At 43.2% G+C, this 271,738-nt stretch overlaps 2 protein-coding genes and 1 non-coding gene across 3 annotated transcripts; 1 reads left to right on the top strand and 2 right to left on the bottom strand.

Moving 5' to 3' along the window:
- Nucleotides 1-53,651: 53,651 nt before the first annotated feature.
- Nucleotides 53,652-53,725, bottom strand: Trnat-ugu (transfer RNA threonine (anticodon UGU)). The gene has a single exon. It is a non-coding gene; the product is annotated as a tRNA-Thr (tRNA).
- A 27,642-nt stretch (nucleotides 53,726-81,367) lies between these two features.
- Nucleotides 81,368-142,826, top strand: LOC126355333 (juvenile hormone epoxide hydrolase 1-like). Its single transcript, XM_050005627.1, has 6 exons — nucleotides 81,368-81,544; nucleotides 87,478-88,022; nucleotides 94,797-94,997; nucleotides 107,840-108,076; nucleotides 112,716-112,902; nucleotides 142,809-142,826. The coding sequence occupies exons 1-6, from the start codon at nucleotides 81,368-81,370 to the stop codon at nucleotides 142,824-142,826; spliced, it is 1,365 nt and encodes a 454-aa protein (XP_049861584.1).
- On the bottom strand, nucleotides 140,455-259,969 carry LOC126356149 (uncharacterized). Its single transcript, XM_050006888.1, has 5 exons — nucleotides 259,795-259,969; nucleotides 221,022-221,239; nucleotides 176,272-176,483; nucleotides 167,031-167,391; nucleotides 140,455-144,638 (listed from the first exon to the last, which is right to left on the bottom strand). Exons 1-5 carry the CDS (start codon nucleotides 259,856-259,858, stop codon nucleotides 144,279-144,281), a joined length of 1,215 nt encoding a protein of 404 aa, XP_049862845.1. The 5' UTR covers nucleotides 259,859-259,969; the 3' UTR covers nucleotides 140,455-144,278.
- Nucleotides 259,970-271,738: the final 11,769 nt, after the last annotated feature.

The raw sequence follows: 271,738 nt of genomic DNA, 5'->3' as shown, positions 1-271,738 counted from the left end.
GATGATACACCACTTCTGCCTATTGAGTCCTTCACACACTTTTAGCCTATATTGGAATTCACTGTTGTACAGGGGAGATAAATTTATCTATAGGTTTTGGTAGCCCTGAGAATTTCAGCATAATTTTGAATATCTTGTGCTGTGCAATCTTTTTCACTGAATTTAGTTTCAAATGACAAATAATGTAATTCTCTTGTTTCTGAGTGTCTCATATTGTGTATTATTAAATGATCTCCATCGACATGCACCAGCGAATCGAAAATAATCTGTACTCTTGTTTTTTGACTTAATCTGATGTTTTACATGTAGAGGATAGAAGGCAGAGCTGGCGCACCCCACATTGGTGCCAGATTTCCCCTGACTTACTTTTCCCCTCTGCTATTATGTCACACAGAATAGCCAGATTCCCCTTCTCCCACCTCAAACCTATTCCAATGACCTATTTTCACTGGGCTTTACCCACCCCCTAGAAAGGAACTGGTGCAGGCAAAGTTTTCTCCCCATCTGTCTGACTTCAGAAAGCCCACTTGTGCAAAGTTTAAAGTGGCATAAAATTAAAAAAGTCCTAACATTAATGTGGAGCCAAAATGTTGTGGAAAATTCATCACACTTAATGTTTAAAAAACTATCACTACACCCAGTACATAAACAATTTAGAGGATGATAGGATGATACTGGCCTCCACCACCACTCTGAGTCAACATGGAAGGAAGTTCACCCATCTAGCTAGTTTGTTTTACAATTCTGCTGTTTGCCAATATTTATAAATTGACCAACTTTGAGTTGAAATGCATTAACATCAGCAGTACACCTGATGAATTTCAAAGTTATAGCAGAAGTGGAGAATGCTTGTTGGGGTGCAAAACTGCAGTTCACTGTGATTGAATGAGAGTGTTGATGGTGATGGATTATTAACAGTTTCCTTGAATGATATCCATTGTCAATATGTTTGAGGACACTAACTTGAAGTTAATATTTAAAGAATCTATGCAGTGCACTTATTTAAAACATTCAGGTGTTGTGATTGTGTGATATGGATCATCACAGACAGGCTCAATCTAAGGTGAGTATATATTAAAGCACCCTTTGATGATGTCAAGTGTGTGTTGGAATATAAACGTTTGCAAGGAAGTGGAGTTAGACAAGTGTTTAAGTGCATGTATGTTTGTTATACCTAAGTCAGATAGTATTACTCCCATAAACAGAAATTCCAGACTATAAAGTTTATGGTTGGTATACCTGCATCTGTCATTGCTCCAATAGACTTGAATTCCTATATGATAGATTTAAGTCACATAAAAATGTTATTTGAAAAATATTACAGGATGGTGATTGGAGCTTACCTAGAAAAAAGTATAAAAATGTTTTAACAACTCAGATTTTTTTCATGGTTAACAAGGTATAAAAATGTATATTTTTCAGTTAACAATGTACAAAAATTATATGAAAATGTTTAAAAATAGCGAATAACAGCTTTTACATTTTGCAGTACGTTTTATTTCCATCATACATAGTTTCCACGAATCTCAGCAGTTCAGTTGTGCTACATCAGAGAGTCTTAGCACTTCATACATTTTCAGTTGTTGCTACATCAGAGAGGTATATATGAAAGATGAAATTTAGCAGTTGTTGCAGTGTTATAAAGAGACTTAATAGTTCAGACTTTTTCTTGCTTGAGGAATATGTGATAAGACTTAAAATTAAATTTTTTACTTTGGATGAACCAGAATGGTACAACAAGTAATTCACACAAAGTGTGAAACAAAATTGCCTAATAATTTGCACACACATAGACGTAGTGTGAAGATCACATGTTAACAATTCACATGTACACATGGTGCCATAAACTCAATTAATAATCATACACATACAAAGTATGTGGCTAACTCATGTACTCATAGTATGTGATAGGTATACAATTTGCATATATGTACGATGCAGTATACATATATCTAACAGTTAGCTCATACATACATTAAGATAAACAGGCCATCCTGTTCCACATAAACACACACATACATTTTTGTTATGTACAACACATGCATCCATTCTTACTCTCTCTCTTATTTCAATGAATAGCACAAGTATGGTAAGGTTTCAATTCTACCTCCAGAAATGACCCACTTACCATCATTATGCTTCAGTTGGATCTTCAGCTGCACCACTGTACAGGTGACATATCTTCTAGACTGAAAATTTACCTGGCTCATCACACGTTGAACATCATTTATACCACCATACAGACAAGCCACACAATCTTCAACTGTAAGAGACCATGTGGCTGTGTGTTGCACACCTTTAGCACCTGATTCAGTATGGTATTCATACATTTTGGACTGTAGATCCACTTACACCACAATCCCTGAGCCACTCACTTCCTCTCCCATGAAGACAATAACCTTAGCATTTGCAGGATTCATGCCGTAAGGGCTATGGGCTTCATATCCAGACATGTCACTGGCACCTCATATGGATCACAGCTCTATACACAATAAATGGCGCTGTATACATATAAAGACTCTATGAGTCACCAGAATAAATGTAATGAATGTAATGAAAACTGTACTACATGTGGAGCTTTGATAGGTCCAATACATACATACTGTGTAAACAGTTTTGACGAACAGTGTTTCAACCTTGACCCTCTCTAGATCCACAAATTCTTCATAGCAAATAGGAGACTATTTAAATTTTGCCCTAATGATTCACTGACTGGCTTCATAACACTGCTCTGAACAACTGATTAATTTGGTACCATATTATTTCCTAGTTTTTCCATCATCTTAACAAGAATCGAATTAGTCTTTCTGTAAACACCATTATCAAAAGCACACATCATGGACGTATTTTTTTTTCAGTATCTAAATTTATTGTGAGGCGCTGGTCTCATCTTGGCTTTGTCCTCACATCAAATCCACAAATCAATGTAGAATCACATAGTATCCAAACAATTCACTCTTGCATTCTGTTTTTAATGAGAATGTGGAACTGAGTGATTATGAGGTTCATTGGGTTTTATTCTGATTGCAACCTTCTTTAGCCTGTTTTCAGTACTATGTTTTTTCTACCTAACATCTCTGCATGTGGGAGCAGTGTCTGGAGCTACATGTGGGGGCCTCTGAACTTGGTGTTCTGTTGTGTCTGACACAGGTGGACCTTCACAACATCCTTTCGGCAGGCGACATTTGGGCAAAACACAAAGAGTCTGGTGCTCACTGGGCCATGGCTAAACCGCTTGTAGCTGAGCGTATGGTTCCAGTTTCAGGGAGATGCATTCCGCGCAGTAAAGTACCCACATGTGAAGGCAGGGCGAGGCGAGTCATCCCTGTTAGCCAGAGCGAAAGTTGAGTTTGTGACTGCTGACCTGAAGAGCTAACATTGTGCTGGGAGACAATGGGACACACTTGCTAATCAAAATAATATCGTCTCGAGAATACTCCAGGAAAAACAGACTCAGATTCTTCCATGGGAACATAGACTCTTAAAATTTCCCATTCCAGTTTCTAATAATCTCACAAGCAGGGCAAACGACTCCCGTATCGTGGAAATTTAGCCAGCTGCCACTGACTATTCAGAGGTTGCTGACTGGCTGGTCCTCAGTTACCATTCTGGTGGGAGGCAAACGTTCATTCTAACTTGATGTTATTGGAAGAGCTTTCAGGGCTGCTGTATGATTGGCTGCATGGGAGAAATATGAGCGCTGCTCCAAGTTTAGATGGGAAGCCAGATAAGTGACAACTGGACAGTCTTGTCCCAGGATGGCAGCTGAGTTGGCCTTTCGTGTTCTGAGTCTTAAAATTTTTCTTTCGGAACAGCATCTTCTCTGATCGTGTGCGGAGTCTGCAAGCACCGCCACTGTACGGGCAATCTGCCCACACCTAATGCAACAGTCCAGCAGAGCTCATAGGCGCAAAGTTGGTAGCCACACACGCAATCCAACGGTGGTAATAGGGCACTGCAATGCGAGATATTGGTACAGAAGAGAGGAATAGTTTGGAGATGGTTCTTTTTGTTAGAATGGTTAACTTCAAGGTGACTCCTCATATCTATGCACTGTGCAATATCAGTGGCGCAGCAATGGCGTTCTTATTGTATTTCTCTTTCTGTGAGGGTAATGGGTCGAATAATCGCTTAAGTTATTAATTAATGGTAGAGACAACCACGATGTTATTGATGGTAAACATATCCGTCTTCCTTTTCCATAACATCCCGATTGCGGGTTTTATCGTCTGTTATTCGTACTCAATCGTCAATTCATAAACTTTAATGTAGCACCATTGGTTTGGTTACCGACATTCAGATATTAATTGTCCCGTGACTTCAACTGGTGGCGACCCTGTATTAGTCTATATTAACTCATTTTTGTTTCGCTGTTAAATCATTAATTTTACTTATTGTCTTATTGAATAAATTATGTCTTGCCAGATCTAGGAATTTCACTTAGTAGCAGGGAGGGGAATCTCTTTGTATTGATAGCAGTCGGTTCCTTCACTGTAAGCTAACGGTTGTGGCCACAATCAAATCTCGTAGGATAGCAGGCATTCCCTTTAAGCACATCCCCCCAGGGAACTTACAACTCTTTTTGTGAGCTCGTGGGGCCACTGTCCTTGCAGTACTCCTTCCTCTTCTGTACTGTGTGTCTATCCTCCTGCTATTCTTTCTCCCCTCCCTTGGGGACCCTGTCTTTTACGCAATAGGGAAACCGAAACTTGTGAAAGCATTGGAAGACTTAGTTGGATTTCATTTTTGTCTTTCTCTCCTTTCTTGTTCTTACTTCTACTGTCCTTCTTCTGATTCAGCGTTTGAGATCTCCCTTTTCGTCTTTCTTCCTCCCTGTGCTTTCCTGAAGGCCAGCTCATGCGTTTGATACATAAAGGCCGATTAGGTAATGTGTAACTCCCAGCACCTGGGTCGGCAGATACGGCTCGCCCAGAGAGGGGCGACTGCCTGATCTGTTCGTCTGTTACCGTCCCAATTACTGGGTGGTCCCTCCGTGTGCAGTTGAGGAGGTGTGACCTGAGACGTGAAGAATCACCTAAGGCAGGTGTCCTCCCCTCTCTGGGAGCCCCCACCAGGAAGGAGCATGGCATCGGATTTGCTGGCAGTCATGGTTGATTCACTATAACGAGTACATCAGATCCTTCAGCTCCACGTCCTTGAAATAAAAGTGAATGAAATGAGACTGAAGATACGACAGATCTTCCGGCCACACCTCGCTGCCTCATTGTATCACGTTAGAACTTTCGTACGGTGAACCAGTTCGTCATTTAGAAAGAAGTGGATACAACTGCAAGCCCACTAAAGTCCTCACTTACACAATGGAACTTTGCTTGTTGAGACAAACATTCCCTTTCAAGCCCAAAAACTGCTTAAAACTACGTTCCTCGACAGATACCTTTTTCGTGTAGAGGCCCATCGAACGCAGATTTCTTTGCGTGGTGTCATACACACCTGGCTGCTTGATGGTATGACTGAGGGAAAAATGCAACACTGTCTCTCTGATCAGGGTGTAACCACAGTCCACTGGTTTAAAAGAGGGCTGATGCAGAATTAGTGTCTACCCACGCCCTTTTCTTAACGTTTGATCGAAAGGAGCTCCCATTAAAGACTAAAGCGGGCTATAAAGTCATCAACATCAGACCCTAAATACTGAACACGTGCTTTGCTACCAATATCAACATTATAACCATACTTGAATATCTTGTAAAGATGCAGCTAGAAGTGTAACTTGTGGCAAGAATGTTCACGAGGGAGATTGCCCATCTCCTTCTCCCCACTGCATCAACTGCACTGTCAACGATGCCACTTCGTGCTGCGAATGCCCTGTATACTTCGATGAGCGAGACTTTCAGGAGATCTGGGTGAACAAATAGGCGGCCCTCGACGTTGCTCGCAAAATGTTAGCTAGCCAAAAGCCTTGAGTACCACTATCCAGCAGTTACAGTACCGTTGTTGCTACGTCACAAACCACGAAAGACACGGCTACACAGACCGGTGACCTCTAGTTCAGTGCTACGGTTGTGAAATCGCTTGTGCTAAGGTGACGTTCTCACCCCTCCACCCACTGCTGTTGCTTAACGCACCAAAAAGCTTTCGCCCACACCGGTGAAATCACTTGTGATATTACCAGAAGAGCAGATGTTTAAGAAGGAATTCTTCCATTCTGATTTTTTGTGCACCTCAAATCAGTAAACGTCTGGATCCACGTCTGACAAACTCAAAGGTACTAACAGGTCGAACAAAGACAAAGTGCTTCCCCTTCTCTAACTCAGAGATCCTCTCCAACAGTGATACCATGCGAAACCTCTGTCTGGTCGACTTCCATTTCAATGGTGCGAATCACGAACTGGTTGTCCACCCTGGAGTCAGCTCACTGATCCAGGGAGGTTACTGGTACCTCTGGTGAAATAATGGAACAGGATCCTCCTGCCTGAGAACCCTTTAGTAGTACGCAGCCGAAATCTAGCATTTAGCAGCCACTGAAATAATTGTCTCTTATAAGAGAAATATCTCCTGTTACCTAACATAACTGTTTTCCAATGGAAACATCGTGGAATCAGATCACGCAGTGCAGACTTACAGCTGCTATTGCGATGGCAATGCCCAATTGCTTTATACCTCCAGGAAACGAAATTACGCCCTCAAGACCACTTTGACCTCTTATGCTTCACTCTAGTATTTTTCGACCTTCCTTCTGGAAAAGGAACTCCAGCTCACAGGGGAGCGATGACGCTCATTCAGGACGACATCGATAACAAAACATTTAAACATTTCCTCGTGGTGATTGGGTGTTGTGTGATGTCCTTAGGTTAGTTAGGTTTAAGTAGTTCTAAGTTCTAGGGAACTGATGACCATAGATGTTACGTCCCATAGTGCTCAGAGGCATTTGAACCATTTAAACATTTCACTGAACACCCAGCTACAAGCTGTTGCTGTCTGTCTTTCTCTTCTCATTTATATCTTTTCTCTTTGTAATGTCGGCATACCCTCTCATCTGATCTCATCAGGGCAGACATATTGCAACTTACTGCTCGGCTACCTCAACCCTTTTTGCTATTTGCCAACTTCAACACCCACCATCCCACTTGGGGCTCTCTGAGAACCTGTCTGAGAAGCTGTCTCCTGACATATGATCTCAACCAGCTTACTCTCATTTCTCTCAGCACTGATGAACCACATTCCACCACACTTTCTCGCAGATAGATCTCTGATTCTGTAATGCACAGCTTGCCCTCCATCTAGAGTGGTCCGTCTTCTCATACACGTTCTCGAGGGGCCACCTCCGGTGTTTAATTCGTCTGCTAACTCATGTCCCATTTGTGCACAAAACTGGCAGCTTTCTAAAGTTAACTGTAGGCTCTATTCTTCACTTTTCAACCTTTTCAACCTTCGACGAACAAAATTTCCACATAAGTGATGAGCAGGTAGAGTACCGTGCGAATGTTGTCCTTACCGCTGCAGAATGTTCCATCCCTTGAATATCTTCCCTACTGTGACATGTACCAGTTTCCTGGAGGACTGAGGAATGCTGCCACGCGGTTCGACCGCTGTGACGTGCTCTCTGTGTCTTTGAACGCCATTCTGTATTCGTTTTGAACAGTTGAGCGCGAAGTGTCGCGTAATAAGAGAGAGCGAAAAAGCTATTTGGATCTCTTTTACTAATTCTTTAAACCGTTTGGAGTAACCTACGTCGGATTTCTGGAAACAAGATACAACTTGCGATTACTAGCCTGACTTAAGCGAACGATGGCATTGTTCACCCTATCGATATTTCCAACATCTTGGGTCGATGCTTTGCAAGCCCCCCCCCCCCCCGCACCCTTTACAGTCCACCCTTCCTGCCTCGGAAACGAGCAGAGGAGGCCCGGTAGATATCTTTCTTCTCTCAGAATCGCGGAAGCTACAATACCGTTTTTACTATGATGGCGCTCGTACATGGTCACAGCTCGTCACGATCCTCCGCCTCCATAATTGTACGATATCTACATTCAGATGTTGCAGCACCTACCTCTTGATGGCAAACACTCTCCTTCATATGTATAATTGCATCTGGACAGACGGCGCATTTCCCAGACGTTGGCATGAAGCCACTGTAATCCTCATGTCTAAGCCTGGTAAGGACAAACATCTCCCATTCAGCTACTACCCAGTTTTCCTCACCAGCAGTGTCTGCCAGGTGATGGATCACAAAATCAATGGTTGACTGGTACGGTGACCTGACGCTTGGGATCTATTAAGAAATGCACAGTGTGGTTCCCATAACCACTGCTCTTTAGTTGATCATCTCGTCACTCTGTCAACCCATATTATGAGCAATTTTCTGCAGAAATGCCAGACTGTAGCAGTGTTTTTTGCTTTGGAGCAGCTTTACGATACCTGCTGGAGGGTAGGCATCCTCCATTCAATGCACATGTGGGACTTCCTAGGTTGCCTGTTCCATTTTATTCAGGAGCTTTTGAAAGACCGGGTTTTCAAGGTACCTGTGGGTTCGGCTTTGTAGAACACTTTTATTCAAGAGCACAGGGAGCATCAGGACTCTGTGCTGAGCGTAGCCCTGCTTGCCATTGCAATTAGTTCTATCATGGACTGTCTCCCGCCAGGTTTATCAGGCTCTATTTTCGTCAATGAGTTGCGATTTACTGCAGCTCTCAACAGACCTGCTTACTCGAGCGACAACTTCAGCGTTGACTTGACTGTCTTCACTCGTGGACAATCGACAACAGCTTCCACTTTTCCACTGAAAAAACTGTCCGTCTGAACTTTCGGCGGCGTAAGGAGTTTCTTCCACTGTCCTCACATCTGGTTCCATTGCTCTTCCATTTGTTGAAACCACCAAATTCTTGGGGCTTATGTTCGACAGGAAACTCCGATGGTTCTCCCACACATCTTATCTGGCAACACGCTGAACAGATTGGAAAATCCTCCTTCACTTACATCATTCTTTTGTCCAATCAAAAATGGACTATGGGTGTCCTATTTACTCACATGCACTACCATCTATATTACACCGTCTCAGCACAATCTACTATCAAGGCATATGTTTGATCACTGGATCTTCCTAGATTATCACAGGTACGAGTCTTTATGCAGACACCACCAAACTACCACTTTCATACCGGTGTGATTTTTCTCTTTAGCACATATCCATGTTGTCTGTCATCCTCATCCATCCATCATATGCGCCCTTTTTTGATGACGGCTCGACTGTCAATATGAGGTAAAGGCAGCTTCTTTGTTGGCTCCTGGAGTTCTCTTTCATATACTAATTCGGAAACTTAACCTTTCTTTACCTGCCGATGGGTGAGAGCTATTCACTGCCTTGGCTTCGAACAGAGGTCTGCATTCAACTTGTACTTAGTTCACTTCCCAAGGACACTGCTCTAGATTCGACCTATTGATGCAGGTTTCTTGAACTTCCCACGCAACATGGAGACAGGACTTCCGTCTACACTGATGGCTCTAAGACCGACTGTGGTGTCGGAAGTGTCTTTGTCATTGTAATAAACATTTTAGTTACCAGCTTCCAGAACAGTGCTCGATTTTTACTGCAGAGCTTTCCGCCATCTATCAGGCCACCCAGTGATGCTAAAACGTAGGATTCTCAATTGTGTATTATGTTGTGATTCACTTAGCGCCGTCCAGGGCCTGTGTGTATTATATAATTACCACCCCTTAGTACAAAGAATCTAAGAATGCGACCACCCGCTCATAAATGATGGAGCCAACATGATGTTCATTTGGATTCCTGGTCATGTCAGAGCATCGGCGAATGAAGCAGCGAATGCTGCTGTCCGACTACCTCCGACTACCTAGGTCTTTTGCTATTCTGTCCCTTCATATAAATTCTGTGTGGCCACATATAGGAACATTGTGTTCCTCTGGCATGAACACCAGTCTTCTCTATATGGGATAAAACCCTGGGAAATTAAACCTCCCCATGGCTTGGACCACTTCCTCTCACTCCTACCGTCTTGAGGAGGGACTTTTAGCTAGGCTGCGCATATGGGCAGTGTCGTTTCAGTGACTGTCATTTGATAAGTTTTACTTTTTATTCGTTGCAGAAATACGACGAAGGACATACAATTTTCAAGTATTTGAGCATCCTCCTTAAAGAGGAAGTGATCGGTTTTAGCTATCCCTCTACTCCAGTCGATTAAGCTCTGAGTGTTACCGGCTTCAAAGTCATTCGGTAATTAACCATTTAAAGTTACGTCACAGGCGCCTATGAACTCAGCTGTTTTGTACCTTAAAGCAACAACACACAAACAGCCTTTGTGCACAAAGTTGGTTTACATGACGATTGCTAGTTTCATTGGGATTCCCTGCGGCCTCTGAACTGGTGTGTCAGGGAAAAGAACAAGTTACCTGTCAGTTTAGAAAGCACTACAATGCACAATTTTTCAGTTAGACGACAATGATCCACAACCTTTTTTGCTGGTATTCACTGATGGCAGCTTTACTGTACAATTATTTATCTTTCTGGATGATAGACAGAAGAATGTTGGTGCGTTAAACCAGATCAATTTCCTCTACAAATTTAAAGTTCAGAGGGCAACTATCTTGGAACATCTTCCCCACCATGCAATTTAAAATAATTATGATTCAAGTTGTACGAACATATAATCAGATGTGCTGTCACTTGTGGTATGTGTCACTTTGTGGAAGTTGCATTTGCTTGTGAGGTAATGGGTTCATAGGAAAGAGAAGTCATTCAAAGTCAGGATAAACTACAAAAGGTACTCGCTCCTTGTGTAGAAAGTTCTTGAACCTTGAGAACTTTTTGCATCTGTAGGTACCAGGTTCTGGATAGAGCAATCCTTCTGGTGCCCTTTTAATAATAGTTGGTTTGTATAAAATTGATACAGACACTAGGAACAAATATGCCGTTGTGCATTTTTATTTATGACCAGTTCTGAGGAAATGAGATTGACATGTTTTTAATCCAACAATAAAGTTGCCAAGTGCCATCAGACATAAGTGATAAATCTGTCCTATAACAGTCTGATACGTGCACTGGATATCTGTGACAAATAGAACGTCAATATAGTATCAAGTATTTCTAGAAAAGCCAAAAAACAATAGCAGGTAAGTATCATGTAAGAGTAAAGATATATATAGTGAGAGAGGGACATGTTACTTACACATACACTTATCTACACAAGGCCCCCAAGTCTTTTCATGCAAATGGATCTAATGTATGTGATGGACTCGGTGTCTGTGTCAAGTTTTACTGGACACAAACATCACTACCCAGTCAGGCGATAGGTCTGTGAGCTAATGGATGATGAGACTGGGCTCATCACATCATCATCATCTAGTATTTCTAGAAAAACCACAATGGCCAATAAGTATCATGAAGGCATAACAAATACATACACAGCAGAATTAACACTACTGCCGCCACACTACAAAAAAATCGAATATGTCTCGGGCACAGTTAGGGATGCAAAAGAAGGGAACTTGCTTTTCGACTTATCTGGCAGCTCAAAGACATTCGAATCAGAACATATTGACACAACCGTGCTTTTCTATTTGTAGTGTAAGTATTCATGTCACATAGAATAATGCATTGTGTCAAGTAAAGTAATACGATATATGTCATATTGTATCACATGACACATACCATCATGTCATCCAACATGGCATTTGTCTCGTCGTGCATTATTAAACAACATGTCGTTAAAGTTTAGGATGCATGTATCCGCTCTCTGGGATACTTTGTATTATAGATGCACACGCACTCTTGGTTACCTTCCATTGCAGATGCATCCAACTCTCTAGATGCACATAAATTTGAGTCTATTTGTTGTTACACACCTTACCATACATGCAACAGGGGGTGCGTTTTGAGAGAGAAATGGTTTCCTTGGAAAAAAAAATCAACTCCCTCCCCAACCCACAAATTAAAAAAAAAAGTTTTAGTATCTGCAAAGGAACAAATCCACCCTTATGAATTTTGTTCCTTCAGAAAACTTTATTATCTATTGCATGTATGCTCCTCAGCCATATTATATTACATATTGTTTACTATGGCTGGTGGATCTTCTGTATTCTCGGCACAGGATCAGAGACTTCAGAATATAAATTGCAAGATGCAGGTGTGCCAAAACCTTGCAGCTAAGAGAGCTCACTGCATTGTGGAAGTAGAGTTCACTCATAAGAAAAGCGTGTATATGTCAAAATGTTTTGATTTAAATGTCTTTGAAAAGCCAAATAAGCCGAAAAGCTAGTGCCGCTTTTTTAAAACCCTAACGCTGCTATAAAAGGGGCATTTTTTTATTCTGGTTCCTAACCTTTATGTTAGCGTAATGTAGACGCAACTTGGCAACCAATGTAGGTTTTTATTGAATGGGGCGACATTATATATGTTTTTGGATTGTCTTTCGTACCAAATTGCTTACACACCTTTCACATAACAACAAGACTACCATCAATTGGATATATCTGTCTACCTTCTGACGAAATTTATTAGATTCACGTTAAACTATTTCCGTGCATTCAATACACGTAAGAACGAATTTTACGTGCAACATATATCGACAACGAATAAAGATTATTGCATGAAACAATTCGTTTTGACTTTATCCATTATCTATGTTCGCGCGAAGTTGGAATTGATTCGTATAAATGTAAAGTATATAAGTCGCGCGCTTCAGAAACGTTACAGAGAAATGTGTCCTACATTTAGCTTGACTTTAAACCACTGTATCTCTACAAACAATAAAGCATATTGGATAAAAAAGTTGGTTTTGACTTCATCCATTTACCTACCTTCTTGCAAAATTTGAACTGATTAGTACACGTCTAAAGTATAGAAGTGATACACTTCAAAAATCTACCAGAAAAATGTGTTTTTTGCATGTTTTTGTACATAAAATCCGAATGAAACACATTCAAATGATGCCATTCGCTGAACATTAATTTCAGTCCAATTAAAATCTCTTGCCAAAGGAATTAATTGATTTGCCAAATGCCAGGGCACCTCCTTAAGTTTGTTTTTCAAACCTTGCTTAATATTCTGTAACGTAGCTACAGTAAGACACATGTTCGAACAGCTATAGAAATTGCTGCTGGTCTGGGCTAAATAAAAAACTTTTTACTCCATGTTCATAGCTGAAAGAGGAACCGAGCACAGAGACACCCCCCCTCCCCTCCCCACACACACACACACACACACAGACATACACCACACCCAAAAACCGGTATCCTGCACATGACCTTTTCAGAGGAAGTGCTGTGACGATGTATGGTGTGTGTGAGAGTTATGTTATTCGCACTTACACATACAGCTGTCTGCTGTACCCCACAAGTTCTTGGGTGTGCGTAGATTAGGCGTTGACAATGGGCTGGGCCCCTTTGGTAGCAGCAGGTCATTAAACACTAAGGGAAGAGACAGAAAAAGAATGGATAAGCATCATGTAAATAACTTTTCTTCAACTGTGATGTCAGCCATACGACCACACCACCGCCTGAGAGATCGATGCGCCGGATACGATGCTCTCGCTAAACGCAACAGAAGAACGGCTGTGCTAGCCAAAGAGTACACAGCCAGTCGCAGTACTTACGTTCGCCGCTAGGCCACTTCATGTGCTGCAGGAGTGTAGCGCAGTTGTGCCAGACTACAGTTCGTAGCCGCGCTGAGTATCAGCCAGCGCCGATGTTAGTCATCGTCTGCAGCTCAGTCATTGCTGCCATCAAGTCCTTGTAGCGCAATTCCAAGTTAGTCTTCAAATTCACCGCATTCGACATTCAATATTGCGAGAGATTAATTCGTCACTGCAAGATTTGTGACTTGTAAATTATGTTATTCTGCACACTTTTAATCTAGCCACGTCTTCTATAATTGTTCACCAACAGTTCATGGACTGCAACAAAGTTAAGTAGTAAATACTTCCTTGTTTTTTACTCCTGCTAATTAATTGTTTTTCCTGTTGTAGCTACCAAGCAGTCTTGGCATAGTAGAACCCACGCTTCCACATCCTTTGCTACCTCATTATTTGCCACCTCATGTTGATGGACTCAGTTGTGGTGGAAGATCGAGAGCCATCATAAACATCAGCATTTATAGTCTCATATGTACACATACGCCCATTATAGGTTATCTAGAATACTTTGACAAATTTCATGCATACCCCCACTTCTGGACCAACTATTTGTTCCCTTAAAAAGCATGCATCAGCCTCTTCCACTAGCGAGAGCAACAGGGTGCCATAATCACTGGTGCACACACACACACACACACACACACACACACACACACACAATTTTTCAGTCAGTCCTTACGTGGAATGCCAGCAATTGTAGGCTAGCAGCAGCATTGAGATGCAGATGTCTTCAATGGCTACTGAAAACTTCTTCACCAGAGCTGCTGATGATTTTGCTGTTACAATACTTCATTATGACGGCTGGTTGTACAATGGTGCAGACATGGCTGTGCGTCTGACTTAAATAATCTAGGCCATAGAAAGTGTGAAGAGTGTAAGCGTCACTTGCTCATACACAAGGTGTCGCTGAGGTCAGATGCATGCTGAAAAAATGTGTGGGGGTGCTGTCCCTGCAGACAACTGCTCACAGAAGGTAAGATGTAATCTACACTCCTGGAAATGGAAAAAAGAACACATTGACACCGGTGTGTCAGACCCATCATACTTGCTCCGGACACTGCGAGAGGGCTGTACAAGCAATGATCACACGCACGGCACAGCGGACACACCAGGAACCGCGGTGTTGGCCGTCGAATGGCGCTAGCTGCGCAGCATTTGTGCACCGCCGCCGTCAGTGTCAGCCAGTTTGCCGTGGCATACGGAGCTCCACCGCAATCTTTAACACTGGTAGCATGCCGCGACAGCGTGGACGTGAACCGTATGTGCAGTTGACGGACTTTGAGCGAGGGCGTATAGTGGGCATGCGGGAGGCCGGTGGACGTACCGCCGAATTGCTCAACACGTGGGGCGTGAGGTCTCCACAGTACATCGATGTTGTCGCCAGTGGTCGGCGGAAGGTGCACGTGCCAGTCGACCTGGGACCGGACCGCAGCGACGCACGGATGCACGCCAAGACCGTAGGATCCTACGCAGTGCCGTAGGGGACCGCACCGCCACTTCCCAGCAAATTAGGGACACTGTTGCTCCTGGGGTATCGGCGAGGACCATTCGCAACCGTCTCCATGAAGCTGGGCTACGGTCCCGCACACCGTTAGGCCGTCTTCCGCTCACGCCCCAACATCGTGCAGCCCGCCTCCAGTGGTGTAGCGACAGGCGTGAATGGAGGGACGAGTGGAGACGTGTCGTCTTCAGCGATGAGAGTGGCTTCTGCCTTGGTGCCAATGATGGTCGTATGCGTGTTTGGCGCCGTGCAGGTGAACGCCACAATCAGGACTGCATACGACCGAGGCACACAGGGCCAACACCCGGCATCATGGTGTGGGGAGCGATCTTCTACACTGGCCGTACACCTCTGGTGATCGTCGAGGGGACACTGAATAGTGCACGGTACATCCAAACCGTCATCGAACCCATCGTTCTACCATTCCTACACCGGCAAGGGAACTTGGTGTTCCAACAGGACAATGCACGTCCGCATGTATCCCGTGCCACACAACGTGCTCTAGAAGGTGTAAGTTTACTACCCTGGCCAGCAAGATCTCCGGATCTGTCCCCCATTGAGCATGTTTGGGACTGGATGAAGCGTCGTCTCACGCGGTCTGCAAGTCCAGCTCGAACGCTGGTCCAACTGAGGCGCCAGGTGGAAATGGCATGGCAAGCCGTTCCACAGGACTACATCCAGCATCTCTACGATCGTCTCCATGGGAGAATAGCAGCCTGCATTGCTGCGAAAGATGGATATACACTGTACTAGTGCCGACATTGTGCATGCTCTGTTGCCTGTGTCTATGTGCCTGTGGTTCTGTCAGTGTGATCATGTGATGTATCTGACCCCAGGAATGTGTCAATAAAGTTTCCCCTTCCTGGGACAATGAATTCACGGTGTTCTTATTTCAATTTCCAGGAGTGTATGACAATATACAAGACACTGGTTTAAAAAAAGTTGTCCATTGTAATAGTAGTTATACGTTATCTTATGCACTCACAGAAAATTCTGAAGCACGTTCTTCTTCAGAGAGTGTATTGGTGGAAAGCTGTGAGATTTTCGGTTTTTGATTGCAGCGTTTCTGTAAATATGACCAGCACTGACATACGCATTCGTTTCTATATAACCAAAAGTTCGCAGCCGTGTCATCATATCTTCATAAGGCACCCCAGGGTCATTCCAATATATTTCGAGATTCTTATGTGCTAACCATGGCACAATTTTATGATTCATGACAGATATTTGAACAGTTTCTGTGGTGCAATGTTTGTAGAGAATTTCATGATAAAACACCAACTATTTGTGAACGCAACAAATGCAGTATCGGTAAATATAATTTTCTCGCTTGCATGAGATAAGCCTTGGCTGTTTACGACAATGTTTTGGCCGTGAGGTGCAATTAGGATGAAAGGAGAAAATATAAAAATGCAGTAAATGAAGCAGGCAAGGGGCATGCAAACGTCTCAAAAATGAAATCGACAGGAAGTGCAAAATTGTTAAGCAGGAATGGCTAGAGGACAAATGCAAGGATGTAGAGGCTTATCTCACTAGGTGTACGATAGACCCTGCCTACAGGAAAGTTAAAGTGACCTTTGGAGACAAGAGAGCCACTTGTATGAATATCAAGAGCTCAGTTGGAAACCCAGTTCTAAGCAAAGAAGGGAAAGCAGAAAGGTGGAAGGAGTATACAGGGTGTTACAAAAAGGTAGGGCCAAACTTTCCGGAAACATTCCGCACACACAAAGAAAGAAAATGTGTTATGTGGACATGTGTCCGGAAACGCTTACTTTCCATGTTAGAGCTCATTTTACTACTTCTCTTCAAATCACATTACTCATGGAATGGAAACACACAGCAACAGAACGTACCAGCGTGACTTCAAACACTTTGTTACAGGAAATGTTCAAAATGTCCTCCGTTAGCGAGGATACATGCATCCACCCCCCGTCGCATGGAATCCCTAATGCGCTGATGCAGCCTTGGAGAATGGCGTATTGTATGACAGCCGTCCACAATACGAGCACGAAGAGTCTCTACATTTGGTACCGGGGTTGCGTAGACAAGAGCTTTCAAATGCCCCCATAAATGAAAGGAAAGAGGGTTGAGGTCAGAAGAGCGTAGATGCCATGGAATTGGTCCGCCTCTACCAATCCATCGGTCACCGAATCTGTTGTTGAGAAGCGTACGAACACTTCGACTGAAATGTGCAGAAGCTCCATCGTGCATGAACCACATGTTGTGTCGTACTTGTAAAGGCACATGTTCTAGCAGCACAGGTAGAGTATCCCGTATGAAATCATGATAACGTGCTCCATTGAGCGTAGGTGGACGAAACTAAAATGAGCTCTACCATGGAAATTAAGCGTTTCCGGACACATGTCCAAATTACATCTTTTCTTTATTTCTGTGTGAGGAATGTTTCCTGAAAGTTTGGCCGCACCTTTTTGTAACGCCCTGTATAGAGGGTCTGTGCAAGGGCGATGTAGTTGAGGACAATATTATGGAAATGGAAGAGGATGTAGATGAAGATGAAATGGGAGATATGATACTGCGTGAAGAGTTTGACAGAACACTGAAAGACCTAAGTCGAAACAAGGCCCCGGGAGTAGACAACATTCCATTAGAACTACTGACGGCCTTGGAACAGCCAGTCCTGACAAAACTCAACCATCTGGTGGCGAAATACCCTCAGCTTTCAGAAAGAATATAACAATTCCAATCCCAAAGAAAGCAGGTGTTGACAGATGTGAAAATTACCGAACCATCAGTTTAATAAGTCACAGCTGCAAAATACTAACGCGAATTATTTACAGACGAATGGAAAAACTGGTAGAAGCCAAGCTCGGGGAAGATTAGTTTGGATTCCGTAGAAATGGTGGAACACGCGAGGCAATACTGACCTTATGACTTATCTTAAAAAATGGTTCAAATGGCTCGAGCACTATGGGACTAAACATCTGTGGTCATCAGTCCCTTAGAACTTAGAACTACTTAAACCTAACTAACCTAAGGACATCACACACATCCATGTCCGAGGCAGGATTCGAATCTGCAACCATAGTGACTTATCTTAGAAAATAGATTAATGACAGGCAAACCTACGTTTCTAGCCTTTGCAGACTTAGAGAAAACTTTTGACAATGTTGACTGGAATACTCTTTTTCAAATTCTGAAGGTGGCAGGGGTAAATTCCAGGGAGCGAAAGGCTATTTACAATTTGTACAGGATCCAGATGGCGGTTATAAGAGTCGGGGGACATGAAAGGGAAGCAGTGGTTGGAAGTGAGTGAGACAGGGTTGCAGCCTCTCCCCGATGTTATCAATCTGTATATTGAGCAAGCGGTAAAGGAAAAAAAAAGAAAAATTCGGAGTAGGTATTAAAATCCATGGAGAAGAAATAAAATTTTGAGGTTCGCCGATGACATTGTAATTCTGTCAGAGACAGCAAAGGACTTGGAAGAGTAGATAAATGGATTGGACAGTGTCTTGTAAGGAGGATGTAAGATGAACATCAACAGAAGCAAAACAAGGATAATGGAATGTAGTCGAATTAAGTCGGGTGATGCTGGGGGAATTAGATTAGGAAATGAGACACTTAAAGTAGTAGAGGAGTTTTGCTATTTGGGGAGCAAAATAACTGATGATGGTCGAAGTTGAGAGCATATAAAATGTAGACTGGCAATGGCAAGGAAAGCGTTTCTGGAGAAGAGAAATTTGTTAACATCGAGTATAGATGTAAGTGTCATTAAGTAGTTTCTGAAAGTATTTGTATGGAGTGTAGCCAGGTATGGAAGTGAAACGTGAACGATAAATAGTTGCCCGCATCTCGTGGTCGTGCGGCAGCGTTCTCGCTTCCCACACCCGGGTTCCCGGGTTCGATTCCCGGCGGGGCCAAGGATTTTCTCTGCCTCGTGATGGCTGCGTGTTGTGTGATGTCCTTAGGTTAGTTAGGTTTAAGTAGTTCTAAGTTACAGGGGACTAATGACCTAAGATGTTAAGTCCCATAGTGCTCAGAACCATTTGAACAATTTTTGATAAATAGTTTGGACAAGAAGAGAAAGAAGCTTTCGAAATGTGGTGCTACAGAAGAATGCTGAAGATTAGATGGGTAGATCACATAACTAATGAGGAGGTATTCAATAGAATTGGGGAGAAGAGGAGTTTGTGGCACAACTTGACTAGAAAAAGGGATGAATTGGTAGGACATGTTCTGAGGCATCAAGGGATCACCAATTTAGTATTGGAGGGCAGCGTGCAGGGTAAAAATCGTAGAAGGAGACCAAGAGATGAATACACTAAGCAGATTCAGAAGGATGTAGGTTGCAGTAGGTACTGGGAGGTGAAGAAGCTTGCACAGGATAGAGTAGCGTGGAGAGCTGCAAGAAACCAGTCTCTGGACTGAAGACCACAACAACAATATATGGGCATGATGCCAATAATAGATCCAAATTAGTTCAGAAGATATTTTCACTTTTAATTGTCTTTGGTTTCTGAAAAATGCGACGACGGAGCTCTTCTTTTGTATGCTGTTTCATCACTCTCCCCAACAAGACCCCAGCAGTAGTCACCCATCATCGAAGAGTTCCAATGGGTTTGGTAACGGTGTTCAATGGTAAGAATGCCTTGGTGAATGCGTTCACCATGCTCATCGCTTACGACTCCCAAATTATCCAGGAAGAAATCAAGGTGAGAATGTAAAAAGTGAATTTTAAGCGACATTCTGCACCCCATCTTCTTAGAGTTGTCCAACAGATCATTCACCATGGTAACATAGTTTTTCTCTTTTCTGTTACCCAAAAAAGCACTTCACAATTGCTTTAAAGGAATACCAAGATGCTAATTGGATATCTGTGAATTTGGTATCAAAGGTTGGATATTTCAGAAATTTTCTTATTTGTGGTCCAACAAATTTACCCTCTTTCAGCTTTGCCTCACTTAATTTGGGAAACTTTTCTTTTAAGTGACTGCAGGCCTCACCTTCTTTATCCAGAGCTTTTACAAAGTTCTTGATAAGGCCCAACTTCATGCGAAGGGGAGGCAAAATGATTCTATCGTGCTCAACCAATTGGGTATTGTTCACATTTACGTTTTCAGGAACATATGACTTCCTTATAGCCCTTTTCTTAACTGTATAGTGGTTGTTGGAGTTACGGCTGTCCCAAAGGCAGAAAAAGCAACAGTATTTCGTGAATCCAGCCTGTAAATCTGTAAGGAATGCAACAACATTTCAATCACAGCAAAGCTGCCATTCATGATCCTTATATTTGATTGCCTCTAGCAGCAAAGCCATGGTTTCATAAGTTTCTTTCGTATCTGCTGCGTAGGCCAAAGGTACGAATGTAAATGCATTGCCATTATGCAGTAGTGCTGCTTTCAAGCTGGTTTTATTGGAGTCGCCACTCCTGTGGGTTATGTTGTACACGTAGCTGCATTATCAAACCATTGAATATCTACATACACACATTGAAGTCTGCGTATCGAAATATTGAGCTAAGGAAGCACCTCTTGACCTGAAACAGAAATTTTTGTCCCTGGAGCTAAAAGGTTCCGTTGTCGCGGTCTCGACCCCAAAAGGACACTTGCTGTTACGAAAGTTTTAGATCGCGAACCATTCGTTCAGTTCCTTTTGATTAAAGAGCTGAGGTGAAGTGTCATGATATTGAGGGCAGTACTCTTCTAAATGTTCGATGCTTTCTGACTCACTTGACAAGGTGTCTGGTTCCGTGGCTTTCAAGTTACAGACAGGAACAGGCAACCCCTCATCATGGGGCACAGGCAAATGCACTGAAGATACATTTGGTTATTTTATTTTATGTCTAATTTTATTTTTATGTCTAGTTTTGCAAGAATGAAGTTACAGTCTGAATACTGGCCTCTAGGCTCACACCACACCATCTGAACAACGAATGGCATGGCTCGGCGTTTTCCTTCAAGTTGGTTAAGGCTGCAGTACAGGTTATTTAGGCAGTATGAGGTGCAAAAATTTCATCTTTATCACCAAATACAATTTGTATGCTTTCTTAACTAAATCAGTTATTGGTTTTCTTTGGGCTTTTGGAGTGAATTTCCTTCATACATAACAAGAGTTGTAGGGGGGGAGTTAGACATCAATGAGATTTACTAGTTGCCATTTTTCTTAGTGTATGTTTTAAACACAAAAAGTTTGCACTACCTTTCACGGGAAACACTCACTGAGGATCTTTCACACCTCTGTATTACCACACCAACCATTTACTGGCGATTTGTAGATCTTCTAGTTCTCCTCTGCAAATCAAAAACAAAAAAAAATATCATGTCAGAAGAACAGCAAAATGTGAAATACTGATACGAAAAATAAGAAAAACCTTTAAAATCTCAAAAATTGTACGTGCTAAAATATTTTGAAAGGTATATTCGGATTCTACACACGAAAATACATACTAGTTGATGTATCACATCCCAGATGCAAAATGGCTGTTCACTAGTATTCTAAGTAAACTACTGTCCTCCAAGTGGCATTTGCCATCATCGCATCAAAATAGATGTCGTTTTTCCCGGTGAACGAATTTCTTTTTCTAGCAGTGTGCAATAAAAATTTCATTATAATGTCTACAGATAAACAAAATATGTTCTACAGGAGCATACACAACACTGTTGTTTTTATTTACTAACGTGTTTCACCAGCTTGTGCAAGGTACCATCAGTGATTTTCATTTTTCTATCCTCTTCGTGTATCCTTGTGTTCTTCTATTGATAACAGATGCACAGGGCACACAGTATAGGTCTCCAACTGATAGGTAACATTTACACATTTCGCTACACGTAACCTTTCCTGGAAACCTGTACTGAGTGCATCTACTACCTGCAGAAGAACACAGGGATACATGAAAAAGGACAGAAAAACAAAAAAAGTGATAAATGTCTACTATATATTTGTAAATAGTCTGATTACTTAAATGAGCTGCTAGGAATCACTACAGATCTCCTAACAAACATGTAAACTAGCTGTTTCTGGCCACGCGTTGCGGTGCCTCAGTCTGGGTAAATGGAAAACAAAGAAAACAGGAAGCACACGTTTCTAATGTGTATGGGTACTGGATATACGTCATAATATCCTCCCCTCTGTGGTTGTCCATCTTCTCCTCCCCCTGTCTTTGTCCACCAAATCGTCCTTTCTCTTCTCTGTCCACCCTCCACTCACTTCTCTCTCCATCTCCTCATGCCCCTTCTCTCCCCCTCTCTCTGTCGATCACCCCTCCCCCTTACTACGTCCATCTTCTCCTCACCTCCTCTATCCACCTCCTCATGTCCTCCTGCCCCATCTCTCTGTCAATCTTCTCCTTTGCACTTCCTACGTCCATTTCCACTCACCCCTGTCTCCATCTCGTTTTCCCCCTCTCCTCCTTTAACCTTGAGTTTTGCTTATTGTTACTGCAAAATCAAATTCTGTAGTAGTATTCTAATCATAAGCCAATAAGCCACAAATACAACTTTCCTGTTTGCTAACAACGTTTCACTATTATATATTTTACGTGTATATTTATACTGGGTGAACAAAAAGTCAGTATAAATTTGAAAACTGAATAAATCACGGAATAATGTAGATAGAGAGGTACAAATTGACACACATGCTTGAAATGACAAAAGTTCAAAAAATGTCCTACAGATGGCGCTTCATTTGATCAGAATAGCAATAATTAGCATAACAAAGTAAGACAAAGCAAAGATGATGTTCTTTACAGGAAATGCTCAATATGTCCACCATCATTCCTCAACAATACCTGTAGTCGAGGAATAATGTTCTGAACAGCACTGTAAAGCACGTCCGGAGTTATGGTGAGGCATTGGCGTCGGATGTTGTCTTTCAGCATCCCTAGAGATGTCGGTCGATCACGATACACTTGCGACTTCAGGTAACCCCAAAGTCAATAATCGCACGGACTGAGATCTGGGGACCTGGGAGATCAAATGACGAAAGTGGCGGCTGAGCACACGATCATCACCACACGACGCGCACAAGAGATCTTTCACGCGTCTAGCAGTATGGGGTGGAGCGCAATCCTGCATAAACATCGTACGTTCCAGCAGATGATTATCAACCAGGCTGGGGATGATGCGATTCTGTAACATATCGGCGTACCTCTCACCAGTCACGGTAGCAATTTTGCTGTCCAGCGCCTTCTGTTGGACATTTTGTGAACTTTGTTTTTTTGTTTTTTGTTCTGATAAAAACTCATGTCATTCATGTGTGTCAATTTTTACCTCTCTATCTACATTATTCCGTGGTTTATTAAGTTTTCAAATTTATACTAACTTTTTGATCACACGGTATATAATATATATTAAAAATGTTTCTTCTCTGTCCGTCCGAATGTTCATTAGAGTATTGCGTAAAAGCTGAAAGTAAACCGCTCAAGAAATGTTCGAGACTGTTGTTAATTACGGTTTCCTTTATATATTACGTATTTACTTCTATATAGAAAATATAAATATATAGAAAATCGCGCATATTCCAATGCTACGCTGTGTCAAAATTTCGAAGCAATCGGTTAATAACTTTCTCATGCTTAAAGTACGCTGCCACACAGAAGACACACACGGCCCGTGGTCAGAGGAACCATCATTGGTTAGCTCTATTTGCTGTGGCAACGATACACTTCCGGACACTGTTGGTAGGACCTTTCTTCCTCCATTTCCAGTTAGGAGTCCGTCCCTGCAGTATGTCGGTTTTACTAATGTTCACCCTGTATGTAATACACAAAGGAGATACGTTGTTAACAAAAATATCGTGTTTGATTTGTTTAAAACCTTAAACATCCGAAAGCTCTACACCGATTCCTTTGAAATTTTGTCACAACCTTTCATTACAATACGTGCATATTATGTACCTATTATAGCGCCAAATGGTATATAAAATTTATTATGTATGCAATATATATTTATACAGCATATAGTGTTCCTGTAGGTATATAGAAACATGCGTGTTCTAAGCGATTGCTTTGAAATTTTGTCACAACTTTGCATTCGGATACGTGTGTCTTATGTACCTAATAGAGCGGCAAACTATGTTATATATATAGCGAAGTTGACGCTTGAAAAACACCCGACATGCGCCGCTAGCGCACGTCCTGAGGCTCAAGCGTGAACGCCATGCTGCCCGTAATCGCGATGTGATTGACATGTGTAATCACACCTTCATACTTATCAAGAGGTCCGAAACGAATAATACGGTATGCTCTCATCAACTCTCGTAAGCACATAATGGTTTCCCTCTTGCACGTTTTACGTATCTACGTACACAATATGAACCAGTACCGATCGGTGTACACCCGTCAGGTCGTCTTATTTATCCTGCACACCCAAAATAAGGCTTATCTAATGCGTTATATGACCCATTGTGCCTGTCGCGCAAGATTTAAGTGTCAGGAAGACGTTTCTGAAAGTATTTGTATGGAGTGTAGCCATGTATGGAAGTGAAACATGGACGATAAATAGTTCGGACAGGAAGAGAATAGAAGCTTTCGAAATGTGGTGCTACAGAAGAACGTTGAATGTTAGGTGGGTAGATCACGTAACTAATGAGGAGGTATTGAATAGGCTTGGGGAGAAGAGAAGTTTGTGGCACAACTTGACTAGAAGAAGGGATCGGTTGGTAGGACACGTCCTGAGGCATCAAGGAATCACAAATTTAGCATTGGAGGGCAGCGTGGAGGGTAAAAATCGTAGAGGGAGACCAAGAGATGAATACACTAAGCAGATTCAGAAGGATCTAGGTTGCAGTAGGTACTGGGAGATGAAGGAGCTTGCACAGGATGGATTAGCATGGAAAGCTGCATCAAACCAGTCTCAGTACTAAAGACCACAACAACAACAGATATGGACATTTATATTTTTATTTACGTAGCTTAAATAAATTTCTATATGTTATAGACAACTGAAGATGCCTTGCATGAATAAGAGAAACATGTTTGGTTAGAAACGCCCCTTATATAAAAGATAAAAATGATTGAAATACAAATGAGGAAGAATGACTTCAAATATTGTTGTTATATTCTTCAGTCCAGAGACTGGTTTGACGCAGCTCTCCATGCTGCTCTATCCTGTACAAGCTTCTCCATCTCCCAGTACCTACTGCAACCTACATCTTTCTGAATCTGCTTAGTGTATTCATCTCTTGGTGGTCTCTCTACGATTTTTACCCTCCGCGCTGCCATCCAATACTAAATTGGAGATCCCTTGATGCCTCAGAATTGTGCCCTACCAACCGATCCCTTCTTCTAGTCAAGTTATGCCACAAATTTCTCTTCTCTCCAATTCTCGTCAATACTTCCTCATTAGTTATGTGATCTACCCATCTAATCGTCAGCATTCTTCTGTAGCACCACATTTCGAAAGCTTCGATTCTCTTCCTGTCTAAACTATTGATCGTCCACGTTTCACTTCCATACATAGCTACACTCCATACAAACACTTTCAGAAAAGACTTCCTGACCCTTAAGTCTATACTCGATGTTAACAAATTTCTCTCCCTCATAAACGCCTTCCTTGCCATTGCCAGTCTACATTTTATATCCTCTCTACTTCGACCATCATCAGTTATTTTGCTTCCAAAATAGCAAAACTCATTTACTACTTTAAGTGACTCATTTCCTAATCTAATTGCCTCAGCTTCATCCGACTTAATTCGACTACATTCCATTATCCTTGTTTCGCTTTTGTTGATGCTCATCTTGTACCCTCCTTTCAAGACACTGCCCATTCCGTTCAGCTGCTGTCTCTGACAGAATTACAATGTCATCACCGAACCTTAAAGTTTTTATATCTTCTCCATGGATTTTAATTCCTACTCCGAATTTTTCTTTTTTTTCCTTTATTGCTTGTTCTTCCAATATTAGTAAATATTAATTTTTGCTTATGTTAAGGTACAATTTCTCCTGTCTCATTTTTTGCTATTAATTATGAAACACCCTGTATAAATGGTGTGAAACACTACGAGAGCTTAGCACCCATCTTGTAATCTAATACTATAGCTTTCTTCCTCTTTTTTACGGACATGGTGTTGATCCGTGTTTAACGAAAACCACCCTTCATGTTTCCGAGTGTAAATTCTGTAGACATATCCCGATGATGAAATGTTGCATTAGTTGTGTAAATCCGTACTCCGGAGACGCTTTTGTGTTTTTTTTTTTTTTCAGAAGTGTGCCGTATCGGTAATGGCGTGCTGACGAGGGATTCCGAGTACGAGCGAGATGATTGGTCTTCTCGCCAGTCACGCTAACTCGTCTGCTCGGCAGTCATGCTGAGTCGTCTCCTCCGCATCGAGTGTTTTCTTACGGGATGTACGCACCTAGCGACAAAGTCGCCCGACTTTGTATTCGGACGGTCGCAAGACATATATCGCAACGCTCGTTACTCTCCATACTACCCCAAAATCGAGAGGTGTCAGATCTGGAGACTGTGCTGCCCATGGAACTGGTCCACCTCTTCCAATCTATCCACTGGGATATGCGACGTTGAGGTGATGCCGCACATCGGCATCGAAGTGTGTCGGACCTCCGTCGTGTTGCAGCCAAATGTCCATCCGAACAAGTGGCACACCATTCGACAGGGTAGGCAAAACACCTCTAACAAATGCGAGGTAGATCGATCCCGTTAGTCTGTTTGGCAGATTCGCGCGTCGACACATTCGAAATCAGTTGCACCACAGAAATCTGAAGGTGATATCTCAAGAAACTGTACTCTGCGCGTTTAATTTGAGCCTTACTAATTTAACGTTATTAAAAAGAAAAAATAGTAAATTTAGACGTTACTGTAAGAGAGATCTGTTTTAGGGGAATATTACTGTTGTATGAATCTTCTCGAGAAATTACAACTACATAGAAGGTAGGATGGGTTTCAGAAATTTTTTAAGAATGTGCCCTGCCGATTTCTAAAACCTTCTGTAGACTGTTGGGGAAAAGATTCCGTAAGATTCCGCTGTAATTAGGTAAATCGTTCCACTCTTGGTCATACTTGGCGCTATCTGGTTTCTTGCCAGTTGTTCAAATGGTTCAAATGGCTCTGAACACTATGGGACCCAACAGCTGAGGTCATCAGTCCCCTAGAACTTAGAGCTACTTAAACCTAACTAACCTAAGGACATCACACTCATCCATGCCCGAGGCAGGATTCGAACTTTCGACCGTAATGGTCACGTTGTTCCAGACTGAAGCGCCTAGAACCGCTCGGGCACATGGGCCCTTGCCAGTTGTGTATCTAGCGCGAGCCTGATATGTGTACATTTAGAATTTCAAAACGAGCAGTCTCATGTATCATCCCAGAAAAAAAAATTGCACTATTTTTACTGACAATATATGTAATTTTAAAATCGATTGTTAAGAAAATGTGACTTTATAAATGCGGAAGCGCTGTAACAAATATCTCTGAAAAGGCCGGGAGCAGAATATTTGATATGTGCAGCAAGTATCCCAACGAAAAAATGTACGGCGTATGTACCGGATTTTATTGCGTCATGTTTCCCAATATGTAGGGAAGAGACGCCGCAATTTATAAATTCACGACCTTGATAGCTAAGAAGGCCGTACTACAAAAAAAAAAAGGACGCCCAATGGAAATTACTGTTCATACAACTACTCTAACATTTGGAAATGTTTGTCTATCTAGTACAGACTTAGAACTAATCGTGACGCCGAAAAGATCCTGAAGGTATATTTATAGACGTACCTCAGTTACCCCTTCAGGGCTTATTTAAAAGGTACTTGATCGAATCGTATACACTTTTATTATGGCCTGGCGTCCACTGAGCAACTGCAGTGCCAATACACGCACACTGTGTCATATTTGCTGAAACTATGAGGGGTGCACCGTCTACACCGTATGCGGCGCTTCCCCCGGATTTACCCTAGAAGGACAATGAAACCACCACTTCTACGTCCATGACTTTTCACAGAATGTGAGGTTCTGAGGTTTATCTGCTCGGAAAAGTAAGATAGATGGCTATCTGTGGCATCTTTGCAGAAAGAACAAAATTCTGGTGCATCCAAAAGCGTTTCGGAGCCCACTGTTCATCGAACATTGTCGAACATGGATCTCTGCAACAGACCACCCATACGTGTTCACATGTTGACCCAACGACATCGTCAATTACGACTGCAGTGAGCACGGAACCGTCGGGAATCGATCGTCGATCAATAGGAGCATGTCGCTCTTTGGGTGAATCTCATGTTTGGTAGACTTGGTTGATGGAAGTCTCCACAAACACCTTCATCGAGGTGAACGGGGCCTCTAAACGTGCAGCGCGCCACGGATGCAGGCTGGTGGGAGCAGTATTACGCTATGGGAGATATTGTCCTAAGCTCGCATGAGGACCTGTGACAGAAATCGAAGACTCGCTGACAGCCGCGAACCACCTTCATCCCTTTACGGTTAATGTCTTCCCCGATTGCGATGTCATCTTTCAGCAGTATAATTATCCTTGGTTTGGAGCCAGAACCGTGCTACAGTGGTTTGAGCAGCATTATACTGAACTCACCTTGATGTCTCGGCGACAAAATTCGACTGATGTAAATCCTAGGGAAGCCACCTGGGTCGCTATCGGGCGCCATCACGGAGTACGAAAATCAGTGGCCCATTATTTACGCGAATTAATTACCTGTGTGTAGAAATCTAATGCCACATACCTCCACAGAGCTACCAACAAACTGTCGGATCCCTGATGCACAAAATCAGTGATGCAGTTCGTTCCATAGGCGGACAAACAAGCTATTAAGCATGTCATCACAAAGTTTCGGCACATCATTGTATATGTATCTAGAGAGTGGGATGCTTCTACAATAGGAGGAATCAGTAAGTGGGAGTGCATCTACAACAGGAAAATGAAAAAGTACGAATATGTCAAGATGTCTTTGAAGTTGCCAGATGAGTCGAAAAGCTAGTTCCCTTCTGCTACATCCGTAACACTACCCAGGATATATTCACTTTTTCGAGCTAAGATTATCATTCTGGTTACGTTTACTGCTTAAATTTGTCCAGCAACACCTGTACGGTTTGGTCATGGGTGCTCGCTGAATTTTGTTGCAACTGAGGGGAGTGCTTTTCGTCGAGAGTATGGCGCTCCCACATCTAGAAGCATTCTGCAGCGTGCTGCCAAATATCTCAATTCCAGTTTGTGGCAGTTAGTCACAAAGTGACTGAACCGTGTATATTCAGGTACATGATCCTTGTAACTCTCTTTTCCGCAAAAATAAAAAAGAGCACTTGACGCACAAAACACCAGGACCTTTGAAGAGTATCTCTCGTATGTGGTTGTTGTGTCCCCAGCATTCTTACAATGTAGCAGTTCACTCGTCCACTTAAATGGAACGTAGACATGTCACTGATACTTATGTGTGAAAGAAATTGTGGTCTTCTGTCTCTACGCCCAGAATAAATTCGTAAAAGTCTACAAGATATTATGTATTTCCGTCATGAAGCGATTATAGCAACTGAATTCTGTACGGTTTTAAACAGAAACTTCACCGTAAAACTCGTCAGACAGACTTGAGCGGAATGGCTAACTGTCGGCTGGCATGACGAGTTTACATCTGGCGATTGCGAGCAAAACTGTACTGAATGAGCTCTTCCACTGGAATGAGCACACCGGGAAGACATGCGGATTTCAACGATCTGTCAGAAGCCTGACTTGCCATCTTTTGCAGCACTCTGCAGAATGCTTTGGCATGTGAGAGCACCGGACTCCCGACGAAAAGCACGCAACAAAATTCAGCTAGCACTCATAATCAAATTCTACAGGTATTGTTAGACAAATTTACATAATAAACATAACCAGAATTAAAATCGTAGCACAAAAAAATGAATATATCCTGGGTAGAGTTAGGGATATAAGAGAAGGGAACCAGCTTTTCGACTTAGCTGGCAGCTTCAGAGACATCTTGACATATTCGCGCATTTTTACTTGTTAGTATTACTACCAGGTGTACCGGTATGAAATGAGCGTTTTTTGTGAAAATGAAACACTAATTTTGAATTGAAAAGTAAAAACATTTGTTCAAAGTACTGACCATTGCTTTCTACACATTTTCACCACCTTTCTGGCAATTTGTGGACACCACACCAATAGAAATGTTCGTCTTTTGAAGCAAACCAATCAGACACCAAATTTTCGACTTCTTCGTAGGAATCTAAGTGTTCCTCAGTCACTGGGTGTCCCATTGATGAAAACAAATGGTAGTCGGAAGGGACAAAGTCTGGTGAATACGGCGGGCGGGGTAGCAGCTCCCAACCAAGTGCTTTGATTGTATCCTGAACCAGTTTTACTTTGTGTGCAGGTGCACTGTCCTGTAAAAAGATTGCTTTGCCATGTCTTCTGGCCCACACTGGTCTTTTTTCGATCAATGCATAGTTCAAATTGATCATTTGTTGTCTGTAGCGATTAGTATTCACAGTTTCACCGGGTTTTAGAAGCTCATGATACACCACACCTTTCTGATCCCACCAGACACAGAGCATTGTCTCCTTGGCGAATCTATCTGGTTTTGCAGTCGATGTTGGTGGTTATCCCGGATTAACCCATGCTTTTTCCCGTTCAGGATTCTTAAAATAAATCCAGTTTTCATCGCCAGTAACAATTCGATGCAAAAATGATTTTCTTTTTCATGTCTTTGAAGGAAAATTTAACGAATGGTTTTTCGGTTTTCTATCTGTCTTTCATTCAATTCATGTGGCACCCATTTTCCACACTTTTGGATCTTTCGCATAACTTTCAAACGGTCAAAAATTGATTGTTGTGCAACATTTTGCATTGCTGCCATTTGCTTCTGTCTCAAAGTATCATCTTCATTCAATATTGCTTGCAATTCGACGTCTTCGAACTTTTTTGGTGGTCTTCCACGTTCTTCATTTATTACATCAAAATCATTATTTCTGAACCGTTGAAACCATCTTTTGCATGTTGCTTCTGATAGAGCATGATCACCATATGCCTCGACAAGCATTCGATGCGACTCTGAAGCACTTTTTTTCAAATGAAAACAAAAAATTAATGCTTTCTGGTACAAAATTCGACATTCTTAACACGATGAAAACATACGATGTTGTTTGTTCCATGACTTGATGTATACTAAATATCTTTGACAGATGTCATACCAACCAAACAAACAAACAAAAATTAAGGCTCGTTCACAACAAATGTCCCCTATCGACACATTTCTATCTTAACGCTCATTTCATACCGGTACACCTTTTATGTCAAGTAAAGTAACATGATACATGATGTCGTGACGTATGCCATGACTCATGCCATTCAACATGACATTTATCACTTTGTGCAGTATGGCCCATACGCAGACACGGTTGCTGGCCCCTTGGTTCATCTGGGTCGTCAGTTGCTCAACAGTTAATGTGACTGGGCTGTGTGTTTAGATATCAGGAATATTTCCACAGCTGTGGGAACACGCCGGAAACTTCGTTTTTCAGCTGTGCGGAACACCAGCACGTTAGCGTCTGGATGCGACAACATTTCTTAACAAAGGGCTGGCGCAACCATGAGTCAGCCGTAAGGGGGCATACGGTCCTCGAACTAGAACATTGGCCTCGAAGGTCATCTGATCTCAAGACATTTTTGTAGACTTTGTGAAACAGTCCATGTGTGTCCCCTTCCAACATGTTTGGGAGAACTGCGATGAAGCTTAGCAACAGCAGCAATGAGTTAAAATTTTACAGTGACTAAGACACTTCAACACCCGTAGCTGGATTTGAAGGAAGGGAGATTGGATTTAACGTCTCATCGACATCGAGGTCATTACAGACGGAGCACAAGTTCAGATTGTGTCAAGAATGGGGAAGGAAATCGGCCGTGCCCTTTCAAAGGGACCCTCCCGGTATTTGCCTAGAGCGATTTAGGGAAATCACGGAAAACCTAAATCCGGATGGCCGGACGAGGGTCCTCCCAACTGCTAGTCCCTTTTGCTAATTACTGCGCCACCTCGCTCGGTTACAGCGCTCCTAGCGGCAACCCACACTACCTCGGGCACCATGTTTTGATTTAGTCAAAACATTACGAAAACGCAGTCTGGTGTTTATATTCGACGTGTCAGCTGTTCTGTTATTAGCAAAATATTCAATTTCTCTGGATGATCTTAGTAACAAAATATGAATTAAACACGTCTGCAGTGTCTTCAGCATTCAACAGCACAAGTCAAAGCGATGAACGACAAATATTTCATATTACAAACCAGTATATTTGTGTAAATAAAATACGACACACTTCTTTTTTTAAATTTTTATTAAAGAGTCAGTGACTGACGGGAACTGGAATTGTGCTGAAGACAAATGCAGGTAAGTAATTTGGTTTTCAGTAATTACAAATTTCTTTCGAAAGACAAGGAGATACAAAAAGATGAGTTGTAAATGTGAAACGAGACAACTGATTTCCTACTACAAACAGTCCGCTCTTTTGGAGATAAATATACGTGTCAAACAAATGACCAGAAGCTTATTTCGTCCAAGGTACGAATAATTAACTATACCTTTCCACTACATTTACAAACAAAAAGATAAAATACCACGACCACTACTCAGAAACCGAGCTTTCGACAGTTTGTAAGATAATGCTACAAATGTGCCAGCATTAGCATATAATAAATCTATAATTTAAATTTACTTCATGTTCTTATTACATTGATAATTTTGTATATAAGCTTATGGTCGAATTTAATTCTTTGAGCGCTTATTACATATGTTTATGATGACCACAGTTACTGCCTTCGAAGTCCAAAAAAGCTGAAAGCGCAATGTGATAAGAATACAAGCAGGGAATGTGCTACAGAAGAAGAAGAATGCATCTAGAGATTTTAGTTGCTGGTGTGAGAAAAAGCCTACGTAATATAGTTTTTGATTTGTTAAATAGTGAAAATGTAACGAATCTGTGGAAACACTTCAGACTAGCAGTAAAGTATCACAGTATTCTTAGCAAATAAACAAATTTGTTCTGACCTTACATTTTTAGTCAGCTAAGGCTACTTACGAGAGCTTATGTGATTGCCGCACTCAAGAGTTCTTCACTGCATTTGGTGAGAAGTTCATTATTTAAAACAGTTACAATCTTTTTGTAGCAGCTGAATTTGGAATTGAAACCCATGACGTAAAACCATTATTTTCTCGGCAGTATAAATCACTTACATAAATCTAAAGATTTTGAGCAGAGAGGTGAAGCTATAAAACAACTAAGCTTATTGTATTTAAAGGTCGGTGAAAACTTCGCAGAAACTGAATGTCAATGTAGACACTGAAAATCAAGTGGCAATGAAAATATTGTAAAAATGAAATGTTAATAAATTATTTTATCGTCTTGTAAGTTACTATTATTGTTATTATTATTGGTGATGATGATGTCCCACACTCCGCGGAGCATGGGGGACGATGCGGGAGATCCGCACCGCCTACTAGCGAACGTCCTAGCGGATGCGGGTTGCCATTGCCTTCCTCTGGTTATTATTATTATATTATTCTAATTATTGAATTACTTCTGTTTATTACGCGCGATACATAATTTGATCAAGTATCGTAATTTTGACTTTTTTGAAGTATTTTAGCCCATGGTGGACTGGTTTTTGAGGCTATGACTCCACACTTAAAATACAAACGAAAAATACAGAATTTCTGTTTCAGTTGTCGTTTCTGACGGCAAACCACAACGTGTATCGAAGTTTACTCTACAATCTTCAGGCCGGCCGCTGTGGCCGAGCGGTGGTAGGCGCTTCAGTCCGGAACCGCGCTGCTGCTACGGTCGCAGGTTCGAATCCTGCCTCGGGCATGGGTGTGTGTGATGTCCTTAGGTTAGTTAGGTTTAACTAGTTCTAAGTGTAGAGGACTGATGACCTCAGATGGTAAGTCCCATGGTGCTTAAAGCCATTTGAACCATTTTTTTTACAATCTTCCGTTGGTACCTGTTCAAATTGCATTGATTTAAGTTCACTTTGCGAGCAACAAGTGACGTTATCATGCGTGGACTAATATGAATCGTCTTGCAACTTTATCTGAATCTAGAGATTTATCCGTATCTGGACTAAAACCTTACTTGTTGTTGCCGGTGTACACAGAAATCACCCCTGTTTACTACTTTTTGAGAAAAAATAGCCTAGCACTACCAATTTCAAGTTAGTCAAAGGCAATTGCAATGGGGCGTGACAAAGCAGACGACGCCCTCGGCAAAAGAAAAAAATGGCGGACGGAACTTCAGTTTGCTTCATTCTTGGCGGACGTGAACTGATCAGTCAGAATATTATGATTAGCAAGTTAACAGCCGGTGTGTCCATCTTCGGCAAGGATAACAGCTGCGTCGCGTCGTGGCGTGGAAGCAACGAAACCTTGGTAGGTTCCTGAAGGGATTTGACGTAATACCTGTACACACAAGTCACCTAATTCCCGTAAATTCCTGGGAAGGGGACTGAGATCTGTCGCCGCGTTCAATAACATCCCAGATGTGTTCGATCGGGTTCAGATCTGGCGAGTTGCGGAACCAGCATATCAATTGTAACTCGCCATTGTATTCCTCGAAACACTCCATCACAGTCCTGGCCTTGTGACATGGCTCATTATCGTGCTGAAAAATGCCACTGCCGTATGGGAAACCTGATCGTCATGAGGAAGTGTAAGTGGTCTGCAACCAGTGTACGATGCTCCTTGGCCGTCATGGTGTCTTGCACGACCTCCACTGGCCACCTGGATGCCCACGTTAATGTTCCCCAGAACATGGTGTGGCCGCCACCAGCTTTTCTCCGTCCAGCCATACAAGTAGCAAGGAGCTGTTCGTCTGAAAGACGAATGATTCGCGTTTTTCCATCGGCATGATGAAAAAGGTATCGGAATTCATCAGACCATGAAACGCTTTGCCACTGCGCCGGCGCCAAGTGCTGATAGTCACGTGCTCATTTCAGGCGTAGTTGTCGATGACGTGGTGTTAACATTGGCACACGCGTGGGTTGTCTGCTGCGAAGGCCCACTGTTAGGAATGTTCCATGCACTCTGTGTTCATACATACTCGTTCTTTGCCCAGCTTTAAAATCTGATGTTAGATCAGCCACCGTCCGCTGCCTGTTCTATCAGTCTGTCCAGCCTACGACTTCCGACATTTGTAATGAGGGGTGGCTGCCCAACTCCACGACGTCAGGACGTGGTTTCAACTTGGTTTCGCCACGTGTTGAAGACACTCAACACAGCACTCCTCAAACACTCGACAAGTCGTGAAGTTTCCGAAATAACTCGCCCTGAGCCTCCGGGCCATCACAATCTGCCCTCTGTCAAATTCAGACAGATCTAACGTCTTCCCTATTCTACACACGTACAGCGCGTTCACTAATACTACATGCACCGTGCGTGTGTCTGACTAGCAGTCATTCCTCTCCAGGTGAAGCCGTTATCGCCTGGATGGGTTTATATCGATAGTAAGTCGGTGATAGTGTTGTCGCTGATCAGCGTATAACCAAACCATGAATTTTTACCTTGTTAGACAGCAGTGAATACAGTTACAAAGTATGGGACGTAAAGTATCGTATGAATGTTTTGTTGATGAAAGGCAAATGAAATCTTTTATTGTGAACGTAATTGTAAGATGTCTCCCAAGGTTGAATCTGCACGCAACCAAAAGATGTACCATACTGCAGTGCCTATGCCGGCCGTTGTGGCCGAGTGGTTCTACGCGCTTCAGTCCGCGACCGCTACGGTCGCAGGTTCGAATCTTGCCTCGGGCATGGATGTGTGTGATGTCCTTAGGTTAGTTAGGTTTAAGTAGTTCTAAGTTCTAGGGGACTGATGATCTCAGATGTTAAGTCTCATAGTGCTCACAGCCATTTGAACCATTTTTTTTTTTTTTTTTTTTTTTTTTTTTTTTTTTTTTTTTTTTTTTTGCAGTGCCTATGTTGTTGGGAAGTGCGATGTAATATTCCTTCACACAAGCATGCACGTTCTATAGAACAGGCACTGCGGTAATGAAATACATGAAAAGTATTCGTGAACGCGAATATGGACCTTGTGCATAACATCGGAAGTTCACTGAGGCGTTTTGCGAATGATGCTGTAGTATATCGAGAGATTGTAACAATGGAAAATTGTACTGAAATGCAGGAGAATCTGCAACGAATTGACGCATCGTGCAGGTAATGGCAACTGAATCTCAATGTAGACAAGTGTAATGTGCTGCGAATACATAGAAAGAATTATCCTTTATCATTTAACTACAATATAGCAGGTCAGCAACTGGAAGCAGTTGCTTTCATAAATTATCTGGGAGTAGGCATTAGGAGCAATTTATAATGGAATGACCATATAAAATTAATCGTCGGTAAAGCAGATGCCAGACTGAGATTCATTGGAAGAATCCTAAGGAAATGCAGTCCGGAAACAAAGAAAGTAGGTTACAGTACACTTGTTCGCCCACTGCTTGAATACTGCTCACCGGTATGGGATCCGTACCAGATAAGGTTGATAGAAGAGATAGAGAAGATCCAACGGAGAGCAGCTCACTTCGTTACAGGATAATTTAGTAATCGTGAAAGCGTTACGGAAATAATAAATTCCAGTGGAAGACTCTGCAAGAGAGACGCTCAGTAGCTCGGTACGGGCTTTTGTTGAAGTTTCGAGAATATACCTTCACCGAGGAGTCAAGCAGTTTATTACTCCCTCCTACGTAAATCTTGTGGACAGACCATTAGGATGAAATCAGAGAGTTTAGAGCCCACAGAGAGGCCTACCGACTATCTTTCTTTCCACGAACAATACGAGGCTGGAATAGAAGGGAGAACCGATAGAGGTACTCAAAGTACCCTCCACCACACACAGTCAGGTGGCTTGCTGAGTATGGATGTAGATGTAGATGTAGAGATCGTATTTGTCCAACGACACGAGACAAGAGACTTTCAATAAAAATGTCACCCCTGTATGGGGATATGCGTAATGGATGTACGAGTAGACACATGATTGACGAAATGTGGAAGTCTGGATGGGACAGCAAGCGTGCTCGGTTAGCCTGCTGGCAGCCGGCACGGTAGCTCAGCGTGTTCGGTCAGAGAGCCGGTTGGTCTCCGTTCCAAAAAACTGAGTGGAACGATCAACAAACGAACTTTAACGGATGTCATGTGACGTCCGCAACGACCAAATACAACGTTCAACAACCAACAAAATGCAACAAAAAAAAAAAGAAATAAGATAGTGGTAGAGCGACGGCTCGTGATAAGCGGGAAATTAGGGTTCGAGTTCCGGTCCAGCACAAATTTTCACTGTCGTCATTCCGTTAAACAGTTGATGGTAGTCCATTTTCGCAACTGCGAATACACTTCACGTAGAAGGTATACCTTCGCAAAATCGATTTAAGACAACACAAACACCCAGTCCTGAAGTGAAGAAAATCTTCCATCCGGTCGGGAATCGAACTCCGCGATCTAGAAGCAGCGATACTAAACAGTTGACCACGAGCTGCGAACTGTGAAATCGGATGTTTCTCTTGAAAAATAACTAAATAAACGAGACTTCGTAGTCCTATAAATAAGTTAAAATGTGCCCACTGTTTTTATCTTCGCGTAGAAGATAGTTCTTTGAAATCTGATGAGTCTTTCTGAAACTGCTTGTACTTCTGCAAAGATTTTTGTAAATTACTTTAGGAACTGACGGAATATTTCCTTCACTAGCGTCGCGGTCAAACGTAGGGAGTGGAATTATTTTCTCCTATATTGGTTTGGCATTGGAAACTAGTTTCTGTGATGCACTATGAAGATTATGGAGGACTCTAGTCCTAGAAGTTAGGTAATGGTACATTCAGAAATTTTCTTGTATGACCATGTCCAGAACAGTGGTCGATTTTATTCGCCCCTCTGAATTGTCAAAACACAGCTTAATTTGAGTGTTGTTTCTTTATTAACTACCATCATACGCAATGCTTTTGTTTGCTAAATTAAAGATAATATTGACTGTGGTTTTTCACTGTTTGCTGAAGATACGATAAGACTGATATATATAACATTTAAATAATTATTTAAGTTAATTCCGTTAGATATTCCTTTTCTTTGTTATATCCATGGGGTCATGATACTGTGAATTGTTATGATGTCACAAACATGAAAACGACGTCCGCCATATTCGTAGCCCCAAACTTTAGCTTCTGGTGGAAGAGTTTTGTAATAAGTGCCAGCCTGAATCATTTACAGGTGTTCTAGTCGTTCATATTATAGTCTGAACTGTAAAGAAGTCACATTTCATTCATAAGTGGACTCGTTCATGCGTACATGTAGTTTAGTACAGGTATTTTAGTTGTGATATTGTATTTTAGTTGTGATATTGCCAGTGTCTGTGTTGTTAAGAACTATGCAATGTTTCAACTTAGAATACATTTCATGAATTTTAGTTGCTCTGGTTACTTTAGCGTAGTGGCTTTATTTCTGTAATCTGACTATATACTTCCTAACAGCACAACTCGAAGCGCGCTCTGAAAAAGAAATATTGCAAACTGTGCATACATAATAAAACATGTTCTCGGCATTTTGGGAAAGAGGATATAGGCGAAACATCAGTTTCATGATTCCGAAGTAAGGAAAATGCTGTGCTACGGAAGCAGCCTTTTCACATCACATACTTCGCTTCTTGTTTATTCGGAACGTATAACAAGGAGAAAGGTACATTAACGAGGACAAATGCTTCATATTACTAGGTCAAATAGATCTTTAAGACCAGAAAAACGTCTGAAATGTTAGAACAAGAAGCGATTGTAAACAGTCGTCTGCTGATGTTCAGGGGCTTCAAACATGGCGGAGCCGCTTCAGAGCAATGTACAGCGTGCGTCTGTAGCGCCCCTTATTACACATCCATGGTTAAATCCTTCGTTATGACAGCACAGAGATACTTTTATAGTTCTTTTTTATTTTATTTTAATTTACTTTATTTGCTTTTCCGAGTTGCTGCATCTGTAAGATAGCTCAACAAAAGTTAAAATTATAACAGATTTTTGTAACATTCTTATGCAAACACACTCACGTAAATTTCATAGTTAATTTCCGAGGATTACAAATCTTTAAAACATACATTGCAAAAATACATCGATAATAATTATATTACAAGTATTTATGAAAATATTCGTTTAATACAGAGAGAAAATAGAAAAAGAAGTATTCTCACAGGTCAATAACATTAATTCCAAGTCTAAATTTGTAAATCATTTTTTGAAATAAAAGTAATGAAGTATGTGCAAAAAATTTGTACGCTTGTTGTCAGAAGACTGATTGTTAACAAGTAAGAGAGATATAACTTTATATCAGTTAAATTCGTCGTTATGTCAACTCTGAGATATTATTATAGCCCTCAACAATTTCCAACGCTAAACAGACTCCGTTGTTCATTCCTTCCATAATTTGTTAGTTATAATCCAAATAGCATTATTTGCCCATACATGTTTTTCCTGAAATAAATAAGATTGTAAATATTAACAAAAGAATATTTTCTTCCTTCACATGTTCGCAGGTACCTTGACAGTACACTTGGATATGGAACTCTGATCTGTGAACAAAGAACATCCACATGGCTGCTGATCTCTGTGCATCGCATCAACTGCTGTGTTGCAGTTGGGCAAAAAGTTTAGACTGATCTGTAGGCGATTAAGGACTGTTTACTTGTTTCACATCATAGATCTTATTTCATGATCCATACATCTAAATCCACTCACATTTAATTGGCGGGCAGAGGGTTCATCGAACCACCTTCAAGCTATTTCTCTGCTGTTCCGCTCTCGAACAGCGAGCGGGAAATACGAACACTTAAATCTTTTCGTACAAGCTCTGATTTCTCTTGTTTAATAATGATGACAATTTCTCCCTACGTAGATGGGCAACAATAAAATAATTTCGCTGTTGGTGATGAAAATTTCGTGAAAATATCCTGCTGTAACGAAAAATGCCTTTTTTTAATGATTGACACGCCAGCTCGAGACGCATATCAGTAACATTCTCTCCCCTATTTCGCTATAATATAAAACGAGCTGCGTTTCTTTGAACTTCTTCGATGTCCTTCGTCAATCTTATCTAATAAAAATACCACACCGCGCAGCAATACCCCAGAAGAGGGTGGGCAAGAGTAGTGTCAGCAGTCTCTTTAGTAGATCTGTTGTATCTTCTAATTGTTCTGCCAATAAAACGCTGCCTTTGGTTCGCTTTCCCCTAAACATTATCCACTGATCGTTCCGGTTTAAGTTATTCCTAAGTTTAATCAAGAAGTATTTAGTTGAACTGACAGTCTTTACATTTGATTGATTCATTGTATAGCTGAAATTTAATGGATTCGTCTTAGTACTCATGTGGATGATACCACACTTTTCATTATTTAGATCCAATTGCCACTTTTCGCACCATTCAGATATCATTTTGCAATTGGTTTTGATCTTCTGATGACTTTACTAGACGGTAAATGACAGCATCATCCGAAGCATTCTAAGAAGGCTGGTCGGATAGTCTCCAAACTCGTTTCTATGGATTAGGAGAGGGGTACACAGGGTGCTCCATTGATAGTGACCGGCCAAATATCTCACGAAATAAGCATCAAACGAAAAAACCGCAAAGAACGAAACTCGTCTAGTTTGAAGTGGGAAACCAGCTTGCGCCATGGATAGCTCGCTAGATGGCGCTGCCATAGGTCAAACGGATCTCAGCTGCGTTTTTAAAAAAAATAGGAACCGCTATTTCTTATTACATATTCGTGTAGTACGTAAAGAAATATGAATGTTTTGGTTGGACCAGTTTTTTCACTTTGTGACAGATGGCGCTGTAATAGTCACAAACATATGGCTCACAAATTTAGACGAGCAGTTGGTAACAGGTAGGTTTTTTAAATTAAAATACAAAACGTAGGTACGTTTGAACATTTTATTTCGGTTGTTCCAATGTGATAAATATACCTTTGTGAACTTATCATTTCTGAGAACGCATGCTGTTACAGCGCGATTACCTGTAAATACGACATTAGTGCAATAGACGCTCAAAATGATGTCCTTCAGCCTCAATGCATTTGGCAATACGTGTAAGAGTCCAGGAGGGTATGCCTAGGAGAAGCAGGTGTAGATGCAGAATTGTGAAACATCGCATGGCAGCGTTTGAGAGTGTTAGGTAATATGGAAGCTATGCCGTCTTTTTGACTAAATCTTATTTTTTGGTTCACCCATTATTTACATTTATCCTCCAGCATACAGGTGATGGGATACAGCGTAGGACCAAGAATCGTAAGTAATAAAAAAGTAATTATAAACAAGAGAACTACTTATTATCCCGTGAAACAAAGTTGAAGAAAAGCCAGATTTGTTGCAGTGATGACTGATATTGCATTGAATAAAGTAAAACGAGTTTGGTCAAAATATGAGGACAGTTTTGCAGTCGTTAGTACATAAAGTTGGAGTGAAATAGATCATCATTTACATTTGTAGTTATATATCCAGACTGAACTAATACTTAGCTATCAAATATACTTTATCATAAACTTCAACTATTTAGCAAGAAGTATTTGTATTTCTCGTGACAAAATTTAAAAAACCATATCATCGAAAAATAATTTTAAAACTGTTCCACTTGAAGTGGGGAAATATGGAACAGGGGTATAAACATGGAGACAATCGTGGGAATTTGGTAAAATTATTACTTTATGTACACAAAATACAATTCTGATATTGCTCTTAATTTAAACGCTTAAAAGAATTACGTATAAGTAATAGAAAAAACAGTTTGATTCGATAACAGTTCTGTTCAGCTTATTAACTTCAGTACAGAATTCTGAAACAATTATCGGTATACGTAGTACAGGTGACTCGTTTTGCGTTCATATATTTGTATAAATCACAAATTTAATCTTCGTTCTCAGCAGCTGCACAGTCAAGATGGTTTTATGGAAAACCCTGTATTCTTTATTGCCAAACAGGTTATCTTGAACTTATCACTACCATACAAAAGAATCAACTACATATATAGATAAAAATCGAGCAATAGATAACGATCTACAACTCTTTTACTTAATAATCGTTAGTGTACACTTTCAATAACTACTGCATACTTCTTAAAACTTTCCACCAGAAATTTTATCAAACTATGAAAACAGTTTCTTCTGGACTGTAACTTATACGATGTTTGGAGACGAACTGTATTCTCCACAGAGCATCATATGAACATTTTAAAATAGTTAACGCATCTCCTGCTTGGGAGCACCACACGACGGATGAGAAATCGCGGTATTCCGATTGCTCGACTGTTCCATAATATCTGAAGTTCATCTACAGGAAAACGTCCTTTCAGGTGATTCAAATTTGATGTTTCTTTTACATGTGCGTGAAGTATCAAACAATTCCGATAGATGGCAGAACCGTTGTGAACCGTCAAAATGGCATCTACGCAAGACACTCGTTATAAGTATTGGCACAGGTCTGTTCACCAGCTTTGGAACTTTGGAAGAAGGTGTGGCCTATGGGACGCAATCAGGACATTGCTGACAAAGTGGGCTGAAGTCTACTAAGTTACCTTTAACAGAGTGAGAGGGAGAAAGTATCCTAGTATGCTTAGCACAGATGATTTTGGAATGGAGAGAAGAAATAGTTCACTTCGTATGAAGTGAATAAGTGTGTAAATACTTACGGAATCAATTTATGAACAATTTAGCTCCCAGTAGTTCACCCTTATTTGAAGAGGTGTCTTACATAGGCTTTATATCTTTGCAAGTAAATGACTAAACCCTATCACTCTACATGGTAGTAATTTCCAGCACCTCTCAGTTCCTTATTTCTACTGTTTGCTATCAGAGAAGAGTACTCTGATAATACACAATCAAATACTTTAACCACAATGGGAGACAACTTTGAGACAGCGCTTGTTTCTCTTCATATTTTGACACACAGAAAATATCAACTATAATCATCATTACTGTTACAGACAACCTCTACAAAGCTTATTCTTCTCTAACAGTCAGCCCCCCCCCCCCCCCCCCCCATGAACCATGGACCTTGCCTTTGGTGGGGAGGCTTGCGTGCCTCAGCGATACAGATGGCCGTACCGTAGGTGCAACCACAACGGAGGGGTACCTATTGAGAGGCCAGACAAACATGTGGTTCCTGAAGAGGGGCAGCAGCCTATTCAGTAGTTGCAGGGGCAACAGTCTGGATGATTGACTGATCTGGCCTTGCAACATTAACCAAAACGCCCTTGTTGTGTTGGTACTGCGAACGGCTGAAAGCAAGGGGAAACTACGGCCGTAATTTTTCCCGAGGGCATGCAGCTTTACTGTATGATTAAATGATGATGGCGTCCTCTTGGGCAAAATATTCCGGAGGTAAAATAGTCCCCCATTCGGATCTCCGGGCGGGGACTACTCAGGAGGACGTCGTTATCAGGAGAAAGGAAACTGGCGATCTACGGATTGGAGCATGTAATGTCAGATCCCTTAATCGGGCAGGTAGGTTAGAAAATTTAAAAAGGGAAATGGATAGGTTAAAGTTAGATATAGTGGCAATTAGTGAAGTTCGGTGGCAGGAGGAACAAGAGTTTTGGTCAGGTGAATACAGGGTTACAAATACAAAATCAAATAGGGGTAGTGCAGGAGTAGGTTTAATAATGAATAAAAAAATAGGAGTGAGGGTAAGCTACTACAAACAGCATAGTGAACGCATTATTGTGACCAAGATAGACACAAATCCCATGCCTACTACAGTAGTACAAGTTTATATGCCAACTAGCTCCGCAGATGATGAAGAAATTGATGTAATGTATGATGAGATAAAAGAAATTATTCAGGTAGTGAAGGGAGACGAAAATTTAATAGTCATGGGTGACTGGAATTCGTCAGTAGGAAAAGGGAGAGAAGGAAACATAGTGGGTGAATATGGTTTGGGGCTAAGAAATGAAAGAGGAAGCCGTCTGGTAGAATTTTGCACAGAGCATAACTTAATCATAGCTAACACTTGGTTCAAGAATCATAAAAGAAGGTTGTATACATGGAAGAATCCTGGAGATACTAAAAGGTATCTGATAGATTATATAATGGTAAGACAGAGATTTAGGTATCAGGTTTTAAATTGTAGGACATTTCCAGGGGCAGATGTGGACTCTGACCACAATCTATTGGTTATGACCTGTAGATTAAAACTGAAGAAACTGCAAAAAGGTGGGAATTTAAGGAGATGGGACCTGGATAAACTGAAAGAAGTAGAGGTTGTACAGAGTTTCAGGGAGAGCATAAGGGAACAATTGATAGGAATGGGGGAAAGAGATACAGTAGAAGAAGAATGGGTAGCTTTGAGGGATGAAGTAGTGAAGGCAGAGGAGGATCAAGTAGATAAAAAGACGAGGGCTAGTAGAAATCCTTGGGTAGGAATACAAACGTCTCAAAAACGAGATTGACAGGAAGTGCAAAATGGCTAAGGAGGGATGGCTAGAGGACAAATGTAAGGATGTAGAGGCTTATCTCACTAGGGGTAAGATAGGTACTGCCTACAGGAAAATTAAAGAGACCTTTAAAGAGAAGAGAACCACTTGTATGAATATCAAGAACTCAGATGGCAACCCAGTTCTAAGCAAAGAAGGGAAGGCAGAAAGGTGGAAGGAGTATATAGAGGGTTTATACAAGGGCGATGCACTTAAGGACAATATTATGGAAATGGAAGAGGATGTATATGAAGACGAAATGGGAGATAAGATACTGCGTGAAGAGTTTGACAGAGCACTGAAAGACCTGAGTCGAAACAAGGCCCTGGGAGTAGACAACATTCCATTAGAACTACTGACGACCTTAGGAGAGCCAGTCATGACAAAACTCTACCAGCTGGTGAGCAAGATGTACGAGACAGGCGAAATACCCTCAGATTTCAAGAAGAATATAAAAATTGCAATCGCAAAGAAAGCAGGTGCTGACAGATGTGAAAATTACCGAACTATCAGTTTAATAGGTCACAGCTGCAAAATACTAACGCGAATTCTGTGCAAACGAATGGAAAAACTGGTAGATGCGGACCTCGGGGAGGATCAGTTTGGATTCCGTAGAAATGTTGGAACACGTGAGACAATACTGACCCTTTGACTTATCTTAGAAGAAAGATTAAGGAAAGGCAAACCTACGTTTATAGTATTTGTAGACTTAGAGAGAGCTTTTGACAATGTTGACTTGAATACGCGCTTTCAAATTCTGAAGGTGGCAGGGGTAAAATACAGGGAGCGAAAGGCTATTTACAATTTGTACAGAACCCAGATGGCAGTTACAAGAGTAGAGAGACATGAAAGGGAAGCAGTGGTTGGGAAAGGAGTGAGACAGGGTTGTAGCCTGTGCCCGATGTTATTCAATCTGCATATTGAGCAAGCAGTAAAGGAAACAAAAGAAAAATTTGGAGTAGGTATTAAAATTCATGGAGAAGAAGTAAAAACTTTGAGGTTCGCCGATGACATTGTAATTCTGTCAGATACAGCAAAGGACCTGGAAGAGCAGTTGAACGGAATGGACAGTGTCTTGAAAGGATGATATAAGATGAACATTAACAAAAGCAAAACGATGATAATGGCATATAGTCAAATTAAATCGGGTGATGCTGAGGGAATTAGATTAGGAAATGAGACACTTGAAGTAGTAAATGACTTTTGCTATTTAGGAAGTAAAATAACTGATGATGGTCGAAGTAGACAGTATATAAAATGTAGACTGGCAGTGGCAAGGGAAGCGTTTCTGAAGAAGAGAAATTTGTTAACATCGAATATAAATTTAAGTGTCTGGAACTCGTTTATGAAAGTATTTGTATGGAGTGTAGTCATGTATGGAAGTGAAACATGGACAATAACTAGTTTGGACAAGAAGAGAATAGAAGCTTTCGAGATGTGGTGCTACAGAAGAATGTTGAAGATTAGGTGGGTAGATCACGTAACTAATGAGGAGGTATTGAATAGGATTGGGGAGAAGAGAAGTTTGTGGCACAACTTGACTAGAAGAAGGGATCGGTTGGTAGGACACGTCCTGAGGCATCAAGGAATCACAAATTTAGCATTGGAGGGCAGCGTGGAGGGTAAAAATCGTAGAGGGAGACCAAGAGATGAATACACTAAGCAGATTCAGAAGGATGTAGGTTGCAGTAGGTACTGGGAGATGAAGGAGCTTGCACAGGACAGAGTAGCATGGAGTGCTGCATCAGACCAGTCTCAGGACTGAAGACAGCAACAACAACAACAGTCAGAAAAATGAAGGTAGTAACTGTTCCTCGATACCCGTCGGAAACTCAGTTGGTCTTCCTCGAATGTGTTTGTTCATAGCGTCTATTCCATCAGCATCAAATTGTTACTCAACAGTGACTGCTCCCAACGACTCAGCTATTGTACTACTCCTAGCTGCTTCCTGTTGATTACTGCTTTGTCCCCACCATTCACTGCTTCGCTCACGGTATCGACTCCTCCTAATCCATGGTACCGACTGACTTGGCCCTGAATGCTAGTTTCTTACATACGTATTCTTAAGGGACTTTTCGGATGAGTTTTTCTCGCAGCCTTGTAGCCTCTAACTCTTCCGAAGATTTTCTCAATGATTGAAATATACACAGAACATTCCAGAAGATTGTCGAATATTCTGGCTGTATGCAGCGTCCGCTAGTCGCCTGAGTATCTGAGGCTGTTGTCCTCATCCAATTTTTACAACGCAACTGCTTCCCATAAACAAGTCTGACTTCATACAGTGCGCTAGCCTACTTTTTGATTTCCGCCTGACACCACACCTTGTGCGTTGTCTTAACTACACTCCTGGAAATGGAAAAAAGAACACATTGACACCAGTGTGTCAGACCCACCATACTTGCTCCGGACACTGCGAGAGGGCTGTACAAGCAATGATCACACGCACGGCACAGCGGACACACCAGGAACCGCGGTGTTGGCCGTCGAATGGCGCTAGCTGCGCAGCATTTGTGCACCGCCGCCGTCAGTGTCAGCCAGTTTGCCGTGGCATACGGAGCTCCACCGCAGTCTTTAACACTGGTAGCATGCCGCGACAGCGTGGACGTGAACCGTATGTGCAGTTGACGGACTTTGAGCGAGGGCGTATAGTGGGCATGCGGGAGGCCGGGTGGACGTACCGCCGAATTGCTCAACACGTGGGGCGTGAGGTCTCCACAGTACATCGATGTTGTCGCCAGTGGTCGGCGGAAGGTGCACGTGCCCGTCGACCTGGGACCGGACCGCAGCGACGCCCGGATGCACGCCAAGACCGTAGGATCCTACGCAGTGCCGTAGGGGACCGCACCGCCACTTCCCAGCCAATTAGGGACACTGTTGCTCCTGGGGTATCGGCGAGGACCATTCGCAACCGTTTCCATGAAGCTGGGCTACGGTCCCGCACACCGTTAGGCCGTCTTCCGCTCACGCCCCAACATCGTGCAGCCCGCCTCCAGTGGTGTAGCGACAGGCGTGAATGGAGGGACGAATGGAGACGTGTCGTCTTCAGCGATGAGAGTCGCTTCTGCCTTGGTGCCAATGATGGTCGTATGCGTGTTTGGCGCCGTGCAGGTGAGCGCCACAATCAGGACTGCATACGACCGAGGCACACAGGGCCAACACCCGGCATCATTGTGTGGGGAGCGAACTCCTACACTGGCCGTACACCTCTGGTGATCGTCGAGGGGACACTGAATAGTGCACGGTACTTCCAAACCGTCATCGAACCCATCGTTCGACCATTCCTAGACCGGCAAGGGAACTTGCTGTTCCAACAGGACAATGCACGATATGCAAATAACAAGTAAATCGCAAATGCGCACTGAGATTAAAATTCTCGAGGATGGTCTACGCACACACACATTCAAGACACGGCAGTCATAAAAGCTTTTAGTTCGGGAGAGGCAAACCGCATGCCATGAGGCTGGTCCCTTCAGAGGACAAGTCGACCTATCTACGTCGGCCGGCGACCGCCTGTAGAGCAGACAGCGTTTGCCCAAGTGAAAGGGAGAACGACCTCGTGTTCGACTTAAAAGCAAATTCCGCTACATCGTGTGAGAGCGCTCAGCCTACACATTCTTTACAAACATAGCACGCAGTTTCAAAGGTTTTCATATTGAGACAGCAAACACCAAACGCTGATGCTACAGATTTTCAGATTGGTAGCCTTAAACGAAGCGTCATTCTCCCGTTTTAGAAGAGCAATGCTGATTGGCAGACGATATTCCTGACGCCTTGAACTGAAGGAGTAATGGAAGAGAGCGAAAGATATACCCCTTCATGCCTGTTCCGTTGTCGCTCTTGGAGTGACAACAAGTAACGAGAGCGTGTGCGCTCGTACGTGTACTCAAAGAGCGAGGAACAAGTCTCTCCTCAGTACTTCACTGGGAGAGCTCATCCGTCGAGAGCGAATCGGAGTGCGACTCTATATTGAGTCCTTGCGATTAAGCGTTGTTCACTGTGTTGGCCGACACATTTATTGTGCGGTGTGAACACACAGAGTTATAGTTAAAGGCCTGCTAGTGAATTTTTGAGTGGCATCGTGGTGGACTGGTTATCTGACCAGTGTACCACGCCAATAGTTAGACTAGGGGTGAACAGGAGTCCTTGACTTCATCAAGGCGTAGGGAGAGTTTGATTGGCGAAGGTCAATCCAGATAGAACGAGAGTTATCTTATTTTTCAGCAGCGAGCTGCTCAGACAGCAGTCTTGGCAGCTTGCGGTATTGTGCGCTACAGTTCTTGCGAGCTCCTCCACATCAGTACACTTCACTGCATTTCACACGCGACAGCCTTGACTGTACCTAGCAACATTCTAACGAATAATTATTCAAGTTGAGTAGGTGCGGCTCTCAGCCATTCTGCCGAGTCAATGACAATCTTAACCTTTGTACAGAAATTTCATTAGCGAATCCTATCCTTAGAGGTAACTTCACATTCCGAAAATAACCCGGAAATAACTTGTTCAGTTCATAACTAAAAGTGCCGTGCCATTGTGATTTCTCAGAATTTTTGCAAAATAAATAATCATTTTCGTTAGTTTCGTGTTTTTCTTACACTAACTAGCACTACTCCAGTACCCAAGTATCTCACAAGTTACGTAAGAAGATTTGTGAATTTTTGTGTCATTTCCTTACAGCGGACGACTCCAGAAGGTATTTATTGCTGAAAGTTTTTCAAGCATTTCTCTTTAGAACGTTAGGAGCGTTTGTCTGACGTCTGTAGTAGTGTGGGGGTGGAAATTGCATCTTGCAGGAGCCACAGAGGAAAGGGTACATCTCAGATTAATCTGTTGCGCAGAATGACAGAATAGCACCCACATGTCGCTCACACTACCACAGCCACAGTAGGTACCAACAGCTGAAACGAAAGTTTCAGATAAGCCTAATGTCTCACTGTTCCCACTCCTCCCCTAATGCTTCATTTTTATTGCACCTATGTAATGTGTTGAATTATGAAATCTGCTAAATTAGCATAGATAAAAACTGAAAGGTGATTTTACAAGGGGATGGGAGCACAACTTTAGTAGTTCCGCCAGGAGTACAGAATCACCTCGATACGTCCCTGCTTACAAATGACGAATCTTGGGTACATGACTTTGAGCAGGAAAAAAGGAAGGAAGATTAGTATTTAACGTCCCATTGACATCAAAGGTATTAGAGCCAGATAAGTAACTCGGAATGTTTGAACGGTGGGGAAGAAAATCGGCCGTGTCTTGTCAAGGAACCATCCCTTCATTTACCTGGAGGGATGTGGGGAAATCATGGAGAACCTAAATCTGGATAGCTGGACGCGGATTTGAACCGTCGTCCTCCCCAATGCGAGTCCGGTATGCTAACCACTGCACCACCTCGCTCGGTCTCCGAGAAGGCAACAAAAAAGACAATCACAGTAGTAGTACCACCCGCAATCCCCTGAAAAGAAGGCATTCAAGGCAGCTATCTCTGTTGACGAAGCTATAATGACTGTTTTATGGGATAGTGATGTTGTCATTCTTATGGATGTTTTCCCAAAAGCGTCAGTCATTAATTCAGAGTCGTATGTAACGACTCAGACCAAACTGAAGAATCATTTGTTCGGTCTGACAAGAAACCAAAAAAAAATCTTGCTCGAACACGACAATACACCCCACAAACCTCTCAGAAACTGGGAAAGTATCGCCAAATAGTGATGGACATCATTGCCTCATCCAGTCAACAGCCCAGTACTGGCGCCCTTGGATTTCCATCTGTCTGCCCCATTTAAGGATTTTCTACGTGGGAAACACTTTGGAAATGATGAGAGCCTAATTAATACAGTGAAAACATGGCTACGCCAAAGGACAACAGCTGTTACCAACAAGGAAAAGATGCTCTCCCACGACGCCACGGTAAGACCTTAGACTACGCAAAGGTGACAAAAGCCATGAGATGTCTACCAACACCGCGTCGAACTTCCTTTGCCCGGTTTAGTTGAGCAATTCGACATGGCATGGACTCAGCAAGTCGTTGGAAGTCCCCTGCAGAAATACTGGCCCATACAACCTCCATAGCCGACCATAACTGCAAAAGTGTTGCCGGTGAAGGATTTTTCGTACGAACTGACCTGTCGACTAAGTCCCATAAGTGTTTCATGGGATTCATGGCGGTCGATCTGGGTGGCCAAATCATTAGCTCGAATAGTCCACAATGTTCTTCAAATCAATGGCAACCAATTGTGGCCTGGTGTCATGGCGCATTGCTGTTTGGGAATATGAAGTCCACGAATGGCTGCAAATGGTCTCTAAGTAGCCGAATATAACCAGTTGCACCAGAGGGCCCAGACCATTCCAGGTAAATGCAGCCCACGCCATTATAGAGCCCCCAGCAGCTTGCACAGTGCCCTATTGACAGCTTGGGTCCATGGCTTCACGAGGTCACAGTCGAACTCTACCATCAGCCCTTACCAAATGAAATCGGGACTCATCTGACCAGGCCACAGTTTTCCAGTGGTCTAGGATTCAACCAATATGGAGAGGCGCTGCAGGCGATGTCGTGCTGCTAGTAAAGGAACCCGCGTCTATCGTCTGCTGCCACATCTCGTTAAGGCCACATTTCGCCGCACTTTCCTAACAGATACGTCCGAAATATGGCACGCATTGCTTTCTGCGGTTATTCCGTACAGCGTTGTTTGTCTGTTACCACTGGCAGTCTACGCAAACGCCGTTGCTCTCGGTCGTTAAGTGAAGGCCGCCGGTCACTGCCGAAATGTGGTATTCGCGGCACACTCTTGACATTGTAGATCTCGGAATTTTGAATTCCCTAACGATTTCCGACATGAAATGTCCGATGCTGTTAGCTCCAACTACCGTTCTGCGTTCAGAGTCTGTTTATTACCGTCGTGCGGCCACAATCATGTCGGAAGTCTTTTCACATGAATCACCTCATATATGTGACAACTTCACCAATGCACTGCCCTTTTATACATTGTGTACCCAACATTAACGCCATCTCTATACTTCCATATCGCCATCCCATGACTTTTGTCACCTTAGTGAACAATTCGTAATTCATTTATTACCCGTCAGTTCCTTTTTAATTCATTAATCTTGTGGTTTAATGGAATCTATTTACATAATGGTTTTTAATTCTTGATGTGTCCATGGATATATGATCAAAAGTAGCACTGCTGATTTCCATAACTCTTGATGTAAATAATTTCTAATAATGTGTGTAGTTGCCACCTCAATATATGATGAGAACTACGTAGAAAAGTAGTACTTTTAAGAGAAATGCTGACTCGTATGGCCCCAAATTCTAACTCTTAAGAATACCCACGATCTGAGAAAAAAAAATTGTGGAGCATTATGTATGGAACGATCCTCGTAAGAGTCTGTGTGGTTGTTACCTCAATGTATGATGGGCTCTGCGTAGAAAAGTAGTACTCGTAAGAGAAATGTTGACTCATATGGTCCCAAATTCTAACTCTTAAGAATACACATGATCTGAGAAAAAAAATTGTGGAGAATTATGTATTGAACGATCCTCGTAGGAGCTACACAGTCGCAAAAGTCGGCATGACTCCCATATTGCTTATAAACTGTTGAAGAAAGGCCTCAGAAAACAAGAAGACAGTATTAGTAAGTAGTAAGAAGCGTCGCAGATCGTGGATCCCGCACACGAGGCCCTGCGGCTATCGGAAGCGACGGGCTTTATCGTAACGGGCGCGAGCAGAGACAGGTGTTGTCTGAGGCCGGTGCCTCCTATCTGTGCTGAGATGACGGCTCATTTCTCCAGAATAAATACGCTGCATGACGCTGCACTTGGCCCAGACACGGCTGGACTCCAACGCACGACGCAGCTCTTGCAGTCAGGTAAGAATTTTGCTCGTCTTGGTCTATCTAAATTTTTTCATCAAATTTGGTTGACACGACGTCCGCAACTGAGCATCCTGGATTCAGGCAATAAACCACTTTAGTTGGAAATAATTTTTTTTGTTCAATAATGACCGTTGTGCAGTCATAAACCCATCTTCAGCTGAAGAAGAACAAGACTCGCCTGGCGACCGCACACTAGACACGAAACTTCGGGCGGTACGTGAATACGGTTATCTCGGCTTCATGTGCAGCTGTCACCTGCCCGCAGTTGGTGCCTAATGTGCGGTCGCCACGGGACTCACGTTCTTGTTCACCTGAAGATGGGTTTATAACTGCCGAAACCGGTCGTGATTGAAGTTATAAAACTGTTTACCTCAATCTAAAATTTTTCTTTAGTGACCGGAGGGGAGATCACGGTTCTTACGTAGTTTTTGGAATATTTTGGATGAACAATGTACACTGAAGAGCCAAAGAAGCTGGTACACCTGCCTAATATCGTGTAGGACCCCCGCGAGCACGCAGAAGTGCCGCAACACGACGTGAGATGGACTCGACTAATGTTTGAAGTAGTGCTAGAGGGAATCGACACCATGAATCCTGGAGGACCGTCCATAAATCCGTAAGAGTACGAGGGGGTGGAAATCTCTTCTGCAGAGCACGTTGCAAGGCATCGCAAATATGCTCAATAATCTAGAATGAGATTTTCACTCTGCAGCGGAGTGTGCGCTGATATGAAACTTCCTGGCAGATTAAAACTGTGTGCCCGACCGAGACTCGAACTCGGGACCTTTGCCTTTCGCGGGCACGTGTTGGTAGAGCACGTGCCCGCGAAAGGCAAAGGTCCCGAGTTCGAGTCTCGGTCGGGCACACAGTTTTAATCTGCCAGGAAGTTTCATGCTCAATAATGTTCATGTCTGGGGAGTCTGGTGCGCAACGGAAGTGTTTAAACTCATAACAGTGTTTCTCGAGTCACTCTATAGCAATTCTGGACGTGTGGGGTGTACACTGTCCTGCTGGAATTGTCCATCCGTCGAAATGCACAATAGACATGAAAGGGAGCAGGTGATCAGACAGGATGCTTACGAACGTGTCACCTGTCACAGTCGTGTCTAGACGTATCATGGGTCTCATATCACCCAAACTGCACACTCCCAAACCATTACAGGGCCTCCAACAGCTTGAACAGTCTCCTGCTGACTTGCAGGGTCCTTGTACATATGAAATTAGAATTACATATTCAGCTGCTGACGGGCGTTGATATACATCAAAGAGAACAGGTGAATATATGTGCCTCGCCCGGGACTCGAACCCGGAATCTCCTGCTTACATGGCAGACGCTCTATCCATCTGAGCCACCGAGGACAGAGAGGATAGTGCGACTACAGGGGCTATCTCGCGCACGTCTCCCACGAGCCCACATTCCCCTATGTCCACACACTACATTCATAGTGTCCCTACCCAACACGCTCATTACTCGTGGAAGACATAAGAGTTCGGGTAATATGTGTGCATCCGCACAGAAGAAGAATGTCATGGCCGGTATTGTCAGAACTATATACTTATATGGATATGGTGTCTGTTCTTTCGGACATGTACGAAAGAACAGACACCACATCCACGTAAGTATATTGTATATATGAGGTTGTTTTGATTCCCGTACACGTCCATCCGCTCGATATAATTTTGAAACGAGACTCGTCCGAACAGGCAACATGTTTCCAGTCATCAACAACCCAACGTCGGTGTTGACGGGCCCAGGAGAAGCGTGAAGCTTTGTGTCGTGCAGCCATGAACGGTACACGAGTGGGCCTTCGACTCCAAAATTTAAACTGATTTAAATCTTGACAACATGCCATTGTAGCAGCAGCAGCAACCGATGTAACAACTGCTCCAGACACTTGTCTTATATAGACGTTGCCGATCGCAGCGCCGTATTCTGCCGGTTTGCACGTCCCTGTATTTGAATACGCATACCTATACCAGTTTCTTTGGCGCTTCAGTGTATAATTACCAAGGCACTGAAGCCTTCGGTAGCACGAAAACCGGCTCTACTGAAGGCTCCTGCTCTACCACAGTCTTTATTGACGTACACTGGTGTTGTCTTGGGCATTAAATATAGATGTCGTGTGACTAGGACCTCCCGTCGAGAATACCGTTCGCCGGGTGCAAGTCTTCCGATTTGACGCCATTTCGGTGACTTGCGCGTCGATGGGGATGAAATGATGATGATTAGGACAACACAACATCCAGTCTCTGAGCGGAGAAAATCTCCAACCCTGCCGGGAATTGAACTGGGGCCCTTAGGACTGAGATTCTGTCGCGCTGACCACTCAGCTACCGGGGGCGGACATCTTGAGCATTGAACATGCAGCACATCTTGTGCGTTACTCATTGTGATTCTGCGATTTCGTCAGATTTATTGAGAAAATTATTCAAACGGTTCTATGGTCCATTTACACTGGTGTGCAAAACTTAAGACGGAAAGCAGCTTTCGTATGATGAGTCACTGTCAAGTAAAACAGCTCGGTGGAACTAGGAACTTATATAAAGCACTGCTACAGTATTAAGCAGGAGGTAATTGAAGGAAATGGGCAGTGAGACGAACAAAACTGACACGTTTATTCAAAGACAGTAATTGCACTAAAGCACCCGCAATTCAAGATGGTACCCTGGACAAAGGGCGGGACATGGTTCTTAATTATATTTAAGATCAGCACTGATGGCAATGCGTGCCCTGCAACGTGGCCCCATGCTGACAGCAAGGTTGGCAAGAGCGTGTTGCGACAGGGCGTCCCATTCCTTCATCAACCTGGTCGGCAACTATTCGATGGTCATTGCTTCACGTGGAGGTGCTACAGAACGTCTCCTCAACTCAGTGTATTCGATAGCACTTAAATTGGAAGAAAGGGCAGGCCAGTCCATTCGCCGAATATACCCCGTCTCTAAGAGCTTCTCTACCTGCACAGTTAGATGCCATCTAAAAAAGTCAGTGTCGAATGCACTCCTGAAAGGACGCACATGGGGAAGGCGTACAGTGACACAAAAACCTTGGTCAGTGAGTGTGCCGTGTTCAAAGGTTTGGAAATCAGTACGCTCTTGCAACATTATGTATCCGCACACTAACACCTGGACCACCAAAACCATTATGTTCGACAACGTGGCTGGCTGTACTGTGTGGTCCCACATCTTGCCATATCTACATCTACATTAATACTCCGCAAGCCACCCAACAGTGTGTGGCGGAGGTCACTTTCAAACTCACTGTCATTACCTCCCTTTCCTGTTCCAGTCGCGTATGGTTCGCGGGAAGAACGAGTGCCGGAAAGTCTCCGTGCGCGCTCGAATCTCTCCAATTTTACACTCGTGATCTCCTTGGGAGGTATAAGTAGGGGGAAGCAATATATCAATACATCATCCAGAAACGCACCCTCTAGAAACTTGGACAGCAAGCTACACCACGATTCAGAGAGTCTCTCTTGCACAGTCTGCCACTTGAGTTTGCTAAACGTCTCCGTAACACTTTCAGGCTTACCAAATAACCCTGTGACGAAAAGCACCGCTCTTCTTTGGATCTTCTCTATCTCTTCTTTCAATCCGACCTGGTACGGATCCCACAATGATGAAGAATACTCAAGTATAGGCCGAACGAGTGTTTTGTGAGCCACCTCCTTTGTTGATGGACTACATTTTCTAAGGACTCTCGCAATGAATCTCAACCTGGAACCCGCCTTATCAGCAATTAATTTTATATGATCATTCCGCATCAAATCGTTCCGTACGCATACTCCCAGATATTTTACAGAAGTGACTGCTACCAGTGTTTGTTCTGCTATCATATAATCATACAATATAGGATCCTTCTTTCTATGTATTCGCAATACATTACTTTGTCTATGTTAAGTGTCAGTTGCCACTCCCTGCACCAAGTGCCTATCCGCTGCAGATCTTCTTGCATTTCGCTGCAGTTTTCTAATACTGCAACTTCTCTGTATACTAATTCATGATGTTCGAACACAATATTATGTTCCAAAATCCTGCTAAATATCGACGTTAATGATATGGGCCTGTAATTTAGTGGATTACTCCTCCTTCCTTTCTTGAATATTTCATGTGACCTGTACAACTTTCCAGTCTTTGGGTACGGATCTTTCGTCGAGCGAACATTTTATACGATTGTTAAATATGGAGGTGTATCAGCATACTCTAAAAGGAACCTGACTGGTATGCAGTCTGGACCGGAAGACTTGCTTTTGTTAAGTGATTTAAGTTGATTCACTACTCTAAGGATATCTATTTCTACCTAAATCATGTTGGCAGCTGTTCTCCATTCGAATTCTGGAATATTGACTTCAGTTTCTTTAGTGAAGTAATTTCGGAAGGCTGCGTTTAGTAGCTCGCCTATAGTATTTCCATTGCTATCGGGATACGGAAGTTCTAAGGAATGACGAGATACGTTTGAAGTTCTCTAACGCTATAGATACAGCAATAAGGAATAGCGCAGTAGGCAGCACAGTTGAAGAGGAATGAACATCTCTAAAAAGGGCCATCACAGAAGTTGGGAAGGAAAGCATAGGTACAAAGAAAGTAGCTGCGAAGAAACCATGGGTAACAGAAGAAATACTTCAGTTGATTGACGAAAGGAGGAAGTATAAACTTGTTCCGGGAAAATCAGGAATACAGAAATACAAGTCGCTGAGGAATGAAATAAATAGGAAGTGCAGGGAAGCTAAGACGAAATGGCTGCAGGAAAAATGTGAAGATATCGAAAAAGATATGATTGTCGGAAAGACAGACTCAGCATACAGGAAAATCAAAACAACCTTTGGTGACATTAAAAGCAACGGTGGTAACATTAAGAGTGCAACGGGAATTCCACTGTTAAATGCAGAGGAGAGAGCAGATAGGTGGAAAGAATACATTGAAATCCTCTATGAGGGTGAAGATTTGTCTGAGGTGATAGAAGAAGAGGAAACAGGAGTCGATTTAGAAGAATAGGGGATCCAGTATTAGAATCGGAATTTAAAAGAGCTTTGGAGGACTTACGGTCAAATAAGGCAGAAGGGATAGATAACATTCCATCAGAATTTCTAAAATCATTAGGGGAAGTGGCAACAAAACGACTATTCACGTTGGTGTGTAGAATATATGAGTCTGGCGACATACCATCTGACTTTGGGAAAAGCATCATCCACACAATTCCGAAAACGGCAAGAGCTGACAAGTGCGAGAATTATCGCACAATCAGCTTAACAGCTCATGCATCGAAGCTGCTTACAAGAATAATATACAGAAGAATGGAAAAGAAAATTGACAATGCGCTAGGTGACGATCAGTTTGGCTTTAGGAAAAGTAAAGGCACGAGAGAGGCAATTCTGACGTTACGGCTAATAATGGAAGCAAGGCTAAAGAAAAATCAAGATACGTTCATAGGATTTGTCGACCTGGAAAAAGCGTTCGACAATATAAAATGGTGCAAGCTGTTCGAGATTCTGAAAAAAGTAGGGGTAAGCTATAGGGAGAGACGGGTCATATACAATATGTACAACAACCAAGAGGGAATAATAAGAGTAGACGATCAAGAACGAAGTGTTCGTATTAAGAAGGGTGTAAGACAAGGCTGTAGCCTTTCGCCCCTACTCTTCAATCTGTACATCGAGGAAGCAATGATGGAAATAAAAGAAAGGTTCAGGAGTGGAATTAAAATACAAGATGAAAGGACATCAATAATATGATTCGCTGATGACATGGCTATCCTGAGCGGAAGTGAAGAAGAATTAAATGATCTGCTGAACGGAATGAATAGTCTAATGAGTACACAGTATGGTTTGAGAGTAAATCGTAGAAAGACGAAGGTAATGAGAAGTAGTAGAAATGAGAACATCGAGAAACTTAACATCAGGATTGATGGTCACGAAGTCGATGAAGTTAAGGAATTCTGCTACCTAGGCAGTAAAATAACCAATGACGGACGGAGCAAGGAGGACATCAAAAGCAGACTCGCTATGGCAAAAAAGGCATTTCTGGCCAAGAGAAGTCTACTAATATCAAATACCGGCCTTAATTTGAGGAAGAGATTTCTGAGGATGTACGTCTGGAGTACAGCATTGTATGGTAGTGAAACATGGACTGTGGGAAAACCGGAACAGAAGAGAATCGCCGGCCGCGGTGGTCTCGCGGTTCTAGGCGCGCAGTCCGGAACCGTGCGTCTGCTACGTTCGCAGGTTCGAATCCTGCCTCGGGCATGGATGTGTGTGATGTCATTAGGTTAGTTAGGTTTAAGTAGTTCTAAGTTCTAGGGGACTAATGACCACAGCAGTTGAGTCCCATAGTGCTCAGAGCCATTTGAACCATTTAGAAGAGAATCGAATCATTTGAGATGTGGTGCTATAGACGAATGTTGAAAATTAGGTGGACTGATAAGGTAAGGAATGAGGAAGTTCTACGCAGAATCGGAGAGGAAAGGAATATGTGGAAAACACTGATAAGGAGAAGGGACAGGATGATAGGACATCTGCTAAGACATGAGGGAATGACTTCTATGGTACTAGAGGGAGCTGTAGAGGGCAAAAACTGTAGAGGAAGACAGAGATTGGAATACGTCAAGCAAATAATTGAGGACGTAGGTTGCAAGTGCTACTCTGAGATGAAGAGGTTAGCAAAGGAAAGGAATTCGTGGCGGGCCGCATCAAACCAGTCAGCAGACTGATGACAACAACACATCGTGCAGAGAAGCCATTGAGTGTGTCTTGCCGCTAGCATACTTCACATACGACTATAATCTCTTAGGATTTTCTGTCAGGTTTCGGGACAAAGTTTCTTTGTGGTACCTATTACAAGCATCTCGCATTGAAGTCCGTGATAAATTTCGAGCTTCTGTAAAAGATCGCCAATTTGGAGATTTTGTGTCAGTTTAAATTTATAATACATATGTTGCTGCTCCCAAACTGACTCATTACAGCTTATAGGGCTTCATAGAATAATGAAATTTGGAAAAAGCAATGTTTCAAAGTAGAAATAAAGTAAAAAAATTAGGAAACTGTTAATTTGTAGTTATATTACACAAAACTGTTTCTTTTGTTGTTTGTTATTCGACTTCAATCTTAAAATTAAAATATCCTCAAAATTTTTGGAATGGCTGGGATCGATTTCTCGCCAGTACCAGTATCGATAACAGGCAAAGATAGTCGAGTTTCTCGATTCTCGGGGTGGATGAACTGTCGGTATACATAATTAAGTACGTACGGAGCCCCACTCGCACCTGGCCAACATTTATGGACGACAATGCGCGACCGGATCGAGCTGTGTTGGCGGAGGACGTTTGGAAGGAGGGAGGTTTTGATGAATGGACTGGGCTGTTCGTTCCCTCGACTTAAATCCCATCCAGCGCTTGAGAATATGTTGGAGAGACCGTTTCTTGGGGCAGAAAAGGCATTTTGCTGATTGATTTCTTACCACGATGGCAAACAATCAATGCACATGGTTAGTGCGAGACCATTAAGAAATTGCGCCTCGCGGCGGCATTTTCAATTACGGCTGACATTATAAAGAAACACTACAAAGCACACGTCGGCAGCAGCGATCATCCGTGCTGTGGAGGCGGCCTTGTCTGCGGCTATCGATCAGAGAGGGTGCAGTTGTCTGCAACTTGTGGCTCACGTAGGCACCAGCGACATCTGTCGCATGGGTTCTGATACCATTCTCAGTTCATTCAGCGGTTGGCGAAGGTGGTGGACGTTGCTGGCCTTGCGCCTGGAGTGCGAACAGAGCTGGCAATTTGCAGCAACGTTCCCAGTGTTGGTCGGGGTCCTCAGGCTTGGAGCCGAGTGGAGGGTCTCAGCCAAAGGCTTGGTTTACTCTGTGACAGTCTTGTCTGCAGATTTCTAGACCTGCATTATTCGGTGGGGAATTGTAGGATGGGTCCATGGTGCACTACGCAACGGGAGCAGCTACTGGGGTAGCAGAGCACTATTGAGTGCGCACATGCGTATTTTTTAGGCTAGCTCGTAATTTGAGGTACTCCGATGAACATTCGCCAGTCGATACGCACATAGGAAAATCAGACCGCGTCACACACTTCGACTGTCTAAATTTTATCAGTAAATTGTCGAAGTATTCGTAATAATGTTCTCACGCTCAGATTGTTCTTGGGACCGATAGCTGGCTAAAACCTGAAGTAGACGGCTCTGAGATATTTAGCGAGTCATGTAATATTTATCGGCGGGACAGTTTAGATGACATTGGAAGGAGATTGTTCCTTGCAGTCACAAAAATATTGTCTATTGAGATATTGAGTGTGGCAGTGAAATAACCTGGTCGAGTATAACACGTCTAAATGAAACGAAGTTAATTGTTGGATGTTTTCATCGGCCACCTGATTCCGTTTGACACTTCTAGAGCCACTCAAAGGAAGGCTACGTTCAGTAGTGCGTAAGTATCCAGATAATGTAATACTAGTCGGAGGCAACTTTAACCTGTCGGATGAATCAATGGATTCATTGCAGGGGCCGCCGACAGACAGACTTGCGAAATACTTTTGGGAATGTTTTACGAAAACTATCTTGAGTTGTTAGTTCCGCGGCCGGCCAGAGTGGCCGAGCGACTCTAGGCGCTTCAGTCTGAAACCACGCGACCGCTACGGTCGCAGGTTCGCGTCCTGCCTCGGGCATGGATGTGTGTGATGTCCTTAGGTTAGTTAGGTTTAAGTAGTTCTAAGTTCTGGGGGACTGATGATCTCAGATGTTAAGTCCCATAGTGCTCAAAGCCATTTTTTTGTTAGTTCCGCAGCCCACAAGTAATAGAAATATCTTAGACCTTGTACCTGCAAACAGATCTGACTTTATGGACGGCATCCGTGTACACAAGTGGAAAAGTGATCATGATTTCACATAGCTATTGTGGTTACGAAAGTTAATAACTCAGTCAAGATGGCCAGGAGATTGTTTCTGCTAGAAAGAACAGATAAGCAGTTGTTGGAACTTCACTCAGACAATGAATTGCAATCATTTACTTCCAGTATGACGCAGGCAGAGGTATTATGGGCAAAGTTTAAAAAGACTGTAAACTGTGCTCTGGACAAGTATGTGCCTAGTAGGTGGATTAAGCAGGGAAAAGACTCACCATGGTTTAGTAACGAAATTTGGAAAATCCTGCAGAAGCAAAGCTTCTTGCGAAAATGATGACAGTCAAAGGTTAGTAGCGGTTCGTGCCTCTGTGAAAGCTCTACCCACGAAGCATACAACAACTACCACTGTCATACATAGCAAAAGATCTTGTCGACAGACCGAGAAAAGTTCAGTCCGTCGTAAAGTCGCTAAGCGGGCCTCCAATCTGTCATTCGTTAACCAGTCTGATGTGACAGTTGAAGATAGAAAAACGAAAGCCGAAGTTTTAAATTCTGTGTTTAAGAAATCGTTCAAGCAGGGAAATCGTACAAACATACCGCCGTTCAACCATTGCACTGAATCCCGTATGAACGACATAGCAATAAGCATCCATGGCGAAGAGAAACAACGGAAAGAATTGAAAACAAATAAGACGCCAGGCCCGGATCCCAATTCGGTTTTACAAAGTGTATCCTGCGGTGTTGGTCCCTTAGTTAGCTCACATTTATCGCGAATCTATCGCCCAGCGTTAAGTCCCAAGTGAGTGGAAAAAGTGCAGGTTGTAAGTAGGCTGTTTAGATTTTTATGTTGATAATGCCACGTAGTGTTGTGTATGAAAATCGTTGACTGCGTTGTGTGTAGTCTGTGGCTGCTTGGACTCATTGTTGGAATATTTTGCTTGTGTAGTGTTGGGCACTTGGATGTGAACAGCGTGTAGCGTTGGGTGGTTGGAGGTGAGCCACCAGCAGTGGTGGATGTGGGGAGAGAGATACCAGAGTTTTGAGAAGTTACTATAAGCGGACGATCTGGACGTGTGTCCGCCAGAAAAAGGAATTTTGTAAAGATGGATGTCATGAATTAATAGATACATATATGATGACCTTTGAACACTATTAAGGTAAATACATTGTTTGTTCTGTATCAAAATATTTCATTTGCTAACGCTACCTATCAGTAGTTTGTGCTTTCTTTTATTTAGTGGCGTTATTCGCGCTCGCTGTATTGCAGTAGTTCGAGTAACGAAGATTTTTGTGAGGTAAGTGATTCATGAAAGGTATAGGCTATTGCTAGTCAGGGCCATTATTTTGTAGGGATTATTGAAAGTCAGATTGCGTTGCTCTAAAAATATTGTGTGTCAGTTTAGTGAAGATCAGAATAAGTAAAGAGAAAACTGGGTAATTTCCAAGAATGATTGCGTATCGAAGTCGCGGGGTGCAAACCATACATATCGAACGTGCGATCCTAAATCGCTCACGCGACTCTGGTGGCGAGCGTTATGAGTATGTTTACGGTGGTCAGCACCGAAATGACAAAAGAAGACCGTTATAAAAATACTTGTAATTACAAAGGACATGACTTTCGTTATTCGTCGGTGTTGTCGTTATGTGAAAGTCCATGTGTGTGTTCACTTCGGGAATAATTCCCTTTTTGCCATTAATTCGCGGAGGTTTGTAATTTAGAGCAACTAAGGGAACGACGGAAAACAGATAAAAATGACGATCACAAATAATTGATCATAACGCTCGTCACCATAGTCGCATGATCGATTTACAACCGTACATTCGATATGCATCGTTTAGACACCACGCCTTCGATAGGCAATCATTCTTGGATATTACCGAAAACTTTCTGAGTAAGTTGTTTTTTAGTCAGTTGTTTCTGTATCAAACAACGTAGAAGTTGACCAGTACAGTCTATCTTAATTTTCCAAAAGGAACGTTTCAAGGTGACTCATGCATAGAAGAAGGGTGAACGAATGGAGACGCAAAATTACAGACCAACATCCTTAACATCACTTTGCTGCAGAAGTATATAACACATTCTCATTTCTAATATGATAAATTTCCTAGAAACCGCAAAACCTATGTTCACGAATCAATATGGTTTTAGATAGCATCGCTCGTGTGAAACTCAAAAATAGTTCAAATGGCTCTGAGCACTATGGGACTCAACTGCTGTGGTCATCAGTCCCCTAGAACTTAGAACTACTTAAACCTAAGGACATCACACACACCCATGCCCGAGACAGGATTCGAACCTGCGACCGTAGCAGTCGCACGGTTCCGGACTGCGCGCCTAGAACCGCGAGACCAACGCTGCCGGCTGTGAAACTCAGCTTGCCAAACCTTTCATTTGATGTAGTGCAATCTGCGGATGAAGGATAAGAAAGAGTTTTCTTAATTTTCGAAAAGCATTTGACATGGTCCCGCACTACAGATTGTTTTACGAAGTTACGAGCCTACGATACAGGTTCATAGATACGTGAATAGCCGAAGACTTCTTAAATAATAGAGTCCGGTATATTGTTCTTGACGGCTATCGTTTATGAGAGACAAGGGCATCGTCAGATGTGCACCACGGAAGGGTGGTAGGACCACTATTATTTTCTGTATACATAAATGATCTGCCGGAGAGAGTCGGTAGCATTCTGTGGTTGTTTGCTGATGATGCTGTGGTGTACGGGAAGGTGTCGAAGATAAGTCACTAAACAGTAGTATAAGATGACTTAAACAAAATTGGTTGTTGTTGTGATGAGTGGCATCTGGCTGTAAATGTAGAACAATATAAGTTAATGCAGATCAGTAGGGAAAACAATTCCGTAATGTTCGGATACAGGATCAGTAACGTGCTGCTTCACACAGTCACGTCGCTTAAATATCTAGGTATAACGTAGAAAGGATGACATTGTAATTCTGTAAGAGACAGCAAAGGACCTGAAAGAGTAGTTGAACGGAATAGACAGTGTCTTGAAAGGAGAATATAAGATAAACATCAACAAAAGCAAAACGAGGATAGTGGAAAGTAGTAGAATTAAATCGGGTGATGCTGAGGGTATTAGATTAAAGTAGTAAATGAGTTTTGCTATTTGGGGAGCAAAGTAACTAATGATGGTCGAAGTAGAGAGGATATAAAATGTACACTCGAAATGCCAAGTGAAGAGATTCTGAAGAAGAGAAATTTGTTAACATCGAGTATAGATTTAATTGTCAGGTATAGAGTGTAACCATGTATGGAAGTGAAACGTGGCTATAAATAGTTTAGACAGAAAGAGAATAGAAGCTTTCGAAATGTGGTGCTACAGAAGGATGCTGAACATTAGATGGTTAGATCACATAACTAATGAGAAGGTACTGAATAGAACTGGGGAGAAGAGAAATGGCTCTGAGCACTATGGGACTCAACTTCTGAGGTCATTAGTCCCCTAGAACTTAGAACTAGTTAAACCTAACTAACCTAAGGACATTACACACATCCATGCCCGAGGCAGGATTCGAATCTGCGACCGTAAGAAGCTTGTGCAGGATAGAGTAGCATGGAGAGCTGCGTCAAACCAGTCTCTGGGCTGAAGACCACAACAACAACAACAACGTAGAAAGCGATATGAAATGGAACGAGCGTGTGAGGATTGTGGTAGGGAAGGCGAATGGTCGATTTCGGTTTATTGGGAAAATTTTAGGAAAGAGTGGTTCGCATGTAAAGGAGACCGCATATGGAGCGCTTAGTGAGACCTGTCCTTGAGTAACGCTCAAGACATGGAAGCAACTCAGAGGCGGGCTGCTAGATTTGTTACCAGTAGGTTCGAACCACACGTAAGTATTTCGGAGACGCTTCGGGAACTCAAGTGGGGGACGCTGGAGGGAAGGCGCGTCTTTTCGAGGAACACAAATGAGAAAGTTTAGAGAACTGGCATATGAAGCTGACAGCAGAACGATTCTACTGCCGCAAATATACTTTTCATGTAAGGATGACGAAGATTAGGTAAGAAAAATTAGGACTCATGAAGAGGCATACAGACAGTCGTTTTTCAAAATGGTTCAAATGGCTTCAAGCACTGTGGGACTTAACATCTGAGGTCATAAGTCCCATAGAACGTAGAACTTCTTAAACCTATCTAACGTAAGGACATCAGTTAATGCCCGAGGCAGGATTCGCACCCGCGGCCGTAGCAGCGGCTCGGTTCCGGACTGAAGCGCCTAGAACCGCTCGGCCTGTCGTTTTTCCCTCGCTATATCTGCGAGTGGAATAGGAAAGGAAACGGCTATTATTGGTACAGGGTACCCACCACCACGCACCGTACGGTAGCTTGCGGAGTGTACAGGGTGTTACAAAAAGGTACGGCCAAACTTTCAGGAAACATTCCTCACACACAACGGGTACGCAAGCGTCTCCACCAACGGCAAGGTCCATGGTTCATTGTATTCGATGCCCAGCAGAATTAGAGCCACTGTATACTTAACTTCGAATCTGTACACCCCCAAATCATCTACATATTATTCTTGCAGTCTTCCTTCTCCGAAGACAACGGTCTTGCCGCAGTGGATCCACTAGTTCCCGTGAGACTACCGAAGTTAAGCGCTGTCCAGTGTGGCCAGCACTTTGATGGGCGACCATCCAGCCGCCATGCAGTGTTGCAATTTTTCGTGGTGCACTCAGCCTTGTGATGCCAATTGAGGAGCTACTCGACTGAATGGTAGCGGCTCCGGTCAAAGACAAATATCATAACGACTGGGAGAGCAGTGTGCTGACGACACGCCCCCCCTATCTGCATCCTCAATTGAGGATGACACGGCGGTCGGATGGTCCCGATAGGCCACTTGTGGCCTGAAGATGGAGTGCTTCCTTCTATGACATGCATTCAATAAATAATGCAACACTTTTTTCTGAAAGAATGTTGGTTTTATTCACGATTCCGGTACATCATATTATACCCCACTTTTGTGGCTACAAAACCCTATTTTTCTACATAATCTCCGTTCAATGCGACGAATTTACGCCGTCTTACTGGGAGAGCCTGTATGCCCGCATTGTACCACTCTACTGGGCTACATCGGAGCCAACATCTTGCTGCATCAGTAACCTCCTCATCATCCACGTACTTTTTCCCGCAGAGTGCATCCTTCATTGAGACAACCAGTTGGAGTACTTCTGCCCACAGAGTGCATCCTTCATTGAGACAATCAGTTGGAAGTCTGAAGTTGCGAGATCTGGGCTGTAGGGTGGATGAGGAAGAACAGTGCAATGAAGTTTTGTGAGCCCCTCTCGGGTGCACAGACTTGTGTGAGGCCTTGTGATATCATAGAGAAGGAGAAGTTCGTTTGCATTTTTGAGGCAATGAACAGGCTGAAGTCGTATCTTCAATTTCCTGAGGGTAGCACGATACACTTCAGAGTTGGTCGTTGCACCATGAGGGAGCACATCAAACACAATAATCCCTTCAGAGTCCCAGGGGACTGTCGCCATGTCTTGAACTTTTTCTTCAGAGGAGAGGTTGCGTAGCGCCAATTCACGATTTACCATATTGTTTCAGGTTCGAAGTGATGAACCCACATTTCATCGCCTGTGACGTTGTTCGACAAAAAATTGTCACGATTAACCTCGTAACGAGCAAGCAGTTCCTCAGAAATAGCCCTTCGTTGGCATTTAATGCCTTCTGTTACGCAGCGAGGAACCCATGGGCACACACCTTTGAGTACAACTGGTCGACCAGTGTATCAGCACAACCAGCAGGGGCGTCCAGTTGTGCATCGAAGTGTTTGATCGTGATCTGTCTATCAACTCGTTTCAGTATTGCACAAGTCATAGCTGTGTGTCGCCGGCTGGCAAGCGCTAGTTCGAACAGGTTTGAACGACCTTGTTGCGATGATCCCAGACGCCTCTCTCAACGACTCATCGTGCTTTTATATACTGCCAGGGGTCCGTAGTCATTCTGCAAGCGCCTATGAGTATTATGCGATGCTCTTGTTTCCCGCCAAAAGAAACTGATTGCTCTCTGCGTGAAGAGCACCTCTGTTACAGACGTCATGTTGAAGGCTACATACAGCGCCGCCACCTGTCGGAACTTTTTGAAACTATAGGGACTGAAGCGAGAATACTCCAGGTTGTCCCACGACAAATTCCGCATTTTTCAACATAAATCGGCCGGGAGAAAAATGAGTTGCAGGATTTATTGAACGCACCTCGTGTATTGTAGGCTCACAGGAATGAAAAATATCATTATTTCCTATACTTTTTTGTGTTGCAATTTTAATGGCCCACAGTGTACACTGTGAAGTGTTAACATAGACGATCACAGACAGATAATCGTGCCAGTCAGCGTGATTGCGTACTTAAGCAGAATGTGGTATTATTCTTTCATTCCGTTGTTATTCATACGAGGGTCAGTCAAAAAGTAATGCCTCCTATTTTTTTTCTACGTTTAATTGTCAGGAAATTTAAATGCAATTACATAGGTTGAAAACCACAACATTGAGGATCATTTTGTCATTTTTCAATGTAATCTCCGCCCATCTCTACAGTTTTGGTCCATCTTAGAACAAGGGCATGTATCCCAGCACGGTAAAAATCACAGCTCTGCTTCCTAAGCCATTGACGCACGGATGTTTTGACGGCCTCCTCATCTTCAAAATGAATCCCACGATGAGCTTCTTTTAGTGGCCCGAACAGATGGAAGTCTGATGGTGCCAGGTCAGGGCTGTATGGGGGATGAGGCAAAACTTCCCATCCAATTTTGACAATCTCGTCAGAGGTGTGACGACTGGTGTGTGGTCTTGCATTGTGATGCAAAAGAAGAACATCTGCCATTGATTTTGTTGGGCGAACTCGCTGAAGACGTGCTTTTAGTTTTTTGAGGGTTGTGACGTATTGAACAGAATTTATTGTGCATCCCTGATCCAAAAAATCAACCAGAATCACACCCTCTGTATCCCAGAAAACTGTTGCCATAACTTTCCCTGCCGATCGCACAGTTTTGAATTTTTTCTTCCTCGGCGAGCTTGTGTGACGCCACTCCATTGACTGCCTCTTTGATTCGGGTTCAAAAAAATGCACCCATGTTTCGTCCCCGGTCACAATTTTTTTTCAGAAACTCATCTCCCTCCAAACGGAAGCGCTGCAAGTGTTGGGAGGCTATTGTTTTCCTTGCCTCTTTATTCTGATCGGTTAACATTCTTGGAACCCACCGTGCACAAACTTTTGAGTACCCCAATTGTTTAATAATCGTGATCACACTGCCTTTACTAAGAGAAATAATGCGACACACTTCATCTGCAGTCATCCGACGGTCACCACGAATGATGTCATCAACTTGCTGAATGTTGTGCGGAGTCACTGCACTCACCGGCCTGCCGCTCCGCTTTTCGTCAGTCAACGGTGTTTGCCCTTCAGCTTCCTTACAACGACGAACCCATCGTCTAACAGTGCTGACATCCACTGTCACAACACCATACACCTTCTTCAGTCTTTCATGAATGCGTATGGGCGTTTCACTTTCTGCATTCAAGAATTCAATCACACAACGCTGTCTCAAACGAACATCGATGTCGGCCATCTTACAAACTTCTGCTGTGCTGCCACCTGTTGACACAGAAAGTTACTACTGCAGTGGATTGCAGAAGAAGGTTTGAGGAATGGCGCCAAATTCAAATTTTTCACTTAACTTAATTTTTTTAAGTAGAAAAAAAATGGGAGGCATTACTTTTTGACCGACCCTCGTATAACTTAAGAGAATCTTGTTGCACTGTCAGAAAACTGCAACCGAACAAAGAATCAGATAAATGTGAGTGACAGGTGTCATGTCATGCGGAGAAGTCGTTGATGAAGATATGTTTATTGGCTGATGCGAAAGAAACTCTAATGTTCCTAAGGTCATAGCTCCCAGTCAGAACTTTTATTTGCTTTGTTCTGCAGGGATGATTACTATGTTTAGAGAGCTCACCCAGATTTCGACGTTGCAAAATTTACTTAAAAATGGTTCAAATGGCTCTGAGCACTATGCGACTTAATATCTATGGTCATCAGTCCCCTAGACCTTAGAACTACTTAAACCTAACTAACCGAAGGACATCACACAACACCCAGTCATCACGAGGCAGAGAAAAAAAAATTACTTATATAACAAAATTGTTTCACTGGGGAAGAAAGTACTATGGTCTCTCCTTTCAATCGAGGCATCAACGTTAGAATGAGAGATATCGAAATGAGTGACCATGAGCTACGAAATCAGCCGCAATCACTCAGCAGAGGCAAGGCGACTGAACGTTATAGGATACGAGCACCTTCCGACACACAGTATATGAAAGAGCTTGCTCGTTCCTAGTGATTGGAAAAATGCGTTTTCAAGGTGAGTCGTCGTACGGCCGCGCAAAACTACAGGCCTGTATCGTTGACGTCGGTCGGTTGTAGAATTTCAGAAAATGTTTTATGCTCGCGTATTCGCGTATGAAGTCGTTTGTGGAGACCAAAAATACAGAGCAGTCGCAACGCCAGAACATTATCGCGATATGCATAAAGACATGCGCAGGATCTATCCTGTGCATGTACAAGAATTGGCAGTTTATCTTCAGCATAAAGAAATGTAACGTATTACTTATAAACAGGCGGAGATACCCATTATTGCATTATTACACGATCGCGAAACGTTGGAAGCAGTGGCACCGATCACAAATATACGAATATGTCTTTTGAGTTCGAAAATGTTTAAATGTGTGTGAAAGCTTATGGGACTTAACTGCTAAGGTCATCAGTCCCTATGCTTCCACACTACTTAACCTAAAGTATCGTAATGACAAACACACGCACCCATGTCCGAGAGAGGACTCGAAACTCCGCCGGGACCAGCCGCACAGTCCATGACTGCAGCGCCTTGGACCGCTCGGCTAATCCCGCGCATCTGTCTTTGGAGTAAACTGAAGTGGAACGACTAGATAAAACTCTTCACAGGAAAGGCAAACACCGAGACAGATTCAGTGAAACAAATCTCAGGCCGTGATGCCCACTCGCAAATGAGGTTGTTTACATATTCCTTGTTCTACCAACACTTGCGTATCGGGTTCAAATGGTTCAAATGGCTCTGAGCACTATGGTACTCAACTGCTGTGGTCGTTAGTCCCCTAGAACTTAGAACTACTTAAACCTAACTAAGCTAAGGACATCAAACACATCCATGCCCGAGGCAGGATTCGAACCTGCGACCGTAGCAGTCGCACCGTTCCGGACTGCGCGCCTAGAACCGCGAGACCACCGCGGCCGGCCTGCGTATCGGGGATTCGTTCCAGATAGGACTGACAGATGAAAACGAGGAGATCCAAATACACTCTTGGAAATTGAAATAAGAACACCGTGAATTCATTGTCCCAGGAAGGGGAAACTTTATTGACACATTCCTGGGGTCAGATACATCACATGATCACACTGACAGAACCACAGGCACATAGACACAGGCAACAGAGCATGCACAATGTCAGCACTAGTACAGTGTATATCCACCTTTCGCAGCAATGCAGGCTGCTATTCTCCCATGGAGACGATCGTAGAGATGCTGGATGTAGTCCTGTGGAACGGCTTGCCATGCCATTTCCACCTGGCGCCTCAGCTGGACCAGCGTTCGTGCTGGACGTGCAGACCGCGTGACACGACGCTTCATCCAGTCCCAAACATGCTCAATGGGGGACAGATCCGGAGATCCTGCTGGCCAGGGTAGTTGACTTACACCTTCTAGAGCACGTTGCGTGGCACGGGATACATGCGGACGTGCATTGTCCTGTTGGAACAGCAAGTTCCTTTGCCGGTCTAGGAATGGTAGAACGATGGGTTCGATGACGGTTTGGATGTACTGTGCACTATTCAGTGTCCCCTCGACGATCACCAGAGGTGTACGGCCAGTGTAGGAGATCGCTCCCCACACCATGATGCCGGGTGTTGGCCCTGTGTGCCTCGGTCGTATGCAGTCCTGATTGTGGCGCTCACCTGCACGGCGCCAAACACGCATACGACCATCATTGGCACCAAGGCAGAAGCGACTCTCATGGCTGAAGACGACACGTCTCCATTCGTCCCTCCATTCACGCCTGTCGCGACACCACTGGAGGCAGGCTGCACGATGTTGGGGCGTGACGGCCTAACAGTGTGCGAGACCGTAGCCCAGCTTCATGGTTGCGAATGGTCCTCGCCGATACCCCAGGAGCAACAGTGTCCCTAATTTGCTGGGAAGTGGCGGTGCGGTCCCCTACGGCACTGCGTAGGATCCTACAGTCATGGCGTGCATCCGTGCGTCGCTGCGGTCCGGTCCCAGGTCGACGGGCACGTGCACCTTCCGCCGACCACTGGCGACAACATCGATGTACTGTGGAGACCTCACGCCCCATGTGTTGAGCAATTCGGCGGTACGTCCACCCGGCCTTCCGCATGCCCACTATACGCCCTCGCTCAAAGTCCGTCAACTGCACATACGGTTCACGTCCACGCTGTCGCGGCATGCTACCAGTGTGAAAGACTGCGATGGAGCTCCGTATGCCACGGCAAACTGGCTGACACTGACGGCGGCGGTGCACAAATGCTGCGCAGCTAGCGCCATTCGGCGGCCAACACCGCGGTTCCTGGTGTGTCCGCTGTGCCGTGCGTGTGATCATTGCTTGTACAGCCCTCTCGCAGTGTCCGGAGCAAGTATGGTGGGTCTGACACACCGGTGTCAATGTGTTCTTTTTTCCATTTCCAGGAGTGTAAGAGCAGCGCGTTTTGTCTCAGCTACGTATAGCAAGAACGAGAGCGTCATGGAGATATTGTCATAGGTGAAACCTCTACGGACAAATCTAACTACAGATGTACAGTATGTGAATTTGTGGAATTTTAAAAGCGGATTCGCTCACATTAAATAGTTTTTGTATCTGCTACTTAGCTGGTTTTATACGTTGGCTTCCCTGTCTTCGGAGTGTGATTGTTGACTCCGGATTTTCCTGTACGAAGAAATCTGAGATTTTAAGGATTGTAAAAATTCGATAGATCATCAACTACGAAATCTATACTATTACATAAATAATAATCGTTGTTAACAGAACTCTCGAAAAGTTCTAGACTGATTTGCTTCAGATTCTTACATGATACTCTAATAAACGTTGGGGTGGGCATAGGCTACGTTTTTTTAAAATAAATAGCGTATAAATATATCTACCTGGTACACTACCGTATAAAGACAAGTCGTTGTTTAACGTTGTTACCATATACGCATTATTAAAAGTTCTTAACCAATTTACTTGAAATTTTTACGCTATTATGAACGTGGACCGATTTCAACCTAACTTGGTACAAGTGTACCTTACTGTCAAGTGACAATCACTGTGGAGGTGAGAACCATTTTCCTATCGAAGTGGTGGGCGTTAAAAAGAAGCGTAGGCAACGACGCGTGAATTTCCAGATATTATTCATCCAATATTTGAGAATGAGCACTGCGTGACTTGTAATAAAATTTACACCGTATTTCAAATTGTCACGAAATTTTTTATCGCTGACAACCCCAACAGAATGGTGAAGGCAAATGTGTTGATCGCTTACTACCTTTCCTCTGTTCATGCAGTAAAAGTACCGCATGAGGTATGACGTTATAGTTCATTACTTCTTTACTACTAACTGTATTCGCGACTCATTTTACAGATAATACGCACATATACCGATGAATATAAGTGCAAAATTATATCATTGCAAGACACGTAGCTCAGGAGATATGACGTCATAAAAAATGAGATGCGTAAAAAACTGATGCATCACACATGACGTTTAAATTGGTTACTTCGTTCCTACTAATTCTATTTGCAATAAATTTTTCAGACAGTATCCATATATACAGCAAAATGTACCTACAAAATTATATCATTGTACGGCGCATAGTTCAGAAGATATGACGTGATAAACATTTAGCACATGGCCAGACGCTGCTTGGTACTGGCGTGGACGCACAGCTACAAATAAATGATTGAGCAAGGCCGGGTTTCTGGGTTGCTGGCTTAATTTTAGAATACTACTGCAGAATCTGTATCGTCAGGAATTTTGTAATCCTACGCGCTGACAGATTAAAACTACCGAAATACTCGAACAATCCACTGGTGTACTGTCTGTCCATAGTGTCCAACGGGCACAATATTTCGGTGAGCAGACATGTCGTCATCGTCAGGTACGCTGGCAAACTGAGCTCTTGAGGGCGGGCGGCAGTCTTAAATCCCCTCCCCTCGCGAGGTGTTCTCTCCGCGGTCCGCGCCCGCGCGTCTTTTTAATTAGACTCAATGCTGCTTCCCATGGCCTGCTGAGGATGTAGCCGCAATCTCGGTTGATGAGTCCGCCCCTGGTACGAATTTCGATAGCCTCTCTAACGACGCTGTCTCAGTATTTAGATGTCTGTGCCAAGACCCTGGTATGTTGGTAGTCCATTTCGTGGATTTTGAGTCAAACAGTGCTCTACGACCGCCGACATGTTCGGGTACCCAAGTCGAGTGTGCCTCTGATGTTCTCGGCAACGATCAGATCGTCTTTGACACTTCCCAATAATGCTCGCGTTTTATTTGGTGGGAAAAAGACAGTTCCTACTCTGTGTTTCCTCAATATTCGTCCAATTTTCTCGATAGTGCGCCAGTATACGGTATATAGGCAGTGGCTATCTCTTTCTATGTGACTTCTTTTGTCTCCACACGCTGTACTGTAGAGGACCCGTTTTTCCGGAATACAGTTCTGAGGTGTTCCAGCTCTTGGGACAGACTCTCTGCATCAGAGATGGTGCGCGCCCTGTGCACCAGTGTTATAGCACCCCATTCCTCTGTGCAGCGTGGTGGCAGCTATCCGCTTGCGTATACAGGAGTTCAGTTCGTCAGCGCACCTGACGATGGCCACATGTCTGATGGCCGAAATATTGTGCCCGTTGGACACTATGGACCGACAGTACATCCGTGGATTGTTCGAGCAAGAAATACGCCGGGAGAAACTGAAGAATGATACCGAAGTACTGACACTGAAACTACTATTCTTACAGACACAATTGCTTGTGAGATTTGCCTCATACGATCTATACCAATGATACCAGCCAATTTACCCGCTCATTTTAAGCGACTTCTATTCCCAATGAAGGTGCTGTTCTGTAACAAAAATCAAGTCTGAAGGGGAGAGGTAGGGGAGAAGAGGAGATGGAGAATGTAGGGGACAGGAGAAGATGGGCAGAGAGAAGATGGGAGGAAGTGATGGACAGAGAAGTGGGAGGAGGAGGAGGTACACAGAGAGAGAGGGGAGAAGGAGGTGGAGAGAGAGAGAAGAGAGGGGGGGGGGGGAGAGAGAAGGAGAGTAGGACGTACATTCAATTCCAGTTCTTATTTAGCAATTGTGAAACATTGCCGGTAATAAATATTTACACTTTTAACTTCAGCATTCTTGAACATTTCAAATAACTGACTGACCAAAATAATTTCTAACTGCTCCCATGACTTACAAACTGCAACTAAATAATGTCTATTCTTTACGAACGACTTCACACGACTCTCTCCCACAACTACTCCTCCCGCCAAGGGAAAAAGAACAGCGTTACATTTATAGACAAAGAATTTAATTATTCACATCGTTGGTAGAACCAGCATTCAAATTCACTTTCGTATATCCTCTATGTAAACATCAACAAAAATTATTGGAAATATTGTAAATTACTTCATCAAATTTATCGTTACACTTCAATTCACATCGAATGTAAGCAGTAGTGCACAAAATATCGCAAATGGTTCAAATGGCTCTGAGCACTATTGGGCTTAACATCTGAGGTCATCAGTCCCCTAGAACTTAGTACTACTTAAACCTAACTGACCTAAGGACATCACACACATCCATGTCCGAGGCAGGATTTGAACCTGCGACCGTAGCAGTTGCGCGGTTCCGGACTGAAGCGCCTAGAACCGCTTGGCCACCTCAAAATATCGCATTTAAGTACAAATGGTTTCGTATGTCTTATAAATAAAATTGCCGATACCCATCGGTATCAGACAGTTCGTAATTCGGATTAAGCCACATTACATCACAATGCTCAGTCAACTCCAATTGTTGTTGTTGTTGTCTTCAGTCCTGAGACTGGTTTGATGCAGCTCTCCATGCTACTCTATCCTGCGCAAGCTGCTTCATCTCCCAGTACCTACTGCAACCTACATCCTTCTGAATCTGCTTAGTGTACTCATCTCTCGGTCTCCCTCTACGATTTTTACCCTCCACGCTGCCCTCCAATGCTAAATTTGTGATCCCTTGATGCCTCAGGACATGTCCTACCAACCGATCCCTTCTTCTAGTCAAGTTGTGCCACAAACTTCCCTTCTCCCCAATCCTATTCAATACCTCCTCATTAGTTATGTGATCTATACAACTTATCTTCAGCATTCTTCTGTAGCACCACATTTCGAAAGCTTCTATTCTCTTCTTGTCCAAACTAGTTATCGTCCATGTTTCACTTCCATACATGGCTACACTCCAAACAAATACTTTCAGAAACGACTTCCTGATACATAAATCTATATTCGATGTTAACAAATTTCTCTTCTTCAGAAACGCTTTCCTTGCCATTGCCAGTCTACATTTTATATCCTCTCTACTTCGACCATCATCAGTTATTTTACTTCCTAAATAGCAAAACACCTTTACTACTTTAAGCGTCTCATTTCCTAATCTAATTTCCTCAGCATCACCCGATTTAATTTGACTACATTCCATTATCCTCGTTTTGCTTTTGTTAATGTTCATCTTATATCCTCCTTTCAAGACACTGTCCATTCCGTTCAACTGCTCTTCCAAGTCCTTTGCCGTCTCTGACAGAATTACAATGTCATCGGCGAACCTCAAAGTTTTTACTTCGTCTCCATGAATTTTAATACCTACTCCAAATTTTTCTTTTGTTTCCTTTACTCCTTGCTCAATATACAGATTGAATAACATCGGGGAGAGGCTACAACCCTGTCTCACTCCTTTCCCAACCACTGCTTCCCTTTCATGCCCCTCGACTCTTATTACTGCCATCTGGTTTCTGTACAAATTATAAATAGCCTTTCGCTCCCTGTATTTTATCCCTGCCACCTTTAGAATTTGAAAAAGAGTATTCCAGTCAACATTGTCAAAAGCTTTCTCTAAGTCTACAAATGCTAGAAACGTAGATTTGCCTTTTCTTAATCTTTCTTCTAAGATAAGTCGTAAGGTCAGTATTGCCTCACGTGTTCCAACATTTCGACGGAATCCAAACTGATCCTCCCCGAGGTCTGCATCTACCAGTTTTTCCATTCGTCTGTAAAGAATTCGCGTTAGTATTTTGCAGCCGTGGCTTATTAAACTGATAGTTCGGTAATTTTCACATCTGTCAGCACCTGCTTTCTTTGGGATTGGAATTATTGTATTCTTCTTGAAGTCTGAGGGTATTTCGCCTGTCTGATACATCTTGCTCACCAGCTGGTAGAGTTTTGTCAGGACTGGTTGTCCCAAGGCCGTCAGTAGTTCTAATGGAATGTTGTCTACTCCGGGGGCCTTGTTTCGACTCAGGTCTTTCAGTGCTCTGTCAAACTCTTCACGCAGTATCGTATCTCCCATTTCGTCTTCATCTACATCCTCTTCTATTTCCATAATATTGTCCTCAAGTACATCGCCCTTGTATAAACCTTCTATATACTCCTTCCACCTTTCTGCCTTCCCTTCTTTGCTTAGAACTGGGCTGCCATCTGAGCTCTTGATATTCATACACGTGGTTCTCTTCTCTCCAAAGGTCTCTTTAATTTTCCTGTAGGCAGTATCTATCTTACCCCTAGTGAGATAAGCTTCTACATCCTTACATTTGTCCTCTAGCCATCCCTGTTTAGCCATTTTGCACTTCCTGTCGATCTCATTTTTCAGACGTTTGTATTCCTTTTTGCCTGCTTCATTTACTGCATTTTTATATTTTCTCCTTTCATCAATTAAATTCAATATTTCTTCTGTTACCCAAGGATTTTTAGCAGCCCTCGTCTTTGTACCTACTTTATCCTCTGCTGCCTTCACTACTACATCCCTCAGAGCTACCCATTCTTCTTCTACTGTACTTCTTTCCCCTATTCCTGTCAATTGTTCCCTTATGCTCTCTCTGAAACTCTGTACAACCTCTGGTTCTTTCAGTTTATCCAGGTCCCATCTCCTTAATTTCCCACATTTTTGCAGTTTCTTCAGTTTTAATCTACAGGTCATAACCAATAGATTGTGGTCAGAGTCCACATCTGCCCCTGGAAATGTCTTACAACTTAAAACCTGGTTCCTAAATCTCTGTCTTACCATTATATAATCTATCTGATACCTTTTAGTATCTCCAGGGTTCTTCCACGTATACAACCTTCTTTCATGATTCTTAAACCAAGTGTTAGCTATGATTAAGTTGTGCTCCGTGCAAAATTCTACTAGGCGGCTTCCTCTTTCATTTCTTAGCCCCAATCCATATTCACCTACTATGTTTCCTTCTCTCCCTTTTCCTACACTCGAATTCCAGTCACCCATTACTATTAAATTTTCGTCTCCCTTCACTATCTGAATAATTTCTTTTATTTCATCGTACATTTCTTCAATTTCTTCATCATCTGCAGAGCTAGTTGGCATATAAACTTGTACTACTGTAGTAGGTGTGGGCTTCGTATCTATCTTGGCCACAATAATGCGTTCACTATGCTGTTTGTAGTAGCTTACCCGCATTCCTATTTTCCTATTCATTATTAAACCTACTCCTGCATTACCCCTATTTGATTTTGTGTTTATAACCCTGTAGTCACCTGACCAGAAATCTTGTTCCTCCTGCCACCGAACTTCACTAATTCCCACTATATCTAACTTTAACCTATCCGTTTCCCTTTTTAAATTTTCTAACCTACCTGCCCGATTAAGGGATCTGACATTCCACGCTCCGATCCGTAGAACGCCAGTTTTCTTTCTCCTGATAACGACATCCTCCTGAGTAGTCCCCGCCCGGAGATCCGAATGGGGGACTATTTTACCTCCGGAATATTTTACCCAAGAGGATGCCATCATCATTTAATCATACAGTAAAGCTGCATGTCCTCGGGAAAAATTACGGCTGTAGTTTCCCCTTGCTTTCAGCCGTTCGCAGTACCATTACAGCAAGGCCGTTTTGGTTAATATTGCAAGGCCAGATCAGTCAATCATCCAGACTGTTGCCCCTGCAACTACTGAAAAGGCTGCTGCCCCTCTTCAGGAACCACACGTTTGTCTGGCCTCTCAACAGATACCCCTCCGTTGTGGTTGCACCTACGGTACGGCCATCTGTATCGCTGAGGCACGCAAGCCTCCCCACCAACGGCAAGGTCCATGGTTCATGGGGGGAGGTCAACTCCAACTCCAACTCCAATGGCAGACGCTAAAACAGAACCATTGTGCATCACGGTGTGGTTAACTGTTAAAATTCCGAGAGCGTAAGTTCAGAGAAGAGTCAACCAATACGCGGTTTCCTGTACCATATACAGAGGGTCGAGCGGAGACACCTCTGTGTGAAATGAGATAGCTGTTGGGAAACTGCAAAGCATCAACGACGCCAGTAAAACATTTTTAGAGTTCAGTTATTTATTCGCATTGTTTACAAGTCGTCATTCTTCTGCAGCAGTATCGGTTGTTGCTAATTCAGCTGCACGTTGGATTCCAGCTGATGCCCGTTGAGTCTGCTCAGCGTTTGCACACCCGGGATGTGATGTCAGCGACCCAGGCTGCCTCGCGCCGGTTGCGGAGTGCACTCGGTCCCACTCCAAATTCTACGATGACCCTTAATGACACATCCGCGACGTGCCTGGGGACGCTAGTCATATGGTCGGTTGATATCCTCCCCATCCTGGTAAGTTTCAGCACCCGAAGACGCCTGAGTGCTGAAAAGGAACGTGGGCCCCAAGAGGCCCTGTTAGTGTCTTCCACGTTGAAGTGTACGCAGCTCTTGGTGTAGTGGCTAGTGTTGCAGCCTCTAGATTGCGGGGTCCTGCGTTCGATTCCCGGCCGGGTAGCGGATTTTCTGCGCCTGGGGTTGGATGTTTGTGTTGTCCTCATCTCGTCATCATTTGGGAAGTGGCAAGACTGGAACTGAAAAAATTAGGAATTTGTACGGGCGCTGATCACCACGATATTGAGCGCCCCACAAAACAACATCATCATCATCATCCACGTTGAAGTCCGGTACTGGCAGCACTCTGAGATGTGATGTTGTCGGAAGGCAGTCAGTTTCTCCATCAGCAGATATTAGGCGGCGGGCAGCATGGAATTCATCTGGTAAAGGCCTTCATCTTGAGTACATATTCGGCTAGTTCATAGACTGTGCTGGGGCATCTAGAACGTAGATTCACCAAAGTATCGCAATCATGAAATCGAGTGCTGTTACTCTGAATGCTTTTGCTTTCGATCCCAATGATCAACTCACAACAAGAGCTGCAGGGATGGAGTATTTAAAGGGAACTATCATGCGATTATCATGCGAAGTTCGGTTCGTAATGACCAAATGTGTCCTTCTTCTCCTATTACATCTTGTGTGTGAGCGGTCCAATGCTGTTGCTCGCTCGGCTGCACGAAGACTGACGCCTTCCTACCAGATTAATTACTTATGCTATTAATGCGAAGAACTATGTGGGTGCACAAGTCGTCCTGCATGGTCCATCGGTCTTTTCGGGTGGAGTTCTTAACTTCACCCTAAGCAAGACAAATACCCTGCAGCATGGTAACTGCTGGGCAACTGTGGCCCTTGTCCTTGGACCCCAAAGTCGACAATTTTCTTTGGGTTTTCCGTCCTGTTTCTGCTGAATGCTTATTCTTTACTCGGCAAACAGTGTCCTCGACCTAACCAAACTGCGACATAATTGCTTGCTTCCTGCTTCCACCACCGTCTCTGACATGATTCGATTTTTTCCTAAGGCAGTGTCAGTGCGTTTTAATAAACTTTTTTCTAAACTCTAGATCATACTATCTGTGCCGTAACACTCGAGAAGAAAGAAAGAAAGAAAGAAAGAAAGAAAATGGTGTTGCTGTTGTTGTTGTGGTCTTCAGTCCTGAGACTGGTTTGATGCAGCTCTCCATGCTACTCTATCCTGCGCAAGCTTCTTCATCTCCCAGTACTTACTGCTACCTACGTCCTTCTGAATCTGCTTAGTGTATTCATCTCTTGGTCTCCCTCTATGATTTTTACCGTCCACACTGCCCTCCAATGCTAAATTTGTGGTCCCTTGATGCCTCAGAACATGTTCTACCAACCGGTCCCTTCTTCTTGTCAAGTTGTGCCACAAACTCCTCTTCTCCCCAATTCTATTCAATACTTCATCATTAGTTATGTGATCTACCCATCTAATCTTCAGCATTCTTCTGTAGCACCACATTTCGAAAGCTTCTATTCTCTTCTTGTCCAAACTATTTATCGTCCATGTTTCACTTCCATACATGGCTACACTCAATACAAATACTTTCAGAGACGATTCCTGACACTTAAATGTATACTCGATGTTAACAAATTTCTCTTCTTCAGAAACGCTTTCCTTGCCATTGCCAGTCTACATTTTATATCCTCTCTACTTCGACGATCATCAGTTATTTTGCTCCCCAAGTAGCAAAACTCCTTTACTATTTTAAGTGTCTCATTTCCTAATCTAATTCCCTCAGCATCACCCGACTTAATTCTACTACATTCCATTATCCTAGTTGTACTTTTGTTGATGTTCATCTTATATCCTCCTTTCAAGACACTGTCCATTCCATTCAACTGCTCTTCCAAGTCCTTTGCTGTCTCTGACAGAATTACAATGTCAAAGTTTTTATTTTTTCTCCATGGATTTTAATACCTACTCCGAATTTTCCATTTGTTTCCTTTACTGCTTACTCAATATACAGATGGAATAAAATCGGGGAGAGGCTACAACCCTGTCTCACTCCCTTCCCAACCGCTGCTTCCCTTTCATGTCCCTCGACTCTTATAACTGCCAAGAAATGGTAAAGCGTAAAAAGCAGCTTGCAGAGTATGACTGTAGCTGTAGTTGTAGATATAACACCTGACTCTTACCTCTGGATGCCCTTCTTACTCGTTGCAGCTGGGCACTAGACGTATACACAACGGCTGCTGCTCTCGTGGTCTTCGGAGATGTTCCTGTTGTTGGTGTTGGCCGCCGTCCTGGCGGTGTTGGTCTGGAAGAGGCTGACGCCTGCAGAAGAGGAGCCGTTCAACCCGCGCCGGCTGGAGGACGCGTGGTGGGGGCCCGGAGAACCCAAGCAGGTGGACGAGTCCGTCCGGCCATTCACCATCGCCGTCCCAGACAGCGTAAGTGCAGGGTGACAATTACTGAAGTACATCAAATAAAATTATTATAACTTCTGAACGGTTCGCGTTAGGACGTTCAAACTGCACGGTTAATCGCGGAGCTTAATGGGAATTACACTACTGGCCATTAAAATTGTTACACCACGAAGATGACGTGCTACAGACGCGAAATTTAACCGACAGGAAGAAGATACTGTGATATGCAAATGATTAGCTTTTCAGAGCATTCACGCAAGGTTAGCGCCGGTGCCGACACCTACAACGTGCTGACATGAGCAAAGTTTCCAACCGATTTCTCATACAGAAACAGCAGTTGTCCGGCGTTGCCTGTGAAACATTGTTGTGACGCCCCGTGTGAGAGGTCGGATTGTAGCCTATCGCGATTGCGGTTTAAAGTATCGCGACACTGCTGCTCGCGTTGGTCGAAACCCAATGACTGTTAGCAGAATATGGAATCGGTGGGTTCAGGAGGGTAATACGGAACGCCGTGCTGGATCACAACGGCCTCGTATCACTAACAGTCGAGATGACAGGCATCTTATCCGCATGGCTGTAACGGATCGCCCAGTCACGTCTCTATCCCTGGGTCAACAGATGGGCACATTTGGAAGACAACAACCATTTGCACGAACAGTTCGACGACGTTTGCACCAGCATGGACTATCAGCTCGGAGAGCATGGCTGCGTTTACCCTTGACGCTGCATCACAGACAGGAGCGCCTGCGATGGTGTACTCAATGACGAACCTGGGTGCACGAATGTCATTTTTTCGGATTAATCCAGGTTCTGTTTACAGCATCATGATGGTCGCATCCGTGTCTGGCGACATCGCGGTGAACGCACATTGGAAGCGTGTATTCGTCATCGCCATATTGGCGTATCACCCGGCGTGATGATACGAGGTGCCATTAGTTACACGTCTCGGTCATCTCTTGTTCCCATTGACGGCACTTTGAACAGTGGACGTGAAATTTCAGATGTGTTGCGACCCGTGGCTGTACCCTTCATTCGATCCTTGCGAAACACTACATTTCAGCAGGATAATGCACGACCGCATGTTGCAGGTCCCGTACGGGCCTTTCTGGATGCAGAAAATGTTCGACTGCTGCCCTGGCCAGCACATTCTCCAAATCTCTCACCAATTGAAAACGTCTTGTCAATGGTGGCTGGGCAACTGACTCGTCACAATACGCCAGTCACTACTCTTGATGAACTGTGGTATCGTGTTGAAGCTGCATGGGCAGCTGTAACTGTACACGCCATCCATCTGACTCAATGCCCAGACGTATCAAGGCCGTTATTACGGCCAGAGGTGGTTGTTTTGGGTACTGATTTCTCAGGATCTACGCACCCAAATTGCGTGAAATTGTAATCACATGTCAGTTGTAGTATAATATATTTGTTCAATGAATACCCGTTTATCATATGCATTTCTTCGTGGTGTAGCAACTTTAATGGCCAGTAGTGTAGTATGGTTTGGTTTAGCGACAAGCTCACATTCATTTGGATGGGTTCGTCAATAAACAGAATGGCGCGTTTGAGGGACTGGGCACTACTTAAAGTCTCTTCGCCTTCAACGGGTGTCTCTGTGGTGTGCAATGTCCAGTCACTGAATATTCGGTGCGCTATTCATTGATGGCATGGTGACTACCGTATGACAAGTGAAGGTTTCGGAAGATGATTTCATCCCCACTATCCAAAGTGATCCAGGATTCGACAACATGTGGTTCATGCAAGACGGAGCTCGACCCCATCGAAGCAGGAGAGTGTTTTATGTCCTGGAGGAGCACTTTGAGGACCGCATTCTGGTTCTGGGGTACCCAGAGGCCACTGGTATGGACCTCGATTGGCCGCCATGTTCTCCGGATCTGAACACATGGGGTTATATCAAACAAAAAGTGTAGAGCAATAACCCCAACCCCATTGTTGAGCTCAAAATTCAGGAGGTCATCGAGAGCATGAGTGTTCCAACACTTCAGCGGATCATGCAGAATTTCGCTATTCGTCTGCGCCACATCATTGTCATAACCTAAATCCGAATATCAGTAGTGACGTTTACATGTTGAATAAATTGTGCCCACGCAGTAGTTTGTAACTCCTTTACGTTTCTTTTCATATAGTTCATTAACCATCACCCTGCAGCTGCATCAGTGCCTATCGCTGTAACAGAATGTATAGCAAGACATAGCCATGTTTTATTGATGTTGTGCAACCACTGCAAACTGAAAAAGAGCATGGTGGAAAAGGAATAGCAGTTGACACAAACGCTTTCCCAGTCAGTCTCCCAGTTCAAAGGGGTAGTGATGAAGTTTTTTCACTTCTAAAGGTAAAAGTTACGTAATTAATATGAGGCGAAATTTTTGCCAAACAGCGAAAAAGCGGACTTCTACACCCAAGGTCTACGCAAAGAGCTTTGAGACGGAAAAGTACTACATTGAAGGTTGAACATGTGGCGAAGAACGAACACAAAGTTTCAAAGAGGTGTTCAGTACCAGCTTCCGTTGTATCTTGGATTCACATAGGGCAGTCGGCCTTATTTTGCTTCTCAGACAACGCGCAATGTCTTCTGTGACATTGCTGGTCTGCAGTAATATCTCTGCGTCGGCCGCATCTCGTGGATGCTGCTCGCAGACACTCTCAATTGGCATCGTGTTATTGTGAAGTGAACCACAGCCGAGAGAGTGACATGCCAAGAATGATAAAATTCATATTTATTCAAATGGTTCTGAGCACTATGGGACTTAACATCTGAGGTCATCAGTCCGATAGAACTTATGATAAAATTCATATTTATTCGAATGGCTCTGAGCACTACGGGAGTTAGCATCTGAGGGCATCAGTCCCATGGAGCTTAGTCCCATGGAGCTTAGAGCTACTTAAGCCTAACTAACCTGAGGGCATCACACACATCCGTGCCCGGGGCGCGACTCGAGCCTAACCTGAGGACATCGCGCGCATCCATGCCAGGGGCAGGATTCGGGCCTGCGACTGTAGCGGTCGCTCGGTTCCAGACTGAGGTCATCAGTCCCATAGAACTTAGGGAACCGCACGACCGCTACGGTCGAAGGTTCGAATCCTGCCTCGGGCACGGATGTATGTGGTGTCCTTAGGTTAGTTAGGTTTAAGTAGTTCTAAGTTCTAGGGGACTGATGACCTCAGAAGTTAAGTCCCATAGTGCTCAGAGCTATTTGAACCATAGATTTTTGATTGATTTGATGAGGACTTCATAATAAGTTAATAATTAATTTTCTTTGCTTTAATTGCGCCCGAGCTGCTGCCTGCCCATCATTATAACAATTCAGTATCCATAGCAGAACTTTCCCCCTCTTTTTAATTATGTAACATTTGCGACAATTCATATTAACTCATTTAATGCAACCTTGTGTAATCTACGATGAATATATATTATTTGTAATCATTCAATGAACGTGATACTGATGAACAAACAACTTCAAAGTATTTTCAGAGTCTATTATTTCTTTGCAATTCTTGATTAAATTAAGAATACTTTTGTAAAGTGACTTTTCGAAATTTTTCAATACACCTTTTAAAGAAATCAGCATTAACGTAACTTACCACATTATCATCCCTTTCCCAATCTTTGTCATTCACTAGATAAAAGTTTCACAATTGCAGTTTACAATGCAGACGCGTTAGGTCGAATGATTGGACGCGAAGTCCGCCTGTAATTAGCTTGCCGTCCAGTAAATGAGACGCGCCTTTTTAGAAGCTTTCAATAACAGCAGCAACATCAGTTTCCAGAGAGTATTTGCCCGAGAGTTATTCATTTCCACAGGAAAGCCAAAAGAGAAAAAGAAAAAAATCAAATTTCAGACTTCAAGGGACTTCCTTTCGTACGACCAGAAATCAGTTAATGATTGTGTGCCTAGATCACACGTAACTATACGATTATTCTCTTTATGCTCCAACCACCAAATAAGATTAATCCTGTAATTTTTCATTAATTAACTACAGATTTTGGAAGGACCATAAATATATTGTAACATTTCCAAGTATGTCGTACCAGTAAAACGCGAGAATGTTGGCTGCACTGTTCACAGATAGATTGAGCACAGTAGATGTAAGTTATAGTTGGTACTTCAGCCACTTGTCTGTTTGGAGTACAATGAAACCTATTATCATGCTGTATTATCAAGCTGTTTAGTCGCTCTGTTCGAGTACTAGCACTAAAAATCACCGTTCAGGTAGTTTGCTCTGCTTGCAATAGTTAGCGAATTTCTCACAATTAACGTAGTTCATCCTAACGATGCTACCTATGATTTTAATGTGTGCAATAGTAACCATTCTACCTTACGACTGGTTGTTGCGCTTGTAACACAACATGCGAATGAAGTTCCTCCACTTGTGAGTTTTAGTTATATAGCTTGCGACTCTCTCTCAACTCGCATAATCACAGAACTGAGATCAAGTCCACGTTTGTTACATCTGTAGCCATCGTGACATGGTTCATTGTTACTTTGATTATCAAAACATGGATGCAGAATTTTCGCTTTAATAATAACTCACTGATATTGGAACTGATGTAAGACACACACCTTTTGTGATGAAAGCTTTAACCGTTATTGTCAATTACAGCAATTGCATTTCTGCAGGAAACGTCTCCAGCACAACACGTGAAACTCACTACCAAGGGCCGGCCGTGGTGGCCAAGCGGTTAAAGGCGCTACAGTCTGGAACCGCGCGGCCGCTACGGTCGCAGGTTCGAATCCTGCCTCGGGCATGGATGTGTGTGATGTCCTTAGGTTAGTTAGGCTTAAGTAGTTCTAAGTTCTAGGGGACTGATGACCTTAGAAGCTAAGTCCCATAGTGCTCAGAGCCATTTGAACCATCACTACCTAGGTTCACATACCGCGCACTAAAGCAATTAAGCTCCACACTCTCGAGAGAAGCGACTGTCGATACTGCGGTTGGGCAGGCAGGAATACTATAACCTGCTTACAAACATCTAAATTAAACAGACCTTTGTTTAGGCTCTGAAATATTTCTTTGTATGCTCCTCCTAACTAAATATATTATCTAGTTGCATTCCTAAGAATCTAAGACAGTTAGCCTCTTTAATCTGCTTGTCATCATCTTTTAGACATATGCCAGAAAGAAACCACTTACAGTTTCTGAAATGTGTATAGTGTGCGTTGTCAAACTCTAATGACAAAGAGGCGATTAGCAAGCATCTACTAACGCCCACGAAACTTTCATTAACTGGTCTTTGTGAAACTGCTATCGCTTTGCTGTTTGTTGCCACGTGTGTATCATCTGTAAGCAAAATAAAATTGGAATCCGGTAATGTCATTGATGGAAAGTTATTAATCCACATACGGAAAAGTAAGTCCCTAAGAGGGAAACTGATAGGACACTGTATGTAATTAATTCCCAGTTGGATGACGACAGATAACTTAATACAGAAGTGTGTAATATTGACAGTGTTTGTTCCTTGTTGGGTTGGGTTGTTTGGGGAAGGAGACCAGACAGCGAGGTCATCGGTCTCATCGGATTATGGAAGGGCGGGGAAGGAAGTCGACCGTGCCCTTTCAAAGGGACCATCCCAGCATTTGCCTGGAGCGCTTTAGGGAAATCACGGAAAACCTAAATCAGGATGGCCGGACGTGGGTTTGGACGGTCGTCCTACCGAATGCGAGACGAGTGTGTTAGCCACTGCGCCACCTCGCTCGGAGTTGTTCCTTGTCAGAGACACACGATTTTAGCCATTTTGAGGAATTTGCTCTTATTTCGTAATATTCCAATGAAATTAAAGGATATTTTGATTAATCTATTTTTGATTTACTGTTTTCTGCAATATTTGTCAGCTGCAAAAAAGTATCCGTGAATTGTTCACATACTCAGTGTAATAGTACTGTGAGGAAGCAGCTTGCGAATTTCTTCATTATTTTAATCACATTGCTCTTTTCATGTAGGTGATTGAAGACTTGCACGAAAAACTAAAAACCACGCCAAAGTTGACGCCACCATTGGAGGGTGTCGGATTCGAGTATGGCTTCAACTCCAACTACATGCAGGAGGTGGTGGAGTTCTGGCGGACCAAGTACGACTGGAGGGAGCGCGAGAAGTTCCTGAACCAGTTCCCGCAGTTCAAGACGACGGTGAACGGTCTGGAGCTGCACTTCATCCACGTCAAGCCGGCCGAGGTCCCGCAGGGCACAGTGGTGGTCCCGCTGCTGCTGATGCACGGATGGCCTGGCTCCGTGAGGGAGCTCTATTCGTTCCTATCCCTGCTGACCACCCCCAGGAAGGGGGAGGGCTTCGCCTTCGAAGTGGTGGCCCCCTCTCTGCCTGGGTTCGGCTTCTCACAGGGCGCGGCAAAGCCAGGTCTCGGTACCGTACAGATGGCCGCCATCATGAAGAGGCTGATGGAGAGACTCGGCCACAACAAGTTCTACATCCTGGGTGGAAACTGGGGAGCCATCATAGGAACCGTTTTGGCGCAGTACTTTCCGACCTCGTAAGTACTATCACAGATACGCAACAGTGCAGCTCTATTCTATTGTTTTTAGAGAATGTAAGGAAACCGTATGTCCAAACTGTCATGACGCATTGCTCACACATAGAAGATGAAATTAATCACACCACACAAGAAATCAGAGACATCTGGGAGGTATCACGCTAATACTATGTAACACCATCTCTAATTTTGGTGAAGACTTCAATGTGGCGTGGAAGAGAGTCCACAAGTTTTTCAGATATGCTATAGCGAAATGAAATCATTCAATGATGATTACTATAGAGCCATTAAAATGTGGCAACGAATTCTACTGTAGTGTTGTATATGCATTGCCTAACAAAAAAAAAATCACTCAGAAGGGAAGAAGGAAACGGAATTAAACTTCAAGGGTTGAGACAGTATGTGATGTTATTTCAGTGACTACAATATCAAGTCAAATTGACAAGGAACTTGGCAGTACGAGCCCACAAATTACTATGGCGTTGCACACACTCTGTCCTGGATGCACTCACTGATTCATTTGGAAAAGGTGTTATAAAGCCATCGCACGCTCTCCTGAGGCAAGTTGGCTCACTACTTTGGAAACTGGTCCTTAATAACCTAGATATTGACGTTGGGACAAGGTTGACGTCAGATCTGTGTGTTTTATTGCGGACATATGTGGGGACCTTACTGGGCGCAAGAGTAGCTCAACATCACGCAGACGGTTCGTAACGACAAGCGTCATTTGTGTATCAGCACTTTCCTGTTTAAAAATGGTGCCATAATATTTTCGCAAGAGAGTTAACACATGAGAACACATGTCAGTGACGTACCATTTCCCTCAGTCACTACCTACCGTGACCTGAAATCGTACCCAAAGCGGCTCCATACCATGGGGCTACCCCTTGACTCTCCAAAACACTGGAAGAATGGGACCTCTCACCAGGTCGCCGCCATACTCGCCGACAGTGGTCATCCAGGGCACTGTAGAAACGTGAGCTGTCACTAGATACAATGCAGAGCCATTCGTCAGCAGTCCAAGCTTCCCAGTCACGGCATCCGTTTGTGTTGTTGGCAGTAATTCCCCAATCCATCTGCTGCTAACTTCCGACTGGAGGTGCAAGTTGACACAGCACAAGTTCAGGGTCGACAATGAGGTCATCAGAGAAGGAGCACATTCTCGGATTATGGAAGGATAGAAAAGGAAAGCGGCCCTGTGCTTTCGAAGAAACCATTCCGGCATTTGTTTTAAGCGCCTTAGGGAAATCTCGGGAAATCTAAATCTGGTTGACTGGACGCGGGTTTGAACCGTTGTCCTCCTGAATGCGAGTCCAGTGTGCTAACCTGTGCGTTACCCTGTTCTGTAAGTCGACATAGAAGGTTGCAGGGAGTCAAAACCCGAAAACTCGTTCTCAAATGGCAGGTCCAGACGTGGATGGCTCATGATGTCGTTGATGCACAATACAGCAATCCTCCCCCCACACCCCTCCCCCATGTTCGGGAACCTTGACAACGAGCATGCCATCCCGCACGATCCCACGCAGTCCAACACTGGGCTAGTGTAACATCCAAACGCCACAAAAATCCGGACATTGGGCGATTCGACCAACTGTCCAAATGGATACCCACTGTGAGGCCCCTCTCAAACAATGTTAGGTGCTGATAACGCTGTCTCACACAAGTATGTGTCCTTCACAGTGGTCAACCAACATCCGACGCTGTTCATGCCTCTTATATACCACACTAGGCGTGGTAACAACAATGACCACGAACACAATTTATACAAAATGGTTCAAATGGCTCTGAGCACTATGGGACTTAACTGCTGAGGTAACAGTCCCCTATAACTCAGAACTACTTAAACCTAACTAATCTAAGGACATCACATACAGCCATGCCCGAGGCAGGATTCGAACCTGCGACAGTAGCGGTAGCGCGGTTCTAGACTGAAACTCCTAGAACCGCTCGGCCACTCCGGCCGCCACAGCTAATACAGAATGAAAAGAAACATCCCCCAGGCTGTGGCTCAGCCATGTCTCTGCAATATCCTTTCTTCCAGGGGTGCTAGTTGTGCAAGGTTCGGAGGAGAGCTCCTGTGAAGTTTGGAAGGTAGGAGACGAGGTACTGGTGCAATTAAAGTTGTGAGGACGGAGCGTGAGTCGTGCTTGGGTAGCTCAGTTGGTAGAGCACTTGCCCGCGAAAGGCAAATGTCGCTAGTTCGAGTCTCGGTCCGACGCACAGTTTTCATCTGCCAGGAAGTTTCAGAATTTATACATCCTGGTGGCCGTTCTGTCTAAGGGAATAGCAATTCTTATTATTCACATAGCCGCCGGTGGTGTGGATGTGTACGCTGTTTTTGTCAGGCAGTGAATATGAACCCAGACTTAAGATTGACTGTGTATCTCCATAACCCACAAATTCTTCTCAGTTTCAAAAAACTCAGTTCAGTTGTACGATGTCTGTTCAAAAAAAGTCAGGAACTTTGTCCACAAAATTTTTCTGCGCTTACCTTTTACTTGTTGTGCATGGTCTCCTTCGAAATAACTCTCCTCCACAATTGCTGCACCGTTCCCAACACGCTTTCCACTTCTGGAAGCACTCTTCACACGCCTCCTCCTGGATGTGCGACGCGCCATCTGCGAATTTTCTTTTATCTCGTCTACCGTTGCAAATCTTCATGCTTTCAACGTGGTTTTCAACTTTGGAAATAAAAGAAAGTCCGCAGGGGCCAGGCCTGGGGAGTACGGAGGATGAGGCAGCATAGTGATTTCTTTTTTTGTGTGTGTGTAGTAGATTGCGAGCGAAGTTCATTCTGGTCGTGACTCATGAGCCGTGGAAGAAATTTGGTTTCAACGCGACTCATCCCAAGATGCTGTGTCGGGATTTCATGACATGATCCAACTGAAATGCTACATTCTCCTGCAATCTCTCGGACAGCCAGTCTTCGATTTGCACGCACAATTTCGTTGACGTTCCCGACATGAGCGTCCTCTGTAGACATCGAAGGGCGTCCTGAACGAGTCATGAAGACGGTGGACAGCCAGCGTTGATCTACCAAGAAATCGAACAACTTAGTTCACGCTGTGGTCTTGCAAACAACCAAAGATGATAGCTCCTTTCTGTCATACGTCCATGTCGACCCATCATCTTGAACTGATTAGTGACTGGTGCATAGACACCTCTTCACTGCCACGGCTTACGACAGCAGTGGTGAGTGACTTGATCGCCTGGGTACGATATTTTGTCCCGTGAGGTTGCAACGTTCCTTAAAAATATAAAAAAATACTATTATGTTGAATTATCTGATTTGTGGAATGGATACAGACCTCGAATTGTCGTGTTGCGGATTGTAAGTGCAAGAGGTGTGCTGACTCTCTTTTATTGTTAGCAAAACTTTACACGAATCGACTGGGCAATGCAACTCCCAATACCAATAAAGAACTACAGTCACTGCAAAATATATTCAGCCCCTTAGGTACTGGCCCTGTTAAAACATGATAAGTTGAGTCCCTGTGCACACAGCGAATAAGTTAAATTGTCTTACCTCTTAAGCAGCGCCGGAGTAACAGGATGTATTCTGGTCTCTCATAAAAAAAATATAAATATTCTAGCTACAGGCTCAGCAGTGTGCAGTACTGACAATAATACTTTAAATGCACATGAAATTCATTTGACTGATAAACGAGAACATTTAAGAACATCCAACTTCTTTAAAAATATGACCTGGACAGGAAGGCGGTACTGATTATGATGAATTACTAACACGTTTCTAGCAAAATTATGTTGCGGGTTAAGTTTGTCTTTTCAAAAACATCTGACAATTGAAGTTACGTTGCTCTCAACTGATTCACAAACAATGAGATTTAAACAGCAAATATTATCTAACTTCATTAATCCAACATTAATTCAAATCATCAAATTACACATAACTCTTTCACCAAATGTTAAAACATTACAAAATGAAATATTTAACTAGCGTCTCTATCAAAATCGTTTACGTTCATTCTGGGGTTACTCAACAATTACAGATTATCAGCCAACTCATTTATACTTACGCGCTGGCAAAAACAGAAATCATAATTGTTTAAACCTTCACCTTATTTTCCTGAAGACTTCTGCTACCATGTTCAACAATATTGACAGACCTACATTTATCTAACTCTTGGTGGCTTCACACAGCACTCTACAGAAACTGTCTCCTCCATCGTCTTTCCCTCACAGACAGCCGCCTACATCTGTGCACCGAGCGCCCTCTTACTCCAACACTAACAGTATCTTTGCCTCTGCGGTCGCGCACAGTCAGCGATCCCCATTGTCGAGCCTATCAGAGACATTCATCGTTTATAGTACACTAGTTTCATTTTAGTTTGTTAATATTCTTATCTTATTCTGTTGCCACATACAAGTGTGCCCCAGTATACTCCTTTCAAGGTTATTATTACTGTTATCATTAGCTTTAGTCCTAAAAGTGTCCTGTGTAATTATTAGTTTTAACGTTTGTGATGGCAGTATTTGATAACTGTACCCGATGTTGATAACTGTACCCGATGTTTAAGAAAATTGTGAAGAATGTCAAAGCAGGTATGCTCTATGTGATCAAAACAGAACGTCAAATCAAACACCCTTCAGCCGTCTAATTTCCTTACTGTTATTTTACTGGGCTACCAGTTCGGGCTATATTACGCTACCTTCAGGCCCCCTCACCTATGTCTAGAAAGATTCCAACCTCATTCCCTGCCAAAATAGGGGCCAGCATTCAAAGACTGGTATCTGTAGATTTTTGATACAGCAATCACTTCAGACATCATCTGAGTCGGCGGATGCTGTTTGAAGTGATCGCTGTACCTAAAATCTACAGATACCAGTCTTTGAATGCTGGTTCCTATTTCGACCAGAACCGAGGTTGGAATGTTCCTACACGTCGCTCAGGGGTCTGAAGGTGGTGTAATATATCGCCAGAACTGGTAACCCAATAAAATAACAGTTCGGAAAATAGACGGCTGAAAGGTGTTTGATTTGACATTTTGTACTGAACAGCCAAGGTCCTGAACGATCTCTGAAAAGGTGGACTTACAAAGAGACATGATCAAAAGTATTCATGCGCCTTTTAGTGGACATTCATATTACGTGTGTTGACCCTTCGCCTTTATGAAGTCTTGAAATTTTGCGGGAACACTTTGAATGAGGTGTAAGAATGTCTATGGAAGAGTGGCAGCCCATTCTTCCTCAACAGACAAAAACAGAGAAGGTAGTGATGTTGGACGCCGGAATCCGGATGAAAATTGACGTTCTAACTCATCCCAAAGGTATTTCATTGGGTACAGGTCTGGACTCTGGACAGGCCATCCCATTTCACCAATGTTATTGTCCGCACAACACTGCTTTATAAACGCTGCTTTATGACCGGGAGCAATGACATGCTGATACAAGCATTCATCACATCCGAACAGAGTCTCTACTGTACGCAGTACACAATGCTGTGAAAGTGTTCATATCAAGCGTTCAGCGTTTTCTTAGCGCAATAAGGGGATCATATCCAACCCATGAAAAAGACACCCATCATCCATATCATTACACCATCTCACTTCATTGCTGGCACTACACACGATAGCAGGTAACGCTGCGCAGGCATTTATCAAACCGTCCTTCTATTGGATTGCCACAGGGTATATCATGATTCATCACTCCAAATCACTCGTTCCCAGTCATCCACTATCCAGTGGCGCCGCTCTTTACACCATCTTGAGCGTCGCTTAGCATTGACTGCAGAAATGCGTGACTCATGAGAATGACCGAGCGATGTGGTGCAGTGGTTAGCACTCTCGACTCCCATTCGGGAGGACGACGGTTCAATCCCGCGTCCGGCCATCCTTATTTAGGTTTTCTGAGATTTCCCAAAATCGCTTCAGGCAAATGCCGGGATGGTTACTTTGATAGAGTACGGCCGACTTCCTTCCCCACCCTTCCGTAATACGACGAGACAAATGTTCAAATGTGTGTGAAATCTTGTGGGACTTAACTGCTAAGATCATCAGTCCCTAAGCTTACACACCACTTAACCTAAATTATCCTAAGGACGAACACACACACCCGTGCCCGAGGGAGGACTCGAACCTCCGCCGGGACCAGCCGCACAGTCCATGACTGCAACGCCTCAGACCGCTCTGCTAATCCCGCGCGGCTGAGACAAATGACCTCCCTGTTTGTCTCTTCACCCAAATCAACCCACCAACCCTCCTGATGTGGCGTACGACCATTGTACCCCATTATTTTTAACTCCCTACTCACAATAAATGTGGTAGATAGACTGCTGGTAGCACTTTCGCACTGACAAGTGATTCCTTCTGCTGGTTTCATGCGATTTTTACAACTACTCCCTGGAATTCTCGGTGGTCCCTGTACGTCAGGAGCTGAGGTCAGCCTGGTCTTGGTCTAGTACTTGCTGGTTCCTTCGCGTTTCCACTTCACATTCATAATAACAGCAGTCAGCCTGGGAAGCTTTAAAAGGGTTGAAATGTCCCTGTTACTCATGTTACACCCAATGTCTAGTCCACATTTGAAGTGTCTGAGCTCTCCTGACCGAACCATTCTGACGTTCCTGTTCCATATTGGCAACACAATACTCCCCGTCTTCTTCCATACTGACATGAATGGCCCTCTCGACATCTAGTCATAGGGATGTCCGGATAATTTTGACCAGACAGTGTAAAAGGGAACTTCAGACCCACTTTTGTCAGCTAATGTAAGTGACTGATTGGAACAATAACATATTTGCTTATGTGTGTGTTACAGCGTACTGGCATTACATGTAAACATGTGCCCCGCTGAAGGCCTGATGCCCATGATCAAAGGCGCGATCGGTAGTTTCTGGCCGACTCTGTTCGTGGAACGCCGCTACGCACACAAAGCGTTTATCTACTGGACCAACATCCTCACCACGGTTCTGCAGGAGATGGGCTACTTGCACCTTCAAGCTTCCAAACCAGACACCATAGATAAGCAAAACGTTTCTGTTCCAGACCATACCGACTATCAGCTAGCAGGTCGCTCCATCATTTCCATCTACATCTGCAACTGCACACATACTCAGCAAACCACGGTGAAATACACTGAACAGAGTACTGGGCATGGTACTTCCCACATATTAAGATCCCTTTCTGTACCAATCGCGGATGGAGCGACGGAAGAATGCATGCGTAAGTGCCTCTGAGAATGTTGAAATTAATCTATTATTTCCTTTATGGTCGCTGCGAGAGTGATACTTATTGAGTTGAAGGGTACCTCTAGATTCTTCACTTAATACTCGTTCTTAAAAATTGTAAATTGGCTTTGGAGGGATAATTGCCGTCTGTCTTCAAGCATCATTCAATTCAAGTTTTTCAACATTTGCGTGCCGCGATCCCGTGAGTGAAACAAACCTCTGACCATTCGTGGCCCCTTCTGTCTATATACTCAATATCCCATGTTAAGTCCTATATCACATTGGTCCCACCCACTTGAACAAAAATGTAAGATGGACGTACAAGTGAGTGACGTAACCGTTTTCGTTTGCAGACTGACTGTATTTTCCTAGTGTCCTACCAATGAACCGAAGTCTGCCACCTGCCTTACCTATGATTGAGCGTGCGTGACCATTCCATTCTACGTCCCGCACAAATTGTTCAACCCCCTTACGTGAGCTGACTGATTCTAAATGAGAATCATTGATAATGAAGTTACAAGATACTAAGTTTTTTTTCTTTTTCTGAAGTGCACAATTTTGCATTTCTCTACATGTAAAACGAGGTGCAAATTGTTGCACCAAATCGGAATCTTATCAAGATCATATTGAATATTTGTGCAGCTTTTTTCAAATAGGCCAACATCATAGACGACTGGAGCATCAGTAAAATATCTGAGGGTACTATTAATGCTGTGTGCCTGTACATTAAGAAGTCGATGACTGTCCATCTGAGGTAACATGCTGCGCACTCCGTACCAAGAAATCCTCAATCCAGTCACAGATTTTATTTGATACCCTGTAGGATTGTACTTTTGTTATTAAAGACTGACGATTTTCGAAGTCAAGAAATAATGCATTCGCCTGATTTCTTTGATCCACTGCTTTCAGGACGCCATGTGAGAAAAACGCAAGTACTTTTTCGCATGACCAATGTTTTTGGATTCGACAAGAGATAGATGTTATTGAGACTGGACATTAGTTTTGTAAATCACTTCTGTTAGTCTTCTTGAAGACAGGGGTGATCTCTGCCTCTTTCCAACTAATGGGCACGGTTTTATGTTTAGAGGATCTACGACACGTTATTATTAAAATAGGCGGCAACTCAGCCGTAGGTTCTTCATAGAATCTGATAGAGATGCCATCGGGACTTGGAGTCTTGCTTAATTGTAGCAAATTTAGTCGTTTCTCAATTCTAGGTACTCCTTGGCCATCACTGTAAATGTAACGGTACTGCATACAATTTACAAACGTCACACAACTAATGCGTAACAGTCCTCATTGTGTCGTCATAGTGTTGCATTTGTGTATCGGAAGCAGCGGGTTTGAACTCTGTCTCAGGCATTCGCATGAATTGTAAATGCGTTGCTACTACGCGCTTGCGTATGTTCTTGCAGAGGTTCAATTACAAATGACAGGAACGAGAGTATATTTGGAGGTACGAACTAGATAAGTCGTCTGAACCAATATTCGTAGCGGGTGGTCCGCCTTTGTACTGATACTCTTTCTCTCAGATTTTAATTAACAGTTCTGCGCAATGTTGTTCCATCATGTGGAAATGAGTTCGAACAACCGTTAGTATACTGATCGATTCACTTAATTATATCACAATTAGTACTCCATGCAGATGGATGGTACAGTTTCACCGGATATTTTGGTTGTTCGCTTTTGAATTGACTAGTGGTCCTTATATTCACTTATACCATCAACAGCAGTCGACAGCGCCTCTGCCACCGCAGCTGAATTTGGTGATTCGTTTTCCCTTTCTCAAATTTCTCCCACTGAGGTCTACAGATGTTTGTACTGGCAAAAAAAAAAAAAAGTCAGTCTCCCAAAAGGAGAGGACGTGACGAAATGAAACTTCACGGGTTGAAAAGGTATGTGACGTTATTAAAGTGATTGCAATATCGAACCACATTACGACGAATTTGGCAGTCTGAGCTCACTTATCAGTACAACGTCGAACCCTCTCTGACCTGGATATATGCACTGACTCTGTTGGGAAGTCCGTCATAAAGCCGTTGTACTCTCTCCTGAGACAAACTGATCCACAACTGCTGTAACTGATCCTCGATATCCTCGATGAAGCACTGGGACGGAGGAGGCGTCCGGATGGTTGATTGGTTGATTTTGGGGGAGGAGACCAAACAGCGAGGTCATCGGTCTAATCGAATTAGGGAAGCATGGGGAAGGAAGCCGGTTGTGCCCTTCCAAAGGAAGCATCCTAACATTTGCCTGAAGTGCTTTAGCGAAATCACGTAAAACCTAAACCAGGATGCCCTGATATGGGTTTGAAGCGTCGTCCTCCCGAATGCGAGTCCAGTGTCCTACCCACTTCGCCATCTCGCTCGGTTAGGTGACCAAGTAAGCCTCACACCCGGACAGACATTGGCATCTTGCTGGCCGCCGGAATACCTCAATATCATGCACACTGTTCAAAGTAAAACGTGTCGTGTATGTACAAGCACTGTCCAGTCGAAAAATGGTACCACCATATTGACATATGGGTGGTATCGGTAAAACCTGAGATCGCAGTATGTCCATGACATACTGTTGTGCCGTCACAGTTACCAATCGCTACCAGCCACGACCTGAAGTCATATCGAACGGCTCTCCACATGATTACGCCACGAGTAACACCGCTGTCCCTTCCCATAACATTGGGAGAATGGGTCCTCAGCCTAGTTTGCCACCGTACTCGCTGGCGACAGACAACCAGGGCGGTGCAGAACCTCGATTCATCGCTGAACTCGACACCGTTCATCAGTTATTCACAATCGCTTGCAGTGTTGTGTTAATGGCAGCCTAAGAGTGGGAAGGTAATTTCTTATTCTTTCAGCTGCTGGACTCGGATCTATGGTCCAGGGTGACACATAGTGTTGCAGACAGTCCACTTGTTGTCTCGGAAAGGCAGGAGGGGCTACGCAGTGTTTGGCGCACATACGGTGATCCTTCCTTGCGGTGGTCAGATATCATCGACCAGCACCTTGACGACCAGTATGTCTGCCCTCATCCCGTGCAGTACAACTCTGAGCGCCACACAAATGTTGATACTGCACGATTCATCCAGCTGGGCAAACTGAGAACCACAATGAAGTCCCTTTCTAACACCGTTAGGTGCTCATGACTCTGTATCACTCAAGTATGTGTCTTCTCTGTGGCCTTCATAGCGATCAGCCTACATCCGACGCTGTTCAAGCGCCTTATATACCCTATTATGCCTCGTAAAAACGCTAAACACGAATAACGCTATTGCACTCTGTGTGTGTTCTATCTGTCATGCTCACCGATAGTGAGTATGTGTAGGAAATTTGTCAGATAGTGTATTTACTGGCATTTAATCGAGTCGCCATTACCAATGTGTACCTACTTTTTTTCCACCAACTCCACTTCTCCCCCCCCCCCCCTCCCCCAATCCCCTTGCTGTGGGTCGGGTGGCTTGCGTGCCTCAGCGATATCGACGGTGCTACCACAACGGGGGGTGTCTGTTGAGAGGCCAGACGTGTGGTTCCTGAAGAGGGCAAGCAGCCTTTTCAATAGCTGCAGGACTGACAGTCTGCTTGATTGACTGTTCTGGCCTTGTAACATCAACCAAAACGGCCATGCAGTACTGGTACTGCGAACGACTGAAAGCGAGGGCAAATTACAACAGTGATTTTTTCCGAGGATCTGTAGCTCTAATGATGATTAAATGATGACGGCGTCCTCCTGAGTATAATGTTCCGGATGAGAAATAGTCCCGCATTCGGATTCCTAGGCGGGGACTACTCAATTGGCCGAGCGGTTCTAGGGGTTTCAGTCTGGAACCACGCGGCTGCTACGGTCGCAAGTTCGAATCCTGCCTTGGGCATGGATGTGTGTGATGTCCTTAGGTTAGTTAGGTTTAAGTAGTTCTAAGTCTAGGGTACTGATGACCTCAGATGTTAAGTCCCATAGTGCTTAGAGCTATTTGAACCTTTTGACTACTCAGAAGGATGTAGTCATCAGGAGAAACAATCGGAGCATGGAATGTTAAATCCCTTAATCGGGCAGGTAGATTAGAAAATTTGACAAGGGAAATGAATAGGCTGAAGGTAGATACAGTGGGAATTAGTGAAGTTCGGTGACAGGGGAAACAGGACTTCTGGTCAGGCGAATATAGACTTATAAACACAAAGTCAAGTAATGGTAATGCAGGCGTAGGTTCAATGATGAACAAGATGCGTGTGTGAATTCCTAAGGGACCAAACTGCTGAGGTCATCGGTCACTAGACTTACACACTGCTTAAACTAACTTATGTTAAGAACAACACACACACCGATCCCAGAGGGAGGACTTGAACCTCCAGCGGGAGCGTCCGCGCAATCCGTGACATGGCGCCTCTAACCGCACGGTCACTCCGCGCGACAGTGAACAAGAAAATAAAGAACGCGGGTAAGCTACTATGAATAGGATAGTGAACGCATTATCGTAGCCATGATAGACAAAAGTCCACATCTACACCATTAGTATAAGTTTATATGCCAACTAGCTTCGCAGATGAAGAGATTGAAAAACTTTCTAATCAGTTAAAAGAAACTGTTCAGTTAGTAAGGAGAGAGGAAAATTTAATTGCGATGTGGGACTGGAATTCGGTAGTAGGGAAGGGAAGAGAAGGTAAAATAATAGATGAATGTGGACTGGGCGAAAGAAACGAAAGAGGAAGCCACCTGGCAGAATTTTGCACAGAGCATGATTTAATCATTGCTAACACTTGATTTAAGAATCATGAAAGAAGGCTTTATAGATGGAAAAGACCTGGAGACAACAGAAAGCTTCAGATTGATTATGTAACAGTAAGACAGAGATTTCGGAAATAGCTATTACTCTCTGGATATACACTGCGTGAAAAAAAAGAAAGAAAATAAATACGAAGAAGAGGTGGTCGGATGTGAATGTAACTACGTACACGAACACACCATCAGTCGATATGTAAGTGATTTAAGTTTCGAAAACTCTTTATGATATGTATAATAGTCATCAGAATGCATTAGTGAAACTTCCTGGCAAATTAAAACCGTATGACGGACCGAGAGTCGGACCCGGGACCTTTGCTATTTGCGGGCAAGTGCTCTACTGCAAATCCTTTCTTCCAGGAGTGCTGATTCTACAAGGTTCTCAGGAGAGCATCTGTGAAGTTTGGAACGTAGGAGACGAGGTACTGGCAGGATCAAAGCTGTGAGGACGGGTCGTGAGTCGTGCTTGGGTAGCTCAGCCGATAGAGCACTTCCCTACAAAAGGCAGAGGTCCCGAGGCCGAGTCTGGATCCGCCACATAGTTTTCATCTACCAGGAAGTTTCAAATCAGCGCACACTCCGTTGCAGAGCGAAAATTTCATTCTGCACTAGTGTTGTCCCCGTTCGGTGTTGTTAACAAGCCTGGTAGGGTGCGGAAGAGCCGTGAACAGCGTCAAGTGTTAAGTGATCCCTGTGAAGGATTCGGAGATGCCTTGTTCTCCTCTGGGACTCCGTTATCTGCAGCTGGCAGTTTGAAAGGAGTCGACCACGTCTCACCACTACAATGGAGGTTCACCATATTGTGCACCAAACATGTCGTAACCCCATCACGTCTGTGCAAGTAATGGACTCCTTCCAACATTCTTTGTCATCTCGCACCATCGTTTGAAGACTAGCAGATGTCGGATTATGCCAGTACTGCCACGTGCATACACTGGTGTTAACACCACAACACAAACCGCTGTGTGGTTTACGTGACTGGTAAGTAGAGTCTGTTGAGAAGTAGCGTCGTAGTAATGAATCGCACTTCTATACTGTTCTGAATTAAATGTGATGATCTCCATTGAGAAAATCATCATTTCATGATTTTCTTGGGACCTTTGCCCCGCTTCGTTACTATGGATTTGGCGATGTTAGTGTCGGAGGGTGGCAAGATGCCCTTCCTGTCGCCATCCTGTACTGCCTGGGATGGAGTTAGTGTACCCCAGCTGTCTGCATCTAGTGTAAGCCAGGAAATAGTGCGAACATTGTCAAATGTCTGCAAGTCGTGTAAGTGAGGTGGAACATGGGGACCAGCCCTGTATTCACATAGTGGGGTGTGGAAAATCGCCTAAAAACCACATCCAGGCTGGCCCACACACCGGTCCTCGTCGTTAATCCGCTGGGCGGTTTCTATTCAGGGCCGGCGAGCCTACCCGAGTCCAGGATGCAGCGCATTAGTGCTCTCGGCTAACCCGGCGGGTGTTCTCCACACAGCAGATGAAGTCAGAAAATTAACATTACCTGAAATTCTAGTTATCAGCAAATACCAACCCCAGAATCCTGACTTAATCTTTAATCATCAAATACTGTGTGGTTATAATTTAAGTGCTGCTACCCACGGAGGTCCAGTGTGGGCTATAATTATCGTGTGACAGAGAAACTTGGTAGATATGCTAAATGCGTTAATGCGGTACCAATTTAGGGTGAAAAAAAAACAAAAAAACCAAAAAAACATTAATTCCACTTGTGGTCGCCAGGCTCAGAGCGGTATGACACCCACGCTATCATTTGACAAGCCATAACATGACTGAACAGTATGCTTATTGAGAAGAGAGCCCGTGCGCTGTTAGTGAAAGTGTTTTTGTGGACGGATGCAATTATAGTGCTGCGCTGAGAGAATACCGCCGACTGAAAAGTCTGAGAAGAGGGCTGATGACATTAAATACTTTAAAGAAGATTATAATGAAATTCTAAAACAGGGGTGAGCTTGATGTGGCGCCTGGAAGGGAAGGCATCCCAGTGATTGCTGTAACTGACGTGCCCGGGATAGTGCTGGTGCTCGTGCAGTTTTATGAGAATTGTACACCCCATGGTCAACAGTACGGAAAGGTTTGTGGTACACGCACAAGATCCAGGACAGAGCGAGATGGTGCAGTAGTTAGCACACTGGATTCGCTTTGGGGAGGACGACGGTTCAAAGCCACGTCCGGCCATCCTGATTTGGTTTTCCGTGACTTCCCTAAACCGCTTCACGCAAATGCCAGAATGGTTCCTTTTAAAGGATACGGCCGACTTCCTTCTCCCTGCTTCTCTAATCCAATGGCACCGATGACTTCGCTGTTGGGTCCCCCCCCCCCCTCCCACAACAAGATCCAGACGGTGCATCAACTGAAACCTCATGATCCGCAGCAACCTTCTGAACTTGCTCTTTGGTTTCTGGCAGGGATCAAAATTGATGAAATGTGGTCGGGTAATATTTGGTGGTCTAACGAGACACATTCTACACTACACAATGCAGTGAGTACACAGAGCTAGCGAATTTGGGGTACTGTTAAACCAAGTGTTGTGCACGACGAGCCATTGCACTCGCCGCATGTGACTGTGTGGTGTGGATTCACAAGCACCTTTATTCTCGCCCGTTCTTCTTTGAGGAGAATTCACCCAGACAGCCTGTCAGGTGTACCTTGATGTCTGCAAGTTATAGACACCTTCTTGGACAGCAAGTAATTCCTGCTTTGGAAGAGTGCAACTGTGTGGACACCATTCATTTCATGCAAGGTGGGGCAAAACCTCAAGTCGCTTTTCCAATGAAAGATTTGTTTAATGCAACCTTCCACGAACGTGTTTTATGCAGAGGTTGGCATGGCCTGGTCTGAATCGGTGTGAATTTTGGCTCTGGGGATTCATAGAAGAACGCGTTTACAAGGGTCACGTTCGGTCATTACCTGATCCAAAGGCCTGTATAGAGGAACACATTGCTCGGATTCCACCGGAACTGCTGCGAGCAATTGTCGATCACATCGTTTCACGATTGCATGTCGTCGACGCCTTAGGTGTTCTTTTTGAACAAATTTTGTAAGCCATGGTTAACAATAAAATTAACATTTTTTTTCAATTGTTTGACCTTTTATGTCCACGTCCCGTTCCTAATCTATTACATACGGAAACATTTTTATACGTCTTTCTTGTGTTCGCAGAGCCAAATTTGCAGCTTTTGGTCACAACTGGAACTAATATTTTTTCCAAAGTAAATAGAGTCCGCATTAATGCGTTAGAATGCCTTCGAAGTTTCGTTGCCATACGATAGTTACAGCCCACACTTTAATTATAACCACTCGGTACAAGTACATTTCCATTATTCGCGCTTACTAATGTAGCAGCAGCTAGTTAATATTTTTCTTATCATGTGATACTTGTTTTACATAGTACAATTGTACCCCACCCCATTCCTATGAGTCCTCCCTCCCCTCTGCCCTCTCCCTTTTTCCTATTTCCATATATCATAGTAGTCTGTAACAGTAATGTAATATAAGGTTAATTCACTCATAGCTCCCTTATGTATTGGTACGCACGAGGCAGCTTGCGCTTTCTAATGAGTGTACGTTCCAAAACGCCGCCCATAAAAACGGGATCTTTCCGGGACTCGTACCGCCGGTTCTGTTGGTGGTGGAAAGGTACAGTTAAATGTTTTGGGTAGCCCTTGGGGTTCGGATCATTTGTATACCTAATAGAAGGATCGTCTTAGGGTCACTATCGTACAGTAAAGGGTCGAAATATGAATGTTCCACACTTCCTCCTCTTAGAAAATGAATTTCTGTTTTTTGTTTTTTAATTTTAGATTTGATATGGTCTAAGGTGGAGACAGCGTCAGTCCATGGCCGGTGCCTTAGAAAACCCCAAAAAAAGGAATTTTTACAATTTCTTCGTACCAAAACCGAGCCATGGATTCTGAAGCAGCTATGCACAGAAAATCGCTGAAATTTTTACAAAATATTCGTAAGATCCCGATCTCGGATAATCGTGACAATTTTACCGATGCTACAGAGGTTCAGAGTTATCTTACATGTACAAGTGAAATAAGCACACAAAATCCTGTGTGAGTCGAAATCTAAATAATAAATAACCGCATAAAATTGCTCGAATTTCAACGTTATATTCTCTAGGCATTTATCTAGAAGTGACATCTTTCAGTTTTCAAAAATATTTTTCCGCTCTCGAGAAACATCCCAAAAATATCGTTTTTGGGTACCAAAACCGAGCCGCTGATTTCATAACGGCTACGCACAGAAAATGTGTGTAATTTTTACGATATATTCCTAAGACCCTGATCTTGAACAACGGTGGAAATTTTCTTGATATCAAGATACATAGGCTCAAAGATACCTTACTTCTACGGGTAAAATATGCACGTACAATGCGGGGCTGAGGCGAAAACGCAGCTTATAAAATGACATAGCACGGAGAACTTGCTGGAAAGTGTCTGTTATGGTCACAAGGATTCCGGGAAACCCATGCTGCGCTACTGAAGTACAAGTAAAATTTCTGTCCATATAATATACGGTCTGTGGTGTAAAATTAGTTTTGCGTTATTTCAGTATCACGTAAGTAAACAATCTAAATTTCACTGACCGATGAGTGGCATGCCCTGCCTTGGCAGGGAAAAGAAGGGATCCAGCGGAAAAATGCTCCTATCGGAGGACAAAAAAGGAGAATGTGCTCCTCTTTACTGAAAGACTCTCACTCAAAAGTGTGGTGCCAGCTGCCTCATTCTACCTTCCTCAACAGCTTTAAAAATTTTCCGAAAAATTTTGGCATGGGAACATATTCGCGCCTTTTTATGCTGAGATGGAGACAGTCGCAGAGGGAAAGTGACAGAAAAGTCATAAATACTGGAAGATAGTAGACAGTAAGTGCGATATTGAAAGAGCGAAACTGACAGTGGTAGCGTGAGATAAAGAAAGGGTCACAGCGACAGTAGTATATAGCGGACAGTGACAAAACAGTACTAGAAAAAGAGTAAAGAAGACAGTGTCACTGAGAGATGATTAAAGAGAAGGAGAAATTGGAAGTGAGTGAGAGCCAGTGACGATGAGAGACAGCCTATGACAATGACAACGAGAAAGAGAGAGATAGTGACAGTGAGAAGATACAGCAGCAGTGGGAAGGAATGAATGAGGTGGCAACAGTAAGATAATGCGAGAAGGAGCCAGTCACAATGAGACAGTGACTCTGACACGGAGACAGTGACAGTTACTTAAACACAAGGATAGAATGACAATGAGTTGAGATGAACGAGTGAGTGACAATGGGTAAGTGGGAGTAGTTGAGTACGAGAGGCTTGCGCGCTGTAGTAGTGACGAGTTACAATTAGTGGTATTAGTGGGAGTGAGAAGCGACCTGCATGTTAAAAAGAGCGCTAGTATGTTCTCATCCCAAAATTTTTGGGAAAATTTTTAAGGGCGCTGACGAAGGTAGAATGAGGCAGCTGGTACCCCACTTTTCTGTCAGATTCTTTTAAACAGGAACATATTCGTCTTATTGTGTTTGTTTCAACAGGCTTGTGTTTTTCTTATTAATCCATAGTCGTAAAAGGTCACATATCAATGGAAAAACGATCTTTCTACGGTTATAAACTTTCGCTGATGTTCTGTGGTACTTCTGTTTAGTCCTTCGTTGTCTGAGGATAGCCGAAAACTATATCATATCGAACTATAAAATATATATTATTGTGCAACACCAATAATGTGTATTTCAGTTTTTAATGTATCTATGTTGCTCCAAGTACCGATGGAATATTCAATAAATGTTTTAATTTTTCAAAGAGATTGGTCCTAATTCTAGTTGTTTAAAATTTGGATTGTCTTCACCGTATCCGTCTGCTTCCTCAAATGAACTATTTGATCCTGTTTCTGCTAACAAATGTAGAAAAAAGGAATATTAAACATACATGCAGTATGTGAATTATCAGTCATATTATAGTCATTCGGCTTCATTGCTGTAGTATGTTGTGCAAAGGTTGGGTTTCCTGCCTGTCATTTCGATCCGTTCCACATCATTTTAGTTATATTGTTGGCGTTTCTAAGATACGTCGCGAAGTGAATATTTATGTACCGTGAAACTACATTTCTGAATACACTCCTGGAAATTGAAATAAGAACACCGTGAATTCATTGTCCCAGGAAGGGGAAACTTTATTGACACATTCCTGGGGTCAGATACATCACATGATCACACTGACAGAACCACAGGCACATAGACACAGGCAACAGAGCATGCACAATGTCGGCACTAGTACAGTGTATATCCACCTTTCGCAGCAATGCAGGCTGCTATTCTCCCATGGAGACGATCGTAGAGATGCTGGATGTAGTCCTGTGGAACGGCTTGCCATGCCATTTCCACCTGGCGCCTCAGTTGGACCAGCGTTCGAGCTGGACTTGCAGACCGCGTGAGACGACGCTTCATCCAGTCCCAAACATGCTCAATGGGGGACAGATCCGGAGATCTTGCTCGCCAGGGTAGTTGACTTACACCTTCTAGAGCACGTTGGGTGGCACGGGATACATGCGCACATGCATTGTACTGTTGGAACAGCAAGTTCCCTTGCCGGTGTAGGAATGGTAGAACGATGGGTTCGATGACGGTTTGGATGTACCGTGCACTATTCAGTGTCCCCTCGACGATCACCAGAGGTGTACGGCCAGTGTAGGAGATCGCTCCCCACACCATGATGCCGGGTGTTGGTCCTGTGTGCCTCGGTCGTATGCAGTCTGATTGTGGCGCTCACCTGCACGGCGCCAAACACACATACGACCATCATTGGCACCAAGGCAGAAGCGACTCTCATCGCTGAAGACGACACGTCTTCATTCGTCCCTCCATTGACGACTGTCGCGTCACCACTGGAGGCGGGCTGCACGATGTTGGGGCGTGATCGGAAGACGGCCTAACGGTGTGCGGGACCGTAGCCCAGCTTCATGGAGACGGTTGCGAATGGTCCTCGCCGATACCCCAGGAGCAACAGTGTCCCTAATCTGCTGGGAAGTGGAGGTGCGGTTCCCTACGGCACTGTGTAGGATCCTACGGTCTTGGCGTGCATCCGTGCGTCGCTGCGGTCCGGTCCCAGGTCGACGGGCACGTGCACCTTCCGCCAACCACTAGCGACAACATCGATGTACTGTGGAGACCTCACGCCCCACGTGTTGAGCAATTCGGCGGTACGTCCACCCTGCCTCCCGCATGCCCACTATACGCCCTCGCTCAAAGTCCGTCAACTGCACATACGGTTCACGTCCACGCTGTCGCGGCATGCTATCAGTGTTAGAGACTGCGATGGAGCTCCATATGCCACGGCAAACTGGCTGACACTGACGGCGGCGGTGCACAAATGCTGCGCAGCTAGCGCCATTCGACGGCCAACACCGCGGTTCCTGGTGTGTCCGCTGTGCCGTGCGTGTGATCATTGCTTGTACAGCCCTCTCGCAGTGTCCGGAGCAAGTATGGTGGGTCTGACACACCGGTGTCAATGTGTTCTTTTTTCCATTTCCAGGAGTGTATATTGCAGTAATTGTTGCTGATAGCCAGTAATACAGGATTTCTATTATCCTAATAATTACAGTATGTAAATTTCCTTTACCACTGTCAAGATATTTGCATTCATTTATTATTTGGCTTTCTTTCTTTGTTTTCTTTTTTTCTTTAATTTCACTTTCTTTACTGATTTGCTCTACTTTGATTGTTCACTTCTCTCGTTACCCTGTCCTTCAGTTTCTCCTCTGAATCTGAAAAGCATGTCCGTGCTTTGTCTGCTTCAAGAGTTGCTTTTTTGAAAACTTTTACTTTCATATTTTATTGCCCACTCATAAATCGTGGTGTCCCCAGGGATTGTACTGCAGACTACACCTGTTGGCCTGGCCGCCTACATCCTGGAGAAATTCTCCACCTGGACAGACCCATCCTGGAAGACTCTACCCGATGGAGGTCTGACGCAGAAATACGACCTGACGGACCTGCTGGATAACGTCATGATCTACTGGGTCACCAACTCAATTAACACCGCCGTAAGATTGTACTCTGAATTCTATGGGAAAGCGGCAAGAGTCGGCCGAAAGAGAGTGTCAGTATTGCTATTACCCTTTTGTGAAGCACCTTGAAGCAGAAAATCATTCGTCTATGTTGTGCCTGTACGTATCCAAACTCGAACCTACGATTTTCAAAATACAGGGTGACACAGAATAACGGGAATGTTTGAAATGAGTAGTGGCAGCCAGGGACAGGTGGCAGCACTGCGGGTTCGTGACAAATAGCGAGTAAACAGTCCGCCATTTCAGTAATCATGGACCAGTGGAACGGACAACACCTTGCGTTAGCCATACGAATGTTTTATGAAATATGATAGTTTGGTAGCGGCGTAGAGGTAGTTTCGACGTTTTTATAATTTAGGACGTCATGATGCCGTTCCGTCCACACACGCGATAAAATGTTGGGTTAATAACTTTGAAGAGACTGGGTTTGCCCTCAAGAAGAAACCAACAGGACAACCAATTCGTTAGCAAGCAGCTGTGGTTGGAATGTCGCCGGAGAGTGTTGGCAGAATTCTTCATCTTCATTTAAAATTTCATCCATAAAAGCAACTGAAGGACAACAATTACCAGTTACGATTAGGATTCTGTCAACAAATGATAAAATTAAACAATGACGATGAATTTATACACAAGTCGTGGATCTCAGATGAGACACATTTTCATCCCACAGGTTACGTGAATAAACAGAACTATCGTTACTGGGCAAACACAAATCCTAATGACGTTCATGAGCGCCCTTTACACGCTAGTAAACAGACAGTATGATGTGGTGTTTCATCACATGGGATTATCGGACCGTATTTTTTCGCAAATGGACAGAGAAACACAATAAATGTCAACGTCGATCGTTACACTGCCTTGAACAACTTTTCGAACGCTGAAGAAGCCGGGTTTCAACAGGACGGAGCGACATCGCACACTACACGGCAATCAATGGCATATGTGCGAGAATTGTTTGGCAACCGTGTGATCTCAAGATTCGGTAACATTCCCTGGCAGCTAGATCGCCAGATTTAAACCGTTTGTCATTTTTTCTTGTGGGAATACCTCAAGAGCAAAGTCTACACGACTCGACCAAGAATCCTGGATGAGTTAAAACAGAGAATTCTGGATTAAATCCACAGTATCCCAGCTGAGATGTTGCACCGATCAATGAGGAATCTCAACAGAAGATTTCACGAATGTATTCGTACAGGAGGACGCCATTTAAGAACGTAATTCCTAAAAAATGATAAATGTCATCAATGTTTCGTAAATGGCAAAGTTGTAAGGTTTCAATTACCATGAATGAAATTTCTTTCCTTCATGGCTTCTAGTTTTATTGGAATGTGGAAATGTTCCCGTTTTTCTGTGTCACCCTGTATTACTTGTCCACAAGGGCAGCTGTAAGCACACGAGTTTTGACAGAAAGCTGATCCCTTTTCCTAAGACCGTTTGAAAGTGTAGTTTGTGACAGAGAACAAAGGTACTTAACGGAATCTACGTTTGGTTCCGAATAGACTTCTCTACAAATGTTAGTTCTTGCCAATCCTGTTTCCGTAGCTAAAAAAGAGATGTATGTTCTGATTGTACAGGGGATAACATTCTTTTAGGGAAGCTGCAGTTTTGTGACACAGATTACGTCTCTCATACGTGTGTCAAGTTCTGCTTACGTAACAGGAAATGTAGAGTCCAATTAACGGGAAGCACAGCAGTAATAATGTAAAACTCAAAACTGAGGAATGTCAAGAATGGCTTTCTTCAGACACCTTTACTTGGCCCATTTCTGTTCTTTATCGTTACAGAACGGCTATTTTCAAGTGCAGATTACGCGCTCTCGCTAACTACGGAGCTATTTAGATTTCACACACTTCAGACACAATAATAGTAGAATTGGCTAATGATATGTTCAGCACAAAAAGATTGACTCTTGATCTTGCAGTCAAAGAATATGGAAGTTCAAATGATTAACAACTAGTAGTAACTCGTTAGATATTAATCATCACACATTAAATGAAACTCCGTCGATGAACACTGTGAAAGTCGGATAAAAATTTAGAAGGAAATGTACATACGAGCTGATCACAAGTTTTGTTAATCTTGAGTATCTCACTGTTCTGATATGCAGGCAAGTGTGCTATGTTGTTGTTGTGCCATTCTTTATTCCGAAGACTGGTTTAGAGCAGAACTCTATGCTGCTCTACCCTGTGCAAGACGCTTCATCTCCGAATAACTACTGCAGCCTACCTGCTTCTGAATCTACTTACTGTATTCATCTTGTAAGTAGGCTGTTTAGGTTTTCTTATTGGTAACGCCACATAGCGCTCTGTATGAAAAAACACTGGCTGTGCTGTGTGCAGTCAGTGTCTGGTTGGCATTGTTGTAATACTCGCCATTGTAGTGTTGGCCGGCTGGCTGTTAACAGCGCGTAGGGTTGGGCAGTTGGAGGTAAGCCGCCAGCAGTGGTGGACGTGGGGAGAGAGATGGCGGAGTTTTGAAATTTGTAAGAATTGGTGTCATGAACTGATATATATATTATGACTATTAAGGTAAATACATTGTTTGTTCTGTATTAAAATCTTTCATTTGCTAACTATGCCTATCAGCAGTTAGTGCCTTCAGTAGTTTGAATCTTTTATTTAGCTGGCAGTAGTGGTGCTCATTGTATTGCAGTAGCTTGAGTAACGAAGATTTTTGTGAGGTAAGTGATTTGTGAAACGTATAGGTTAATGTTAGTCAGGGCCATTCTTTCGTAGGGATTTTTGGAAGTCAGATTGCGTTGCGCTAAAAATATTGTGTGTCAGTTTAAGCACAGTCTTGTACAATTTTTCTAAGGGGCGTTTCAATCTTTTGGTCTCCCTCTACAATTTTCACCCCCCACCCCTCACACTTCCCTCCAATACTAAATTTCTTATACCTTTCTGTCTCAGAATGTGTCCTACCTACCGATCCCTTCTTTTAGTCAAGTTGTGCCACAAATTTCTCCCCAGATCTGATCAGTACCTCCTCATTAATTACGCTATCAATCCATCTAATCTTTAACATTCTTCTGTAGCACCATATTTCAAACTGTTGTCCGGCTATGTTTCACTCCCACACATGGATACATTCCAGACAGATATTTTCAGAAGACTTCCGAACACTTAATTCTATACTCGATGTTAGCAAATTTCTCTTCCTCAGAATAGCTTTCCTTATCATTGCCAGTATACATTTTATATCCCGTCGCTCTCTTTTTTGGTTTTAAGAACCAAACGAAGAACACTTCTGGCAGCACCGTCACTGGCGAATCGCTTGATTTTTCTCGCACAACGCCCTGATTGGCTCACTTAAGCGCTAATTAACACGTAAACGGTGGAATGTGTCAAATTCTTTTCTTAAGAATTGTTTCTCTGCAGGAAATTTGCAACACCCTTACAAGCTTTTCAGACTGCCTCTGACCACGCAGTATATGGGGAATCACACTCAGCTCTGAAACCTCACATATTTCCGAACAGGAACAAAGTGTGAAAAATGCAATTTGCCAGTAATGTACCTATGTGTAGAGCTCACACAATGGGCAGGGTTGCATAACCAATAAATATCAACGAACATCAATTTCAACACATATTTAGGTTTTTTAAATGCATATGGCTATTTTTTGCTACAGAAATGAAAACCAGAGGTACAGTTAAAGATGGCAGACAGTTTCACTGTTGTAAACCTCATACACTGTGAAATATTAGACTTTAAAGCTTGGAAACGGCGCCTCTGTTTCTGCGTAATGCGCAGAATGAAAAACGTGAAAAAGCCGCCATCCAAGCTTAAATATTTCCGAGCGTTATTAAGCATCAAAATTCTGTACTCGGTTGAGGCATTTGCCGCTATCTCAGCACCAATAACTTTTGTTAATTGGTATATTCCAATGTAAATTGTTTGAAAAAAGTAAAGCAATGTAAAAAAACAGCGTTGTAACCAATAGACCACTGGCTCGAATCTTGCCAGTCGGATTCTTCTTATTTACTTTTTTTTTAAATTCTATATTTAATAACGACTGTAACTCTAATTTAACAAATATAAATTCAGCTTTTTAACAGAAATAGCATCTTTTTAAAATTACTGTTTGTGCCAACATAGATTAAAATTTGATACAGACTCGCGAAATGCCTTTTTGTTAAATGAATACATCAGTAATACATTTGAGTCTCTAAAAGTAAAAGTAATGCATTTTCTATTTGATGTTTCTTAGTTTTTTGTACCAAATTTTAATTTACTTTCAATTTGCATGCAAGCAGTAATGAAAAATAATATTTTTATTAAAAATTATGATTCCTCTTTGTTAATTAACATTTCCATTTGTTAATAAACATTGAACTCAAATAACAAAGAATGTTGCTAATGAAATTCGAACCAAAGACCTTGGTGTTACAATTCCATTACTAATTATGAAATTTTAACAGAGCTCGGAAATCTTCTAATCCTGAAAGGCAGTTTTCTCGAGACTTTTTAGTACTGCTTCGTACTGCTGTATGAAATTGACACCGTACACTGACCTTGAAATTCCAAAGTATGAAGGAAATGAGAAATGGACATTGCTTAACTCCCCTTGTTAATACTGAAGCATTTCTATGTGCATCCTCTAATGATCATTTGCGGTGAGTGTATTAGTGTCCAATACTGGGTTGACAGCCTGTGTGTACTCTTGTGTTCCAGCATCGAGAAGTACCCGCCGACAGCCGTGGCACAGTTCGAGAACGACCTCTTCTTCACCGCCGAGTCGATGGCTCATGATGCCCACCCCAACCTGGTACGCTACAACGTCTTCAAGGGTGGACTTTTCGCGGCATTCGTGGAACCCAAAGTGCTGGCTGATGACGTGTGGGACTTCATCAAGTCAAGTGTGAGTGTGTGTGTGTGTGTATGTGTATGTATGGGTTAGCTGTGGCCGGAGTGTGGGAAACGTGCATTTACTACCCAGAAATAAATATCAGCCGATGTACACTATCTGATCATAAGTGTATGGACGTCTATTACATGACGATAAAATGGGGTGTGTCCAACTTTCGCTCTTATGACGGTAAACTCTGTTGGGGACACTTTCAATAAAGTGTCTGAATGTTTGCTGAGGACAGGCAGTCCATTAATCCTCAAGATCCGAAACCAGAGACGACAGTGATGTTGGACACTGCTGTCTGGAGCGAAGTAGACGTTCTAACTCACCCCAAAGGTGTTCCATTGGGTTAAGATTGGGACTCTGGGGAGGTTAGTCCATTTCGGTTATGTCGACGTCCACAAACCATTGCCTCACACCTGCTGTTTTATGATGGGGTCCATTGTAGTGCAGATAGAGACAATCGTCCTCTCGGAACTGCTCCGCTACTGTACACACTACACAGTGCTGTAAAATGCGCCCATATCCTCCCGCATTTAGCGTTTTCTTAAACACAGTAAGTGGATTACACCCTGACCTCAAAAAACAAGCCCACACCTTAACATCACATAGTCCATACTCCACTGTTAGCACTACATATGATACACAGTAATATTCCCCAGGCATTCTTCAAAGTCAAACCCAGTAATCTAACTGCCATAGGGTGAAGTGTGATTCACCATCCCTAAATACTCGCTTCCAATCTGCCACTGTCTGCTGGCGTTACTCTTAGCACCATCTTGTGTTGCTTATGGCTGACTGATGAAATGTGTGACTTGTGAGGAGCTGCTCGGCCATGATATGCAAAATTGTTAACTCTCTGTGCACAGTCATTGTACTAGATATACTGCTGATAGCACTTTGGACCTCTCAAGTTATTCCCTCTGGTGATTTCATGTCATTCAAAATGATCCGTGTCTGTCAGTAAAAGAGATCAATTAGGTCTTAGTTTAGCTGTGGTTGTTCCATCGCATTTGCACTTCGCAGTCACAAAACCAGCAGTCGAGATCGGCAGCTTTAGAAGAGTTGACATGTGCATGATGGTTTGTTACCCAACTGACATCGAATGACTGGTCCACATCCGAAGTCACACAGCCGTGCCGACTGACCCATTCTACTGTCACTGCTTCTCTACTTTCTTTCTGGTGGGTCCGCTTCTCGTGACATCTAGTAGTCAATTCTGCATTACGTAGGTGGTCTGGATACTTTTGATCAGATAGTGTACACCTTGGAAGGCGCCTGCTGTAAACTGTAAATTTAAATGTATTCATCGTAATAAAATATTTCCCTTTTTAAGTGGATTGTGTCTGACGCTTTTTACTTCGCTCCTACCCTTGTACATATTGCTGGCCATTGAAACTGCAGCACCAGGAAGGGCAACAAGCAACTAAATTTTTCTTAATGTGGGTGTTCAGCATAGTAGGAATAATGAGTAATTAAATTTATAGATGGTCTGGAGATGGAGGGTACGAAATATAGTACACAGAGACGGCCCCTCTGGCAGCAACAACAGCTCCAACCCAGCTCTGCATCGAGTTGAACTGAGATTGGATGACAGATACCGGTAAGTCTATGGATACTGTTTCAGCTCTGTCTCACAGTTCGTCAATTGTTGTGACTGCCGAGTGGAGAGGTACCAGCGTCTCGTAAACTCATGAACACATGTTTTCTTTGGATGGAAGATCTTGATAATGGTCTGGGTGGAGCAATGGTCAGATACTATCTGTGTTGAGGTAGGTCAGGACAGCATGGGCTACATGTGGTATCGATTTACCTTGTAGAAAGATAACGTTACAGAGGCCTCTGAAATGGGGAACAACCACTAACCTTACCACAACACATATGTGACCGCTGTGGTCCATATTACTGGCTATACGAACTATAGGTGATTTGTTGTGTACCCAGCGGCATCTCATACCACTGCACCAGGAGCAGGGGCCATGTGATGACAACGAATGCAGCCTGGAAATATTCGTTTCCCTCGGGATCAAATATAGATACCGTACACTAATCGTGACTCTGTATGAAGAACCAGGATTCATCTCAAAAGCCAATGTCATGCCACTCCTCAGTCTAGTGTCGCTACTGGGCCCATCACTGTTAGCTCACCTCTCTCTGCTGCTGTGTCAAGAGAAGCCGCAAAAGTAGTCACCTTACTGATGGCCAATGATTCTCCAGATGCTGTCGCACTGTCTGCATGGATACTTGTCTTGCTGCACACAAGTCCACTTCCTGGTTATAACGTCGATGTAAAACACTACATGACTGAGCAAATTGTATGGCTGTCCTCTCGTGCACTAGTTGCGCGGGGCCTGATAACCTACATGGTGCTGAGTATGGTCCTACTGAACCTATCGATTGTATATTCTCATGAACGCTGTGTGACCTCCGACAACACATGCAACAATATCGAGGAACGATAAACCGTCGTAAGGGCAGGCCGCGACTCTGCCGTTGGCAGTTTTTGGCATTTGGAGGTAGAAGTTTCTCCTTCTGCCAGCAGGCATATCACACTGTTCTCATAAACAACTCTAAGCATTCATGGTGGTGTCTGTTTGTTCTATATCGTGTCTCCCTACCACTTTCGCGCAACGACGCTCTGAGAATGTTTTTTAGGGAATTGACTAGTTTGAACCTGAGAACTGTTGCTGGTAAGGAGACGCCACACCACACATGACATGTAGAATTCAGAAGAGTTCAGTGAGACCAGCGATGATATAACCAAATACTAAATGATTTTAGCGTCAGCTCCACTGCACTCCCTGTAAAAGAATCTTAATACTAACTAAATTTAGTGGAAGGGGTTCAAGGCTTTCCTATTTTTAGTTAGTTGGTAAAATAACGTCGAGAAAGCAGTTAAGTTTACCATTGGAAATTTTATTCTACTCACAAAACATTGTTTATAAATTGCACTATTGATAAAAGGAAATGTTTTAATACAGGATGGTAAAAGTCAACTGCGTTCAACAAAAATGTGTATGAATATTCCCTTAATGGATTTCCAAGTTCTACAATGGATATCACATCTATAATCTAGGTTTAAATTAAGTTTCACAAAGGAGAAAACTATCAAAATGGTCTACAGTGAACCTCAATCATCTTTAATTACTTATCTAAATTGTCGCAAATTACAGTGGCTGATGTGGCTTTTCAATAACTATATAAAAGAAAAATCATCGCGTTTCAGATTTTTACTTCAAGTGGCAAATGTGAATACCATGAGCTTTAATTGACGATCGATACTAGTATTACCCCAAAAGGGGTGTAACAGATGGAACTCCTGCAGTTCCGAGTGAAGCCTTATGCTCTCAAAAATGCGGCATCGCGTGCGTTCATTACCTTATCGGTGTTTAGACAGCGTCAGGGCGGCGGCGGGCAGCACAGCTCCGCTCACCTCGCCATCTCGGAAACAACTCTCCTCTCCTCACTTTTCCTTACTACCATTTACCGAAGTTGGTTTAAAAAAACTATCTGGCTGTGTTTTCATCTGACCAATCAGGGACTCAATGTTAACCTTAAGCTCCGCCTACAAAAATTCTGTCTATCCAATGAGAAACGTTATACTTTTCGTGGTGGGGCAATGTTTTTAAAGTTTGCAACGTAACAGAGACGCGAAAAAGTCTCGCGCTAAAACTTGCAGCTGTTGTGGTCCTTTTAGCGTTATCATCAGATCTATACTGTTCTTCTGGAGGGCTCTATCTTTTAACATGGGCTGGGGGGTGGTCCTCACGTGACAGAGACGCGAAAAAGTCTCACGCCAAAACTTGCGGGTGGTGTGGCCCTTTTTGTGTTATCGTAAGATCTATACTGTTTTTCTGAAGGGCTCTAGCTTTTAACATGGGCTGGGGGGGTTCCTTGACGTATCAAAGGAGCGAAAAAGTCTCACGCTAAAACTTGCAGGTGGTGTGGTCTTAGCGGTTAGCTGGCAACGTGGGTGTCCGTCCATCCCTTATCGTAGGGCCTTCCAGCTTAACACGGTTCTGCTCTCGGCTTCTGTTCTCGTTTCTTCCCTCAGAACTGCGTCTGTCCCATGGTGGGAAGGTATGACATGCATTTAGGCATTCTTGTGTTAGTCTGTGGTATTCCATTTGCTCACTCGTTCCTCGTATTACTTTGGTTAATTTAATGTCACGATTTATTCGGTTCTATGTGACATACTGGATTTGCTTATCATGTCAGGGTTTTAATGGAAGGTGTTGGATTTGCCTGACACCTTACACAACCAACATTCAACTGCTATTTCGGAATGAGAAACTAATTGTAAAATCTTTCCTTACACACAGAATGAAGATGTCTAACATGTGCAGTTGTACTGAAATGCATATCATGTACATACTCAAGCATATAGTACACGTCATGCCAATTTGATGTTTGTTACATTCCATCTTCGTGATACTGCAATTTCAACTGACAATAGTGTGGATTGTCTGCTATGAGGGTTAACCGAAAAGTTGTTGGTAACCTCTTTGTTACAAGTCTTGTAACCTGAATATAATAACCCCAATACCAGGAAAAAAGCAGGTTGTTCACTACCATACGTTATTGGACAGTTCGCGTAACTGCCGTGCTGAGGCTTTGGATACTGTTTCCGCTACTGTCAGGGATTTTATTTGTTGGGAGAATTGGATGGCCTGCACTCAGTCTCGTGATGACAATTGAAGAGCTACTTCATTGTGAAGTTGCGGCTCCAAGGTCTGAAACCCGACAACCGCTGGGACAGTGGTCTGCTGCCCCCATGCTCCACCACACCGCACAGAACAAGGCCATATGGCAGAGATTGCCACGGAGGCCGGCCGGTATCGCGTGGTCCACTGGGACTGATCCCTATTCTAGTACATGTCTGATAAACGCTTTTTAAGTATGCAGGATAAACATAAAGTCTCTGTATCTTATTTGGATACGCAAAATAATGAAACATGTGCGATACTGGAATATATAATACTGCGTACATCATAATAGAGCCACAAATCGGTACATCTCAGTGTGAGGGCCCTCCAACTACAAGCAAAGCTCCCAGTGCTTGTTCACAGACCGAAACACTCTGTTCAACAAAGGTGGACAGTTTTGTATTCCGCCTTGAAGGCGGCGCGTGGGTGGGAGCAGGAGCAGGAAAAATACGTTGGTACTGCATGTAAGTAAAAGTGGTTTACTGGTGCAAAGAAACAAGTTAATACATGGTTACAAAACTTGCAACGAGGTGCGATGCTGAGACCCGTCGTATGTAGAGCAAATCTGAAACGAAGTGTCCCGGCAGTCTGCTCTTGATCAAATGGGGAGAATCTCTAGCGGAGCTCCTAGAGCTGCACAGCACCGGGTAGAGGGCGCTGTCGTCGGTGTCTCGTGGTAGTGCCAACCTAAGAACTTCTATACGCCGTGGCATCGTTACTATCGAATCCACACAGAGAATCGATCAGCTGAGTCTCTGATTCGTTGTTTCAATTCTGGAATGCTGTTAATCTTCGCCTGCTGCAGTCTGAACTTAGTAAACCCCATGGAACGAAGCCTGTGTAGGTCAGTCCTGGAGAGTGAGGGGTTGAAAGTCTTTGAGAACCATGTCCAACCCACCTACTGGGAAAAAACTGCAGCCAGGTAATTACCCTCAGCTGGAAAACGACTGAGTCCTTAATTCCATCTTGTACCGACTGTGGCTACACAAAAATTTCCAAGATATGTGCGCACTGCTATTGCTTCACAACTAACTTGTAGGACCCATAGATGGAAGTACTGGTCATCCCTAACCACACATTCACTTTGTCGGTGTCTTGTTGCCACTCTTGTAGCGTGTGTGTGGTAGTTCGTTTACACTGATTCTGCAATTGTTTATTAACATGCCCAAAGGTGTGGAATGCTGCCTCATCACAGAACACCACACTTACCAAGAGATTTTCATTTCCCACAGCCTGCAACAGGTCATAGTGCACAGCATGAGATATACTTATGCTTTGCTCTTTTAAAACGTCCTGGCAGATTAAAACCGTGTTTCATATCAGCGCACACTCCACTGCAATATGAAAATTCATTCTTTGCTCTTTTGTTTATAAAAAGCGAAATCCCATTACGGATTCTCAAATCACAGACATCTGTGGATAAACTTATTTTGTGGTTAACAAGTTTGTTTGCGTTGCTATTCTCCGCAGCTAGCACAAAATTTTTTACAAAACAAATATTATTTTGTGATTATTGGTTTGTCCAAGGTTCCAGGATTACAGATGTATTTTACGTTTGAGTTGACCTTGATTTTACAAATAACTTTATTAGAAGACTATTCCATTTTCCAACTTGCCTGTTATACAATCACTGTCATTTGCTTTACATGACTGGCTGATTGTAGCACTGTGCCATTTTCAAGTGCTACTACCATCGTCGTACTTTTACCACGTTACCTTGTGTGGGTGTATAAAAATATGCATCTGTCATTTTAGCTCCTTTCCCTAATTATTCTTGGCAATGCACTAGTACATATCTGCCTCCTGTCTGAGAGTTACCTGATATATTTGCACCGCAGAGCTCTATAATCACTGGCAACGACGATTAGAGAAAGCATGGTCTGTAATGTCAAAGAAGCTGACGTACGCGACAATTTGTTACAATTATGTGGGGCTAATTGTTTGATATTTATCTGTAACCAAATATAAAATGGTAATGTATGTAGCAATCTTTCACAGTTTCGTTGCGGCTAGTTGGGATATCAGATTCAGGTGCTAGAACTCCTTTGAAGACATAAGGAAAGAAGATTAGGGTTTAATATCCCATCGACACTGAGATCATCAGGGACGGAGCATAAGCTGAGATAGTTGCAAGAACGGGGAAGGAAATCGTTCATATCCGTTGAAAGAAACCACTGTGGCATTGGTCTGGAGTGATTTCGGGAAATTACAGTAAACCTGAATCTGGATAGCTGGCATGTGGATTTGAATCACTGTCTTCCAAAATGCAAGCCTAGTGTGCTAATCAATGCACCATCTCACTTGGTGATATTATTTGAGGTCCAGTAGCTGACAGCCACTGTTAGGTTGTGGCAAACACTATTTGAGATCCAGTAGCTGACAGGTTATGTCACGTGCCCTGTCAGCTTTTGGTATTGGAATAGGGGCTGTTTACTGGAGCTCGTTGTTACAGTGTAACGTGCTACCCCATGTCATGCGTATGGCGCTATGTGGGGCAATTTGTTACCACTTTGTGGTGGCTAGATGTTACAGGGTCACTGAATGTGTATTAAATTCAGATGTTATAACTACTTTCAAGTATGTCTTTTAATTGAAGTGTCATGTATTTTTACTGTGCAACAACATAACACAGCATTATCAGCAGAAGACGTTCACTTCTGTACTGCAATATAAAGTTTTAACCTTAGTATGAATTTACTGTAACTAAAACTTCTACGTTTAATCCTGAAACAGCTGACTACTACTGAACCTTCTGTCATTATCACGAGATAAAATTGCTGAGTGCAACTGAACCAACTGTCTCTTTGCTTGTTTCTATCATTTTAGCACTGATCCACAGAATTTTTCCTGACAAGGAAGACTCAAACTTATCCTGTTCATTTATAACCCACAGTATACAAGCGCAACGCAGTCTAGCTGCAAATAGTTAACACAAAAGAATGGCCCTGAATTAGAAAAGATCCTAACAATAACCCATACATTTCATAAGTCAGTTACCTGGCAGAAAATCTTCATGACACGAACCACAGTAATTACAGCAAGCAGCAACTACAGCCAGCTAAATGAAAGATTCTAGCTACTGTAGGCTCTAACTACTAATGGGCATGTGGTTAGCAAAGGAAAGATTTTGTTGCAAAGCAAACAATGTATTTGGCAATTTTACCTTATTCATGTGACATACAGTTCCAAAAATTATATAATTGTCAATAATTCCATTATCCAAGCATTGGCGAATACATCAATCATCATCTTACAATCCATTTCCAACCAACACTAAGTCTCTTAACGGTCCCAAGTCCAGACTGTCCGCTCGCTCACTGCTGACCTCCAACACTGTTTGCTAACTATTAACTTACAAGTGCAAGTCCGACCAGCCACAGAAACTCTTAGCGAGAGCGCACAGCGCTGTCAGAGATATTAATGCAGTCTACAGCGCTGCCAACATACAAACATATAAAGGGGCTACTTACATTATATCTGGCAGACTTTGAAGTGTATTCGAAAGTGGGTAGTTAAAACCGCTATAACGCACCTGAACCACTATAATGTTTAGGTGACTCTGAAAATTAGTTGAAAGTGGTGTGTTGAAAGTACAGCATTTATTACATATGTGAACGTGCGTTAAATTTATGTGTTAAAACTAGTGTTCAGCGTGCTGTTTCATCGAAGTGTCAGGGAGATTCCAGTGTCTGACAGCATAAATCAGCCCTTGCCAAGTGTACTTCAACCTGTAAGTTGTATCAGTAGTCCCAGTAAACGACAGATACGTGTTTATACTGTTCTAGAACAAATCTCTACGCATTTCGATAAATACATGAGTTTAGAAAACATCGTTCCTGTGAAACACAACTACCTCTTTATTCACATGAAGTGTTGAGTGTTATTGACAAGGGATTTCAGATTGATTCCGTATGTCTGGATTTCCGGAAGGCTTTTGACACTGTACCACACAAGCAGCTCGTAGTGAAATTGCGTGCTTATGGAACATCCTCTCAGTTATGTGAATGGATCTGTGATTTCCTGTCAGAGAGGTCACAGTTCGTAGTAACTGACGAAAAGTCAACGAGTAAAACAGTCAGACGTTCCCCAAGGTAGTGTTATAGGCCCTTTGCTGTTCCTTATCTATATAAACGATTTGGGAGACAATCTGAGCAGCCGTCTTCTGTTGTTTGCAGATGACGCTGTCGTTTATCGACTAGAAAAGTCATCAGAAGATCAAAATAATCTACAAAACGATTAAGGAAAGATATCTGAATGGTGCTAAAAGTGGCAGATGCCCCTAAATAACGAAAAGTGTGAGGTCATCCACATGAGTGCTAAATGGAACTCGTTAAACTTCGGTTACACCATAAATCAATCTAATCTAAAAAGCAGTAAATTCAACTAAATACCTAGGTATTACAAGTACGAACAACTTAAACTGGAAGGAACACATAGAAAGTGTTGTGGGGAAGGCTAACCAAAGATTGCGTTTTATTGGCAGGACACTTAGAAAATGCAACAGACCTACTAAGGAAACTGCCTACACTACGCTTGTCCGTCCTATTTTAGAATACTGAGGCTCGGTGTGGGATCCTTACCAGACAGGACTTCAGAGAAAGACAGCACTTTTTATATTATAGAGAAATATGGGAGAGAGTGCCACAGAAATGATACAGCATTTGGGCTGGACATCATTAAAGGAAAGGAGTTTTTCGTTGCGACGGGATCTTCTCACGAAATTCCAATCAGCAACTGTCTCCTCCGAAAGCGAAAATATTTTGTTGACGCTGACCTACATAGGGAGGAACGACCACCACTCTAAAATAAGGGATATCAGAGTTCGTACGGAAAGATATAGGTGTTTATTCTTCACGCGCTCTATACGGGATTTGAATAAGAGAGAATTGTCAAGTTGGTACCATGAACCCTCTGCCAGGCACTTAAATGTGATTTGCGATTTGCAGAGTATCCATGTAGAGGTAGATGTAGATGAATATAGACAATTTCTGTTTTCTTTAAAGCGTTGTACAAAGATCGAGGTAACGCCGTTGACAAGAGCTCTTCAACATGTCAGTTAGATCATCAGCACCAATAAACGACGAATGTGTGCTTCTAATAGTTGCAGAAGAAATCTTCATGTATTTTCGTTTCTGGTGAGAGATCTGTGTGCCACCTTGTCCATCATTGTCTTTGATATACACAAACCGGCCAGTATTCCGTGCATTTCGGATTTCGGAGTTGCACTAGTGTTTATAGGGTGAATCACTTAGGGCACAAGACCCCTTTATTTAGTGAATGGTTCCAGATATCGAAACGAGGTTTCCGGCAAATGATAGTACTTTTAAGGGGCACGTACTTTTCTTACTAGATAAAGAGTCGTAACTCTTGTACCGATCGAGATATCGAAGTAAGTATGATTTTATAAATACACTCCTGGAAATGGAAAAAAGAACACATTGACACCGGTGTGTCAGACACACCATACTTGCTCCGGACACTGCGAGAGGGCTGTACAAGCAATGATCACACGCACGGCACAGCGGACACACCAGGAACCGCGGTGTTGGCCGTCGAATGGCGCTAGCTGCGCAGCATTTGTGCACCGCCGCCGTCAGTGTCAGCCAGTTTGCCGTGGCATACGGAGCTCCATCGCAGTCTTTAACACTGGTAGCATGCCGCGACAGCGTGGACGTGAACCGTATGTGCAGTTGACGGACTTTGAACGAGGGCGTATAGTGAGCATGCGGGAGGCCGGGTGGACGTACCGCCGAATTGCTCAACACGTGGGACGTGAGGTCTCCACAGTACATCGATGTTGTCGCCAGTGGTCGGAGGAAGGTGCACGTGCCCGTCGACCTGGGACCGGACCGCAGCGACGCACGGATGCACGCCAAGACCGTAGGATCCTACGCAGTGCTGTAGGGGACCACACCGCCACTTCCCAGCAAATCAGGGACAATGTTGCTCCTGGGGTATCGGCGAGGACGATTCGCAACCGTCTCCATGAAGCTGGGCTACGGTCCCGCACACCGTTAGGCCGTCTTCCGCTCACGCCCCAACATCGTGTAGCCCGCCTCCAGTGGTGTCGCGACAGGCGTGAATGGAGGGACGAATGGAGACGTGTCGTCTTCAGCGATGAGAGTCGCTTCTGCCTTGGTGCCAATGATGGTCGTATGCGTGTTTGGCGCCGTGCAGGTGAGCGCCACAATCAGGACAGCATACGACCGAGGCACACAGGGCCAACACCCGGCATCATGGTGTGGGGAGCGATCTCCTACACTGACCGTACACCTCTGGTGATCGTCGAGGGGACACTGAATAGTGCACGGTACATCCAAACCGTCATCGAACCCATCGTTCTACCATTCCTAGTCCGGCAAGGGAACTTGCTGTTCCAACAGGACAATGCACGTCCGCATGTATCCCGTGCCACCCAACGTGCTCTAGAAGGTGTAAGACAACTACCCTGGCCAGCAAGATCTCCGGATCTGTTCCCCATTGAGCATGTTTGGGACTGGATGAAGCGTCGTCTCACGCGGTCTGCACGTCCAGCACGAACGCTGGTCCAACTGAGGCGGCAGGTGGAAATGGCATGGCAAGCCGTTCCACAGGATTACATCCAGCATCTCTACGATCGTCTCCATGGGAGAATAGCAGCCTGCATTGCTGCGAAAGGTGGATATACACTGTACTAGTGCCGCCATTGTGCATGCTCTGTTGGCTGTGTCTATCTGCCTGTGGTTCTGTCAGTGTGATCATGTGATGTATCTGACCCCAGGAATGTGTCAATAAAGTTTCCCCTTCCTGGGACAATGAATTCACAGTGTTCTTATTTCAATTTCCAGGAGTGTAGAATGATATGCTTTTTTAACAGCATCCGAATGGGCTTGGAGAGGCGAGTACAATTAATTTATAAGTTGAAACTATTAGTAAACGATTCCGAGAAATATTTCAAACATTGAAAGACAAGTCAACCTGAATCACTACTGCATTGTAAATGCACTCATGCCGTGCTATGTCGCTGCATCAAGCTCTTCGACTGTTTAAGTGTCTGCACTGCAGTACCAGCAGGAACTGTGTCGTCTATATGTAGATCATTTCTACTTAATCATTCCCTTCATGCTGACATATACATCAATGAGATGAAGTTTGGCTTGCCAAGAAAATGCTTTCGAAAATGTACAGCGGGTACAGCGGTATAAGAACGTCTATGCTTATTGTCGCATAAGGCATTAGTGCAAACAGGCCCGCATGTCGTGGTCGTGCGGTTGCGTTCTCGCTTCCCACGCACGGGTTCCCGGGTTCCATTCCCGGCGGGGTCAGGGATTTTCTCTGCCTCGTTATGGCTGGGTGTTGTGTGATGTCCTTAGGTTAGTTAGGTTTAAGTAGTTCTAAGTTCTAGGGGACTGATGGCCATTGATGTTAAGTCCCATAGTGCTCAGAGACCTTTGAACCATTTTTTGCAAACAGGTAGCTTCAACGTCAAACGGAAGACTGCAACTGACAGAATTTGTTCGGCTGCGAACAATCCAGATGGTGGCACGAGACGTGTTGCAAAGAAATGGTGATCAACCAAACGACTATCATTTGCGTTTTGCATCGACATAAATTCTGCCCGTATCATCTATCACTACATCAGACATTCGGACGTCGAGATTTCGAAAGTTGTGTAGAATTTTGTCAGTTTGGTATGGAGCGCCTGGGAGACGACACTATGTTTTTGCAACGTGTGGCCTTCACCGGAGATTTACGGGGTGTTGAAAACGTCTCTCCGCAGGGCCGTGTGATTGTTAGCCGCGCGTGCCGTATGATTGTTCGCCTGCCTGGATTACTTCCCTTCAAGTGGACTCTCCCAACATTCCACTCTTTTCGTTTATCTCAGCCTGCGTCAGTAGTATCGTTGGTGTATCTCGTTACGTGTTGACGTGAACGTTTAAGTTTAGTTCCTTTGTTCGTTTCTTTCGTTTTTGTCACTGTTAAAATGCTAACCATTGAATAGCGCGTGTTTTTCGTCGAACAAATGTTCAAAGCTGGCGGTAAATACACAATTTCGGTTCGTCAAACATTTAATTCAGTTTTCCCGGAGACTACGCTCCCACAACGCGATACTGAGCGACATTTGATTAACAAATTTCGAAGTACGTCTCAGTGACAGATGCACCGAGAAGTGGTCGTCCTAGCGTTTTCTCTAAGGGTAAACCACTCGATATTTCCGATAAAATGTCCATGAGTCCAACCAAGTCAGTAAGAAAACTCGCCCAGGAAATCGATGTTAGTTTCGGAAAGGCCCATACAGCTGTAAGGAGAAAATTAGAACTTCTCCCATACAAAGTGACCGTCGTGCAAGAACTGAAAAATACTGATCATGGGAAGAGATTGCATTATTGTCAATGGTTCAAAAATTTCGTTCAGCAAAATGTGAGGGATATTCTCAATAAAACGTTTCACGCTGATGAGGCGTGGTTTCATTTATCCGGGTACATGAATTCGCAAAATTCTCGTATGTGGGGTATTGCAAATCCATTGGGTATTCATTAGTAACCACTTCATTCTGTGACAATAGGAGTTTGGATTGCAATTTCTAAACGTCGGATTGTGGGTCTCATATTTTTCAACGATACAATAAAAGCACAACGATACTGCAGTGATTTCTGTACCCACTCATAGGAGAACTTGTGTTAAGTGAAATACTCAACGGTTATTTTCAACAATATGGTGCAACCGTGCATACAGCTCGCGTTTCAGTGTCACTGCTTCCTGATGTTTTTGGTGATCGCATAATTTTTCAGGGACCTTGGCCTCCACGGTCGCCTAACCTAACACCACCTGACTTTTTCTTCTGGGGTGCAGCGAAAGCAACTGTCTAAAAACCCGTCCAAAATCCATCGATGAATTGACAACTGAAATACTCACTTTCACTGCTTCTGTTACAGAAGAAATGTTACAACTTGTGTTTGGAAACACGATTAGACGAATTGAATTGTGTATTCAACAACAGGGGGGACACTTTCAACATTGAACGTGAAAATCTGAAGTAAAAATGAATATTCACTAAATTAATAACTTTTATTTCACTGAGTTTCATTTTGGTATATTCACTGCGGCATACAGCATGCGCTGCCAACAATCATACGGCACTGCGCAGAGCCTTTTTGAGCACCCCGAATCACTGTATTGTTAAATTAGAATTTTGACAGTTTGCTGTGCTGCGTTTGGGAGACGATACTCCGTTTTTCCAACGTGTGCTCTTTGCCGATGAAGGAACAGTTATGAACCACGCTAATGTAAATTTACGTAACGTGCACTACAGAGCACCTGAAAATCCATTCCTGCTTCGTTAGGTACGACCGTGGAGTGTAATCGTATGGCGCCGCATCAAATGGTTCAAATGACTCTGAGCACTGTGGAACTTAACACTTGACCTCATCATTCCCCTAGAACTCAGAACTGTTTCAACCTAACTAACCTAAGGACATCACACACACATCCATGCCCGAGGCAGGATTCGAACCTGCGACCGTAGCGGTCGCGCGGTTCCAGACTGAAACGCCTAGAACCGCTCGGCCACACCTGCCGGCGGTGCCGCATCGTAGGAAATTCCATTGCGGGACCTTACTTCATCCCAGGGCTGTTAAATAGGAATACATTTACACATGTTCTTAGGAACGTTCCACTTCTAGAAGAGGTACCACTGGATTTGCGACAGTGTATGTGATTCCGACATGACGGGTGCCAGCTCACTCTCCCCGGGTTGCAAAGTAAATACTGAATGAAAAGTTTCCTGACCATTGTATAGGACGGAATGCTGTAGTACAATGATGAGCCAGGTCCACTGATTTAATTCTTCCTAATTTCTTTCTATGGGGACACTGAAATGCAGTCTATCATGAAGCCCCAACTACGCCAGACGATATGCACTGTCGAATTGCCACAGCATGCAAAATAATGTACTGTCAGGTGTTCATCTATTTTTCGAATGGCAGTCGATGGTAAACAAAATATTTCGGTAAAGCGTAAAACTAAGTTTCGTTGAGAGAAGTATTTATTTTGAAAGGATCCTGGTTCGATTCCCGATCGGGCCGGAAATTTTCTCTGTTGGTGAGTGGGTGTTGTGTTGTCCTTATCTCCTTAACCTCAAAACTGAGAAGAAAATCGCTTGCAGAGATATTGAATACAGTTATGAAAAGTGCACGATTCCATTATAAAAAAAAACATGCTTGTTTCAATATTTCGGTTGATACCAGAGCTCAGAGCATTATCTGTCCAATACGTTACATGCATCTCAGCATACTACAATTGAGTAAAATCTTGTTTCGATATTTGGAACAGTTCTCGAAATGAAAGGGATGTTGCGTGACTCCCAATTTATATGCTGTTTAAGAACATTAAAGAGATCGCCAAAACATACTGTTTTTAATATACTTTCTTGCAGTAAAGTGTCGGAAAATATGACGTCAGTGGATAAACATGCAGCAGATATTGATATTATTTAGTAGTATTGGTATTATTTAGTGTTTAGACTGTGTATACCAGCGGAACGTAACCACGGGTAGGCAACAAAAAAACTACACTGACACTGAGGTGACAAAAGTCATGGGATGCCTGTTAACATCTTATCGAACCCCCTTCTGCCCTGTCTAGTACAGCAACTCGACGTGGCATGCACTCAAGTCGCTGGAAGTCCCCTGCGGAAACATTGAGTCATGCTGCCTCTATAACATCCATAATTGAGAAAGTGTTGCCATTGCAGGATTTTGTGCACAAACAGACTTGTCGAATACACCCCATAAACGTTCGATGTGACCCATCTCGGGCGATATGGCTGGCTAGATCATTTGCTCGGATTGTCCTGAATGTTCTTCAAACCAACTGCGAACAACTCAGACCCGGTCAGGGGGCGCATTGTCATCAATAAAAATTCGATCGTTTTTTGGTAAAGTGAAGTTCGTGAATGGCTGCAAACTGTCTCCAAGTGGCCGAACATGATTATTCCCAACAATGATCGGTTTAGTTGGACCAGAGGGCCCAGTGTATTCCGTGTAAACACAATCCATACCATTATGGGGACAGCACTAGCTTGCACTGTAGCTATGTGACAACTTGTATCCATGCTTCATGGAGTATGCGTCATACTCGAACCCTACCATTATCTCTTACCAACTGGAATCGAGTCTCATCTTACCCAGCCGTGGTATTCCAATCGTCTAGGGTCCAATCAATATGGTCACGAGCCCAGGATAGGTCCTGCAGGCCATGTCGTGCTGTTAGCAAAGACACTCGCGTCGGTCCTCTGTTGCCATAGCCCATTAGCGCCAAATTTCACCGCTTATCCAAACGGATACCTTTGCCTTACGTCCCAAATTCATTTCTGCTGTTCTTTCAAGCAGTATTGCTTGTCTGTTAGCACTGACAACTATACACAAATGGCGCTGATCTCGGTCGTTAAGTGAAAGTCTTCGGCCACTGTGCTGTGCGTGGTGACAGGTAATGCCTGAAATTTCATATTTTCGGCACACTGTTGACACTGTGGAACTCGGAGTATTGAATTACTAACGATTTCCGAAATGGAATATCCCCCGCATCTAGCTCCAACTATCATTCCGCGTTCAATGTTTGTTAATGCCCGTCTTGCGGACATAAGCATTCTGGAGACCTTTTCACATGTACACATCTGAGTACAGCTCTGCCAATGCACTGCGTTTTTATGCCTTGTGCACGCTATACTACCAGCATCCACAAACACTGAAGCGCCAAAAAAACTGGTATAGGCATTCGTATCGAAATACAGGTACAGTATGTAAACAGGCAGAATACGGGGCTGTAGTCGGCAACGCCCATATAAGACAACAAGTGTCTGGCGCAGTTGTTATATGGGTTATTGCTGCTAAAATGGTCGGTTATTGCTGCTGCAGTGGCAGGTTATCAAGATTTAAGTGACTCTGAACGTGGTATTATAGTCGGCGCATGAGCTATGGGATACAGCATCTCCAAGGTAGTGATTAAAGTGTAGATTTTCCCTTACGACCATTTCACGAGTGTACCGTGAATATCAGGAATCCGATAAAAGATCAAATCTCCAACATCGCTGCGGCCGAAAAAAGATCCTGCAAGAAAGGGACCAACGACGGCTGAAAAGATTCGTTAAATGTGACAGAAGTACAATCCTTCCGTAAATTGCTGCAGATTTCATTGCTAGGCCATCGACGCGTGTCAGCGTGCGAACCATTCAATGAAACATCATCGAAATAGGCTTTCGGGGCCGAAGGCCCACTCGTCTACCCTCGATGACTGCACAGCACAAAGCTTTACGTCTCGCCTGGGCTCGTCAACACCGACACTGGACTGATGACTGGAAACATGTTGCCTGGTCTGTCAAATTTTATCGAGCGGATGAATGTGTACAGGTATCCAGACAACATCATGAATCCCTGGTCCCTGCATGTCAGCAAGGGACTGTTCAAGCTGGTGGAGGCTCTGTAATAGTGTGGGGATATTGGATCCCTGATACGTCTAGATACGACTCCGATAGATAACATGTAAGTAATCATCCTGTCTGATGGCCTGCATCCACTGATGTCCAATGTGCATTCCGAAAAACTTGGGCAATTCCAGCAGGACAATGCGACACCCCACACGTCCAAAATTGATACAGAGTGGCTCTAGGAACTCTCTTATGAGTTTAAACACTTCCGCTGGGCACCAAACTCCCCGGACATGAACATTGTTGAGCATATCTGGGATGCCTTGTGACGCGCAGTTCAGAAGAGATCTCCACCCCTTCGAATGTTTAGGGATTTATGGACGGCTCTGCAGGCTTTATGGTGTCAGTTCCCTCCAGCACTACTTCAGATATTAGTCAAGTCCATGCCACGTCGGTTTTGCGGCACTTCTGTGTGTTCGAGCGGGCCCTACACGATATTAGGCAGGTGTGCTAATTTCTCTGGCTCTTCTGTGTATATGCATACTGCTATCCCATAGCTTTCGACACTTCAGTCTATATCATCTAGTCAGTAAATAGTTCGTTTTTGTACCCCTAGAAGCATAGTTTCATTCAGCTGTTACTGCGTGCCCGCTTAGCACGTTATTTTAACCGCATTTGTTTCGTGCTGTTATAGCACAGAAATGTAAACAACTTAGATGTGGAAATAGCATTTGGGCACTTAGTTTGAGAGTCTATAGTCACGTTTCATGGGCAAACTGTATCTTAACCTGTAAATTTTACAATATTGCACTCTTTCATCAGCTGACACCCCGCTGCAGCTTCTCGTGTTAGAATACTATTTCTCTCCTGAATGCCTATTTGTTTGTGTCAGCTATCATTTTTTAGCAAACATGTGTTTTGTGCTGTTATAGAACAATAGTATAGACTGCGTAGTTGTTTGTTTTCAACTGTGAACTGTCACTATCTTGCCCGCTTAGCATATTATTGTAGCCAACATGTGTTTTGTACAGTTACAGAACAATAGCGCAGACTGCCTATTAGTTTGAAAACGTAAACTATCACTGCCTTATCTGCGTAACATATTAATTTAGCTTACATCTTTTTAATACCGTTATACAACTATAGTAGAAATAACTTAGACGTGGAAATATCTAATTTGGGGCTTCATTGTGGCTTGCAAATAGTTTGGTACAAATATCGCAATTTGCTCGTTGTCAAGAGCTGCTTAAACTGGAAGGTAGATCAGTAGTGTCACATTTGCACAGCAGTAATGCAGACTGCTTATTTGTATTTTGATTAACAATTTAGATATTTCAGTCATGGATTTTTGATAAGTAATATGGTCAATTTAGACGTGGAAACAACATTGTGACACTTGACAAAAACATCTTGTGTGTGTGTTTTGCTGGTGAAGTTGAAGTCGGTTTGCTGTAAAATTTTGTAGCCTGTTTTATGCTTTCATATTATGACATTTCTGCAGACCAAAAATCTCCTTTGTAGGAATCAACATGGGTTCCTAAAACGCTCGCTCTGTTTCTGCACAAGACCTAGAAGGCAGTAAATACACGCACTCAGGTAGATACTTTGTCCCTGGATTTCTGGGAAAGTTCAGTACAGTTCCATAGCGCTGCCTAATGAACAAAATAGGAGGGTACGGAATATAAGACCAACTCTGCGACTTGAGTGAAGAGTTTCTAGCGAAGAGAACGCAGCAAGTCATTTTAGTCGGAGAGAAGCTTTCAGAGGTATTAGTAACTTTGGATGTGCCACAAAGGAATGTTGTAGGGCCACTACATTACAGAATATGTCCACCACGATAGCTGAATGGTCAGCGCGAAGGAGTGCCATCCTAAGGGGCTCGGGTTCGATTCCCGGCTGGGTCGGGGATATTCTCCGCTCAGGAACTGGGTGCTGTGATGTCTTCATCATTATTTCATCCCTATCCAGCGCGCAGGTCGCCCATTGTGGCGTCGAATGTAATAAGACCTGCACCAAGGCGACCAGACCTGCCTCGTAAGTGGTCTTCTGGCCAATGACGCCAAACGCTCATTTCCATTTCCATTACAGAATATACATAAATGACATAACAGATTTCGTCGGGCGTTCCATGAGACTTTTTGTGGATGTTGCTCTTGAATACCGAGAAGTTGCAACTCTAATTGTAGATACTGGAGGAAGACCTGCCAAGGATCGACACGTGCCGGAGGGAGTGCCAACTGTCTCTCAACATAAACAAATGTAATGAACTGCGAACACACAGACAGAAAGACCCTTTGATGTACAATCACACGATTGCATGGCTATCACTGGAAGCAGGTAGTTTCATAAAATATCTAGGATTGTATGCGTAGAGCCATTTGAAGTGAAACGACCGCATGAAATTAATCGCAGGGAAGGCAGATGCCAGACTGAGATTCACTGAATCCTCAGGAAATGTGGTTCGTCAACAACAAAGGCAGCACTTTACAGTACGCTCGTTCGACCAATATTTGAATATAGCTCGTCAGTCTGGAATCTGTATCAGATAGGGGAAATGGAGAAGATCCGAAGAAAAGCAGTACGTTTCCTTACAGGTCCATTTAGTAAGTGTGAAAGGGTCACGGAGAGGCCCAAGGAACTTCAGTGGCAGACCCTTGAAAATAAGAATTCTGCATCATCGTATGCTCTACTGTTCATGTTCCGAGATTGTAACTTCCTAGAAGAAACAATCCCTATGTTGATATCCCCTAAAAAGACCAGTGGAATGAAATCAGGGGTATTCGAGCTCACTCGGGAGCGTACGAATAATAGGTCTTCCCGCCAACTATCCGAGACTGGAACAGGAAAAAGGGGACGCTGGTACTCAACGTGTCTTCTGTCGCGCACCCTAAGGTGACTTGTGAAGTATAGGAGTAGATGTAGTCGCACGTATGTCTGATAAATAATCCTGACTTTTAGACGTGGAAATACGTACTGTAAATTTCACCAATATTTTCAATATCTTTACATGTTTTTGAGAAATAATTCACTTCGTTTTGACACTTTAGACCATGAAGCCAATTTATGCAATACAGGCCATTCGGATACTTTTGAACATGGAGCCAGTTTATCCAATTTATCTCGTTCCCATACCCTTGAGAAAGGTGCCAATTTACGCAGCTCAGGTCATTCAGAAACTTCTGAGTATGATGGCACTTAACACAATTTAGGTCCTTCAGATACTTTTGAACACATCGCTACTAGCAGGGCAACATGACCTTCGACTGCTGCACTGACCAGTGGAAGCATCCGCACTCGCTTTCGTAGCAGCGAATTGCAGCACCGGAAAGTGAAGGCCACCTGTATTCGCTTGTGTGTAATAAGAACGGTATGGTACTAAGCATGTGCACTGTGGACCAGCACTTTGCCGTACTGCATATTTAATTTGGGGGTCCATTATGGCTAGTAAGCACCAAGTGGATACGAAGATGGAACCATAGTCATGTTTTCATGCAACCTTAACATCACAGATGAAACAGTAATGCTAATAAAGTGAGTCAATCGTGTTTTGTGCTATTATATGAGTAGAACAAATATTCATGTTTTTTGATAAATAATATGCACAATTTTTGGTTTCTTTAAAGTGTTACTTTACTTTGGTACAAAGATTAACCTATAGCCGCCGCTGTGGCAGAGCGGTTATAGGCACTTCAGTCCGGAACAGCGCAGCTGCTACGGTGGCAGGTTCTAATCCTGCCTCGGGCTTGGATATGTGTGATGTCGTTAGGTTTAAGCAGTTCTAAGTCTAGGGGAGTGATGCCCTCAGATGTTAAGTCCCATAGTGCTTAGAGCCACTTTTGATCAAACTATAGTCGTGTTTTGAAACCGAATGTATCTTGACCTGTAAGCTACAAAAGTAAAACGTTATTTTACTTTGATACAAAGATCAAACTATAGTGTTTTGACAACATGTGTATCCTTACTTGTAAGTTACAGCAGTAGGGGCAATATCTTTACATGTTTTGATAAACAATGCAAACAGTTGTTGGTTTCTGTCAAGTGCTATTTTTAGTTTGGTGCGAAGGTCAAACCTCACTTTGTGTTTTGACCCCAAGTGTCCCTTAAACTGTAAGATACAACATTAGTGCCAATGAAGTGAGCCACATATGTGTTGTACTGATACTGAACAAATATTTACATATTGTGATGAATAACACAGACAATTTAAACGAGGAATGAAGTGTGACATTTAATCTGAGGGTCCACTGTGCCTTTCATGAAGTAGATAGAATTCTCGAACAACTGTCGGGTTTTGGCGTCAAGTGAAGATACAAAAGCACAATGGCTATCTCTCTCTCATTCTTATATCGGTGAAATACAGAGGTGTGATTGCCAGTACAAAATGTATGTGTAGTATGTGCATGTGTCGGCTTAGGAGCTCTCTGCTTGGCCTATTTCCTAGATAGAGGTCGGGGTTAAATAGGAATTGTGATTTGGAGAGCGAAGTATGTGTGTGTGTGTGTGTGTGTGTGTGTGTGTGTGTGTGTGTGTGTGTGTGTGCATCCTCCAACTCCAATTTTATGGATGAAATTGGTGACAGCATCGAACAGCGCAGGTGAAGGAACTATTGAATCTAGAGAATATTCGGCGAACAGACTGGATTACCCGTTTCCCCGACTTATATCCTATCGAGCGCCTGTGGGATGTGTTTGGAAGACACACTTCAAAATGGTTCAAATGGCTCTAAGCATTATGGGACTTAACATCTGAGGTCATCAGTCCCCTAGACTCAGAACTACTTAAACCTGTCTAACCTAAGGACATCACACACATACATGCCAGAGGCAGGATTCGAACCTGCGACCGTAGCAACAGCGCGGTTCCAGACTGAAGCGCCTAGAACCGCTCGGCTACAGCGGCCGGCGGAGACACACTAGAGCACGTCCACATGTACCAACGACCATCCACCAGCTGTCCATCGGCTTGATGGAGAATTGAAACGGCCTACCACAAGGGTTCCTTCACAACATTGCGGACTGCATGGTAGTACGCTGCTGAGTATGAATTCCCTATTAATAACCACATCCCGCCTTGTCTAACGTCCAGGGGACTACCATAAACAGCGGTGACTTAGCTGTAACTGAATAAAAGTTTTATTTCTGTTCGTCTCACTGTACATTTCTTTCAGCTACCTTCTGTACTATACTGTACCAGTTCTTTCCATTTATGGTTCAAATTTAATCGAGGTATTTCAATTGATAGTGACACATCATCCGAAAGTTACTTTCGTCCCTAACTTTTGCACGCCATTTTTCCCCAAGAAAAAGGTCAGCTTGAAAAGAATTGCGATAACATAGTTAGGAAACACAACATTTTTTTTCGGAATGGAGGCAAGAAATGCAAGTGTAAATAATACAAGTAGTAACTCACGCAATACATAGTTTACAACCATGTGCGAAAAGTTTTAACAGAATATCGTTGAACAAGAACAGACAGTTGCAAGTACATGCTTTGTGTAGTGTTGTTACTTTAGAGACGTCCTTAAAAATGAATTACCCTATTAAGAGTAAAATGCCCGAGAACGAAATCGGAGCTAGTTTTTAACTGCAATAAACAGTTAATATTCTAACTATAATACACACATTTGATGGTTGAAATCAACAAATTAACTCCTAAGTCAATTTGCCTACCATGTTTCGGATCCCGTGCATCAGTCGCTAAGAACGGAGCTCTAGGATCACTTTGTTGTCTGTCTCTCTGTTTGTCTATCTAACCATCTGTCTGTCCGACTTTTGAAAACCCTTTTCTAATATAAGGGCAGAGCTAGCACACTGAAATTTATGTCACTTAAGGTCTCTTGGCTGGGTACAAAATTGAAGTTTCAACGAAATCAAAAGATACGGCAATTTATGATATATATTTTCGTACTTGCAAACTCACTCCTCAAAACCTACAGGAAACTTTCTGTTGACATATAATCATGACATTCGACAAGAAGGAAGGTTTCACAGTACAACTAAAGAAAAAAATCAGAAAACTGTTAATTTGTAAGAATATCACACGAAAAAAACTTTTTTTGTCATTGGTTATCCTGTCTGTCTCTCCGTTCGTCTGGTAAGACCTCGTCTTTCAAGGGACGGGTATATGCATCAAGTTGAAGTTTATGCCACGTACTGAGATCTCAGGTAGGTTGGCCGTGTAATAAATATAAGCTACTAAGTCAATGTAAGGAAAAGGATACGGTTATTTATGTAATATAGAATGATACTCGCAACTAACTCATTAAAAACTGTAGGGTACTTTCCGTTAGTCTAGGATCATCTGTTTTGGCAGGAAGCAAGATTCACAGTACAAGTGAAGGAAAAAATCTGGTTTCTGTACAAATTGTAAATAACCTTTCGCTCCCTGTATTTTACTCCTGCCACCTTCAGAGTTAGAAAGAGAGTATTCCAGTCAACATTGTCAAAAGCTTTCTCTAAGTCTACAAATGCTAGGACCGTAGGTTTGCTTTTCCTTAATCTTTCTTCTAAGATAAGTCGTAAGGTCAGTATTGCCTAACGTGTTCCAATATTTCTACGGAATCCAAACTGATCTTCCCCGAGGTCGGCTTCTACCAGTTTAACCATTCGTCTGCAAAGAATTCGTGTCAGTATTTTGCAGCCGTGGCTTATTAAACTGATAGTTCGGTAATTTTCACATCTGTCAACACCTGCTGTAATTATAGCACAAAAATATTTATTTTGTTCTTTGTCATCCGATTTCAAAATTAAAATTGGGGCATTTTCGAAGGTCTTTGAATTTCCGGTACCGATACCTTGGCAGTAGCAGTGTCAATAACAGACAAATACCGCCTCGGTTCTCGATTCCCGTATTGGATGAAATGTTTCTATACATAATTAAGTTTTCCGGAACTCTGAGAGCGCGAGTCCCACGCACAGCTGGCCAGTTTTTTGTTACTCTAGATCTACAAAGGTCCCTGGAAACCCCACCAAAAAACGTTCTCTCTGACTGCAGGCTATGTATCTGCTATTATATATAAGAACAAGCGAAGGCGTCTCTACCACAGACGTGATTTCTGCCAAAATTAGTCAACTAAGAGAAATGAGTGAATTAGAGCGAAAATGACTTTGTACGCCCAGAAGTCGCTGCATCTCACAGGATGTGCTTGTGATCGAATCCAATGTTAGCCGAGTTACTGTCCTATACATAACTATTTACTGCCAAAACTGCTCGTCATTTTCATCTTGCTACACATTCAAATCCGTATTTTTCGGATACAGGAACGCGGGAGGCAAACGTTTACTTTCAATCAGTCTTACAAATATTACCTCCGTTTTTTTATAACACAGCGTCATTTTTGTAGTAGATTACTCTGTAAGGTTTCCTTAGTTTGTTTTTCGTAGATACATCATTTATTTCAACGCATTCTGGTATTTTACATGACACTGAAAGTTGGCAATTAAATTCTAACTTTCAGTATTTAATTTGCTATTTCACAATTCAACAATTTTTGAGTTACAATTACTGCAAAGATATAATTTTGTACCTAGTATTGGGTATAAATAACTTATTTATCTTTAGCGTTAGATTGTAAGGCACCCGTGAAGTATTCTTCGAGTTGCAGGTGAGCGAACCAATTACGTCACTGTGGACTTACTGAGAATGATGGGGCATGGGTTTGAGTAAGTACACTTGCTTGTTTTCCGTCGTGTAGAGAGAGAACGTACTTGGTGTTGAATTCCGGCGATTGCTGTGTTTCTATACTATACGGAGAGGTGGTAACATGTAGCCTGGATGCCTGCAGGGAATGCACACACGTAATGCGATTACATTAATAAAAACGACATATTATAGTTCCTTATTAATTTCCTTATTAACTTTCACGTGTTGGACTCGCGTCTCGCATATGGTTATCAGCTCTCTGGTCTTTGTGAGGCGAGTATGTTTCGAGGATCGGTACAGAATTTGCGTGTTATTAATTCATCCGAACTGTGGTACTGTCAGTTTAGTCAGTCTCTATTACTAAATATTTGCAAGTGTTTTGCAGTTTATATTGGGTCAAGCTTTTGTTAAATTTTCTTACATTTTGCCCATATGTCACGTGTTCTCTAGTCGTAACTAATACCTGTGTCGTTGTGACTTATTCATTCTACTGAGATCAGTTATTTGAATTTACATTTAAACATTCTATTTAAGCTGACGTGGCTAATTTGTATTCAATAGTTGGTACACGGTAATTTCATTTGAAACTTGTTACTTGGCTACCTATCTTAATGCAGTTCACGTCAATAATAGTTATAGTCAGTCGAATGTTATACTTGACATTTCTGTGCATGTTTGCAGCAGAAGAGGTGGGTTTTGGTGCATTCTGCTACAGAAAATATGTTTATTCGATGTATCATGTTTTGTACAGTCTTACCATAAACTCTAAGCCCATGCCCATTGCGCCGCATGGGGTAGTCGCGAGTTCTCAGGCGCATTGCCATGGGACCCCCCCCCCCCCCCTCTCCTCGTCGGATGTGTGTGACCGCTACGGTCGCAGGTTCGAATCTTGCCTCGGGCATGGATGTGTGTGAAGTCCATAGGTTAGTTAGGTTTAAGTAGTTCTAAGTTCTAGGGGACCGATGGCCTAAGATGTTAAGTCCCATAGTGCTCAGAGCCATTTGAACCATTTTGTGACGAGAAAGATGACCCATACAGCGAATATAACATGAGCCACGATAAAATAATCTTCACCACAAATATTGTTTATCCCGAGTGCTGCTTATATCGACTCAGTTTCTGCATGTTAGCAACCGGTACACTTGTTCGGTTACGTTTTTATTCAAAAACAGGAATTTTAGTTTTATTTAACTAACTACACTCAACAAATACTGTCACAACACACAGAATGATTTGTATGTGCTCTGTTGTATTTGGCCCTGGGCGGCGCCTGTGCAGATTCCTCATAACGTTTCAAAAGTGTCAGTCATGGCCAGAACAGTGTTTTGTGTAGTTGTGAGTGCCTCCCATTTCAGAACTGTAGCTTAAGTTGTATCCTAAAAGAAAGTTCATTAAGTGGATGAAGACCTTCAAAAATATGTTTCTTAAAAGATCAAAAGAAAAAAATCTGTAAACATTCAGAGGATATTCACCAGAATGTCGTTTAGGGTGGTAAAATGCCATTTCTCTATGTTTAAAATAGAGTTAGATGACAAAATGAAGTTAATTAATTATAGCAGTATAATTCAGAAAAAGGGAATCGTGGATTTGGATCACATCTTGGATACGGGTGTCTGTCCTCAATAAGCCCATATATGTATGTCTGATTACACAATGGGTGTACCATTAAAATGAGCTAGATGTATCATACAGTCTCTATCTTGCGATTTGGTTCATGAAAGAATATAAAATGATGTGCTACATTCAAGTGTGACTTTCTGGTATAGTTACTCAAGAAGAAATATAGAACAATGAAGGAGAATGTTCAAATCCCAGTGTGGGTCTCAACTAGTTTTCACCACCAACACAAATTTACTGTGGAATATGTTTTTAAGTCACTGATCCACATTCTGTACGAACCTGTATTCTTCATAATTGAGTCGGTAATCCGAATAGGAAATCAAAGAAACACAATGATAAAGAGATCTGACTGGACAACCCACATTATGATTGTGGATGTCCTATGTCTAATGAACGAAATTCTGTATGGAAATAATTTCGCCACACATCCAACTTAAAACTCATTTAACTGTGGAGTTTTGAAGGCTAGAAGGTATTCGTCTCCACAGTATTTAATGCGAAAGCATTGTTCTGTATCCCGCCTGGAACGCGGCGAGTGGGTCTGCTCACGGAAATCTGAAAGGTTGGCCGAATGAAGGAAGTCAGTAAGAGCAGGAAGAGGTAATACACGTCGGTACTGCCGTATGAATTGAAATCACCTTTATTCTAGTAAGAAGAATACATAACTTTGCAATGAGGTGTCCCGGCTGTCTGCTCTTGACCAAATGGGCTGCACCTACAGTGGTGCTCGTAGAGCTGAACTTCGCCTGCTAGAGGGCGCTGTCGTCGTCGTCTGTCGTAGTGCCAACTTGCTGCACCGTGGCATCCTAGCTATCGATACCACACATTGTAGCTTCATGAAAAGTATTTTATTCATGCTCTTACAGCCATTCTCAAATAGGACTAGGTGTTGAACCCTTTTGATAAATTTGTGTGAGGCGATGACTCACACTCTGGTCTATGACTTTAGTGATCAATGCTGTCAATCTGAGATGCCCATTAACGCAATATGTGGATACTTGTTGGGACTTCTTTGTCCTGTACTACTGAAATATTCATGGTAACAGACTGGATGTATCTAAGTCTTAACTGCACCTTGATCCTGATCGGACCATATTTACAACAGTTCACATACCTGAAGCAATATTATTGATGAATGTGAATATATATGTAATCAAACAACTAAACTTTAGAATAAATGATATACAGAAGCTTGTGCCTTATAAACTTTTATTATTTATTATGTTTCACATAACTGATATTACAGTTTCACAAAGAGAAGTTATCATTTCTTGCTTGTTTGTAAACATAAAGTATATTGATGTGATACATCATTTTGCAATAGTTCTTAACAACCTGAATAAAGTCACAAGGATCTTTGCAACTTATGAGTGTGTAAGTTAACTAACTTTTCAACCAAAGTACTCATTATTTATGATCAGAAATATTTATTAACCATTTCCATCAATGTTGAATGGAGCAGAACTTATAGAACTAATTTTGTAACAACTCTGTAAGTCCAATAAAATCGATACAACAATCTGAAGGCATTAGGTAAGAGGCGTTTGAACAATTTTATACTGGCGTAGTGTGCAAAAGCCATAAAAGTCCGAATCAACTTATTGGGAGACTCACGATGCGTCCTAACGAAAGATCAGAGTTCAATAACAGCTCTGTGTACGTCTGTGGTGTTACTATTCTCTATTACTGTGCACTGAATGCGGTGTGGTCACTGAACATATCAGAGGCAGTTAGAGATCATACTGCAGTTGGGCTTTTCTGCTGATGAAACAGTTTTGTTCTGGTATAGAAGTAACTCTGACGTTCTGATCCTGGAATACAGGCAAAAGTTTTAAGTGACCGTTTGGAGAGGCGCTTATTGTATATCAGGATCAGAACAGGGGTCACAGCAATATCAAATTCAGTATTCGTCGGATAAATTTTGTTTCTACTTTTATGTAGGTCTGTGCTGAAATCGCTAGAGTCGACATCACATTTTCACATTAATGTTGAATAGGGTGGAACTTTCGGCACCAATTGCGTTTTATTATTGGAAGGTCTTGATTTTCAATTAAACATAAACACTTCAGGTGAAGTCTTAGATCTTCTTAGAAACATGAAAAGCTAATGTTGTTCAATTTGTCACTGTAACTATTGCACATTAGCGTTAGTGTGAACTGATATGATGATTCAGCCCATTAATCTTTAAGTGCACATTGAAAATAAATTTGCAGCAGGAATATATTCATGGTAATATATTCTTTGTTGTAAACAGTAGTTGATAAAATGTTGTTAACAGTAGTTGATAAAATGGGTTTCATACTCAGCTACCATTGTGGTGAAACATTCTGCTGTGTAGTAGATGGTGTGGCCCAAAGTAATGTCCGAGACCAGCGGGAAATATATCGGATGGATGATTAAACTTGATCTGATGATTGGCACAGAAGCCAAAACACACCGTGAGAGTTTTAGAGATGTCAGTGGTATTCAGCATAGCAGGCTTTAAAATTATATCCCAGGGCGGTGATCGTATTTCACTTTTCAGTAGTCATAATTGTGCAGTAGGTTTATAACTTGAAGGTAGACAATATCAACTACAAATAAGATAACATGGCAGTGTTGAGTTTAGTGTCAGCTGGAAATGTTTCACATTACTGTGTTGATAGGATTGTATTACTGGAAGCTCCAGTCATGAAGAAGTGCCTAAATCTCAGTGTCGCCAATATGGCTCAGATCTTCTGATTAACTGAGCTTATCACAGTCTGGAGCAATTTCGTATTGACGTGAACGTGAGTATGGTAATACAGCATTTGAAATATTTTTGTGTCTAGTAGATGTTGAAGCAGAAGTATATTGTGAGGATTCATAATGCAATCTAAGAGATCACAGTAGCCCTGCATTCAGCAATAGTGAGACATTGTGTATAAGGGTGGACATGGATGGACAGAACTTTCTGGTTCTGACCATGTAGTAATGGATCGAACTCTGAGTAGCTAATGCTGAGAATTCTGTCCTTGGGGTGGCCAACAGGTCGCTGAGTGAAACAGCGAAGAAAAAACTGATGTAATTTCATGGCGGTGTACTTTTTTATTCAGTGTACATTCACTGAAATAGTTTTCCCCTTTAAAGTAGATGCTGTAGATAGAAGAGGCTCCTTGTAGACATTAATAATGCTTATCAAGTTCAACCGAAGACAATTTGTTGTTCTCTACAGTAGTGGACTGATGCAAATAGTTAGTGTGGATGTCACTACACAGTCACAGTATGTTAAAAACTGGTAATGCTGGCGATGAATATAGTAACCATGAAACCATTTTAGCGACAGGCAGACCAAAATGGATATCATGGTGTTTTTTAGTTTATTCGTCACTGGAATAAATCATATATATGAGCATATAGGTATGCAGATCTGCATACTCCAGTCATGCAGCATGTCTGTAAACTTCCGTGTTGCACTGAGAGACCAGTACAACACTTCTTTTTGAGCCCAAAGATTGTTATATGAGTTGAATGTAATACATACTGTAGTAATTTCTTGTTTTCATGGATGTGACACTGTGTTTCAGTGGGTTATTACAGGATGATACATAAGGAGGTCTCTCGTGGTGGTTCACACTTAATCAAAGAGTAAGCCTAAATGTCACAGTAGATCTAAGTTCAATAGATCTGGAAGAATTCACATTGGAGTGCATAACAATGACGGGTTCTGATATATTTCACGATAAGCACTGGTTGCGCAAGACGTCCACGTCCGGGTTGTGGTATGCCAGATGTTATCGGTGGAGCAGTTTGCTACAAGAGACCGTTACGGGGGTAGGACGTCAAACGGGACGACAGGAATTTTTGACTTCCACTGTCTGTACTTTTAAAAATAAATTCATAAAACTTTTTCAGAATGACCAGAAAGGATTCAGGATTTACACTTACAGTGTTGGAAGTTCAAAAATATAAGAAAATAATTTATTTTTTACATTTGTATTTCACCTTTTTCTCACTTACCATTGTCTGCATTTGTTGCTATAGGTACAGTTTTCTTCATAAGTAATGGAGATTGTTCGATTAATTTTGTACAGCATACAAACCATACCTACAGGTATGTATGTATCAAACACTAGAATTTTCCAAATATATTAAAAACAGTGGTAAAAATTGAGATAATTAACTATAATATTTGAGTTTTACATAAACATAACGTTTAAAATGTAACAGCACATTCAATTTTTCATAAATCAAATAATTTCTAGAGTTTCATACACCTGTTAGTATGGTTTGTAGGATGTGCAAAATTCATCGAAGAATCTCTCTTACTTATGAAGAAACGTGTACCTATAGCAACAAACGCAGCCAATAGAAGTGAAAAAATGATGAACTTTCACATGAAAAAAAATTTTTTTTAACTTCCAATGCTATGATTGTGAATCCTGAATCCTTTCTGGTAATACTGACAAGGTTTTATGAATTCATTCTTAAAAGTATAGACAGTGGAAATTAACGGCCCGTTTGACGTCCTACCCTCCCTTAAGGTGATTAGACGTGACGTAGAGACACTAGCGGTTTCGATGGAAACAGCTGGTGAAACAGTTTCATATTGTACAGACGTTATATTATTCACATTGTATATTAGGTGCATAGTGAGGGCATGTCAGGCTGATGTTGTGGGAGGCATTGTTGCCAGAAGTAGTTCCTTCATGGGATCATTAGAGGACCAACCACAGCAGCGATGGAGTACTTTGATATTGCTGTGGATGTGGACACTGACGTTAGATAAGAGTATCTTGAATCGACTGTGAAGTACGTCAGACTCGGTTTAGAGACAATAGTGCTACTGACGGCAGTAGATGGTGAAACTGTTTCATACTGGTGAGAATGCAGCTTTAGTGATACATTATTCACACTGCGTGTTGGCTGTACAGTGAAGCCATAACAGGACTGTGGTATGGGGGACGTTACTGGTGGAAATAATCCGTCCAAATGGCTGTCAGTGGACATCAGTCTCGCCTAGAGGTGACGGTAGGTGCCAGTAGCATTGGGGTAGGTCAGGCGCGCGGCCCAGCCAGCAGCCCAGAAGCGTCGATCTGCGGCGCCCCCGGCACCGCGGCGGCCAGCTCCTGGGCAGAGCAGCAGGTGACGCGGCCCTTGTTGGGTCGGTTCCACTTGCGCCTCGACCAGCCCGCGTCGCCGCAGACGTCGGGACACAGCTGCGCTTCCGCCGCCGTGCCCGCGGCGAACGGGTTGTTGACTCCCACGAAGGCGATCGCCGTGCCCGACTTCGGGTCGTGCACCAGCTTCCAGAAGAACAGCGGCACCGCCATGCGCTCGCCCTCCGCCAGGTACAGCTCCTTCTGACGGCCCTCCGTGTCGTTCAACCTCAGCACGCCGTGCGTCCCTGTCCATACCTGCACACCACAAAGAAAAATTCGTCATCTTTATTTAGACACCAGCTACCCGCTAGGGTAGCCTAGAGCGCTAATGCGCTGCTTCCCGGACTCGGGTAGGCGCGCCGGCAGCGGATCGAATCCGCCCAGCGGACTAACGACTACGGCCGATATGCCGGTCAGCCTGGATGTGGTTTTTAGGCGGTTTTCCACATCCCACTAGGTGAATACCGGGATGATCTCCAAGTTCCGCCTCAGACACATGTCTCACAGACATTTGAAAACTTTCGCACTATTTCATGACTTACACTAGTTGCAGACTACTGGGGTACACTACTTCCGTCCCGAGGGGTTTGTGGTGGTCAGGAAGGTCATCTGGCCACTCTCTGCAGTTAACTGCGTCAAATACGTAATAAAACAAAGCCGACCCCGCGTTGGAACGGGACAAAGGCCCAAGAAAGAAAGAAAGAAAGAAAGAAAGAAAGAAAGATTTAGACACCAGCTAAGTACCCAGCCTTTCCCTGGTATGTGAGTATTGCAATTTTGTCGGCCCATCTCCTCTGTCTTTCTCCTCTCTGTCCACCTGCTATTCCCCCATCTCACTCCCCATCCCTTCCTCCCCCTCTCTCTATCCATCTTCTCTCTCCCACTCTCTCCATCTCATTTGCTCCTCTGCCTGTCCAGCTGCTGCTCCCCCCTCTCCCTGCCTATCTCCTTCTCCCCACTCTCAGTCCATTTCCTCCTCTTCTCTTTCTATGAACACCTCCTCTTTCTTCTCTCCTTGTCCATCCCTTCCTCTCTCACATTTCGCTGTCCATCTCCTCCTTCTCCTGCCTCTGCCCATCTCTTTCCCTCGTACCTCATGAACTACTACATTGAAGCGCCAAAGAAACTGGTGCAGGCATGCATATTCAAATATAGAGGTATGTAAACAGGCAGAATACGTCACTGCAGTAGGCAACGCCTATATAAGACAAGTCTCTGGCTCAGTTGTCAGATAGGTTACAGCTGCTACAATGACAGGTTACCAAGATTTAAGGGGGGTAGGACGTCAAACGGGACGACTTGGGGCAGGAGAGGCACCAGAGGACATTTTAATTTCCACTGTCTATACTTTTACGAATAAATTCACAAAGCTTTCTCAAAATGGCCAGAAAGGATTCAGGATTTACAGTTATAGCAATGGAAGTTCAAAAATGTAAGAAAAAATTTTTTTTTTTTTACATTTGAAATGTGACCTTTTTTCACTTACCATTGGGTGCATTTGTTGCTATAGGTACACTTTTCTTCATAAGAAAGGGTGATTCTTCGATGAATTTTGTACAGCATACAAACCATACTTACAAGTGTATGAAACTCTAGAATTTTCGAAATCTATTGAAAACTGTGCTAAAAATTGAGATAATTAAGCATAACATTTGAGTTTTTTCTGAACATGTAGTTTAAAATGTAATAGCACCTTCATTTTTTCATAAATTAAATAATTTCTAGAGTTTCATACACCTGTAAGTATGGTTTGTATGATGTGCAAAATTCATCCAAGAATCTGTCTTACTTATGAAGAAACGTGTACATACGGCAACAAACGCAGCCAATAGTAAGTGAAAAAATGATGAAATTTCACATGAAAAACAAAATTAATTTTGTTATGTTTTTGAACTTCCACTGTTATATTGTGAATCTTGAGTCCTTCGTGGTCATGCTGACAAAGTTTTATGAATTTATTCATAAGAGTATAGACAGGGGAAATTAAAATGTCCTCTGATGTCTCTCCTGCTCCAAGACGGTCTGTTTGACGTCCTACGCCCCCCTTAAGTGAGTTTGAACGTGGTGTTAAAGTCGGCGCAAGAGCGATGGGTCACAGCTTCTCCGCGGCAGTGATGAAATGGGGATTTTCTCAGAAGACCACTTCACGAGTGTACCTTGAATATCAGGAATCCGGTAAAACATCAAATCTCCGACATCGCTGCCGCATCCTGCAAGAACAGGACCAAAGACGACTGAAGGGAATCGTTCAACGTGACAGAAGTGCAACCGTTCCGCAAATTGCTCCAGATTTCAATGCTGGCCCATCAAGGAGTGTCAGTGTGCGAACCATTCAACGAAAGACATTATCTTTACGCCAGTGACTGTTATACGTTTTTATTACACTATTGCAATTTCGGCCTTAGACCATTATAAAGTGCTGATAATTATGGCTTTAAGCCATGTAAACGTAATGTAAGCTGACACATCTGTGTTTCGTTGTCAGTCCTGATAAATACATTCGTGTCGTTGTTACATAGTGCGAGCACACGTATACAAACATCGTAAAATAATATAATCTGTAAATGTACGTGCTCATTAACCCATCACTAGTCACACATGCATTAGACCACAGCTGCAGATTACCGTGACAAACAGTAGTCTGCAGCTGTGGTCTAACACATCAAGGAATAACTCCCTAGGTATTACAGGGAGCTGTATAAGATAAAAGCTGTACAGGAAGACAGAGATTAGATTGCTTAAAAATAGACATTTTCAATAAATTTAGAGGCTATCAGAATCACAACTGTTACCCTTTCTGTCTGTATTTGTTTTATACTTCGTAATTTAAAAAAAATTGTATTATTCTAAAATTGTCATTTTACAACGAAATTGTCATTGTACAATTTTCTACACTTCATATTTTGACTTTATATATGCTGAAAACTATTAAACTATTTGTTATACATGAAACACTTAGAGGCGACGGAAGTCACGGAATAGCAATATTCCTGTGTACAGATGCTATAGTATCGCGTATACGCATTATATAAGGACATTGCACTGGCGGAGCTGTGATTTGTACTCAGGTGGTTCATGTAAAAAGGTTTCCGACATGATTATGTCCGTACAACGGGCATTAACAGACTCTGAACGCGGAATGATAGTTGGAGCAAAACGCATGGGATATTCCATTTAGGAAATCGTTAGGGAATTCAATATTCCGAGATCCACTCAATACTCTGAGATCCACAGTGTCAAGAGTGTGCCGAAAATACCAAACTTCAGGCATTAGCTCTTAGCACGGACAACATAGTGACCGGTGACTTTCGGTTAATGACCGAGAGCAATGGTGTTTGTCTAGAGCTGGTGCTAACAGACAAGAAACACTGCATGAAATGACTGCAGAAATTAATGTGGGGCGTACGGCGAACGTATCCGTTAGGATAATACGACGAAATTTGGCGTTAATGGCCTGTGGCTGCAGACGACCGACGCGAGTGCCTTTGCTAACACTGCTTGCAGCGCCTCTCCTGGTTCGTGACCTTATCGGTTGGAACTTGGACGACTGGAAAACAGTGGCCTGGTCAAATGAGCTCCTAATTTAGTTGGTAAGAACTGATGGAGAGTTCGAGTATGGCGCGGACCCCACGAATTCATGGATCCAGGCTGCCAACAAGGCACTGTGCAAGCTTGTGGTGTTTCCATGCGACATGGAATTGAGTGGCTCCTCTGGTCCAACTGAACCGATCATTGACTGGAAATGGTTATGTTCGGCTACTTGGAGATCATTTCCTGCCATTCATGGACTTCATGTTCCTAAACAGCGATGAAATTTTTATGAATGAGAATGTGGCATACCACAACTATTCGCGATTAGTTTGAAGAACATTCTGGACAGTTCGAGAGATTGAGTTGTCCACTCAGATCGTCCGACATGAATGCCATCGAACATTTACGAGGCACAATCGAGAGGTATGTTCGTGCACAAAATCCTGCGCAGCATCACTTTCGCAATTGGGGACAGGTACAGAGGTAGCATGGCTCAATACTTCTGCAGAGAACTTCCAAGGACTTGAGTTCATGCCACGTCGAGTTGCTGTACTACGCCGGGCAAAAGGTCTAACACGATATTAGGAGGTAACCCATGAATTTTGTCACCTCGGTGTACAAACGTTAAAAACTGTTTAATTTCGTTGTTTCTCTCAAACAAGTTGGTATATATCTAATAAAAATCAAATTAGCATAACTTAATGGAGATTACATTTCTATTAAAATTACCTGAACCAGAATGTGCAACTTCATAATGTTCAAATGTGTGTGAAATCTTAAGGGAATTACTACTAAGGTCATCAGTCCCTAAGCTTACACACTACTTAACCTAAATTATCCAAGGACAAACACACACACCCATGCCCGAGGGAGGACTCGAACCTCAGCCAGGCCGGCCGCTGTGGCCGAGCGCTTCTAAGCGCTACAGCCTGGAACCGCGCGACCTCTACGGTCGCAGGTTCGAATCCTGCCTCGGGCATGGATGTGTGTGATATCCTTAGGACTGTGAGGTTTAAGTAGTTCTACGTTCTAGTGGACTGATGACCTCAGAAGTTAAGTCCCATAGTGCTCAGAGCCATTTGAACCTCCACCGGGACCAGCCGCACAGACCATGACTGCAGCGCCTCAGACCGCTCGGCTAATCCCGCGCGGCGCAACTGTTGTAGAGAGATACTTATTACCGTGTAAAATTTAAAAAGAAAACTGGCTAGTATTCACACAGATGTCCTAGTCTTTCATTTTTTAGTCTCGTACTACCGTATCTCCTAATAAGATATTATAAATCAAATCAAATGGCTCTGAGCACTATGGGACTTAACATCTGAGGTCATCAGTCCTCTACAAGTTAGAACTACTTAAACCAAACTAACCTAAGGACATCACACACATCCCTGCCCAAGGCAGGATTCGAACCTGCGACCGTAGCGCTCGCGCTGTTCCAGACTGAAGCGCCTAGCACCGCTCGGCCACACCGGCCTGGTAAGATATTATAACTGGTTTCTAGACTCAGTATATAAACACATATACGTCTTCTTTTCAAGTTTTCCTATAATTTTGTGATATTACCGATCTTGGCTGCAGTGTGTAATTGTGTGTCAATATCGGCGAAGCTATACTCAAGTATAAAAGCCAGAAGTGAATGATACTGAAATGGTGTCAACTTCCGACGTTACCCAGTAGTTTATTTATTGATCTTGTAAACAGTATAGACCCTGTAATACTCCATTGGAGTATGCTTAAAGCTACTTATCTACACATCTACATATACATGATTACTCCGCAACTCATACTTACGCATCTGGCAAAGGGTTCATAGAATCACCTTCAAACATGGGAGAAACAAACACCTCTGTCTTTCCATACGAACTCTCACTCATTTTATTACGATGATCATTTCCTTCTATGTGGGTGACAGTAAAAATTATTGAATTTAGGATGAGAAAGTCAGCAGTTAAAATTCATGAAAATATCTCGTCGGAACGAAAAAGACTTTTGTTCAAATGATTGCCAACCCAAACTCTCATTCATACCCGTGAAGCTCACTTCCCCGTTTCCTGATAAGACAAGGGAGCTGCCCCGATAATTTCTCTCTTTTAAGAGTGACATACTGTGTTTTATTTCTAAAGAATTCATCGCTCTACTCACAAAGCTGGTCTGATATTCTGCGCGCTAGTATCTGGTTCATTAGACGATAGTGCGGCACTGTATCAAACGACTTCCAAAAGTCAAGGAATACGACATCAATCCGGGCGCCGGCATGTGTTGTACTGATAGTTTCGTGAAGAAATGAAACGAGCAGGATTTCATCGCTTGCGGCAACCATGTTGACTTTTAAGGGCCGATGTGGCCGAGAGGTTCTAGGCGCTTCAGTCTGGTACCGCGCGACCGCTACGGTCGCTGATTCGAATCCTGTCTCGGGTATGGATGTGTGTGATGCCCTTAGGTTAGTTAGGTTTAAGTAGTTTTAAATCTAGGGGACTGATGACCTCCGATTTTAAGTCCCATAGTGCTCAGAGCCATTTGAACCATTTTTGATTTTTACTGATAAGATCTTGGCCTCCGGGGACCTCATGATACTCGACCATAAAACGAGTTCCAAAACTCAGCAGCAGTCTGACCTCAATGATAAAGGACTACAGCCATGTGCATTTGGTCGACGGAAATCGGTCATTGTTGTGGCGTTCGATTGTGAGCCTCCGTGCACACAACACGCCATCGATGCTTTGTAAGTACGCATTCTCGTCCGGGTACAGAATATTTGTACAATTCAATCATAAGCGACCGTCAAAACTATGGACGTGGCGTGATTTTGCTTGGTGGATGACAGAGGCCAGGATTCCTGAGCGACCCTAAATAATTGAGGCACAATAAGGACACCAAAAAATACGTTCCTATATGGAAGACGTGTTTACCATTCAACATTTCAATAAAAAATGTAGGAATTAAATTTGGAAACAGCAAACTTTTCTTCTTCTTCTTTCAAATAACCCTTTTGCAGAGTACGATGAATCAACTTTGGCTCCTCTTCATTGTATTACATTTCCTTAGTTTCCAAATTTCCTTCATCCTTTTAGAGTGTTGTTCCCTTTCTTCTCGAGTCCACTTTCGCCAAGTTGTTTTCTTTCTCTCCTGAAACTCTGCCTTTGAACTGCCTTTCTGAAATGTGTTCTGTTTTCCATTGTGTCCATTGTAATTCCAGCGTTTTCCATGTCCTTTTCAGTCTCTATGAATCATACGGGCTTGGATTTGTAGCTATTGAGTAATGTCAATATCCGCTTGATTAGTCTGTTGTTATCCATTCTGAATATATGCCCAAAAAACTGTAGTTTTCTCTTCCTCATTACGTCAGTTAGTTTTTCAATTTTCGAGTATAGCTCTCTGTTTGGTCTTAACCTGTATTCAGCATAATCGTTTCTTTTAGCTCACAGTATTTTCCTTAAAATTGACCTTCTCTAGTTTCTCAAGATCTCCATTTCTTGTTAGTTTAAGCGTTTCTGCCGCATACATAGCTTCACGTCTGGCCACTGTTTGGTAGTGTCTTAATATCGTGTTCCAGGACAAGGACTTTTTGTTATAAACGTTTTTGGTCATATGAAATATTGTTTCCATTTTGTGCGCTCTGGTTTCTATAGCTGTCTTTTCTTTTGCATTGTATGTAATCCACTTTCCTAGGTATTCAAAGTAATCTGTTTAGTGTATTGTATTGTTGTCAACTGCAATATTTTGAGGAGTATCACAGATGTTTGTCATGAACTTTGTTTTTTCAAAGGATATTTGTAGTCCTACTTTGGCTGCTTGTTTTGCAGTTCTCTTATTTGTCCTTGGGAATTATCTAGCGAATCTGTAATCAATGCCATGTCACCTCCGAGGGTAAACAGTCGACAGTGATCTTGTTTGGATTCCTTCCTAGTTGAATCCCTTCGGGATTGATGGCCTTCGTCCATTCTCGAACTGCCTTCTCTAACACATAATTGAAAAGCAGACGTGACAAACCATCTCCCAATCGGACATTATATTTATTTCAAACGATTTTGAGAGCTCTCCCACAAATTTTACTTTCGATTTTGTATTTGTCAAAGTTGCTTTAATTATTTCAATTGTTTTAGTATCGAGTCCCAATTCTTTTAAGATATGAAGCAGTGTATTTCTTTCACTTGAATAATAGGCTTTCTAAATCCACAAAAGTAATTACATATCTTAAGTTCCTGATTTTTCTCATTTCTATTATGTTCTTTAAGTTTAATATGTGTTCTGCACATGACCTTCCCTTCCTAAATCCAGCCTGATACTCCCTAGTTGTTTGTCAAGTATTTCTTCTGCTCTTTTTAAAATGGCCTTAGACAAGATCTTATAGGTCAATGGTAAGAGAGAGATTTCTCTATAATTGCTAGGGTCTGTTTTCTTCCCTTTTTTATGTAGTGGATGTATTAGTGCAGAAGTCCATTCTGGTGGTAAGCTGTGTGTTGTCTAGTTTCTTTGAGTATTTCTGATAGACATTCTATCATGTTGTCACTAAAGTACTTCCATAGTTCAGCAACTATATTATCCTCTCCAGGTGACGTATTATTTTTAAGGTCTTTTATGACTTTTTTTATTTCTTCTGTGATTGGCGGCTTTGAGTCTGGTGGTATTGGGTTTACAATACTGCTGAGGTCATCAGTCCACTAGGACTTAGAACTACTTAAGCCTAACTAACCTAAGGACATCACACACATCCATGCCCGAGGCAGGATTCGAGCCTGCGACCGTAGCAGTCGCACGGTTCCGTACTGCGCGCCTAGAACCGCTCGGCCACCTCGGCCGGCACACGTGGAAGACTCCAGAATCCCGAGGCTAACGTATGATTACAGCTCTATCAGACGACAACCACTGAGAAGATACCGCTAAAGGTGGCGTGACTGAGCCGGAAATGGTCGACAAGCCAAATTCTTTAAGTGGAAGAAGGAGATTCCTTTCACGTGTATCTCGCTAATGTGGTTCTCTTGGTAAATGTACAAGCAAATAAAAGCTCAAAGTTACAAAAAAAATGGTTCAAATGGCTCTGAGCACTATGGGACTCAAACTGCTGTGGTCATCAGTCCCCTAGAACTTAGAACTACTTAAACCTAACTAACCTAAGGACATCACACACATCCATGCCCGAGGCAGGATTCGAAACTGCGACGGTAGCAGTCGCACGGTTCCGGACTGCGCGCCTAGAACCGCGAGACCACCGCGGCCGGCTTCAAAGTTACACTGAGGGAATCTGACCAGAAGTTCGTAAAAGGAAGTATCCCATTTACCGCAGCATCTCTGGTAGAAAATAACGTATGTGTTTACAAATGTTTCAATTAATGAGATAAAACAGAAATGCATGGTGAACATTAATAAAATCGACAAACTGCAAGGACGGATTCCTGACTGGAAATGGAAGAAGAAAGGTCCTACGAACATGTGTTCGGAAATGGAGAGTGCACGTGCAACGACAACAAATCGTCCCGGAACATAGAACAGAGCTGCATCGCATCCTTGTCACGAAAGATGCTCGAAGTGGCCTCTATGGGATGCAATGTCACGGAGGATGCACAAAATCGTCTTTGGCTTCCACTATGTAGGTAGGCGACTTGCCTGGAGCTTGGGTTCGTCTCAATATCCTGTCGAACCCTGTCCTCCAAATCTGTTGCAAGTACAGTCCGCCGCCTCCCTGCAAGTTTGTCCATCTGAAAGGACGCATGATCACACAATCGCCCAAAAAGGACATGAAATGTTGCGTCATGTGGTTGGTGTCTTGTTTTGATATAGCTGCCGCGCGGGATTAGCCGAGCGGTCTTAGGCGCTGCATTCATGGACTGTGCGGCTGCTCCCAGCGTAGATTCGAATCCTCCCTCGGGCATGTGTGTGTGTGTTTGTCCTTAGGATAGTTTAGGTTACGTAGTGTGTAAGCTTAGGGAATGATGACCTCAGCAGTTAAGTCCCATAAGATTTCACGCACATTTGAACATTTTTGATATAGCCGTGCTGCCTCTCGGCCGTTTCCATCTGCTTGGCCGTACACAAACACCATCTCGGCTTGTTCCCGATATGTATACCGGACCATTATGTTGCTTACAGTACGCTGACTCAATCACACAGCCTACAATACACGGGACGGGGTCATTCGTCGGTACCATCTACCTTCGCAAGGATGTATTTCCGAACACATGTTCATACACTCCTGGAAATGGAAAAAAGAACACATTGACACCGGTGTGTCAGACCCACCATACTTGCTCCGGGCACTGCGAGAGGGCTGTACAAGCAATGATCACACGCAAGGCACAGCGGACACACCAGGAACCGCGGTGTTGGCCGTCGAATGGCGCTAGCTGCGCAGCATTTGTGCACCGCCGCCGTCAGTGTCAGCCAGTTTGCCGTGGCATACGGAGCTCCATCGCAGTCTTTAACACTGGTAGCATGCGGCGACAGCGTGGACGTGAACCGTATGTGCAGTTGACGGACTTTGAGCGAGGGCATATAGTGGGCATGCGGGAGGCCGGGTGGACGAATTGCTCAAAACGTGGGGCGTGAGGTCTCCACAGTACATCGATGTTGTCGCCAGTGGTCGGCGGAAGGTGCACGTGCCCGTCGACCTGGGACCGGACCGCAGCGACGCACGGATGCACGCCAAGACCGTAGGATCCTACGCAGTGCCGTAGGGGACCGCACCGCCACTTCCCAGCAAATTAGGGACACTGTTGCTCCTGGGGTATCGGCGAGGACCATTCGCAACCGTCTCCATGTAGCTGGGCTACGGTCCCGCACACCGTTAGGCCGTCTTCCGCTCACGCCCCAACATCGTGCAGCCCGCCTCCAGTGGTGTCGCGACAGGCGTGAACGGAGGGACGAATGGAGACGTGTCGTCTTCAGCGATGAGAGTCGCTTCTGCCTTGGTGCCAATGATGGTCGTATGCGTGTTTGGCGGCGTGCACGTGAGCGCCACAATCAGGACTGCATACGACCAAGGCACACAGGGCCAACAGCCGGCATCATGGTGTGGGGAGTGATCTCCTACACTGGCCGTACACCTCTGGTAATCGTCGAGGGGACACTGAATAGTGCACGGTACATCCAAATCGTCATCGAACCCATCGTTCTAACATTCCTAGACCGGCAAGGGAACTTGCTGTTCCAACAGGACAATGCACGTCCGCATGTATCCCGTGCCACCCAACGTGCTCTAGAAGGTGTAAGTCAACTACCCTGGCCAGCAAAATCTCCGGATCTGTCCCCCATTGAGCATGTTTGGGACTGGATGAAGCGTCTTCTCACGCGGTCCGCACGTCCAGCACGAACTCTGGTCCAACTGAGGCGCCAGGTGGAAATGGCATGGCAAGCCGTTCCACAGGACTACATCCAGCATCTCTACGATCGTCTCCATGGGAGAATAGCAGCCTGCATTGCTGCGAAAGGTGGATATACACTGTACTAGTGCCGACATTGTGCATGCCCTGTTGCCTGTGTCTATGTGCCTGTGGTTCTGTCAGTGTAATCATGTGATGTATCTGACCCCAGGAATGTGTCAATAAAGTTTCCCCTTCCTGGGACAATGAATTCACGGTGTTCTTATTTCAATTTCCAGGAGTGTAGAGCCTTTTCTGCTTCATTTCCAGTGCGGAACCTGTCCCTGCAGTTTGTTGGTTTTAATAATGTTCACCTTGTATATCAGCGTTGTGTTGATTAAGTAGCTGTATAATATTTCTTTTTAGTTTTTCCCCTGCTTCCAGTGTGAGTAGAGTGGGAAGCCTACTACCGGCTCGTTAGCGATACACTGTGTTAACTCACTCCACTTCCACTCGTGTTGCGCCAGACTCGTGCGTCATCTTCATTTGGGGTCACTTGCTTGCAACATGCTGCTGTCATGACAGATTTAAACGCTCAATTGTGATGCATTTTTTTTTTTTTTTTTTTTTTTTTGTGAAGGAGGTATGGCTCACAGCGATCCAATTATTCAATGGGAAGGGCAATTACGCGGCATGTACCTTTAGTTAAAAGAGGACTGTCAGCTTCATTTCACCACATTTCATGTGGCTGAATTCCAAAACAAAGTCGATAATTTGAAAGCTTTCTCGCCAAACGATCATCCTTTAGGTACCAGGTACTGAAGCAACATATTACGAACACCAAATTTTATCCATTATACCATACTTCCTGTTAGGGCCATGCCTGAATTTCATTCATAAAATAAACCAGAAAAAATATCTGACTCCAGTAGGAAATCGAGATTTGTGTCAAGCTGCACTTTGCGTTTCGAAGCTTGAAGGCTCGTTTTCAGATGCTTGACATCAGTATGTAGTCACTGTTTGCACGTAGCAGTTCCCACTGGACCGATTCTAATATTCCTTCAACTGGCTTGAGGTGTGAGTAATTTATACTGCAAAAAAAAAGAAACAGTTTTTGCATATTACATTCGATTATTTAGACACACTAACATTTTGAACTCTTGTGTTCGCAACAAAAATGAAACGAATATTCTTTTTTCTAGAGAGACCAGCATTTTTCCAAAGACCTGCAATTATAAACATACGCCGGCCGCTGTGGCCGATCGGTTCTAGGAGCTTCAGTTCGGAGCCGCGCTGCTGCTGCCGTCGCAGGTTCGAATCCTGCCTCGGGCATGGATATGTGTGATGTCCTAAGGTTAGTTAGGTTTAAGTATTTCTAAGTCTACGGAGCTGATGACCTCAGATGTGCTTAGAGCCATTTGAACCTTTTTTTTTTATAAGCATCCAAAAATCATGTAACATGTGTACGCAGACGGAAAGTCCCGTTATCAACTGCTGATAGTAGCGTCGAGCATACAATGGAATCATCCATATCCAGAACCCAGAGGGAGATATACAGCATCTAACGAAAAATATCAGCCGGCCGCGGTGGTCTAGCGGTTCTAGGCGCTCAGTCCGGAACCGCGCGACTGCTACGGTCGCAGGTTCGAATCCTGCCTCGGGCATGGATGTGTGTGATGTCCTTAGGTTATTTAGGTTTAAGTAGTTCTAAGTTCTAGAGGGCTGATGACCACATATATTAAGTCCCATAGTGCTCAGGGCCATTTGAACCATTTTTGAAAAATATCAGGGCAACCATATGAAACATGGAACTGTCTATTAAATGTCATGCGAGGCGGACCTGCCAGTATAAAAGGACGTGGGGAATATTGTATTGTCACTAGAGAAGCAGTAATAGCAGGATGAGTGAGTCGGGAGAGCTCTGTGACTTAGAACGTGGACTGGTGATTGGATGTTACCTGAGTAACAAATTATCAGGGACATTTCAGCTCTTCTACAGCTGGCTAAGATGACTCCTAAGAACAAGCACAACTCAGCCAAGACCAGGAAGACCTCATGCACTGACGGACAGGAACCGTCAAGCTTTGGGAGAATGGTTTGAAAAAAATACCGCATCAAGTCAGCGGGAGGAATCACTCGTGAGCTGCAGAGTGATACAAGCAGTCTAGCTAATACAACTGCTGTGTGTAGGAAGTTAAAAAGAATGCGGTACAATGGTCGGATAGCTCCTCATGAGCCATACACGCAAAGATAAGAGACGCTTGAAGTGGTGTATAGAGCGATGCTACCGGATGGTGGATGACTGAAAACGGGTGATTCAGAGTGATCAATCGTGCTATACACTTTGATAACCCGGTGGAACAGTTTGGATGTGGCGAATGCCTGGACAACGTTATCTGCCATCACGTACACTACTGGCCATTAAAATTGCTACACCACAAAGATGACGTGCTACAGATCCGAAATTTAACCGACAGGAAGAAGATGCTGTGATATGCAAATGAAAAGCTTCTCAGAGCATTCACGCAAGGTTGGTTCAAATGGTTCAAATGGCTCTGAGCTCTATGGGACTCAACTGCTCTGGTCATCAGTCCCCTAGAACTTAGAACGACTTAAACCTAACTAACCTAAGGACATCACACACATCCATGCCCGAGGCAGGATTCGAACCTGCGACCGTAGCAGTCGCACGGTTCCGGACTGCGCGCCTATAATCGCGAGACCACCGCGGCCGGCACGCAAGGTTGGCGCCGGTGGCGACATCTACAACGTGCTGACAGAAGGAAAGTTTCAAACCGATTTCTCAAACACAAACAGCAGTTGACCAGCGTTGCCTGGTGAAACGCTGTTGTGATGCCTCATGTAAGGAGGAGAAATGCGTACCATCACGTTTCCGACTTTGATAAAGGTTGGATATTAGTCTATCGCGATTGCTGTTTATCGTATCGCGACATTGCTGCTCACGTTGGTCGAGATCGAATGACTGTTAGCAGAATATGGAACCGGTGGGTTCAGGAGGGTAATACGGAACGCCTTGCTGGATGCCAACAGCCTCGTATCACTAGCAGTCGAGATGACAAGAATCTTATCCGCATAGCTGTAACGGATAGCGCAGCCACGTCTCGATCCCTGAGTCAACAGATGGGGATTTGCAAGACAACAACCATCTGCACGAACAGTTCGACGACGTTTGCAGCAGCATGGACTATCAGCTGGAAGACCGTTGCTGCGGTTACCCTTGACGCTGCATCACAGACAGGAGCGCCTGCGATGGCGAACTCAACGACGAACTTGGGTGCACCAATGGCAAAACGTCATTTTTTCCGTTGAATCCAGGTTCTGTTTACAGCATCATGATGGTCGCGCCCGCGTTTGGCGATATCGTGGTGAACGCACATTGGAAGCATGTATTCTTCATCGCCATACTGTCGTATCACCCGGCGTGATGGTATGGGGTGCCATTGGTTACACGTCTCGGTCACCTCTTGTTGGCACTGACCGCACTTTGAACAGTGGACGTTATAATTCAGATCTGTTACGACCCGTGGCTCTACTCTTCATTTGATCCCTGCGAAACTCTATATTTTAGCAGGAAAATGCACGACCGCATGTTGCAGGTCCTGTACGGGTGTTTCTGGATACAAAAAATGTTCGACTGCTGCCCTGGCCAGCACATCCTCCAGATCTCTCACAAATTGAAAACGTCTGGTCAATGGTGTCCGAGCAACTGTCTCGTCACAATACGCCAGTCACTACTCTTGATGAACTGTGGTATCGTGTTGAAGCTGCATGGGCAGCTGTACCTGTACACGCCATTCAAGCTCTGTCTGACTCAATGCCCAGGCGTATCAAGGCCGTTATTACGGCCAGAGGTGGTTGTTCTGGGTACTGATTTCTCAGGATCTATGCAGCCAAATTGCGTGAAAATGTAATCACATGTCAGTTCTAACATAATATATTTGTCCAATGAACACCCGTTTATCATCTGCATTTCTTCTTGGTGCAGCAATTTTAATGGTCAGAAGTGTATATTGGAACTAGTGAACTACAGAGGAGGTAGTGTTATGACAGAGGTGTTTTCCGTGGCTGGGGTGCAATCCGTCTGTTGATCTACGGAAAACGCTAAGTGCGGAAGGATACGAACATACTTGACGTGACAAAAGTCTTCGGATAGCGATATGCACACATACAGATCGCGGTACTATCGCGTACACAACATATAAAAGGGCAGTGCATTGGCGGAGCGCTCATTTGTACTCTGGTGATTCATGTCAAAAGGCTCCGACGTGATTGTCTCCAACGCCGGGAATTAACAGACTCTGAACGTGGAATGGTAGTAGGTGCTAGACGCATGGGACTCTACATTTCGGAAATCGTTAGGAAATTCAATATTCCGAGATACACAGTGTCTAGATGCCGAGAATAACACATGACAGGCATTACCGCCCACCACGGAGACCGCAGTGGCCGATGGCCTTCACTTAACGACCTAGAGCAACGGAGTTTGCGTAGATTGCGCAGGTGCAGCAACAGCCGTTCTTCCCGTCCACCATTCGCGAATGGTGTTTATATCGGCTGCTGGCAGAGTGCTGACGTAAATGGAGATACCCCGCCGAGAAGTGATTCAGAAAGTGAAGTAATCAAACGGTAACCAAACAGCTGCAGAAGCCTCAAGAGTAAATATTTGTTCCGGATAGACTCCTTGGTGAGCGCACCTTTTTAAAGTAGTGGACGCACAACACCGGTTCGCATACGGGTATAAAGCATACAGTTACGCACTGTAGTAGCGCTTGCCTCATGGATATATCGGCTCGCAACTAGTCATATGAAGGATTATTGGCTGGGAAGGCTAGACCAAGTTTCTAGTGCTAGGTCAATAACTGCCATCCGAGGACTGGCACCTCACCTTCCTGTAGGGAATACAAGCGTCGAACTACTCCCCGACTTGCATTCAATATCTGGAAAAAGTTTCCTGTCATCGCCGTCCTCACTGGCACAGCCCTTTGTCGTCACTATCGTCATCATCATCGACAACTGTCTCAAGCGCTGTCGTGCCGACGCCGTAATCCCCTATCATCTTCATACCCTTCGTACCGCTTTCTTCGCCGCCTTTCACTACGCCAGTCCTCACACCGCCATCAGCTCTATAGTTTTCATTGCCGTTTATCACCTTCAGTCAATCGTTTATTAGCTCGTATTTCACAACACCGTGATCAGAATGGATGTTCCACCAACCATTACTTCCGCTGTCGGCAATACTCACCTGTATCGAAATCTCACTCCCACAACCATATACATATTTATCCAGTAATAATTATCCCCTATAGTTGTTCTCACCGTTCCTACTCTCTCAACTACTGCGATGTCCCTTCCCTTCCTTCCGCCGGCCTCTGTGGCAGAGCGGCTCTAGGCGCTTCAGTCCGGAAACACGCGGATGCTGCGGTCGCAGGTTGAATCCTGTCTCGGGCATAGATGTGTGTGATGACCTTAGGTCAGTTAGGTTCAAAATGGCTCTGAGCACTATAAGACTTAACATCTGAGGTCATCAGTCTCCTAGAACTTAGAACTACTTAAACTTAACTAACCTAAGAACATCACACATATCCATGCCTGAGGCAGGACTCGAACCTGCGACCGTAGCAGCAGCGCGCTTCCGGACTGAAGCGCCTAGAACCGCTCGGCCAGAAAGGTCGGCGGTTAGTTAGGTTTAAGTAGTTCTATGGGACTGATGACCTCAGATGTTAAGTCCCACATTGCTTAGAGCCATTTTAACCACTTTTGAACCTTCCTTCCCCTCACTCCTCAATCTATAACTGCGCCACCCTTTCTTTCCCAAAGCTTCTTATATCAACCCTTATAACAGATGGTTACAGGAACTTTGGACGTTCAATATAAAGTGAAAATTAAAACACCTGCAGCGGTCTCGTTTGCATTTAATTTATTTACCCAACCACTCTGGGTCTTCCATTAGGTCATCTTCAGGTCCCCTGATCAACGTAAACTGCGAGGAATCCAATCTCGTGTTCAGTCATAGCAGGAGTCAATATTAAGCAACCGGTGTCTGTAGATGTCTGGCTTACATGACGCTATCCCTTCGTTCAGCAGTCCGCATTCGTGGTCGTGCGGTAGCGTTCTCGCTTCCCACGCCGGGGGTCCCGGGTTCGATTCCCGGCGGGGTCAGGGATTTTCTCTGGGTCGTGATGGCTGGGTGTTGTGTGATGTCCTTAGGTTAGTTAGGTTCAAGTAGTTCTAAGTTCTAGGGGAACCTTCGTTCAGCAAGCAAAATCTTGAGTCGTCAATTGATAAACGAATGAATACTGTGTTGTAAACCAGAGATCTAAGAACACTAGTTAGTTAGTATTGCTTCCTGTTAAAGTTGCACACAAGATTGAATTCCTCCAAGCTTACTTTGGTCAAGGGACCTGAAGATGGTGTTATGTAACACCGGAAGTAGTTATAAATAAATTAAATTCATAAGGGAGGGGTCCAGGTGTTTCAATTTTCTTTTCTCTTTTTCACTCACCACTCCCTCCAGCTTACATCGCACCACCGTCACCATCAGCTGTAGCTACAATACCTCTGTCGTTTGCACCAGCTTAACTATCAACAGCCTCAGCTACATCAACTTCGCCACCAGCACCCACTAACACACCAGCCTTATCTCAGATTGCCCATACCCCAAGTAAACCACCGCACTACACGTTCCAAGCAGGCTAGTTAACTTCCTTGCAAACATTATCCGAAAAGACCAAAATACCCCCACTATATCTTGGACACACAGAACCCACGGGCTCCGCCTAATAACTCTACAAACCTATTATCCAACACTATCCTTTGTGCTGTTTCAACCTGGACAAAAATGCCTTACCCTAAAGATTCTATCCTTCGTAATTAAAAGTATCTCCCCAAACTGAACATAGCACAACTGGTCCCTGTAAAGACTCGGAGATAACATAATCATCAAATCATGAATTCCACTCCCACCTGCTGCGCAGACTCACTGCCATAGCCTTTGGTTCCCATGCTTCCTTTTCTCCCATTCAGACCTCCATGTCTCAGACAATCTGAACTCCCCAACCACCCATAGGCTCTCACTGCCATGATAAAAGGAGATGACCTTGAGATCACGACAGAGAAAGCTGAATGTGAGTTAAATTACGGCCCGGACACACCGATCAACATCCGCAACAATTCTCGACCAACTTCCTTGTTCTTATTTTTCCCGAAATCCCTTCAGCTATTCATCCCCTCTATTACCAAAGGCTGTCTGATGTACCACTGAAGACAACCCCACTGAACCTTCCAACTCCCAAGCCAAATCATACTGAAGCCTCGAACGTCTAACATACGAGGGCTATCCACAAAGTACATTACGTTTTGGAATTAAAAATAAATAAAGTATTGGAATTTTTTTATTACATACAGATGAAAGCCACACTAAAATACTACTTTTCTACATAGTTGCCATTTAAATTAAGGCACTTATCGTAGCGATGGACGAGGTTGGAATTTCCTTCGTCATAAAATTCGGCCGCCTGCGCCTTCAACCACGTGGGTACCTCTTCTTGAAGCTGTGCGTCGTCATCAAAACGCTGCATAACCAACCACTTCTTGATTGTTGGGAATAAGTGGAAGTCGCTCGGTGCCAGGTCGGGACTGTACGGTGGATGAGGAGACAACTCCCACTTAAAAGATTCGAGAACTTCACGAGTGGCATTTGCCGTGTGGGCCCGGGCATTGTCGTGAATCAGCAAGATCTTTGAGCCCAACTTTCCCCTGCGCTTGTTTTGTATTGCTCTTCTGAGGTTGTGCAGAGTTTGAAAATACCTTTGAGAGCTTATTGTAGTGCCTCTTTCCAGGAAATCCACAAAAATCACACCTTTTCTGTCCAAAAAGAGGTAACCACGTGGTTGAAGGCGCAGGCAGCCGAATTTTACGACGAAGGAATTTCCAAGCATGTCCATCGCTACGATAAGTGCCTTATTTTAAATGGCAAATATGGAGAAAAGTAGTATTTAAGTGTGGCTTTCATCTGTATATAATAAAAAAATTCCAATATTTTATTTATTTTTAATTCCAAAACGTAATGTACTTTGTGGATAGCCCTCGTACAACGCCAACCTCACCTCAGAAAACGCAGTGAATATTGCGAAATTAACTGGAATAATCAGAGAACCGAGGAAAACGTCTTAGATCTGCTAGTAACAAGCAGACTCGAAATTTTTTGGGTAAGTCAACACAGTGTACGGAATAAGTGTTATGGAATGCAAGTGGGTACTCAAAATGCCAGAATTATTTTTAAATTTTTTGCAAAACAACCTTCTCCTCTTCAAAATGTCCTATCGGAGCTTCCACTGTTCGAAACGTTTTTTTAGTCATCTTTAGAAATGGCTGACAGTTCCCCTCTCAATTTTTTCTTGACTTCTTCAATGCTGTCAAATCGGTGTCCTTTCATGCCACTTTTCATGCGAGGAAATAAGAGAACGTGTCACGAAGCCAAGTTAGGCGAGTAAGGTGCTTAGGGCAGCGGAACCATGCCATTTTTAGCCAAAAACTGTCTAACAGAGACGGCTGTATGTGCAGGTGCGTTGTCGTGGTGGAAGAACGACTCTCCTATATGCTACAAATCGGGTATTTTTTTATGAACACTGTTGCGCCACCTCTGACAGTTGACCAACTGTCTGTCGATGGGCTGTGAGCAGAAGCTCTGGACTCTTTTCTACACTTTCGCCGGTTCGGGCACTTGAGGATGTGGTTGGTTATAACAACATAACAGTTCACGTGTCAGTTGCAGATGGGACACATCAGGGAGACGTGGCCATAGTTCTCTTTATCCCCCTTGCGCCTTCTTGTGTCTCTCTGCCGGAAGATCTCGCGCAGTCGTGGTTCCGTTGATGATTTGTCTCTGCGACTCTGTTGCAGGAATGTGCAGGTCTACTTTCCGGTGCAGGGTAGGACACCCAGCCGTTGCCTCAGTGTCCAGCGAGATTTTAGCTTTATTTACGTGAATACCGGGGAACCCTGCACAAATTTCCCATTCTTTACTTACTGAATGCATCTCAACATTCATGAGGTTGGTATCGGCTGCTAGCCAAGTTCCACTCATTGGTAGAGATCTTCGTGCCAAAACACGTTGTCGGGCAAGATCTGGAAGGAAGATAAAAACGAGTTTTCTCATGGGATCAGGGCAGCGCCGTTTGAGCATGTTGTCAGATCTGCGTACAGGAAGGTAAATTCGCCACACACAGATACATTCTAGGAACCTACAGCGGCTTAGTGGCAGCTGCCTTCAAATGAAAACAGCCGCGGTAACCACCAAAGCGAGGGGTAGGGGCTTATCACACCCACTTCTGAGAACTGCAATGCCTTGGCGATCCACTTCCCTTCTTCAGAGTCTCTGGGACTGATCTTTTGTGGCCAAGCTAGACCATAGAACGGACACTTCGGGCCTCTTGCTTTTAACAAGGTAATTTGAAGCCTTCCTCCAGAGTTAGCACGTCATGTACTGTCCACAAAAACAACCAAGAAATGAGCAGAAAAATAATCAAATACCGCTCGGCAATATGTGACAGTCACGTCATATTTGTTAACAGAGGCAATGATTTCTGTAGCTTTCTGTTTGCATTCTATCAAACAAAAGGATATTTGATGGAAAGCAAATAAAAAAGTCCACTGTGCATGCTGTAACTTCAATTAAACAAGCTTCGATAAAAAGAGAGCAACATTTGTGTTTGCTCAAGGCGGAATCCGACCAAATAACTTATTTCTAAGGAAACACGGAACCAAGAGTGAGCTTCAACCGCAAGATGGATCTCCATCTACTCCCAGTATGAGCTACACTGCCGGTGCAGAGTGCACACGTCCAACACACCGTCACCCCATCCTAGGATTTCTAGTCAGGGATGAAGGCGTTTCTGGAGGACGCTAACCAGTGTTTGGTACGTACAAAATGTTGTTAGACACATTCTTTTGCCGTTCTTCCAAAAGGAAGCTGTTGTGTTGTTCTACACTACTGGCCATTAAAATTGCTACACCAAGAAGAAATGCAGATGATAAACGGGTATTCATTGGACAAATATATTATACTAGAACTGACATGTGATTACATGTTCACGCAATCTGGGCGCATAGATCCTGAGAAATCAGTACCCAGAACAACCACCTCTGACCGTAATAACGCCTGGGCATTAAGTCAAACAGAGCTTGAATGGCGTGTACAGGTACAGCTGCCCATGCAGCTTCAGCACGATACCACAGATCATCAAGAGTGGTGACTGGCGTATTGTGACAAGCCAGTTGCTTGGCCATCATTGACCAGACGTTTTCAATTGGTGAAAGTTCTGGAGAATGTGCTGGCCAGGGCAGCAGTAGAACATTTTCTGAACCCAGAATGGCCGGTACAGGATCTGCAACATGCGGTCGTGCATTATCCTGCTGAAAAGTAGGGTTTCGCAGGGATCGAATGAAGGATAGAGCCACGGGTCGTAACACATCTGAAATGTAACGTCCACTGTTCAAAGTGCCGTCAAAGCGAACAAAAGTTGGCGGAGACGTGTAACCCATACCATCACGCCGGGTGATACGCCAGTATGGCGATGACGAATACACGCTTCCAATGTGCGTTCACCGCGATGTCGCCAAACACGGATGCAACCACCATGATGCTGTAAACAGAACCCGGATTCATCCGAAAAAAATGACGTTTTGCCATTCGTGCGCTCCTATCTGTGATGCAACGTTAAGGGTAATCGCAGCCATGGTCTCTGAGCTGATAGTCCATGGTAAAGCAAACGTCGTCGAACTGTGCAAATGGTTGTTGTCATGCTAACGTCCCCATCTGTTGACTCATGGATTGAAACGTGGCTGCACGATCCGTTACAGCCATGCGGATAAGATGCCTGTCATCTCAACTGCTAGTGATACGAGGCTGTTGAAATCCAGCACGGCGTTCCATATTACCCTCCTGAACCCACCAATTCCATATTGAATCTCGACCAAAGCGAGCAGCAGTGTCGCGATATGATAAACCGCAATCGCGATAGGCTACAATCCGACCTTTATCAAAGTCGGAAACGTGATGGTAAACATTTCTCCTCCGTACACGTGGCATCACAACAACGATTCACCAGGCAACGCCGGTCAACTGCTGTTTGTGTATGAGAAATCGGTTGGAAACTTTCCTCGTGTCAGCCCGTTGTAGGTGTCGGCACCTACGCCAACCTTGTGTGAATGCTCTGAAAAGCTAATCATTTGCATTTCACAGCATCTTCTTCCTGTCGGTTAATTTTCTCGCCTCAAGCACGTCATCTTCGTGGTGTAGCAATTTTAATGGCCAGTGGTGTAACAGGATAATGCTCGTCCACACACTGCTCGTGAAACTCAACGTGCTCTACAAGACGTGCAGCAACTTCCCTGGCCAGCACGATCTCCAGACAAGTCTCCAATCGACCATATGTGGAATATGATGGGACGAGAAGTGACTCGCGCGGCTCATCAACCAACTCTTCAGAGGTTCGTGAACAGGTCGAGCAGGCGTGACATAACGTATTCCAGAATATTCGCCATCTGTCCGGTCGACTGTATTCCAGAGACAGCAGCTGCTCTGCCGCCCGTGGAGGCTACAACACGTGCCAATGTGGTGTTTTAGATGGATCGATACCTGCTGCCAGAGAACCTCTAATGCTATTGATATGTAAACGTAATCATTTGATGTACTCCATATGCACTGTTGCAACAATAAATCTTGAGTGAATGGGAAATCTCTAAAAGGGTGTACTAATTTTTATTCCGGAAGTGTATGTGTGGCGGTGTGACTCACCTCCAGATCCAGTAACTGCTGCTGTGCGTGGTTGCGCAGCACCGATTCCACAGACAACCAGTTGCCCTCGTTGAATATCTGCCACTGCGGCGCCGTGTTCACGTAGAAGAAGGAGGCGTGCTGCTGCGTGTTGAGGATGAAGTCTGCGGAGGGCGCGAGGTGACCGCGACTGAGCGTCGTCTGGGCGAGCAGCTGCCTCGCCTTCTCCTCTGACCCCAGCGTAGTCGATAGAGTCTGCTGGACGGCGGACGGCGAGTACGCGTTGCTAGGAGACACGCCCAGGAACAGCTCTCCCGACTCGCAGCCCTGAGTGAATGTCGGTCGCGGCTGCGTCTGCTGTCGCCGGAACCGCAGCAGCGACCTGAGGACAGTGTTGCCAACTGATTTCTAAACATGTCCCCATACAATATATAAAAAGTCCCTATGTTCACCTTGAAAGTTCCTAAAGAGGCAAAAAACTTGTTGAGTTGCGACAAAAAAAGGATCTAATGACGTATTGGGTAGTAACATGTCCCCTTCACCAACAATTTTGTACACTGAACAGTCCTGTTTTCAAACAAATTCGTGAAAAAAAGATCTGGGGATGGTCATTACTGACTGAAACCGGTCATCGTCTAAAGAATTCATATTGTGATCAAAGACTGGAATAAAAAACATTTGACAGTATTGGATCACTGTTTGTATACGCGACCATGTGGCAGCTGGTGAAATTAGGGAAGCCTGGTGCCATTAGTATTTTGAGCAATTTTAGAATCGAGGAAAATGTCTTTTATGAAATCATCTACACTGATCAGTCATAACATTATGACCACCGACCAACTATTTATATAAAACCGCCCAGGCGATAGCAGCGTCACCTAGCGATGAATCTCTGCTACTCAGACACATGCACGGCAGCATCAGTGTCCGTGTTTAGATGGGAAAGCGGGCGATCTATCTGAGCTTGCCGCGTGGGATTAGCCGAGCGGTCTGAGGCGCTGCCGTCATGGACTGTGCAGCTGGTCCCGGCGGAGGTTCGAGTCCTCCCTCGAGCATGGGTGTGTGTGTTTGTCCTTAGGATAATTTAGGTTAAGTGGTGTGTAAGCTTAGGGACTGATGACCTTTGCAGTTAAGTCCCATAAGATTTCACACACATTATTATTTGAGTTTGACAAATGACAGATTGTGATGACGTGGAGGCTCGGCACGAGTATTTCCAAAATTGCACGACTTGTCATGTGTTTGAGGAGTGCTGTGGTGAGTGTCTTCAACAAGTAGTGAAACCAAGGTGAAATCACGCCCAGACGTCGTGGGCTTGGGCGGTCACCCAACAAGATTGTTCTGATTGTGGTGGTAAGTTCCTATAGGATGAAACAGCTGAGGTCATCGGTCCCGAGGTTTACACACAACTTAAACTATGCTAAGGACAACACACACACCAATACCCGAGGGAGAACTGAACATCCGACGGCGGAAGCAGTGCGAACCGTGCCAAGGCGGTTGGACCGCGCGGCTAATCAGCGCGGCACCCCTTATGACAGATGTCGGACGTCGGCGGCTGGGCAGACTGGTAAAACAGGACAGGCGGCGAACTGTGGCGGAACTAACATCGCACTTTAATGCTGGGTAGGATACAACAGTGTCTCAACACACAGTGCACCGAACACTGCTACTGACGGACGAGCCTCCGCAGCTGACGATCCATTCATGTGCCAATGTTAACACCACGACATCGACAACTACGACAGAAATGGGCATGTGGCCATCGGCACTGGACGTTGGCTCAGAGGCAGAGCGTTGCATAGTCCGATACCTTCTTCATCATGCCGATGGGAGAGCGCGAATCCGTCGTTTTCCAGAAGAACAGCTCCATGGCACCTGTGCTGCGGGATGGAGACAAGCTGGCGGCGGCTACATTGTGCTCTGGGGAACATTCACATGGGCAACCATGGGTTCAGTGAAGCTCTTGCAAGGCACCATGACGACCAAGGAGTATCGTACACTGGTTGCAGAACACGTATACCCCTTCTTGACGATCGTGTCTCCCGACAGCTGTGGCTTTTTTCAACAAGATAATATGCCACGTAACAAGGCCAGGAGTGTGGTAGAATGGTTCCAGAAACACAGCAGCGAGTTCCAGTTGATGTGCTGGACCCCTAACTCACCAGATTTGAACCCGATCAAACACATCTGGGATGTGATTGCACGTAGGGTCAGAGCTCATCGCCCCGCACTCAGGAATTTACGGGAATTAGGTGACGTGTGTGCAGATGTGGTGCTAACTCCCTCCAGTGACCTACCAAGGACTCACTGCTTCCGTGCCACGACCCGTCCCCGCTGTTATCCGGGACAAAGGTGGACTTGCCCGCCATTAAGTAGCTGGTCGTAATGTACTGGCTGATCAGTATATGTGCTCTGTTGTTGACAAGGATAGTGGATGCTCAACAACTGGCGTCGCGAATCATATTTCAGCAGCTTTGGTATCCTCTTCGACAACTTGCAGTGCACGTAGTACGGTGATGCACCCACGATGAAAGCACTGATTGTTTATTAAACTGTAACACCAGGTTTTTGCGCGGGTCGCGATTTGCCTGTTTCAAAAGTTCGTTTCTTCCAGCACACAAACTAATGAGCACGATAAATATCCTTGGCATGTGCAGTTAACCACCCTTTAAATTGTTCTTCCTTACGTAACACGTCCCTAAATTTCTGTTTTCGGCTTTGACTTTCTCTCTTTTGTAATGCTCTTTTCTTTTTCGGTGCTGAATCTACAACAAAACAATACTCATACTGTAGTTACGCATCCCATAAAAAGAAACTTTAGAAGCTTATGTTAAGGCTAAAGGAACTGAACTGATCTACGCGAGCTGTGCAACCTTTATTTTCAATTTCTGAACACACAAAAAAGACAGAGTCGCCGCAGAAGTTAAGAACGTAATTGTGGAAGTAACAATGGTGTAGAGATTACAGTGGACGCGCTAAATTCTGCCTGATGGTCCCATGGATTGGGTCATCGCACGTCGAACCCATTCGGAGCACTTCGCGTCGATTGTTGTATTCACGGTTGTTGCTAGCATCATGCTTTCCTCAACAGTGGCCATTTTTCTTCTAATCACTATGTTGTACTGCAACAACTTCAATTTACGCTTTTTGCTACAAATACGTACCGCATTTGAAAACGATTGTCTCGTAATTCGGATACCAGAATCTATGTTACTTCCGTGCGTAGTTTGTAGCTTATGAGCCAGCAACTCATCGCCACGAGGAGTGCTAAGCAACAAACACGTCAGTATTTCCCCTCTCACGTACCCTCTCCAGAAAGTGAATGAGATACAAGAGTCTAATGATCGACGTAAACGTATAAGCACATCTCCTTACCGTGTATATTGAAAAATAATGAAATATTTTCACGACGATTATTTGACAGTTTAGACTCCAACGGCGCTTGATCTAGCATTGAGAATATGGGAATGGGATCCAATTCCTTCTATATTTTTTCCTACTTATTCTTTAATTTTGTGAAACACATACAGCTGGCCGCATCGATGAAGCTCTCCGAAGTTGGTACTGGTAGTGTCTCCACAAACGGCGATTAATTTATCTAATGGAATTTGCAGTTGTTTAAAGTGTCCAGACAAAAATTTTCAATTGTCTCCGATGTTTCGTTACTCAGCAAATCAAACTTCGACAGTTAGTTTCAGTAAAGTATTGAATACCTAAAGGAAACATCTTTCATTCTTGTGGTTCGATGCGTCGGTTCCTATGCCGTAAAATGAAACTTCTTGCAATTGTATGGATTCGGACACAGAGTGTGGTGCGAGAATATTTCCACAATAGCTGTAGCTTTGATCCTGGTTGTAGACTGCTTTTCGGCGACTTTGGAGTCAGGATACACTGCGGTATTCAGTTTTACGGTGAGAAATGAAAGACTGATAATGCTTGACAACTTTATGAGCTGTTGATAGTTTTTCAGCAGCAACGAGCAATTCTTCCTGGGTAACTTCTTTAATCACGAATGTAGAAATAGGCTTTGATGTCCACGCTACCGCTAATCTATTTGAATGATTCTTCGTAGAAATATTCTGCCTCACATCTGGCACACCTCCGTGTGTTACTGAGATTAAACAGCTACATATCTGAGACAACGCCTCTTGATCCGTACGCCCTTCCTTGATAAAAGACCACTCTTTTGTGTAATCATCCGAAAAGTGACCGTTTCTCTTTCCATCCTTGGTAATTTTTGTAAGCTATGATAAGTTTATCAGACGGTAAACAGTCGACAATAAAACTCGAAGTATCGAAGTACACTTACTATACGCTTCACGTCGTATACACCCGCAGGAAACACTTCAGACATTACTACCTTGCCCTCGTTGTCTTTATTACGTTTAGAAAGAACCGTCTTATCGAATAGCTAATCAAATGGGAAATGCCCGAATTCTTCCGCGTGGCGCTGCTTAAATAGTTCCACCCCATACTAATGAAGGAGTCTGGTATTTTCTCGTATGATGGCGCTGGATCTAGAAGGTGCTTGCATCGTCGATACAGAATACGCAACATGCAACGGCATCTATGAGACGACCTTGTCAAAATAAAATTGTTGACATAAATAAAACTAACTGAGTCTGTATTTACGTGTTGCGCTAACAGGTGGCGTTACTTCAGCATCTGAGGCAAGTTCGTAACAGTAATTTGCAAAATCGGGACAAAATTGGATTTTGCCGGGATATCGGGCTAAGGAGGTCCATATTGGTGACGGTCCCGATATATCGAAACGGATGGCAACCCTACCGTCGGTATAGAAGGAGTCGGGGATCGTGGTGTCAACGACAATAATGTAGCAATTAGAGCATAATGGGTCGGTCAGGAGAGCTCAGTGATTTCGAAAGTGGACTAGTCATTGGATGTCACTTCCAGTGATGACAGGAAATGTCGTCTTGATTAAAGGCCAATGAGGAAGGAGGCAAAGATTGTTCACATTTAATATCCCGTTGACGTCCGTAAAGACTGAATAGCAGCGCATATGAGTGTGAAAGAGGGGAAAAGGGAGGGAGGGGGGGGGGGTGAGAGGGGGCTTCAACCGAGGCCGTTATGAAAACAATTATCCCAGTATTTTGCTTCAAGTGACCTACGAAATATATATTTGGGTACTAACAGTCTTTCAGAAATAAGGCAGTAATTCGATCCATGTTAGTACAGAGAGGAACATACGTTTCATCAGGATGGTGTGTAATAAATTATTGACAGACGAGTCAAGAGTCTACATCAGTAAACTTATTATCATCATAGCTAGAACAATTATTCAGACCCTTAAATCGAGAAAACGAAGATGGTGTTTCTCCTAAAGGAACAACTTACCCTTTGCTGCATCGCACTCTTTGTGACTTGTCCAAAGAAACAGAAAGAACGTTTGGAAGTTACAAAGAGTCATCAACACTGTTCTTACCAGTCTTAGAGGAAACTCCAGATCCTAAAGCTGGGAAAAGTGAGAAGCAGTACTTATTCAGAAAACAACTCCGAACCACTTCTGTTTCTACTTGCGACACTGTTCAAATGGTTCAAATGACTAAGCACTATGGGACTTAACATCAGCGGTCATCAGTCCCCTAGAACCTAGAACTACTTAAACCTAACTAACCTAAGGACATCACACACATCCATGCCCGAGACAGGATTCGAGCCTGCGGCCGTAAGAGCCGCATGGTTCCGGACTGAAGCGCCTAGAACCGCTCGATCATAGCGGCCGGCCGCGAAACTGTTCTGTTGTGTCTAGCGTAAACAAACTACAATACCGAAACAGAGCAAATTTATAGGCACACCAAGAAATGAAATTTCAGAAAAGTAAAATGACGTATAAGCAAAAAAATAGCAAATAAGTAACATAGTTACAGAATCTGTTGATGTATGAACGACAGTCGAAAACAAATAGATCGACAACAAAAGAAATGGAAGAGTAAATGTGATCTGGAAAACTTTTAGTGAACCAAATGGAGTTTTCGAAGCGAATGTTTCCATGTGTCTAAATGGAAAGTTCATGATCAGTGATTACTTTCAGTACTGACATCTCAGTGATGTACTGTGCGTACTTTTAATGCGAGGGCAATGACAGAGAATCTAACTCAGAGTGACCGGACGCTGGTTTTAACCGTCGTCCCCCCGAATGCTAGTCCAGTGTGCTAACCACTGCGCCACCTCGCTCTGCTGAGCAAACAATGAAGCGTTGAATGTTGGGACTAAATAGGAGAAAGCCGGCCGGTGTGGCCGAGCGGTTCTAAGCGCTTCAGTCTGGAACCGCGCGACTGCTACGGTCGCAGGTTCGAATCATGCCTCGGGCATGGATGTGTGTAATGTCCTTAGGTTAGGTTAGGTTTAAGTAGTTCTAAGTTCTAGGGGACTGATGACCTCAGAAGTTAAGTCCCATAGTTCTCAGAGCCATTTGAACCATTATTTAAATAGGAGAAAGAGGAAAACAAACAAATGACTTAGATACACTTTCTATGGCTTCAATTAAAATGAAATGGAAGTGAGCTGACATATGTATCGAGGTTAATAGGTGGAAGACAGTCCAAGGAAGTTTCTTGCTAAATTCCAAAAAATAAGATATTAGTTAACATGCACAAGGAACATGGCTGCATAAGCGTTGAGGATGTTAGTACAGAAAAGTCTAAAGGGAGCAACAATGGTTGTATAATCACTGATACTGATAACTCTAGCAATTATTTTCTCTGTGTATTCGCAGTACTCAAGAGTCGTAAGAAATGACTGCCTAGTAGGTAATAGGTGGTTATGGTTAACGCGCAGCTAATCCCAAAGGTCTAGTGTGGGCTGTTGTTATTACATGGCAGTGAAACTTAGTAGATATTCTAATGCTTTAATGCTGAACAGATTTACGCTGAAAAAAAAAATCGTTCTAATTTTCGCCACTAGTTGCAAATCTGGCGCTGTGAAAGCAAGAAAGACATATACAGGGTGTTACAAAAAGGTACGGCCAAACTTTCAGGAAACATTCCTCACACACAACGAAAGAAAATATGTTAAGTGGACATGTGACCGGAAACACTTACTTTCGATGTTGCGTATTGTATCACAGCCGTCCACAATACGAGCACGAAAGTCTCTACATTTGGTACCGGGGTTGCGTAGACAACAGCTTTCAAATGCCCCCATAAATGAAAGTCAAGAGGATTGAGGTCAGGAGAGCGTGGAGGCCATGGAATTGGTCCGCCTCTACCAATCCATCGGTCACCGAATCTGTTGTTGAGAAGCGTACGAACACTTCGACTGAAATGTGCGGGAGCTCCATCGTGCAAGAACCACATGTTGTGTCGCACTTGTAAAGGCACATGTTCTAGCAGCACAGCTAGAGTATCCCGTATGAAATCATGATGACGTGCTCCATTGCGCGTAAGTGGAAGAACATGGGGCCCAATCAAGACATCACCAACAATGCCTGCCCAAACGTTCACAGAAAATCTGTGTTGATGACGTGATTGCACAATTCCGTGCGGATTCTCGTCAGCCCACACATGTTGATTGTGAAAATTTACAATTTGATCACGTTGGAATGAAGCCTCATCCGTAAAGAGAACATTTGCACTGAAATGAGGATTGACACATTGTTAGATGAACCATTCGCAGAAGTGTACCCGTGGCGGCCAATCAGCTGCTGATAGTGCCTGCACACGCTGTACATGGTACGGAAACAACTGGTTCTCCCGTAGCACTCTCCATACAGTGACGTGGTCAATGTTACCTTGTACAGCAGCAACTTCTCTGACGCTGACATTAGGGTTATCGTCAACTGCACGAAGAATTGCCTCGTCTATTGCAGGTGTCCTCGTCGTTCTAGGTCTTCTCCAGTCGCGAGTCATAGGCTGGAATGTTCCGTGCTCCCTAAGACGCCGATCAATTGCTTCGAACATCTTCCTGTCGGGACACCTTCGTTCTGGAAATCTGTCTCAACACAAAAGTACCGCGCCACGGATATTGCCCCGTGCTAATCCATACATCAAATGGGCATCTGCCAACTCAGCATTGGTAAACACTGCACTGTCTGCAAAACCACGTTCGAGATTAACACTAACCTGTTGATGCTACGTACTGATGTGCTTGATACTAGTACTGTAGATCAATGAGTCGCATCTCAACACAAGCACCGAAGTCAACATTACCTTCCTTCAATTGGGCCAACTGGCGGTGAATCGAGGAAGTACAGTACATACTGACGAAACTAAAATGAGCTCTAACATGAAAATTAAGCGTTTCCGGACACATGTCCCCATAACATATTTTCTTTCTTTGTGTGTGAGGAATGTTTCCTGAAAGTTTGGCCGTACCTTTTTGTAACACCCTGTAGAAATGTTTAGCAATGAACAGCTTAATTAATGCTTCTCTGCTGGTTTCAACCAACTGTACTCCAGTTTTGGAGAAATGTGACATCACCCCTCTGCACGGGAACTCGCAGTAACGAACGTTTACTGCAGGTCGTAACGAGTCAGGGTGCAAATCGAAGCTTCATAGAAGCTACAATCCCACTTGAAGACGAAGCTTTGGACTACTAATTAATTCGGGCACGGCATAAAAAATGTTCAAATGTGATTGTATACGTAAGGAACCAAACTGCTGCCGGCCGCGGTGGCTTGTGGTTCTGGCGGTGCAGTCCGGAACCGCGGGACTGCTACGGTCGCAGGTTCGAATCCTGCCTCGGGCATGGGTGTGTGTGATGTCCTTAGGTTAGTTAGGTTTAAGTAGTTCTAAGTTCTAGGGGACTTATGACCTAAGATGTTGAGTCCCATAGTGCTCAGAGCCATTTGAACCATTTTGAACCAAACTGCTGAGGACATCGGTCCCTAAGTCAACACACTACTTAATCTAACTTAAACTAACCTACGCTATGGACAACACACACAGCCATGCCCGAGGGAGAACTCGAACCTTAGACGGGGGGGGGGGGGGCAAAGGGGGGGGGGGGGAGCCGCACAGACCGTGACAGTGCTGAGTTCATCGGTCCCTAGAGTTAGACACTACTTAAACTAACTTAAGGTAAGAACAACACACAGACCGATGCCCGAGAGAGGACTCGAACCTCCGGCCTGAGGGGCAGCGCAATCCGTGACGTGGCGCCTCTAACCGAGCGTCCACTCAGCGCGCCTCGGGAATGGCAAAATAGTCCGTATTGTTTTAATAGATGTAATCTACAGTATATGCATAGCGACGTCTCATTGTATTTATATCGGGAACCAGTGTTGCGTGAGCGACGTACCCGAGCAGCTGGTGGTGCGAGTAGAAGGTGCTGGCCTTGTCGGCGTCGTGGCACGCCTCTATAACGGGCAGCCATTGGCGGGAGACGTTGAAGCCCAGCTCGAAGACGCGCAGCTTGCCCGACGGGCCGCACCGCCGCGCCGTCTTGTGGGCCTCGGCCAAGGGGCGGTTCTCGCACCACAGGTTACCAGCCGTAACGCGGCCGCCGGGCGCCTGCAAAGTGTCAAGTCATCACAGCTCCTCTGTACACAGTACGCGAATGGGAAAGTACAAATGCACCACGGAGTGTGGCTGCAAAGTCTGGAATGTACATGGAGAGTAAGTGTTAAGCAGTATCACATTTAAGGGGTCTGCTACGTGAACACAAATGTAAGAATTTGTCAGTTTGTTTAAACACTGGAGCTCAAAAAATGACAGCTGTAAGTCCATGTGTTACTTACCATCTTTTAACAAATCATTTGGAAAAAATGTTGATGTATGAACCCTGGCATTTTATCACACGCTCTTTTCTGGATTGTATTTTGTGACTCAAGCGAAATAAAGCATATTACTTTTGTATTTACAGGATAGACACACATATCTCAAAAAGAAAACAAAGCGATTTTTTTTTGCTTGGAGTTCTTTACGCAATTATTTTTAATACATATCTTTAAAAAGGATGTTGCTGTCTTAAATAATGTTTCAAAACCTTTTTAATTAGAATTTTAGTAATTAGTAAATTTAGTTTTTGTTTAAAAAATTCTCAATTTTTGAATTTAGGTCATAAAAAATGTCAGGTTTTTATCTAGGTATGTTTTAAGACATTAGATAAAACTGCAGCTCCCTCTGTTTAACATTTTTTAACCGACGTACATCAGATCACTAAAAAAGTGAACTTTTGGGAAATTCAGGTAAAAGCTAAAACTTTTTTCTGTCTAACTGACGCAACACTAATACATCCCTGGTTCATGTTCATCTCGATGTTGATGTTCTTCTACCTCCCTTTCCTTTTTCAGAATTCAGCTTTTCTTTCATGTTTCTTTGGTGGCTTCAACTTTGATTTCTCTGTTTCGAAGGATCACTGGTAAATATGCATGTTTGACGAGTATCGTTTCAAAACGTATTAAATGCAGCCGTGGAATGCTCTTTAACGCTATTGAGTCAGATCGTGTCGTTTCGTACTCTTTCCTATAGTACGAGGGTAATCCCAAAAGTAAGGTCTCCTCTTCTTTTTATAAGTACACAGATCTGTTTATTTCTACAATGGTTCACATCAGTTTACAGATTGAACATTTAGCTATTTTTCGACATAATCACCGTTTCTGTTGATGCATTTTTGTAGACTCTGTGGCAGTTTTTGTATGCCCATATCATACCAGCTCGCCGCCATGCTGTTCAGAAAGTTATGAACCTCTTCTTTCACCTCGTCGTCGGAGCTGAATTGCCTTCTGGCCAAATGTTCTTTTAACTTAGGGAACAGGTGATAGTCACTGGGCGCCAAGTCAGGACTATATAGGCTGGGTGTGTGATTATGTTCCAATGAAATTGTTGCAGGAGAGCAAAGGTTTGCTGAGCGATGTGTGGGCGAGCTTTGTCATGGAGAATGTGTACGCCCTTGGTCCATATTCCTCTTCCCCGGTTCTGAGTTACCCGTTGTTGGAATTTTTTCAGAGTCTCACACTACCTGTCAGCGTTAATTGTGGTCCCAGTGGGCATAAAGTCGACCAACAATACCCCTTTCCCATCCCAAAAAACTGTTGTCATGACTTTTTACCGGCAGACTGTGTTTGTTTGAGTTTCCGCGGCTTTGGCGAAGAAGGATGCCGATACTGGTGTGATTGTTGCTTGGTCTCAGGTGTAAAGTGATATGCCCAGCTTTCATTATCCCTAACAATGGAGTCCAGAAAGATGTCCTATTCGGCTGCAAGACGGTAAAGAAATGCGCGGGAAGCATCAACTCGTTGCCATGTGTGGTCTTCAGTCAGCGTGTGTGGCACCCATTTTGCGCACACGATCTGGCAGTTCAATGTTTCCGTTAAAATTATGTGTGCGGTGCTTCGGGAAACCTCAGGAGCCAACGTGCAGAGATTATCCAGGATGATCCGCCGATCTTCACGCATGCTTTGCTCAAAAAAAACACAGTCTCCTCAGAAACTGACGGTCTCCGCTCCTTTGTTCGTCGTGAATTTTGGTCCGACCAGCTGTAACTCTCTTCACCACTTTCGAACATTTTTGACATCCATGCACGACTCACCATACACTTCCGTCAATTGGCGATGGATTTCAATCGGCGCAGTGCCCTTTGCGTTCAAAAACAGAATAACTGCGCACAGTTCGCATTTGGCTGTAACGTCCAACAGGACTTCCATTCTCAACGGCTGCCAAGCCAATACTGAGCGCCTCAGCGCGGCGTGCGCCATGTTTACACATAGCGCGTGAAGCACTCTTCGTAACAATGTGACCAACTGCCACACAGAGTTCTGTACTTATGAAAAAATAGGAGACCTTGCCTTTGGGATTACCCTCGTAGTTTAGTTTTGAAAAAACATAAATCGGATTAAACAGTATAATGTAAAACGCGGCCGATGGCTCAAAAGGTACTATGTCAAGTAATATTTCCGAGCCTGCGTTACTGGTCTGCTCGTTAGTTGGCTGTTCCATTATTTTGATATTGCAGCTCAGAGAGTGGTGTTGCTTATAACTGTGCTCACTCAGTCACCACTCGTTGGGGGGAGGGGGGGGGGGGGGTGCGCTATTACCAGTGACCAGTCAAAAGGGTAGAATGAGAATCATAGCTGCGAAAAATAAATGACAGTTCTACGGACGACGCCTTTGGCACGATTGTTTTATGCATCTCCACTGCAGGATATTTTAGTAAGTGACTAAATGTTTTTGTGCTTGTAATACTTTGGTATTTTTCATGGTTACTTAAGGCTATAAGTGTTTTTTTCTTCCATCTCAGTTATGTTGCTAAGTTTTTTGCTAATGAAGGTGTCTCCCTAGTCAGGTGTATTTTTGCTTCTGATGAAGGTATACTGAAATACGAGTGTACCGAAACCGTGGTCAAGGATTTCGATAAATCTTTATTGTGCAGCTGTTTGGCTGTTACTATTTACCGTGACGATTTTCAACAGTTGCTGCGTCAGCCATGTTACAATTTTGAAAGTATTTAGTCCTAACAGAACAGTTTTTAGTATTCATTCCCATATACTGTTGTTAGATCATTCATTTGGTTTTTTAGTCCTACAATTTAAACACATCTCTAGTAATCTTGTTTCACTAATATCCAAAATATACGTTTTAGAATTAACACTACAGCAATGGCAAAGAATACTTACGGTTGTATGTCTTACCGTGAATAGTGACCCTCCAGTAGCCTCACCATGACTCACTACCAGGGGGGTAATTTATGAAAGAAGGTAGCCCACTTTGTCTTTCTCAAAGGACATAATTTGATAAAGTTTAAAAGATTTCTATGACTACTGAGATACACAAAAAAAATTCCTGAAGTTTTTGTTCTAATAGATACTAGGACCACACCTGTTAGTGTACCTGCTATTGTATCATATATGTAGTACAGATAACATCATCAGTTGGTTTTATTGGTACGCATTCAGTTTCGGTATTAGGGAGTGCTCCCTTTTCAGGTCCCTCTGTGATTCTGGGTGACAACACTGTTTCTGGGAAATCATTACTAAATTTTTTGTATAAGGTCCAATGCCTCAGCGTTTGGTAAAACGACGCTTGTCAACACATACGGTGTATAAGGTGGCAGAACATCAACTCAACTGTTGACAAGAAGTCCAATGGTCAGATCTCGGAATCTTCCTAGGAGTGGTTAAATGCCCATAGGGCACTTAAAGATTGACCTCTGTGTACAGAGAAGTGTAACTCTGTGTCGTGGATCAAAGCACAGCTAGCGACCGTACTTTGTATTATCAGTCTTCTGCCTGGTTTGATGCTGTCTTCCACAAATCTCTCTCCTGTGCCAGGCTCTTGATTTCAGAGCACCACTTGTACCCAATCTCCTCAATTATTTTTCGGATATATTCTAATCTTCGTCTTCTTTTACGGTTATTCCTCTCTACAATTCTTTCAAGTACCGTGGAAGTTATTCGTTGATATCTCAACATACAGGGCGTTTCAGATAAAGTGTTTCTTCCTGTAATTCACGAAATAATTAGTGGAAGAAGTATTTACTTAAATAGGTGAACATAAAAACGTTACTTTTTCTGCCGAGTAATGAATATAGTTTATTTAGTTTTTTTTTCAGTAAGCTGTATTAATGAGCTATAATTTTTAGACAGAACATTATTTTCCTTTTCTTTCATGTAACTGATGTATAGAAAGCAGTTTAAATCAAATTTCCATCAATTTTAGCTAGAGAGATAGAAACTCGAAATTTTCGAGGTGGATGCAATATGCTTTATGCGATTGGCTGTGTGCAGATGGATGTTCTGTTAGCAGAACGCTCATTTAAGAGCGACGTTCAAACGTGTGTTCATTTTGCTGAGCGCACAACTTAACACACCTTCTAAACGCCCCGCAGGGATTGCAGATAAGATGTAACGTTGCTGATGTCACAGGGCGACAAACTTCCTGGGCGTGCTGTTTGTGATCTTCGGTTAGTTAATAGAATCTATGTTTACACTTCAGTGCTCAAGACAAGTTATTTATTTCTAGTTGTCCGTAGGTGATAACCACAAATTCGTCTGCTACATTTAGTTTATTTATACACCTACATACGATGCATTTTAGAATTTGTAAGTTACATAAACATATAAACATGATTACATACACAGATACAAACATCCGAAACAAAAATGAAATTAAATATTGATGTGCGAGTCGTTTAGTTAGATTCCTTTGATGTGATAAACATATACAATCCTGGAAATTGAAATAAGAACACCGTGAATTCATTGTCCCAGGAAGGGGAAACTTTATTGACACATTCCTGGGGTCAGATACATTACATGATCACACTGACAGAACCACAGGCACATAGACACAGACAACAGAGCATGCACAATGTCGGCACTAGTACAGTGTATATCCACCTTTCGCAGCAATGCAGGCTGCTATTCTCCCATGGAGACGATCGTAGAGATGCTGGATGTAGTCCTGTGGAACGGCTTGCCATGCCACCTGGCGCCTCAGTTGGACCAGCGTTCGTGCTGGACGTGCAGACCACGTGAGACCACGCTTCATACAGTCCAAAACATGCTCAATGGGGGACAGATCCGGAGATCTTGCTGGCCAGGGTAGTTGACTTACACCTTCTAGAGCACGTTGGGTGGCACGGGATACATGCGGACGTGCATTGTCCTGTTGGAACAGCAAGTTCCCTTGCCGGTCTAGGAATGGTAGAACGATGGGTTCGATGACGGTTTGGATGTACCGTGCACTATTCAGTGTCCCCTCGACGATCACCAGAGGTGTACGGCCAGTGTAGGAGATCGCTCCCCACACCATGATGCCGGCTGTTGGCCCTGTGTGCCTCGGTCGTATGCAGTCCTGATTGTGGCGCTCACCTGCACGGCGCCAAACACACATACGACCAACATTGGCACCAAGGCAGAAGCGACTCTCATCGCTGAAGACGACACGTCTCCATTCGTTCCTCCATTCACGCCTGTCGCGACACCACTGGAGGCGGGCTGCACGATGTTGGGGCGTGAGCGGAAGACGGCCTAACGGTGTGCGGGACCGTAGCCCAGCTTCATAGAGACGGTTGCGAATGGTCCTCGCCGATACCCCAGGAGCAACAGTGTCCCTAATTTGCTGGGAAGTGGCGGTGCGGTCCCCTACGGCACTGCGTAGGATCCTACGGTCTTGGTGTGCATCCGTGCGTCGCTGCGATCCGATCCCAGGTCGACGGGCACGTGCACCTTCCGCCGACCACTGGCGACAACATCGATGTACTGTGGAGACCTCACGCCCCACGTGTTGAGCAATTCGGCGGTACGTCCACCCGGCCTTCCGCATGCCTACTATACGCCCTCGCTCAAAGTCCGTCAACTGCACATACGGTTCAAGTCCACGCTGTCGCGGCATGCTACCAGTGTTAAAGACTGCGATGGAGCTCCGTATGCCACGACAAACTGGCTGACACTGACGGCGGCGGTGCACAAATGCTGCGCAGCTAGCGCCATCCGACGGCCAACACCGCGGTTCCTGGTGCGTCCGCTGTGCCGTGCGTGTGATCATTGCTTGTACAGCCCTCTCGCAGTGTCCGGAGCAAGTATGGTGGGTCTGACACACCGGTGTCAATGTGTTCTTTTTTCCATTTCCAGGAGTGTATACATTGCACGTATACAAATATAAACATCGACACAAAATCAGATTAAATTTTCAGTTTCGAGTCATTCCTGTTATGTGAGATATCCTTATATCATTCATACTTAAGAGGACAGTAATGGTTTTAAGTATTAACACCTTCAGCTCGAGGTATAATTTCCCTTGCTGTGTGCATCCCGCTATTACATGTTTAAATCGCGTTCTTTTCCACTGCAACAACCACGCCACTGGTGAAGCTACAACTTTAATTTGAAAAAGGCGACTGTGGTAACATCCACGTCCCAACCGCATCCGTAGCCCTGGTACTGTTTACTCATCCTGATTCTGGTGTACCACAGTTTCCTCGGCAGGTTCCACCCGCAGTTCTGGCTGAATACGGGCGTAAAATATTCCTTGTTTCTTGGGGTTTTCATCCATTCCTTATCTCCTTGTTCCATTAATCCTTTAAGACTTGGCGCATTTTCCTTATAAGTCACTACAGGGGTATCAAATTCTTGCAAATATACTTTCCTTTAGCATATCTCTCAGCTATTTCGTTCCCAATTATGCCTGAATGCCTCTTGAACCACAGGAGGTTAACGTCAATGCAAACTTTTCCTTTAGTATGAATCAAACTCAATGTATCTTATACCATATATAATTGAGAGTGGTCATATTCCGATAAGTTTATATCCTCTGGAAAGTGTTTTGAAAGTCAGTTAAGATCAAGACCGTTTGAAATGCGTTCCTTGTTCCGTAGGTAGGTGGTTAGCACAATGATCTCGCACTTGGACGACAGTTCAAACCAGCGTCTAGCCATCGTGATTTAGGGTTTCCGTTATTTCCCTAAATCGCTTCTGGTAAATGCCGGGGTGGTTCCTGTGAAAAGGGCACGGTCGACTTCCCTCCCCTTTCCTCCCTAATCCGATGGGACTCCCTAATACGATGGGACCGATGGTCTCGCTGTTTCGTCCCCTCACCTCGAATCAACCTACCAGTCAACCACCCAACCAACCAACCATAAGTAGCCACTTCGCCAACTGCTAGTATTTCAGCAGTGAAAATGGATGCTTCACTAGGTACGGCATAGCCTCCCTGAAGTGTTTGTCAATGGGCAGTAGAAAGTATAACCTGCAACTTCTGGTGTCTTGGAGCCGTCCATGTAGATTTCGACTTAATTTAGCCAACCGTTTTCGCTTCCCAAGGCTGTGTTCTAGTATACCGTTTTCTCGTTGGAATAATTCTCGAAGCTGATGATAGTTATAAGAAGAGGAGCTCTATGCATATGGTTTTCTTTTCTTACTTTTGGGCTACAGGATTTGATGTAAGTGCTGGATTTTCCTGGCCGTCACATTCTAGTGATCCTTGTGCGGTTATTTTTTTCCTACAAGGAGTGTATTGGTCGGCGCTGTCGACAGGCAATCGGACATGTTTTCATTGCTCTGTATTGAGGGGCGTTTGAAAAGTCCGTGCAAAGTCCGAGAGATGGCACCACCGGCGCGTATTGAGATAATGTTTAGTTAGTAGCATCTTTGAAAAGAACGCATACCAAGTTTCAGCCATATTGGCCTATTTCTTTGTGTTCGGCATTCGTGTGAATCAAGGAAGTCGAGTGATTGTCAAAAAATTGACGAAAAAGAATTTCGTGTGGTGATTAAACATTACTTTACGAAAAGAAAAATGCCTCAGAAGACTAAAGAGAAGCTTGATAAACATTAGGTGACTCTGCACCTTCGATTAGAAAAGTTTATAAATGGTTTCAAAATTGAATTGTTGGAGTGGCCAAATGGACACAAGTGATGCTGAACGTTCTGGGCGCCCTGTGAAGGTTACAACTCCAGAAATCATTGATAAAATCCATGATATGGTGAAGGGTGACAGAAGAGTTAAGGTGTGTGAGATTGCTAGTGCCGTGGGCATCTCGAATGAACGGGTACATAATATTTTGCATAAACATTTGGACATGAGAAAGCTATCCACAAGATGGGTTCCGCGATTGCTCACACTTGACCAAAAACGGAATCGTGTGAAGTGTTGCAAGGATGGTTGGCAGCTGTTCAGCAAGATTCCTCAGGACTTTAAGCGTCGTTTCGTCACTGTGGATGAAACATGGATACGTTACTATACTCCTGAGACCAGACAACAATCTAAACAATGGGTTACCAAGGGAGAATGTGCACCAAAAAAGGCGAAGACCATTCTTTTGGCCATAAAGGCTATGGCGACTGTCTTTTGGGATTCGCAAGGGATAATCTTCATCGACTATCTGGAAAAGGGTAAAACTATTACAGGTGCATATTATTCATCGTTACTGGACCATTTGAAAACTGAGTTGCAAGAATAACGCCAGTGATTGGACCGCAAAGAAGTCCTTTCCCTCACGACAATGCACCAGTACACACCTCAGCAGTTGTGGTCGCAAAATTAATGGTAATAGGAGTCCAAATCGTTTCACATCCCCCCTATTCTCCAGACTTGGCAACCCTGGACTACTATTTGTTCCGCAATGTGATGAAATGGCTGGCGGGACGAAGATTTTATTTAAAGGAGGGGGTGATTGCAGCAACTGATACGTAGCTATTTTACAGACTTGGACAATTCCTATTATTCGGAAGGGATCGACAAATTAGAACAGAGTTGGACGAAGTGTATAAGACTAAAAGGAGACTAGGCCGAAAAATAATGTTTACCCCAAACACGTATACTACTGGCCATTAAAATTGCTACACCACGAAGATGACGTGCTACAGACGCGAAATTTAACCGGCGGGAAGAAGATGCTGTGATATGCAAATAATTAGCTTTTCAGACCATTCACACAAGGTTGGCGCGGGTGGCGACACCTACAACGTGCTGATATCAGGAACGATTTCACATACACAAAGAGCAGTTGACCGGCGTTGCCTGGTGAAACGTTGTTGTGATGCCTCGTGTAAGGAGGAGAAATGCGTACCATCACGTTTCCAACTTTGATAAAGGTCGGATTGTAGCCTATCGTGATTGCGATTTATCGCATCGAGACATTTCTGCTCGCGTTGGTCGAGATCCAATGACTGTTAGCAGAATATGGAATCGGTGGGTTCAGGAGGGTAATATGGAACGCCGTGCTGGATTTAAACGGCCTCGTATCACTAGCAGTCGAGATGACAGGCATCTTACCCGCATGGCTGTAACGGATCGTGCAGCCACGTCTCGATCCCTGAGTCAACAGATGGGGACGTTTGCAAGACAACAACCATCTGCACGAACAGTTCGACGACGTTTGCAGCAGCATGGATTACCAGCTCGGACACCATGACTGCAGTTACCCTTGACGCTGGATCACAGACAGGAGCGCCTGCGATGGTGTACTCAACGACGAACCTGGGTACACGAACGGCAAAACGTCATTTTTTCGGATGAATCCAGGTTCTGATTACAGCATCATGATGATCGCATCCGTGTATGGCGACATCTCGGTGAACGCACATTGGAAGCGTGTATTCGTCATCGCCATACTGGCGTATTACCCGGCGTGATGGTATGGGATGTCATTGGTTACACGTCTCGGTCACTTGTTCGCATTGACGGCACTTTGAACAGTGGACGTTACAATTCAGATGTGTTACGACCCGTGGCTCTACCCTTCATTCGACCCCTGCGAAATCCTGCATTACAGCAGGATAATGCACAACCGCATGTTGCAGGTCCTGTACGGGCCTTTCTGGATACTGAAAATGTTCGACTGCTGCACATTCTCCAGATCTCTCACCAATTGAAAACGTCTGGTCAATGATGGCCGAGCAACTGGCTTGTCACAATACGCCAGTCACCACTCTTGATGATCTGTGGTATCGTGCTGAAGCTGCATGGGCAGCTGTACCTGTACACGCCATTCAAGCTCTGTTTGACTTAATGCCCAGGCGTTATTACGGCCAGAGGTGGTTGTTCTGGGTACTGATTTCTCAGGATCTATGCACCCAAATTGCGTGAAAATGTAAACATATGTCAGTTCTAGTATACTATATTTGTCCAACCAATAGGTCTTTATCATCTGCATTTCTTCTTGCTGTAGCAATTTTAATGGCCAGCAGTGTAAGTAGTTTTTATTTTTGCACGGACTTTTCAAATGCCCCTCGTAGGTTGCTTTTTGTGTAGGAATTGATGCAGTTGCTCCATCATGATAATACTAAAAATTCACACCTCTCCAACGGTGACAATTATGTGGTTAGCGTCTTAATCCGGTCCTCTATTGTTTCTTGATATTTGACGCAGTCAGTTTTGGTTACTTTCCGCTTTCTTGATGGGTTCTTGGGCATTCGAAGGCAATCTTGAGTTGTGTTAAGAGTTAGAAGCTTTTCCGCAGACTCGCGCGTAGACGCGCGTGAGGTGTCGCTATCTCGAAATGCTGACCAACTACAGCGCCTCCACACTGAGTCACTGGCCGCCTGCGCAGGGTGAAGCTGTGTTCACTGGCGTGGCACGGACGCGGAACACGTGTGTTCTCGCCTCACAATGGAGCGTTTCTCGATGAGTCCGTAATTATCCGGTGCTAGGGCGACAGTCTCGGTGATGGTCGGTCGGTGCAGCGGGCGCGGTACTGTGAACCGTTTTTAGTAATAAATGGGTGAAGGCTACCTCTATGTATCTCTATGGCATACTGACCTTATACCAAGGGAGAGTCGCAAATATTCCACTGGACATCCACAACGAGCTTTGGTGAATACAGGATTATGTCATCCGAAGACCAGTATCAGTTGCAAAGCGATTTAGAAAAGATTTCTGTATGGTGTGTCAGATGGCAGTTGACATTAAATAACGAAAAGTGTGAGATGATCCACATGAGTTTCAAAAGAAATCCGTTGGAATTCGATTACTCGATAAATAGTACAATTCTCAAGGCTGTCAATTCAACTAAGTACCTGGGTGTTAAAATTACGAACAACTTCAGTTGGAAGGACCACATAGATAATATTGTCGGGAAGGCTAACCAAAGGTTGTGTTTCATTGGCAGGACACTTAGAAGATGCAACAAGTCCACTAAAGAGACAGCTTACACTACACTCGTTCGTCCTCTGTTAGAATATTGCTGCGCGGTGTGGGATCCTTACCAGGTGGGACTGACGGAGGACATCGAAAGGGTGCAAAAAAGGGCAGCTCGTTTTGTATTATCACGTTATAGGGGAGAGAGTGTGGCAGATATGATACGTGAGTTGGGATGGAAGTCATTACAGCATAGACGTTTTTCGTCGCGGCGAGACCTTTTTACGAAATTTCAGTCACCAACTTTCTCTTCCGAATGCGAAAATATTTTGTTGAGTCCAATCTACATAGGTAGGAATGATCATCAAAATAAAATAAGAGAAATCAGAGCTCGAACAGAAAGGTTTAGGTGTTCGTTTTTCCCGCTCGCTGTTCGGGAGTGGAATAGTAGAGAGATAGTATGATTGTGGTTCGATGAACCCTCTGCCAAGCACTTAAATGTGAATTGCAGAGTAGTCATGTAGGTGTAGATGTCGACAGCGGATAGGCGTTCTTTCGGTTTCGGAATCAATGTTGGCGTTCTATCATTCAAAACATCAAGGCCGAAGTCACCCATTATGTGAAGTAAAGATGCCCCACAACAGTCTTGCCAACCACATCCCCAAGCATAGCTGTGGGCATTAAAATCTTTACAAATAATTGAGGGCGGTTTCCAATGGCGCATTAAATTGTGCCATTCACTTCTTGAGATAGCTGTTCTCTGTAGGCAATACAGTAATACTACCGACATTTCTTTCTCGAATTTTATTTCAAGGCAAATGCGAATTTGTTGTGTGTTGTGTGTTACCCGGGGGCCTAGAAACGACGGCGAAGCTCCGCCCCCGCCGCAGCCGCAGTGGTCGACAACCCCACGAAGACTACCGCAGTCCACTTCAACCCTCCGCCGTTCCACACCGAACCACTCTTTCAGGGTTATTGTGCGGTTCGGCCCCCAGTAGTGGACCCCCCCCCCCCCCCCCCCCCCCTCCCCAGGGGACGTCTCACACCAGACGAGTGTAACCCTATGTTTGCGTGGTAGAGTAATGGTGGAGAACTTGCTTGCGCAACAATCGCCGACATATTGTAGCTGAGGCGGAATAAGGGGAACCAGCCCGCATTCGTCGAGGCAGATGGAAAATCACCTAAAAACCATCCACAGACTGGCTGGCTCACCGGACCTCGACACAAGTCCGCCGGGCGGATTTGTGCCGGGAATGCGAACTTACAAGGGAACTTCCCCATCGCACCCCACTCAGATTTAGTTATAAGTTGGCACAGTGGATAGGCCTTGAAAGACTGAACACAGATCAATCGAGAAAACAGGGAAAAGTTGTGTGGAACTATGAAAAAAATTAGTAAAATATGCAAACTAAGTAGTCCATGCGAAGATAGGCAACTTCAAGGACAATGGGACTCAAGGAGCGCCGTGGTCCCGTGGTTAGCGAGAGCAGCTACGGAACGAGAGGTCCTAGCTTCAAGTCTTCCCTCGAGTGAAAAGTTTAATTTTTTATTTTCAGTTTATGTGACAAACTCTTATATTTTCATCACTTTTTTGGGAGTTATTATCACATCCACAAGAAAACCTAAATCGGGCAAGGTTGAAGAATCTTTTTACCCATTCGCTAAGTGTACAAGTTAGGTGGGTCGACAACATATTCCTGTCATGTGACGCACATGCCGTCACCAGTGTCGTATAGAATATATCAGACGTGTTTTCCTGTGGAGGAATCGGTTGATCCATGACCTTGCGACCAAATGTTTTCGGTTCCCATTGGAGAGGCACGTCCTTTCGTCTACTAATCGCACGGTTTTGCGGTGTGGTCGCAAAACACAGACACTAAACTTACTACAGTGAACAGAGACGTCAATGAACAAACGAACAGATCATAACTTTGCGAAAATAATGAAAGTAAAATTTTTAGTCGAGGGAAGACCTAGGACCTAGGACCTCTCGTTCCATAGCTCCTTACGCTAACCCCGGGACCACGGCGCTCCTGAGCTCACGTTTTCCTTGATGTTGCCTATCTTCGGATGGACTAAAAAATGGTTCAAATGGCTCTGAGCACTATGGGACTCAACTGCTGTGGTCATTAGTCCCCTAGAACTTAGAACTACTTAAACCTAACTAACCTAAGGACATTACACACATCCATGCCCGAGGCAGGATTCGAACCTGCGACCGTAGTAGTCGCACGGTTCCGGACTGCGCGCCTAGAACCGCGAGACCACCGCGGCCGGCTCGGATGGACTACTCAGTTTGTATATTTTACTCATTTTTTTCATAGTTCCACACAACTTCTTCCTGTTTCTCGATTGATTTGTGTTTAGTTTTTCAAGGTCTATCCACTGTGCCAACTTATAACTAAATCTGAGGGGGGTGAGATGGGGAGGTTCCCTTGTTAGTATGTATGTAGTATGATTCCGATCGCCTCACCTCTAAATACACATAAGCTTCTGAAATAAACCGAATATCCTAACTTGAATCACATTACACACATATATCTCTTCCAATTAATGCACGACGCATGGCATCTTTATTTACACCCGCTGAACGAGAATTTCACTCCAAAATTTTGTATTTCGTAATTAATACGTTTCCTTGTTTTAGATAAGAAGTTAGCATGCAATCGTAGGATATCAATGGCTCCTGATGGCATGGACTTAGCTTCTGTAATTATATTTACTATAAACTCTGTATTTTTTATGCAAAGGGTTCTCTCCTATTCGGTGAGATCGTGAGATTATGATGTTGAGGTGCGTATGGGCTTCGTAAGTTAGAGTGTGTGGGGAGACGATGTGGCATATATATTTCTTGATTTATCTGTGCACAATCCTGGCGCCAGGCATTGTTACAGCTGAGTGATTTAGGCTGGCTTCTAGGGTTTACTGGTCACCACGATCGCTCCACAGCTCATTGCCTATACTGTTGTTGCCCTGACTATCGTGCGGTATGCTGTAATTGTTGCCGTTTCTGTTGTGTTATTGGCTGCACTACGTTGAGCTACAGATGCCCTCATTGTTTGCTACACACGTGGCCGTAGGGGTCGATATTCCGGGTAACTGTCATATGCAGTAGGCTTATTTACAGTTATGTGTTCTGTAGTTGGAATTTATTTCTCATTATTTCCGCTGTCGTACATTGGGCCAAACCATCTTATATTTCCTATTGGCATGGCACGCGGCAAAATAAATTTCGCCGCACTGGCATTTTTTGCGTGGAAACATCTACTGAATTCGGTCCGCCACCTTTACTACATCTAGTTTGACTTCTGCACTGCGGGGGGAGATGGTTATATTGTAAACAATTCCTGCATTGTTGAATGGAGCAGTAAAGCGTTGTACCAAGCATCTCATACCGAAGATTATCACTTGATGTGCTAAGATTTGTGACTTAAATGCGATATTGTATACCACTAGTGGCACATTTCTTTCTGGGTCTGTAACAATTTTCCGTGTGTATCGATTGACGCTAATAACTGGGTATTCACGTAGTATTTCCGTATAGATCTCTTTGTTTGTTAGAGTTGCATCAACAATGTGTTTGATCCCATATGTATATAAACAAGAAGTTGGAAGTAGACACATCAGGTTTCTTCCTTTACATATAGATAACTCCAGTGGATCGTCCACTGCAATTGCTGGCTTCTTTTTCATTTTCACTCTGTCTCTGCCCGACAGACTAACATCTTTTTTAAGGTGGGCGCTGTCCGAATGCATTAATTTACCAATAGACAGAAGAAGAAAATTTCCACTGTTTTTGTCTAGGCTTTCCACAAACACAATGAAAGGCTCTTGATCCGTTGTACTGTGTCTGTTGTTATTACGTCTACGTTCATGCATATTTTGTACTGGATGTGATTCGCGAACTCGAACCTGCTTACTGACTTTTTGAGCCGATACTACTATGGGCTATGTTCTACAGTGTATGTATCTATTGTCTCTTCTCTGTCAACAATTACATGAGACCATGCGTCAGGTTCAGTACAAATATGTGTATATATCGTCTTGCACTATTATAGTTACACTTACATTCGGCAGTAACCATGTGCAGCTTCCAGGGAGGTTAATTTTTTTTGGACTGGGCTGTTGACATAATTGTTGCGGTGTTAACTGCATATGATGTTATTGCTGCAGGTTATTTTGTTGGTCTTGTAGTAATAAATGTTGTTCCTGTTGCAAGTGGAGCAGATTGTGTATCTGTAGCTCCTGTTGTTGCTGTTGTAGAGTCTGCTAGGCAGGCTGTTGCTGTTGCACTGTTACCGTTGACTTCAGTGTAATTTGTTTTAGAGGAGCCTGTGTGACGTATCTTACTTAGATCACATTTCTGTCTTATAAAGATCGCATACTTAGTGCTACCTTTACCTTTGGTAGTTTGCGTAAGAATCCAGGTGGTCCTTTAAAACTCTCTGTCCCTATTCTACTCGCTGAAATCAGAAAATATATAAGTAATTGTCATCCATTACTAAACCCCATTTTGTTCGATCTTCCTGAACTGATTTATTGGTAAAGAAAAACGTACTGCCATTACGACATTGTATCCTCAAGCAATAATTCAAATAATTTGACTCAAACTATGTAGTTTAAACCAATCCCAGCCACTGATGTATAAATGAAGTATAGCAAAAAAAAATCTTTAGCGATCACGGCACGAAAGAAGTAAGAGTAGTATAATGTCATTTTTGATGCATTCGGGTTCTGTCTGCATCATCTTTTTTTATTACGGCTGATTTAAGAATCTGCAACTTCGCGATAGTCTCCATAGATAAAAGCTTTCATTTTTATGCCGCGAAAGTCAATTTGTTTTACCCCACTTACCATCAGACAGAACAGGCGACATATTATTACATATTTTACTCGACGATGCATGATATAATTAGTAACAAGTTCCTATCACTGCCCATATAACTTGACCCGTCTCAGGAAGATCTGCCATCCCTTCAGCTGACAGTGTGTGTATAACACACCATTAAACACGCTTGAATGAAAATGAATGCTTCAGACGCTCGCTGGAAGTAAATACCACGTCACTGTGTGGAGTGGACAGAATAACACATCCGTATTGCACGAGAACCGGAACTGAAGTGACAAGGAAGGTTGGAATGCAGAAACAAACTATGTTCAGTCTTCCATGGGTATTGAAGTGGAATAAATATGGCGTATACAACCAAGGAGTATGCTGCCGATCTTCGACGTTCGAGGAACGCCGACATAGTGTCAAACAAATAGACATGCTTTATGCCATGAAATTTCCTGGTCGAAGTTGAATGTTCATTTTTTGGAAAGTTGGCTACTGGTTCTGCTGTTGCGTGTATACAAAAACTCTTAGTCTGAGATATTACAGGGTGTTTATAAATGAATATCGGGGTTTTAACGCATTATAATATTTATTACATTAAACTTGCAGTTATAAATGATATGTCAAATGAAAGAGCAACTCAAACAGTTTTACAAAGAACCTTATAAATGATCAATGTGAGCACCATTTGTCACATGGCACACATCAAGTCTATAGCCGAGTTCTTCCCAAATGTTGATAAGTATGTCTTTAGTGATTGTAGCAACAACTGCTTCAATCCGGTTTATTAATTCAGGGAGATCTGCTGGTAGCGGAGGCACGTACACACGATCCTTGATGAAGCCCCAAAGGAAAACATCGATTGGCGTTAGGTCAGGTGAACGTGGAGGTCATGCAAAGCAAGCCCTTTCATTGGGCACCTTGCGGTCTATCCAGCACTTGGGTACAGTAAAGTTCAACCAATCGCGTACTTCGCTATGGCAGTGAGGTGGCTCACCATCTTGCTGGAAAATGAAGTTCTCTGGCTCATCTTCTTCCAACTGAGGGAGGAGCCATTGTTCTAGTGTATCAAGGTAAGAAGTGCCAGTTACAGTTGGTTCACCAAAAAAGGAAAGGCCCATAAACTTTCTGCCAGGATACGGCACAAAAAACAGTCACTTTAGGGGAATCTCGTTGCTTTTTAGCATCTCGTGAGGATTTTCTGAGCCCCAGATGCACACATTGTGGTGTTAACATGTCCACTAAGGTGAAAGGTCGATTTATCACTAAAGACAACATGATCCAGAAAATCTTCATCGTCACAAAACAACATTTCGTTTGCGAAGTTGACACATAATCCATGGTCTTACGACTTTAGAGCCTGTAAAATGTAAACAGTAAGGACGTAGTTGTACGTTTTTTCTTAAAACTTTCCAAACAGTCGACACGGGAACTTGTAATTCAACAAGTAGCCTTCTGAACTGATTTATTTGGGCTATGAGTGAACCACAAATTCTTGGTCGTCCTGTGCTCTTCCCTTTACAAAGGCAGCTTCTTCAAATTAATGATACCATCTTATGAATGTTATTATCACTTGGAGGATCACAACCGAACTTCAGCCACAGAGCACAAAAAAAAGGTTCAAATGGCTCTGAGCGCTATGGGACTTAACATCTATGGTCATCAGTCCCCTAGAACTTAGAACTACTTAAACCTAACTAACCCAAGGACAACACACAACACCCAGCCATCACGAGGCAGAGATAATCCCTGACCCCGCCGGGAATCGAACCCGGGCGCGGAAAGCGAGAACGCAACCGCACGACCACGAGATGCGGGCCCAGAGCGCACATTGTATAGTAACTACAGTTTCGATCTTTGAAAACTGCAAAACACAAAACGCTTTCTGTTCACTAGTCGCCATCTTCGCTACTACTGCTGCTGTCTAGCGGATTGCGGCGGAAACATTGCGCACGCGCAGGAGGAATAGCTTAGTCAAGCTTAAACTCCTACACCTCGGGCCAAGGCAGTCCCGTCAATATAGCGACAGCGACAGCGCACTGGTGCCAAGCACAACTGTTTGAGTTGCTCTTTCATTTGACATATCATTTATAACTATAAGTTTAATGAAACAAATATTATAAAGCGTTAAAACCACGATATTCATTTATAAACACCCTGTATTATCGCGAGTGCTAGCGAGAGAACAGTTGTTGAGAGGAGTCCGATGCAGTCTGGCTTGGTGAGAAGCCATACGTCAGGAGAGGTCGCAGCCTATCCTGACCGAGCTAGTAGCGCCGGTTTTCGCATTTAACGTACACATATCGGAAAGACGCGAATGCCATATTGATTCCACGCCTACATTCAGTGCTTTTATACCTGCATCGGAGTCGCCCTATGTTTCATGTACGCTGCAGCAAAGCCCTCAAACATAAACGTTTCCATCGCCGTTCATACTTTTCCTCACTTACTACTCACTTTGTATAAATAACATTACATACCTCATCATTGTAAGGTTGTTTGCAGACGGCACAATCATGCAGAAGGAGGCAGCACCTTTGAAGGGAAGTTGTTAGAGAGGTAGGACCAGAGAATCAGTATTGCGATTAATTTAACGAGCTGCGACTGAATGGTACATATGCCAAGAGACAGAGATGCTTTCCTTCATCAACGATCGGTGACGGGGCCACTGGAAGCGGAGTACAAGTTCTGAATTGGGCGAAGATTTGGTAAGAAAAAGGATCGTGACTTATTCCGATTACCCCGCTTGCACTCTATGGGAATGCAAGTCCAGTGTCTCAACCGTCGTGGCACTTCACTCGGACGATGCCTAATTTGGACGCACAAAGATTGAAATTATGTCAGACTGACAGTTACCTATGCGATTGTCGTTAATTTGGTCACAGATTCTGTGTAATGGGCAGAACAAAAAAGACAGCAGAGATGTATCAAACGTAGTGTCTAGCCCTTTTGCTCTTACGACACAACGCTATGTAGCATGCAAAATTGTATTTACAACGAAGACAGAGAGATGATGTCCATGTAAGCATTGGGGTCGCTTCATACGCGCGGACCGTATTACACACCTCAGTCACTGCAAACAGCGAAATCTGAAGTCTTTGAGACGCTGCTGTTATACATTAATTTCATAGCGAGCACAAGATCCAGAAATAAAACTATGTATAGAGTTTCGTCATACATTCACCGAACTGAAGACCTTTCTGGCAAAAGAAAGAGAAGAAAGTGAAATCATTCAGCGTTTTTGGAACTTGCCTGCATCGATAGAAGTGCCAGTGACGTTAACAGGTCACAGGCACCTGCTACAAACATATGAAGCGCACACAAGGTTACTCTGTTTTATTACAGTGTGTGCCGTGTCAGCAGCTGTGTTCGTTTTATAGCTGCGTCATTGATCTGGTGACGAAACCAAAGGCGACTCCTTGTTTTTCGTAAACAAAACAAAATAATTTGAAATAATGTAAAATACCCGAACTGGTTGTGAAGGAAAGCCGAATATTTAGAATCAACACACCTTTTGGAATTGTACTGAAAAAAAAAAACACTTCGTTAATCGGACAGTTGGCTTCACTTCACCGAATGATACCAGTTAAAGGGTGCACCGATCAAGCTTTCGCGGTGGTTAAGAGACTGAATCCGCATTCAGGAGGACAGCGCTTTTAATTCCGGTTTGACCAGCCATATTTCGATTTTCTGTGCTTTCTCCAAAACACTACACGGGTATTGGACAGAAATACGGAAACACCAAAAATACATTTATTACGGCCAAGGAAAATCGTTTGCATTCAAAACACCTTCCAGTCGTCTCGGAATGGATAAATACAAGTTTCTAAACAGTTTTAAAGAATGTCTTATACCACTCTTCCTGTATAACGATGACAAGTTCAGGTAATGACGCTGGAGGTGGAGAGTGATAATACACCCATCACTCCAAAGTAGAACACAAAGGCTCAAAAACACTGATACCAGGTGACTTTTGTGGCCAGGGGAGATGCTACAATTCATCATCGTGCTCGTAAAACCAGTCCTGGAAGATGCGAGCTATGTGAACGGAGGTCCTATCGTCATGGAACACAGAATCACCAGTAGGGAACGATGATGATGGTTCAAATGGCTCTGAGCACTATGGGAATTAACTTCTGAGGTCATCAGTCCCTTAGAACTTAGAACTACTTAAACCTAACTAATCTAAGGACATCACACACATCCATGCTCGAGGCAGGATTCGAAGCTGCGACCATAGCGGTCGCGCGGTTCTAGACTGTAGCGCCTAGAACCGCTCGGCCACCACGGCCGCCGATGGTGATGATCATGATGATGATGATGATGAATGATTTGTAGTGCGCTCAACTTCGCGGTTATCAGAGCCCGTACAAATTCCCAACCTTTGATCAGTCCAATCCCGCCACTTAAAAAAAAAAAAAAAAGGTTCAAATGGCTCTAAGTCTTTGGGATTTAATATTTGAGGTCATCAGTCCCCTAGACTTAGAACGACTTAAACCTAACTATCCTATGGACATTACACACATCCACGCCCGAGGCAGGTTTCGAACCTGCGACCGTAGCAGCAGCGCGGTTCCTGGCTGAAGCTCCTAGAACCGCTCGGCGACAACGCCCGGCGTCGCCACTTTCATGAGTGATGATGAAATGATGAGGACAACACAAACACCCAGTCATCTCAAGGCAGGTGAAAATCCCTGACCACGCCGGGGATCTAACCCGGGACCCCGTGCTCGGGAAACGAGAACGCGACCGCGAGCCCACGAGCTGCGGACATTAGGGAATGAACACTGTACCATGGGATGGACCTGATCATCCAAAATGGTACATGGTCCTTGGTAGTGACGGGACAGTGCAGAGTAACCATGGGGGCCCATGGAATAAAGCGATACGGCTGCCCAGATCACCACCGAACTGACGCAATATGGGCGTAAACTCAGCCACAGGTCGGATACAGTGTGAAACAAGATTCATTCGATCAAATGACTTTCCCTCATTGCTCCATAGACCAGGCTTTATGGATTCGGTACCACGTTCTTTTGTTACGAGCATTTGCATCACTGAAGAGTGGTTTTGGAATTCTAGCTTGCTTTGCAATTCCCTCCTAATGGAACTCCCTTCGTGTTGTTTTGGTGCTGACAGCGTTGGAGAGTGCGACATTCAGTTCTGCAGTGTCTTTCTTCTATTTTTCGTCACGATCCTCTTCAATGACCGTCCGTCAGGCCTACTCAACACGCTCTTTCGTCTGCGTTGTGACTTAGCGTATGATGTTTTCCGCTTTCCCTGTATGAGGTATAGACCTTCCATGCGGTGCCTCTTGAAGCACCACACACCTCAGCTGCCTTGGCTCCGGAAACACCTACTGTAAGAGCACCAGCAATTTGCCCACGTTCGAATTCAGTTATCTGTGACAAATCCATCTACAACTACACGAAAAACACGGTTCTGACGACGGCTAACACTTGCAACGAATTGTTAAATTGCAAAGGTGTAGTTGATGTTCAAATAGAAGAAGGTTGCTATCGATGGGCTGACTGCATCGATGGACCGGCTCGATTTCTCTGTGGATATTGACAATAGGCGCGCATTCTAGCGGCCATTAAGTGTGTGGCATCGATAGCAACGATGCCACGGCGTAGGTGCAAGTTTTAAGTTGGCACTACGAGACACCGACGACAGCGCCCTCTAGCCGGCGCTGTGGAGCTGTACGAGTGTCGCTCCTGCTTCAGCCCATTTGCTCATGAACAGACGGCCTGGAAACATCGCTTCCACCTCAGAGGGTGTTGGCTTGCTATTAAGACTCTGTAATACTTAAGACGGATCTAAGGCTTCGCTCATCATTGCAAAGTTATGTAACCATTTATTAACTTGTTTTTGCCTACAGTAAACATCTATAATTTGAAACGCAGTACCGACGTGTTTTACCTTTTCCTGCTCCTACTCACTTCCTTCATTCGGCCAACCTTTGTTTTCAGGATCAGATCCACGTGCCGCCTTCCAGGCGGGATACAAAAAAGGGTACCCCAAGTGGCCAAAAATTCGCCATCTGAGGGGTGAGTTGTTTTACGAAGACCGAAAAAGACAGTGAGAATGTAAGGTTTGCACACTGTTCTTGTAGCTGACTAGTAACAATGACGCCAAAAACGTCGTAGTAATATATTTGCGATAAAGTTTCCGCAGCCATCATCGGAAAGTACGAGAAATTCACATCATTTTGATATTTTCACAATTTAATGCTGTGAATGCAGACTAGGTGTTATTAAGCGTTGCAGCGTGGGTTGCTTTGAATGAGCTACCTCGAATTTTGTTTAAATTTTAGTCTAAATGATTTACTATGAACAAAAGCTAAGTGAGTATTGATTTCATTTTATGTTTTTTAATAGTTTGTGTTTTGATAATCAGACTTTTTTTGCTTGTTATCTGCGAAGGTGACGCGTATACTTTTAGTCTCCTTCGAAAACATATTATTCGGTTTCAGATGCCAACGAAAAACCCCTAAAAATAAAATATATGACATGTATTGACACTTAATTAAATACGTGTAGTATTTAATAGCTATCACACTACACACCATTCACGGAAAGTGCCTGGCTCAATGAAGGAAACCATTTGTTTTTATTGGGCCGATGACATGATTTTATTTTCACATATTAATGGTGAATATTTATACCCTTTGTGTCTACTATAGTGAAAAGGAAAAGATAAAATTCAAGTTGCCGATGACATGACTTTATTTTTCAGTCAGTGCTAGACGCAAACATGGTGAGCTCAGGTGCGGAGCGAGCTGTTTCATGAAATGGCCTCCCCGATCACCAGATCTCACTCCGTGCGCCTTTTTTCTGTGGGGACAAACTAAAGATCTGGTGTCTGTACCACCTCTATCATGTGATGTAGCAGAACTCCGCGAGAGAATACGGAAAGCGACTGCCACAGTCGACGATGCCATGCTGGATCGGGTATGGCAAGAATTTGTTCAAATGGCTCTGAGCACTATGGGACTCAACTTCTGAGGTCATCACTCCCCTAGAACTTAGAACTACTTAAACCTACTAACCTAAGGACATCACACATATCCAAACCCGAGGCAGGATTCGAACCTGCGACCGTAGCGGTCTCGCGGTTCCAGACTGTAGTGCCTAGAACCGCACGGCCACTCCGGCCGGCTGGCAAGAATTCGATTACCGTGTTGACGTCTGGCGGGTCACTCTGGTTCGCATATCGAATGTTTGTAAAAAAAAGTTTGAGAGTTTCTCTTCAAAATGCAATATGTATGACATCGAGAAAATGTTTAGTTCTTGCGCAATAAATAATTGAAAATGTTCTCGGACTTTATGAACACCCTGTATTTACTTTTGTGAGCCCCCTGCCGTACGTTCATACCAGTGAAAGCCGTTTGTCAATATCTGTTGTTGGCTGTGAAAAGTTTAGGTGGGACACCCTGTACATTAAATGGGAATGTGCTTCCCGCGGTGGTGAGATTTGCCCACCGTCTGTATTTTATAGTATGGCATATATGCAGTGTGAATCACCTAAAACTTGCACCACAAATATTGCAGAAATGGAAAGTGCTATTGATGAGCGGTTTTTACAGAACGGTTTGGTAGCCAGGGGCTCGTATTGTTAGCCTATCAACAGATTCTTAGAATTCTTATAAAGGGTATTTTTCTGCAAACTTACACTTTTTAAATGGGACAATTCATGCTGATATTAACAAATTAAAAGCAGGGTAAATTAGAATGTCAGTGGCGTTTGTTGCAGTATTTTAATGCGAGTCGTTTACGAAGTATCGTATTTTTAAAAATTTCCACTCCGGGTCTTGTTTATGCTAGGTACGATGTATTCATGTTTCCTTACAGTGTGTCTGTGTGTTCCTTGAGTGCAATGCGACTTGCTAGTCAGTTACTGTGTGACAGTCCAAGCAGTAGGTTGTGAATAAAACGGTTCAAATGGCTCTGAGCACTATGGGACTTAACTTCTGAGGCCATCCAGTCCCCTAGAACTTAGAACTACTTAAACCTAACTAACCTAAGGACATCAACACATCCATGCCGGAGGCAGGATTCGAATCTACGACAGTAGCGGTTGCGCGGTTCCAGGCTGTAGCACCTAGAACCGATCGGCCACCCCGGCCAGTAGTAGGTTGTGAGTGGACTATGGGATTTACAACTGTAGAAAAAGCCGACATTCTCATGAGGGTATGGAGACAGTATGAAGAAAGCAGTTCGTTCTTGAACAGCGTACGCGGCGAGGTATCCTAACAGACGTCAACCTCTTCAACCAGTTATAGATAAACAGAAGGAAACGTGATGACAGGAGAGGGAGAAATTAACGCTCTTGCAGTTGTTCCGCACGTTCGTTTCCGCGCAGTCGCATGAGGATGTGGCATAGGTCTCACCAGGTGGAACGTCAGCGTCCACGGAGTGTACATGTGTGGTACGGGATGGTGAACCATCATCTCATAGGCTCCATTTCCAAAGACTTAACACTGAGCGCGCACAACCTCCTAAAGGACCATCTTCTACTGATGCTAGAAGGCTAGCAACTTGGTGGAACCTTTGCTACCAATATAATGGCTGTTCGCCTCACAGTGCACGAAGTACTTCAGTATGTCTTGACGAATTGTTTCCAAATCGTTGGATTGGACGCAGAAGACCCGTACTTTAGTCGAACCGTTCCCCGGACTTGACGCTTATAGACGTTTTTTGGTGGTGAAAATTGAAAGACTATTTGACGCCTGTAGACTTTTTTTGTGGAGAAATCTGAGAGACGCTGTCTACAAGGACATACCAACCACACCCAATGATATGCTGCCTGCTTGGATATCTCCGCTGAGATGTTAGCACGTGTGCAGCAATCGTTCCGTTACCAGACTGGAACCGTGGAATGCCGCTTTCGGTAGTCATCTCTAACACAACCTGTGATGGTCAATTGTCTCGTTACTGTCCATAATCCAGATAATTAGTGTATGGGCTTGTGTTGTTCTTTAGTATGTGCTATCACTGGTATTGTACAAGTGCCGTTGTGTGAACTTTTCCAAATACGATATTTCTTAAACGACTCGCACTAACATCCTGCAACGAACACATCTCACTCTCTAATTTACCCTGCTTTTAGTTCTGCATCTACATGGATACTCTGCAAATCACATTTAAGTGCCTGGCAGAGGGTTCATCGAACCACCTTCACAATTCTCTATTATTGGGGTTGGGTTGTTTGGGTGAGGAGACCTGACAGCAAGGTCATCGGTCTCATCGGATTGGGGAAGGAAGTCGGCCGTGCCCTTTCAAAGGAACCAGCTCGGCAGTTGCCTGGTTGCCTGGAGCGATTTAGGGAAATCACGGAAAACCTACATCAGGAGGCTGGACGCGGGATTGAACCGTCGTCCTCCCGAATGCGATCTGTATTATTCCAATCTCGTATAGCGCGCGGAAACGATGAACACCTATATCTTTCCGTACGAGCTCTGATTTCCCTTATTTTATCGTGGTGATCGTTCCGCCCTATGTAGGTCGGTGTCAACAAAATATCGCATACGGAGGAGAAAGTTGGTGATTCGAATTTCGTGAGAAGATTCCGTCGCAACGAAAAACGCCTTTCTCTTAATGATTTCCAGCCCAAATCCAAATCCTGTATCATTTCTGTGACACTCTCTCCCATATTTCGCGATAATACAAAAAGTGCTGCCTTTCTTTGAACTTTTTCGATGTCAGTCCTACCTGGTAACGATCCCACACGGCGCAGCAGTATTCTAAAAGAGGACGGACAAGCTAGTGTAGGCAGTCTCCTTAGTAGGACTGTTACATTTTCTAAGTGTCCTGACAATAAAACGCAGTCTTTGGTTAGCCTTCCCCACAACATTTTTTATGTCTTCTTTCCAATTTAAGTTGTCGTAATTGTAATACCTACGTATTTAGTTCAATTTGCGGCTATTAGATTAGGCTTATTTATCGTGTAACCGAAGTTTTAAGAGTTCCTTTTTGCACTCATGTGGAAAACATCACACTTTTCGTTATTTAGGATCAACTTCCACTTTTAGCACAATTCAGATATTTTTTCTAAATCGTTTTGCAGTTTGTTTTGATCTTCTGATGACTTTATTAGTCGATAAACGACAGCGTCATCTGCAAACAACTGTACCTTGGGGAACGCCTGAAATCACTTCTGTTTTACTCGATGACTTTCCGTCAATTACTACGAACTGTGACCTCTCTGACAGGAAATCGCAAATCCAGTCACATAACTGAGACGATATTCCAAAGCACGCAATTTTACTACGAGCCGCCTGTGTGGTACAGTGTCAAAAGCCTTCCGGAAATCCAGGAATACGGAATCAATCTGAAATCCCTTGTCAATAGCACTCAGCACCTCATGTGACTAAAGAGCTAGTTGCATCTGGACTGTGTGTCAATAGACCGATTTCTTCGGGGTAATTCATAATGTTCGAACACAATATATGTTCTAAAAGCCTGCTGCATATCGACGTTAACGGTATGGGCCTGTAATTAGTGGATTACTCCTACTACCTTTCTTGAATATTGGTGTGACCTGTGCAACTTTCCAGTCTTTGGGTACGGATCTTTCTTCGAGCGAACGGTTGTATATGATTGTTACGTATGGAGCTAGTGCATCAGCATATACTCCGAAAGGAACCTAATTGGTATACAGTCTGGACCATAAGATTTGCTTTTATTAAGTGATTTGAGTTGCTTCACTACTCCGAGGATATTTACTTCTACGTCACTCATGTTGGCAGCTGTTCTCGATTCGAATTCTGGAATATTTACTTCGTCTTCTTTTGTGAAGGCATTTCGAAAGGCTGCGTTCAGTAAATCTGCTTTGGCAGCACTCTCTTCGATAGTATATCCATTGTTATCGCGCACAGAAGACATTGATTGTTTCTTGCCACTAACATACTTCCCATACGACCAGAATCTCTTTGGATTTTCTGCCAGGTCTCGAGACAAAGTTTCGTTGTGGGAGCTGTTATAGGCGTCTCGCATTGAACTCCGCGCTAAGTTTCGAGCTTCTGTAAAGAATCGCCAATCTTGGGGATTTTGCGTCTGTTTAATGTCAGTATGCGTTGTTCCATTTAAAAACGTGTATATTTGTACAAAAATACACTTATTACAATTAGCTGAGATGCTAACAATATAAACCCCTCACTACCAGCACATTCTGTGAGAACCACACGTCAATAGCACTTTCCATTTCAGCAATATTTGCGGTGCAAGTTTTAGGTGATTCACCTCCGTGCCCTTTCAAAAGAACCATCCCGGCATTTGCCTGAAGCGATTTAGGGAAATCACGGAAAACCTAAATCAGGATGGCCGGAGACGGGATTGAACCGTCGTCCTCCCGAATGCGAGTCCAGTGTGCTAGCTGATTAAGAGGCCAAGTCAGTATGTAGAAGCAGCTCTTTTTCGTTTTCCATGGTTGGACAGCACTGATCTAACAATGACATGCGTTAACCTTGCTATTGTTTCTGTGCGTTACCTACCTTGGTTAAATGAAAAGATCTGTTCGAAGAAAGTTCAGAGCATTTAATTTGAAGTGCCCCATGCTCCCTATGCACTAAATAAGAAACGAAAGACGTGATTCATTTTATGTACTCTGAAGGGGCTAAAGATGCAGTAATTATTTGCAGAACGCAGCTTCAGTGTAATGAATGCCGTCTTCGTGAAATGAAAATTTACAAGTGGATAGCTCTCTTTAAAAGTGGATATGCATCTATATCCAACGAAGTGCCTTCTGGTAGACAGTTGACTTCTAAAGAACATCGAAGCAAACCGTTCATGATGATCATCGTGCCAGAACGGTTAACGTTATGTATGAACTCAACATAAGTGACGGTTCAGCACTAACAATCACCCACGAATCTTTAAAAATGGGTGATAGTTAGTTACATGTTCCACAGATCATTTGAACGATGCTTTTATCGAAATGATGTTTACAGGATGTATATACATGATTAGATGATGAACAAATTATACTTTTGTTCCTATTCATGCAACTACACCTAAAAACAAGTTTGGTTGTTTTTACCAGTTTTAAGTAGAAATTCGTCAATGAAATAGAAGGAGCTGTCCAGGAGAAATGATTTTAGATGAGATTTAAAATTTGCTTCGCTACCTGTTAGACATTTTATGTTATTGGGAAAACGATAAAATTTTTTTATTGTTGAATATTGAACTCTTTTGTGAGCCACTGACAGTGCTGGGAACATTGTTGTTGTTGTGGTCTTCAGCCCTGAGACTGGTTTGATGCAGCTCTCCATGCTATTCTATCCTGTGCAAGCTTCTTCATCTCCCAGTACCTACTGCAACCTACATCCTTCTGAATCTGCTTAGTGTACTCATCTCTCGGTCTCCCTCTACGATTTTTACCCTCCACGCTGCCCTCCAATGCTAAATTTGTGATCCCTTGATGCCTCAAAACATGTCCTACCAACCGATCCCTTCTTCTAGTCAAGTTGTGCCACAAACTTCTCTTCTCCCCAATCCTATTCAATACCTCCTCATTAGTTACGTGATCTATCCACCTTATCTTCAGTATTCTTCTGTAGCACCACATTTCGAAAGCTTCTATTCTCTTCTTGTCCAAACTAGTTATCGTCCATGTTTCACTTCCATACATGGCTACACTCCAAACAAATACTTTCAGAAACGACTTCCTGATACATAAATCTATATTCGATGTTAACAAATTTCTCTTCTTCAGAAACGCTTTCCTTGCCATTGCCAGTCTACATTTTATATCCTCTCTACTTCGACCATCGTCAGTTATTTTACTTCCTAAATAGCAAAACTCCTTTACTACTTTAAATGTCTCATTTCCTAATCTAATTCCCTCAGCATCACCCGATTTAATTTGACTACATTCCATTATCCTCGTTTTGCTTTTGTTAATGTTCATCTTATATCCTCCTTTCAAGATACTGTCCATTCCGTTCAACTGCTCTTCCAAGTCCTTTGCCGTCTCTGACAGAATTACAATGTCATCGGCGAACCTCAAAGTTTTTACTTCGTCTCCATGAATTTTAATACCTACTCCAAATTTTTCTTTTGTTTCCTTTACTGCTTGCTCAATATACAGATTGAATAACATCGGGGAGAGGCTACAACCCTCTCTCACTCCTTTCCCAACCACTGCTTCCCTTTCATGCCCCTCGACTCTTATTACTGCCATCTGGTTTCTGTACAAATTATAAATAGCCTTTCGCTCCCTGTATTTTACCCCTGCCACCTTTAGAATTTGAAAAAGAGTATTCCAGTCAACATTGTCAAAAGCTTTCTCTAAGTCTACAAATGCTAGAAACGTAGGTTTGCCTTTTCTTAATCTTTCTTCTAAGATAAGTCGTAAGGTCAGTATTGCCTCACGTGTTCCAACATTTCGACGGAATCCAAACTGATCCTCCCCGAGGTCTGCATCTACCAGTTTTTCCATTCGTCTGTAAAGAATTCGCGTTAGTATTTTGCAGCCGTGGCTTATTAAACTGATAGTTCGGTAATTTTCACATCTGTCAGCACCTGCTTTCTTTGGGATTGGAATTATTATATTCTTCTTGAAGTCTGAGGGTATTTCGCCTGTCTCATACATCTTGCTCACCAGCTGGTAGAGTTTTGTCATGACTGGCTCTCCCAAGGCCGTCAGTAGTTCTAATGGAATGTTGTCTACTCCGGGGGCCTTGTTTCGACTCAGGTCTTTCAGTGCTCTGTCAAACTCTTCACGCAGTATCGTATCTCCCATTTCGTCTTCATCTACATCCTCTTCTATTTCCATAATATTGTCCTCAAGTACATCGCCCTTGTATAAGCCTTCTATATACTCCTTCCACCTTCCTGCCTTCCCTTCTTTGCTTAGAACTGGGCTGCCATCTGAGCTCTTGATATTCATACACGTGGTTCTCTTCTCTCCAAAGGTCTCTCTAATTTTCCTGTAGGCAGTATCTATCTTACCCCTAGTGAGATAAGCCTCTACATCCTTACATTTGTCCTCTAGCCATCCCTGTTTAGCCATTTTGCACTTCCTGTCGATCTCATTTTTGAGACGTTTGTATTCCTTTTTGCCTGCTTCATTTACTGCATTTTTATATTTTCTCCTTTCATCAATTAAATTCAATATTTCTTCTGTTACCCAAGGATTTCTAGCAGCCCTCGTCTTTTTACCTACTTTATCCTCTGCTGCCTTCGCTACTACATCCCTCAGAGCTACCCATTCTTCTTCTACTGTATTTCTTTCCCCTATTCCTGTCAATTGTTCCCTTATGCTCTCTCTGAAACTCTGTACAACCTCTGGTTCTTTCAGTTTATCCAGGTCCCATCTCCTTAATTTCTCACATTTTTGCAGTTTCTTCAGTTTTAATCTACAGGTCATAACCAACAGATTGTGGTCAGAGTCCACATCTGCCCCTGGAAATGTCTTACAACTTAAAACCTGGTTCCTAAATCTCTGTCTTACCATTATATAATCTATCTGATACCTTTTAGTATCTCCAGGGTTCTTCCACGTATACAACCTTCTTTCATGATTCTTAAACCAAGTGTTAGCTATGATCAAGTTGTGCTCTGTGCAAAATTCTACTAGGCGGCTTCCTCTTTCATTTCTTAGCCCCAATCCATATTCACCTACTATGTTTCCTTCTCTCCGTTTTCCTACACTCGAATTCCAGTCACCCATTACTATTAAATTTTCGTCTCCCTTCACTATCTGAATAATTTCTTTTATTTCATCGTACATTTCTTCAATTTCTTCATCATCTGCAGAGCTAGTTGGCATATAAACTTGTACTACTGTAGTAGGTGTGGGCTTCGTATCTATCTTGGCCACAATAATGCGTTCACTATGCTGTTTGTAGTAGCTAACCCGCATTCCTATTTTCCTATTCATTATTAAACTTACTCCTGCATTACCCCTATTTGATTTTGTGTTTATAACCCTGTAGTCACCTGACCAGAAGTCTTGTTCCTCCTGCCACCGAATCTCACTAATTCCCACTATATCTAACTTTAACCTATCCATTTCCCTTTTTAAATTTTCTAACCTACCTGCCCGATTAAGGGATCTGACATTCCACGCTCCGATCCGTAGAACGCCAGTTTTCTTTCTCCTGATAACGACATCCTCCTGAGTAGTCCCCGCCCGGAGATCCGAATGGGGGACTATTTTACCTCCGGAATATTTTACCCAAGAGGATGCCATCATCATTTAATCATACAGTAAAGCTGCATGTCCTCGGGAAAAATTACGGCTGTAGTTTCCCCTTGCTTTCAGCCGTTCGCAGTACCAGCACAGCAAGGCCGTTTTGGTTAATGTTGCAAGGCCAGATCAGTCAATCATCCAGACTGTTGCCCCTGCAACTACTGAAAAGGCTGCTGCCCCTCTTCAGGAACCACACGTTTGTCTGGCCTCTCAACAGATACCCCTCCGTTGTGGTTGCACCTACGGTACGGCCATCTGTATCGCTGAGGCACGCAAGCCTCCCCACCAACGGCAAGGTCCATGGTTCATGGGGGGGGGGGGGGGCTGGGAACATATTCAGTATCAATAGAAGAGTAAGAATGGTAGTCTTCTTCCCCCCCCCCCCTCCCCCCAAGACCAGAGGACGCCTCCAGACAGTTCCTATATCCTCTATTGTATACACAATTCTGTAAAATTTGTTGATATCCTTTCGCATTTAGGTGTTTTCTTAAGCGCAATAAGGAGGCTACACCCTAACCATGAAAAACATCGTCATACCATAACACCGTATCCTCCGTACTGCACTGTTGTCACAATGCATGACAGCTGATACTGTCCTACAGGCATTCCTCAAACCAGAACCCTTCCATCTGATGGCCACAGGGAGTAGTGTGATTCATTTTGCCTTTCCTACCTTTTTAATTATTCTTATTCCTTTACATCTATCGTTGGTTGACAGGCTCGTCATCATTGTTCTATCTCGTGATATTTTATCTTGTTATTGTAGCTAGTTTTCTTGTGGTAACGGAGGGTATGGAAACACTGGCCCAATGCAGAGTGTGTATCACTGATCGCATAACATGTTCTGGGGAACTCCATCTGCTTTCTGGGCTGGACAACATTCCCACCTTCACTCTTGTTCAATTCCCTCACTTCAGTTTGCTTCTATCCCTTGGTTATCTCTATTCTTAGATACAGTCGAGTCTATTGGGATTTGTCTTTTGTGTCCTCCCTCTCTGGGGAAGTCTGCAGCTCGTGGTCTTGCGGGAGCGTTCTCGCTTCCCGAGCACGGGGTCCTGGGTTAGATTGCCAGCTGGTCAGGGATATTCACCTGCTCCGAGATGACTGGGTGTTGTTGTGTCGCCTTCATCACCATCATTCATTTCCATTATGGTCTGAGGAAGGCAACGGCAAACCACCTCCACTAGGACCTTGCCTAGTACAGCGGTGCGGGTCTCTCGCATCGTTCACCTACGCTCTGTAAAGGAGTATGGGACTTCATCATCACCATCTCTGCGGACTATTCCTGGGTTGGCGCACAAAGAATTACGGGACCAATGACCTCACAGTAGTTTGGTCCCCTTGACCTCATCAATCAATCGGTCCATCCATCCACCCATTCACTATTTTCCAGCCATGCACTACCCAGTGGCGTTGGTCTTTACACCAATTCAAGCGTCATTTAGCACTGACTATAGAAAGGTGTGGCTTAGGACGAGCTTCTCGAATATTATACCTCACGCTCTTTAATTTTCAACTCACAGTCATTGAGCTAGCTGGACTGCTGGTAACACTCTGATATTCACAAGTGATTCTTTCCTCTTATTTCATGCAATTTGTTACAACCACCTTCCACAATGCTCGACGGTCACTGTTCGTCACTACACAAGATGCGCCTAGTCGTCGATTAATTGAGTTATTCTTTCGTGTCTACATTTCGCAATCACATCGCCAACAGTCGATTTGTGCAGTTTTAGAAGGGTTGAAATGTTCCACAGGCATTTGTTACTCACATGGCAGCCAATGACTAGTCCACGTTCAGATTCATTGGGTTCTCCTGACTACCTCTCTACTGACTACACAATTTGCTTCCTTTCATACTGGTGGGTCCACCTCGCGTGACATCCAGTTGTCAATTCCGCATTACATAGGGGTGGCTGGATAGTTCCGATCAGAGAGCTTATGTCCACTATCCCCCGGTTCAAATGGCTCTAAGCACTATGGGACTTAACATCTGTGGTCATCAGTCCCCTAGCCTTAGAACTACTAAAACCTAACTAACCTAAGGACAGAATCCACATCCATGCCCGAGGCAGGCGTGCGGTTCCAGACTGAAGCGTCTAGAACCGCTCGGCGACAGCGGGCCGCACTATCCCCTGTTAGATGTATTTACATTGTAAGAGGTCCATGATTAAAGAATTTGTTGCTAGCGCACTCGAGCTGATGTAATTTCGATGGATTGCTCACGCGCTGCCTGCGATATGTAAGCTGTAAGAAAATCTGAGACCAAAGAGCAGTGTTGACTGCAGTAGGAACTGTGTAGCAGTAGGAGTAAGTAGTTGCTAGCGAGCAGTCTGGTGTATCGTGTTGGCTGGGCCGGTTGTGTGCAGCGATGGCGGAGCCTGAGCGTTGTAGTATAAGGTAAAAGCAGCCTCGCGCATATGTAGTATTGTTACATCAAGTCCCATGTAAATGTTTTTAAAAAAAATTCGCTTAATAAGAATCTTTCTCATAAAAAGTAACTTTTGACAATCATTCATTTCAATTTAAAGAATTTACTAATTTCTCCGATCCTTGGTCATCCCGATTATTGAAAAGAAAAATCAGTTCTTTCCTTTTATATAAGACAAATCTGTCGGCCAGCATTGCACTTAGCTGCGCCAGAAAAATTTCTTATAGGAGCAGGTATATACGCGTTATCCGGCGACCTAATTAAGGTAAGATTTTTCTGTTTATTCAGAATGATGTATCAGGGCCATGACGCAGCACTGCTGACGTCCAAAATTTACCAGGTTAAATGGACAGTCAATTATTGAAAGGTTATAAGTGAGTCGCAAATTTATTGAGAGATTAGTCGCATTGTATTATTGGTAGGTTACGGAATTTATCTGTGGGAGGTTACGCTGAATGCTATAAATAATTATATTTCTTACTGTTGGGAAGTTACGGAAATTATTTTGTGGGGACCCAGTTTAACACACCTGATTTGCAAAATTTACACAGTGCACAGATAAATTTTTCTCACGAAGATGAACAATGTAGTCAAAATACGTCAGATTTATTTGATTCCGAGGTAGTGACCCTCAGTGCACATCCAATTAGCAAACAAGACAACAATTTCAAACAGCTTAGTGAACATATTAAAGCCGTTGCCGGGTAATGTCATGATACTAAAGAACAATTACGTGAGGAAATTAAGGCTTGTGCTAGGAATAGTAGTAAAGAAATTGGATCCGTTGCACAAGAATTAAGTAATACACATGCAGCCACAACTAAATTACTTAGAGATGAAATTAGTGCAGTCGCTAAACAATGTTCTGAAAACGCAACACAGTTACGCGACGAGTTTAAATTAAAGTCATCAGAACTTTCACGCACACTGGATGTGAAAGTAGACACGAAATTTGAACAACAAAACAGCCAAATTGACGAACGTTTTAATCACCACCTACAAAACAGTGAAACGCGTTACCGTAAATTTATACAGTCATGGAAACAATTACTGCACAGAGACAGGAAGATAAGCGTAAATTATTTACGAAAGCAAAAAAATACGTAGACAACAACATTGTTACATTATCAGACGAAATCAAACAGTTGAACAGCGAATTGCATGATGAAATGTCCGATCTTAAAACAAAAAAACAGACACACACACAGTAAACTTTCAGACAGTGACCAGCAGACTTGAACAATTGGAGTTAAAACAGGATCCCGATGCCATTAAAGGAGACGTTAAGAAATTGAACAAAACTACCCGTAAAATCCAAAAACAAATTAATGTTTGTGACACTAAACATGACGATCAGGTAAAAGCACTGACTGAAAAATTTGATGAATTGGCCAATCGTATTGACGTTATCGAAAATAACAATGATACCAAATCAGACGATACGTCACCAATTTCTTTCAACCAAACACCCGAATTCCAAAATTTACAGCAGACAATCAGTGAGATAGGTTCGTCCAATAATAAATACATTGCGTAGAAAATTGTCATCGTTACAGCAAGAAGATGAAAAATGTTTCAGCCTGTAACACGACACAGCATACGCCACTCTCCGAAGATTTCTCACACTCACACAGCCAGTACAATTTAGGTAATTTACAGAGAGTACGTGACTTAGATTCCGAACAGTCACAGACAAACAAATTATCATACAATCCTGAACCTGTTCAGACATTCAGAGACGAAAATTTTGATTACAAGCACTCTCTATCCGTTAGGAAATTTAAGGTATTTAAAAACGACAGAACACAGATTCACCCTTTGGATTGGATACAACAATTTAGCTTTGCTTTTCCACCAACTTGGCCCGTGACACACAAACTTGAATTTATTTGCAGTTTTTTGGAAGGCGAACCGGCAACTCGTATGAGACCGATCGCGAGACAGTGCTACTCGGTAGAAGAATTTCAGAATGCTTTTCTGTCAGCGTATTGGTCGAAGACGACACAGCGCGGAATCAAGGATCAATTAATTAGCTTACCAAATTATGAGAACTCAAATTTTCCCACTGTCACGCAATTTTTTGAACACATGGTCCAACAAAACCAATACTTAAGTGAGCCATACAGTGAATCAGCACTTATCCAATTGTGTATTTCTAAATTACTACGATCGTTAAGAGTATCACTTTTAACAGGTCAGCAGAAAGAAAATATTTCGGCATTCAGAGAACTGTTACAGCTTTTGGAAGTTCAGCAATCAGACTATTCCTTCATTAACAAAAATTTTTCACATCATAACCACGGCAAACAAGCATACGGAAATTACGATCAGCCACGCTATTTTAATAGCAAAGGTGATAGACGGTCCAGGAATGACAACCACCAGAACTTTATTAATAGACAAAATTTTAATTATCAGTATCGTCAAAATTATCAGCAACAGCAAACGCATTTTGGCAACAATAGAGGCTTTTCCCCACAACATCAACAAAATCAGTCTGTTAGCATACCTAACCAACAATGTAGTCTGTAAGGTCAACCAAGCTTTAATGTTTCGCCGCCTACACGTCGGCTACACCAAATAGTAACGCACAGCAGCAAAGAAATCACTACGTACAGAAAACACACCATTTCAACTCCTATCGCAATGCGCCGTATAGCAATGACTATCATGACAGACATAAAAGTAATGAGCACAGATTTCAGCGTACATTTAATAACAGTAGGTTTTAGCAGCAGCAGAATCATCCGCAACAACAGATTATCATGAATGAACCTGACAGTCTGTATCATCCCGAACCTAATACGTCAGGAAGAAATAACAGAACAGTACAAATAGTCGAGATGCCACAGCATCCTTCTGCAAATAACAACACGTCAGAAAGAATTTGACTAGATACAGTACAGGTTGCATCTTCCAACAACGTAAGCACTACTTTTGACACGCAGAATGTTATTCACGAGAATGTTATCACTTTAGACGACATCCGAGACACTCTTTTGCAGGAAAAACCAGTTATTCAAAAAACCATTTCCCACCCTGTCATTGAAGTAAAGATTGGATCATCCACATTTTCAGCAGTAATCGACTCTGGATCACCTATGTCAGTTATAAATGAGGAAACTTTCAACTAATGCAACGAAGAGAATACTTATCCTACGTTACCATTAGGCAAAACTAAAGTAAAAGGAGCAGTATCTGGTAAAGGAGTAGATGTAAAATTACAGACACACTTATCATTTTGTATTGCAGGTCATACGTTCCACTCAAATTTTTGGATTGTTCCCTTATTGACAACAGACGTTATTTTAGGTACGAATTTTTTGGTACAACACGACGCAATTATTGACTTCGAAATTACTATTTAATGTTAAAGGATGAAAATGTACAACTGGCATTAGAATTTCAGCACTCTTTATCTGCAGAAGAACAAACAATTAATCGAACAGAGGTCATTTCTGCATCACGTAACATAGGCTGTCATTCCACATTGTTCACAGATACGTTCGTACACAACTATAATACACCAGACGAAGCTGACTATGACGTTATGCAAATGATTTCTGACAAAGTAAAACAAAGCAGCGCAAATACAGACGACGAACGTACGCAACTACGCAAAATTCTTTTACAGCAAGCTCCAGTTTTTGACAACATCCCTGGTACTATGTCCGGTTTCATGTATGAATTTCAAGTTAAACAGCACGACACGTTTAAAGCCAAACATGATCCCATTCTGTATATTCACAGAGAACAAAATTGCAAGCTATGCTTGACCAAGGTATTATTGAACCGGCAGTTAGTCCGTACATAAACACGCTCCATATTGTTAAGAAAAAGGATGGATCACTTCGACTCGTACTTGATTCGCGTCATGTCAACGACATTATTATTAATGAAACAGATCGCCCACAGACACTAGAAGAACTTCTACAGAAATTTCATGGTACTGCTGTTTATTCCACAATAGATTTGAAATCGGGATTTTGGCAAATTCAGCTCCATCCGAACTGCAGAAAGTACACAGCATTTCTCTGTTTTGGGGACTGTTATCAATTTTGTAAATTACCATTCGGTTTAACAATTTCTTCAGCAGCGTTTATTCGCGGTTTGAATACTATACTTCCGACAGAACTTAAAGACAGAATCACAACATATGTAGACGACATTCTTATTGCAGAAGCTAACTGGTCTGAACATAATTTGATTCTGAAACAACTGTTGCAAACTGTTCGTGCACAAGGACTCAGAGTTAATCTTAACAAATCTCACTTTGGCAGAACTTCCACAAAATTTCTTGGACATGTAATTTCAGCAGAAGGCATTGCGCCTGACCCGGAAAAACTTCAAGCTTTACGTGACATTACTGTTCCAACGACGAAGAAACAACTACGCAGCTTTCTGGGTTTAATTAACTTTTTCCGTAAATTTATTCATTACTCTGCTTTGGACACCTCTAGATTATGCCAACTGACGGGTAAAAACAGTATTTGGTCCTGGGATAGCCAAGCGCAGTCTGAATTTGTCAATCTGAAACAAGCTTTGTTGAACGCACCACTTTTATCACACCCAGATCTCACTAGAAATTTTTCCATTGCCACCGACAGTTCTAACACAGCTTTAGGCGTACACATTTTTCAGGAAATTGAAGAAGACTGTAATACAGTAATTAAAAACATCGCTTTTGCAAGTCTCATTCTGTCACCTGCTGAACGCAATTATTCTGTTACAGAACTTGAAACATTATGTGTTGTATGGGCATTTACCCGATTTAGGCATTTTCTTTATGGAAGACATACTACTGTTTACACAGACCACAGAGCTATCCAGTTTTTACTTTCCGCTAAATTTACACATGACAGATTAAGCAGATGGAAACTTTATTTACAGGAATTTAATTTTACAATTGTTCACATTCCCGCTACACAAAATACTGTAGCAGACGCACTATCCCGTTCTCTCTGCAACAATCAGCAAGACATCGCAACCAACTTCTGCCAAGCAAATTCTAGCGTCATGTATATTCAACATGTCGCATTTGAAAATTTCATTTCATCGTCATTACGAGACATAGCCCAAGAGCAGAGTAAAGACAACGTATGGAAAGAAATTAGACACCTTTGGCAAGATAAGAATAACGTTACCATTAGGAACCATTACACGGTACGCAGTAACATTCTGTTCCGCCGCTCTCACCCTGACAGCAAAAATTGGTTACTATGCAATCCTGACGACCGTTTTAACAAATTAATTTGGTAAACTCATTTGAGTTACGCACATTACGGAGCCAGAAAATGTTTTCTTATACTGAGACAGAACTGTTATTTTGCCAACATGGAGAAACGTATTCGACGAGTTTTAGCGTCATGTAAAATCTGCCAGAAAGCTAAATCAGACACGACTTCACATATTCCTCCATTACATCCCATTGTACCTGTTAAATTGAGACACATGGTCGCTGTAGACATTTTTGGACCGATTGCCAGAACTAATAGAGGTTTATGCTACATCTTTGTCGCTGTTGAACTCACTTCGAAATTTGTTACCTCCACTCCGTTGCGCAAAGCTACTGCTAAATCTATTTCGAATGCATTTGTAAAACATTTTTTGTTTCATGTAGGGCATGTATTGAAAGTAATTTCCGACAATGGACCACAATTTCGATCTGCGATGTGGACATATGTTACGAGCTAGAAACATTTGTCCGATCTATATATCCAAGTATCACGCTTCTTCGAACCCTTGTGAACGACTGATGAAAGAAATTGGTAAACTGTGTAGAATGTACTGCCATAAAAGACATATTGATTGCGATACACACATACTCTCATTCCAGGATGTAATTAACTCCATACCAAATGAATCCACTATGCTATCTCCGACTGTTATATTGAAAAATGTTGAAGCACCCAATAAAATTAAAGAATTAGTATCCTTTCCTACATCTCGTCGACTACGCCACCATGTAATAATTGTCATTGCACTCAACAACATCAAACGTGCCGCAGAGCGCCGGAGAAGATAGCAAAAACAGGTTTGTACACGCCGTGACTTCCACATTGGACAGAAGATATTAGTACGCACACACTATTTATCCAACAGAAGAAAGACTAGATGCAGTAATTTGAACTTATATACGCAGGTCCAATACAGAATTCGCAGCATTCCTCATCCCAATGTGGTACATGTTGAAACTTTGAGAACCAGAAAAAGCAAAGGCAATCACCATGTCTCCAGTATTAAACCCTTTATTGAATGAATATACTTTATGATTTATCACATTGTAATGCCTTTTCCGGTTATTGATATGAACACTTACTGATGATTATAATATTTTTTCCTGGCAAGTGCCCGGCAAGGTAAGGTTAGCAGGTCGCTTTCCTTGTCGTTATATATCAGACCGTGCACATTTTCGATTTTTTGTGTATGTATGATTGTTTTCCTATCGAAAGTAGAATTTTTGTCTGTATGCCCTATGAAATGTTTAAGATGTCAGAAACACCAGTTGACATTGACATTTTTCATTATCATATCTCAACATCTTGACTATTCTACATTTTTTGCTACTACATTATGATACTGTGTGTATATTTTATTCACTTAAAAACTGTCTATGTTTTTGACCTAATACGTTTTCTGTCATGCTATGCTGTAAGCTTAATCATATCACTAGAAACAAGTTTTCATTTAATGAGTATGTGATTTAAATACAAGATATTAATCCTTATTCATCATTTTCAGAAAGCAATACCGTAAAAAGAATTAAATTAAACAACCACAGGGGTTTAGTACGAAATGGAAATTTCACAACGAATGAAGGAAAGAAAATGCGATATCTTGTCATGAAGAGTAAATGGATCAGAATTAACAAGCATTAACCATTAACCAGAATATACTGTACACATCGTATGATAGCAGTCTTGACTAATTCTTTTTCTTCCAGAATACGAGGCGATTGATGCAGACTGTCAGACAGAACTACAGATGTTGATTTTAGTGATGAAATATGCCAGTAGTAAGAAACTCTGTACTATATGAAGTAATGAATGATAATGAATAGTTGTATGAAGTAAACGGTAATATGGATATGAATAATGAAGTGTCTATTTTTTTGCAGATGATAATAAATGATGATGAATAGTTATATGAAGAATATGGTAATATTAATAATGAAGTTTTTCTTTGCAGATGATGATAATGATGAAGTTATAATATGAATAGTGAAGTTTTTCCTTGCAGATGAGAATAATGATGAAGTTTATATATTTACTATTAGTTAAGAGATGCTACGTAGTTATTTAAGTATTTGCTGCAGTTCCTTTTGACAGTATGCCTTATGTTGCATAGTATAATGACTGAATGTTTTTGGGAAAGACAGCTGGAGTACATACATATTAAGTACACGTTTCATTACCTGTTAATTCGAAGTTCACTATTTTTCAGCATTATATGCATTTCTTCTTTCAACTCAATAATCCATTTTGTATCTTTTCCAGGAGAAGATTTTCGTGACATAATATGCTATAAGTAGATAGTTATTAAATCTGTTCTAGTTCTTGCATTTTTTTTACCCAGTTGTGACTATCATTTATGAATGTGATCACATATACTGTACTTGTTTCATAACCTTGCTACAGCTGACTCATGACGAATGATGTTAATAATCCTTACTTCCAGCAATAAGTCAAAAGCAAATATTTTCATGCCCCAGCAATTATCGGTCCTAACACAATGCATTGCTAGCACAAAAAAACCAGTCTCAACTATTACCAGTATACAACTAAATAATGTTACCAGTTGAAGATATATTTTTAGTCTTAAATAAAATTCAAATTTTTCTGTGTATTGATTCCATTATGTCTATGTATTATTGGACTACCGACCTTGAGTAATAGTTCCAATGTCTTACATTTTAAATATGTCTTATGTCACTTACACGATACCATATATAAACACCAGTACCTTGATGCTACACTCAATAGCTCCTGTTTTAAATGATGACTTGTGAATAACACTGAATAATGTTTTGTAACACTATATGAATACTTTGTAACTAGCCAATGAATGTCAATAATTCAATAGCTCCTGTTTTAAATGATGACTTGTGAATAACACTGAATAATGTTTTGTAACACTATATGAATACTTTGTAAGTGGCCAATGAGTGCCAATAATTACTGCAGTCAGATGAGTTATGAATAGTGTTTTGTAATACTCAATACTTGCTACATCTTTAGTAACTAACCAACGAGTGCCAATAATTGTTCATATCGGTTGATACACTAGTGTAATTCTATGATGACTAGCATAAGAGTTAATGTCCTTCACCTTCTGATCTAATTACCAGCAATTACTGCAATATCCGTATGTCCTGTCCATCCTAATGATCATGGAGCACTATATTTGGTTTTTGCACTAATTCTCTGTTGATGTGAGAGTATGGATTCTACAAGAATGTGGTGTTGACATATCAAGTTGTCCACCACTCTGACCGAAGGAGGTGTCATTATGGTCCTACTGTTTAGTGTACCTAATGTACTACCAAATGATAACATACAATTTTAATACAAGATTTCAATGTCTTGGTTACACTGATGAATACTTCAGGGAAGAGAATTTCAGATTGTCTCACTTGGTGTTGTGCTTCTGTAGAAAGATATGGACTTTCAGTGCAGCTACGTGCAGCCTACTGTGCTAGTGCAGCTACGTGCAACCTACTGTGCTACAACCATGATGCAATCCTTCTCATTCCTTTCCTTGTTCCTGTAAAATGGGAAAGACTTATACAGTGCATTTAAATTCTTGTAAAATGATAAAGAGAAGAGATATACAGTGTGTGTGCACTTCATGTCATTTTTTAATAAGATCAGTTGTCCTAAATATGCTAAAGACTTATACAGTGCATATGCACTTCATTTCATTTATTAATATGATCAGTTGTCCTAAATATGACAAAGTTTTTACAGTGCGTGTGCACTTTATTTAATTTCTTAATGTTTTTAGTTCATGTAAAAAAATGGTAAAGACTTATACAGTGCATTTAAATTCTTGTAAAATGATAAAGACATATACAGTGCGTGTGCACTTCATTTCATTTGTTAATAAGATCAGTTGTCCTAAATATGCTAAAGACTTCTACAGTGCACGTGCACTTCATTTCATTTATTAATATGATCAGTTGTCCTAAATATGCTGAAGATTTATGTCGTGCGTGTGCGTGTGAATTCAGCACTTACAAAATGTTAAAAACTTTTATAGCGCTTGTGCACTTTATTTCATTTGTTAATGTGATCAGTTCATGTAAAAATGCTAAGGACTTATGAAGTATGTGTGCACTTTATGTCATTTCTTAATATATTTTGCACTCATTGCGTATGTACTTTGTCATTTCTGAATATGTTTTGTACTCAGTGCATGTGCACTCTAATTTCTTAATATGTTCTGCACTTATCAATAATGTATATACTCTGTGCTGTAGCCTTAGTAAACTAAATAGATTATAGAAAAATTTGTTGCTCATGGCAAGTCCAATTGACTCACCATCGCTGCCAAATTTTTGCCTCCCAGTGGAGGGTTATGTAAGAGGTCCATGATTAAAGAATTTGTTGCTAGCGCACTCGAGCTGATGTAATTTCGATGGATTGCTCACGCGCTGCCTGCGATATATAAGCTGTAAGAGAATCTGAGACCAAAGAGCAGTGTTGACTGCAGTAGGAACTGTGTAGCAGTAGGAGTAAGTAGTTGCTAGCGAGCAGTCTGGTGTATCGTGTTGGCTGGGCCGGTCGTGTGCAGCGATGGCGGAGCCTGAGCGTTGTAGGATAAGGTAAAAGCAGCCTCGCGCATATATAGTATTGTTACATCAAGTCCCATGTAAATGTTTTAAAAAAAAATCGCTTAATAAGAATCTTTCTCATAAAAAGTAACTTTTGACAATCATTCATTTCAATATAAAGAATTTACTAATTTCTCCGATCCTTGGTCATCCCGATTATCGAAAGGAAAAATCAGTTCTTTCCTTTTATATAAGACAAATCTATCGGCCAGCATTGCACTTAGCTGCGCCAGAAAAATTTCTTATAGGAGCAGGTATATACGCGTTATCCGGCGACCTAATTAAGGTAAGATTTTTCAGTTTATTCAGAATGATGTATCAGGGCCATGACGCAGCACTGCTGACATCCAAAATTTACCAGGTTAAATGGACAGTCAATTATTGAAAGGTTATAAGTGAGTCGCAATTTTATTGAGAGATTAGTCGCATTGTATTATTGGTAGGTTACGGAATTTATCTGTTGGAGGTTACGCTGAATGCTATAAATAATTATATTTCTTACTGTTTTGAGGTTACGGAAATTATTTTGTGGGGAGGTTACAACATGGTATTGTACCAATCAGGGTAGTATTCTAAAATGGATGCACAATGATTTGTGAGTAGTCTTCTTTGACTCCATTGTGCCAGTAGTCTGGCAATGAACCGATGTCTACCAACAGTTGAGCCAATGTGGTCATTCTATTTCATATCACACGTGTTTGCTAATGTGAAAAATGTCGATGTGCAAGATGATTAAGAGTCCTCATTAATCTGCAGGTGTCCTGTAAATCGCAGGGTAAGTCAGACCAAAGCTGGAGGAAGACAAGCTAAATACCATCTCTGATACAATTATGTATAATAAAATACTTTAGTGTACAAAGAAAATTTCCTGTTTATGATTGCTTTACCATTTTTGGAGCAGACTGACACACGTGTACATTGCACAATGTGGGAAGGAAGAAAAAAAGATTAGATTTTTAACATTCTACAGACAGCACTGCCATTAGAGACGGAGCACAAGCTCGGGTTAAGAAATAATGAGGAAGGATATCAGCCATGGCCTAATGAAAGGAACCGTTCTAGCATTTGCCTCGAGTGATTCAGGGAAATCACGGAAAACCTAAATCTAGATAGCTGGTCCGGTATTGGAAGTATCGCCCTCCTGAATGTGACTCCAGCGTGCTAACCACTGCGCCACCTTGCTCAGTCAGTTGTTGGATAGGCAGCGGTGCGGCGCCAGCAGATAGAGCAGCACAGTACCTGTAGGGAGCCAGTCGACGTGCAGGAGGCGTTGACGTGGGGGAGTCCTTTGTCCAGCTTGAGGCTGTTGCCGGCCCCAGGACAGCCGGCTAGCACGACACCACCATTGGGCAGCAGCAGCTGTCCCGTCTCGCGATCCGGCAGCGCCAATGCGCCACCCACCGCCAGCACCGGCTCGTGTCGGCTCTTCACGCGCCACACGTCCACCGAGCAGCCCGCTGCAACACACACACACCACCAACACTCATATGCCTCCTGCTCTCACCAAACTACACAGGAAACAGAGACTATCTTCCACAGTGTGCAACGGTCGTTCTGGAAATGATGCATCCTGTGTTTTTGTGACAACTTTGAGGAGTCATACCATATTACACTGATAACCCAGAACATTATGACCACTGCCTATCGCGAATTTGAATCCCACATTGTGACACTCTAGGCATGTGTCATAGTAAGAAGGGTAAACTAGAAATGAGTATTTCGAAAATGGTCAATGTCATGAGCATCTACAAGAGCTATCCACAAAGTACATTACGTTTTGGAATTAAAAATAAACAAAGTATTGGAAATTTTTTTATTATATACAGATGAAAGCCACGCTTAAATACTACTTTTCTACATAGTTGCCATTTAAATTAAGGCACTTATCGTAGCGATGTACAAGCTTGGAAATTCCTTCGTCGTAAAATTCGGCCGCCTGCGCCTTAATTTAAAGGGCAACTATGTAGAAAAGTAGTATTTAAGTGTGGCTTTCATCTGTATATAATAAAAAAATTCCAATACTTTATTTATTTTTAATTCCAAAATGTAATGTACTTTGTGGATAGCCCTCGTATAATAGTGTTCAAAGGATGGTGAACTCACCCATTGGGAAGATTGGTGACTTACCTGGTCTGCAAAGCGTGACAGGCGTGATGTGTGGCGGATCTGACGATAGAGTACAATAGAATGCAGGCACAAGTATTTTGGAGTACACCTTTCAGCGCACATGAACATGGGGCACCCCATCAGGTGATCCCTATGTGTTCCATACTGATCCAATGACATCAGCAATTACAACTGGCACAGGCCATTAACGTTGGGCCATGGATCAGTTCATGTGATCGAATAAATCACTTTTGTTATTTCACCAGGCTGATGATTGTGTTCAGACACACCATTGTCCAGTCGATTGGCAACTCGGAGCATACTGGGGACATACATCTGGGTTTCTCTGGGACGTGCTAGTAATAAAAAGTATAATGATGGCTGTGGAGCACTTGAATATTAGCGCAAACACCCTGTATGCCTTCATGCATGATGTCTTCCTCGAAGACGATGGCATCTTGCAGTGGGATAACTGTCAGTGTCCCTACGCCAGAAAGGTCTATCATGGTTTGAAGACCACGACATTGCACTCATACTGATGTTTTGGCCACCACATTCATTGGAACACATCTAACCCGCCAGGGTAGCCGATCGGACTAATGCGCTGCTTCCTGGACTCGGGTAGGCGCGCCGGCCCCGGATCAAATGCGCCCAGCGGATTAACGACGAGGGCTGGTGTGCTGACCAGCTTGGATGTGGTTTTTAGGCGGTTTCCACATCCCGATTGGTGAATACCGGGCTGGTACCCACATTACGCCTCAGTTACACGCGTCACAGACATTTGAAAATATGTTAGCACTATTCCACGATTTACACTAGACACGGACAGTTGGGTTACACTAATTCCGTCCTGGGGGGTACAGGGTGGCTGCCGGAAAGGCATCCGGCCACCCCTTACCATTAACATGCCAAATCCGTTTCACCATGGCCAACCCTGCATCACCGTGGGATAAGGCGCAAGCGATAGATAGATAGATCCGTTGGAACAAATCTCGGACAGTATCAGGCACCATCTCAACGTCCACAAACCACTGGCCTGCAGCTTACGAGACTTGTGAAAACATTTGGTGCCACATATATGTCTTGAAACTTGTCGAATCCATGCCATGACAAATATCGCTGAAAGCTGGAACAGCGCACTATTAAGCAAATGGCCATAATGTTTTGGCCCATTACCCTTCTAAAGCGAAAACACAGCTGGATGAACAAAAGTTTAAAGTCACATAACATAAGATGTGAGAAGGTATCAACGTAGCACCCATTTTGGAAGACGTAATCTTCGATGCAAGTAGTAATTTTCAAATGGAAAGGGTGTAAAGTGACGTACCAAATATTTACAGAATGTTACAAGAAAAAAGTGCTAGCTTCATTAATTCTCGAATTATGGCTGATGTTTCTTCTTTGTTGGCGACAAGCCGAGCGCACTGAGATCTTCCTGCTACTAAGAGAGAGGAACACCCGTGCTATCCCAGAGGATTACAACCACATTACCAAGACAACGCACTACCCATACTGTGATACTGAAGCTTCTCGCGAAATTCTGTGAAACAGACTCTGTCGCATACAAACGGAAAGTTGATCGAAAAAGCCGGCCTCGGTGGCCGTGCGGTTCTAGGCGCTCCAGTCCGGAGCCGCGCTGCTGCTACGGTCGCAAGTTCGAATCCTGCCTCGAGCATGGGTGTGAGTGATATCCTTAGGTTAGTTAGGTTTAAGTAGTTCTGAGTTCTAGGGGACTGATGACCCTAGCAGTTGAGTCCCATAGTGCTCAGAGCCATTTGAACCATTTAGTCGATCGAAAACGGCTACAGCAGGCCGTAGTGGCCGAGCGGTTCTAGGCGCTTCAGTCCGGAACAGCGCTGCTGCTACGGTCACAGGTTCGAATCCTGCCTCAGGCATGGATGTGTGTGATGTGCTTAGGTTTAAGTAGTTCTAAGTCTAGGGGACTGATGGCCTCAGATGTTAAGTCCCATAGTGCTTAGAGCCATTTGAACCATTTTTTGAAAATTGCTACAGATGAATCAACATCCACTGCTGTTGTGGTGCCGCCCAGTGAGAGTCCAGAGCGCAGTAATCGCTGCAACTAATGAATCACTGAGACAATTGGTATTGTTGAAACGTCCCCTTAGAAATATTATACATAACTGTGCTTAAACTGACACACAATCTGACTTTCAAAAATCCCTACAAAAGAATGGCCCTGACTAACATTAACCTATACCTTTCACAAATCACTTACCTCACCAAAAATCTTCGTTACTCGAACTACTGCAATACAGCGAGTGCCACTACTGTCAACTAACTAAAAGATTCAAACTACGGAAGGCACTAACTACTGATAGGCACAGTTAGCGAATGAAAGATTTTAATAGAGAACAAACAATGTATTTACCTTAATAGTCATAATATATATAGCAGTTCATGACATCCATTCTTACAAGTTTCAAAACTCCGCCATCTCTCTCCCCACATCCACCACTGCTGGCGGCTCACCTCCAACTGCGTAACGCTACACGCTGTTAACGTCCAGCTGCCCAACACTACAATGGCGAGTATTACAACAATGCCAGCCAGCCACTGACTGCACACAGCACAGCCAGTGATTTTTTATACAGAGCGCTACGTGGCGTTACCAATAAGAAAACCTAAACAGCCTACTTACATAGCCCCCATGCTCCCCACAAAAATTTTACAAATTGTTTTGGGCGGTGGCCAATACAGATTTGAAAAAAAATTCATAATTACAATAACAAAGAAATCAAATGCACACACACTTATTGATACAATGTTGGTCAAACATTTTCTCACAGTCCATAAAGACAGTCCTGATCGTTCATCACAGTAAAACTGCAGTGGTTTTCTCAAAGTCTGAGTAGTAAAACAAAAAGCAAACGGAAGTAGTGGATTTCCATGCAGTCTTGAAGAAGTAGTGTTGTCCTTCCAACGGAAAGACAGTGCTGACTCTTGCCACAACAGAGCAAACCCACAGTAGAGTCAGTTGAAGTTGAAGACTATTGGTAGGTCCTCATCACAGAGCAGACCCACTATAGTCCTGGTAGAGATTATGGTATTGGTGGGCCACCAGAGGTGCAGACCCACTGCAGTCTTTGTAGAGATGGCTAGCAGCCAACTGTTGCGACTGTGCAGGTGCACAATCACCATCGAAGAGTCTTGTGGACAATATAGCAAGTCCATAAACCACCACGTGTGCACGCACAAAGTTTTTGGAATTGTCCTTAGAACCAGTCCCTTGCTGAATTATCAACACACGTGCAAACACTAACAGTCCCTACTTCTCACATATTGTCCATATACTATGACCAACAGAAATGTGTGCAGTGAAATGTAATTTACAAGTTACTTAATTTGATGAACTGCTGTCAATTACAATTTTATAACATGAGAATACAATAACAAAGGTACAAAATACACTCCTGGAAATTGAAATAAGAACACTGTGAATTCATTGTCCCAGGAAGGGGAAACTTTATTGATACATTCCTGTGGTCAGATACATCACATGATCACACTGACAGAACCACATGCACATAGACACAGGCAACAGAGCATGCACAATGTCGGCACTAGTACAGTGTATATCCACCTTTCGCAGCAATGCAGGCTGCTATTCTCCCATGGAGACGATCGTAGAGATGCTGGATGTAGTCCGGTGGAACGGCTTGCCATGCCATTTCCACCTGGCGCCTCAGTTGGACCAGCGTTCGTGCTGGACGTGCAGACCGCGTGAGACGACGCTTCATCCAGTCCCAAACATGCTCAATGGGGAACAGATCCGGAGATCTTGCTGGTCAGGGTAGTTGACTTACACCTACTAGAGCACGTTGGGTGGCACGGGATACATGCGGATGTGCATTGTCCTGTTGGAACAGCAAGTTCCCTTACCAGTCTCGGAATGGTAGAACGATGGGTTCGATGACGGTTTGGATGTACCGTGCACCATTCAGTGTCCCCTCGACGATCACCAGAGGTGTACGGCCAGTGTAGGAGATCGCTCCCCACACCATGATGCCGGGTGTTGGCCCTGTGTGCCTTGGTCGTATGCAGTCCTGATTGTGGCGCTAACCTGCACGCCGCCAAACACGCATACGACCATCATTGGCACCAAGGCAGAAGCGACTCTCATCGCTGAAGACGACACGTCTCCATTCGTCCCTCCATTCACGCCTGTCGCGACACCACTGGAGGCGGGCTGCACGATGTTGGGGTGTGAGCAGAAGACGGCCTAACGGTGTGCGGGACCGTAGCCCAGCTTCATGGACACGGTTGCGAATGGTCCTCGCCGATACCCCACGAGCAACAGTGTCCCTAATTTGCTGGGAAGTGGCGGTGCGGTCCCCTACGGCACTGCGTAAGATCCTACGGTCTTGGCGTGCATCCGTGCGTCGCTGCGGTCCGGTCCCAGGTCGACGGGCACGTGCACCTTCCGCCGACCACTGGCGACAACATCGATGTACTGTGGAGACCTCCCGCGCCACGTGTTGAGCAATTCGGCGGTACGTCCATCCGGCCTCCCGCATGCCCACTATACGCCATCGCTCAAAGTCCGTCAACTGCACATACGGTTCACGTCCACGCTGTCGCGGCATGCTACCAGTGTTTAAGACTGCGATGGAGCTCCGTATGCCACGGCAAACTGGCTGACACTGACGGCGGCGGTGCACAAATGCTGTGCAGCTAGCGCCATTCGACGGCCACCACCGCGGTTACTGGTGTGTCCGCTGTGCCGTGCGTGTGATCATTGCTTGTACAGCCCTCTCGCAGTGTCCGGAGCAAGTATGGTGGGTCTGACACACCGGTGTCAATGTGTTCTTTTTTCCATTTCCAGGAGTGTATATCATTAAAGAACATAATAGTACAGATAACATTTGCAGTAATACAGGCTTTACAAAAGAATCCAAATAACAAATACATCAGTGTTACATAAATTACGACATAAGTACATACATAAAAGATCAGAATAACTTTTGAAGCGTAAACTCCACACATGAGCATTAGAACAAAACAGAATAAATAATGTGTAAACATCTTTACGAAGTAAATAACATGTTATGTAGTTAGTGCCTTCATTAGTTTCAATCTTTTATTTAGTTGGCAGTAGTGGCGCTTGCTGTATTGCAGTAGTTTGAGTAACGAAGATTTTTGGTGAGGTAAGTGATTTGTGAAAGGTATAGGTTAATGTTAGTCAGGGCCATTCTTTTGTAGGGATTATTAAAAGTCAGATTGCGTTGCGCTAAAAAACATTGTGTGTCAGTTTAAGCACAGGTATGTATAATTTTCCTAAGGGGACGTTTCATTGTTTATTTCTGTCAATCTTTTTTGATTGACTGCAGTAGCAGTTGTCAGTGCAGCGCACAACCTACAACTCATTTTCAGAAAGGAAAGCTAACTAATACACACTGAGGGTAGACACTTCTTACAAAACATGTTTACTCTGCGGCACTAGTCTGCCTAGGTACACTTGCTTCACCTACAAGCTGCACTTTGTAATAGTTCTTTATTTATGTGACCATTACGGCACTCCAACCCCAGTTCTCGGTACCAGTAGTATCATACTACTTTTCTGCGAAGTAACAGACACATTTTTGTGACAATATTCACATTTGGCTTTATTAATGTATAGGTACTCCGATGTATCAATATATTACAGTGATATGGTTCTTGTGTGTATTTATTTCTGTGAGACTGTCATAACCTTTGACTTACTTGTAACCGTTTTGGCGCGAATGCGCACAGAGCAGTGTTTATTTCACTTTGCAGATGTTAAGTTGTTATTTCGCTTTGAAAAAGAACAGTCAAGTCTTGTGTTTAGTTAAAATGGAAATTAAATATATGAAGATTGACACAAAACTGTTTTCTTGATGATGTGACAATTAAGAGGAAGTATATGTGAATTTACAAGAGGTTTAATAAAAATGTGGATCGTGAACACCAAGTCAAAAGCCGGCCGCGGTGGTCTCGTGGTTCTAGGCGCTCAGTCCGGAGCCGCGTGACTACTACGGGCGCAGGTTCGAATCCTGCCTCGGGCATGGATGTGTGTGATGTCCTTAGGTTAGTTAGGTTTAAGTAGTTCTAAGTTCTAGGGGAGTGATGACCACAGATGTTAAGTCCCACAGTGCTCAGAGCCATTTGAACCAAGTCAAAAATTATTTCTACCATACCATTGTTCTGATCTGGGATTGTTTGATCATTAAGAATTTCCTGAAAAACGCATTTGTTAGATACTGATCTTCAACTAGATGAGCCATAACAACTTCGACGAAATCTACGTGGGAATCCATTCAAGGTAAGTGCCAAATAAAGACTTTTTTTACAGTGACTTCATTATTTTCATTCTGGTGATACCATCCACAGTCAATAACTTTGTTCTTGCCCGATAAAGCAAACATATGCTGCGTGAGCAACATTATTAATCTGATTTCTAACCTACTTTGCAAGTGGTGGTATTGTTAGAATCTCTATTTAAAATGAATCAGATTAAAATGTTTGCGCTATGCTTACTGTTTGCAACTCACCTTATACCTGGCCTCACTACTTCTGAAATGAAAGGAACTGGAAGACTTTGGGTTGCCGATGCTTTGTGTCTCAGCACTATCACCACTAATAACAATAATAATAATAACAATACGAGGGCGGTTCAATACACTATGCAACGCCGTTTTTTTCTCGGCCAGTTTCAGTTGAAAAGATGCGGAATTTGCTGTGGACCATCGTGGAATATTTTGGCATCAGCCCCTACAGTTTCATGAAGTTCCGGTAAATGGTGTCGTTATACGTGGCGTTCAAAATGGCGTCTGCACCGCAGGTACGTTCCATACAAAGAGCTGTCATTTAGTTTCTTTTGGCGGAAAACCAGAGAATCGCATATATTCTTAGGCACTTGCAGAATTTCTATGGATATCTGGCACAGAACAAAAGCACGGTGAGTCGTTTGGTGAGCCGTCTGTCATCTTCGCAACGAGGTGGCGCAAACCTGTCTGATCTCCAGCATGCTTGCCGCCCGCACACAATTGTGACTCCTGCAATGTTGGAATGTGGGATACTCTCGTTCGAGAAGATCAACGGATCGCTGCCAAACACGTTGCTGCCCAACTGGACGTCTCTCTTGGTAGTGCTGACACTCTCGTCCACCAGTTGGGGTACTCAAAAACTGTGCGCCCGCTGGGTCCAAACATGGTTCAAATGACTCGGAGCACTATGGGACTTAACATCTGAGGTCATCAGTCCCCTAGAACTTAGAACTACTTAAACCTAGCTAACCTAAGCACACACATCCATGCCCGAGGCAGGATTCGAACCTGCCACCGTAATGGTCTCGTGGTTTCAGGACTGAAGCGCCTAGAATCGCTCGGCCACACTGGCCCGCCCGCTGGGACTCTCGCCTTCTGATTTACAACTCTTTGGTTCAACGAAAGATGCACTCTGCAGGGGAAGCAGTGCGTGGATGATGGGGAGGTTATTGACGCAGCAAGACGTTGGCTCTGATGTTACCACTAGAGTGATAACATGTAGGCACACAGGTATTCCCAGTAAGGTGGCGTAAGGCAGTCTCATTGAACGAAGAGTATGTTAAAAAATAGAGTTTTGTAGTCAGAGGAGTTGGAAATAATATGGTGCATTGGATTTCTGAATAAAATCATTCTGCTGTCAGGAAAAAGGTGCTGCATTACTTATAAGACGCCTCTCGTAATAATGCTGTGTAGGTCCTACAGCAGTGTAGTGGCCATTATGTAGTTAGTGCTGTGTTGTACTGTCAATTTGTTGCTTTATTGTTACCAAATAAATAATGAAAAAATTTCCCGATCTATTGTGGCAAATATCTACAATACTAGAAATCATTTTCATAAGAGATTTAAACATATGTGATACACAACATGTCTCAGGAGGAAGTCAATATCAGGGATAGGACAGGAAATCCGAAGTAAAAGTGTCTAGTAAACATGAGTTGTGAAATGCATATCTTAAGAGCTATGAGGACTTCTTAGACACAATGAAACAAACCTCTTCTGCTGCAAGATCTTTGCTTTCCATATTTTGAGAGGTGGTACTATAGACCAAAACAAGAAGAAGATGTCGAATAAACATGGACTCTAAAGTGCATACTTTAAGAGCTACGAGCACTTGTCCATATTCGCTACTCTTGAGCTTAACAAGAGTACATACGATAATAGCTCTTAAGGTACGTAATTTAGAACCTATGTTTATTACACCTTTTTGCTTCGAACTATTGTTCCTGTCATACGCCTCAATATTGATCATTCCTCTTGGGACACCCTGTGTATGTTTACTCTCATAGATGCATGGTACAAAGAATGTGTGTAGTGCGTGGATTGTGTGAGGAAAACGTTCGTACATTCTCTTCAGAAGCTGCAATCTCTACTGCAGTCTCACGTGCTGATCCTTGCATCTGGAAAAAAAATTCCAGATAAGTGCACTTAGGGGTCGCGCATCGAGAGTTCCCTACAAACTTAATTATGTGTCTAGGTAACTCACCTATTCCGTGAACTGAGAATCTCTACGATTCTTGTCCGTCCCCGGTAACAATAAAGACAAGATATACGCCTACACATTCTTGAGCAAACAAAAGGACAGACTTTCAGATAGCAAATGACCAAAAAAATACTGCTTGCTCAATGTACAGATTGAATAACATTTGGCATAGGCTACAACCCTGTCTCACTCCCTTCCCAACCACTGCTACCCTTTCATGCCGCTCAACTCTTATAACTGTCATCTGGTTTCTGTACAAACTATAAATAGCCTTTCGCTCCCTGTATTTTATCCCTGCCATCTTCAGAATCTGAGAGTATTTCAGTCAACATTGACAAAAGCTTTCTCTACGTCTACAAATGTTAGAAACGTAGGTTTGCCTTTCCTTTATCTATCTTCTAAGATACGTCGTACGGTCAGTATCGCCTCGCGTGTTGCAACATGTCTACGGAGTCCTAACTGATCCTACCAGAGGTCGGCCTCTACCACTTTTTCCATTCATCTGTAAAGAATCGTGTTTGTATTTTGCAGCTATGACTTATTAAACTGATAGTTCGGTAATGTTCACACTTGTCAACACCTGCTCACTTTGGGATTGAAATTATTATATTCTTCTTGAGGTCTGAGGGTATTTCACCTGTCTCATGCATCTTGCTCTCCAGATGGTAGAGTCATGGCTGCTCTCCCGAGGCCATCAGTAGTATTAGCGGAATGTTGTCTACTCCTGGGGTCTTGTTTCGACTTAGGTCTTCCAGTACTCTGTCACATTCTTCACGCAGTATCATAGTCCCCGTTTCACTTTCATTTAAGTCCTCTTCAATGTCCATAATACTGCCCTCAAGTATATCGTCATTGTATAGTCCCTCTATACACTCTTTTCACCTTTCTGCTTTTCCTTCTTTGCTTAGGACTGAGAACACCGGCGGTTTGTGCGGGGTGATTTCAGCTGGACGTCTGAAGATATAGATCTGTATGTGTGGGTTTTCTATACACAGAATGTCCCAAAGACCCATCATTCTTACGGCGTTCATCTGACGCATGTAATATCGGATGCTGATAGCCTTCACGAAGAATTAGTGCAGCTGGGGAAGGTTGCTAAATAGAACGGCTATACTTCTAATCAAATACGGAAGGCCATGTGCAATTATAATAACGAGAAGCAACGCTCTAAGGAGACTGATGACGACTATAAATCAACTGCGTTCCTTCCACATGCGGCAACATGTCTTCTAAAATAGGTCGATTGCTTAGGAAGAATAATATTAACGTCATCTTCCTTTCAGCAGCAAAAAGCTGGGCCTTAGTCTGATCTGTTAAAGACGATTTACAATTGAGGAAGGTGGGTGTTTATAAAATTCCCTGTGAATGTGGCTGTGCATATATAGGTCAGACGACACGAATGGTCCAGGAACGCTGTGGAGAACACGAAGCACAAACCCGTCTGCGGCAAACTTTAAAATCAGCAGTAGTAGAACATGGCATTTCCATGGGGCATTCAATAGAATACAATAATCTTAGCACCGGTTTCCAGCTTCTGGGATTCCGTACTTAAAGAACTCCGGGGAATACGTCTTGCTGATAATTTAATGAATCGTGATAACGGCTTTCAGCTGGATAAAAACTGTAATCCACTTATTAACATTATGCGGTCACTACGGAATCGACAGGCTCAGTCGATACTCAGCGATTAGACTGTTCTCTTCACCACTGAGGGCAGCACACACAACTTGGCTGCCTCGCGCAGGTCACCTCCTAACGCATGCTCCGTGAACCGCCAGTACGATTGGCATTCGCGGAATTCGCTATAAACAACATGACTGCATGAGGTCTCTTCAATACTTCGTCCCCTCACCTGAGGATGGCAGACATCTCCGGGCCGAAATATCGTGGCAGAATGTTGGTTGGGTGCGGCTGCAAACCCGAAAATTACTAGAAGGAGAAATACGCCGGGAAAATTTCAGAATTCACATTATGGCTGTAGTTTCCCATTACTTGGAGCCGTTCGCAGTACCAGCACAGCAAGGCTGTTTTGGTTGATGTTACAAGGCCAGATCAGTCAATCATCCAGACTGTTACCCGTGCTAACTACTGAAAAGGCTGCTGCCCCTCTTCAGGAACCACACATTTGTCTGGCCTCTCGAAGATACCCCTCCGTTGTGGTTGCACCTACGGTACTACTATCTGTACCGCTGAGATATAATTACAAACTAAAAATTTTCGGAAACATTGCTTGTTGTCGAATTTCATGATTCTAGTTCAACGGGAAGTACGCTATAAGTCTTAACGAGTGAGTTTACGTGCATAATGAAATAATAAGCAACAATTTGCATAAAAGCAACTAGTTGCTTATTATTGTTGTTGAGGATGGATGAAATACTAGAGTTTGCGTGTATGAAAATATGTGATACAACAGGCCGTTATCTTTTGATTGTAGCTGACTTAGAAGGTTAAATTTTTTACACCGCCAAGGGAACGCAAATAACATAAATTTCAACTTCAGATGCGTCTACCCGTTCCTGAGGAAAAGGGTTTTTAAGAGTGGGACAGACAGACTAACGGATGGACCAGAAAGTGATCCTTTAAGGTATCCGTTTTTACCAACTGAGGTACGGAGTCCTAAAAAAAGTAATTATTGGTAACTTCTGTAATCAGAACCACAGTATTATGAATGCTAATAATAGCTATGAGCTTTTACAAAAAATCGTTTTGTGGCCGAAAAAGAATGGATTTCTTGTTTTGTTTTTTCCTCTCAGAATATTTCATTTTACCGGGCAGTGGGTAACTGCCTCCACGTTGGAAACATGGCGGTGCTGCCCCAGCCCCTTTAGACGCTGGGTGTACGGAGGGCCGTTTGTACTGTTAGGTAAGACTAGGCTGGCGCCTAGGGCAACAAAATTTTAGGGGCGGCCAAGGGTGCAAAAAATTAATTCTGAAACAAACATTGAAAAAATTGAGGATAAAAGAATGAAAAAGAGCAAAAATTCATACGCTGAATATTTTGAAAAGTACGGAACAGTTACTTAATAAGTAAGTCTTTACTTACTTTGACGAAAGTAAATACATTACCTTAAAACTAAAGCACGTGCTACTGGGTACGGAACAGAAACAAACATGACACTGACTCATTTCGGTCAAGCGCTGAAGGGGACTGTTGAGATTTTTAAAAATATCAAAATTCGATATATAGATATTTAAGAACATATCATTATCGGCTATCGAGATACAGAGAAAAGTATCGACGTACAGCCCTATAAAATTGTCGGCTGCACATTGAAAATATACTGTCGGCTTTAGAGCTGTATATTTAAGTATTGATTTATTATTAGATGTTCTGTAAATCAATAAGCTAGCAGCCTGCTTATGCCCCTTAGAGCTATAACTGAAAGGGGAAACGATGCACGTTCACGCTTGGCGATTGCCGCTTTGCTAACAATGGTAACACTGCATGTAAATAGCACAATGAAAGGTATACGGCGGGGCCATCGTTCGGTTTCGTCACATATCGAATTTGTCTGGAACACTTCATATCGACTTCCCTGTTTTTTTTGTTTTTTTTTTCATTTCTACAAACGCCAGCGCCCTGGCAGCTGCAGTGTCAAAATTGCATGGAGAACTAAAACGTTGTAGCTTCCGTTGGTAGCACTGAGCGCCGACCGCTGATTACGTCAGCTTTTCCCCTCACACGTCTTCGCCCACCGCAAAGGCCACTCTTGTCATTTTGATTTTTGTTCACCATTTTCAGCAGCTGTTTTTGAAGAACTCCGATGTGCTAAAATAGCACACTACTTGCGACAGAAATTGTTTTTTTTAATTAATTGCCGCTGTATTTCGTCACATCGGTTCAGGGACTGGGTGTTGTGTTGTCCCAATCATCATTTCATCCCCATCGACGCGCAAGTCGCCGAAGTGGCGTCAGATCGAATGACTTGCACCGCACGAACGGTCTACCCGACGGGAGTCTCGTGTCACACGACATTTAATTTACATTTATTTATCTGAATCTTGTTATTCCATTTATATAACCATCCCCAGTGCATTCGGGCTTCTTTGTGCCACATGCACATGCAGGGGACGTGATGAAAGCTCAAAAAGTAGTAAGACTCCTTCACACGGTGAAAGTAAAATTACGTTCTACTACAATTGCGAAAGAACAGATTCAAATATTTACCGAAAATTTGGAAAAAAATATAATGTAAAATTAAAATATCGGCACTGTGTATTGCTATCTCTATATCGGGGCAAAATATAACGCCGTTATATAACAATGTATTCTGGAGAAAACAACCACGTATCTATATATTATCAACAGCTCTATTTGATACCAGGCCCTTTTTTGCTTTTGTCTCTGTAGACCATTTGTCAAGCATCAGTTCGACTGAGTGGTTCTCTTCATGTTTCTAGTTCTACTATTATATCCTGTAGACAATGTATCACGTATTCACAAGCTAAGTTTTGTAGTAACATATTTAAAAGGAGTAAAAGGTAAGTGCAGTTCATCAATTCCATATATAGCAATGAGTCGGTGTCTGTAAATCTGTCTCCATCTGAGTGTCCCAAGAAAGTGTGGACTTCTGGTGACCTTAGGTTAATGACTGGAAGTATCGGGAGATCAAAAAGTCAGTATAAATTTGAAAACTGAATAAATCACGGAATAATGTAGATAGAGAAGTACAAATTGACACACATACTTGGAATGACATGGGGTTTTATTAGAACCGAAAAAACACAACAGTTCAAAAAATGTCCGACAGATGGCTCTTCATCTGATCAGAATAGCAATAATTAGCATAACAAAGTAAGACAAACCAAAGATGATGTTCTTCACAGTAAATGCTCAATATGTCCACCATCATTCATCAACAATAGCTGTAGTCGAGGAATAATGTTGTGAACAGCATTGTTAAGCATGTCCGAAGTTATGGTGAGGCATTGGCGTCGGATGTTGTCTTTCAGCATCCCTAGAGATGTCGGTCGATCACGATACAATTGCGACTTCAGGTAACCACAAAGCCAATAATCGCACGGACTGAGGTCTGGGGACATGGGAGGCCAGCATGACGAAAGTGGCGGCTGAGCACACGATCATCAACAAACGACGCGCGCAAGTGACCTTTCGTGTGTCTGGCAATATGGGGTGGTTCTAATAAAACCCATATCATTCCAAGCATGTGTGTCAATTTTTACCTCTCTATCTACATTATTCCGTGGTTTATTAAGTTTTCAAATTTATACTGACTTTTTGATCACCCAGTGTAATAGGAGATTTGCGTTGCTGTGAGGTTGGATGCTTTTTATTTATTTATTTATTTATTTATTTATTTAACCTGGCAAGATTAGGGCCATCAGGCCCTCTCTTACATCTAACCAGGCATTCTACTTATTTTACAGTCATATGTTTCAGTAGGCATGTTAAACTACATCTAATACAAAAAGTGAGATAAACAATTAGAAAGGTACACCTCGAAAAATACATTATTGAAGTGAAAGATTTAAGATAGGAGTGCTGGCAGCAGGGAGTATGAGGGAGACTCATGGTGAAGCGAGGAGAAGAATAGAGAGACATGATGAAACATAATTAAGGAAAATATAAAGGAAAAGGAGACTGCGTGTCTAATAGAGATAGATGAAGAGGAAGGCATCTCAGGAGCAAGATAGGAGACACTAGCTTTGCTATTTGACAGATGAGAGGATTTGCCTTGCACATTAATTTTGTGGAGAATTTTATGCGGATGATAGTAGGAAATGCTTCAACTTCTTCTTAAAAGCAACAGGAGATTGAATTTTCCTCAAGGTAAGGGGCAGTTTGTTCCAGAGGCTGACAGCGGCAACTGAGAAGGAGTTTGCAAAAGTTTTTGTTTTGTGAGTGGGCACAGTTAGGATACCAGATAAGAGTGACCTCGTGTTTCGATTATGATGGCATGACAGGATTTTAATCTCTGAAGCTAGGTACTGGGGTGCTTGCGCGATGAGGAGTCGGTGAAGTAGACATAGAGTGTGGTAGTCACGCAGTTTGTCCGGCCGCAGCCACCCTAGCTCGGAGTATGAAGCACTAACATGATCATATCGGCGAATGTTGCAGGTGTAACGCACACAGGCATTCATGGTTAGCTCTAGCCGTCTTTTGTTTTCACTACTCATGCCTTGTTGAATCACATCACAATAGTGGAGGTTCGGTAGAACGAGTGCTTGCACGAGCTGGCGTTTCAAGTCCTGTGGGAATATGTTACGAAACTTTTTGAGAGCATAGAGACAAGCAGACGTTTTTCGGCACACTGCGACTGTATTCTCCGCCCAGTTGAGATGCTCGTCCAAAGTTACACCCAAGTTCTTCACTGTTTTCTGATATGGTATTGGAGTACCTTCGAGCAGAATAGGAGGTAGCCGTTCGCGGAAATCTGAACTTATTAATTTCTGATGGGCTATTAAGATTACTTGCGTCTTTTTTGCATTTAATTTAAGCCCCAGGTTTTTCGCCCATGTCACTACTGAAGACAGATCATCATTCATCAGAGCGATTGCAGTGTTTACGTCTTCAGGTCTGACGCTGAGGTAGAGCTGGAGGTCGTCGGCATAGAAATGATGTTTACAGGAGGACAAAACCGACGAAATATCGTTGACATATAAAGAAAACAAAAGTGGTCCTAAGACTGATCCTTGTGGCACTCCCGAAGAAACATGTTTCCAGGAAGATTTTTCATTTGCGCAGACAACACATTGCTGTCTGTCTTTTAAGTAGCTTTCAAACCATCTCATTGCACTATCAGAGAAATTAAGCTGTTGCATTTTTCTGAGTAATATGTCAAAGTTAACAGTGTCAAAAGCTTTGCTGAAGTCCAGTAGCGTCAATATTGTTGCCTTTCGATTGTCGATGGCATATTTTAGGTCATCAGTTACTTTAATTAGAGCAGTGTTTGTGCTGTGATGTTTACGGAAACCGGATTGAAATTTGTCATATAGACTGAATTCATGCAAGTGTTCAGTGGTGGTGTGGTGGAGGGGGGGGGGAGGGGAGTATCCGGGAGACCGGTAGTACCAAAAAATGTGGGACTCCATTTTTCAGGTGTCGCCTAGGGTAGCAAAATACCTAGCAACGGCCCTGGGTGTACGAAACTACTCTGAGAGGATGGCACGTGATCGGCGTATGGCGTAGCGAGCTAATGCGTGCACGGAAGTGGACGCTCTGCCCGGATGTCCTCGGTGGCGACAGCGGCTGGGACGAGGTCAAGAGAGCCAGAAAGCTTCCTGCGACAGAGCCGCCCACCAGCAGTGCACAGTTCCTGCCTGCCCGCTGCGAGTTTCTGGCGTGACCTAGCGTGAGGCCCCTGTCTGCCATAGCGGTACCCGCACAAACAGCTGTGAGCGGGCTGCTCGTTATCTCGGCACGCCACTGATCTCCTTACCGGTCACTGACTTGCTGCGCGAGGCGTCTTCTCGCCAAAGGCGCACTGCGCACTCGTTAATGTGTTTACACAAGACGCAAATGCAAATGGCGCTCTAAATACTGAAAAAGTGACAGTGGACGTGACTCACACTCACGGTCACCATCAACCACAAGAAGAAAAAAGTGAACTAGAGGGTGACACAGGGAACTAATGAGATGCATAGTGACCGCCATATACAGCTGGCAGCACTGCGGAACTGGGACCTTGAGGTGTAAACAACTTTGCCATTTATAACGGCCGCATGAAAATAGGCACCTCACGATCTTACCCTCTTATAGCATTGCTAGATTCAGAAGATCTTAAAAATTCTGAAAAAAATTTGTAGGTGCCCCTATTTTTAGTCTAGAATGTGATGCAGTACTTTCTAAAAGAAAATTCTTGTTAGCTGCTACGAAAAGAATAAAAAATAATTTTACAAGAGATTTTAAGAAAAATTGATTTTTGATTCAAATTGTTGATTAAGACAGAACCACCGACATATCTGGACTGAAAAATATATATGAACATTCGGAAAGTTTGTAGATGCATATAATAAATGTTTTATCGTGGAACTATAAGAGCATACCGAGTTGAAAAATAAAATATCGTACGAGGTGTGGAACTGTTCCGCCTGTATTAACGAAAAATGTCGTCGCTGATGAACCTGCATACTGTTGGAGCTTGTAGAATCTTTCCCAGTGAGAAAGTTGTTAACAAAACTATAAAATTAACTTCGTCGGCAACGCCCATATAAGACAACAAGCGCCTGGCGCAGTTGTTACGTCGGTTACTGCTGCTACAATGGCAGGTTAACAGGAATTAATTGGGTTTGAACGTGGTGTCATAATCGTCGCACGAGAGACGGGACACAGCATTTCAAAGGTAGCGATGAAGAGGGAATTTTCCTGTACGACCGTTTCACGAGTGTACCATGAATATCAGGAATCCCGTAAAACATCAAATCTCCGACATCGCTGCGGCCGGAAAAAGAACTTGCAAGAACGGGACCAAAGACGACTGAAGAAAATCGTTCAACCTGACAGAAGCGCAATCCTACAGCAAATTGCTGCACATTTCAATGCTGGGCCATCAACAGGTGTTAGCGTGCAAACCATTCGACGAAACATCATCGATATGGGCTTTGGAAGCCAAAGGTCCAATCGCGTACTGTTGGTGATTGCACGACACAAAGCTTTATGCCTCGGCTGCGCCCGTCAACACCGACATTGGACTGGAAATATGTTGCCTGGTCGGACGAGTCTCGTTTCAAATTGTATCGAGCGGATGGACGTGTACGGGTGTCGAAACAACCTCATGAATAAATTAATCCTGCACGTCAACAGGAGATTGTTCGAGCTGGTGGAGACTCTGTAGTGGTGTGGTGCTAGTGCAGTTGGAGTCGTGTGGGATTCCTGATATGTCTAGATACTATTCTGACAGTTAGAGATGTACGTAAGCATCCTGTCTGATCACCTGCATCCATTCATGTCCATTGTGCACTTCGACAGACTTGAGCAAATCCAGCATGACAATGCTACACAGTGGCTCCAGTAACACTCACCACACTAGTCACCAAATTCCCCAGACATGAACATTATTATGCACGTCTGGGATGCCTTGCAGCATGATGTTCAGAAGAGATCTCCACCCCCTCGTACTCCTTCGGATTTATGGACAGCCGTGCACAATTTATGGTGTCAATTACTTCCAGCGCTACATCAGACATTAGTCGAGTCCATGTCACGTCGTGTTGAGGCACTTGTGTTTGCTCGAGGGGGCCCTACAGTTATCCGACAGGTGTACCAGTCTCTTTGGCTCTTCAACGTATGAACACATTTTGTTCGCGTGAGACTCAATGCGCGGCAGTGCCAAGTACTTGTGTGGGACTTTAGTTCTGACGGCTCGCCTTAATACAGCCGTGAATATCCCCTTACCTTCCGAAAATTTATTATTTACGGCTCTTACTGAACCTTCGTCACTGCACCCATCACCCAAATCGCCCATATACGCTATGCAAAAGCCGGTACTTTCAGGCCGCTATTCCCGTTTGATGTACAACAAAATATGTTTGTGCTTATGCTTTTCTGGAAGCTCAGTTTTGGCCGCGGTGGTCTCGCGGTTCTAGGCGCGCAGTCCGGAACCGTGCGACTGCTACGGTCGCAGGTTCGAATCCTGCCTCGGGCATGGATGTGTGTGATGCCCTTAGGTTAGTTAGGTTTAAGTAGTTCTAAATTCTAGGGGACTGATGGCCACAGCAGTTGAGTCCCATAGTGCTCAGAGCCATTTGAGCCAAGCTCAGTTTTATCAAAGTACACTACAAGATTATTCTTCTCAGCAAGCATTAAGTGCACAGACATGGGAAATCAGAGCTCGTCAAGAAAGACACAGGTGTTCGTTCTTTACGCGCGCTACTCGAGATTGGAATAATAGAGAATTGTGGCGGTAGTTCGATGAACCATCTGCCCGGTACTTAAATGTGATTTGCAGAGTATCCATGTAGATGTAGATATAGAAAATATTATATTATTCTGGGTTTCTTCAGTATTAGCCAGTTGAGTAAAATACTTCAGTATATTCGATACGACAATTTTAGATTATTTTCGAATGTCCTTTTCGCCCTCTACGCAGGCAGTTGCTTCTGCATTTCGCTCGCTACCGAATGCAGGCACTTACTTGCTACCGCATTTCGCTCAGTACCAAAGTCCCAAACAAGTCAGTGCACCGTTCCATGGAAGACTGAAACCACACGTGAACACACGATATCGGTCGAAAACAAAGAACATATACCTGGCGCTGACCCACTGCACTGGTAAGTGAACATACGGCAACGAAACTTCGAGGCGGACGAATCACAGCGCTAGCGGCTGTGACCTTGAGGTGTGTAATTTTGTGATGGCCACTCTAGTATTCACGGTTGAGTGGAACGGTCAACAGCGTGTTTTCGCATGATTGTTTTGAAAGTGTGCAGCAACTTGGGTTAGAAAGTTTGAAAGAGACTGGATCTGCTGTAAAAAAAAAAAAAAAAAAAAAAAAAAAAAAAAAACAACAGGGAGTTTCAGTCTCACGGAACCCACGAAGTTTAGTTCGTGGGCAAACAGCTCCGGCCAGTGTGTCCCGAAAGTGTCTTTGCTGAATTCTCCAATTTTAATTAAAATTTCATCCGCACAATCTGCATATCATACGGGATCTGAAGGAGAACGATTACCTGTTGCGATTAGGATTCTCTCAACAAGTTATAACAAACATAAACGAGGACTGCGGACTTCTGGAGAAGCTATGAATGTTAGATGAGGCGGGTTTTCATCTCACAAGTAACATGAATAAGCAGAACCTCCGTTACTGGGCACGCAGCAACCCTAATGGAGTTCATGAACACCATTCACAGGTCTACAAGGTGACAGCTGGTGAGCAGTTTCGTCACACGTGGTCATCGGACTCACAGTGCATGCCAGTTCGGATCCGTATATTGAAACTTTCCCATCTTTTGTTGCACCTTGTACTGGGACATCCTACTCTGACATTACCTTTCTTTATAGAAATAGCCGATACAAGCGATATTTTCGAATCTCGTATAGGTAAACATTATCTCGGCTGTTTCACTGAAAGAATTACATATGATTTTGTATACGATGTGTTGTATTTCAGGCTAGAATGTATAAAAAGAAATTAATTTGTTACAATCGATATTTACTAGCTCTGTTAGTATAGCTAAAATTCTTCTTCTTTTAGAAATATTTGAAATTACGAGATATCTGGCACGCTTAAAATTCATATTACTGATTAACTGCACAATCTAAAGCTAATTATTAAATTTATTTCTGGATTCTTTTACAAAATAATGATATAACTTAGTGATGATTCTTCTTTTGTCAAGAAAGTTTGTAAAATCTTTTATTTTGAAAGCTCTTTGGAATGTGTTAGTGCTGCAGGATGTGTTGGTAGTAGTGGGCAAGCCTCTGATGGAAATGGACGTGTTTTTTTAAAATTTTGGCAATAATTATGTAATTTTTGGTTTTATGAAAATGGAGATTGTGAAGTCAGTGTTTTATAGAAGAATGGGCTAAAATAAAAAAGTCATAGCGTCAAAGTACTTAGTCAATTATTACGTCAACTGGAACCCACAAAGTCAAAATTGAAGCCTCAAGAATCTACCCGTAGACCCATTGCAGGAAACAACGAGAAAATGAAGATACGTAACAAAATTTTTTGCATATCTTACTTCTCTCGAAGATTATGAAGCTAATGAAGAGCCTGAAAATTTACTGGTGATTGTGGGAAGGTAAGATTACAACATGAATTGAAAAATAATGCACAACTTCACGAGACGTGGTCTCACTGCGTGTTACGACATCACGCACTGCAAGGGAAAAAAATGACAGCAGTCGGAGAACTGTTCAGTAACCATGTCATCCCAAGATTCAATCATATTCCCTGGCCCTCAAGATCCGTTTGTGGTTTTCTGTTGTGAACTACCTTAAGTGTCGAGTCTACACGACTCGGCCAAGAATAATGGATGAATTGAAACAAAGAATTAAAGATGAAATTCGTGGTATCCCAGCTGATATGTTGCAGCACTCAATGAGGCAGTTACCCGGGAGGACGGCGACCGAGCCCTGCTCGTGCCGGGCGAAAAAAATAGGATCTAACGTTGTGCCTCCTGTCCTCTGTTGGTAGCAACGTATGCTGCACAGGAAAGGGCTTTTGCATTGTCCTACCAAGCAGTTTTCCGATTCTGAAGTAACTACGCTTCGCAAAGGCGCTTCGAATTATTTATGTTTTGTGTTGTGTCCCTTACTGCTTTCGTCTGCTTCCTGTGTATTTGTTAGCCCAGTGCTCGCGTGTCCCTTACTGCTTTCGTCTGCTTCCTGTGTATTTGGTAGCCCAATGCTCGCGCTCTAAATACTTTCGACATTGGTAATTTGAACGTTAGCTATGTTTTGAATTGCTTGGAAGAGGAAATCGGATATTCTGCTACATTAGGCGAAGTGGATCATACCTTTATCAAGCCAACATCCCTTTTTTTCAACATATACTAACATTAAAGGAATGAATGAGGTATCATTACAAAGTCTTTTTTTAACCTTTTAACCAGCTGCTGAAACTGCATACCGATTTTGCGCTAAAACTGAGAATTATAATACAGAAAAGTATCACAGACAAATGAGCACATTTTACGAAACTATCTGATTAATCAAGAATAAGAGATTCCCTTTTCATACTGTCTTATTACAAATACCATTTTATTTCTGATAAGGTACTCATTAACTGGATAATTTGTATACCTTATTGGCATAGACAATAACCGTGACCACTGCGGTAGAACATCATTTCTGACCGTCGTACTTTTCTAAACGAATATATCTTCCGAAACGACAACTGTAAAACTTGGAAAGTCTTGTTTGCAATTAATGCTCAACTGTTTGACACCGGGAAAACTGTTGTAGCACCACGGGAAAACTTAACACCACCTGATCTAAGCATGTCTTTGACCAGAAGACAATTGCTTACTAAAAGTGCATTTGCGATCGTTATAAACAGGATTTTGTTTGAAACTGCCTGGCAGATTAAAACTGTGTGCCGAACCTAGACTCGAACTCGGGACCTTTGTTTGTGTTTACCAAATCCCGTCTTTACTTAAGGACAATTTTACATGCGTAACCCTTTCAAGGAAAACTAAATCAACTAACATTTTTGTAGCCCTTAAAGGAAACGAGCAGCGCACGGTAGCCACGTGGTGTCAGCGTCTTGCCATGGTTCTGAAAATTATATCAGACACTTGTCATATCTAGTATAACCAACTGTTATTCCTCCAAGAACACTAGTGGAGTGTAATTAAAACAAGAGACACCCACAGACCCACGATAATGAATGGATGTCAAACCCATCTGATATACGTAACAAATTTTATAGACACATTTTCTAATTAATATTTACCTGTAATATTAGAAATATTGTACAGGAATTATGTGCCATTTACTAACAGATAATCTGACGATGGCTGTTTGCCGAAATAGGCCTATTGTAACGAATAAAACGATCTGACTTTGCTGCGTTTTTGAAATCGTAATTACATAATTTACTTTTTTGTCAGTCGGTTCTACAATCGTATGAAATGAAACGACAGTGTGCAACGAACGACGTCAGAGAACAGCACGCTGTCTTGAGCTTGAAGGATAGTGCAGGTAGGAGGTAATGTCGTTGTGGTGGTGGGTGTTGGCAGCTGAGACAGGCTGCTCTTGTTGCATCTCTCTTGGGACTGGCTAATAGCATACCCTTGCCTGCGTGTGAGCCTCACCCCGCTACTTCCAACGCAGCTGTCAGTCTGAAAGTAATTTGAAGAGCTCTTCTTTTATTTTGAAACTACCTGACAAACGCAGCTTTGCCGTAGTATTCATTTTGCTAATTTCCTGTTAGAAACAAAAACACAAAAATGAGCTGTGTTTGCAGTGTAATATCGAGGACAGTTTCTGTAGGATGGACGCAGCTGCTTTCTACAACACGATTTTGTAAGCTTATCTATGACACCGTCTCTACATAGCCCTATGAATATCGATTGTTTTAGCCAACAGCCGGTTGCGTTTCGTAATTGAAAGCTGTCAAGAGCGCTGTAAGGGATCTGGGATTTACTAATGTCGACTCTACTGTAGGGGACCACACCCCGCCCTCTCCCCTGAGGGGGGGGGGGGCATTTTAACACTAAATTGGGGGAGGGGAGAGCTTTCTGAAAAGAAAACAATACGAACTCAGAAATTCATTAATTTGCTGTGAAAGGAAAGCAAAACAAAATGCATTCTGAAATAACAAATTAAAATTCACATTTACACTGATATATTCCACTTATAAATAGGCCTCTATCAATACTGCACAATGAATTTAATAATTAACTTTTCAATACTCAATCAAAAATTAGTTTTGTACTTACTAGAGACTCTCTAGGCCTGGCAAGCAGAGGAAAGATTTTCGAAGGAGGAGTTAATGTTAGAAATAGATACTCTTGAGTTCTTTTTCCATGTTTAGCTGAGAGCTATACTTTGTCTGTAAAGCAGACAACGCAGAAAATTGGCAAAGGTGTGATTTCGAAAATGGTAATAGTACACGAAATGCTCTTGTTTTCAGTGCAGAAAATCATAAATTCATCCCTGCCCAAAATCCAGTGATTTCAATTGCTAAATAGTCTTTTGATTTCCCTAATTGGTATGAAGTCTATGAAGACTACTTCTTCGGCTATTGAAAGACCTTCGAGAGTATTTTTGCTGGCAGAGAAACAGAGGTACATTGATCCTGTTGTTAATGTACCGGATCGGTATTGCGAAATGGCAACAAACTTGCATATTCATGGTAGTTTGTAAGCTTTGTACCTTGTGACAATTACTGAACTATATGAAACTAAATCGTCGTATCTCTTGAACGGTTTGAGTTAGGACGTTCAAACTGCACAGTAGGCCGCAAGACGTGATGGGAATTAGTATGCGCGTACGCAGTTGGTTTAGCGACGAAGTCCACTTTCGTTTGAATGAGTTCGTCAATAAGCAAAATTGGCGCATTTGGGGGGCTGAGAATCCGCAATTCGCGATCGCGAATTCTGTTCATATCCGACGTGTGACTGTGTGGTGTGCAATGTTCAGTCAGGGAATAATAGGTGCGATATTCCTTAATGGCACCAGGATGACCGAACGGTACGTGGTTTTGGAAGATGATTTCATCCCCACTATCCAAAGCGACCCTGATTACAAGATGTGGTTCATACAAGATGGAGCTCGACTCCATCAAAGCAGAAGAGTTTTTCACGTCCTTGAGGAGCGGTATGGGGACCGTATTCTTGCTCTGGGATGGGCCTCGGCAGACTGCCATATACTTCGAATCTGAACACATGCGACTCCTTTTTGTGGGGCTATATTAAAGACAAAGTGTACAGCAATAACCCCAAAACCATTGCTGAGCTGAAAACAGCCACTGAGGAGGTCATCGAAAGCATCGGTGTTCCGACACTTCAGCTGGTCATGTAGAATTTCGCTATTCGTCTGCACCACATCATCGCCAATAATGGCAGGCATATTGAACATGTCAGGACCTAAATTGGAATATCTGTTGTGAGGTTTACATGTTGAATAAAGTCTGTCCACCCCGTAGTTTGTAATTAATTTGTGCTTTTTTCATAGTAAGGAACCAGAAAAAGAAATGTCGGGTACGGCCTTTCTGCCATACATTCCCAGAGTGACAGACAGAATCGGCCGTATATGCAAACATGGCGTAAAGACGATTTTCAAACCGACAAAGAAGATCAAAGAGTGTCTTAGATCGGCGAAGGAGAAAAGAGACCCGCTTGCAATGTCGGGAATATACCGTATACCATGCACATGCGGAAAAGTTTATGTCGGAATGACTGGACGATCCATTAACACCAGGATCAAAGAGCATAAGCGACATTGCAGGTTGGGGCATGTGGAGAAATCGGCCGTGGCAGAGCACGTACTGAATGAGACCGACCACGTAATAAAATTCTCCGACACGGAAGTTCTGGCTGTAGAGAAGCACTATCACACGCGCTTGTTCAGAGAAGCTGTAGAATACAAAAACACGCGAACAGTTTGAACAAGAAAGAGGAAAGCCTTAAGGTAAACGGATCCTGGCTTCCCGTACTGCAGCGAACGACCGTCGCAGGTAGCAAGAGGAGAACCGCACCGGAAATGACAGCGGAGACGCCCTCGGACGTTGGCGCGCCAGGTACACATAGTCTGCGGCCGCGACCTCGGCTCCAGTTCACCACCGGCTTTGACAATGCCAGCCACTCGTGCTGGCGAAACGTAGGAAAAATCATTAGATGAACGTCGGCCGAAGAACCCGAGACAGAAGCCAATAGGCAGTTTGTCAACAAGTGGCCACGAAACCCTTATAATTTTGTATTTTTTCATATAGTTCAATAATTGTCACCCTGTATCCTTAGCTTCAAAATACTCCATATACCGGTACATATTTTATTATTATATGAGGAAAAGTGGGGGCGAGAGCAATGCGGTATGTAATTATCACTGAAAATTGGGTCGCGAATACTGGAAGCCTGAAAACGCTCTTATATAGCATCACATTTCCAGACCAGCAATCCCACGACGATCCTTCGTCTTCATTGTCTAAGCTTCTGCTGCATAGAATTCGGACGAAGGTGAGCTTTGTCGTGGAGGTGTCCTTTTATATGCGGGCAAGTTTTCTTGTGGAATTTCTCGCAATCGAAAAGCGCCCTACGGATCTTACTGCAGTATCAGTGTCAACAGACCCTAAAAACCCGAAGCGACTGTCGACCTCAGCAATTTTTGTGATGTCAGGTTTGTTGTCATTAGGGAGAAATACAATAACCACTTTAGTCTTTGTGTTGTTGATTTCAAGACCATACTCTCTGCTTCGTTCAGCTAACCCACGCATGATGGTTTCCAGATGATGTACTTCTCTTGCAGTTATCAAAATGTCATCTGCGTACCTGGGATTGATAATTTTTCTGCCACCTACAACGATGCCGTCATTCTTGTCCTCAAGAAGTTCCCTCATATAAATTAATGAAATGAAATGTGTGGTTAGGGCCTCCCGCCGGGTAGAACGATTGCCTCGTGCAAGTCTTTCCTAGTTGACGCCTCTTCGACTGTGGCTATGAGGATGAGATGATGATGGAGACAACACAACACTCGGTTCCGGAGCGGAGAAAATCTTCTATCTAGCCGGGACTAGAACACGAGTTTCGCGGAGGGCATTATGCTGCGTTAACCCCTCAGCTATGAAGGCGCACGTCCTTAACGTTCTCACTATATACAATGATGGAGAGAGAGGCAACCTTGTCTTTCGCCAACGTTATTAAAATGAGATGAATGTCGCTGTGTTCGAAAAGAACAGTTGCCGGATCGTCTGCACCTGGCATTTCGGCGTACTCACGTCGATAAGGATAGCCCACAGCTTGGACCAGTTTATAATAACTTTCGTATAATCTAGAAATTAAATACCGTCTTATTCTGAGAGAAGTTATCATTAAACCATAACAGGTAAGTCAGTTACCTGTCAGATAAGAATTGGCATCCTGAGTGTCACAAACGGACTTTACTTACAGTTAGTGTTGAAATCTCGTGCCCACTCATTATTTCACGCGGAATTTCTTGGTACACTGAGATAGAATGACGTGAAGTCCCGATTGCAATGCTTTGGAGTATCTGAATCACGCGATTGGAAAGACGTAGAAAGTCACATGACTCATCGGTTCAGATTACAAACTAACTTCAGAATTAGGGGAATTACAGGGCGTCTTATCTTTCGATGATGCTATCGCAGCAGTAGCATAATGATGTGTTAAAATTCAAGTCTCGTTACTACCAGAACATCTGATGGGCGACATCGTACCGGACTTTTCATTTTATGCAAGCATCCGCTTAGAAATAGCGCTAATGCCCTGGCCAGCATCAAATGAGAGAGAAAACTGTTCAGATTTATGCATCCAGGTGCTACGGAAATAAAAGTGACTTTTTTAATTTTTTGGCTATATGTACACCACTTCGATTGACAACTATTTTAAAGAAATATTTCCAACTATCACTTTTGTAATAGCTACTCCATTTGTTATTCGAGACGCTAACATTCTTCACTGCTCTATACAGGCTGTTACAAAAAGGTACGGCCAAACGTTCAGGAAACATTCCTCAGGCACAAATAAAGAAAAGATGTTATGTGGACATGTGTCCAGAAACGCTTAATTTCCATGTTAGAGCTAATTTTAGTTTCGTCAGTAACCTACGCTCAATGGAGCACGTTATCATGATTTCATACGGGATACTCTACCTGGGGGTTCATGCACGATGGAGCTCCTGCACATTTCAGTCGAACTGTTCGTACGCTTCTCAACAACAGATTCGGTGACCGATGGATTGGTAGAGGCGGGCCAATTCCATGGCCTCCACGCTCTCCTGACCTCAACCCTCTTGACTTTCATTTATGGGGGCATTTGAAAGCTCTTGTCTACGCAACCCTGGTACCAAATGTAGAGACTCTTCGTGCTCGTATTGTGGACGGCTGTGATACAATACGCCATTCTCCAGGGCTGCATCAGCGCATCAGGGATTCCATGCGACGGAGGGTGGATGCATGTATCCTCGCTAACGGAGGACATTTTGAACATTTCCTGTAACAAAGTGTTTGAAGTCACGCTGGTACGTTCTGTTGCTGTGTGTTTCCATTCCATGATTAATGTGATTTGAAGAGAAGTAATAAAATGAGCTCTAACTTGGAAAGTAAGCGTTTCCGGACACATGTCCAAATAACATATTTTCTTTCTTAGTGCGTGAGGAATGTTTCCTGAAAGTTTGGCCGTACCTTTTTGTAACACTCTGTATATGTCTTAATAAAGCAAGCAGCTGAATACTGCAATAGCTTTCTATGTAGTTCAGTTTTCTCCCGGTTTTGAGGCTATAACTGTAATAAGAGAATTCAACAACCACTTTCTTACACGAACAATGACGGTCGAGTTTATGCTTGTTCCGCGCTCCTACGTCACGCATACTCCGACATCCCATGAGCGTTCAGTAGTGTTTTGAGCGCTCTGTTCTGAAATTCGTAGCTAATACGAGCATTAAACGTGATCGCTGTTACTTTCGCAGGTTCGAATCCTGCCTCGGGCATGGATGTGTGTGACGTCCTTAGGTTAGTTAGGTTTAACTAGTTCTAAGTCTAGGGGACTGGTGACCTCAGATGTTAAGTCCCATAGTGCTCAGAGCCATTTGAACCATGCCCATGCCTGTACCGCAACCGTCGCTTGGAATCGTGAACAACGTCATCCCCGTCCGTGCCTCGATATGCGCGAAGCGCCGTCGTTCGTGGATCGGACTGTAACACCTTCCGCAGAGCATGGGCGTTTCACAAATCACAATATCGCATCACCAATGCCAGACGGAATCAGTAGTCAGCTGTACTCGCTGCAGACGCGGAGTTTGAGTGTTCTGTCCCTGCCGACTACTTCTGATGTATCTGTAACGAGGAGGTCTGTAGTTGAGTGCTTTAGCCTTCGCGAGGCCAAATGAGGAGCTGCTTGAATAAATAAGCAGCGATGTTGACACATTTCGCCGCCAAAGTGTCGTGAAGCCGACTCGGCAAGCTCATCGAGTCGGAAGTTCAAATATTTGGATGACGACGCAGACGCTGATCGAATAACTTATACTGAAGTGATAAAAGCAATGGGATAGCGATACGCAAATATACATGTGGCACTAGTATCGCGCACACAAGGTACAAAAGGGCAGTGTATTGACGGAGCAGTCATACGTACTCATGTGATTCATTTGAAACGGTTTCCGATATGATTATGGCCGCACGACGGGAATTAACAGATTTTTCACGCGGATTGGTAGTTGGAGCTAGACGCTTAGGACATTCTATTTCGGAAATCGTAAGGGAATTCAGTATTCACAGATCCACAGTGTCAAGAGCGTGCCGAGAAAACTAAATTTCAGTCATTAACTCTCACTACATACAACACGGTGGCCACGGGACTTCACTGACCGAGAGCAGCGATGTTTGTGCACAGTTGTCAGTGCAAACAGACAGGCTACATTGCGTTAAGTAACCTTAGAAATCAATGTAGACGTACGACGGACATATCCATTAGGACAGTATGGCGAAATTCGGCGTTAATGTCCTATGGAAGCAGACGATCAACGCGAGTGCCTTTATTAACATCACGACATGGCCTGCAGCGCCTCTTTTAGGCTGGTGACCATATTGATTGGACCCTAGACTATTGGAAAACCGTAGCATGGTAATATGAGTCTCTATTTCAGCTGGTAGTATCGAACATTTGTGGGACGTAATCAAGAGGTCAGTTCCTGTACAAGATCTGGCAGCGGCAACAGTTGGTGAGAGATCTGGAGAACGTGCTGGCCAGAGCAGCAATCGAACATTTCCTCTATCCAGAAAGGCCCGTACAGGACCTGCAACATGTGGTCGTGCATTATCCTGCTGAAATGTAGAGTTTTGCAGGGATCGAATGAAGGGTATAGCCACGGGTCGTAACACATCTGAAATGTAACGTCCACTGTTCAAAGAGCCGCCAATGCGAACAAAAGATGACCGAGACGTGTAACCAATGGCACCCCATACCATCACGACGGGTGACACGCCAGTATGGCGATGACGAATACACGCTTCCAATGTGCGTTCACCGCGATGTCGCCAAACAAGGGTGCGACCATCACGATGCTGTAAACAGAACCTGGATTCATCCGAAAAAATAACGTTTTGCCATTCGTTCAGCCAAGTTCTTCGTTGAGTACACCATCGCAGGCGCTCCTGTCTATGATGCAGCGTCAAGGGTAACCGCAGCCATGGTCTCCGAGCTGCTGTAAAAGTCGTCGAACTGTTCGTGCAGATGGTTGTTGTCTTGCAAACGTTCCCATCTGTTGACTCAGGGATCGAGACGTGGCTGCACGATCCGTTACAGCCATGCGGGTAAGATGCCTGACATCTCGACTGTTAGTGATACGAGGCCGTTGGGACCCAGAACGGCATTCCGTATTACCCTCCTGAACCCACTGATTCCATATTCTGCTAACAGTCATTGGATGTCGACTAACACGAGCAGCAATGTCGAGATATGATAAACTGCAATCTCGATAGGCTACAATCCGACCTTTATCAAAGTCGGAAACGTGATGGTACGCATTTCTCCTCCTTACACGAGGCATCACAACAACGTTTCACCAGGCAACACCGGTCAACTGCTGTTTGTGTATGACAAATCGGTTGGAAACTTTCCTCATGTCAGCACGTTGTAGGTGTCTCCACCGGCGCCAACCTAGTGTGAATGCTCAGAAAAGCTAATCGTTTGCATATCACGGCATCTTCTTCCAGTCGGTTAAATTTCGCGTCTGTAGCACATCATCTTCGTGGTGTCGCAATTTTAATGGCCATATCTTTAACCGAGGTATATGTCTTGGCGGTAGCAGTAATTGACTTTACTGTAAGTAACCATCAGACATGATTGTTGTAAAGCTGTGCTTTTCTACTTTTTATGCGGTCAGGTATATCTAACTCAAGCCTAAGGTGATGCGGGCGCTGCCGCCATCCCAGCGCAATCACTACTTTACTACTACTACTACTACTACTACTACTACTGCAAACGTGTAATGCTGTGAAAGTATTTCAAATAATTTTAATTAATACTCTTCACTTACAACTTAAATAATTAATGTGGAGCCTGGCACTGCTTATGCTCTGCAATTTCAGAAAAATCTGGTGTGTAGTTGGAACAAGCTTTTCTTAAATCGGTCTAGGGCACTGCAGTCATGGACTGTGCGGATGGTCCCGGCGGAGGTTCGAGTCCTCCCTCGGGCATGGGTGTGTGTGTGTTTGTCCTTAGGATAATTTAGGCTAAGTAGTGTGTAAGCTTAGGGACTGATGAGCTTAGCAGTTAAGTCGCATGAGATTTCACACACATTTGAACATTTTTTCTTAAATACGTCTTTCAGATGTGTGGCTGAATGGGTACTTTTATTCTTGATGATCCTCATATATGAAAATGTGGCCTAGCAAAGATACGTCGAGCTAAAACAAGAATAGTTTTTCAAAGTAACCATAACAACCATGGGATGTTTATTCCTGTCCACCAGAGTTCAGAAAAATGTCCATTTCCAGTTCTTCAGAATTACTATTTCCGAAGATCTGATATATGCTACCTCCAAGTTCAGTAATGCCAACTAAAACGAATAGATCATTGTTGAACACAATTACTGGTTCAAGTGCTGAAACCAGCTAAAGCTGTAACAAAATTCAGTGAGTTGGATTTCAAAGATGCTTGGCAAAAGACAGGTAATCGTATTGGCCGACATTTACGATTTCCGTAACTGAAATCAAACCTGGAAAACGTGATACGGAATTTCTTTTTAAATGTACAATTTATAATTTTAGTTTCCTCTGAAAATCATTTACTGTACTTATCATGGCTGTAGTGTTGTCAATTTTCCCTTGCAATTCGAGGTTTAGCTCATTTAATTTTGAGGTGATATGTCCCATGAAACCTGAATCTCGGTGCCACAGATCTCGTCTGGTTCTTGACAATACTGTCGTAAAGAATCTCTTATCCAGACGACCCCAGAATTCTTCTGGAGTTTCCACTTAAAGCTACCTTACGCGTGCGTTAAGAATTATGTCACGATACTCAGAATCTGATATATTCAAATATTCCTGAACAATCGGTGACGTGCAGAAGGTCGGATGTAATTACTACACATGTTACAACTTTTATGAGATGGTCAGACCTCAAAACCTTTGCACATAAAACTTTCTGGTGGAAACAAAATTTTTAAATGAATCATGTTTATCACAAAGAGCAAGAACCCATTATTCTTTCCAGTCATTGAAGGTGCTACGTTTCCCAACTTTCAGGAAAGCAATAAATATGTCTTCTCCTCTACTACAACTTTTACAAACTCTCCCTTAACCATAAAAACATGAAAGATCGTTCTAATAAATAACCAGAATTCTAGAATATGAAATATCAGTGCATTCATCAAACTGAAGCGAAAAATATTCACATGATTACAGGTCGTGATATAACTGAGGTTCTAAGTTTTTAGAAATCTTTTCAACATGTCCAGCAAAAATTTGGTGAAACAGCTGTAGTTCTTTTGTAGAAGATAAAGTGCATATTTATCTTTGGGGCCATCGAACAGATTCCACGACACTGGTAGTTGCTTCTGTAGCTACTTCATTTTTTCTCCTTTTCATTATAACATAAGAAGCAACTGTCACATCACTATTATGCTGGACTGGCTTTGTAAACACACTTTGGTGTTCAGATTTTAACATTATGTTTTCCTAATTTAGAATCTCGGATTAAAGTTTGTGTGTTTTGTCGAAAAATAACGTTCTACATAACTTTCCTTGGGAACAGAGACACTACTGTTACACAATAAACACACAGGTTTCCTCTAAATTCGACGAAATAATACTGCTCCTGTAAAACTGCAAGTACTTTGTCTTTTAGCCATACTTTATTAAAAATAATCGATCCCGTACTAGACACGTAACTGAACTTACAATCACAAGCTCTCAAGTTATACTGGACAGTTCCAAAAACAATGTACAGAAAGAAACGTACGGTACAAACAACAATATTCAAAACCAGCGAACTTATTGTCTGCGGTAAAGTTTTGTTGAGATGAAAGTGATTCTATCCAGTTTTGAACATCTGAGTCTATAACAAAACAGTTTCGTTCTGAAATCTGATTTTATATTAGAAACGGGAAGGAACGAAAGAACAACCACAGCTAAACCAAGACCAGGCAGACCTAACGCACTGCGAACACGGACCGCTGCGGACAGTGATTGTAAATAGTAAGATGAAATCAGCGAAAAGAATGACTCTTTTAAGTTCCAAAGTGCTACCAGTAGTACATACAGCACAATGACTGTGCGTAGAAAGTTAAATAGGAAGGGGTATAACGGTCGAGTAGCTCGTACAGCCACTTCCCCAAGTGACACTTGAGGTGGTGTTAGAGCAACACCGCTGGACTGTGGATGGTCTGAAGTGATGAACCACGCAGTAGCCTGTGGCAATCCGATGGAAGGGTTTGAATTTGGGGAATACCTGGAGATCGCTTTCTGCCATAATCTGTAGTGACATCATTGAAGTACTGGGGAGTTTGTGTTACTGTATAGGAGAATATTTCGTGGCTGGAAGCTCTTAAGAAAACGCTACATGCGGAAGTATTTGAACACATTTTATAGAACTGTCTACTGCGTACACTAGAGGAAAAGCACTGACACTATGGTTGCTGGTATCAGCGTGACGGTGCATCCTGTCGTAAAACAGCATCTCTGAAGCAATTGTTTCTGGACAATAACTTTCCTGAAATGCACTTGCGTGCCCTCAGTCCCGACTTGAAACGTGTGCAACACTTTTGCGATCGGTTCAAACGTCGATTTCGCTCCAGACCCCAGCGTACAACATCGCTAACTTCTCTGGTTTCGGCTTCTGAGAAAGAATGGGCAGCCATTCCTCCATAGACATTCAGACACTTCACTCAGAGTGTCTCCAGAAGTTGAAGCCGCTATAAAGGCGAAAGATGGAGACACCCCATACCACTGTTCATTGAAGGTGTCCGGATACTTTTGATCAGACAATGTAAGTTATCTGTGTCTGAAGGCGAAACGTCCTCTACTTCACATTATGGATAAAATAATATATGGTACACGTTACCATTGTGTTACGGGGTGAAAGTTGCACAGCGTGAGTCTGATGTCTTATTAATCTGTATCGATTTCTCGGGTGTCTGGAGCTCACACGTTTTTGAGACGTCTTAGTTGACATCCCTGAGGCTTTGGTTAATTATTACTCGTTGCTGTATTTTTCCTATCAATTGTTGGATAGGATATGGAGTCAGGAAGGGAAGAAGATGAAGTCGTGACAAGTTGAGGTTTGTAGCCGATCCGTGAGGACTATTCTAGGCAGTGCAATTAGTGGTTCACTGGTTGCCGAATGGAGGAATTTGCGTTTGAATTCAAATTCGCCACTATTTTGTCACAAATGTATGCTCAGAGTTATCCCTATCAATACCAACGCATTTTCCACAATGCCTAATACCAAGGGGGAGAGGGGGTGGGGGGGGGGTCATGGCGGTACTTTGTGCCCAAAAAAAAAGACAAATTTCGTTAAATGAGTTTAACTTTTATTAATGACATACTTTTCAAATAAGTACTGACGTACGAGTATAACTAGGGAACAGTACCTGAAAATATCTTGGACACAACCTGAGCACCACCAACGTATTTTACGTAATGTTTAAACTGAGTGCATGGGTACTTCTTTATGTTATGACCACCACAACAACTTTTAAAAACATAAATTTCTTTGACATTCATTCTCAACATACATTTTAAAATTATGTAGATGTGTTATGAACGGAACTAAACCTGAAAATATGCATGACACTTATTGTGGAAAGTCACAGTCAGTATTAGTTTTATATTTTTGGATTACAAAGTTTTACTGAAAAATTTAACACACTCATCATTAATAACAATATTTTTTCAATATTTTAAAATATAAAGTAGCAGGTTATATTACGGTATTTTCAAAAGGTGAGCACAAAGTGCTCCCTTCCCCACTCCAATGGTATTGCGAGTGTTAATGTCACACATAATCCCGGCTATTACAGTTGAAAGACCAAAAGAAAGGCCAGACACTTTAATTATGTTCCGGTGTGTCTCCATGAGTCCGTTGATTCATTTAAACCTAACATAACTGCGAAAGTTGATGCAGGTTACGAAGAATGAGAAAGTCAATTAACACACAAAAAATGAATTATTTACCTGTCAGAGAAAGAAATGTAGAAGACCTATACATTAAACATAAAAAACTAAGCTACTGGGGACTATTGCACGATATATGAGCAGTTTGTATAAGTCAGGCGTGTACTGGACATGGCAGGATGTGTCGAGTTAACAGCCTTTGAATGTGGTGTGGTAAAAGGTACAAGACGTACGGGTCATAGTATTTCCGAGATTACTCAAGAAATATGGTTCCTGAAGACAGCAGTATCTAGTGTGAATCTTTGATTCTTCTTCCACTTCTTCTTTGCCTTTTCCTGTTTCTCTACTGGCCGGCGCTGTTATGTGGTTGACACAGCACTGCGCTCATTCACACAGGGCTACCGGGAAGCGCTACTCTGCTCTGTGTATTCACACGGCGCCGCGCTATTGGAAACACAAGCGGCTACTTTGTCGTCGCGCTACGCCGCTTTGATCTGCCGCGCCGCCTTGTTTCGGTTCTGTCAAGGAGCCTGGTCAACATGATGCCTGTCTTTCACTTCCCTTACTAGACAAGAAAAGTAAAAAAATTTAAATGCGAATCCTGGGTGCCAGCATTTCTATAACGAAGAGCTGTTAAAGGTTTACTAGAACGGCAGCCAATTTACCCAACTGTGTTGCGGCTACAAATGGTAAACGTATACGCGTTATCAAGGCAACTGTGGGTCCCTTTATTACAACAAAAACATTTTCTCGATAATGTTGCTGGCCTTATGGGACTCCCAGCACAGACTCATGTTCGTTGGCTTTGGAGTAAATAGAAGATCGCCTGATTGATCTGTGTTCAAGAGCTGATAGCTTCTGAAGAATTTCATTGACAAAGAAACTAAATTTTCTCAAAGCAGGCAGTTGTGTGACGGCTGTCATTACTTTCCTCTTGCAATCGTTGGTGATTAAGTCTTCCGGGATGCCATCTTTCTTACTACGCTAATACGGTGACAATTTCTTTTCAAAGAAGACACGTCGAATGTATTTTTCGCATTCTTGCAAGAGCGCAGAATTTTTGATCGCCCGTCGAATGTATCTCCAGAATTTGCGGAAAATATTACAAAAACTTGTTGCGTATTGCACAGTTTTGTCCGTAAACGCCGGCCCGTGTGGCCGAGCGGTCCTAGGCGCTACAGTCTGGAACAGCGCGACCGCTACGATCGCAGGTTCAAATCCTAGCTCGGGCATGGATGTCTGTGATGTCCATAGGTTAGTTCGGTTTAAGTAGTTTTAAGTTCTAGGGGACTGATGACCTCAGATGTTAAGTCCCATGTGCTCAGAGCCATTGAACCATTTTTGTCCGTAATCGAGACGCACAGATTCTGAGCACTATGGGACTTAACTACTGTGGTCATCAGTCCCCTATAACATATAACTACTTAAACCTAACTAAACTAAGGACATCACACACATCCACGCCCGAGACAGGATTCGAACCTGCGACCGTAGCGGTCGTGCGGTTCCAGACTGTAGCGCCTAGAACCGCTTGGCCACTCCGGCCGGCAGGTACAGATTTGAGGGTACTTTGCGTACTTGCGTGTTACATGACATGTCAACAGACCCAAAACAAGTGGAAAGAAATGTGAGTGACGCTCACGAATCGACGTCTTCTCTGAAGGACGTTTGCGTCCATCATCCTGTGAAAACTTTAATTTAAATCTTCTGCACTGACTCCCATTTCTGACTTACACGACCGTACTACCAACTAACAGTGAGCAGCAAGCCCAGTACTTCACGCCCTGTTAACAAACGGCGTTAAGGTGCTTGGCCGGTCAACAGCACCACCGAATTGCGTTGTGTAAAGGCCGCTGATCTGAAGCAATGTTCCGCTAGCCGTCTGAAAGCGCCCATTTAAAACTAATGCTTTGCCAGCGGAAGCACCAATGGTAAGTTATTTTCTGCAGTGGTGGCGGTTGGTGGCTGGATGTCCTTTGCGATGCCACCACTCTCCTCTCTCCCTCTCCCGGGACGGTATTCGAGTACCCTGTTTGTATGCGTCTTCAGCAAATCTCAAGCTTCAGTGTGAGAACATTTTCTGAATAATTTTGTAGCATGTGTTTGATGTGGGACGTGCGTATCAGCCTCGTATTTACCTAGTTGTGTGTGGGAAACCACCTTAGAGCCACATCCAAGCTAGCCGACTCATCGCTAAAACGATCCGTATCTCGGGGGCGGAGTGTTAACGCGCTCGGCTATCTGGGCCTCGTAGAATGTTCAATATCATAGAGATAATGTTTCCTGCTTGTGTAAACCACAGCACATGACGACTGCAAATGTTGACGTCATGTCGTATCTGCTGAGGCATACCGGCGACAGGCGTTCAACGAGTGAGATCACGGACGATTTGACTGTGCGGCAACCAGAATTGTACGGAGATAAATGCAGCACATAGAGAGCACTAGTCGACGGTGGGCATCACACACACTGCCACCTAATGACATTCGGCAGATCAGTGGATGGTGTCATCGATCGATGAATATGGAAAATGGAAATGAGCGTTTGGCGTCATTGGCCGGGAGGCCCCTTGCGGGTCAGATCCGGCCGCCTTGGTGCAGGTCTTACTACATTCGACGCCACACTGGGCGACCTGCGCACTGGATGGAGATGAAATGATGATGAATACAACATCCAGTCCCTGAGCGGAGAAAAGCTCCGACCCAGCCGGGAATCGAACCCGGGCCCGTAGGACCGCAATCCATCACGCTGACCACTCAGCTATCGGAGCGGACATCGATGAATGTGAACAAACCGAATTAAACATTGTTAACGGTAATAACGTAAATACTGTAAATCAAGCAATGCACAAAAACAGAAAGGATACGAAGGAACTAGCACAGGAAAAAATGAAAGTGGTCATCATACTGTGCTACGACAAAATTAAGAAGACAAGGAGATCAAACACCTTGAAGCCGTACAGTGCTGAAATATTTTTACAGGCGAACATTTTAGTGAAACAGAACAAGAAGTGATAAGTGAGGATTAAATACGAAAACTCTTGTGTATTCAATGTATGTTGTGTGGCGGAAGATATATTGGACAAAGAGTGAGGACGTCCTCAGCCAGATACACCTCCAGGCTATGTAATTACAGCAAATCACGTTTACACAACTGGTAACTGCTAAAAGTTCTGAATGTATCAACGGAGTATAGAACTACAAGATTTTTTAAAGATTTTACAGACCTCTTCGTAAACGCGAAAACAAGACAATGGTATTTTCGGAGTTCACAGATGTAACAGATGACAAGAGTAATCAGAGAACTCCCAGATCTGTGAGAGTACTCCTGAAACGGTACAAAAAGCAAATAAACACATTAGCAACATTCTGCCGCATACAGAGTGTTTCAGCGAGCAGAGGGGCGCAATTGCTACTGCTACACGTTTTGGCTTGGCCTCGGGAGCAATAGGTAATGAGGTTGTGTAAACTGGCACGCAAGCGCCAGTTGTGATGAGACTGGCAATTGTTACGGAAGTACACTATTATACAGTAAACTCTTTGTCCAACGCATTTTATGTCATTACTGCCAATACGTGTGTTTTAGTAGCGTTCGTGAGATTTATCGAAGATTGACACTCGAGCGGCATTGACTCTCGAAACACGTTTGGTGTTTGGTGAACATTGCTTTAAGTGTGTTTGATGATAGTGAATTATAACGCAGCTTACCATTGCGCTGGGCGTGCGTGTTGTACGTCAAGCACAGAGTCAGCAGACAGGCGACAGCGCGCATCTCGGTAGTTCGCAAGGTAATCAGTAGAGCGAAACAAAGCTATGCTCCTACGAGGCTGTGCGACCGCGACGGAGCTACCACCGCTAATGCCCGCACGTGCCGCGTCACTTCAGCGGGAACCTCTCCTTTCCCCCTCCCCGCCCCTCCCTGCACAGACTCGTGACTCGTCCTCTCGCGAGAGCTGGTCTGTCGTCTCTTTGGCGAGAGCCTGCCTCGCTGCGCTGAACAGACGTGTAGCTGGCTGGCAAAATGAACACTCCTCGCATCACGAACAGCGGGAAGTCCAATTCCGATCGACTTGTTCCCTTATCAATACCGCGCGAAATGCTGTGATGAAGGGAGTGAGGAGTAGTTTGAAGGAGACTAGTTACTTGGAAAAGATTCCCCTAGATATGAAGCAAGTTTGGATACAAGACGTCAGGAACTACGATACGTTAGTAGTAACAGGTGATTATAATTAAAGTGCAGCTACTCACAGAGGTCCAATGTGGGCTGTAATTATCGTATGAAAACGAAACTTCGAAGATATGCTAATGTGTTAATGTAGAACCGATTTACACTGGAAAAAAAATTAGTTCCAATTTTGGCCACCAGGTGCAAACCTGACGCTGTACAGCACGTCTCTGACATCTCTATGCTCATATAGAACAAACTGTGTAAGTGGCAGTTAATAATAAAATCAGCACTATGCGCTTCTCCCTTGTTTCACCTTTTCTGCCCAAGTCCCATTCGTAATCCATTACACATAGGTCTTCCTTGCATTCACAGCGCCAGATGTGCACCTGGTGGCTAAGATGGAAACGAATTTTTTCCAACGTGAATCGATTCCGCATTAACGCAAGCGATACTAGTACCAAATACTGACATGAAATTGAAGTATAAGTGCATAACAGGAACAGAATTGTATCTAATTTTAACGTGCTCAGTTCAGCGTGCATAAGCAAAAACAGTACATGACTATTTACGGATAGTTAAGTATTATTACAGAATTGTTTCCTGACAACCGCTAGCTTCTATTGCCGAACAAAGTGATTAGTATCACGTGTGCGATGGTTCTCATTCATGATTGAACCTGTAGAACACTGTGATTGTGTGTTATCAACAGACCGATAGTAACAAGTAATCTATTATTAACTTCAGGCTACCACGGAAATATTTCGTTATTTTTATTGACAATGTGTCTTATGGTTACTGTGCTAAAACATTTCAAAGTTTGCTAGTGTTATCGGTGAATTATTACTTGCTGTATGTGTGCCAAAAACGGTACTGCGCCGTGGAAATCAAGACTTATATTCTGTTTCCGTACGTGTATAGTTTGTAGAGAAACGAACTATTTCGAATTTCTTCTCTTTGTTGACAGTGGAATGTCTGCAAATGGAAGGAGAACGGTTAATTGTTGCGGCATCACTTTCAGCAAGGAACGTACGTGTTTACCTGCATTATAACAGCACTGTTACTTTGTAATTTTTCCAGAATTTTGGTCGCATCAAAACATCGCTTTTCCCAAAGGAGGAAGCGCCAAAGCGCCAAAGAAACTGGTATAGGCATGCGTAATCAAATATGGCTGTGGCCGAACGGTTCTAGGTGCTTCAGCCCGGAACAGCGCTGCTGCTACGGTCACAGGTTCGAATCCTGCCTCGGGCATGGATGTGTGTGATGTGCTTAGGTCAGTTAGGTTTAAGTGGTTCTAAGTCTAGTGGACTGACGATCTCAGATGTTAAGTTCCATAGCGCTTAGAGTCATTTGAACCATTTATTCAAATATGTAAACAGGCAGAATACGGCGCTGCGGTCGGCTACTACTACAGCTACAATGGCAGCTTATCAAGATTTAAGTAAGTTTGAACGTGGTGTCGTAGTCGGCGCACGAGCGATGGGTCACAGGATCTCTCAGGTAGCGATGAAGTGGGGATTTTCCCGTACGACGATTTCACGAGTGTACCTTGAATATCAGGAATCCCGTAAAACATCTTCGGACATCGCTGCGGCAGGAAGAAGATACTGTAAGAATGGGACCACCGAAGACTGAAGAAAATCGTTTAAAGTGACAGAAGTGCAACATTTCCGAAAATTGCTGCAGATTTCAATTAACAAGTGTCAGCGTGCGAACCATTTAACGAAACATCATTGATATCGGCGTTTGGAACCGAAGTCACACTCGTGTACCCTTGATGATTGCACGACACAAGGCTTTACGCCTCGCCTGGGCCTTTCAGCACCGACATTAGTCTTTTGATGACTGGAAACATGTTGCCTGATCGAACGAGTCTCGTTTCCAACTGTATCGAGCGGCTGGGCGTGTACGGGCATCGAGACAACCTCATGAATCCATGGACGGTGCATGTCAGCAGGGGACTGTTCAAGCTGGTGGATGTTCTGTAATGGTGTGGGGGGTGTGCAGTTGGAGTGATGTGGGACTCCTGGTGCATCTAGATACGATTCTGACGGATGACACGTACGTAAGCATCCTGTCTCATCACCTGCATCCATTCATGTCCATTGTGCATTCCGACAGACCTGGGCAATTCCAGCAGGACAATGCGACACCCCACACGTCCAGAATTGCTACAGAGTGGCTCCAGGAACACTCTTTTGAGTTTAAACACTTACGATGGCCACCAGACTCCCCAGAAATGAACATTATTGAGCATATCTGGGATGCCTTGCAACGTTCTGTTCAGAAGAGATCGCCATCCCTCGTACTCTTACGGATTTATGGACAGCCCTGCAGGATTCATGGTGTCAATTCCCTCCAGCACTATTTCGGACATCAGTCGACTCTTTGCCATGTCGTGCTGCGGCAAGTCCGCGTGCTCGCGAGGGTCCTACACGATATTAGGCAGGTTAGGTTAGGTTAGTGTTTAACGTCCCGTCGACAACGAAGTCATTAGAGACGGTGCTCTGGTTAGGAAAGGATTGGGGAGGAAATCGGCCGTGCCATTTCAAAGGAACCATCCCGGCATTTGCCTGAAACGATTTAGGGAAATCACGGAAAACCTAAATCAGGATGGCTGGAGACGGGATTGAACCGTCGTCCTCCCGAATGCGAGTCCAGTTTGCTAACCACTGCGCCACCTCGCTCGGTATATTAGGCAGGCGTATCAGTTTCTTTGGCTCTGCAGTGTAATTTCTGCTACGTACCTTACGCAATGATATGGTAATGAATTGAGATAAGGAATAGATTTAGAATAATAATAAAAGAGAGCCTGCAAGGGTTATTTGTCATCAGATACTCCTCAAAGAGGAAAAGAGAAAGAGTTAGGCAAAAAGAACAGGTTATTTAACACATACTTAATGATGCAAAAAATCACAGACAGAAGTGAAACTGATCTGCGGAAAAGATGTTAACATTTATTAAAAATCTTTGTACGAAAGTTAACGAATACTTATAGCAGAGTAGTCTGCAGTAGTAGAATGTCCTCAGCTGTAATTGTTTATCTCATCTCCAACACATTTCAGAGTTAAACTACTAGGGTTATACGGAAGCTGAGGTAACCAGGCAAGTAGCTGTGGCACGGAATGTCCGTGAGAGAAGTTGGTTTCACTACCGTGTAGCTGGAAGGCAGCGGAAGGAATGAGCATTCCCTTCCAGTTGCTCGTCGATTGGTGTTGTGATGACTGTTAAAAACAACCGTTCTCATTCCGGTTTCCGCCAAGTGCGAAGTGCGCGCTGTAATTCGTTACCTAAATGATAGTGCATGAGCAGCGCTGAGATTACTCGTGAAATTGTTTCAGTCTAAGGAGATGACGTAATGTCAAGGCAGGATGTGACGAAATGGATACGGAATTTGAATTTTAGAAGGACGGAAATTCACGATGAAGACAAAAGCGGAACGCCGTCTGTTGTGACTGATGATATGGTACAAAAAATTGAAGAACATCTTCTTTCTGATCGCCGTTCGATAATGGATGACTTGCATGCAATTTTTCCAAACATTTCACTAACTGTTGTTCATGAAATCGTAACTGATCAACTAAATTATCCCAAGTTGCGTGCGCGATGGGTGCCCAAGATGCTTACCCAAGCGCACAGAATGAACAGAGTCAGTGCCGCTCCTGAATTTCTTGACCGTTTGAGACTGAAGTCGAGGCTTTTCTCAACTCTTTAGCGACAGGAGATGAAACCTGGGCTTACCATGCTCCAGAGAGAAAATGATGATCAATGTAGTGGCGCCATTCTCATTCTCCTTCCGCCAAAAAATTCAAATTTTAGGAAACAGCAACGTATGAGTGGCCATGTAAGTGGTCCCGACAGTCGGGATACCAGTAACTTTGGAACAAGGCTGGGCATCTCGACATATTCTGAGTCGTGGTCACCTTTGTGCACATACGGCAAAGACTACCAAATCCACCGGTTAGTCGCTCAACCGTTAAGGGTAAAATTCAATGGGGCTCGGGGCAAGTAAGGCTAGCAACATGCTTCCCCGATACTTTAAATATGATGCTGGCAACAATCAGAGCAAAATGCCTCGGACCTTTGGAGGTGACGGAGTCCCACCTCTAACTGACAAACCAGGGACTCCTAAGATACGACTTGGCAAACAAATGGTAATGAGATGGGGAGCTATTAATATCAATGGGGGCTACCCTGGGAAGAAGGTAGAGCTGGCAGAGGCTGCAAGTAAGATGGGGCTGGACGTTTTAGCTGTTAGTGACATTCGGGTAAGGGGTGAGAAAGAAGAGGAAGTGGGAGAATACAAGGTCTACCTGTCAGGAGTCAAAGCAGGAATAGCACAAAGGGGTGTAGAGCTTTACATCAGGAAATAAATGGAACCCAGCGTAGTTGCAGTAAGGTATGTAAACGAACGACTGATGTGGGTAGATTTGACAGTGTCTAGCAAGAAAATTAGGATTGTGTCAGTATATTCGCATTGTGAAGGGACAGATCAAGAGAAGATGGATAGTTTTTATGTGGCACTCAGTGATGTAGTTGTTAGAGTAAAGGACAAGGGCAGTGTTCTGCTCATGGGTGATTTTAATGCCAGGGTTGGAAATCGAACTGAAGGGTATGAAAAGGTTATGGGTAAATTTGGAGAGGATATGGAGGCCAACAGGAACGGGAAACAACTCTTGGATTTCGGTGCTAGTATGTGCTTAGTAATCACAAACTCCTTTTTTAAACATAAGAACATTCACCGGTATACTTGGGAAGGCAGGGGAACCAGATCTGTCATTGACTATATAATAACAGATCAGGAATTCAGGAAGGCTGTGAGGGACACACGTGTATTCAGGGGATTCTTTGACGACACTGATCATTATTTAATCTGCAGTGAAATTAAGATTGTGAGGCCGAAAGTGTAGGAGGTCAGGTCCATATGTAGTAGGATAAGAGTGGAGAAACTTCAGGATAAGGAAATCAGGCACAAGTACATAACAGCGATCTCAGAAAGGTACCAGTTAGTTGAATGTAGTCAATTACAGTCATTGGAAAAGGAATGGACAAGGTACAGGGACACAGTACTAGAAGTGGCTAAAGAATGTCTTGGAACAGTAGTGTGTAAAAGTACGAAGAAGCAAACAGCTTGGTGGAATGACACAGTCAAGGCAGCCTGTAAAAAGAAAAAGAAGGCGTATCAAAAATGGCTTCATACTAGAACTCAGGTAGACAGAGAAACAAAGCCAAACAGATAATTGCAGCATCCAAGAAGAAATCTTGGGAAGACTTTGGAAACAGGTTGGAGACTATGGGTCAAGCTGCTGGAAAACCATTCTGGAGTGTAATTAGCAGTCTTCGAAAGGGAGTAAGAAGGAAATGACAAGTTTTTGGACAGGTCAGGAAAACTGCTGGTGAATCCTGTGGATGCCTTGGGCAGATGGAGGGAATATTTTGAAGAGTTGCTAAATGTAGGTGAAAATACGATCAGCAATGTTTCAGATTTCGAGGTAGAATGGGATAGGAATGATGATGGAAATAGGATCACATTTGAGGAAGTGGAGAAAATGGTAAATAGATTGCAGTGCAATAAAGCAGCTGGAACTCATCAAATGCAGTGGAACGTCAGGTCTTAAATGGCTACACAGGATAATTGAAATGGCCTGGGAGTCGGGACAGGTTCCATAAGACTGGACAAAAGCAGTAATCACACCAATCTTTAAACATGGAAACAGAAAGGTTGTAACAACTACAGAGGTATCTCTTTAATCAGCGTTGTGGGTAAAATCTTCTCAGGTATTGTTGAAAGGAAAGTGCGAGTATTAGTTGAGGACCAATTGCATGAAAACCAGTGTGGATTGAGGCCTCTTAGAGGTTGTCAGGACCAGATCTTTAGCTTACGGCAAATAATGGAGAAGTGTCATGAGTGGAACAGGGAACTGTATCTATGCTTTATAGATCTAGAAAAGTTATATAACCGGGTTCCTAGGAGGAAGTTATTGTCTGTTCTACGAGATTATGCAATAGGAGGCAAACTTTTGCAAACAATTAAAGGTCTTTACATGAATAGTCAGGCAGCAGTTAGAGTTGACGGTAAATTGAGTTCATGGTTCAGAGTAGTTTCAGGGGTAAGACAAGGCTGCAACCTGTCTCCACTGTTGTTCATATTATTTATGGATCATATGTTGAAAACAATAGACTGGCTGGGTGTGATCAAGATATGTGAACATAAAATAAACAGTCTTGCATATGCGGATGACTTAGTTGTGATGGCAGATTCGATTGCAAGTTTGCAAAGTAATATTTCAGAGCTCGATCAGAAATGTAAGGACTATGGTATGAAGATTAGCATCTCCAATACGAAAGTAATGTCAGTGGGAAAGAAATATAAACGGATTGAATGCCAAATAGGAGGAACAAAGAACAGGTGGACGGTTTCAAGTACTTAGGATGCATATTCTCACAGGATGGCAACATAGTGAAAGAACTGGAAGCGAGGTGTAGCAAAGCTAATGCAGTGAGCGCTCAGCTACGATCTACTCTCTTCTGCAAGAAGGAAGTCAGTACCAAGACTAAGTTTTCTGTGCACCTTTCAATCTTTCGACCAACTTTGTTGTATGGGAGCGAAAGCTGGGTGGATTCAGGTTACCTTATCAACAAGGGTGAGGTTACGGATATGAAAGTAGCTAGGATGATTGCAGGTACTAGTAGATGGGAACAATGGCAGGAGGGTGTCTACAATGAGGAAATCAAAGAAAAACTGGGAATGAACTCTATAGATGTTGCAGTCAGGATGAACAGGCCTAGATGGTTGGGTCATGTCACACGCATGGGAGAAGCAAGGTTACCCAAGAGACTCATGGGTTCAGCAGTAGAGGGTAGGAGGAGTCGGGGCAGACCAAGGAGAAGGTACCCTCGATTCGGTTAAGAATGATTTTGAAGTAATAGGTTTAACATCAGAAGAGGCACCAATGTTAGCACTGAACAGGGGATCATGGAGGAATTTTATAAGGGGGCTATGCCCCAGACTGAACGCTGAAAGGAATAATCAGTCTTAAATGATGATGATGATGATGATGATGATTAGGAAACAGAGAGGAAAATCATGGTATCAGTATTTTGGGCAGAAAATGGGCTCTGTTCGTTGATTTTTTGGAAAGAGGTGAAACAATAAATGCTGCAAGATATTGTGAAACCATGAAGAAACTTTGCCGAGCCATACAAAACAAACGTCGCGGGATGCTAACAATGGGCGTCTATCTCCTTGATAACAACGCGAGTCCGCACACCGCTTATGCAACACAAGAGTTGTTGACATCGTTTGGTTGGTATGTTTTAAGTCACCCCTCGCCCAACACCGAACTCGCACCTAGTGATTATCATCTGTTCACTAAACTGAAGGAACTGTAATATTTATGGCTTTGCAGTCATTTTATTCAGGTACAAGAAGCTCTTCTTAGATCAGTTGAGAAGGCAGCAGTTGCACGATGACATAATGTGGTGTAAGGTACCGATGATATACGGTTTTTTAGTACGGGTAACGTGAGAAAGACTTCCAAAATTGTGTTCCTTCTCCGCGATTGGCTGCTGCGTTCGGAAGTTGCGAGCAAAATGACAATCTTCTGTTATTAATATTAGACAAACTAAACAGCGTATTTACTTGCATTTCATATTTCAAGTATCTCCCAATAGCGTGCTATATTTCCATTACTTCACAAGGACTAATAACCAGCAGAGTAATAAACAACTGTTAAACGAATAGGCAAACGAATCACTTAGGTGATCTTCGGATCGCGCCTAACTTGGATGTAAGGCGAAGTCTTTCGGCTGTAAGATCAGAGCTGGTTCGGCAGTGTCAAAGGACAGACATGTTATTTGCCACAGTCAGTGTTAGTTAAGTCTTTGTTAGGAATCTATGGTTTGTTAATAGTGCTCGTTTGGCAGTGTCAGAGGACAGATTTGTTGTCTGCCGTAGTCAGTTAAGACTATATTAGCAATCTAAGGTTATTTGGACATATAGTTGAGAACAACGTGATACTAATTATGGAAATATGCAGTTCAATAATTAGTTGAAGAACAGAAATCATTTGTGACTAAAGTGGAATGTAGTTTTGCAGTTTCTCGTGTTCTGCCAGTAAAAATCAGCGGCATCATAAACAAATTGATTGGAAATTTAATTATTTCTAAAATAAATGTCCCTCGCTAAGAGTTTCTTACAGCCTCGAGATAACAGATTAACGACCTACGTGCTGTTTTCTGCGCAGGGCACAACAATTATAGAAGACTGCAGGTTGGTGAACATTTATTAGAACTTATGCATTCCACTCAGGGCGATGGAACCAAATTGGCACCTCACGTGTACTGCTATCGTAGTACAATGAGATCAATGATACGTCCGTGGTAACACAGAGGAGGTGTAAAAGAGGGAAGTATTTTTGAGGGAAAGGGTTTATCATACGCACGCATATCAATTCTCTCTAACTCTCTCTTTTTCATCTTGCCGTACATAGCATCCCTGGTAGGGATAATCGTTGAAGTCGAAGTGCTTTGGAATTATGAGGCTAGATTTTATTAGCGAGAACTGTGAACTGTAACCGACCAACGAATTGTGTAAGGACTGTGATACGTGTGAACTGTGAAGGACCAGAGAACTGCATGAGAACTGTGATAAGTAGGAGATGAACCGTGTCTGAACTGTTTTTGAACTTTAGTTCAAGTATAATATCCGATGCCGCAAAATCAAATTTTCACTTACAATAGAAATAGTAATAATTATTAATGAACTGGAAGTGCTGAACTGCTATTCTTGTTCTTCTTCTTCCGTTAGGGCCTCTGTAGGACCACGGATAGGCCCTTTATGGACTGCATTTTCCTCTTCTCCCAGAACCTCTTCATTCTTTCTCTCCTTCTCTCCCGCTCTTCTTCCGAGATCTTCAGTTTCCGTTTCTCCTGCCGGCTCCACTGGTGAGGCTGTAATCTTTTCCTGTATTCTTCTCTGTCATTGATCTCCGGCATATTGGTCGGTGTATATTTGTTCCTCCTATTTTCCTTTCCTTCGACCTTGATCCCCAATTCCAACCAGTCTTTTCGAAGTTCAACAACCCACATGGTTCCTGTCTTTCCCTTTGTCCTCCCTGTTGTTTCCCACACTCTCTTCGTCATTCTGTCCGTACTCATCCTAACTACATGTCCAGCAAACCTTGCCCTTTTGAGTCTGATTTCCCCGTATATTGTCCTCATGTTCCGGTACAATTCTTCCCCAGGTCTTCGCATCCACCTCTCTCCACCTCTTTTGGGACCTAGTATTTTTCTCAATATTTCTCTCTCTTCTGAACTGCTATAAGAATAAAAGTTAAGTCTACGTGCGCGGACCTTAGGATTACGATATCAATCAAGTTTTTCTTGTTACGAGACGGCACAGCGTGTGGAGCAGCTTGATGCAGCTACAGACGCAAGGTGCGGCCGCGGCAAGCAGCGGACGCGCACTCAACACTACACGGCGCGTTGGTAGCACACCAAGACGGCAGGGTTGCAGCCAGCGGTGCAGCCCACAGCTTACAAAATCAGTGACAGTACGTCGAGGCAGAAAATCAGTTAAGTGTTACGCTTGCATTTAGCAGTCTAAGATTTGTAATTGGAACATTAGTATTAGTAGGTCTGGAGGGAAAGAAATAAGCTACGCTCTGAGGAACTGAGAAGGAGTTCAGTCTCATAGTAGTAGCACAGTATAAAGGCTGTTGTATACGGGGCCAGTAGTGGCGTCCACTATAAATGGTCAGTATTGGCCGCCACCAATTACGGTGCTGCTGGCCTTGTGTATAGGGGTACTGGCGCCTTCCACGGCCAATAGCGAGTGGCGGCATGTTTGATTTTAGTGGCCGATGAGGCGGCCAGTAGCAGGTCACGTGATCTACCAGCAGCCATTATTGGACGGTTGAGTCATTCCATGTCAAATAAACACACTTTAAATAAAAATTTTACCTTACCCTCTTAGATTTTGCTGAAAGTTGGTATACTTATAGTGGGTGCTGAAACTAAGAAAAATACTAAATTTCAATTTTTTACCTCGCACCATTCCTGAAATATGGTCAAGTAAACTTTTCAAAAACCGGCCAAAAAAATGTGTGAACGAACATTTTTTTAAATTGCCCTAGGAGCTGCCCTAATTGAGCTAGAGAGCTGGGAAAGGTGTCATTTTGCAGCATTTTTCATGCTCTTTCCAGTGATAGACATAGCTTCTAATTAATAACCTTTTTCAAAATGGTAATCAATATTTTGATTTAATTTTTTTACAAAAAGTACATAATTGAAAATTTTTAAATATTTCCATAACTGCTTCATACTGTTGTAAATCACATGGCAAAATATAAATGTGGGATGATGATGGGTTCATTGTTAAAAAAAATTATTCCAGACTCTTGTTTTTCACCAAACTGACCTTTAAGGTAGTCCATCAGTAGAGGACCGTATACATTGGGCTTGATGTCTGTACAATAATTCAGAGACTGGAGCCATTGTTGAGATGATGTAGTCTGCACTGTTACCTTCTAAGGCTTTGTGTGCCTACAGCATTATTGTGCACAGTGGTTTTAGTGCAAATCAATTATTACCTCTGTGTTGACCAGTCTGTATCAATTATATTTAATAGTTCATTTCCAAGTAAATCTATAGTTTGAAGGGTAGCTTATAAGTGGCTTTGTGTAAATATGGAACCAAGTAAAAAGTGCAGTGCTGTAAGAGTGCAAACCTGAGAGATGTCACAACATGGACGCCCAAATTATTTCCTCAAATACCAAGTGGTGCCAAGATTTGTGGTAAATGTAGGAAAGATGTAACCAAATTGAAAAATACACCACAGCCCATCAGTGATGAAAGTGTTGAAGAAGAATCTTCTGGATCAGAGATAATCATCGAGACCAAGACCCTGACTTCACTCCAACTTCAGTAGCTCTTAAAACATTTAACATAACACTTCAAGAACTAGGTGAGTCCCCCATAGACAAGAGAAAACTAAAATCTAGGCATTACCCCAAATTTAGTGAAGAAAATCTCATCAATAACATGTAAACATTTTTTGCTCCTGAAACTACTTCGTCAGATGCTGATACTGATGAATCTGCTCTTGAAAATCTTAAAAGAAACTTTAAAAATTCTATAAGTAGAGCAAAAAAACTAATGATTCTTACAGGTTTACCTGAAAAGTGGATTGTCAGGAAAATAATGAGGGAATTTAATGCTCCTAATTACATTGTTCAGCAGTCCAAAAAGATTTTGAAATAGAGAGGATTCATGGAAGGTCCAAACCCAAAACCAGGCAAGTGTTTACCAACAGAAACTGTCAAAACTGTACATTCATTTTATGAAAATGATGAAGTTAGCAGGGCAATGCCAAGTATTAAAGACTGTGAGAAAATTACAGAAACAAGTGGAAATAAAACAAAAATATCAAAAAGACTTATTTTTTGTAACCTTAAAGAAGCTTACAAGCATTTTAAAGAGAAGTTT

This window comes from Schistocerca gregaria, chromosome 3, assembly GCF_023897955.1.
Source record: "Schistocerca gregaria isolate iqSchGreg1 chromosome 3, iqSchGreg1.2, whole genome shotgun sequence".
NCBI classification, from domain to species: Eukaryota; Metazoa; Arthropoda; class Insecta; order Orthoptera; family Acrididae; genus Schistocerca; species Schistocerca gregaria.
This window is presented reverse-complemented; position numbering and strand designations above follow the sequence as displayed.

Coding starts and splice junctions, on each gene's coding strand:
- LOC126356149 (XM_050006888.1), bottom strand. CDS start 259,858: ATGCGCGCTGTCGCCTGTCTGCTGACTCTGTGCTTGACGTACAACACG. Junction 221,240..259,794: donor CACGCACGCCCAGCGCAATG/GTAAGCTGCGTT, acceptor TGTGTGTTGCAG/CGGGCTGCTCGGTGGACGTG. Junction 144,639..167,030: donor AGCAGTTACTGGATCTGGAG/GTGAGTCACACC, acceptor TGTGGTGTGCAG/GTATGGACAGGGACGCACGG.
- LOC126355333 (XM_050005627.1), top strand. CDS start 81,368: ATGTTCCTGTTGTTGGTGTTGGCCGCCGTCCTGGCGGTGTTGGTCTGG. Junction 88,023..94,796: donor GCGCAGTACTTTCCGACCTC/GTAAGTACTATC, acceptor TGTGTGTTACAG/CGTACTGGCATTACATGTAA. Junction 94,998..107,839: donor GCTTCCAAACCAGACACCAT/AGATAAGCAAAA, acceptor CGTGGTGTCCCC/AGGGATTGTACTGCAGACTA.